At 37.9% G+C, this 227,212-nt stretch overlaps 1 protein-coding gene and 1 non-coding gene across 9 annotated transcripts; both read left to right on the forward strand.

The window, feature by feature from the left end:
• The first annotated feature begins 51,668 nt into the window (after positions 1-51,668).
• On the forward strand, positions 51,669-220,705 carry ZMYM4 (zinc finger MYM-type containing 4). Of its 8 annotated transcripts, XR_011256232.1 has the most exons (31): positions 51,669-52,205; positions 105,487-105,532; positions 145,077-145,601; positions 147,270-147,331; positions 147,683-147,853; positions 154,679-154,763; positions 155,000-155,255; positions 159,325-159,499; positions 159,612-159,824; positions 163,295-163,445; positions 163,925-164,040; positions 164,485-164,760; positions 164,930-165,080; positions 165,859-166,031; positions 166,743-166,893; positions 167,447-167,587; positions 167,926-167,963; positions 169,015-169,159; positions 173,221-173,339; positions 174,037-174,208; positions 182,002-182,055; positions 182,456-182,635; positions 183,037-183,131; positions 190,826-190,997; positions 191,184-191,279; positions 193,504-193,655; positions 201,828-201,939; positions 203,402-203,650; positions 207,722-207,874; positions 217,077-217,206; positions 218,087-220,705. XR_011256232.1 is itself a non-coding variant. In XM_069586190.1 (30 exons), the coding sequence occupies exons 1-30, from the start codon at positions 52,167-52,169 to the stop codon at positions 218,292-218,294; spliced, it is 4,653 nt and encodes a 1,550-aa protein (XP_069442291.1). In that variant the 5' UTR covers positions 51,669-52,166; the 3' UTR covers positions 218,295-220,705. The 8 variants fall into 8 exon arrangements, 6 of the variants coding, with proteins under 6 accessions (XP_069442291.1, XP_069442308.1, XP_069442300.1 ...); XM_069586190.1 differs by lacking the exon at positions 207,722-207,874; XM_069586199.1 differs by lacking the exon at positions 207,722-207,874 and having other exon boundaries at positions 51,769-52,390.
• LOC138431235 (U6 spliceosomal RNA) lies at positions 75,175-75,281 on the forward strand. Its single transcript, XR_011253604.1, has one exon. It is a non-coding gene; the product is annotated as a U6 spliceosomal RNA (small nuclear RNA).
• Positions 220,706-227,212: the final 6,507 nt, after the last annotated feature.

Below are 227,212 nucleotides of genomic sequence, written 5' to 3' on the forward strand. Positions count from 1 at the left end.
TCAGATTGAAAACATCCTACATTTTCATCCATAGACAAGGTAACCGAATGTCCTGTTTTGGTCCTGACACTCTTGGTTTATGCCTGATGTCCCAGAGTAATTATTAAATGGTGCCCCCATTTAGACAACTTCCTGGCTAATGGTAGTGAAGTATTTTGAGAAAGGGCCAGCTTTTTTAATTTGTACAAAAGCACCACTAAGATTAGTCACTGCTGATCAAGTTACTGAGATAGGGTGATTTCTGGTGTTGCCTCTATTTCTCTATAATATCTGGATTTTCTGAAATGAAAAGATAAAATATCTTCTATGCATATGGGGCTTTACATGCATTAACTCATTTAATTTCCTCAACCCGATAAGGCATACCTCATTTTATTGTGCTTCACTTTATTATGCTTTTTACAGATTAAAGGTTTGTGGCAAGCCTGCCTTGTCAGATAACAGTTAGCACTTTTTAAATTAAGATGTACTTTATTTTAGACATAATGCTGTTACACACTTAATAGACAACAGACTAGTGTGAACATAACTTTTATATGCATTGGGAAACCAAAAAAATCCTGTGACTGTCTTTGTTGCAGTATTGTGTGTATTGCAGTGGTCTGGAGCCACGCCCGTAATATCTCCGAGGTGGGCTTGTCCTTAGTTGCTTAGTTGCATCCAACTATTTGCGACGCTAAGGCCTCTAGCCCATCAGGCTCCTCTCTCCATGGGATTCTCCCGGCAAGAATACTGGAGTGGGTTGCCATTCCCTTCTCCAGTTGATCTTCCCAACCCAGGGATGGAAGCTGGGTCCCCTGCATTGCAGGCAGATTCTCTACCATCTGAGCCACTAGGGAAGTCCATCTGCAAGGTATGCCTGTAATATTTTTTCCTCTATCTTTAAAAAAACAGTGAAATGAGGCAATTGAAGTACTGAGAGATTTCTTACTTAGAGTCACAAATTTACCAAGTGGTGGAACCAAGATTTATACCTAAGCAATCTATCTCCATACCCTTAAACACTACAGTATCCTGCCCAAAGGGACAACTATATCCAATTGAGCTTGTTTTTCATTTATGGGGGAATGTTGACTACCTACATAAATGTTATTTGAAAAGTGCTTACAAATAATAGCCCCGAAAGGTCTCTGTTTATTTCTGAGAAACATAATATTTACATTATAAAATAGTTGATTTTTTAGAAATTTAAGATGCAAAAATTTATAAGCTGTAAGAATCCCAAACACAAAGTTATGAATGTCCTTTTAAATATATATTTATATTTCCATTTAAATTTCAACACACATTAAGTACACATGATTAAAATACCTGTTTTAAATGTGTTGGTAGAGGGACTTCTCTGGTGGGTCCAGTGGTTAAAACTCCATACTTAAACTGTAGGGGGCGCAGCTCAATCCCTGGTCAGGAAACTAAGATTCCACATGCCATGTGGCAAAACAAAAAAAATGTGTTGGTGGACAAATAATATTTTTCTTTCATGATTAATTAATTTAAAGTGAACTAAACAATATGCATTACCAAGTAAGGAAATGTTAAAAAATACTTTATGAGTGTTATTGAGAATTTATAAAAACAACTGTTTCATGCTAGTTTTAATTATCTGTTAATCTAAATTGTTTAATAACTTCAAGTCACTTTTTAAAAAAATCATATACTACAAAAGGTCAAATTTTAAATTACCTCCTTAAACGGGACCCTGGTATACTGAAGTATCACCTTACCAGTCTGAATAATACTACATTGCTGCCTCTGCTGCTAAGTCGCTTCAGTTGTGTCCGACTCTGTGCGACCCCATAGACGACAGCCCACCAGGCTCCCCCATCCCTGGGATTCTCCACGCAAGAACACTGGAATGGGTTGCCATTTCCTTCTCCAATGCATGAAGGTGAAAAGAGAAAGTGAAGTCACTCAGTCGTGTCTGACTCTTAGCGACCCCATGGACTGCAGCCTACCAGGCTCCTCCGCCCATGGGATTTTCCAGGCAAGAGTACTGGAGTGGGGTGCCATTGCCTTCCCCGATTGGTGCCAATCAAATTCCCTTTCATGGGCTTGAGTGTTTCCAAGTCACCTTGGCTACAGATACATAGCCCATGTTAAAGACTGACTATAGATGCCTCATCCATTATGTGTTGATATTTCCTAGTTTCATTCTCAGATGCTGAATGTAGCATAGGTCAGCTATGGAATGAAGCAGATTCAAGTTTCCATTCCAGTTCCATCTCAGGTCATTTGTCCCTAGGCAAGTTTCTGAACCTCTTTGAGCTTCAATTTCCTCATTTGTAAAAGGCTAAGGGTAATAATACCACCTGGGATGAAGTAAAGTGGGTCATAGTCTTAACATAGAGTCTGGCTTCTGGTAAATTCTCAGTTGAAGTTAGTTATTATTATCTATGTGACATCCAAGTTCTGGGAACCCAACTCGGGTTCTTATGTGGTGACCCTGGTTAGACAAGAACAATTTTGAAAATAACCCCTCTGCTTTGAGTACTTCATTGAGTAAAGGACACAATGAAAGCACAGCTTGAGTGACGTTTCCCCAAGAGAATGCAAAGGAACAATCTAGAAGGGTAGGACAAAGCAGGCAAGATCATCAAGGCTGGCTGGTTTTTGACAGGCATGCTACACACTGCAGGGGTGTATCTGGGGCAAGCTGGAGTGAATTTTAATATCTTTCAGACCACAATATCTTCCGGGACTTTTGACACTAGTGAAAGCCAGTTTGGGCACTGGCCCTCTCCTGCTAGTCACTGGAACTACAGCATGAGCAGCAAAAGAGCCTTTGTCTCATCTGCCTGCCCTCACACAGGCCCAGAAGGTGGCCTTCTCTAGGTTAAGTCCCACTGTTCAAGATTCTCTTCTTCTCCCAACAGCCTAGAGTTAGTACCATGGGCGGGAGAGAGCAGGAGGTGGCTGCCTCCATTTCCCTTTGCCGTTTTTCAAAGTTTAACTCAGGCTCAAGGCTATAAGGATTAAATGAGATAGATAATGCATATTTAGCACAATGCCCACTACAAAATTTTGGCTGTTATTCCTGTGCATCCCCATGCTCCACGACCTGGAATGCAGCAGACATTGGTTGATTACAGGTCATCTTCCCTGGCCTTTCTCAGGCAGGGCCTGTGACTTCCTCCCTTTTTGTTCCTAAACACTCTGTTCTGGGTCTGTCATTGTGCTTGATCACTCTGCATTGCATTTCTATGGTTTGCTGGCTTGCAGATTTCCTCCCAAGGCTGTGAGTTTTTTGAAGTCTGAGACTACATCCTTTATCTGTGAATTCAGCCTGTGAAATCACATCTTAGATGAATTATGAATGTTTCATGACTGTTAAATAAAGCAAAGTACATTGAAAAAAGTATGCATTGTGGAATTTTTATAGATCTGGATATGAATCCTAACCTTGGGAATAAAGCTGTGTGTCCCTAGTAAGTTACTTTGCTCACAGCTTCCCTTTCCTCACACCCAAAAGAAGGGTGACCTGTAACTCCCTCCTAACATTGTTGTGAGGATTAAATAGAATAATATAAGAAAAAATATACCCCCCCAAAAAAAATCTGGCCAATTTTAGGTGCTCAGTAACTGAGTTCCTACTATAAACTGAATTTACACTAATACACTAAAGAAATGAGAATGCAAATCTGGACTCTTAAGTCTCCTTCATTTGTAAAATTCTCATGGAATAAGGAGGTATGAGATAAATGTAAAGTAATGCAATGATGTCTCTGACTGAACAATGGGTGTTTAGCTGAAGGAAGAGTCTAATGTGTTATCACTGAGCTTAATTAAGTCTTCTCTGCTATTCTACCATAATGGATGAAAATACATTCTCTTTGGGGTTAATTCAAGAACACTCCTCCCAGGAGGGAAAGCCTGGACAGGAGCTTCACTCCCCCACTTGAGGCAGCAACATTTCTTCTCAGTTCTCTTCACAGACACTAACAAACCCTGCTAAGTGCGTCCTCCTCCACCCCTGGGGCTTCTCTCTGAATCACCCCAACCAGAACAAGGCTGGCAATATGACTCAAGATTCATCAGGCCTGCCGAATGGCTGCAACAAGGGCTGGGACTCACGGAGGGGGCTGACTCTAAATAAACACGAATCCTATTGGACAGAGGATAAAAGATGAGAAGCGAGGTAAACCTCAGAGGTAAACGGAGAGACATTCCTTGGAATGCTCATGGAAGCCAGATCCCGAGGTTGCTCAGTAGCTCCTCCCCAAGTCTTGTATTACCCACCTGCCACCCCTCCCCCACTGCCTTTTCACGACTGCTGAATTTAGACCCTGAACCACCTGCTGTGCCGGCAGCCTCTTGAGAACCCTCGCGGGAGTGAGAATCGGATGCTTCTGAAGGAGCCGGGGAATCCACTGCACGAACAGCCTTCTTCTGTTTTCTACCAGCGGCTCCATTTATTTGGGGGGAAACGAAGCAGTCACGCAAGAGATGATACTTGGAGGAAATGGGCTAAAAATCTGAACAGTTTATTCACGAAACTGGATTAGATCCGCCACCCTCCTCCAACCCCTGTGAGTTATCATTCTGGGACTCATCTGCCAGTGCCCACTCCCCCCTTTCCCTTTCCCATCGCCTTCCCACTGCCCTTCAGGGGAGAATGGCCTCTTCTACCCTATTGTCTTTTACAAAGTTATAAAGATTTTCAGGGGACTTCCCTGGCAGACCAGTGGTTAAGATTCCATGTTTCCAATGCAGGGGCCTGAGTTCAATCCCTGGTCAGGAAACTTAAGATCCCACACACCCATAGCCAAAATAAATAAATAAATAAAACTCAATTTTTTTTTTTTTTGTTTTTGTTTTTCAGAAAGTTACCTCAGTCTCACAAGTCTGAAACAGTGATTTTGAAAAAAGTTCAGAATTCTTAGTTCTTATCTGAAATATTAGCATCTTTTCTTGGGAAGGTTTGTCCAACTCCATAAAGAAATTGCTCTATCCCTCGTTTCTCATTCTCTTAAAATTTGCAAGGAATTGTCTACCCTAGATGTCTTTTGTATATGTCTTTTAAAAGAAATCAGTTCCTTTTTAATAAAAGAAAAACAACAACAAAACCAAAAATGTTTCAGGACAGACAAAACTCACTCCTGAGAGGTCAGCATAGCTTTTAAGCAGTACATAGAATTCTAGGATCAGACTGTGTGTTTGAATCCTTGGTCTGCTGCTAACTAGTTATATGCCTTTGTCAAGTCTCTTAACCTCTCTAGGCCTTGAGGGAGATTTCCTTATCTGTAATACAGGGATGATAATAATGGTATTGATACTTACTTTTAGAATTAGGAGGATTAACGGAGCATTTAAAGCATATAGAACAGCACGTGAGACCTGCTATAAAGACGTAGTCTATAATTTTACTAGAAGGTAGCTTTGAACTCCGTTATATAGATGACAACTGGGACTTGTATTCTAGATCTTTAATTGCTCAGCCGCTCTGATAGTTTGTGACAAACCATCATTCCCAATTCATACAAACCTTTTACCATTCTCCTACTTGGCCACCTGAATGCTTGTTCTTTCAAGAGTCAGGTACCTCCCACCCTTGAAAGAAGAGAAATGAACCCCTCTGTTTAGAACTTGTGTTTTAATGAAACTGAAGTGGCTCCATTTCTAGGTGTGAAGAGATTTCAATTTATGGAAATGAGATCGTTAGTAGAGTTGAATGAAGAGCAGCTCTCAAAAGGAAGACAAAAGGACTGACCTGTGAATTAGAAGCATCCACAGAATCTATAATCATACAAGCAAAAGATGGGTTTCAATGCCTTGAAATTCAGCTTCTGGTACTTTGAAAAAGTTACTGATGTCCCTTTTGAGGCAGTCCCCACCTTTCTTTACTTCTTATCCTTCTTCAGTATTTGTAATTTCTTCTTGACTCTGCGCCAAAGCCTTCAAGCTAGGGGACAGTGGCAAGGACACTGTTTAGGGGATACAAGCAAGGGGACACCCCTTGGCAGTCCAGTGGTTAGGACTCAGCACTTTCACTGCAGTGGCTAACCTCGATGTGAGGTCAAAAAAAGAAAGAAAGGTTACACAGTAAAAGTTCTCATCATAAGAAAAAAAATTCTAAGTGTGGTGATGGATGTTAACTAGACTTATTGTGGTGGCCATTTCAAAATATATGTGTGTGTAAAGTCGCTTCATTCATGTCCGACTCTTTGTGACCTCATGGACTGTAGCCTGCTAGGCTCCTCTGTCCATCAAATGCTCCAGGCAGGAATACTGGAGTGGGTTGCTATTTCCTTCTCCAAGGGATCTTACCAACTCAGGGATGAAACTCATGTCTCTGATGTCTCCTGTATTGGTGGGCAGGTTCTTTACCACTAGCACCACCTCACAATAGATACAAAAATCAAATTATTATGTGTACATGAAATTCATATACTGTTATATGTCAATTATATTTCAACAAAACAAAAATTTAAGATTACAAAGAAGCTTTACTACAACAAAAAACAATGGATATAATATATAGGCCAGAAAAGAGTAAAAGGGATGAAGTCTACCAAAAGCTGCTGGACCAGACTTATTTTCTCCCCACCCCCTTTTTGTTTTTCTATTTGCTTTAAAAAATTTTGTTTTATTTATTTGGCTGTTCTGGGCCGTTGTTGCAGCCTGTGGGATCTAGTTCCCCCACCAGGGATTGAACCTGGGCTCCCTGCATTGGAAGCATGGAGTCTTAGCCACTGGATCACCAGGGAAATCCCTGCTTTGTTTGTTTGTTTGTTTGTTTGTCAACTGAAATATAGTTGGCTTACAAAGTTGTGTTAATTTCTGCTGTACAGCAATGTGACTCAGTTATACGTATATATTTTTTCATATTCTTTTCCCTTATGGTTTATCTCAAGGTATTGAATATAGTTCCCTGTGCTATAAAGTGGGTCTTTGTTGTGTAAACTACATTACAAAGAGGAGAGACCTTTCTGGGGAGGAGGTAACAGATTTTAAATATGAAGGAAAGTTAATAATGTTTTTTGTTTCTTTCATGATGCATATCTAATTTAGCTTTTTAGCAATTGGTCTCTTAGTTTTGTCCATTACTCCCCTACAATATAAGCTCCAGGAGGGCAAGGAACAGACCTTCAGTCTTGGCTTATCTTTGTATCCGTGGCAACCAACACAATGCCTGGCATGTTGTTACAGATTTTAAACATAGAAAGCAATCTATAAAAATAATACAAGGAAATATTGGGAAACATTTACTTTTAATTCTTGGCGGGTATGAAACCTTTCTATACAAAAAAGAAAATCAAGAAGCCAAGACTGACTATCCACACACACAATTTTTCACCTGAAAAATAATAATAACTAGCACTTATATGTCACTTAATATGTTCTAGCTTCTGTTCTAAGCATTTTATATCTCTTAATGCATTTATGCATCCTAATAACCTTATGATGCAGGCACTATTATCATTTCCCTTTTATATATAATGAAAATGAGGCTCAACAAGATTAAATACTTTGCTCAAGATCAGCTACTAAATTGTGAAGCCTCAGATTAGATCTCATGCAGCCTAGTTCCAGGGTCCATGTTCTCAACCACTATATTACAGTTACCCTTAAAAAATATTGTAAATAAATTTTTTTAAATAACCAAAAGACTGGGAGAAAAATTTTGCAACATATGTAGCAGACAAAACCTTAATATTTATAACAATTAAGAGTTTCTAGATGAAGGCTGGATTTGGAATGTTCAGATGTTCAAGCTGGATTTAGAAAAGGCAGAGGAACTGGAGATCAAATTGCCAATATCCGTTGGAACATCGAAAAAGCAAGAGACTTTGAGAAAAATATCTACTTTTGCTTTATTGACCATGCCAAAGCCTCTGACTGTGTGGATCACAACAAACTGTGGAAAATTCTTCAAGAGATGGGAATACCAGACCACCTGACCTGTCTCCTGAGAAATCTGTATGCAGGTCAAGAAGCAGCAGTTAGAAATGGACATGGGGGAATTCCCTGGTGGTCCAGTGGCTAAGACTCTGTGCTCCCGATATAGGGGTGCTGGGTTCGATCCCTGGTCAGGGAACTAGTTCCCATGTGCCACAACTAAGACTCAAATAAATAAAAATGCAGCCAAATATTAAAAAAAAAAAGAACTGGACATGGAACAACAGACTGATTCCAAATCAGGAAACAAGTACATCAAGGTTGTGTATTATCAAAATGCTTATTTAACTTATATGCAGAGTACATCATGTGAAATGCCAGGTTGGATGAAGCATAAGCTGGAGTCAAGATTGCCAGGAGAAATATCAGTAACCTCAGATATGCAGATGATACCACTGTTATGGCAGAAAGCAAAGAACTAAAGAGCCTCTTGGTGAAAGTGAAAGAGGAGAGTGAAAAAGTTGGTTTAAAGCTCAACATTCAGAAAACTAAGATCATGGCATCTGGTCCCATTACTTCATGGCAAATAGATGGAGAAACAATGGAAACAGTGAGAGATTTTTTTCGGGCGGCTCCAAAATCACTGCAGATGGTGACTGCAGCCATGATATTAAAAGATGCTTGCCCTTGGAAGAAAAGCTATGACCAACCTATACAGCATATTAAAAAACAGAGACATTACATTACCAACAAAGGTCTGTCTAGTTGAAGCTATGGTTTTTCCAGTAGTCATGTATGAATGTGAGAGTTGGAATATAAAGGAAGCTGAGTGTCGAAGAGCTGATGCTTTTGAACTGTGGTGTTGGAGAAGACTCTTGAGAGTCCCTTGGACTGCAAGAAGATCAAACCAGTCAATCTTAAAGGAAATCAGTCCTGAATATTCATCGAAAGGACTGATGCTGAAGCTGAAATTCCAATACTTTGGCCACCTGAAGCGACAAACCAACTTATTGGATAAGACCCTAATACTGGGAAAGATTGAAGGCGGGAGGAGAAGGGGACAACAAAGGATGAGATGGTTGGATGGCATCACTGACACGATGGATATGAGTCTGAGTAGGCTCCAGGAGTTGGTGATGGACAGGGAAGTCTGGCATGCTGCAGTCCATGGGGTTGCAAAGAGTAAGACACTGAACTGACTGAGACGAAGGCTAAGTGCTGAGGAATTTATGCTTTCGAACTGTGGTGTGGGAGAAGAGTCTTGAGGCTCCCTTGGACAGCAAGGAGATCAAACCAGTCAATTTTAAAGGAAATCAACCCTGAATATTCATTGGAAGGATTGATCACATAGCATGAAGCTGAAGCTCCCATACTTTGGCCACCTGATGTGAAGAGCTGGCTCATTGGAAAAATCCCTGATGCTGGGAAAGATTGAAGGTAGGATGAGAAGGGGGTGACAGAGAATGAGACAATTAGATGGCATCACTGACTCAATGGACATGAGTTTGAGAAAACTCCAGGAGACAGTGAAGGACAGGGAAGCCGGGCGTGCTGCAGTCCATGGTATCACAAAGCCTCACACATGACTTAGCAACTGAACAACAGCAAGAGTTTCTAAAATCAATAAGAAAAATACAGATAATCCAGTTGAAATATTGGCAAAGAATATGAATCAAAAATTCCCTGAATAAATAAACACATATGTTCAGTAAATATTCCTTCCTGGTAAGTAGTGATTTCTAAAACTATAATAATAGTGAGCTACTACTTTTTATCCTTTAATTGGCAAAACATAAAATAGTGCTACTATCAAGTACTGGCAAGGGTGTGGGGAAATAGAGAAAACTGTTGGAACTGCTTTCTCATTTTATTCCCTGAGTTATTTTTCATTGCTGTCACTAAAGATGGACTCATCAATGAGTACTGATTTTCAAATTATTCTAGATTTGACCAGGGAAAGCTCCTTCAAGCTGGCTCATGTGTACTTTTGAATATTGTATCATTCTTTGAGCACTGCTTAGTTTCTGGCACAACAAAACATTTGCAGGCTCATTCTGTTCCAGCCCTGTAATCAGTCATTTCTCTAAGAGTTCCTGGTTCCAAGTATATTCAGTGTTCTTGTACTGTCATTGCTTCTGGTGCTCTTGAAGGGCTTGAAAATGAATATGCATAAAAATGCCTAATGATAAATGTTAAGTGAAATAATCAAGACAGAAAACTGTGTATACAGTATGGTAGTTTTCATTAAAAACACACACAAACACAGATACAGCAAAATTTGGGGGATTATTTTCTTGTTAAATTGAAAGATACTTGATTTACAATTTTGCATTAATTTCTCCTGGGCAGCAAAGTGATTCAGTTATACATATACATACATTCTTTTAAACATTCTTTTCCATTATGATTCATCCAAGGATACGCTATGCTCTACAGTAGGACCTTGTTGTTTGGGATTTTTTTTTTTTTTGGTTGTGTTGCATGGCTGTGGGATTTTACTTCCCCCAAAAGGGATTAAACCCAGGCCTTCCACAGTGAGAATGCAGCTCTAACCCCCGGATAGCCAGGGAATTTAGGATGATTTTAAAATTTCAATTTGTATTTCAAATTTTCTGAAATGTAGCATGTAATTTTTAAAAACATTTTAAGGCATATTAACTTTTATTACTTTTTCAATAAACTTTATTTTAGAGTAGATTTAGATTACAGAAAAGTTGCTAACATTGACAAATTCTCTTAGGGCTTCCCTGGTGATCTAGTGTTTTAGAATCCACCTGCCAATGTGAAGGACACAGGTTTGATCCTTGGGCCGGAGGACCCCACATGTTGCTGAGCAACTAAGCCCATGCTCTGCAACTACTGAAGCCTGGATGCTTAGTGCCTGTGCCCAGCAACAAGAGAAACCACCACCGTGAGAAGGCCGCACATCACAATGAAGAGTCGCCCCCACCATCACTGCAACTAGAGATAGCCTGTGTACAATAATGAAGACCTAGTGCAGCCAGAAAAAAAAATAGTTCTCTTATACTCGACATAGTTTCACCTATTATTAACATTATTTGTCACAACTAATGAGCCAATATTGATCATTATTATGAATTAAAGTTCATACTTTCTTTAAATGAAGTATTGTTTATGCTTTAGTTACACTTTATTTAATTCCATACTAAAAGGACATTAGTTTTTACCTTTTTCTATTCTAGGATCCTATTCAGGATACCACATACTATAGTCCAGGACTCCCACAGATACCAAAATCCAACGATGCTCAAGTCCCTTAGATAAAATGGTGTAGTATTTGTGTATAACCTCCACATATCCTCCTATGTACTTTAAATCATCTCTAGATTACTCATAATACCTAATACAATGTATTAGTTAATGTTATGTAATCAGTTGCCAATGCACAGCAAATTAAAGTTTTGCTTTTTGGAACTTTCTCTAATTTTTAAAAAATATTTTTGATCTGCAGTTGGTTGACTCCATGAATATGGAACCTATGGATATGGAGGGCTGTCTACAGTTTTGGTCATTATGTCTCCTCTGACTCCTTTCCTTGTTTTTGATGACCTTGGTAGTTTAGGAGATAGTCAGTCGTTTTATAAGATTTGCTTGATGTTTTTCTCCCAATCAGACTGAAGTTATAGGTTTTAGGAAAGACCAGAGAAATAGAGTACCATTCTTATCACCTCAAGAGTCAATCAGTTCAGTCAGTTCGGTAGCTCAGTCATGTCCGACTCTTTGCGACCCCATGAATTGCAGCACTCCAGGCCTCCCTGTTCATCACCAACTCCCAGAGTTCACTCTAACTCACATCCATCGAGTCGGTGATGCCATCCAGCCATCTCATCCTCTGTCGTCCCCTTCTCCTCCTGCCCCCAATCCTTCCCAGCATCAGAGTCTTTTCCAATGAGTCGACTCTTCACATGAGGTGGCCAAAGTACTGGAGTTTCAGCTTTAGCATCATTCCTTCCAAAGAACACCCAGGACTGATCTCCTTTAGAATGGACTGGTTGGATCTCCTTGCAGTCTGAGTACTTAATCACTTTTTGGTATGTTGTTCAGTAGCTAAGTTGTGTCCGATTCTTTGTGACACCAGGACTTCAGGACACCAGGCTTCCATGTCTTTCACTATCTCCTGGAGTTTGGTATGTTATTTTTATAATAAAAAAGTAATATGCTTTTTAAAGTTCTAGAAACAAACAATGCATTTTTATATATTTGTTAAGGATGAAAATTTGGCTGTTATAACAGAAATAAAAAATATTAAAACATGATAGAAATTAATTTCTTTCTCTCAAAAAGGTCTAGACAGAGCAGTCCAGAGCTGATGGGGCAGTTTGCTTTACAAGGTTGGCAAAAGACCCAGATTACTTCTGTCTGATAGTTCTGTTTAACAAGTAGCCATCGTAGCTACAATGGAAGTTTTGGTTGTTGTATGACTAAGATGGGTGCCCTAGAGGCTGCCACAGCATCCACATTCAGTAGAAAAAGAATAGTATACTCTTTTTTTTTTTTTTAGTATACTCTTTTTTAAAGGCATACTTGGAAGTTGCACAGTTCATTCATTCTGCTCACATTCCATTGGCCAGAACCTAGTCACATGGCCATACCTAGCTGCAAGGGAGGCTGGGAAGTGTAGTCTCATAGTAGACAGCTCTGTGCTCAGCTAAAGTTTCTGTAAAGATTAAAGAAGAGGAGGCTGGATTTTGGGAAGACCATCAGCAGTCTCTGCCAAAGCTGGGGTGCAACCACCGTAAGAGTAGAAGATGGATCTGGGAAGATCCAACACTTTAGTGGCTATTCATCATCATCTTCATTACATTACCACCAAAAGTTTCAGTGAGAACACCAGACATTCCTTTTTCTAATGTCATTTGGTTACCCCATCCTAAGGAATTTATACCAGCCATTTTTATTCCACATACTCTCCAACCTCATAACATTTCCGCATTTCTCTGTCCCATCCCATTCTTTTTTCCTCTCCCTCTCAGGAGTGAAACCAAACTCCCCAGTTTGCTTGAAGTGGTTTATCCAACCACAGTCATCCCCTTAGAAGTTCACCTTCTACTTTAAGAGGATTATCAAGATTTTTTTTCAAGGAAAAACTTTTGCTTAGAAAAGCTGTTAAAATTTTCGCACCTTTACACTAAGAACATCCTTTTCACCAACAGAAGAGATAAAATTCCTTTGTGTCTAGCACTCTTTGAACATTTCTTCACACGACAATCAGAAGTATTAGCTGAAAACCATTGTTCTCAGTCAACTTCCTGGCCCCATATAAGACTGTAATGTTGGAAAAATTTGTTTTCGGGTACCATCCCTTTTTCTCTACACTCTTCCCCTCTCTTTCCTTTTCCTTCATGTCACCCCCAAGAGGTCCTCCTGCCTTTGCTTTCCCAAAACAATCCATGAACCACTTTGACTATGTCATACGTAAGACTGGGACATCTAGTTACTAATTCCAGGGTTATTTTCATTTTACTGTAGTAGTGTTAGTTGCTTGGTCATGTCCAACTCTTTGTGACCCCATGGACTGTAGCCTACCAGGCTCCTCTGTCCGTGGAATTCTCCAGGCAAGAATAATGGAGTAGGTAGCCATTTCCTTTTCCAGGAGTTCTTTCCAACCCTAATCGAACTCAGGTCTCCCACATTGCAGGCAGATTTTTTATCATCTGAGCCACCAAGGAAGCCCCAAGAAAACAAGGACTAAAGGCTGAAGCCTAAGAAAGTGAAAGTGAAGTCTCTCAGTCGTGTCCGATTCTTTGTGACCATGCGGACTGTAGCCTACCAGGCTCCTCTGTCCATGGAATTTTCCAGGTAAGAGTACTGAATTGTGTTGCCATTTCCTTCACCGGGGGATCTTCCTGATTCAAGGATCAAACCCGGGTCTCCCACATTGCAGGCAGACACTTTACCATCTGGGCCACCAGGGATCTCTAAATGGGAGAATTCCAGGTGTCTCAGTTCTCAGGGGGAAACTCTAAATCCTTGACAGCAAAAAAATGAGACAAAAACTAACTTTTACTGAATAACTGGTCCATACTAGGCATTGTATACAACACTTCCACATAAATCGATGTATTTAATCCTCATATTAATTATGAATAGCAATAGTATCCTTATTTTATGGATAAATCAGGCTCAGAGAGATGTCGCAATTGGAACCCAGATCTGTCCAAATTCCCAAATTTGCATTGTTTTCACTATAATAGCTGTGAATATTTGCCTGAGGAATAGAAATTGAGGATTACCACAAATCCATGGGCCAAATCTTCTCAGAAACTATCTCCAGAACAGATCTTGGACCAGAATTAGCAATGTAGGGAGTGGTTGTAGGAGATAATTAAATTCTATACCAGCCAGGCCCAGTCCCTTTTGCAGCATTTCTCAAGAAGTAGGCTACATCAGAATCACCAAGGGGTCCTTAACCAAAATGTGCCCTCCTGACTCCTTTCCCAGACTACTGATTCCAACCCCCAGGGCCACAGTCCTGGAGTCTGCATTTAAAATAAGACTATAAAACACACTGAGTTTGCAAATAACTGGTTCAGTGAATAAAGACTCCTCCTTCCTACACCTGCCCATATTTTTGTAATTGTATAGCTTGTTTTCACTCTTCTCAGAGACTGAGAGCCAGAAAGCCTAGGATTTGTTCTTCTAAATTATTCATTTAGCACTTATTTGTTGCATGTTTTCAAATGTGCCAGGCATAGGAAACCCAACACATTGCTTTTGAAATGTATTAGAAAGGAAGGCAAACAACTGGGAGGAGAGAGATTTGAAAACAACGGTCAAAAGAAGAAATTGAGAAATTATTTGAATGATCAGTTACAGAGGCTCTCAGGGTCTCCAGTGAGATAACTATAATAATCTGGGACTACGCAGGAGTCGCTAGTCACCCACGTGCTCTGTTTTATGGTAGTGGAGCATGCCTTCCTGGATATGCTGATCAAAGATAAGAAAGCAAGAGAGCCATTTCTCTTTTGCTTCCTGTGCAGAAGTCAGATCACTAGCTATTATCTAGTTTGGGAAGGATGTGTGTCTATATGTTTAAAGGATCCAGGTTTTGTAAGAGCTGAGTTTCTACAGGCCCAAAGATCCTCTCCAAGAAAAGAACACAAAATTGTGAGTACAATATTAAGTATGAAAGTAAATGTTTGTTTAGAATGAGAAAAGAAGTCAAGACAAATTATTGAAGACTCAGTTTCAGATCCCTCTTTTCTGAGATCTTTAGGCAATTTTTCAGAAATGTTTCTTGATTGCAAGCCATGTCATCTTCTCAACTCTCAGACAACAAACCCCAGCAACTCCCACCTCTCATAGGGGCTCCTGCAAGTGAGGGACCCTGAAACTTAAGCCTCATTGCTGCTGCTGCTGCTAAGTCATTTCTGTTGTGTCCAACTCTGTGCGACCCCACAAACAGCAGCCCACCAGGCTCCTCTGTCCCTGGGATTCCCCAGGCAAGAATATTGGCGTGGGTTGTCATTTCCTTCTCCAAGAAGCCTCATTAACTTCACAATAAATCTTATTTCCTTCCTTCTTTCCTTATAGGACGAAGTGCTAATCTTTGCTCCAATGGTCTTTTCTTACAGGGTGGCTCCAGCAAATATGCAAAAGGCTCAGTCAGTTCAGTTCAGTAGCTCAGTCGTGTCTGATTCTTTGTGACCCCATGAATCACAGCACGTCAGGCCTCCCTGTCCATCACCAACTCCCGGAGTTCACCCAAACTCAGGTCCATCGAGTCGGTGATGGCATCCAGCCATCTCATCCTCTGTCATCCCCTTCTCCTGCCTTCAATCTTTCCCAGCATCAGGGTCTTTTCCAATGAGTCAACTCTTCGCATGAGGTGGCCAAAGTATTGGAGTTTCAGCTTCAGCATCAGTCCTTCCAATGAATACCCAGGACTGATCTCTTTTAGGATGGACCAGTTGCAATCCAAGGGACTCTCAAGAGTCTTCTCCAACACCACACTTCAAAAGCATCAGTTCTTCGGCACTTACCTTACTTCACAGTCCAACTCTCACATCCATACATGACCACTGGAAAAATCAAAGGCAAAACCATCAGGCCTTGAGTAGATGGACCTTGGTTGGCAAAGTAATATCTCTGCTTTTCAATATACTATCTAGGTTGGTCATAACTTTCCTTCCAAGGAGTAAGCGTCTTTTAACTTCATGGCTACAGTCACCATCTGCAGTGATTTTGGAGCCCCCCAAAATAAAGTCTGACACTGTTTCCACTGTTTCCCTATCTATTTCCCATGAAGTGATGGGACCAGATGCCATGATCTTCGTTTTCTGAATGTTGAGCTTTAAGCCATTTTTTTCGCTCTCCTCTTTCACTTTCATCAAGAGGCTTTTTAGTTCCTCTTCACTCTGCCATAAGGGTGGTGTCATCTGCATATCTGAGGTTATTGATATTTCTGCCGGCAATCTTGATTCCAGCTTGTGCTTCTTCCAGCCCAGCGTTTCTCATGATGTACTCTGCATAGAAGTTAAATAAGCAGGGTGACAATATACAGCCTTGATGTATCCTTTTCCTATTTGGAACCAGTCTGTTGTTCCATGTCCAGTTCTAACTGTTGCTTCCTGACCTGCATAAAGGTTTCTCAAGAGGCAGGTCGGGTGGGTCTGGTATTCCCATCTCTTTCGGAATTTTCCACAGTTTCTTGTGATCCACACAGTCAAAGGCTTTGGCATAGTCAATAAAGCAGAAATAGATGTTTTTCTGGAACTCTCTTGCTTTTTCCATGATCCAGCGGATGTTGGCAATTTGATCTCTGGTTCCTCTGCCTTTTCTAAAACCAGCTTGAACATCTGGAAGTTCATGGTTCATGTATTGCTGAAGCCTGGCTTGGAGAATTTTGAGCATTACTTTACTAGCCTGTGAGATGAGTGCAATTGTGTGGTAGTTTGAGCATTCTTTTGCATTGCCTTTCTTTGGAATTGGAATGAAAACTGACCTTTTCCAGTCCTGTGGCCACTGCTGAGTTTTCCACATTTGCTGGCATATTGAGTGCAGCACTTTCACAGCATCATCTTTTAGGATTTGAAATAGCTCAACTGGAATTCCATCACCTCCACCAGCTTTGTTAGTAGTGATGGTTTCTAAGGCCCACTTGACTTCACATTCCAGGATGTCTGGCTCTAGGTGAGTGATCACATCATCGTGATTATCTGGGTCATGAAGATCTTTTTTGTACAGTTCCTCTGTGTATTCTTGCCACTTTTTCTTAATATCTTCTGCTTCTGTTAGGTTCATACCATTTCTGTCCTTTATCGAGCCCATCTTTGCATGAAATGTTCCCTTGGTATCTCTAGTTAAACTGATTTTACTGGGGGAGCAATCTTGAAAGAATAAAATCTGATGATGGTGGGGGTCTAGGCTGGGGAAAATAATTTATTGGATCTCACTGCATTAACCCTGGGGAATCTGAAAACAGCAAAGATGGTCTGTGAGGATTTCGATATAGTTTATTTATTTGCTTCAGCTAGGCTGTGCCAGCTGGCTTAGTCATGTCTGACTCTTTGCGACCCCATGGACCTTGGCCTGCCAGGATTCTCTGTCCATGGGATTTTCTAGGCAAGAATACTGGAGTGGGTTTCCAAATCCTTCTCCAGAAGATCTTCCCAACCTAGGGATTGAACCCAGGTCTCCTGCATTGTAGGCAGACACTTTACCATCTGAGCCACCAGGGAAGTCTAGGATAATAAAATTCTTTCAGCCTGAATTTGTTAATTAACTTAGCTTGCAAGAGGTATTTCACCCCTGGTATTCAGAAATACTTGCTGACTCTCACACCTTGTATGAGTAGTACACAAAGGAACGAGAATAAATAATTTCTTAGTAAATGCAATTTCTTCAGTAGATAAAAACATGGTGTTCAAAGGAAGCATCTTAGTGGAAAAATTTTCAGGAGTACTGTTCTGGTCCAAGCACCTCATTTTACAGATACTAAAACTGAGGTCAGAGAAAGAAAGAAGCGTTCAGAACCATGTAGGCAGGCAGTAGCAGATCCAGAATAGAATTGCTGATCCGGGTTTCTCTTTCACCAGACAAACTTCCCAGTTCAAAATCTTGGTTTTTGGACTCCACTGGTGATCCAGTAGTTGGGACTCACACTTCCAATGCAGCGGGCACAGATTTCATCCCTGGTTGGGTTAAAAAGAATACCATATGCTATGGAGCGTGGCCAAAAACAAAATCTTCGTTTCTAATAGCAGGCATAGGAATGATCTGGGAGGCAAACAATAATAATCTGTTAAATTGTGTTTGGAGCTGCTGACAACCTGTTGGGGAGGTGGTAGGCTAGCCTAGCCCTCTTTGATGGGAATGCAAATCAGCCTAGCGCTCCCAAAGAGATATTTGGCAACTAGCATCAAGAACCTTGAACATGTGCAATCCCCCCAACCCTTAAATTTTATCTTTTGGAACTGATTGTAAGGGCATAATCAAAAATGAGTATAAAGATATATATATTTGGGCTTCCCAGGTGATGCTAGTGGTAAAGAACCCACCTGCCAATGCAGGTAGATATAAGAGACACGTGTTCTTTCCCTGGGTCAGGAAGATCCTCTGGAGGAGGGCATGGCAACCCACGCTTGAGTACTCTTGCCTGGAGAATCCCATGGACAGAGGAGTCTAGTGGGCTACTGTCTATAGGATCAGAAAGAGTCAAACGTGCCTGAGAGACTTAGCATGCACGCATGCCTGTGTATATGTATAGTAGCATCATTAATAATTTTAAAAATGTAATATTAAAGTTTTATATTATTTTCATATATTATTATAATTAATTCTTTTAATTATTATAATATAGTATATTGTTATAATATATAATAATTTATATGATATAATATGATATATAATATATTATATGTTAATTATATAATTATGTGTTATATAATATATTATTATATTATATGAATTATACTAATATAGTTTATATTATGTAATTAAAATATCAGTATGAGCTGGCTTTATGAAACCTAGTCATCCTTTTCCTACCAGTCCCTGCCCACTAATTCCACTCCCCAGACCTGTAGACCATGTTATCTATATTTTTTCCTGATAACAATTTTCATGTTTTTTAATCATATGCTTCTGTCACTATTCGTTTCTTTTTTCTTTTTTGGCCATGCCATGTGGCTTGTGTGATCTTCCTCAACCCAGGTCATGACAGTGGAAGCCTGAAATCCTGACTACGAGGCTGCCATGGAACTCCCTCATACCATTATTTCTTGATTTTTCCTAATTGCAGACATTCTTCGTTGATTTTTACCATGTAAAGTGAGGATTTAGCTCCTTACATGTACCTCCCCCTCTTCCTCTCCTCATTCTCCCAGTATCACAATTGTTTGTTGAATTGGTAAGCAATATTTTACATTATTATAATTTAATAAGCATTATTCACTTCGGTGCCATGTGGTACAGAAGTGAATAATAAATGCTTGAAATTTAAATTTCTTTTTTGCCATGCTGTACTACTTGCAAGATCTTAATTCCCCAACCAAGGACTGAACCCAGGCCGTGGCAGTAAAAGTGCTGAGTCCTAACCACTGGACCACTAGGGAATTCTCTTGTTCTTTTGTTGTTTCTTCCTGCAGTTATTGCTTCATTTTTACATTTGTTTAGTTTTCAATAATCATAAAATGCTTGCTTTGAGTGTTCCATGGAGTGTGCTATATTTCTAACAATATTATTTTTAAACTGGTCAAACATACCAGATATTCTATCAACTTCATTTTTTCCCCCAGACACCTCATTACTAGAGCCTCATTTCGTTGCTCTGTTCTGGAGTAAGATCAAGATTTCTAGGGGCTTCCCTAGTAGCTCAGTGGTGAAGAGTCCACCTGCCGATGCAAGAGACACGGGTTCTATCCCTGGTCCAGCATGCTCCACATGCTGTGGAGCAACTAGCCCCTGTGGCACAACTATTGAGCCTGTGCTTTAGAGCCAGAGAACCACAACTCCCGAAGGCCTGCAAGTCACAGTGTCTATGCTCTGCAACAAGAGAAGACACCAGAATGAGAAGCCCATGAGTCACACCCAGAGAGCAGGCCCCGCTCACCACAACTGGAGAAAAAATTTTGTGCAGCAGTGAATACCCAGCACAGCCAAAATATAAAGAGAAAGATTTCTAGATCTGATACAAACTATTTGCATAGCACTCTTTTTCACCATTTTGCTGTATTGTGTCTTCTGTTTCCTCCATCTTATTTCATTAGAAATACGAGAAATCTATTTCATTAGATTTATTCCCTTATTTTATTGGAACACACCCTCCAGTAGTTTCTCTATTAAGGGGGCATGTAAGGAAAATCTACTGAAAGCTTGTAAATGTCTTAATTTTACTGTTATGTTTCACAGTATGGTAAGGTGAAGAAAACAAGGTTGATACTCCATTTTTTTCTCTCAGAATCTGGAAAGTCTTGCTCCATCATCTTCTAGCTTCCAGTGTTATATTATGATTTCAGAATGTCATCTGTTTTCCTCCTCTCTCCGGAAACTTTTAGGAATTCCTTTTTATAGTTTGTAATCTGAATAGCTATGGTTTTTCCAGTAGTCATGTATGGATGTGAGAGTTGGACTGTGAAGAAGGCTGAGCACCGAAGAATTGATGCTTTTGAACTGTGGTGTTGGAGAAGACTCTTGAGAGTCCCTCGGACTCCAAGGAGATCCCACCAGTCCATTCTGAAGGAGATCAGCCTTGGGATTTCTTTGGAAGGAATGATGCTAAAGCTGAAACTCCAGTACTTTGACCACCTCATGAGAAGAGTTGATTCATTGGAAAAGACTCTGATGCTGAGAGGGATAGGGGGCAGGAGGAGAAGGGGATGACAGAGGATGAGATGACTGGATGGCATCACCGACTTGATGGATGTGAGTTTGAGTGAACTCCAGGAGATGGTGATGAACAGGGAGGCCTGGCGTGCTGCAATTCATGGGGTCGCAGAGTCGAACACGACTGAGTGAGTGAACTGAACTGAACTGAATCTAAGTTCTTCTTTCTTTTTTTTTTTTAGACCACGCCTTGCAGCATTCAGAATCTTAGCTCCTCAGCCAGGAATTGAACCCATGACCTCTGTATTGGGAGGTCGGGATCTTAACCACTGGTCCCCCAGGGAAGTCCCTGTAACCTGAGATTTTTAAGAATGTATGCTTTAAGGTGAGCCTCTTTCATTCATTCGTTAGGCTGTTTCAATCTAGAGATAATTTCTCTTAACATAAAAGTATATAAACTATCAATTGTGTATATACTCTTTCTTAACTCACAAGTTGTAATAACACAGTTTGAGTCTCTTACACTTTCCCAAATTCTAAAACTTCCCCGAGTTAGAAAATGCAGGGGCTTTCTGGTGGTCCAGTGGTTAAGACTGCACTTCCACCGAAGGGGTGACAGGTTTGATCCCTAGTCTGGGAAACAGGATCCTGCGTTCCACTAGGACAATGGGAAAAAAGGAGAGAGAGAGAGAAGATGCAGACCAGAAAGGGAGACATTTACTGAAGCTATGAATGACCACAGAAATACTGAACTCTCCTTAAAATTGTTAAATCAGTACTCATTAACTTCAAGTGGAATATGATAACAAGCCTATGTTAAATATGCACATTTCCTAATTTTTCCTTCTTCAATTAGTTGATTGACTTTTGCATTTCCAGGGCTTTTGAATATGTATATGTCATTTCTTCCTAATTATTAAAACCACTGGATTTGAGGGAACCCAAGGATATATTTTCTTCCATTTAAAATTTTAAGTTTTAAATACTTTGGGACTTGAAGGAATCTTGCATTCCCACATAACCCTAGAATGAAACAAGTAATACTTTTGAATATCTTAAATATCTCATTTAATTTTTAATACCTCACAGATTTTGTGAAACTTGCAGCCAACAGCCAAAAGCATCATTCTACCAACTTTGAGTGCCCAAGGTTCTCCAGGGAACCCTAAAAAGACTCACAAGACCAAATATGCATGAGGAAAGTCAGAGGACCATGGAGAGAAGACTAGATTTCCCTTGAAATAAAGAATCTGCTCCAGGTGTTCTAACAGCAACTGTTCAGTTCAGTTCAGTCACTCAGTCACGTCCAACTCTTTGTGACCCCATGGACTCCAGCATGCCAGGCCTCCCTGTCCATCACCAACTCCCGGAGTTTACTCAAACTCATGTGCGTTGAGTCGGTGATATCATCCAACCATCTCATCCTCTGTCATCCCCTTCTCTTCCCACCTTCAATCTTTCCCAGTATCAGGGTCTTTTCAAATGAGTCAGTTCTTCACATCAGGTGGCCAAAGTATTGGGGTTTCAGCTTCAGCATCAGTGCTTCCAATGAATATTCAAGACTGATTTCCTTTAGGATGGACTGGTTGGATCTCCTTGCAGTCCAAGGGACTCTCAAGAGTCTTCTCCAACACCACAGTTCAAAAACATCAATTCTTTGGTTGGTGCTTAGCTTTCTTTATATTCCAACTCTGACATTCATACATGACTGCTGGAGAAACCATAGCTTTGAGTAGATGGACCTTTGTTGGCAAAGTAATGTCTCTGCTTTTTAATATGCTGTCTAGGTTGGTCATAACTTTTCCTCCAAGGAGCAAGCGTCTTTAATTTCATGTAGTCACCATCTGCAGTGATTTTGGAGCCCCCAAAATAAAGTCTGTCACTGTTTCCACTGTTTCCCCATCTATTTGCCATGAAGTGATGGGACCGGATGCCAAGATCTTAGTTTTCTGAATGCAACTGTTAGGGCTTCATAATCCTAGTATTATTTATTAATAACCAATGTCAAGATCACAGACATTTCTCTAAATCCCCTTGTGAACTTTACAATGCTTCCTATCAAATCTGTGGAGTCATCCATTCATTCAACCTATACTGAGGCAAGCAAGAGTCTTCTCATTTATTGAAGGGCTACAGTGTGACTGGCACTAGGCTAGGCATCCATAGACATGACCTTACTGAATTTCCCAAGAATTTGCAAGATCGAAATTATTATCTCCTCCTTAAGAATGAGGAAACTGAAATTAAGATAGCAGCTAATTTGCCCAGGTTCTGCCAAGAAGGCTCTTTGCTGATTATGCTGTGAAAGAAACAGGCTCACTCTGGAAGGTTTACAGTCTAATGGCAAGACAGACATACAAACGACTATAATATAAAACAAAAGAAATAAATGAGAAGATAAAAGTGCCAGCAAAATATCCAGAGAGCACACAGGAAGGGGAATTTTGTCTGAGTTGGTAGGGACAGGTATTTCGGCTGGGCCCCAAAGGATGAAAAGGGTTTTAAATAAAATAAGAAGGTAGTCCCTAGAATATTGCTTGAGCACAGCCAGTGAAGTGTTTTGTGTTTGGGAGATAGCAACTGCCTGTGTGGCTGAAGCACAGAGAAGTAGAAGCAGAAAAGGGAAGTGAAGCCAGATCATGTGTGGTCCTGAAGGCTATAACGTGGAGTGTGGACTTCATTTTGAAGGTAATCAGGAGCCAACAGATGATTTAGAGCAACAATTCTCAAGATGTGGTCAGTGGACGTCCCTGAGACCTTTTCAGAGTGTCCGTGGGATTAAAACTATTTTAATACTAATAAATATCTTGCCTTGGGACTTTCCTGGTGGTCCTGCGGCTAGGGCCCTGTGCTTCCCATGCAGGGGACCCAGGTTTGACCCCTCATCAGGGAACTAGATCCTAAATGCCACAATTAAAGAACTCACATGCCTGCAATGAAGATTGAAGATCCTGTGTGTTGCAACTAAGACACGGAACAACCAAATAAATAAATAAAAAAAAAATCAGTTCAGTTTCTATACACCAACAACTGATTATCTGAAAACTTATAAAAAGTAAATATTTTGCCTTTTTAAAATGATGGTAAAGAGCACATGCCATAAAATCTACCATCTTAATCATTTTTAAGTGTACAGTTCAGTAAGAAAGAAAGTGAAAGAAAGTGAAGTTGCTCAGTCATGTCCGACTTTTTGCGATCCCATGGACCGTAGTCTACCAGGTTTCTCTGTCCATGGGATTTTCCAGGCAAGAGTACTGGAGTGGGTTGCCATTGCCATTTCCTTCTCCAGGGGATCTTCCTGACCCAGGGATCGAACCCAGGTCTCCTGCATTGCAGGCAGACGCTTTACCCTCTGAGCCACCAGGGAAGCCCCAAGTGCTAAGTATATTCATATTGTTGTGCCACCATCACATCATCCACTCCCCAAACTTTTTTTTTTCAGAACTGAAACTTTACACCCATTAAATAATAACTTCCTATTTTCCATTTCCACTAGCTCCTGCTAATCACCCTTTTACTTTGTTTCTGTGAATTGGACTCTATAGACACCTCATATAAGTGAAAGCATATGGTATTTGTCTTTTGAGGACTGGCCTATTTCACTTAGCATAATTCTTCACAGTTCATCCATGCTGTAGAATGTGTCAGAATTTCCTTTCTTTTTAATGCTGAGTAATATTTCACTGTGTGTATACCACATTTTGTTTATCCATTCATTCACTGATGGACATTTGGGTTGCTTCCACCTCTTAACTATTATGAATAATACTGCTGTGAGCATCAGTGTACACGTACCCCTTTGAGATCCTACTTTCAATTGTTTTGGATATATATACAGAAGCGAGGTTGATAGAACATATGATAATTTGATTTTTAAATTTTTTTGAGGAAACATCATAGTTTTCCATAGTTATTGCACCATTTTACATTGTTGTTTGCCTTTTTAGCTATGTTAACATTTTCACTGACATTGTAAATCAATGGTGGGTTAATGGTGGGTCAGCATAGCCCAGTGGCCCCAGATTGTATCTGTATTCTTTGCACATAATCACAGTAAAACAAGTATTCTTGATGAAGCAGTAAAAAAAAATTCTTAATTTTAATTTTATTAAATTTTGACTCGAGCATATATCTTTTTAATATCTTGTGTGGCAAAATGTGATGAAGACATAAAGCACTTTGGCTGTGTATCAAAGTATGAAGTTTATTTCAAGGAAAAGCACTTGTGAGATTGTTTGAGCTGGGAGCAGATCTAGCAGCTTTTTCACATAACACCGTCTTTCCTTGAAAGAATAATTGATGAATGATGTTTATACAGACTTGCGTAATTGGCAGACAAGTTCCCAAAATAGACTGAAATGAGACTATTACCTCAAGGAAAACAACTGACAATATTTGTTGCCAATAATAAAATTCAAGTTTTTATGTGAAATTATAATTTTGGAAAACTTGTGTCTGCTACCATGACCTTGACAGGTCTGCAATACTTGAAGACTTTTATGATAAGGCTGATGGAGACATTAATGAATGAGATTTTTGATATTTTATAATGAAATGTGTCAGTGTTTGGAAGATTAGGGTAATGTGGTGAATCAATATTTTCCACATGACCAATGCCTGATGTTATAAAATTATTCATAGGTGGAGTATCTATTCAGGGTATAAGATAGATCAATGAATTTTAATGTAACAGAATACAGAATTCATTGATATGGCTTCAGATTCCACATTGAAAGTAGCCTTTCATAAATTACTCTGTGTATGCTGATTATTGGTGTCATGCCAAAGAAGAATATCCACATCCCCAAAGGCTTTTAAAATACTTCTCCTTTTCTCAATAATACATCTATATGAGGTTAGGTTTTTTCATAGACTTCAACCAGAACAGCATATTGCAATAGATTGAATGCAGAAGATATGAGAATCCAGCTGTTTTCTATTGAGCCAGACACAAATGAGGTTTGCAAAAATGTAAAACACTTCATTTTTCTCTCTAATTTTTTTTATTTTGGAAAATATAGTTATTTTTCATAAGTTATATTAACACAGTGGATTTATTGCTATCATCTTAAGTAAATGAAAATATATTTTAATACATTCTAGCTCTAATTTCAAAAAATGGTAAATATACATAAACAAAAGCTCAATATTTATTTGTTTATTTTTGACAGCGCGGGGTCTTCATTGCTAGTTTGCGGCGAGTAGAAGCCGCTGTCTAGCTGTGGTCCGTGGGCTTCTCAGTGCAGTGCAGGACTTCTCATTGCAGTGGCTTCTCTTGTTGTGGAGCACGGGCTCTGGGGCACACGGGCTTCAATAGCCGTGGCATGTGGGCTTAATAGTTGCGGCTCCCCGGCTCTCGAGCACAGTCTCAGTAGTTGTGTCGGACAGACTTTATTGCTTGGAGGCACGTGGGATCTTCCCAGACAGGGATCGAACCCATGTCTCCTGCCTTGGCAGGTGGATTCTTTACCACAGAGCCACTAGGGAAGCCCCCAAAAGCTCAATAATTTTAAGAGTGTAAAGGGGTCCTGATATAAAGAACTTCAGAACTGGTGATTTAGGGGTCTAGTGCAACATGATTAGGGCTTTTAGGACTTTTTTTTTTTTTGGCTATGCCAGTTCTTAGAACTAGGTACGTGGGGCCTAGTTCTCTGAACAGGGATACAACCTGGGCCCCCTGCATTGAGTGTGAAGTCTTAGCCCCCAGACCACCAGGGAAGACCCTAGGACTGTTTTTAAGAATATAATTCTGAAGATGGTGTTTGGAAGGCCTGAAAAAGGTGAAAATTTAGAGGTATTGAAGTCAGTGAGGAAACTATTAAAATAGTTGTACTGAACGTTCCACAATCTGAATGCAAAGTAGGAAAAGAACAGGGAAAAGGTTTCAACCCAATAGAAACTTTAAGAACACTCAAAATTAAAAGAAAATGCCATTAAAAAAAATCTAACTGATTGCTAACTGAATGCTCAAAAAGTCTGATATTAGATGAAGGTAGGTGAAGGTACAGAGATATAGTCACATTTATACACAGCTGGAGGATGAATTGGGCTTCACAAAATATTAATATCTATCAATATTTAAAGTATCTATGTATGTTGATGCAGACATTTATACTTTTAAGAATTTATACTACAAATATATGCACATTTGTTCAAAATTACACATACACATATATGCAAAGGAGAGAGTTTAAATGTTTGTAGAGGATAGTTAAATATTTGAATTAAGCTATCCATACAATGTGGAGAAGGGAATGGCAGCCCACTCTAGTATTCTCCCCTGGGGAATCCGGGGGAGAGATCCCTCCCCGCATGGACAGAGTAGCCTGGCAGCCTGCAGTCTAATGGGTCACAAAAGAGTCGGACATGAATTAGTGACTAACACACACAAACAAACCATAAAATGACATAGTATGAAGTCACTGAAAAGAAGGAATCAGTTTTTATGGGTACAAATATAGAACTATCTCCAAAATATATTGTTAGTGAAAATAAAGACTGAGAAAAATGCACATAATGTGCTATCATGTGTGAAAAAAAAGTGTGTGTGTGTGTGTGTGTGGTAGATTTATAACCTCTCAAAAGATATACAAGAAACTGTGATAGTAGCTGCCTCTGAAGTAGAGAATTAGATGGCTGAAAGACAGTAGAAGGGAGATTTACTCTTCCCTATATAACCTTTTATATCTTAAAAATTCACGTCAGATATATGTATTATGAGTCCAGATTTCATTTAAATGATTAAGAACAGGAAGATAGTTTCAGTGACAGCAAGAGTCTTATCTATGGTCGTGCATGAAATGGAGAGTGGGAGATAGATAGTACAGATAGATAGTGGGAGATAGATAGCACAGTTGTAAAAGTGGCATTGATTGGTTTTTAAATCTTTTTTTGGCTATGATGGATCTCAGTTCCCTGACCAAGGATTGAACCCTTGTCCCTTGCTGTGGAATTGTGGAGTCTTAACCAAGCAAGTCCTCAGTTCAGTTCAGTTCAGTCGTTCAGTCATGTCCGACTCTTTGCGACCCCATGAATTGCAGCACGCCAGGCCTCCCTGTCCACCACCAACTCCCAGAGTTCACTCAGATTCATGTCCATCGAGTCAGTGATGCCATCCAGCCATCTCATCCTCTGCTGTCCCCTTCTCCTCCTGCCCCCAGTCCCTCCCAGCATCAGAGTGTTTTCTAATGAGTCAACTCTTCACATGAGGTGGCCAAAGTACTGGAGTTTCAGCTTTAGCATCATTCCTTCCAAAGAAATCCCAGGACTAATCTTTAGAATGGACTGGTTGGATCTCCTTGCAGTCCAAGGGACTCTCAAGAGTCTTCTCCAACACCACAGTTCAAAGCCATCAATTCTTTGGCGCTCTGCCTTCTTCACAGTCTGACTCTCACATCCATACATGACTACTGGAAAAACCATATCCTTGACTAGACGGACCTTAGTCGGCAAAGTAGTATCTCTGCTTTTGAATATGCTATCTAGGTTGGTCATAACTTTTCTTCCAAGGAGTAAGCGTCTTTTAATTTCATGGCTGCAGTCACCATCTGCAGTGATTTTGGAGCCCCCCAGAATAAACTCTGACAATGTTTCCACTATTTCCCCATCTATTTCCCATGAAGTAATGGGACCGGATGCCATGATCTTCGTTTTCTGAATGTTGAGCTTTAAGCCAACTTTTTCACTCTCCTCTTTCACGTTCATCAAGAGGCTTTTTAGTTCCTCATCACTTTCTACCATAAGGGTAATGTCATCTGCATATCTGAGGTTATTGATATTTCTCCTGGCAACCTTGATTCCAGCTTGTGTGTCTTCCAGTCCAGCATTTCTCATGATGTACTCTGCATAGAAGTTAAATAAGCAGGGTGACAATATACAGCATAGACATACTCCTTTTCCTATTTGGAACCAGTCTGTTGTTCCATGTCCAGTTCTAACTGTTGCTTCCTGACCTGCATACAGATTTCTCAAGAGGCAGCAAGTCCTAGAATTGATTAATTTTGATGACTGATTTTATTTTGAAGGTATGAGTGGTGCTGGGGCTAAAAAGAAAGATAATAAGGAATTAAAGATGATTTCATTTTCCAGACAGAATGATTGATGGCACCCATAAACCCTGTGTGTGCTCAACTGTGTCCAAGTTTTTATGACCCCATGGACTGTAGCCCACTGGGGTCTTCTGTCCATGGAATTTTCCAGGCAAGAATACTGGAGTGGGCTGCCATTTCCTACTCCAGGGCCATAACATTGAAAGAAACACAAAATAAAGAGCTGGTTTATGGGGGTGGTAGAGATGGGGTGAAAATTTATGAGTTTCAGACCCAGATGCTCCAATCATTTATAAGAAGACAGCTATAATTTACTAAATGTATTTTTCACAAACATAGTCTCTTAAATTCAAACCAATAAACAAAATAAGTATATAAGATAGGAATTACTATCCCTGCTTGATAGGAACAAAGTAGCCTCTACGATGTTAATAAACTTGCATAGGGCTGAACATCTATTAAGTGCGAGAGGTGGCTTTGAATTAAGTTGTTTTTGTTCTCCAAAAATGTTTTCCTCCCCATCTATCAGATGCCAGATGTTAAACTGGCAAAAGAGGCTAAAAGAACAGGTTGTGGACTTGAATAGACTTGAAGTCAGATCCCAACTCTGCTAATTCCTACCTGTATGACCTTGAGCAAGTTCCCTCAGCTTTCTAGACCTCACTTTCATCTTGGTGTTGTTTGGTAGCTAAGTCGTGTCTGACTCTCAGCGACCCCATGGATTGCAGCATGCAGGCTCCTCTGTCCTCCACTATCTCCTGGAGTTTGTTGAAATTTGTGTCCATTTAGTCGGTGATGCTATCTAACCATCTCATCCTTTACCACCCCCCTGGAAAATATCCTGATGCTAGGAAATATAAAAGGCAAAGGGAGAAGGGGGCGGCAGTATCTATAAATGAGATTTAAATTAGATGACATATCGAAAGGTTTTGGCAGACATGCATGATGGCTTAATACACAGCAGATCAACTGTCATATTGATTAGACATGGGATCTATCAGTACGGTAATTTGATAGTAAGACTTTTACATCTGGAGTTAAGGGAGGCGTACAGATTTACTTCACATAATGATAACCAGTTTTTGCCATAATGGCTCTTGAAAAATTATTCCACTTTCCAGTCAATGACTTATTTTTCCCAATACTACAGTTTTTTCACTTAAAAATAGTAAATGTATGCTCTATTTTTATTATGTAATATTTCAATCCTGTGGTTTTCAGTAAAAATACACTCACCACTTTACTTGGCACAACAGATTTAGTCAGAGAATATCATATGAACAAATTTGTATTGGACTCTAGATTTAGACAAGCACAAATGTTTTGTTTTGCATATATACACAAAGTGAGAAAAATGAAGCATCTTCTAGGATCAGTTGAATGAGTGCTTATGTCATTTCCATTTTTCAAAGCACATTTGGAGTTAGCCTTTATTTTGCTCTAGAGATATTTTTCCCTGTTATAAACTTATTTTTAAGTGCAGTTCAAGTGCAAGAAAGCCATGAGCTTCTAAAAGATTGAAAAATTGATGCAAATGGCCAACAAAAGAATACACCTTCTAGTGAATAATTTTCCTGTACCCATCCTCCACCAACCACCTCTCACAAACAAGTCTTCTCTTCTTTTTTTGATAAGTTTAAAAGATTGATTGAATTATATTTTATGTACAAAAGATATTAACCTTCAAGTAGCTGTTTATTTGAAGATTAATATATATATATTACATGGTATGGGCTTTCCCTGTGGCTCAGATGGTAAAGAACCTGTCTGTAATGTGGGAGACCAGGTTCGATCCCTGGGTGGGGAAGATACCCTGGAGAAAGGAATGGCAACTTGCTCTAGTATTCTTGCCTGGAGAATTCCATGGACAGAGGAGCCTGGCAGGCTACAGTCCATGGGGTCGCAGCATCAGATATGACCGAGGAAATAACACACACACTGTATACCTCATATAATATTATATTATGCAATGGTATATATTGCATTATAATATTATTATGCAATTATATATTTTATTATATGCTATGGTATATACATGTGATAGATATCATGTAATATACCACATAATGGTATATATTTACAGTTACATATTATATTACAGTGATGTACCATTATATATATACTATGGTATACCATAGTTATGATACTTAAGTGAAAACAATTATATGTTATAAACCATGTTATAGCTATATATGCTATCATGTAATGATATGTGTGCTCAGTTGCTTCAGTCATGTCTGACTCTTTGCATTCCCACGGGCTAGCCCACTCCAGTACTCTTGCCTGGAAAATCCCATGGACTGAGGAGCCTGGTAGGCTGCAGTCCATGGGGTCGCTGAGAGTAGGACATGACTGAGTGACTTCACTTTCACTTTTCACTTCCATGCACTGAAGAAGGAAATGGCAACCCACTCCAGTGTTCTTGCCTGGAGAATCACAGGGACGGGGGAGCCTGGTGGGCTGCCGTCTATGGGGTCGCACAGAGTTGGACACGACTGAAGTGATTTAGCAGCAGCAGCAGGCTACTAGGCTCCTCTGTCCGTAAGATTCTCCAGGCAAGAATACTGGAGTGGATTGCTATGCCCTTCTACATGGGATCTTCCTGGAACCCATGTCTCCAGCATTGCAGGTGGATTCTTTACTACTGAGCCACTGGGGAAGCTCATAATTGTATACATATCATATATAATATATATAATTTACATATGTGTATTTGCTGTGCACCATTATTTATTATAATTAATATATTATCTACTATAATAGATTATAATATATACCATTATAGTACATAATATATAAACCTATTTTCACTGCTTAATAAATATATTTATTTGTTTATTTATTTACTTTAGTTGAGATAATTTAATATGCAGAGTTGGGACTCAGATCTTGGTGGAGGAGGCACAGCTGGCTGCTGATAGAATTTCAGGAGGGTACAAAGAGGTACCATCGAGCTGGGACTCAGACTTCCAAAGAAAGATTGTGTGCTGCTGGTTCTAGGAATATCAAAAAAGCTGGAAGTTGGAACCAATTGATGCTGCCAGGGTGAAATGATCATTGATGGGAACAGTGAAGGAGCCAGTCCTTTATTCTACCTCCAACATTGCAGTCTCCCTCTATATCCTCTCTTTCTTTATCTTTAAAAATTGTTTGCAAATCTTGGGTTCTAAGTTGGCTCCCAAAGTTTCCATCTCTTGGTGTACACATTCTATAAAATCCCTACCCTCAAGAACGGGTGGGATCTATAAATATGATGAGCTATAATGTGTGATTAGGTTATCTTAAATAGCAAAAGTAAGGAGATTTTTGAGACGTAATAAGGTTTCATGTATGGATGTGAGAGTTGAACTATAAAGAAAGCTGAGCACTGAAGAATTGATGCTTTTGAACTGTGGTGCTGAAGAAGACTCTTGAGAGTCCCTTGAACTGCAAGGAGATCCAACCTGTCCATCCTAAAGGATGTCAATCCTGGGTGTACGTTGGAAGGACTGATTTTGAAGCTGAAACTCCAATACTTTGGCCACCTAATGCGAAGAGCTGACTCATTTGAAAAGACCCTGATGTTGGGAAAGATTGAAGGCAGGAGGAGAAGGGGATGACAGAGGATAAGATGGCTGGATGGCATCACCAACTCAATGGACATGAGTTTGGGTGGACTTAGGGAGTTGGTGATGGACAGGGAGGCCTGGTGTGCTGCGGTTCATGGGGTTGCAAAGAGTCGGACACGACTGAGCGACTGAACTGAAACTGAAACTGAAAGGTTTCTATTCAGTTGACTTTCAGTTCAGTTCAGTTAATATACTATCTAGGTTGGTCATAAGTTTTCTTCCAAGGAGTAAGCGTCTTTTAATTTCAGTTGACTTTAAGGTAATCAAAAGGGAGATTATCCTGGATGGGCTTGACCTAATCAGCAGAGCTCTTTGAAAAGGGTTAGAGACAGAAAGAGCTAAAGCATAACTGTCTTAAAGAAGCAAACTGCCCTGTTGTAGGGTAGTCTATATAGCAGGACATTGTGACTGGCCGCTAAGAGTTGAGGGCCTCAGCCCAATGACTGGAAGAAGTTGTGTCAGCCAACAACCAGCAAGTTTGGAAGAGGACCCTGAGCCTCAGATGACATCAAAGTCCTGGCTGACATCTTGATTTCAGCAGAGAAAGAACAGAACAGAGGATCCATCTAACCCATGTCCAGATTTCTGACCCATGTGTGTGCAAGCATGCTTAGTCCCTTCAATCGTGTCCAACACTGTGCAACCTGTGACTATAGCCCCCCAGGATCCTCTGTCCATGGGAATTCTCCAGGCAAGAATACTGGAGTGGGTTGCCATTCCCTCCTCCTAAGGATGTTCCCTATCCAGAGATCAAACCTGTGTCTCATGTTTCCTGCTTTGGCAGGTAGTTATTTTACCAATAGGGCCACGTGGAAAGTCCAAGACTGAGATAATGAATGTGTTGTTTGAATCCACTAAGTTTCTGATAATGTGTCATGCAGCAGTAGAATACTGGTATAGATGTGTATAAATGATCTATGGCGACAATGAGTCTGTATAACAAACCATCCCCAAACTCAGAAGCTTAAAGGAACTACTATTTATTACTTCTCAGTTCACCCAGGCTGCTCTTTTGACCTGGGCTGGTCTAGGCTAATCTCACTCAGACTTGTTCATGAATCTATAACACTTGTTGAATTGCCTGGAAGTTGGCTAGTCTAGAAAGACTTTAGGTGGGATGACCTGGCTTCTCTCCACATGGTCCCTCATTTTCCAGCAGGCTAGACTGTGTTTGTTCTCACGGTAATAACACGGTTAGAGAGAGGAATTAAAATTTACAAAAGCGAATTTCAAATTGTTTGCATCAAATTTGCTCAGCTCAGTCCAGTTCAGTCACTCAGTCATGTCCGACTCTTTGCAACCCCAAGGACTGCAGCATACCAGGCTTCCCTGTCCATCACCGACTCCCAGGGTTTACTTAAACTCACATCCATTGAGTCGGTGATGCCATCCAACTATCTCATCCTCTGTTGTCCCCCTTCTCCTTCTGCTTTCAATCTTTCCCAGTATCAGGGTCTTTTCAAATGAGTCAGTTCTTCACATAAGGTGGCCAAAGTATTGGAGTTTCACCTTCAGCATCAGTCCTTCCAATGAATACTCAGGACTGATCTCCTTTAGGATGGACTGGTTTGATCCGCCTCCAGTCCAAGGAACTCTCAAGAGTCTTCTCCAACACCACAGCTCAAAAGCATCAATTCTTTGGTGCTCAGCTTTATTAATAGTCCAGCTCTTGCATCCATACAGGACTACTTGGAAAAACCATCTCTTTGACTAGATGGACCTTTGTTGGCATAGTAATGTCTCTGCTTTTTAATAAGCTGTCTAGGTTGGTCATAACTTTTCTTCCAAGGAGCAAGCATCTTTTAATTTCATGGCTTCAGTCACCATCTGCTGTGATTTTGAAGTCCAAATAAATAAAGTCTGTTACTGTTTTCACTGTTTCCCCACCTATTTGCCATGATGTGATGGGACCAGATGCCATGATCTTGGTTTTCTAAATGTTGAGTTTTAAGCCAGCATTTTCACTCTCCTCTTTCACATTCATCAGGGGCTCTTTAGTTCTTCACTTTCTGCCCTAAGGGTGGCGTCATCTGCATATCTGAGGTTATTAATATTTCTCCCGGCAATCTTGTACTTCATCCAGTCCAGCATTTCTCATGATGTACTCTGCATATAAGTTAAATAAGCAGGGTGACAATACACAGCCTTGACATACTCCTTTCCCAATTTGGAACCAGTCTGTTGTTCCATGCCCAGTTCTAAATGTTGCTTCTTTACCTGCATACAGATTTCTCAGGAGGCAGGTCAGGTGGTCTGGCATTCCCATCTCTTGAAGAATTTTCCACAGTTTATTGTGATCCACACCGTCAAAGGCTTTGGCATAGTCAATAAAGCAGAAATAGATGTTTTCCTGGAAGTCTTTTGCTTTTTTGATGATCCAATGGATGTTGGCAATTTGATCTCTGGTTCCTCTGCCTTTTCTAAATCCAGCTTGAACATCTGGAAGTTCGCTGTTCACATACTGTTGAAGCCTGGCTTGGAGAATTTTGAGCATTACTTTACTAGCCTGTGAGATGAGTGCAAGTGTGCAGTAGTTTGAGCATTCTTTGGCATTGCCTTTCTTTGGGATTGGATGAAAACTGACCTTTCCCAGTCCTGTGGCCACTGCTGAGTTTTCCACATTTGCTGGCATATTGAGTGCAGCACTTTCACAGCATAATCTTTTAGGATTTGAAGTAGCTCAACTGGAATTCATCCCATTAACTAAAGCAAGTTACATGAGAAAAGAAATTAAAATGTAGCCATATAGAGTTGTGAAAAAGTATTTATAGTAGTTTTAGTCATAAGAGCCAGCAACAGGAAACAATCCAAATGTTCATCAATAAGAGGAAGACTAGACAAACTGTGGCATATTCACAAAATGAGGTATTACTCAGCAATAAAAGGATGAACAAGTGATACAAGTAACAACACAGATGAAAATAGAGAATATTATGTTGAGCCAAAGAGGTCAGACCTAAAAAAGTACTTGTGAATAAATCCATTTATTTACCTAGAGAATAGGTAAAGCTAAGGTATGGTGATAGAAATCAGAATAATGGTTAAAGGATATGAAGGGTGAGTGGAAGGGGCATAAGGGCATTCTCTGGGTTCATAGAAATGGGCTTCATCTTGACTGGAGTGCTGGTTACAATTATATGTTAATTTATCAGAATTCACTAAACTTGATATTTTATGTTTTTACTTGTATGCTTTAGATCTATACATTTCAGTTATCAAAATTTTACCTTAAACAAACTGATGTAGTAGTAAGAACATAAGCTTTGGTGTTAAAAAGCCTTGTATTTGGACACCATTTCCAATTCCTAGCTATGTAAAGTCACATAATCTTTTTAAAAATATTTATTCATTTATTTTATTTGGCTGCAGGAGGTCTTAATTTACACATGCTAACTCTTACTTGTAGTGTGTGGGATCTACCTAGACAGCATATTAAAAAGGAGACTTTGCCAACAAAGGTCTGTCTAGTCAAAGCTATGATTTTTCCAGCAGTCATGTATAGATATGAGAGTTGGACTATAAAGAAAGCTGAGCACTGAAGAACTGATGCTTTTGAGCTGTGGTGTTGGAGAAGACTCTTGAGAGTCCCTTAGACTGCAAGGAGATCCAACCAGTCCATCCTAAAGGAAATCAGTCCTGAATATTTATTGGAAGGACTGATATCTGAAACTGAAACTCCAATACTTTGGCCACCTAATGTGAAGAACTGACTCATTTGAAAAGATCCTGATGCTGGGAAAGATTGAAGATGGAAGGAGAAGGGAACACAGAGGATGAGATGATTGGATTGCATCACCGACTCAATGGACATGAGTTTGAATAAACTCTGGTGATGGAGTTGGTGATGGACACGGAGACCTGGTGTGCTGCAGTCTATGGGGTCGCAAAGAGGCGGACATGACTGAGCAACTGAACTAAACTGAGCAACTGAACTAAACTGAGTTCCCTGACCAGGGATCGAACCCAGCCCCCATTGCATTGGGAGCTTAGAGTCTTAGTCACTGGATTACTAGGGAAGTCTCTAAAGTTAATTAATCTGGATAAACTTTATTTGTTTATCTATAAAATAGGAAAGTTGTTCACTGTTTTTTTAAAATTGTGGTCAAGTGTATATAACATAAATTTACCATTAAGTGTACAGTTCTGTAGCATTTAGTACATTCATATCACTGTGCAACCATTACCATCATCCATCTCCAGAGCTTTCTCATCTTCCCTAACTGAAACTTTTTACTTGTTAAACAATAAATCTCCATCATCCTCTTCTTCCAACCCCTGGCAATCACCTTGTTAATTTCTATGAATTGGGCTACTTTAGATACGTTATGTAAGTGGAATGGTACAAAATTTGTCCTTTTGTGATTGGCTTTTTTCACATAGCATAATTCTTCAAGGTTCATCTATGTAATGCATGTCAAAATTTCTATCCTTTTAAAGGTGGAATAACATTCTGTTATATGGATATACCACATTTTGTTTACCCTTTCATCTTTTGATAGACAGTTGGATTGTTTCTGTCTTTTGGTTACAATGAATAATGCTGCTATGAATGTGGGTATATAAATACCTGTTCAAATCTTTTCTTTATTTCTTTGAAGTATATATCTAAAAGTAGATATTTGCAATATATAATAATTCTATGTTTAATTTTTTGAGGCATTGCGATGCCCTTTTTTTCCACAGTGATTCAACCATTTACATTTCTATCAGCAGTGTACATGGGTTCCAATTTGTTTGCAGTCTCATCAACAGTCATTATTTTCTGTTGTTGTTTTTTAATAACAATCACCCTAATGTGGGTGCAGCGGTATCTTATTGTGTTTTTGATTTGGATTTCGAATGACCAGTGATGTTGAGCACCTTTTCTTATGCTTATTGGCCATTTATATTTCTTCTTTGGAGAAATAAAATCCTGTACTAACTTTTTTGGGGAGCCGTGCCACATGACTTTGCTGGGTTTCAGTTCTCTGACCAAGGATGGGCCATGGCAATAACAGCCTGGAATGTTAACCACTAGGCCACCAGGGAGCTCCCTCCTTTACTAATTTTTAAATGTTATTTTATTTTCGTTGTAGTGATGAATTCTAGGAGTTCTTTATATATTCTGGATATCAATCCCTTATCAGATACATGATTTGCAAATATTTTATCCTATGCTATGGGTTGCCTTTTCATTCTGTTGACAATGTCCTTTGATGCATAAAAGCTTTGAATTTTGATGAAGTCTAACATCAAACAAAAGAAAAACATTTTTCTCTTTTCTTGCCTGTGTTTTTGGTGTCATGTCCAAACAGTGGTTGCCAAATCCAATATCATGAAGTTTTTCCCTTTAGTTCTTTTTTAAGAGTTTTATAGTTTTAGCTCTTATATTTAAGCCTTTGATCCATTTTGAGTTATTTTTTAATCCAGTGTAAGGCAGGGGTCCAAACTTTCTTTCTCTTGAATGTGGATATTGAGTTTTCCCCATACTATTTGTTGAAAAGACTATCCTTTTCCTGTTGAGTGTTCTTGCCCCTTATCTTGCTCCTTGGCTCTTATCTAAATGATTTCACCAGAAATTCCTTGGTGGTCCACTGGTTAAGGATCTGCTTGACAACGCAGAGGACATGGGTTCAATCCCTGTTCTGGGAGGATTCTACATACCTCGGGATAACTAAGCCTGTATGTCCCAACAAGAAAAAATAACTGAAATGAGAAGCCCATGTACCACAAGAGAGTAGCCCTTGATGGCCACAACTAGAGAAAGCTGGTATGCAGTAATGAAGACCCAGTGTGGCCAAAAATTAATTAATTAATTGAAAAAAAATCATTTGACCATATAGAGGAGGGTTTTTTCTGAGCTTTCTATTCTATGCCAACGACCTTTGTGTCATAGCAAAGTAATGCTGAAAATTTTCCAAGTGAGGCTTCAACTGTGTATGAACTGAGAACTTCCAAATGCTCAAGCTGGCTTTAGAAAAGGCAGAAGAACCAGAGATCAAATTGCCAACATCCATTGGATCATAGAAAAAGCAAGAGCATTCAAGAAAACATGTACTTCTGTTTCATTGATTATGCCAAAGCCTTTGACTGTATGGATCACAACAAACTGTGGAAAATTCTTCAAGAGATGAGGCTACCAGACCCCTTTACCTGCCTCCTGAGAAACCTGTATGCAGGTCAAGAAACACCAGTTAGAACCAGACATGGAAGAACGGACTGGTTCCAAATTGGCAAAGGAGTATGTCAAGGCTATCTATCATCACCCTGCCTATTTAACTTATATGCAGAGAAAATCGTGTGAAATGATAGACTGTATGAAGCACAAGTTGGGATCAAGTTGCTAGGAGAAATATCAATAACCTCAGATATGCAGATGACATCACCCTTAGGGCAGAAAGCAAAGAGGAATTAAAGAGCCTCTTCATGAGGGTGAAAGAGGAGAGTCAAAAATGCTGGCTTAAAACTCAACATTCAAAAAACTAACATCGTGGCATCTGGTCCCATCACTTCATGACAAGTGGATGCAGAAACAATGGAAATAGTGACAGACTATTTCCTTGGGCTCCAAAATCACTGCAGATGGTGACTGCAACCATGAAATTAAAAGATGCTTCCTCTGGAGGAATCAACTTGCCTGACTTCAGGCTCTACTACAAAGCCACAGTCATCAAGACAGTATGGTACTGGCACAAAGACAGACATATAGATCAATGGAACAAAATAGAAAGCCCAGAGATAAATCCACACACATATGGACACCTTATCTTTGACAAAGGAGGCAAGAATATACAATGGAGTAAAGACAATCTCTTTAACAAGTGGTGCTGGGAAAACTGGTCAACCACTTGTAAAAGAATGAAACTAGATCACTTTCTAACACCGCACACAAAAATAAACTCAAAATGGATTAAAGATCTAAATGTAAGATCAGAATCTATAAAACTCCTAGAGGAGAACATAGGCAAAACACTCTCAGACATAAATCACAGCAGGATCCTCTATGATCCACCTCCCAGAATTCTGGAAATAAAAGCAAAAATAAACAAATGGGATCTAATTAAAATTAAAAGCTTCTGCACAACAAAGGAAAATATAAGCAAGGTGAAAAGACAGCCATCTGAATGGGAGAAAATAATAGCAAATGAAGCAACTGACAAACAACTAATCTCAAAAATATACAAGCAACTTCTGCAGCTCAACTCCAGAAAAATAAACGACCCAATCAAAAAATGGGCCAAAGAACTAAATAGACATTTCTCCAAAGAAGACATACGGATGGCTAACAAACACATGAAAAGATGCTCAACATCACTCATTATTAGAGAAATGCAAATCAAAACCACAATGAGGTACCACTTCACACCAGTCAGAATGGCTGCGATCCAAAAATCTGCAAGCAATAAATGCTGGAGAGGGTGTGGAGAAAAGGGAACCCTCCTACAATGTTGGTGGGAATGCAAACTAGTACAGCCACTATGGAGAACAGTGTGGAGATTCCTTAAAAAATTGCAAATAGAACTACCTTATGACCCAGCAATCCCACTTCTGGGCATACACACCGAGGAAACCAGAATTGAAAGAGACACATGTACCCCAATGTTCATCGCAGCACTGTTTATAATAGCCAGGACATGGAAACAACCTAGATGTCCATCAGCAGATGAATGGATAAGAAAGCTGTGGTACATATACACAATGGAGTATTACTCAGCCGTTAAAAAGAATTCATTTGAATCAGTTCTGATGAGATGGATGAAACTGGAGCCGATTATACAGAGTGAAGTAAGCCAGAAAGAAAAACACCAATACAGTATACTAACACATATATATGGAATTCAGGAAGATGGCAATGATGACCCTGTATGCAAGACAGGGAAAGAGACACAGATGTGTATAATGGACTTTTGGACTCAGAGGGAGAGGGAGAGGGTGGGATGATTTGGGAGAATGACATTCTAACATGTATACTATCATGTGAATTGAATCGCCAGTCTATGTCTGATGCAGGATGCAGCATGCTTGGGGCTGGTGCATGGGGATGACCCAGAAAGATGTTCTGGGGAGGGAGGTGGGAGGGGGGTTCATGTGTGGGAATGCATGTAAGAATTAAAGATTTTAAAATTTAAAAAATAAAAAACTAAAAAAAAAAAATAAATAAAATAAAAGATGCTTCCTCCTTGGAAGAAAAGCTATGATAAATCTAGACAGCATATTAAAAAGCAGTGACTTTATTTTGCAGATTAAGTTTCAGATAGTCAAAGCTAAGTTTTTGCCAGTAGTTACATATGTATGTGAGATTTGGACCATAAAGAAGGCTAATTGTCAAAGAACTGATGCTTTTAAACTGCAGTGTTAGAGAAGAGTCTTGAGAATTCCTTGGACTGCAAGGACATCAAACCAGTCAATCCTGGAAAGGAAATCAGTCCTGAGTATTCATTCAAGGAATGATGCTGAAGCTGAAGCTTCAATACTTTGGCCACCTGATTTGAAGAGCTGCATCATTAGGAAAGACCCTGATGCTAGGAAAGATTGAAGGTCGGAGAAGGGGACAGAATAGGATGAAATGGTTGGATGGAGTCCCCAAGTCAATGGACAAGAGTTTGAGCAAGCTCTGGGAGACAGTGAAGTACAGGGAAGCCTGGAGGGCTGCAGTCCATTGGGTGGTAAAGAGTCAGACAAGACTGAGGAACTGAACAACAATAACAACAAGGAAGTGCCCATTTTAGTTTTGGTCTCATATGCAGATATCCAAGATTAGAACAATTGAAACTGAGGAGGACAGACAATCAGCGCTTAGGAGGAAATGAATGGTCTTTTCCCTGTGATTTCCTCTTTTGTCTCCCAGGAGTTGGAGCCTGCTGTGCCTTCCGGCTACTCCTGTTGTTTCTGTGATGCTACGAAGGGGGTTAACTGCGTTGACTTGTCAGCTCTGAGCCTGTCTGTGTTTTCAGTGTTCTTTTCCACCCAATGTTTGCCTGAAGGTCTTCTCTTATTGCTGTTCCTTATCCTTCACTTTACAGTTAGGTGATAGGTGATATTTATTCGAAGCATTTGGAGACATTACAAATGGTGGGCTTTTTAGGTAGTTTTTCTTAGTTCAGTTCAGTGGCTTATTTGTGTCCAACTCTTTGCGAGCCCGTGAACTGCAGCACGCCAGACTTTCCTGTCATCACCAACTCCCCGAGCTTGCTCAAACTCACGTCCATCGAGTTGGTGATGCCATCGAACCATCTCATCCTCTGTGGTACCCCTTCTTCTCCTGCCTTTGATCTTTCCCAGCATCAGAGTCTTTTTTCAATGAGTCAGGTCTTTACATCAGGTGGCCAAAGTATTGGAGTTTCAGCTTCAGCATCAGTCCTTCCAATTTTTGTTAGCGTATGTGGACAGTTCAAAACTATTTGACTTAATTTCAGCACTGAAATATTTGTAAATTTTATGGTGTGTCCATACAGGAGAATGTTATCTAGCTATATAAAGGAATGAAGTACTGATACATGTTACAACCTGGATGAACTGAAAAAATAGTATGCTAAATGAAAGAAACCGTTCACAAATGCCACATATTATATGATTCCATTCATATGAAATTTCCAGAATATTGAACTCGGTAGAGACTGAGAGTAAGTTAGTAGTTGCTTATGGCCGGTTGGGTTGTGGGAGAAATTGGAGGGTAATAGTGAAAGTGTATTTTGGAGGTGATGCAAACGTTCTAAAAGTGATGGTGATGTTGGTTGTACGTATCTGTGAATATAGTAAAAACTATTGAATTGTATGGTGGCTTCCCAGGTGGTGAAGTGGTAAAAAAAAATCTACCTGCCAATGCAGGAGAGGCAAGAGACGCAGGTTCAATCCCTCGGTTGGGACGATCCCTGGAAGTAGGAAATGGCAACCAGCTACAGTATTCTTACCGGGATAATCTGAAGGACAGAGGAGCCTGATGGGCTACAGTTGATGGGGTCGCAAAGAGTAGGATACAACTGAGGACTGAGCACACACACACACTGAATTGTATACTTTAAGTGGGTAAATTATATGGTTCATAAATTGTATCTAGTAAAGTTATTTTAAAAAATTGACTTCCAAATATCCAAAAGAGTTGAAAGTAGGGTCTCGAAGAGATACATGTGCATCCATATCCATGGAGACATTATTCATAATAGCTGAAAAGTGAAAACAATTCATGTGTGCATTAACAGATGAATGGATAAACAAAAGGTAGTATATACACACAATGGAATATCATTCAGCCTCTAAAAAGGAAGGGAATTTTGACATATGCTATAGTATGAATGAACCTCAAAGATTATGTTCAGTGAAGTTGGACAGAGAAAGATAAATACTTACGATTCTACCTATATGTGGTATCTAAAGTAGTCCAATTTATAGAAACAGAAAGTAGAAGGATGGTTATCAGAGAAAGAGGAGATAGCTATTTTTTAAGGGGTAATAATAATAATTACTTATTTTTACATTTACATAATTAACAATATTTTAAAAGTATATGATTAAGATTATTCCTTCCCCATCTTCCCTCATCTGGTCCTAAATAGGTAACTACTATTCATTTCCTGTGTATCTTTCCAGATTTTTAAATGCATATTTGAGCAAATACATATTCTTTTCGGGGGGTGATTTTTAAATTTAACTCTTTGAAATTTTCCTTTTGAAAAATAATTTCCATATTATTGAGAGCAATGTTGTTATTATCATTACTGTGATAAGAAAATAAGAATATTTCATGATTATTCAGCTGGCCTACGACAATTATTGTGACTTGCCAAGCTCTGTCCTTTATATTTTCTTCGTGAAATTTCGAAATATCTAACTCATTAGCATTAAATATACTCATCTTTAATATATCCTTATTAATCATGAATTTTACTCTCGTGCTAGGACCTGAAGAACAAGGTTTATAGAAGAAGCAGTACAATGATATTCACCTACTTTCACAGAAATAAACCAATAACTATGACAACTCTACAGGGCTTCCCCAGTGGCTCAGCAGTAAAACATCCTCCTGCAATGCAGGAGCCACAGATTCGATCCCTGGGTTAGGAAGATCCCCTGGAGGAGAGCATGGCATCCCATTCCAGTATTTTTGCCTGCAGAATCCCATGGACAGAGGAACTTGGCTACAGTCCATAGGGTCGCAAAGAATCAGACACAACTGAAGGGACTTGGCATGCACGCATGACAAGGCTACAGAATGCATTTCCAAAGGATTAACTGTTGGATGGAGCACTGGTTTCTGAAAATAGCTTGGTCCTATGATACATGATTTCTTCTTTTTCACCCACCTCATCATCCACTTCCTGGCCTTCACCTAATCTTTTAGCTTTGTCTCCAAAGTTTGTGTCATCTTGAAGGCAGAGGTCTTTCATGCTGTGTTGTCCATATGATCTTTCCAATATACTTGGTGATGCTTTACTGTTTGTAATATGCTTTAATGATTCCCATCTTTAAAAAAAAACAACAACCCTCTTGACCCACAATTCTCCTTGTAGTAATATAGGGTTACTTGAAGGGACTTAGGTTCTCACAAGTCATGTCAGTCTCCATAGTTTGCATTTCATCTGTTTTTAGTTTCTTGAAGTATCAGTTTGTGTGGGGACAAAGCTAATGGGTTCAAGTTGAAACACACTGGCATTAACTGGAGTCTCAAAAGCTTCAGTACACTTCCTCTGTGCTCCCTATCATATCAGGCTCATTTCTCTCGTATCACCCGTTTTAATTGTTTAATTACATGTCCATATCAATTCTTATCTTATTTATCTTGGTATCCTTAATTTCTGACAGATGCTAGGCTTATAAATAAGTAAATTATGTTAAATCATCATGTAGTGGATATGAGGTTCTAGAGCTCAGAGTAAGGCCTGGACTGAAGATGTCAATAGAGGCAGCCAATGAGTTATGTGATGGATGAAATTTACGAGGGAAAGTTCCCATCTTCCAGGCCGGTGAAGCTGACTCTGCTCCAGTCTCTGAGCCTCTCTCACATACCTAGAAAATATTCATACCTTAGTGAGTCACTTTTTAGTGAAGGGAAATGGGGAAAATATCTTCACATGAGGATAATGTAATGTGTACTCATTGTTTGGGTGTTCAGTTCAGTTCAGTTCAGTCACTCAGTCATGTCCGACTCTTTGCGACCCCATGAACCACAGCATGCCAGGCCTCCCTGTCCATCACCAACTCCCGGAGTCTACCCAAACCCATGTCCATTGAGTCAGTGATGTCATCCAACCATCTCATCCTCTGCTGTCCCCTTCTCCTCCTGCCCTCAATCTTTCCCAGCATCAGGGTCTTTTCAAATGAGTCAGCTCTTCATATCAGGTGGCCAAAGTATTGGAGTTTCAGCTTCAACATCAGTCCTTCCAGTGAACACCCAGGATTGATCTGCTTTAGGATAGATTGGTTAGATGGACACTCCCTGGAAAAACTGAATTGAAAATGTGGACATTATGTTAATAAAAGGTACAGTAAACTTGTCATAAGGAATCCAAACAACTTCAAATCAGGAACAACTTCCCTGCAATTTACTGCATGCTATTTTTTTTGAAAAAATGACAAACAAAATGTCCCTGTTGCTTCAGTGTACGTCCGTCAAGATGTAAGTCAGGAAAGATTCAGCCCAACGCCCCACACCATCTGTTAGAAAGTTAAGATGCTTGACTTGATAACCCAGCAGCACTACAAAATCATGGACTATCTTCAAACCACCAAAGCAAGATTAAATTCTAATCTGAATAGTTTTTATGTGAATTATATTCTCATAGTCTAAATTTTTGAAAATTAATTCGTGCAGAACATATGTATTAACTATCAGTTAAACTGAATATTCACCATTTCTCCTATCATTTTTGGCAGATAGTTGCTAATTTTATTTGTATTTATGTGTTAAGTCCTCTGAACCACTCACCTCAGACACACAGGTTCTTGAAGCTGAAAAGCTTTCATGATCCTTCTTACTATTATTTTTTATTTTCTCACAAAGAAACAGAAACTTATTTTATTATTTGCTTAACTTTAATTTTTTCTATTGTCCTCATTTCAGAATGAGAATCTTTAAATTGTTTTTTAGTTTAATTTAAAAAATAATATTTGAAGATCATTCTTTAAGACAAAATTTTCTGCACAAAGTTCTGGTACATGAAAACGAGATAAGCATTATTTTTTCCATATTAGGACAAGAAAAATAAGAGTTATCCTTTAATGAAAGAATCCATCTTCAGTTTTTGTTTTGCAGCTAATTAAAAAGCTTTGGTTCAAGAAAAAGCTGTGGACCAGATTTCTGGATCTTCATTACTCAAAGGGCAGTGTTAAATTGGAGGATCAGTTCTTTTTTTCCATCCCTTCTCTCCATTCCCATTGACATAATGGCAAATAGTCAAAACAGTGAGATTAAATTGCTACCTCTCAACAGCAGTCACATAAATTGATAGAATCAAAAAAATCTAGAAAGGGGGTAATTAGTAGAGCATTTAGCTTAGGGATGGCCTATGTAATGGGCAATGTAGCTCCCTCCACCCCTGTCTGATCTGTGGCAGACATCACTCATAAATTACTGAAACTAAATGTGTTTTCTAACATTCCAACAGATGTTTTCTGCACAACACCCCCAGTGGTCATTACCAGGTAATTGGCTCTGCCAGTGAGACCATATCTGAACCAATCACCTTACATTTGAACATTGAGGCCCACGGAGGTAAGGTAACTGCCCTAAGGTCATTCAGTGACTGACATGTGTGCAAGCGTGCTCAGTTGCTCAGTCGTGTCCCACTCTGCGACCCCTTGGACTGAAGCCTGCCAGGCTCCTCCATCCGTGTAGTTTCCCAGGCAAGAATACTGGAGCGGGTTGCCATTTCCTGCTCCAGGGGGTCTTTTCCTCCCAGAGACCGAGCCCATCTCTACTGTGTCTCCTGCATTGCAGGTGGATTCTTTACCCACTGAGCCAGGAGGGATGCAAGTGGCTGACAGAATCCTTCTTTGTATAATGTAAAAATCTGCTCTCTTATGAGCCTTGAATCAATTGAGTGTGCTTCAGGTCCCAGCAATGGCAAATAAGAGTCTGTATATAGTAGACCATTTCTATCTGGGAACAGGTTCCTGTGACATTAAGGAACCCAAGGGAGAAGCTAGGGACAAACAATAGATTACTCTTCTTCCTCATATTCTGGTAAAAGCAGGTGACAGAAAGAGGGGAAATTAGGATCTTCTGCAAGTCTTCTATTTGTGGAATTCTTGAAACTGTCCTACCAGGTAGCAGGGAAGGAAGGAAGGTGTCCCTCTACAAGCGGCAGTCCACAAGAGGGGCACCTAATTCCCTTTCTACTTGTTCAGGTTCCCAAAACCAGGGTTTAGAAGTTCTTCAGAAACTAAATAACTGAAGTAGCCCTACTCCATTCACGTTTTATCCCAGCACCCTATTACTTTCTTTTAAACATTCTCAGAATTTATCTAATATACCCGAGTGTCCAATTTTGTTTAGGACATATTTGAATCTAAAGGATGGAATTCCTTTAGGTAATAACCTCTTTGGGGAAGAAATGCCAAGTACTTCCTGCAGCTTCTCTCCACTTCTGCACATGTCCTTAAGATAGTGTTGTCGTGGTTGTGTAGGAAACATTATATTGCTGAGGAAGGACTTGTACTGTTCTAACTTCTTTGGATGCCCAGCAACCTGTTGCTCACGAGCAGTGTAACTTGTAGCTTGGCCTTGCTAAGCTTGCCTGGAGCCTGGAAGCAAACCACAGTTCTTCCTAAGGTCTGGCTATTACTAATTTTTGTTCCCAGACCGAGCTGTAGAGTTACCTCCTCCTACACTTGCCAGCCAGTTCTCTTGGTTACCTTCCCTATTCTTCTGCAGGGTGTGTGGGAACTTCTGGATATATTCCATATCACACTGGAGCTAAAGGGCCACTCACTTGCATAGCTCCTTCAAAAACACCGTATCTAATAATTGTGTCCATGGAATTTTACACAATTTGGGAAGATGTAGACATATATCTCTCAATCATTCTCTCTCTTATCTTTCTCTTCCTTCTTCCCTCTACACTTTGAGTTAGGCTTAATGTCTGAGCATGTCATGGCTTCCTGACTGAACTGTCCTAGCTGGAAGCAGTATCTTTTCTGGAGTGTGGGAGAATATGAGGTTCTTAGGAAGTACTAAATTTCACAGGTTAAATGGAATTAAGGAAATTTAGCAAATTCATTTTCTCTCCACTAAGCCTGTTCTAGGAGAAAAGGAAAGATATAAGCACCTGAATGCAGAATTTCAAAGAATAGCAAGAAGAGATAAGAAAGCCTTCCTCAGCGATCAATGCAAAGAAATAGAGGAAAACAACAGAATGGGAAAGACTAGAGATCTCTTCAAGAAAATTAGAGATACCTAGGGAACATTTCATTCAAAGATGGGCTCGATAAAGGACAGAAATGGTATGGACCTAACAGAAGTAGAAGATATTAAGAAGAGGTGGCAAGAATACACAGAAGAACTGTACAAAAAAGATCTTCATGACCCAGATAATCACGATGGTGTGATTACTCACCTAGAGCCAGACATCCTGGAATGTGAAGTCCACTTGACTTAGTGGACCTTAGAAAGCATCACTATGAACAAAGCTAGTGGAGGTGATGGAATTCCAGTTGAGCTGTTTCAAATCCTGAAAGATGATGCTGTGAAAGTGCTGCACTCAATATGCCAGCAAATTTGGAAAACGCAGCAGTGGCCACAGGACTGGAAAAGGTCAGTTTTCATTCCAATCCCAAAGAAAGGCAATGCCAAAGAATGCTCAAACTACTGCACACTTGCACTCATCTCACACGCTAGTAAAGTAATGGTCAAAATTCTCCAAGCCAGGCTTCAGCAATATGTGAACCGTGAACTTCCAGATGTTCAAGCTGGATTTAGAAAAGGCAGGGAAACCAGAGATCAAATTGCCAACATCTGGTGGATCATGGAAAAAACAAGAGAGCTCCAGAAAAACATCTATTTCTTCTTTATTGACTATGTCAAAGCTTTGACTGTGTGGATCACAATAAACTGTGGAAAATTCTGAAAGAGATGGGAATACCAGACCACCCTTGAGAAACCTGTATGCAGGTCAGGAAGCAACAGTTAGAACTGGACATGGAACAACAGACTGGTTCCAAATAGGAAAAGGAGTACGTCAACGCTGTATATTGTCACCCTGCTTATTTAACTTATATGCAGAGTACATCATGAGAAACGCTGGACTGGAAGAAACACAAGCTGGAGTCAAGATTGCTGGGAGAAATATCAATAACCTCAGATATGCAGATGACACCACCCTTATGGCAGAAAGTGAAGAGGAGCTACAAAGCCTCTTGATGAAAGTGAAAGAGGAGAGTGAAAAAGTTGGCTTAAAGCTCAACATTCAGAAAATGAAGATCATGGCATCCGGTCCCATTACTTCATGGGAAATAGATGGGGAAACAGTGGAAACAGTGTCAGACTTTAATTTTGGGGGCTCCCAAATCACTGTAGATGGTGATTGCAGCCATGAAATTAAAAGATGCTTACTCCTTGGAAGGAAAGTTATGACCAAGACATTACTTTGCCAACAAAGGTCCGTCTAGTCAAGGCTATGGTTTTTCCAGCAGTCATGTATGGATGTGAGAGTTGGACTGTGAAGAAAGCTGAGTGCCGAAGAATTGATGCTTTTGAACTGTGGTGTTGGAGAAGACTCTTGAGAGTCCTTTGGACTGCAAGGAGATCCAACCAGTCCATTCTAGAGGAGATTGGTCCTGGGTGTTCTTTGGAAGGAATGAGGCTAAAGCTGAAACTCCAGTACTTTGGCCACCTCATGTGAAGAGTTGACTCATTGGAAAAGACTCTGATGCTGGGAGGGATTGGAGGCAGGTGGAGAAGGGGACGACAGAGGATGAGATGGCTGGATGGCATCACGGACTCGATGAACGTGAGTCTGAGTTAACTCCGGGAGATGGTGATGGACAGGGAGGCCTGGCGTGCTGCAATTCATGGGGTCGCAAAGAGTTGGCCACGACTGAGTGACTGAACTGAACTGAAGCCTGTTCTACTCACTGCTGATTAGGGAAATAAGCCTCAGAGCTACCCTTCAGATAATAGTCTATACTGGAACATAACTTAAAGAAGAAAATTAAGATGATATTCACAAAATACTACACCATTATATTCTGCTCGTTCATAGAGAAGTCAGAAAATTTTATGTGAAATTTGCATGTGAAATAGCTCATTTTAAAGGTTGACATGCAATAAATATTTTAAATTAAAAATTTTTAAAAATCTGTAAAATGATATGCACTTTTGGTGTTTGAAACCAAAAGTATCCTAAGAGATTTAGAGGTGTTAACTAATTCTCCAAGCAACCTATTTTACAGATGAGGAAAGTGAGGCACAGAGCAGGTAACCTGACTAAAGTGTACTCGGTGAAGCCAAATATGACTGTAGGAAAGATGTGTCTGCAAGACTGCCAATTTGCAATCTCTAGGTTATGACATATTTGCATAAGCTAGAAAGAAAAAGGCTTTTAATTCTGAGTTGGTTTCTCTGCTGAATGACCTTGGACTGTCACTTAACCTCTAAAATTCCTTCTACAAAATTCAGATAATATGAGTAACCTTGCAGTGCCCACTAAATATTGGTTTTCTCTTTTTTCCTTCCCCCACATGGATGATTGCTCTGAAAATTGATGGTATGCTTGTACTATCATCTGGAATGTACAAATCCCACCTATTGTTCAGGACCGAACACATTCACAATACCTCTAGAAACAGTTGCAGATAAGAAACAGCTTTAGGCTGTCTGTTCCAGTTCTAATGTTGTTCCTAACTCTTTTTGTGATCTCAAGCAAGTCAAATCTTATTTCTGGGCCTCAGTGGCTCCATCTTTAAAAGCGTGGAGGAAATAAATGGCTTTAAACTGTGTTCAAAGAAACACATTTCTCTAACAGTGGGAGAGGGCATGAAAGGAGAACACTGAGGGCAACGGGGAAGCTGGGGAGCAGGCTTATAGGTTCCCCATTTCCTCTTCAAATTGAACAACTTCAACTTCAAATTTAAATCACCAAATTTTATTAGAAGAATGACTAGAACTTTCATGTACCCATATTCCCTGGAATTTTCTTTCCTTGGATGCTCTTTTTAATACCTTCTTGTTCTTAACATGGAACTAGAGGGTCTGACATCTCTTTTTCTTTCGGGCTGAAACATACTTTTATTTATTTAGTCTTTTTCTCCTCTTTCACATCCACAAGTGGAATTAAAGATGAACAAGAGTGAGCAAAGATCAGCATGGAAACCTAACAATCTTACAGATACTTTTCAGTAAAGTGTGATGGATTAGAAAACTTCTTAGTTTAAAAACATCTATCAAGCAATATATAAAAGTTAAAGTGACACACAAAACGTACATCCCATTATCCTGTAATTTTGGGAGTTGCTCATTTGCATCTGAATGTCTCTTGTCTTGAGGGAAGTCTCTTCGGGAAGCAAATTCTTTGTATTTCTTTCTTATATGATTACCCCTAGCTATAACTCCATTAGGGCAATTTCTCCCCACCTGGGGATGGGACACTGGAATGGATGAAGAAGAATGGATCAAGTCCTCATTTTCTTCAGCGATCTTCAGCTTTGGTTTCAGGGCAAGTTAGATCCAAATCTACTTCCCAGTTTTCTGCTTAAAGATGCTCATTCTTTAAGTCAGATTCTCAAAGCTCCTTCAGTGGAAGTGAATGAAGACACACAGTATTTGCAAACCGTCACACATCTTCAGAGGATAATTACAGTATTCTTGAAATATCATGAATTTTCACTTTTAATCTTCTAGGTAAGAATGAATTTATTTCTTGCTTCGAAGACAGCCTGGTGCGTTGAAAAACCTGGAGGATTGTGACTCAAGTCTTGTTCTAATTACACACCAGCCTCTACATGCTTTGGGGCAAATGACTTCCCTTGTTTCGGCGGCAATTTTACCAATGGGAAAGAGTAGATGGTTCCTAAGATGCTTTTCGATTTAGACAAAGGACAAATTTGAGAAAATTGTCTCCAGTTGTTGCTTCAGTCTTCAAAATCACCAAAGCTTTGCCTTTGAAGTTAGGCTGTCAGAGTTGGCCCTTAATCGTCTATGCCCTGTGCTTCTGATCAGGCTGTCTAAAGGCAAGAAAGGTGGATCTTCTTGAGATGACTGGCGGGTTCTGTCGTTGCTTGGGATTCTTCACATTCAGAGGTCCACGGTGAACTTCAGCTCACCATCATTTCCCCCTTACAATGGTATCACTGCAGTCAGGTCCAAGATGGTGATCTGGACCCCTCACTGACATTTCACCCAATACTCCAGATAGCCCTTTCACTGATTTCTTGCATTCCTCCTTCATCATTGCGTCATGGCCCCTTTAAGGAAGCGGCCATAGTTGAGTAGTGGGACCAGCTGCTGGCAGCAAAGAGACTTGCAGGATTTGGCCTACCCTGGGCTACTCAACGCGCACGCTCGGGACCGGGGGCTTGGTGGGAAAGGAAGGAGGGGCTTCGGGTGCGCCTGCGCATCAAGGGCGCGCGCAAGGGGCTGGTTTGGTGATCCCTTTAAGAAACCGCAGGCGGAGGAATTTCTCTGAGAGAAAATAATCCTACTCACGGGGCCCCTTGGAGGCCATTAACCCCCCGAGTCCCGGCCCCCCCAACCCTTTCCCGGGCAGGCCCTACTGCCTACGCTCGCACCCGTGGGATCTCAAGATCTCCGACCCGGCGCGCGGCATCCGCCCCCTCCCACTCTTAAGCGCCAGGCCCGGCCAGGTTCGGGGACGCTGCCGCGAGGCGGCTATTCCTGCAGTGTGGGCGGGGGCCGGGGGCCCGAGAGGTTCCGCCGCCACCGCGCTGGGAGCCGCAGCGGTTCCGAGCGGGGCCCAACATGGCGGAGAGAGAGGTGGAGTCCGGCCCCCGAAAGAGGGTAGGTGAGGTGAGGCAGAACTCGGGCGGCGGGGGGCGGGGCGGGGGCCGCGTCCCGGGGCCCGGGAGAGGAATGGGCCAAGCGTAGGCTCGTGGAGGCGTCGCCGAGGCCCGGCTGGGCCAAGGCTGCGGGCAGCACTGAGGCAACCTTGAGTGTGGAGCGCGTTTAGAGTGGTCCTTCGGCAGGTGGGACAAAGATTTGCTGCTGGTTGGGAGGGGAGGGGGAGGGGCTGTTGTTTTGTGTTTTTAATTTTTCCAGCACTGTTGGTGGGTTATCTGGGTCGGGAGAGGAAAGGTGTCAGATACTTAAGTGCATCTTTAGTGAACCAGAGTCTGGAAGTTTTAACAGGAGAGAGGTCAGGTGGGGGTGGTGGTGGCGGGAATGAGTTGTGGAGGGGTCTTCTGAGGAATAACCAAGAGGGTTTTTCAGTAGTACCATTGCAAATTCATTTTCCTGCCTTCTTTCCCCTCCCCCCATAACCGTTATCAAGACGAAGGTGGAGGTGGTGCTCTTACCTAAAGAAGAAATGGGTTCGTTGACTTGTCCTGATTTAGGAGAAAGATGTTGGCAACTATAAATGTCATGTTCTAGCCTAGCCCCTTTAGCAACAATTAAGAATGTGGAAGAGTGTGACAAGTTTTGTCATAACAAGGATGTATCCAACCAACCTGCAGAGGTGAAGCCAGTTCTACATAGGAGTTGCTGAGTGCCTTTTAAAGTTTGTCTTGAAACTTTTCTTATTTAATTCTGAGTGATTTTCTTTTTTTCAGATGGAGAACAATACTGTACTGTCAATTGAGCAGTATTTTTTAGATTTTTCTTATATCACCCGTCCCCCTCCCCCTCGCCTCCCTTCTCCCTTAGCGTGCGTGTTAAGCAGTAAGTTTCCTACCAGGAATCTTCCTTTTGGTAAATGGTATCAAAATGGTCAACTCAGTGTTAAGCCAACTGCCTAGAAAATTACTGCTTAAATCCTAATCTTTCGATTTATCATAAAATTAGCAATCTCATTGATAACTACAGCTAACATTTTGAGTGCTTACCATGTGCCTGGCACTGTGCTTTATAGGAAGAATTAAACCTCAACATTTACTGTGGGCTTCCCTGGTGTCTCAGCTGGTAAAGAATCTGCCTGCAGTGCGGGAGAGCTGGGTTAGATCCCTGAGTTGGGAAGTTGGGAAGATTACCTGGAGAAGGGAAAGGCTTCCCACTCCAGTATTCTGGCCTGGAGAACTCTATGGACTCTATAGTCCATGGGATTGCAAAGAGTTGGAAAGGACTGAGTGACTTTCAGTCACTTTACTATGTAGACCCATTTTGCACAGGGGGAAATGTAGGCATATAGGGGTTAAGTAACTAATATTAGAGAGCTAGTTAGATTTAGCTGGGATTTGAATCCATGTTTGTCCCAACTACAGTGCCCACACAGGAGTTTTTAAAGTCTATGTTTCTCTCCTTAAAAGCTTAAATGATAAATAACCAAAGAGGTGTCAAGTAGTGTTTTTCCCACAATTTATTAGGAAAATATTTTCAACTACTCAGCAAAACTGAAAAAAAAAATGCAGGATGTGTCCATAGTGATCAACATTTAGATTCTGTCATTGACATTTTACTATACTTGTGTTATTAAATATTTATCCACATCTATCACTTTATCAGTTCTTACTTGCATTTCACTGTAGTATACTGAGCAATCGAAGTTTATTGTTGATAGTCTTAGGTTTAGAAAACTTCAGCTCTCTCATGCAATAGTTAGATCTTCCTCATAGGACAAATTAAATTGTATGTTAGTATGCCCAAACAGTTCACTTAGGATTAATATTGGTTATGGAATGCATGCGTTTCGAAAGTTTTAAATTGTTCTTCATACTTTGAGCCAGTTTTAAACTGGATCCTCATTATGCTTGAGTGAAGGCATATGGCATGTGGTCCACCTGTTAAAATATAAAGAATAAATTATTTTAGTCGAGAATTCAAGATCATCTCTGAACCCAGTTGCTGCTAATGCTGTTGTTAGTTTCACCATAGAAGATAGAATGTTCTAGAAAACATCTATGCACTTTGGTAACAAATTCAACTAGATTTTAAATACTCCTTTCTCTTCTAATACACTTAAAAGGTGCTACACTGATATCAGTGTAAACTTAATATTATTTTTAATAGCATGTAGCATACAGAGCACTTGTACAGGTTTTCCCTATTATTTTACCAGTTTCATTGTGGAGGAAGGTTACAGCCAATCTCTTTTAGGCTCCATAATCTATTTTGGTTTTGATATTTGGTTAGAATGTTTAGTAGAGTTGTTTTAAATGGTGCACGTGCTTTTTTCCCCCATATTTTTGTCTCCCTGCACTAAACTCTATATGGGTTCCATGTGTACATTCTGAGCAGTTAATGGGGAGTATGTACAAAAGTATAGTATCTTTTTAAAGACGCTGTGGTACATATATAAAATGGAATATTACTCAGTCATTAAAAGGAACGCATTTGAGATAGTCCTAATGAAGGGGATGAATCTAGTAAGTCAGAAAGAGAAAAACAGTTATTGTATACTAATGGATGTATATGAAATCTAGAAAGATGGTATTGATGAACCTGTTTGCAGAGCAGCAGTGGAGACACAGACATTGAGTACAGACTTAGGGACATGACTAGGTGAGGGAGAAGGAGAGGTGAGGGGAGTATGGCCAGAGTAACATGGAAACATATATTACCATGTTTAAAATAGATAACAAAGGGAATTTGCTGTTGACTCAGGGAACTCAAACTGGGGCTGGATAACAACCTAGAGGGGTGGAATAGGGAGGGTGGTGGGAGAAATGTTCAAGCGGGAGGGGACATGGGTAAACCTATGGCTGATTCATGTTGATGTTTGGTAGAGACAAATGTAATACTGTAAAGCAATTATCCTTCACTTAAATTTAAAAAGTAGAATATCTTTTAAAATAATCTGTTTGCCTTGAGGTAGTTAAACTACATAGGCCTAGGTAATAAATTTATTTAATCTGAAATTGTATTGATGATATGGTGTTTATGATACTTACTGCCTTTGACTTTTATAATCACAAGTCACAAAAAAATTGTTGAGTACCTGTGCCTGTTGGTGAACTGTGTTTTAGGCATTGTGCTATGTATATGGTATGTATGATCATTTAGAATTACATATTCTGACTTGTCTGCTAAATTGTGAACTCCTTAAGGATAGGGGCATCGTATTCTCTTTTGAACCTCTAATATGTATGACCTCCTTGTGATAAGGACTCAAAAATTGACTTTTGGTGGTTTACTTGTATTAGAGGCTCTATATCTTGGGTATCAAGTTGTTTGTAGTTTTGTGACCTTCTGTTAATCTTTCATATCACCCTTTGTATTCCAAATTCTCCTCTGTGAATCTAGATTTAAGCATCTTGTGATTGTTTTGGATTACGGTTAGATGGGAGAGTGTGTTTTAAAACCATTGATTTAACAATCTTAAATTCTTTGTAGGTCTGCCTGATGTCTTATTTTTATGTTTATGGGCACTTAGAACAATAGTAATACCTAAGGTAAGACTGATTTAATTGTATTCAGACTATATCTGAATGCCAGTCTCTCAATTTGTAAACGTGGAGAAGCTGAATATGTGGGTGGGTGAGTACCACATCCATCATCTCTGCTGTAGAAAGAACCAAGTTCATATGAAGGCCAGTATTATACGCACACACTCACACACTCTTTAAAGTCAGGATATTTTTCAGATATTATTTATGAGTTTGTTTAAGGTTATACAATTTTTAATTTCTGGAGTAAGCTTTAAAATTCATAAGGTAGGCTTGTAAGCAGTGGATTATTTTATGTATGGTTATTATAATAAACTTATGAAGCATGAGCTCTGACTAAATCTGGTGAAATTCCTCTATCTTTTCAAAGGTTACATACAAAATAATAATAACTTATAAATGTATGTATTATTACCTGGTCTAGTAGATTGTATCCATTTTCATATTTAAACTTTTCTGTATATTAATTTTGAGATATATGTTTGGCCTATGTTTAAAAGAAAGAGAAAGCATATGTAAGTAAGTAGTATGCTTCCATTTTTGTAAAAACAAACTGATCTTTCTCTCCTCCTTACATATGTGTCTATACTTGTATATGTATGAGCTTGGAGAAAGTTGTGAAGGATGCATGTCAGCTGTTACATTATCTTCAGCAGGTGGGGATGAGAAAGGAAAAGGGAGACTAAGGGAAAATTTTGCAAAATGGAAAATTTCTTAGGGTATAAAATTAAAGTGAAAATGTAAACTATGTTCTCATTGTAAATATGTTAAAATTGAACATGCATGTAGACAAGGAATAGAAAGTAACATGAACAAATGAAAACATTGGTTTTACTATGCGATGGGATTATGGAGAAGTTTTGTTTTGTATTTCTGTTATTTTAATATTTTATAATAAAAAATTGCAAAAGGTTAATCCCTCTTAATTCCTTAATGAACTTTTTATCTTTGGTTTTTCTACTAAGTGTGTTGCTTAAGAACATGGTGGTACATATCATTAAAAATATTTGCAGTTCACATGTGCATAGTGTAAGTTATCTACTTACATATTTACTTCAAAATGCTCTTTATATACTCAAAGTATAAAGAGCATTTTGAAGAGACTATTCTAATGCTGACAGTGATCCTGAATTGTTTTCACAAGGCACGTCTTGTAACTAGCAGAGACTTCTACAAATAGTGATAATATTTATAAACATTTACATGCCAGTCATTCTAAAGGTTTTATATGTAGTATATTTTTTAATCCTCATTAATTCCATAAATAGTAGTCAACTATTACTGTCCTGTTTTATACATGAGGAAACTGCAGCACAGAGAGAGCTCAAGGTCATGATACATTAGGCTAGAGTAAGATCAAGTGCCACTCGAAAAATTGTACTATTTGATAAGTAGTATAGGTTAGAATTCATTATATTAACATACAGTAATTAATAAACATTGTGCTTAGTCACTCAGTCATGTCTCTCTGTGGCCCCATGGACTGGAGCCCAGCAGGCTCCTCCATCCATGAAATTTTCCAGGCAAGAATACTGAAGTGAGTTGCCATTTCCTCCTCTGGGGAATCTTCCCTATTCAGGGACTGAACTCGTGTCTCGTGCATCTCCTGCATTGGCAGGTGGAATCTTTACCACTAGTGCCGCCTGGGAAGCCCTTAGTAAACATATGCATTAGTTATTAATATATGTGATACAAGATAATATGTGTACATAATGGTATTGGTTCAGAATTCATTCTCTGGGATTTTTGGTTTTTAAAATAATATTGTAGTTGAGACTGCACTTCTACTGCAGTGAGCGTGGGTTTGATCCCTGGTTGGGAAACTAAGATTCTGCATGCCCTGTGGCATGGCAAACAAAACATTGAAATATATTTAAATCAAATTGATACACATTGTTTCTCAAGAAGCATCACATTAACTTTCTGCCTGTGGAATATATCTTGCGATAACAAAAATGTATCTTTGCATCTTACAGGTTTGTTTTTAAGAAATATACACTAAATATTGTAAAGCTATGATTCACTTAAAGATTATGCTTCCTTTGAAAATGGAATGTTTTTATTATGTGATAAAATATAAGTAGATAAATGTACAGTTGCAATTTCTCTGGATATTTAGAAGATATTTTTGAGTTCTGTGTTAGATCAATCACTTTTTTAAGATCAACCACTTTTTAAAGAAAACTGACATTTCCTTTAAATATTCTGATTATTTTACTATGAGTTAACTACTATGAGTATGTAATTATTTTTGCAAAAGAAAGAGAAAGGAATTTTAACATAATATTAGGTTGTACCGTACAGAATTGCTAATATTTGACCATTTTAACTACATAGATGCCTTTTCATTTGGCTCAACGCAGTAGTAAGACCGTGGACTTTACAAAGTCAGGTTATGTACAACCTCTGGTATTTAGCAATAGTATTCCTATGCCCAGTTTCTTATGCTTAGGGAATACTAATAATGTTATTTTCATTTCATTCTTTCTGGTCTCACAGAAGCTTGAGCTAGCTGCCTTCCTGTCTTTGATGAAAGACAGTACATAAGCAAACCTTTTGGTGTCCAGTATTTAGGCTACCCACTATTCCTTGAGGCCAAGGATCACATGTGTTCATTTTTCTTTATATTTCCCAACATATCTTATAAATATATACAATCACATATATACTACACATTCATAGGCAAGATTAAGAAGCTTTACTATATTTCATAATTCCGTATCAATGCAGAATATAAAAAATATATTGGGGCAGTGAATCCCCATCTTCTAAATACCCAACTTTGACAAGTAAACAGTTATCAACATTTTGCCATTTTTTTGTCTCATCTGATTTCTTCCTGCCTGCCTTCTCTCTCTTTTTTTTTTTTTTTGACGTAATAACTTCAAAGAAATCTCAGGTATCACATCATTTAATCTATAAATACGTCCATATGCATTTTAACAGGTAAACAATGCAACCGCAGTGCTAAACAAAATTGATTTCCTTAATCCAGTTTAGATTTCTCTGATTATTAATAAGTGTCTTTGTTCTGTTTAAATAACTGTGCAAATGAGATTTACCATTTCATCTGGCTTATATGTATCTTAAGTTTCTGTTAACTTTAACCTCCCCTTCCTTTACACTATCCCCTCTACCTCCTGCACTTTTTCCTATGCTCTTTATTTGTTAAATATATTCCCTCTTTTGACCAGCAGAGTTTCCCACATTCTGGTTTTGGCTGATTGGATTCTCATGGTGTTTAACCCTTTATATTTCCCAAAAAACAGATATAGAGCAATTGTTCTCTATTTTGGCTGAAACATTAGGATTACTTGGCGAGCTCTTAAATATCTTGATTCTCAGATCAATTAAATCAGAATTCACAAGGTGGATTCTAGGCATCAGTATTTTTTTAAAATTTCCCAGGAGATTTCAGTCTGCAGCCAAGGTTGAAAACTTGAATTGGTAGACCTTTATGAGATTTAGGTTCAGTTTCTTTGCAAAGAAGAATTCATGAATTGATTGCATATTTCCAATCAGATAACTTTAAGAATGAAAGAGTATGCTCTTTAATAATTGCAGTGGGACAGTAGCGATGAACTGGGACTGTCCTGGACTAATTAGGATGTGTAGTCAATCTATTAGGTGATGCTGCAGATTCTTACTGCATCATTCCAGGAGACACATAAATAGTTGTCACACTTCTAGTGTTACTAAAATTGATCAGTTTTAGGTTTTGTCAGCAGGATCCAAAGGTACTTTCTTAACTTATCACCTAATAGATTTATCAGCCATTGATGATTATTGCCTTGATCCATTATTTTATTAGAATAGTGATTTTCTGTCATTTCTCCTATATTTATTTACTGGAATTCTTTTGTAAAGAGTTGCTTTATTAGTTATTTGGTTACTCTGTAATATCATTTGTATAGGAGAAGCAGAGTAAATGCTTATTTTTTTCCTCTTTATTTGCCAGTTTTCAGACAAATGAATTGTTACCTAAGCAAATCCCAAAGGTGAGGTTTGGGAGGGGCTGTCACTGAACTCAAATTTTAATACAATTGATATATTTAAACTTACTGTGGTTAGTACACTTTTTGATGTTTAAATTTGTCATATTTTTGATTGATGGCTATCTGTATTAGTTTCCTAAGGCTGCCATAACAAATTACTAAAAATTTTGTTTGAAACTATGACAGTTTGTTCTCTCACAGTTCTGGAGGCTCGATGTCTGAAATCAAGATGTTGGCAAGCAGCGTTCTCTCTGAAGGCTCCAGGGAAGAATCCTTTCTTGCCTCTTCCAGCTTCTGGTGGATCGACTTGTGTTCTTTGGTTTGTGGCAGTATAACTCCAGTTTTTCCCTCCATCTTCACACTGCCACCTTCTCTCTGTGTCTTCAGTGTCTTCTAAGGATACATTTCATTGAATTTAGACCCCATCCTAATTCAGGATGATCTCATTTCAAGATCTTTATCTATCTTCATTACATCTGCAAAACCCATTCTGTACACATTCTGAGCTGAAGCTCCAGTACTTTGGCCACCTCATGCGAAGAGTTGACTCATTGGAAAAGACTCTGATGCTGGGAGGGATTGGGGGCAGGAGAAGAAGGGGATGACCGAGGATGAGACGGCTGGATGGCATCACTGACTCGATGGACGTGAGTCTGAATGAACTCCGGGAGATGGTGATGGACAGGGAGGCTTGGCGTGCTGTGATTCATGGGGTCGCAAAGAGTCGGACATGACTGAGCAACTGAACTGAACTAAAGTGGGTGGACATATATAGGGGCCACAGTTCAACCCACTGTAGTCAGCTATGTGGGACTACTATGGAATGGAAACATCATGTCCATTCCATACGCAAAATACATTCACCTTCATCAAGAGACTCTAGTTCCTCTTCACTTTCTGACATTAGAGTGGTATCATCTGCATATCTGAGGTTGTTGAAATTTGTTCTAGTAATCTAGATTCTACCTTGTGCTTCATCCATTCTGACGTTGTGTATGATTTACTCTGCATGTAAGTTAAATAAGTGGGGTGACAATACATAGCATTGACCTGTGTGGATCACAGTAAACTGTGGAAAACTCTGAAAGAGATGGGAATACCAGACCACCTGACCCGCCTCTTGAGAAATCTGTATGCAGGTTAGGAAGCAACAGTTAGAACTGGACCTGGACCAACAGACTGGTTTCAGATAGGAAAAGGAGAACGTCAAGGCTGTATATTGTCACCCAGGTTATTTAACTTCTATGCAGAGTACATCATGAGAAACACTGGACTGGAAGAAACACAAGCTGGAATCAAGACTGTCAGGAGAAATATCAATAATCTCAGATATGCAGATGACACCACCCTTATGGCAGAAAGTGAAGAGGAACTAAAAAGCCTCTTGATGAAAGTGAAAGTGGAGAGTGAAAATGTTGGCTTAAAGCTCAACATTCAGAAAATGAAGATCATGGCATCCGGTCCCATCACTTCATGGGAAATAGATGGGGAAACAGTGGAAACTGTCAGACTTTATTTTTCTGGGCTCCGAAGTCACTGCAGATGGTGACTGCATCCATGAAATTAAAAGACGCTTACTCCTTAGAAGAAAAGTTATGACCAACCTAGATAGCATATTCGAAAGCAGAAATATTACTTTGCCAACTAAGGTCCATCTAGTCAAAGCTGTGGTTTTTCCAGTAGTCATGTATGGATGTGAGAGTTGGGCTGTGAAGAAGGCTGAGCACTGAAGAATTGATGCTTTTGAACTGTGGTGTTGGAGAAGACTCTTGAGAGTCCCTTGGACTGCAAGGAGATCCAACCAGTCCATTCTGAAGGAAATCAGCCTGGGATTTCTTTGGAAGGAATGATGCTAAAGCTGAAACTCTAGTACTTTGGCTACCTCATGCGAAGAGTTGACTCATTGGAAAAGACTCTGATGGTGGGAGGGATTGAGGGCAGGAGGAGGAGGGGACGACAGAGGATGAGATGGCTGGATGGCATAACTGACTCAATGGACGTGAGTCTGAGTGAATTCCGGGAGTTGGTGATGGACAGGGAGGCCTGGCATGCTGCGATTCATGGGTCTCAAAGAGTCGGACACGACTGAGCGACTGAACTGAACTGAATGCTTTCCCGTTTTTGAACCAGTTCATTATTTTATATCTGGTTCTAACTGTTGCTTCTTGACTTACATACAGGTTTCTCAGGAGACAGGTGAGGTGGTCTGGTAGTCCCATCTCATAAGAAGTTTCCGCAGTTTGTTGTGATCCACATAGTCAAATGATTTTTGTAGTCAGTGAAGGCAAAGTAGGTGTTTTTCTGCAATTCCCTTTTTCTGTGATCCAGTGGATGTTGGCAGTTTGATCTCTGGTTCCATTACCTTTTCTAAATCCAGCTTGTACATTTGGAAGTTCTTGGTTCGTTTACAGCTGAAGCCTAGCTTAAAGTATGTTGAGCATAACTTTGCTACCTTGCGAAATGAGTGCAATTGTATGGTAGTTTGAACATTCTTTGACATTGCCTTTCTTTGGGATTGAAATGAAAACTGACCTTTTCCAGGCCTGTGTTTGTGATTGAAATGAAAACTGACCTTTTCCAGGCCTGTGTTTGTGATTGAAATGAAAACTGACCTTTTCCAGGCTTGTGTTTGTGATTGAAATGAAAACTGACCTTTTCCAGGCCTGTGTTTCCATTGCTGAGTTTGCCAGATTTGCTGACATACTGAGTGCAGTATTTTAACAGCATCATTTTTTAAGATCTGAAATAGCTCAGCTGGAATTCCATCACCTCCACTAGGTTTGTTTTTAGTAAAGATTCCTAAGGCTCCCTCCACTTCATACTCCAGAATGTCTGGCTCTAGGTGAGTGACCACACCATCATGGTTATCTGGGCCATTAGGAGCTTTTTTGTATAGTTCTTCTGTGTATTCTTGCCACCTCTTCTTAATCTCTTCTGCTTCTGTTAGGTCCATACTGCTTCTGTCCTTTATTGTGCCCGTCTTTGCATGAAATGTTCGCTTCGTATCTCCAATTTTCTTGAAAAGATCTTTAGTCTTTCCCGTTCTATAGCTTTGCTCTATTTTTTGCATTGTTCACTTAAGGAAGTCTTTCTTACCTCTCCTTGCTATTCTCTGGGACTCTGCATTCACTTGGGTTTATCTTTCCCTTTCTCCTTTGCCTTTTGCTTCTCTTCTCTTCTTTGCTATTTGTAAGGCCTCCTCAGATATCCATCTTGGCCTTGTTGCATTTCTTTTTCTTGGGGATGGTTTTGATCACCACCCCCTGTTAGATGGTAGGAACCTCTGCCCATAGTTCTTCAGGCACTCTGTCTATCAGATCTAATCCCTTGAATCTGTTTGTCACTTCCACTGTATAATCATAAGGGATTTGGTTTTTCCCTGGGTAGCTCATACGGTAAAGGTTCTGCCTGCAGTGCAGGATCTGGGTTTGATTCCTGGGTTGGGAAGATCCCCTGGAGAAGGAAGTGGCAACCCACTCCAGTATTCTTGCCTGGAGAATTTTATGGACAGAGGAGCCTGATGGGCTACGGTCCATGGGGTCACGAAGAGTTGGACACTGCTAAGTCACTTCAGTCGTGTCCGACTCTGTGCGACCCCATAGACGGCAGCACCCCAGGCTCCCCTGTCCCTGGGATTCTCCAGGCAAGAACACTGGAGTGGGTTGCCATTTCCTTCTCCAATGCATGAAAGTGAAAAGTGAAAGTGAAGTCGCTCAGTCGTGTCCGACCCTCAGTGATCTCATGGACTGCAGCCTTCCAGGCTCCTCCGTCCATGAGATTTTCCAGGCAAGAGTACTGGAGTGCGTTGCCATTGCCTTCTCCAGAGTTAGACACTACTGAGCGACTAAACACTACCTGAATGGATTAGTGGTTTTCCCTTCTTTCTTCAGTTTAAGCCTGAATTTTGCATGAAGGAACCTGTGATCTGAGGTCAGCTCTAGATCTTATTTTTGCTGATTATATAGAGCATTCCATCTTTGCTTGCAAAGAATATAATTAATGATTTTGATATTGACTATCTGTTAATGTCCATGTGTAGAGTCGTTTTTGTCTTCTTGGAAGAGGGTGTTTGCTATGACCAGTGTGTTCTCTTGGCAAAACTCTGTTAGTCTTTGCCCTGCTTCATTTTGTACTCCAAGGCCAAACTTGCCTGTAACTCCAGATACCTCTTGACTTTCTCCTTTTACATTCCAGTCCCCTGTGATGAAAAGAACATCTTTTTTTGATGTTCTAGAAGGTTTTGTAGATTTTCGTAGAACCTTTCAAACTCAGCTTCTTTGACATTAGTGATTGGAGCCTAGACTTGGATTACTGTGGTATTGAATGGTTTGCCTTGGGAACCAACAGAGATCATTCTGTCGTTTTTGAGACTGCATGTAAGTACTGCATTTTGGGCTCTCTTTTTGACTGCAATGGCTACTCCATTTCTTCTAAGGGATTCTTGCCCACAGTAGTAGATATAATGGTCATCTGAATTAAATTCGCCTGTTCTGGTCCAGTTTAGTTAACTGATTGCTAAAATGTTGGTGTTCCCTTTTGCCATCTCCTACTTGACCATGTACAACTTACCTCGATTCGTGGACCTGACATTCCAGGTTCCTATGCAGTATTTTCTTCACAGCATTGGACTTTCACCACCAGGCACATCCACACCTGAGTGTCATTTCCGCTTTGGCCCAACCACTTCATCTTTCTGGAGCTTTTCTCCGCTCTTTCCTAGTAGCATTTTGGACACTTTCCCTGGGGATTTATCTTCCAGTGTCATATCTTTTTGCCTTCTCATATTGTTCATGGGCTTTTCAAGGCAAGAATACTGGAGTGGTTTGCCATTACCTTCTCCAGTGGACTATCTTTTGTTAGAACTCTCCACCATGATCCATCTGTCTTGAGTGACCCAAACCTGTGTCTCCTGCATTGCTGGCCATTGTTTTCTGAGTCACCAGGGAACCCCCTCAAATTGCACATTTTTAGATATTTATTGCAGCAGCATGGCTCTGTGTTCCAAAGGAACTTGGTGGCTTTAAACAACAGAAATTTATTTCTGCATAGTTCTGGAGGCTAGAAGTCCAAAATGAAGGTGTCAGCAGGGTCATGCCATGTCTGAAGACTCTAGGAAAGAGTCCTTTGTCTCTTCTAACCTCTGGTGGCTCCACATGTTCTTTGGTTCTCTGGCATAGTTCCAGTCTTTCCCTCCATCTTCACACAGCCTTCTCTTTCTGTTTGTTCCTTTCCGTCTAAGGATGATTGTCATTGGATTTAGGGTCCACCCTAAACGAAGATGATTTCGTTTGAAGATCTTTATATTAATTATATCTGCAAAAAAGTTTATTTCAAAAAGGTCACATTCTGAGATTCTGGGTATACAGATCTTTTGGGGGCCACAGTTTAACTTACAGCATGATCTTTTACTTCCTGAGTCCTTTTTAAAGGTGATTATTTTATATTTAAACAATTAGTTTAAAAATTTCTTATTGTTCAGTTCAGTCACTCAGTCATGTCTGACTCTTTGCAACCCCATGGACTGCAGCATGCCAGGCTTCCCATCACCAGCTCCCGAAGCTTGCTCAAACTCATGTCCATTGAGTCGGTGGTGCCATCCAGCCATCTCATGCTCTGTTGTTCCCTTTTCCTCCTGCCTTCAATCTTTCCCAGCATCAGGGTCTTTTTCCAACGAGTCAGTTCTTCACATCATGTGGGTAAAAGTATTGGAGCTTCAGCAGCATTCCTTCCAATGAATATTCAGGACTGATTTTCTTTAGGATTGACTGGTTGAATCTCCTTGCTGTCCAAGGCACTCTGAAGAGTCTTCTCCAACACCACAGTTCAAAAGCATCAATTCTTAGGTGCTCAGCTTTCTTTATGGTCCAACTCTCAAATCCATACATGACTACTGGAAAACCATTGCTTTGACTAGATGGACCTTTGTTGGCAAAGTAATGCCTCTGCTTTTTCATATGTTGTCTAGGTTTGTCATAGCTTTTCTTCCAAGAAGCAAATGTCTTTAAATTTCATGGCTGTAGTCACCATCTGCAGTGATTTTGGAGCCCTCAAAAATAAAGTCTCTCACTGTTTTCATTGTTTTTCTGCATCTATTTGCCATGAAGTGATGGGACCAGATGCCATGATCTTAGTTTTGTGAATATTGAGTTTTAAGCCAACTTTTTCACTCTCCTCTTTCACTTTCATCAAGGGTCTCCTCTGTTCCTCTTTGCTTTCTGCCATCTGCATATCTGAGGTTATTGATAGTTCTCCTGGCAATCTTGATTCCAGTTTGTGCTTCCTCTGGGCATTTCTCATGGTGTACTCTGCATATAAGTTAAACAAGCAGGGTGACAGTTTCCCAATTTGGAACCAGACTATTGTTCCATGTCTGATTCTATTGCTTCTTGAAATGTATATAATTTCCAGTGTATGATTTTAATCATTTAAAATGTATAGGTTCAGTGGCATTTGATACATTAACTGTCACCACTGTTTCATCCCAAACAGAATCTCTATATATACATTAAGGTGTAAGTCTCCTTTGCCCTTTTCTCCAGCCTTTGGTGTGTTTGCTTCTTGTTTTAGGTATTTCATATAAGTGAAATCTTAAGTATTTGACCTTTGGTGTCTGGCTTATTTCACATAGCATAATGTTGTAGGATGTGCCAAAACTTCATTTTTTAAAATGGCTGAATAATAGTCCATTATATGTATATGGCACATTTTGTTTTATCTGTTCTCCTCTGTTGATACTTTGGTTGTTTCTACCTTTTAGCTGTTGTGAAAAATGCTGGTGTAAACATTGCCATACAAGTATTTGAGTTCCTTCCTTCATTTTTTGGTTGGGGATCTAGAAATGAATTTGCTGGGTCATATAGAAATTTTATGCCTGTCATTTTGAGGAATCACCAAACTTTTCAACAGAAGCTGCGTTGATTTCCATTCTCACTAGCAATTCATGCCTGTCCTGTTTTCTCTACATCCTCACCAATACTTGTTCTTTTCTTTTGGTAATAGCGATCCTGGTGGGTGTGAAGTGTATCTCTTTGTGGTTTTTACCCCTAGTTTTATTGAGATCTAGTTGACATACAAGATTGTAGAATTTTAAGGTATACAGTATAAGGATTTGACTCACATACATCATGAAATGATTATCATTGTAAGTTTAGTGAACATCTATCATCTCATACAAATACAGACTTAGAAAAATGTTTTTTCTTGTAATGAGAACTCTTAGGACTTATTCTCTTAACAACTTCCATATGTAACATATAGCAGTGTTAATTTTATTTATCATGTTGTATGTTCATTGTGGGTTTGATGTTTTTTCCAAGTATAATTTACAGTATTCATTTGTACAGTAGGGTGATTAAATTATACACACAAACATATATATATGTATACATTCTTTTCCAGATTCTTTTCCAATATAGGTTATTACAAGATGTTGAATATAGTTCCCTGTGCCATTTAGCAGGCATTTGTTGTTTATCCATTTTTATATATGGTACTGTGTATCTGTTAATCCCAAATTCCTAATTTATTCCTTATTGTTTGTGTGTTTGTTGTTGTTGTTGTTGTTGGCTTCCCTGCATGGCTTGTGGGATTTTAGTTCCCCAGCCAGGGACTGGGATTGAACCTGGCCCTTAGCAGTGACAGCATTGAGTGTTGAACGTTGGAACCCTAGGGAAGTCCCTGTTTTGATTACTGTAGTTTGTAAGAAGTTTGAAATTGGAAAGTATAAGTCCTCCAGCTTTGTTTTTTTTTCTAGATTGTTTTGGCTTTACTTGGGTTTTTTTAAAATTCATAAGAAGTTTAGGATTTTTGTTGATTTCTGCAGTAAGTGCCATTGGAATTTTGATAGGTGTTGGATTCAATCTGTGAATTTCCTGAGTAGTATGTTTCCTCCCAGCACTATTAAATGTTGTAATCAGTGAACATGGGACATCTTCCAATTCATTTAGGTCTTACTTAATTTCTTTCAGCAATGTTTTGTACACATTCCTCACTGGGTAGGTTTTACACCTCCTTTGCTGCAGTATCAGTCGGAGTAGTAGACCACACTGATAGGATGAAGGGAAAAGCATGGTAAGCTTTGTTGATGTCGGGGAAAAAGGCATTTGAAAAGATCCAACACCCTTTTATAAAAACCCTCAAGAAACTAGGAATAGAAGGAAACTTTCTCAATATGATAAAGTCTATATATAAAAAATCATAGCTAACATCATATTCGATGATGAAAGACTGAAAAAATTTCCCCTCAGAATAGGAATAAGACAGAGATGCCCTTTTGGCATTTCTTTCCAGTGTAGTATATGAAGTTTTAGCCAAAGCATTTAGGCAAGAAAGAAATAAAAGATCCAAATTGAAAAGAAAGAAGTAAAACTATGTTTACAGAGGATATGACCTTGTATGTAGAAGCCTCTCAAAATCAAGCCCTCTGAGAAATTTCAGGATACAAAATAATACAAAGAACTTAGTTTTATTTCTATATACTAGCAATGAACAACCCCAAAAGGAAATTAAAAAAATGATTTCATTTATATTACAATAGAAAATAATAAAATACTTGTATTTATCCTTTTGACTCAATTCCAGTAGTCCTCGAGTCTCCCCTTTTGGCCAAAAAGATGTTCCTAGGCTCATTGGCTCATCTTGTATATTACCACTTCAGACTTGGAATTAACTCCAATAACTTATTTTAAGTGGGAAATGGTAATTATAGACCATAGACTGAACTCAGGCAAGTCTTTTGACTTTGGAGTGTTTTTGAGATTGTATCAGCTGAATATTTCCCATTCACTCCTCAGTCACACCTATGCTTTTCCTTCTGTTTTACCACTGAAATTCTCTTTAAAATCACTGAAATGACCTAATAATCACCAAGTCTAATGGATGCTTTTTCAGAACTTTCCTTTTTTGATCTTTGTTAAACATCTGACCCTATTACCCATTCTTTCCTTGAAACTTCTCCCTTAGGTATAAGATGGCATTCTCATGGTTCTTCTCTTGAATTGATTCTTTTCAAGAGTCATCTCTGACTCTTTTTTTGCTTGCCCAGTAGGTCTTGTTCCCTCAGCTGGATTTTTCTTGGGTAATCCCTTCTACAGTGATTTTAGCCGTTACCTATTAAATACATTATGTGATTTCCTTCCTTTGCTTCTCTGTTGTCTCTAGGATTCAAAATCAGTGTTTCCAAATATGAGCTTTGACTCACATTTTGATGTCTTGTGAGTATTGCTAACTCAGTATACCTAAAATGGAATTCTCTATATCCTTGGCAGGTACTTAATCTTCCAAATAGTGCCCTATTCCTTCTGAACCTATTTTTCTTCCTGTATTATCACCCAGCTTAGAGACTTCTGAGTCATCTTGCTTCTTCCCTTTCCTTTATCAATGCAGTTTAAATTGGTAAATCTTGTTGAGATTATATGAAATGATTTTTAAAACTTCAATGCTACTGCCAACACCCTAGTTCTAGTACTTAAAATGCTTTGTCTTTTTACTTTCTATGCCTTTACAATTCTTGTTTTACCTTTCTGTAATCTACTGTTTCCTCTTCCCCATTCACTTTATACACTGGACACTGATTTATCTTCAGAAATGAGAATCTGTTCATCTATAAGGTAACATGTTGACTCCCTCACTATTCTAATTCCTTTAGATACTCTTTGAATTCTCTCCCTGTGGCAAGAGGCAGGTTGCTTCACAGCTCTTACTCTCATCCTGGAAATTTTCTTTTCCTTCATGGGAGAGTTTCTCTCTGGTTATCTTTGCTGCTATCATGTTACTTGGTAGGGGTTCTGCTTGGGCTCTGCAACCCAAATATGGAGACAAAATCTTTGCTTAATTCCACCCAATACAGCTGAGACCAGGCTATGATTTTTTACACAGGACTACTAAAAGTTTGTTTTTAACTTTATGAATAGAGGATGAGATGGCTGGATGGCATCGCTGAGGCAATTAACATTTACTTGGGCTAACTTTGGGAGATGGTGAAGGACAGGGAGGCCTGATGTGCTATAGGTCATGGGTCTCACAGAGTTGGACACAACTGGGTGACTGAACAACAGCAGTTAAAAGTGTAGCATAGTAGGAGGAAATTTGAAACAGATATAGCTGGCTTTTGCATAGGTTGATCTGGGAGAAATGGGCAACATTTACCTACTAAGCCTTCAGCTTATTGTCTAGTGAGTAGAGGATGTCTTTTCTTTGGAACCTGGAAGCAGTTTGAGATCTGAGGGAAAGGACTTATTCCTTGCTCCTTTCTTCTGAGGATCTAGCATCCTGACCTGTAATTTCTTGTTTTTTTGGCTGACTAACATTGGGACTAGTTCACTTCAGGAGATTCAGTCTCCTTTCTGCAGAGATGCAGTGTAATGTTAGTCTTTGGCTACAAAAGAGCAAACAGACCAACATTTGTGTAAGACAGATTGGCTTATTCAGCACATATAGAAGATGTGCCACACAGCCAGGGGTTTCAGAATCGGACACGACTGAGCCACTGAACTGAACACATGGCTTTAGGTGCTGGAGAAATAATGATGAACGAGAAAGACAAGGTTCATGCTGGTGGTGGGGGTGCAAGACAGAAAATAAATAGATAAAATAATTTCAGGTAGTGAAGGAAATAAGAGAGCATAAGATAATATGATAGTGAGTAATTGGGGTGGAAAGAAGCAATATTAGATATTTCTCTGAGAAGCCAGCTTGTGGTTTTTAAATAAGATCTCTTAATTTTTTTTTTAACGCTTGAAATACATTTACTAATTAAGACAACCAACAGTTTTACTTTTATTTGCATTTATTTTTTGTGGCATTTATTCCCGGGCCATAAGTTTTTGTTTCTTCAGTTTCTTCTGGGATATCTTTTTCTTCTGTGCAACCTCCTCTTCTGGTTTAGGAACAATCTGTTCTTTTTCAGTAAGGATCATCTCAATGTGTCAGGGAGAGCTCATGTAGGGGTTGATCCGACCGTGAGCTCTGTAAGTCCTGCGTCGCATCTTGGGGGCTTTGTTCACTTGGATGTGCTCAATGACCAGAGAATCTACATCTAAGGCCTTAAGTTCAGCATTACTCTCTGCATTTTTAAGCATGTGTAGTAAAAATTCAGCACTCTTTTTGGGCCATCGACCCTGAGTCCGGCCCCGCTGTTTGGCCTGTGCACACCTGCCAACTCCACCGTTGTAGCGGCGGATGGCACACACTGCTTCTTTAATGTGACGTCCTTCAGATACTTGGTGGCTTTTCGGATATGCATACCCTTTATGGCCTGGGCGGTTTCACGAGTGTTCTTAAAGTGTACACGAAGATTTGAACCTCTTGATTTGCATGATTTTGTGGGGTTTTCTGGGTCAAGTGAATAGCGCACCATTTTTAGGAGTCACCTCAGGCCGCTTACCGGAAAAGGAAGCTAAATAAGATCTCTTAAAAAGGTTCCTTTAGTTCCTGTGTATAGGGTGATCTTCAGGGAGCATGATGGGAAAGAGGATGAATTAGGAGGCTCTTGGTGTAATTTTTGTGTAGAGGTAATCATTGTTTGAGGAAGATAGAAATGGTGAGAATTGGTTGTGATACATTTTGGAGATGGAGGCAGTGGGACTTGTGGATCGATTGAATAGGGAAATAAGACTGCAGACCTCTGGGTTTTCACCTGGATGAGCTAGATATTTGGTGGCACCATCAACTGAGATGGGAAAATGCAAAAGAATACACTTAGTAATGAGGATAAAGGAAGTGAAGTGAAGTGAAGTGAAAGTCGCTCAGTCGTGTGACTCTTTGTGACCCCATGGACTATATAGCCTGTCATGCTCCTCTGTCCATGGAATTCTCCAGGCCAGAATACTGGATTGGGTAGCCGTTTCCTTCTTCAGGGATCTTCCCAACCCAGGGATTGAACCCAGGTCTCCCATATTGCAGGTGGATTCTTTACTGTCTGAACCAGCAGGGAAGCCCTGGAGGTTCCACCAAGATAGGAATAAACTTTTATTTCCTTACATTAGATTACTGGTCTAAATTGCTTGTGATTAGTATATAACAGCTTCACTGTAAAGAATACATCAGAGTTTCTCAACTTTGATACTGTTGAGGTTTTGAACCAGGTAATTTGTATGGGGTAGAGCGAGTTGCCCTGTGTATTTTGGATGTTTAGCAGTATACCTGCTCTTTATCAACTGCATGCCAGTAGCACTGACTCCCCATTGTGAGAACTGAAAATACCTCCAGGTATGGCCAGATGTCTCCTGAGGGGCATGATGGCCCCTCGTTGAGTACCATGGCTTTAGATACAGCCTAAAGACCTATCCAAATGGTTCCAACTACTTCTCATTCCATCCTCTGGAATGAGGATATAAATTCTGTCAATACAGCTATGTTGATTGACATGCTACTTTTCTTGCTTCTGTGCCTTTTAAAAAAATCATGTTTTATTCAGCCATAATTGTTTCCTGATTTTTTAACCTAAATTTTTATCCTGAGCACTGGTTCTGTTATGAAAAATATGCTTGTAAACATAACTTTAATGGCTTTAAAATTATAATATTTTAAAGTTGTAATACTTTATAACTTAAAAATTTTTTTAATTGTAATAATCTGTGGTATAGATAGACCATAATATGAGAATATCCTCCAATTCTTAGGTTGTTTAAAACCTTTTCCTGTTAAAAGTGAGGCTACACTGGCTGGATGAAGCACAAGCTGGAATCAAGATTGCTGGGAGAAACGTCAACAACCTCAGATACGCAGACGACACCACCCTCATGGCAGAAAGCAAAGAAGAACTAAGGAGCCTCTTGATGAAAGTACAAGAGGAGAGTGAAAAAATTGGCTTAAAACTCAACATTCAGAAAACTAAGATCATGGCCTCTGATCCCATCACTTCATGTGAATAGATGGGGAAACAATGGAAACAGAGAGAGAATACTTTTGGGGGTTCCAAAATCACTGCAGATGGTGACTGCAGCCATGAAATTAAAAAACACTTGCTTGTTGGAAGAAAAGCTATGACTAACCTAGACAGCATATTAAAAAGCAGAGACATTACTTTGTCAGCAAAGGTCTGTCTAGTCAAGGCTATGGTTTTTCCGGTGGTCGTGTATGGATGTGAGAGTTGGCCTATAAAGAAAGCTGAGCGCTGAAGAATTGATGCTTTTGAGCTGTGGTGTTGAAGAAGATTCTTGAGAGTCCCTTGGACTATGAGGAGATCCAACCAGTTCATCCTAAAGGAAATTAGTGCTGAATATTCATTGGAAGGAGTGATGTTCAAGCTGAAACTCCAATACTTTGGCCACCTGATGCAAAGAACTGACTCACTGGAAAAGACCCTGATGCTGAGAAAGATTGAATGCAGGCGGAGAAGGGGATGACAGAGGATGAGATGGTTGGATGGCATCACTGACGCGATAGACATGAGTTTGAGAAAGCTCCGGGAGTTGGTGATGGACAAGGGAGGCCTGGTGTGCTGCAGTCCATGGCGTCACAAAGAATCAGACATGACTGAGCGACTGAACTGAAACTGGCTAAACTGAGTGGGAGATGCTGGGACCAGTGAGGGTTTGAGGTTTCTTTCTGAGACAAGAAAAATATTCTAAAATTGACTGTAGTCATGGTTATTAAGTCTGAGTATACTAATGCTCATTGGGTTGTGTACTTTAGATGTGTAATGTGAATTATATGGCATCTCATTGAAGTTGTTATAGAAAAAGATTTAAAGCGAACAGCCTTATATGTAACTTTTTACAAGTTTTTTTTTTTTTAATTTTTATTTTTGGTTGTGATGGGTCTTTGTTGTTGCTCACAGGTTTTCTCTAGTTGCGACAGGTGGGGTCTGCTCTTCATTGTGGTGCACTGCTTTCTCACTGAGGTGGCTTCTCTTGTTTCGGAGAACGGGCTCTCAGCGCATGGACTTCAGTAGTTGTGGAATCTTTCTAGACCAGGGATCGAACCTGTGTTCCCTGCATCGGCAGGCAGGCTCATATCCACTGTACCACCAGGGAAGTCTGATTGTGTGTAATTTTTGTCTGTAACTCTAGAAGTGAAACTACTGATTGAAGGCAAGTGAAAAATATATTTACGGTTTATTGAGGTATTCTATTACTTTACTAGCATGTGAGATGAGTGCAATTGTACGGTAGTTTGAGCATTCTTTGGCATTGCCTTTCTTTGGGATTGGAATGAAAACTGACCTTTTCCAGTCCTATGGCCACTGCTGAGTTTTCCAAATTTGCTGGCATATTGAGTGCAGCACTTTCACAGCATCATCTTTTAGGATTTGAAATAGCTCAACTGGAATTCCATCACCTCCACCAGCTTTGTTAGTAGTGATGGTTTCTAAGGCCCACTTGACTTCACATTCCAGGATGCCTGGCTCTAGGTGAGTGATCACACCATCATAATTATCTGGGTCATGAAGATCTTTTTTGTACAGTTCTTCTGTGTATTCTTGCCACCTCTTCTTAATATCTTCTGCTTCTGTTAGGTCCATACCATTTCTGTCCTTTATCGAGCCCCTCTTTGCATAAAATGTTCCCTTGGTATCTCTAATTTTCCTGAAGAGATCTCTCATCTTTCCCATTCTGTTGTTTTCCTCTTATTTCTTTGCATTGATCACTGAGGAAGGTTTTCTTATCTCTCCTTGCTATTCTTTGGAACTCTGCATTCAGATGCTTATATCTTTCCTTTTCTCCTTTGCTTTTCACTTCTCTTCTTTTCACAGCTATTTGTAAGGCCTCCCCAGACAGCCATTTTGCTTTTTTGGATTTCTTTTCCATAGGGATGGTATTGATCCCTATCTCCTATACAGTGTCACAAACCTCAGTCCATAATTCATCAGGCACTCTATCTATCAGATCTAGTCCCTTAAATCTATTTCTCGCTTCCACTGTATAATCATAAGGGATTTGATTTAGGTCATACTGTAAAGTAATGCTCAAAATTCTGCAAGGCAGGCTTCAGCAGTACGTGAACTGTGAACTTCCTGATGTTCAAGCTGGTCTTAGAAAAGGCAGAGGAACCAGAGATCAAATTGCCAACATCCACTGGCTCATGGAAAAAGCAAGAGAGTTCCAGAAAACCATCTATTTCTGCTTTATTGACTATGCCAAAGCCTTTGACTGTGTGGATCACAATCAACTGTGGAAAATTCTGAAAGAGATGGGGATACCAGACTACCTGACCTGCCTCTTGAGAAACCTATATACAGGTCAGGAAGGAACAGTTAGAACTGGACATGGAACAATAGACTGGTTCCAAATAGGAAAAGGAGTATGTCAAGGCTGTATATTGTCACCCTGCTTCTTTAACTTCTATGCAGAGTACATCATGAGAAACGCTGGGCTGGAAGACACAAAAGCTGGAATCAAGATTGCCGGGAGAAATATCAATAACCTCAGATATGCAGATGACGCCACCCTTATGGCAGAAAGTGAAAAGCCTCTTGATGAAAATGAAAGTGGAGTGCTTGCTTCAGCAGCACATGTACTAAAATTGGAACGATACAGAGAAGATTAGCATGGCCCCTGCGCAAGGATGACACGCAAATTCGTGAAGCATTCCATGTTTTTATCCAGGACATGGAAACAACCTAGATGTCCATCAGCAGATGAATGGATAAGAAAGCTGTGGTACATATACACAATGGAGTATTACTCAGCCATTAAAAAGAATACAGTTGAATCAGTTCTAATGAGATGGATGAAACTGGAGCCGATTGTACAGAGTGAAGTAAGCCAGAAAGAAAGACACCAATACAGTATACTAACACATATATATGGAATTTAGAAAGATGGAAATGATGACCCTGTATGCGAGACAGCAAAAGAGACACAGATGTGTAGAACGGACTTTTGGACCCTGAGGGAGAGGGAGAGGGTGGGAAGATTTGGGAGAATGGCATTGAAACATGTATACTATCCTGTAAGAAACGAATCGCCAGTCTATGTTCGATACAGGATACAGGATGCTTGGGGCTGGTGCACGGGGATAATCCAGAGAGATGATATGGGGTGGGAGGTGGGAGGGGGGGTTCATGATTGGGAACTCATACCCCCGTGGCGGATTCATGTCAGTGTATGGCAAAACCAATACAGTATTGTATCACCACAGATGGTGACTGCAGCCATGAAACTAAAAGACGCTTACTCCTTGGAAGAAAAGTTATGACCAACCTAGATAGCATATTCAAAAGCAGGGACATTACTTTGCCGACTAAGGTTCGTCTAGTCAAGACTATGGTTTTTCCTGTGGTCATGTATGGATGTGAGAGTTGGACTGTGAAGAAGGCTGAGCGCTGAAAAATTGATGCTTTTGAACTGTGGTGTTGGAGAAGACTCTTGAGAGTCCCTTGGACTACAAGGAGATCCAGCCAGTCCATTCTGAAGGAGATCAACCCTGGGATTTCTTTGGAGGGAATGATGCTAAAGCTGAAACTCCAGTACTTTGGCCACCTCATGCAAAGAGTTGACTCATTGGAAAAGACTCTGATGCTGGGAGGGATTGGGGGCAGTAGGAGAAAGGGACAACAGAGGATGAGGTGGCTGGATGGCATCACAGACTCGATGGACATGAGTCTGAGTGACCTCTGGGAGATGGTGATGAACAGGGAGGCCTGGTGTGCTGCGATTCATGGGGTCGCAAAGAGTCGGACACGACTGAGCGACTGAACTGAACTGAAAGTAAAATTAAAAAAAAAAAAAAAGAAAGTGAAAGTGGAGAGTGAAAAAGTTGGCTTAAAGCTCAACATTCAGAAAACGAAGATCATGGCATCTTGTCCCATCACTTCATGGGAAATAGGTGGGGAAACAGTGGAAACATTGTCAGAGTTTATTTTGGGGGGCTCCAAAATCACTGCAGATGGTGACTGCAGCCATGAAATTAAAAGACGTTTACTCCTTGGAAGGAAAGTTATGACCAACCTAGATAGCATGTTGAAAAGCAGAGACATGACTTTGCCAACAAAGGTCCATCCTGTCAAGGTTATGGTTTTTCCAGTAGTCATGTATGGACGTGAGAGTTGGACTGTGAAGAAAGCTGAGTGCCAAAGAATTGATGCATTTGAACTGTGGTGTTGGAGCAGGCTCTTGAGAGTCCCTTGGATTGCAAGGAGATCCAACCAGTCCATTCTGAAGGAAATCAGCCCTGGGATTTCTTTGGAAGGAATGATGCTAAAGCTGAAATTCCAGTACTCTGGCTACCTCATGCAAAGAGTTGACTCATTGGAAAAGACTGTGATGCTGGGAGGGACTGGGGGCAGGAGAAGGGGACAACAGAGGATGAGATGGTTGGATGGTATCACTGACTGACTTATGGACGTGAGTCTGAGTGAACTCCAGGAGTTGGTGATGGACAGGGAGTCCTGGCATGCTGCAGTTCATGGGGTCGCAAAGAGTTGGACACAACTGAGCGACTGAACTGACTGAACTGAGGTATTCTATATAGAGTAACATTTATTCTTTTTACTGTACAGTACATTCTGTAACTTACTGAACTATCAACAGAGTCAAGATCCAGAACAATTCCATCAACCCCCAAATTCCTCATGTCCCTTACAGCCAGCCTTTCCCCTCCCTCTACCCTGATCTGTTTTCTGTTCTGCAATTCTGCATTTTCAGAAAATCATGTAACATCATACAATATGCAGCCTTATGAATTTTGTTTTTCACTTAGCATAATGCATTTGAAATTTATCCATATTGTTGCATGAGTCAGCAGTTCCTTTTTATTGATGACTAACATTCCTTTTTGTGGATGTACCAAAATCTGTCAACTTGCCAGTTGAAAAACAGTTGTATTGTTTCTAGTGTTTGGTGATTATGGGTAAAGTCATGATAAATATTTGCCTATAAGTGTTTTTTATTTGGCTGCCCTGGGTCTTTGTTGTGCTGTGTGGGCTTCTGTTTGTGTAGTGCGGGCTTCTTGTGTTTTGGAGCTCAGGCTCTAGAGTGCGTGGAGTTAATTGTACCATGCATGTGAGATCTTAGTTCTTCAACCATGTCCCCTAATTGGAAGATGGATTCTTAACCACTGGAGAACCAGGAAAGTCCCTGCCTATAGATTTTTTTTTTTCCTAAGCACTGTATTATTGCAGGGATATACTATAACACTTAGCTTTTTCAAAAAAATTTAAAGCAAAGTATACAAATGGGGAAAAACCCTTTTTTTCCCAGAAGGAATTAATGAGGAAAAAGCTTGTTATGTTGAGTGTAATTTCTTTATACTTGTTCACATGGTTCATAATGAACCATGAATTTATAAAAATTTATAAAAAGATGTATGGGGAGAAAAGATTAAAAGAAATAAAAACCATAGTACGAAAATGTAGATAATTCTAATGTGATTGATGAGAGAATACGATTAGGTATGTATGTGCCATTATTAAGTGGAGCAGACATTATTGAATCTGCTAAAAAACCAGTATCTTCTAGCACTGATTCTAAAAGTAATTTCAGATGTGAATCTTCAGTAGGAGACACTGAGTAAAGGAACAATAACATTTCCTTTTCAATAGGAAACAACAGTCTGACCTTCTTGCTTATAGGTTTTTGTATACACATACATTTTCATTTCCTTTGGGTAAATAGGTGTGGGATTGCTGGGTCATACAGTGTTTTCTTATGTTGCGTTTTAAGAGTTGTTTTTGTATTTTGGATGCAAATCTTTTACTTGATATGTGTTTTGCAAATATTTTTTCCTAGTCTGTGGCTCAACTTCATATTCTTAAGTATTTTTCAAAGAGTAGAAATTGAGATTGAAGTGGGTGAATACACACACAGACACAAATTTAATTTTTTGAATAAGGACGTAGATCGTGTCAAAGGACCCAAGAGAACACATCATGATGCATTTTTTTTGTTGTTGTTGTTTCAAAAAAAGCAACTTGTTTTTGAATTATAGTTGATTTACAGTGGTGTGTTCGTTTCAGGTGTATGGCAGATTGACTCAGTTATACATGTATTTATCTATTTTTTCATATTTCTTTTCCACTATAGTTAAGTACAAGATATTGAACATAGTTTCACGTGTCATACAATAAGTCTTAGTTGTTTATTTAATATAGAGAAGTGTGTCTCTGTTAATCCCACTTTCCTAATTTATCATTCCTCCCTTTTCCTCTTTGGTAACCATAAACTTGTTTTCTGTGTCTGTGAGTCTATTTCTGTTTTGTAAATAAGTTCATCTGTATCATCTTTTCAGATTGTAAGTTTCTAGATCATTCATATTGCTGTAGATGACATTATTTCATTCTGTTTTATGGCTGAGTAATATTCTTCCATGTGTTTTTATATACACGCGCACACACATACACACACAGGCGCACATGCGCACATCGCATCTGGTTTCTGCATTCATCTGCCAGTGGACATTTAGGTTAATTCCCTGTTTATGTCAAAGAGTGTTCTGCCTGAGTCTTCCTCTAGAAGTTTATAGCATCCCGTCTTACGTTTAGGTCTTGAATCCATTTTGAGTTTATTTTGTGTATCGTGTTAGGGAGTGTTCTGATTTCACTCTTTCACGTGTAGCTGTCCAGTTTTCCCAGCATTACTTGTTGAAGAGGCTGTCTTCTTCTCCACAGTACATTCCTGCCTCCTCTGTCATAGATTGGTCGGACGTAAGCATATGAGTATACTTTTGGGCCTTCTGTCCTCTTCCATTGATCTAGTGTCTGGTTTGGTAATTTGAGTTTGATTACTGTAGCTTTGTAATATAGCCTGAATTAGTCTGATTCCTTCAGCTTTATTCTTCATTCTCAAGATTGTTATGGCTATTTAGGATCTTTTGTGTTTCTATACAGAGTTTAAAATTATTTGTTCTAGTTCTGTGAAAAATGCCATGGTAGTTTGATAGGGATTGCATTGAATCTGTAGATTGCCTTGGGTAGCTTGGTTATTTTTAACAGTATTGATTTTTTCCATCCAAGAACACAGTATATCTTTCCATTTGTGTTGACTTCAATGTCTCTCATCAGTGTCTTACAGTTTTTGGAGTACAAGCTTTTTGCCTCGTGAGGTAGATTTATTCCTAGGTATTTTATTGTTTTTGATGCAGTGGTAAGCAGAATTGTTTCTTTATGTTTTTGATAATTTATTGTTAGTGTGTAGAAATGTAAAAGGCTTCTGTATGTTAATTTTGTATTTGGTAACTTTACCAAATTCACGGATGAGTTCTAGTAGTTTTTTGATGGCATCTCTAGGATTTTCTGTCTATACTATGCTGTTACCTGCAGACATTGATAGTTGTAGTTCTTCCTTCCCATTTGGATTCCTTTATTTTTCTTTTCTGAGTGCTGTGGCTAGGACTTTCCAAACTGTTGAATAACGGTGGTGAAAGTGTCCTTCCTTGTCTTGTTTCTGGTCTTGGAAGGAATGCTTTGAACTTTCCATCGTTGAGTGTAATGTTGGCCATAGGTTTGTTATATGTCACTTTTATTATGTTGAGGTATGTTCCCTCTGTGCCTGCTTTCTAGAGAGTTATTTTCAGTGGATATTGAGTTCTATCAGATGCCTTTTCTGCATCTATTGAGATGATCTTATGGTTTTTATTCTTTAGTTTGTTAATATGATGTATCATATTGATCTTTGGATATTGAAAAATCCTTGCTTTCCTGGGATAAATCACACTTTATCATGATGTACGATCCTTTTAATGTATTTTTGGATTTGGTTTGCTAGTATTTTGTTGAGGACTTTTGCATCTGCTGTTCGTCAGTGTAAGTTCAGTTCAGTTGCTCAGTTGTGTCTGGCTCTTTGCGAACCCATGGACTGAAGGATGCTGGGTTTCTCTGCCCGTCACCAGCTCCCAGAGCTTGCTCAAACTCATGTCTATTGAGTCAGTGATGATATCCAACCATCTCATCCTCTGTTGTCCCCTTCTCCTCCTGCCTTCAATCTTTCCCAGCATCAGGGTCTTTTCTAATGAGTCAGTTCTTTGCATCAGGTGGCCAAAGTACTGGAGTTTCAGTCATCATCATTCCTTCCAATGAATATCAGGGCTGATTTTATTTTAAGATTGACTGGTTTGATCTCCTTGCAGGCCAAAGGACTCTGAAGAGTCTTCTCCAACACCACAGTTCAAAAGCATCAATTCTTTGGTGCTCAGCTTTCTTAAGAGTCCACTCTCACATCCATACATGACTACTGAAAAAACCGTGACTTTGACTATATGGACCTTTGTTGGCAAAGTAATGTCTCTGCTTTTTAATATGCTATCTAGGTTGGTCATAGCTTTTCCTCCAAGGAGCAAGTATCTTTTAATTTCATGGCTGCAGTTACCATCTGCAGTGATTCGGGAGCCCAAAGAAAGTCTGTCACTGTTTCCATTGTTTCCCCATCTGTTTGCCATGAAGTGATGGGACTGGATGCCGTGAACTTCGTTTTTTGAATATCAGGTTTTAAGCCAGCTTTTTCCCTCTCTTTGACTTTCATCAAGAGGCCCTTTAGTTCTTCTTCGCTTTCTGCCATGAGGTTGGTATCATCTGCATATGTGAGGTTATTGATACTTCTCCCAGCAATCTTGATTCGAGCTTGAGCTTCATCCAACCTGGCATTTCTCATGATGTACTCTGCATATAAATTAAATAAGCGGGGTGACAGCATACAGCCTTGACGTACAATTTTCCCAATCTGGAACCAGTCCATTGTTCCATGTCCGGTTTTAACTGTTGCTTCTTGACCTGCATGCAGATTTCTCAGGAGGCAGGTAAGGTGGTCTAGTATTCTCATCTCTTGAAGAGCTTTCTCAGTTTGTTGTGATCCACACAGTCAAAGGCTTTGGCATAGTCAGTAAAGCAGAAGTTGATGTTTTTCTGGAACTCTCTTGCTTTTTCTATGATCCAGTGGATGTTGGCAACATGATCTCTGGTTCCTTTGCCTTTTCTAAATCCAGCTTGAACATCTGGAAGTTCTCGGTTGAACCCTAGCTTGGAGATTAGAATCAGTGATATTGGCCTGTAATATTTTTTGTGTGTGATATCTTTGCCTGCTGTTGGCAGAGGTGTTCCTTCCTCTGCAATAAAAAGCAGTAGAGAAGATAAATGAAATTAAAAGCTAGTTCTTCGAAATGGTAGACAAAGTTGATAAACAGTTACCCAGACTCATCAAGAAAAAAAGGGAGAGAGCTCGAATCAGTAAAATCAGATGAAAAAGGTGAAGTTAGAACAGACTCCACAGAAATACAAAGGGTCCTAAGAGACTACTGTGAACAGCAGTACGCCAGTAAAGTGGACAGCTTAGAAAAGGTAGAAAAGGTGGACAGATTCTTAGAAAGATACAAGCTCCTGAGACTGAAACAGGAAGAAACAGAAAATATGAACAAACCAGTTATCAGTACTGAAACTGATTCAGTAATTAAAACAAACAAGTCCAGGATCAGATGGCTTCACCAGTGAATTCTACTAAACATTTAGGGAAGAGTTAACATCTGTTCTTCTCAAAGTCTTTCAAAAAATTGCAGAGGAAGGAACATTTCTGAAGTCATTTTATGAGGCCGCCATCACCCTTATACTCAAAGCAGACACATTCATCACACCAAAAAAACAAAATTCCAGACTAATATCACTGATGAGCATAGATGCAAAATAGTCCTCAACAAAATACTTGCAAACTGAATCCAACAATATATTTGAGAGATCATACACACTGATCAAGTGGGATTTTTCTCATGGATATAAGTATTTTTCAATATCCAGAAATCAATCAATGTAATATACCACATTAACAAATTGAAGAATAAAAACCATGGTGTATTTTTCAGAATCCCCTGAAGGAATTCACCCTCCTCCCCTCTTTACAATACACAAATAGTCATCCAGTTTCTGTCTGTCCCAGACCTTTTGAAGTAGAATATGGGGGAGAAAGTGGAAGATTGCAGAATAGGAACCATTGGCAGTGGAATTTGCCCCTGGTCTTTAGCAGTAACAACAGTTTGTGTTTCCTTATGGATAAAATGGAAAGAAAGACAGTCTAACTCTGTTAGTAGGTTTCAGTAGGTTAGTGCACATGAAGTACATTAGGTGGTGATTTCTAAAAGCAAAGGGGAAGAGTAAGAGCAAAGATCTTGTCATGGAAGGCTTTCAAATCATTGCCAGAAACTAGTAGTAAGTAGTACTCTTTTCCTTCCCATTTCTGTGTGGTGCTTGAATTACTTAAGAAGCAAATGTTTGTTTTAGTTTTTCTCTGGTTCAGTCCATTTATTTTCCTGAAATTGATTATGATGTTTTCAGAAGTTCTTGAATTCCAATATAACATAGTAATTTTTTTGCTTTTTTATATGCTCTTCATATGAGTTTTGATGAATTTATGTCAAAGTTGAAATGCTCCACTAAAGATACTTTAAAAAAACTATGCATGTTTACTGACCTTCAGTTATTCTTCATGTTTGATGTTCTAACATACGTATTGGAGAAGTAAATACTTTTCTTACTGTAATTTTTATATATGAAAAATAATTTCACTTTAATTGAAAGAATATTCAACCATGATAAAAAGGAAAAAAGGATCCTCTGCCTATTACCAAAAGAAGATGTGCTTTGTTTTGTTGCCATTTGTTGGATGAAAGGAATAACGAAAGGCCCCCAAATAGTTATTTTTCAGTTCAGTTCATTTCGGTGGCTCAGTCGTGTCCGACTCTTTGCGACCCTGTGGACTGCAGCACGCCAGGCTTTGCTGTCCATCACCAACTCCCGGAGCCTGTTCAAGCTCATGTCCATCAAGTCCTCCAACCATCTCATCCTCTGTCGTCCCCTTCTCCTCCTGCCTTCAGTCTTTCCCAGCATCAGGGTCTTTCCATTGAGTCACTTCTTCGCATCAGGTGGCCAAAGCATTGGAGTTTCAGCTTCTGCATCAGCCCTTCCAATGAATATTCAGGACTGGTTTCCTTCAGGATGGATGGTTGGCTCTCCTTGTAGTCCAAGGGACTCTCAAAAGTCTTTTCCAACACCGCAGATCAAAAGCATTAATTCTTTGGCACTCAGTTTTCTTTATAGTCCAACTCTCACATCCGTACATGACCACTGGAAAAACCATAGCTTTGCCTAGACAGACCTTTGTTGGCAAAGTAATGTCTCTGCTTTTTAATATGCTGCTGAGGTTGGTCATCGCTTTTCTTCCAATGAGCAAGCATCTTTTAATTTCATTGCTGCAGTCACAATCTGCTGTGATTTTAGAGCCAAAATAGTAAAGTCTCACTGTTTCCATTGTTTCCCCATCTATTTGCCATGAAGTGATGGGACCAGATGCCATGATCTTAGTTTTCTGAATGTTGAGTTTTAAGCCAACTTTTTCACTCTCCTCTTTCACTTTCATTAAGAGGCTATTTAGTTCTTATTTGCTTTGTACCATAAGGGTGGTGTCATCTACATATCTGAGGTTATTGATATTTCTCCCACAGTCTTGATTCCAGCTTGGGCTTCTCCCAGCCCAGCGTTTCTCATGATGTACTCTGCATATAAGATAAATAAGCAAGGTGACAGTATACACCCTTGACATACTCCTTTCCCGATCTGCAACCAGTCAATTGTTCCATGTTGGGTTCTAACTGTTACTTCTTGACCTGCATACAGATTTCTCAGGAGGCAGTAAGGTGGTCTGGTATTCCCATCTCTTTAAGAATTTTCCACAGATTGTTGTGACCCACACAGTCAAAGGCTTTGGCGTAATTAGTGAAGCAGAAGTAGATGTTTTTCTGGAACTCTCTTGCTTTTTTGATGATCCAGTGGATGTTGGCAATTTGATCTCTGGTTCCTCTGCCTTTCTAAATCCAGCTTGAACATCTGGAAGTTCATGGTTCACGTACTGTTGAAGCCTGGCTTGGAGAATTTTGAGCATTACTTTTCTAGTGTATGAAATGAGTGCATTTGTGTGGTAGTTTGAGCATTCTTTGGCATTGCCTTTCTTTGGGATGGGAATGATAAGAAACCTTTTCCAGTCCTGTGGCCACTGTTGAGTTTTCCAAATTTGCTGCCATATTGAGTGCAGCACTTTGACAGTATCATCTTTTAGGATATGAAATTGCTCAACTGGAATTCCTTCACCTCCACTAGTTTTTATTTGTAGTGATGTTTCCTAAGGCCCATTTGACTTCACACACCAGGATGCCTGGTTCTAGGTGAGTAATCATGCCATCCTGGTTATCTGGGTCATGAAGATATATTATTGTGTAGTTCTTCTGTGTATTCTTGCTACCTTGTCTTAATATCTTCTGCTTCTGTTAGGTCCATACCATTTCTGTCCTTTATCGAGCCCATCTTTGGATGAAATATTCCCTTGGTATCTCTAATTTTCTTGAAGAGATCTCTAGTCTCTCTTGTTTTCCTGTATTTCTTTGCATTGATCGCTGAGGAAGGTTTTCTTATCTCTCCTTGCTGTTGTTTGGAACTCTGCATTCAGATGAGTATATCTTTCCTTTTCTCCTTTGCCTTTTGTGTCTTGTCTTTTCTCACTATTTGTAAGGCCTCCTCAGACAACCATTTTGTCTTTGCATTTTTTTCTCTTGGGGATGTTCTTGATCACTGCCTCCGGTACAAATAGTTTGTTAAAAGAAAAAAATGGCTTGTGTAGTGTGAGTGTTAAAAGAAAAAATGGCTTGTTTAGTGTGAGTGTTAAAAGAAAAAACGGCTTGTTTAGTGTGAGGAATACAACTTTTAAGAGATTTCTACTTGATTATTACTTTGCTTAACCTTTGTTATGAAAATTTTTGAACATAAATGTGAGTAGATAAACTAATGCTCATGTATTCATCATTCATCTTTTTAAAGATTCATCAGCTTTTTGCCTTATTTTTCATGTATTCCTCCCACATTTCCTTCCCTATAATTTACATGTGTATAAATGTGTGTGTGTATATATATATATATATATAAAGTAGTTGGTTACACTGGGTCTTAGTTGCAGCACACAGGATCTTTGATCTTCATTGTGGGCATGTGGAATCGAATTATCCAACCAGGGATCAAACCTGGGCCTCCTGCATTCAGAGCACGGAGTCTTGGCCACTGGACCACCAGGGAAGCCCCTCCCTGTCATGTTTTAAAGCAAATCCTGGACATACTTCTTTTTACCTATTAATACATAAAATATGTATCTCTGAAAGATGAGTCTCTTTTTTACAGAAAATAAGCCATAAATACCATTATTGCACTTAACAAAATCGTTAGTAATTTTTCAGTTTCACTTAATACCCGGTTCAACTGTTGAAACTGTTTCAGAAAGTTAGTAGCTAAAATAAGATTTGTGTGTTGCTAAAACAAAGTCTGTGGGTTGTTGTGTCTTTTCAGCCTCTTCATCAGTAAATCTTTTCTCAGTTAAAAAAAAGCCATTTATTTTTAGAAGATACTGTTTGATTTGTTCTACGGCATTTCCTACATTCTGTGTTTTGCTGGTTATATCCTGGTGTCATTGAACACATTCCTCCATCCCTTATGTTCCTTGTAAGCTGTTAGAAGTATGATTAGATTCAGGCTTAATTTTTTTTTTTTTGCAAAGACTTCTTCATAGGTGGTACTGTGTTCTTTCTGTGACACCAGTAATGGTAGCACTTCACTATTCATGATGTTCATCCTAGGTCAGGTGATACCAGCCTAATCCAGATATTAAAAAGTTCTCCTTCAGTTTTGACCTAATGGTTTTATCATTCATTGATTAGTTCTTGATTCACTATTCAATTAGTAGTTATAAAATGATAGTTTCCTGATTCTTTTATTTCTGTAGTATCTGTTAACTGTAATAGTTCCTTGTCAGTTAACTCTCTTGTTTTCTTATTGCTTTGAAATATTGTTAATGCAGGAAAGACAAGATAAATGCTTGATTCTTTTTTTTGTCATTAAAAAAAATAAGTTGATACCCTCACAGGCTCTACAGATGACAAGTAAAGGTTGTTTTTTGGGTGGGTGGGGGAATGAGGGAGCTATCCTGGTAAGTCATCAAAAATGGATTTCTGTATTGTTTATTGTACTGTATTATACTTCATGGCAAATAGATGGGGGAACAATGGAAACATTGATGGACTTTGTTTCTTTGGGCTCCAGAGTCACTGAAGATGGTGACTGCAGCCATGAAATTAATAGACACCTGCTCCTTGGAAGAAAAACTATGACAGACCTAGACCGTGTTATTAAAAAACAGAAACATTACTTTGCCAACAAAGGTCCATATAGTCAAAGCTGTAAAGCTATGGTTTTTCCAGTATTTATGTATGGATGTGTGAGTTGGACCATAAAGAAGGCTGAGCTCTGAAGAATTGATACTTTTGAATTGTGGTGTTGGAGAAAACTCTTTGAGAGTCCCTTGGACAGCAAGGAGATCAAACTAGTCAATCCTGTAAGAAATTAGCCCTGAGTATTCATTGGAAGGACTGATGCTGAAGCTGAAGCTCTAATACTTTGGCCACCTGATGTGAAGAACTGACTCATTAGAAAAGACACTGATGCTGGGAAAGATTGAAGGCAGGCGGAGAAGGGGACGACAGAGGTTGAGATGGTTGGATGGTGTCACTGACTCAACAGACATGAGTTTGGGCAAGCGCTGGGAGTTGGTGATGGACAGGGAAGCCTGGCATGTGGCAGTCCATGGGGTTACAAAGAGTTGGACACGATTGGGCGACTGAAATGAACTGAGAAGAGCTGGCGTACGTCAGTTGTACCATCTTTGGTCAGTAAAATCCTCAGTTAGCCCTTGAGTCATTCTGTCATGATTTCAGTAGTCTTTGGTAATTTACTTGCTTTTTGATGCAACATGAAGCACCTTGATGCTGGGAATGATTTAAGGCAAAAGGAGAGGAGAATAGCAGAGAATGAGAGGATGAGATGGTTAGATAGCGTTATCGACTCAATGGACATGAGTTTGAGCTAAGTCTGGGAGATGGTAAAGAACAGGGAAGCTTGGCATGGAAGGAGTCAGACATGACTTTGTAGATGAACAATGAAGCAGCATCATGTTGAAATCAACCATTTCTGCCTGGAGTCCTGATCCCTCTTAGTGGGAAATAGTATTTAGAGAACATAACACTTGATAATCCTTTTTTTCGACTGTGCTTGCGAGATGTTAGTTCTCTGACCACAGGTTGAACCCATGCCTTTGGCAGTGAAAGTGTGGAGTCCTAACCACTGGGCTCCCAGGGAATTCCTAGAACTTTTTAAAGTTATATCATCTTAGTTTGTAGATTTAGGAGAGTTCTCTGAATTTTCTACTGAGTGTGGGAATCTCTGTCCTAAGCATTTTGCACATTCATGGTTGGACTCCTTTGGAGACCATTTAAAAAGGTTAGGTGATAAAGATTCTCTTGTTCAATATGAGCTCTACTTGATGTTGCTCATAAGAAATCTAAAAAATTTTAAAATAAAACTGTATATAAAGCATATGCAGTAAAATCAGAATTTTAATATTAAAGGAAAACTATGTAAAAAATGATTATCTGCCACAGATTTCTGACTTTATTCATAACAAATATAATTCACTTTGAGAATGTAATTGCCATGAATTTTTATGTATCAAAAAGCCTTAAGTATATGAAACAAGAATTTAAATGGTTTAGAGGCTTATAATTTAGAGGTTTGTAGTTTAATTGAACCTGGTACAGAATGGGGAGACATTGCCTTCTTTTTACACTCTCATGGAACGTTTACAGAAATCAATCATAATTTATACTTTGAAGAAGATTGCAAATTTTAAAACCTTAAAATTTAGAGATTGCATTCTTCGACTGTAATGCATTAAAACTGAGATGAGTAGAGTGTCAATTAAAACAGTCCAACTGTTTGGAAATTTTTAAACTTTTAAACAACTCTTGGGTTAAATAAGTTATAACTAACTTCAGTTGTTTAGAGAGTATAATAATGGTGTTATATGTTAATTACACCTTAGTAACAAAAAGAATATAGCAATGAGAACATGCCATATCACAGCTGGGGATATGAGCAGAGCAATACTGCAAAGATGGAGAAGGCAATGGCACCCCACTCCAGTACTCTTGCCTGGGAAATCCCATGGACAGAGGAGCCTCGTAGGCTACAGTCCATGGGGTCGCTAAAAGTCAGATGCGACTGAGTGACTTCACTTTCCCTTTTCACTTTCATGCATTGGAGAAGGAAATGGCAACCCACTCCAGTGTTCTTGCCTGGAGAATCCCAGGGACAGAGGAGCCTGGAGGGCTTCTGTCTATGGGGTCATGCAGAGTTGGACACGACTGACATGACTTAGCAGCAGCAGCAGCATACTGTAAAGAAAATATTTAGAGCAGTTCCTTGGCAATCCAGTAGTTAGGAGTTTGTGATCTCACTGCCAAGGGCCCACGTTCAGTCCCTGATTGGGGAACTAGGATCCTATAAGCCACAAGATGGGGCCAAAAAAAAAGAAAAAAAGAAGTGGGCAGTCCTAACTACTGGACTGCCAGGGAAGTCCCTGTAACCACTGTGCTTTGATGACTCTTGGAAAAAATAGAGTAATATATCATGTTCCTGGATGGGAAAACTCAATGTTATTAAAATGGGACACAGTATGCTGTAGTGGAAGGGGCATTACAGGTTTAAACAGGGGCATCTAAGCAAAAATCTGAAGTAAATGAGGAACCCATACAGATCTCTGAGAGGAAGAACATTATGGGAGAGGGAAAGCGAACGAGGGCAGTCGCTCTGAGGCAGAGGAGTACTGCGCGTGTTTTATGAACATCAGACAGGCAGTTGGAGGTGAGAGAGCTAGGTGGTGAACAGTCAGGGAAGAGATCAGGGAGAGCACTGTCTAGATCATGTAGGGTCTTTTAGGCCCAGGTAATTCTTTGTTGGGGTGGCTGTTGCATACATTGTTGATGTGTTGCAGCATCCTTGACCTGTACCCACTAGGTGTCAGTTGAACTCCGTAGTTGTGATAACCAAAAATGCCTCCAGACACTGCCATATTTTCTAGATTTGGGAAGGGAAATTGCCCCTGATTGAAAACCACTCCTTTACTAAGTGGCTGTGCATCTATCTGGGGGGAGGCTTGAAGGAAGATTTATGGTTGTGTTAGGGGCTTCCCAGGTGGCTCAGCGGTAAAGAATCCACCTGCCAAGCAGGACACATGGATTTGATCCCTGGGTTGGGAAGATCCCGTGGATTAGGAAATGGCAACCCACTTGAGTATTCATGCTGGGGAAATCCCATGGACAGAGGAGCCTGCTGGGGCTTTAGTCAGTGGGGTTGCAAAGAGTTGGATATGACTTAGCCACTAAACCACCACCACCACCACTTGTGGTAATGGTGCCGAGTCCTTCCTCAAGAGAACCAAATCTCCCCACAATTAAGAGGCAGTGGGGGACTTCCCTAGTTTTCCAGTGGTTAAGGATCCGTCTTACAATGCAAGGGATACCAGTTCAACCCCTGGTCTGGGAAGATCCCACCTGTGTTGGAGCAATTAAGCCTGTGTGCCACAACGACTGAGCTTGTGCTTTGGAGTCTGTGAGCCACAGGTTCTGAGCCCATGTGCTGCAGCTACTGAAGCCCCATGCCCTAGAGCCCGCACTCCACGAGAGAGAGTGTGTGTTCAGTTGCGTCCAACTCTGTGAGACCCTGTGGACTGTAGCCTGCCGGGCTCCTCTTTCCGTGGAATTTTTCCGGGCAAGAATACTGGAGGGATTTGCCATTTCCTAATCCAGAGGATATTCCCAACCCAGGGATTGAGCCTGCATCTCTTGTGTCTCTACATTGGCAGGTGGATTCTTTAGCACTGTGCCATCCGGGAAGCCACAATAAGAGAAGCTGCCAGGTTGAGAAGGCACAGTGAAGAGTAGCTCCTGCTCTTCACAACTGGAGAAAGCTTGCCTGCAGCAACAGAGCCCCACTGTAGCCAAAAATCAATCAATAAGTCTTAATAAAAAAGAGCCAATGAGTCTGTTAACTAACTTAATCTGGAAACTGGACGCATGTCCTTAACTTCCACTCTGATGCCTTAAGTCAGTTTCTGGCCACCAGATTTAGACATTTTTCTGGTAGGTAGATTACACTGCCAGTGTATTTCAATGCTAGAATCATTGTGACCAGTTAGCCACTGCCAGGCTCCTGCAGGCCAGGCACTCTGATTACTGGTGCCTCACTGCTGCCCTTCTCTTGGGGTTGAGTGCTGCCACGTGGCCTTTGCTGCCTGGGGCCCCATCTCAGTGGGCTGGGTTCCATATCTGACTTCCAAAGGAGAGCCGCCACGCAGCTTCTCCAGGTGCTGAGCTCCTCTCACTGGTGTGGTGTCCTCTGGGCCTCCTCAGAGAGTGTAGTTGGGTAATAGGTGTGTAGGTTGCAGAGGATAAATGCATGATGTTCCTGTCTCCCTGAGCCTTTGGATTTCCTCTCCTACATAATGCCAGTGGAACTTTGATATCTCAGTCTCTTTAAACTTTATTACATCTTCATTGTTAGTGTAGTTTTGATTTGTATTTCCCTAATGATTATCAGCTGTTGTTGAGTATAAGTTTAAACCAACAACTAAGCCAGTAGAGCCACCTCCAGCTGCACAGCTAGCACATTACATTCTGAATCTGTAGTCCTCTCAGTCATTTTAATGAATTATATAATCTCCTTGGTCTGATACCTATAGCATCTTTTTTTCCACAGTCCCAGGTTTTTGCCTTTATATGTTAGCAAAGTCTTGGCATTTTGGACATGTAATTTCTTCCCTGTTGGGTCATAGTGTGTATGTGTCTTACTGTAACCAACTTGTGGGTCAAGTGACAACAGGGTTGGTTGTGGTTGATCTTGAAGAGAAATAACATCTTCTTGCAAGTCATTTCTGTCACATAAGGATGTCACAGATATTCAAGAAAAGGAAGGCTGTTCTTACATATAGGATGGTAAGTTATTCTACTAGAGGTTTGAAATTTGTCTTTTTCATTCTGGTTCTATCACATGTTCCCATTCCAGGTTTAAGGATCCATTCTTTTCCTAGTCATTGCCCTTACTTTCACATTAGAATTGGTTTGACTGTGAACTTATGTGATAATTGTAGTTCAGCTGTTTGCACAGTTATATTTTGCATTTTATTTTTAGCAATACCAAGCTAGTCAGTTGTGTCTGACTCTTTGGGACCCCATGGACCACACAGTCCATGGAATTCTCCAGGCCAGAGTTGTGGGGTGGGTAGCCTTTCCCTTCTCCAGGGGATCTTCCCAACCCAGATATCAGACCCATGTCTCTCAACTTGAATGCGGATTCTTTACCAGCTGAGCCATCAGGGAAGCCCTTCAGCCTATGGTTATAAGAATTAAGACTTTTTAAAAAATACCATCATGAAAGTGCTCTGTTTCTCAGACTATGGTTTGATTTGAGAGTTTATGGACCTGAACTTGTTATTCTGTAACTGCTGAAGAGCACTTGGAGAATCCATCTCATAAATCTGTTACATGAGATGGATCTAACTCATCATTACTGCCTTAACAGTTAACTACAACAACTCTAATGGCACTGTGTGCCAGGGATTACTAGCCTCCACAATCAAGCCAGTCTCTGGATCTCATCTTTGTGGATCTGTCTACGGTGAACACTGCCATTACCTTCCCTGTATTAGTCAGAGATCAGAAACCAAAAAGTAAGTTGAATAGGAAAAGTTTAGTGTAGAGAATTATTAACCAGTAGCAGAGAATTAACTCTTAAGGGCAAAAGAGAATATTAAAGTTTACAGACTAGCAGGTAACAGGAGCAGCCACTCGCTGCAGGACTGAGGCAAAGTAGCAGCGATGGAAAAATTTGAAGATGCCTTCAGGGCTGAGATTCAGATTTTGGAGAGGGTTGTGTGCTGCTAGATGCTAAAGAAATTTTAGGTGCTGCAGATTTTTGCTGGCAGGGAGGAAGCCTTCCTCGGGTGCTGACAGAAGTCGCTAGAAAACCAATTCCTGAACCTGAGAAGAAGCCGCCTGGAGTATTGGCGTAATTCTCTGGGAAACCTGCTCCCTGGAGTACTGCTGAAACGTGCTCACTATGTTACCCTCTAGGGAGCTGACCAGATCTGATAGGAAACTGCCTGCAGGGGTGTGTGTGTGTCTGAGCAGGAAACCACCAGTGGAGTGGTGTGTGTGTGTGTCGCTGAGCCTGGTGGGGAGTTGGCACCTGGGGAGAGGGCCATCAACTGTCTCATGGACCACTGGCCTCCACTGGAGCAAGCAGAGCACAGTGCAATGAGAAGAGGACCCGTTCTTTCCAGAGTATTCTTTTGGTGCCATCTGTTGTCAAAAGTTAACACTGCCAGGTGACAAAGGAGAAGTATTTATAGATAACAAAAACAAGGCAGAGAAAATCAGATTTGAAGTTGAAAGACAGTATGTATATAGTTGGTAACTCAGATATTTACATTTCTTGTGCTCTTCATTCCTTTGAAAGTGAAAGTGAAGTCACTCATTTGTGTCTGACTCTTTGGGACCCCATGGACTGTAGCCTGCCAGGTGCCTCCACCCATGGGATTTTCCAGGCAAGAATACTGGAGCGGGTTGCCATTTCCTTCTCCAGGGGATCTTCTCGACCCAGGGATCAAACCTGGGTCTCCCGCAATGCAGGTAGACTCTTTACCATCTGAGCCACCAGGGAAGCCCTCATTTCTTTGGGTTTACCTTGATTTCCACGTGGTGTAATTTTTCTTCTTTCTGAAAAGTGAAAGTGAAAGTCACTCAGTCATGTCCGACTCTTTGTGACCACATGAACTATACAGTCCAAGAAATTCTCCAGGCCAGAATACTGGAGTGGGTAGCCTTTGCCTTCTCCAGGGGATCTTGACAATCCAGAGATCGAATCCAGGTCTCCCGCATTGCAAGTGGATTCTCTAGCAGCTGAGCCACCAGGGAAACCCAAGAAGACTGTAGTGGGTAGCCTATCCCTTTTCCAGAGGATCTTTTGGACCCAGGAATCAAACCAGAGTCTCCTGCATTGCCGGCAAATTCTTTACCACCTGAACTACCAGGAAAGCCTTCTTTGTGTAGGACATGCCATCTTTAATATTCTTGCTGTACTGGTCTGGTGGAGATGAATTCTTTAGCGTTTGTATATCTGAAAAGCTCTGTTTTGCCTTAAAAAATAGTGGCGAAATATACATAAAATGTACCATCTTACGTATTTTTAAGTGTACAGGTCAGCAGTGTTAAATACATTTAAAATGTTGTACAACCATTATCCATCTTCATAGCTCCTTTCATCTTGTAAAACTGAAACTATGTCCAATAAACTGATTTTCTTCTCTCCTAACCCCAACCCTTGGCAACTATCATTCTACTTTCTGTCTCTATTTAGTTTACTTAGTATAACGTGTTAAGGTTTCATATGTGTTGTTACCATGTGTCAAAATTTCCTTTCTTCTAATGGGTGAGTAATACTCCATTATATGTAAACACCATGTTTTGCTTATTTATCTGTCTGTGGTTACTTGGGTTGCTCTCATGCTTTAGCCTTTGAAATGTTACTACGAACGTGGGTATACAAGTATCTCTTCAAGACCTTGCTTTCAGTTCTTTTGAGTATATACTCAGAAGTGGAATTGCTGGATCACTTGGTAATTCTATTTTTATTTTTTGAGGCACCAGTATAGTGTTTTTCATAACAGTTGTACAGTTTTTCAGTTCAGTTCAGTTCAGTCGCTCAGTCGTGTCCGACTCTTTGAGACCCCATGAATCGCAGCACGCCAGGCCTCCCTGTCCATCACCAACTCCTGGAGTTCACTCAAACTCATGTCCATTGAGTCGGTGATGCCATCCAGCCATCTCATCCTCTGTTGTCCCCTTCTCCTTCTGCCCCCAATCCCTCCCAGCATCAGAGTCTTTTCCAATGAGTCAACTCTTTGCATGAGGTGGCCAAAGTATTAGAGTTTCAGCTTTAGCATCATTCCTTCCAAAGAAATCCCAGGGCTGATAGCCTTCAGAATGGACTGGTTGGATCTCCTTGCAGTCCAAGGGACTCTCAAGAGTCTTCTCCAACACCACAGTTCAAAAGCATCAGTTCTTCGGCGCTCAGCCTTCTTCACAGTCCAACTCTCACATCCATACACGACCACTGGAAAAACCATAGCCTTGACTAGATGGACCTTTGTTGGCAAAGTAATGTCTCTGCTTTTTAATATGCTGTCTAGGTTGGTCATAACTTCCCTTCCAAGGAGTAAGCGTTTTTTAGTTTCATGGCTGCAGTCATCATTTTTACATTCCCACAATTTCAATTTCTCCGCATCTTTGACTACACCTGTCTTCTGTTTTTTTGATAAGAAAGAAAGTGAAGTTGCTCAGTCGTGTCCGACTCTTTGCGACCCCATGCTGCCAGGCTTCTCCATCCGTGGGATTTTCCAGGCAAGAATACTGGAGTGGTTTGCGATTTCCTTCCTAATGAGCTTGAGGTCATATCTCATTGTAGTTTTGATTAGCATTTTTCAAATAATAAGGGACATTGAGTATCTTTTCTCATGCTTATTGGCCATCTATATATTTTCTCGGGAGAAATGTCTGTTCAAGTCCTTTGCCCCTGTTTTTTTTAATCTAATTTTTGGTGACACCACACGGTATGTGGGATCTTAGTTCTCCAACCAGGAATTGAACCCACACCCCTTGCAGTTGAAGCATGGAGTCTTAACCACTGGACTGCTAGGGAAGTCCTGTTTTTGAATTGGGGTGGTTTTCTTGTAGGTTTTAGGAATTTTCTATATATCCTCAGTATCCTTTATCAAATAGATTTGTAAATATAGTTGACCTTTGAACAGCATCGGGGTTAGGGGCACCAGCCCTCCATGCAGTGGAGCACCCACATGGAATTTATAGCTGGCCCTCTGTATCTGTGGTTTTTCCATATCTGTGTAGTACTGTAGTATGTACTGTTGAAAAAAATGCAGATATAAGTGGACCCATACAGATCGTATCTTTATACATCATGTACCTAAAAACAGAAAGAATTTTAAAAGTTTCATTAATGTCTTAAATTATGTAGAAAAATGACTTGAGTTATAAACCAAAGTTACAGTAATTCTAACTTTTATAATTGCCCATATATTTACCTTTATTAAGATCTTTATTTTTTATATGGCTGTGAATTACTATATTATTTTTTAAAATTATTTTTAAAATTTATTTATTTATTTTTGATTGGAGGACAATTGCTTTACAATATTGTGTTGGTTTCTGCCATATATCCACATGAATCAGCCATAGGTTATGTATGGCCCCTCCCTCTTGAACCTCCCTCCCACCCCATTCCCCCCCTAAGGTATCACACACAGCATTGCATTTGAGCTCCCTGCTTCACACAGTACCCTTCCGCTGACTGTCTAGCTTCACATATGGCAGTGTATACGTGTCAGTGCAACTCTCTTAATCTGTCCCACCCTCTCCTTTCCTGCTGTTTCCACAGTCTGTTCTCTATGTCTGCATCTCCATTGCCGCCCTGCAGGTAGCTTCATCAGCACTGTCTTCCTGGACTCCATATGTATTCATTAATATATAATATTTGTCTTTCTCTTTCTGACTTATTTCACTCTGTATAGGTTCATCCATCTTGTTAGACCTGAGTCAGATGTGTTCCTTTTTATGGCTGAGTAATATTCCATTGTGTACATGTGTTAGAACTTTTATTTTTTCAAATGAACAAGAGATTATTTAATTTTTGCAAATGACACACAAGAAGGACAGAAGCATGAATTCACTACAGTTACTTTTATCATCTCTTCCATCATCAACATTACTGCTAAGTAAGCTCACTTTTCCAAAACAGTCCTAATTCCAATTCTGTTGCATCCTGTTCTTCTTTATCCATTCATCTGATGATGGACATCTAGGTTGCTTCCATGTCCTAGCAGTTTGAAATAATGCTGCGATGAACATTGAGGTACATGAGTTTTTTTCAGTTATGGTTTCCTGAAAGTGTATGCCCAGTATGTGAATTACTTTCTGTTGCCCTTTCATTTCATTGTGCTGAACTTCCTTCAGTAGTATGAACTTTCTCAGGCTTTATTTATTTGGTAATGTCTTAATTTCTCCTTGAAGGAGAGTTTTACCAAATATAATAATCTTGGGTATCTGCTCTTTCTTTTAACATTTTGAATATATCAGCATGCTGGCGTACAGTCTTTCTAGTGAGTTCAGTTCAGCTCTTTTACTCAGTCGTGTCCCACTCTTTGTGTCCCCAGCAGACTGCAGCATGCCAGACCTCCCTGTCCATCACCAGCCCCTGAAGTTTACTCAGACTCATGTCCATCGAGTCAGTGATGCCATCCAACCCCGCTTATATGCTTACTGAGGACACCTTGTGTGTGATAAGTCAGTTGTGTGTTGCTGCTTTCAAGATTTTCTCTTTATCTTTGGCTGTTCAAAGTGTCTTTATGTGGATCTCTTTGAGCTTACCTTTACATGGTGTTTGTAGAGCTGCTTGGACATTTAAGTTCATGTTTTTCATCAGATTTGGGGAAGTTTTCAGTTATTAGTTTTTCAGATACTCTGTCTGCCTCATTTTGCTCTTTTCCTCCTCCTGGGACTCCCACAGTGCTTATGTTGGTACACTGGTTTGTGTCCTATAGGTACCTTACTGTGTTTATTTTTCTATCAGTTTTCTTCTTTTCCTCAGACTTGATAATTTCCCTTGTTCTGTCTTCAAGCTTGATGATTCTTTCTTTTGTTTGCCTAAATCTGCCTTTGAATCCATTTAGTGAATTCATTTTAGATATTGAACTTTTTGTCTCTAGAATTTCTTTTTTGGTTTCTTTATGTCTTTTCTCTTTATTGATATTTGTTTTGTCTATATAACATTTTATTGATTTTCTTCATATCTCCATATCAGTTTTTCTTGCCAAGTGTTGACCACTCATCATTCTGGTTTGTGAACCATTGACTGAGGTCATTTAAAAAATTCTGAAATCAGACAGTTGATAGAAATGATAATCACAGATAGTTAATAACTATATGGAAAGATTCTTCAAAAATGAAAATGAAAACAACTGAATGTAAATAAAACAGTGAAATACAAGCTTAAATGAAATAACATCTTTTTCCTACCAAATGGAGGATGATGAATAAAACTTTATGCCAAGTAGTGGAAGAGTTCTATAATACTATATTTGGAAAGAGTATCTGACCACAGAACTCTTTTTTTCACTTAGGGCCTCTTGCAGGTTTTCTATAACAAATATTGAGAGATGCAGCGTTACGGTATTCAGTTAATAAAAAAGATACAGAGAGGAGATATAACACAATATGCTAGGGCCTGTAGGTATCCCAAGATGAAAAAGATTCATCTAGAAAGTCATACTGACACATATATGTTAACTGTGCCACAAGTAACTGTAAGTGAAATATAAATGTAGTGCTACAGTGGAGTCAAGACTTCTAAATGGTTTATCAGAAAAGGCCTTATCAAAGAGCTTTACCCTGGCAGTCTAGTGGTTAGGACTCTGGGCTTCCACTATTGGTGACTTGGATTCAGTTCCTGGTTGGGGAAGTAAGATCCTGAAAGCTGAGTGGCACCTCACGCGCCCCCCCCCCCCCAAAAAAAAAAAGTAAGCATTGGAATTTCATCAGGTAGAACTCATTCCCAGTTGGAAGACAATAGTATGAGAATAGTATGATGAGAACTTTAGTGAGGAATAATAAATAACCTTACTCTATAACCATAGTAATTGTTTTCAGAACTTAGATCTCCTTTCTAATATCTCCTTCAGTGTTTTTGCTTAGGAAAAAGTCCAGCGTCTAAACATGACTAATACTTTGGGTGACAAACTGAGACAGTTTTGAGAGGAAACAGAGCATGTTAATGATTACATGGGGATAGTAGGCATAAGCTGAGATGCTTTGGGCTAACTGGAATATGTGGTCACCCTTTCCATAAAGAATGTCCATTGTTTGGCCCGTGATTTGCCATCAGCTTTGTCTTAACAGTGCTGACTTGCTTTAGTCCCAGAATTCTTACCCACCTAGCCTTTCTGTTGTTTGAATTCTCTGTTTTTTTCCTGCTAAGAACATTTACATTTGCTGTTCTTTTCTTGAATCTTTTCTTCTGTCTTTTCATTTAATTCTTAGTTATCCTTCAGAAATTAAATTATGGAACAATTTCCATTTCTTTCTTGACCTCCTCTATAAGTTAGCTAATCATGGAAAGTTAAGATTTTTTTAAAGCTGAAGATGTGTTAGAAATAGAAACGATAGTTCTTACGATCAGTTGAAGGGGGTGGTGGGTTTAGAAGGTAAATCATGTCCAACTCTTGCGACCTCATGGACTGTAGCTTGCTAGGCTCCCCTGATCATGGAATTTCCCAGGCAAGAATACTGGAGTGGGTTACCATTTCCTTCTCCAGGTGATCTTCCTGTCTCAGGAATCAAACCTACCATCTCCTGCATTGCAGGCAGATTCTTTATGAATGAGTCACCAAGGAAGCCCAATTGAATGGCAGAAAATATTTTGAGAGTTCTTTGAATTCTGGGGTGTTGGGGCTCCTACTGAAATGAAAAAAAGGAATCAGTGGTGAAAAGAGTAAATGTTAGAGAAGAAGACAGTGAAGGACATTTGACAGTTTTCAGTGTCTACTTGATCACTGAAAAATCCAGGTTCAACTTTCTGAAAATAGAGCTTTTGGTTTAGTTTTCACTGAAGAAGTTTATCATATGAACTCTTAAATTGTTGCAGATATTAAAACCAGTTTGAGAAAAGTGTTTATGGTGTTAGGCATTTTAGCAGTTATGTCCAGACAATTTGCAAAGTTGTATGGTGGATTTTCCTCATAGCTCAGTTGGTAAAAAATCCGCATGCAGTGTAGGAGTCTGCCTGCAGTTGAGGAGGTCTGGGTTCGATCCCTGGGTTCAGAAGATCCCCTGAAGAAGGCAGTGGCTACCCACTCCTGCTTGGAGAATCCCATGGACAGAGGAGTCTGGTTGGCTACAGTCCATGGGGTTGCAAAGAGTAGGACATGACTGAGCAACTAACACACACATGGTGGATAAAAGAGAAAATTAACATTTTAAAATAAAAATTATTGGTCCAGGATTCAGTAAATTTCTGTGGTTTTTTTTTTTGCCCACACCACACTGTGTGCAGATTTAGTTCCCCAACCAGGGATGGAATCTGGTTCCCTTGCAGTGGAAATGCAGTGTCCTAACACTGGACTGCCAGGGAATTCCCTCTGTGATTTTTTAAATGTTTAAATTTTTTCCCACAGGTGGTCGTGGGTGGTATTTTCACAGTATATTGGGATTTTTAGCCCCCTCTAGGGTTAGGGAACTTTAGTGTTCTATTTGGTAAGTAAAAATATGCTTTATTCCCAGTGCTTAATTTTTGGAATAAAGAGGGATAAGTCATTTTCCCAGTGCTTTCCTTTTATTTTAAGCAATGGATACATTTTTACAACCAAATGTTGTAGTGAATCCTAAATTTTAAGATAAGGGAGGATATCTTTTATTAATGTCATCTTATTGCTCCCTGGTGGCTCAGACAGTGAAGAATCTGTCTGTGATACAGGAGATGGGTTCAGTCCCTGGGTCAGGATGATACCCTAGAGAAGGGAATGGCTACCCATTCCACTATTCTTAGCTGTAGAATTGTATGGTCAGAGAAGCCTGGTAGGAGTTGGACACGACTCAGTGACTGACACTTTCACTGCATATTTATGATTTGCTAATCATATGCTAAATGCTTTTCCTTTAATCATGCTAACAATTCTGGGAAGTGTAGGTATCACAGTATCTTTATTTTATGGGTAAAGAAATTTGAAAGTAAAAATCCCTTAAAGTTGTAGCATTTATTTTATAATTTAAATATGCAACAGTTACATGTTTTGAAAGGGCTAGAACCCATAAGACTATTTTGGTAACTAAAAATGAACTGTATTTTTTTGTCTTAAGCTAATATCTGTATTCATTTGTTTATTTTTTTAATTTTAGGTTTTATGGTATTAAGAAAATCCTTGCCTATACAGAATAGTTATTACAGATTCTTAAAACCAGCTTGGCTTTTAAGTCCAGTTAAATCTTTTATGAAACTTGAGGATTGAGTAATACATTATTCAAAGCTAAATTACAGTTTATATCTAATTCTTACTTGTAAATATGCAGGTTAGACAGGAAGCACCCAAACACATTTAGCAAAACCACCATATGATAGCCAAGCTAAGTCTTACTTGTACCTTTGTTGTCACCCCAGTGTTAGATTTTAGGCCAAGCAGGTGTTCTGCAGTTCTGATGTAGTCCACAATTGAGAGTGGTGTTAGTGTTAAGTAAGCAGTCACCAACAGATGTGAATGAAAACAAAAGATCAAAAAGGCAAACAACCCAATCACAAAATGAGCAGAAGATCTAAATTAGACATTTCTCCAAAGAATACATGCGGATAGCCAATAGACACGTGAAAAGATGCTCAACATCACTATTATGGGTCTTTAAAAAGTTTATTTAGTTTAGTTTTACTTGGAGGATAATTGCTTTACAACGTTGTGTTGGTTTCTGCCATATATCAGCATGAATCAGCCATAGGTATATGGGCGCTCCTTCCCTTCTGAACCTCCCTCCTGCTTCCCACCCCATCCCACCCCACAGAGCACCAAGTTGAGCTCCCTGCATCATACAGATCTGTTTCGAAGAGTTGACTCATTGGAAAAGACTCTGATGCTGGGCGGGATTGGGGGCGGGAGGAGAAGGGGGCGACAGAGGATGAGATGGCTGGATGGCGTCAGTGACGTGATGGACGTGAGTCTGAGTGAACTCCGGGAGTTGGTGATGGACAGGGAGGCTTGGCGTGCTGCGATTCATGGGGTTGCGAAGAGTCAGACACGACTGAGCGACTGAACTGAACTGAACTGAATATATATGTTTCAATGCTGTTCTCTCAGTTCATCCAGCCTTCTTTCCCTGCTGTGTCCACAAGTCTTTCTCTATGTCTGCTTCTCTATTATTGCCCTGCAGATAGGTTCCTTAGTACCATTTTTCTGTTGTTGTTTAGTAGGTAAGTTTTGTCTCACTTTTCTGTGACCCCCATGGACTAGCCTACCAGGCTCCTTTGTCCATTGGAATTTCTAGGCAAGAATACTAGAGTGGGTTGCCATTTCCTTCTCTAGGGAACCATTTTTGTAGATTCCATATATATGTGTTAATACACAATACTTGTTTTTCTCTTTTTGACTTAATTCACTCTGTATGACAAACTCTTAAGTGCATCCACCTCACTAGAACTGACACAAATTTGTTCCTTTTTATGGCTGAGTAATATTCTATTGTATATCACATCACTGCATATTCAGTTCAGTTCAGTCGCTCAGTTGTGTCCAACTCTTTGCGACCCCATGAATTGTAGCACGCCAGGCCTCCCTGTCCACCACCAACTCCCGGAGTTCACTCAAACTCACGTCCATCGAGTTGGTGATGCCATCCAGCCATCTCGTCCTCTGTCGTCCCCTTCACCTCCTGCCCCCAATCCCTCCCAGCATCAGAGTCTTTTCCAATGAAGTCAGTTCTTCACATGAGGTGGCTAAAGTTACTGGAGTTTCAGCCTCAGCATCATTCCTTCCAAAGAAATACCAGGGCTGATCTCCTTCAGAATGGACTGGTTGGATCTCCTTGCAGTCCAAGGGACTCTCAAGAGTCTTTTCCAACACCACAGTTCAAAAGCATCAATTCTTTGACGCTCAGCTTTCTTCATAGTCCAACTCTCACGTCCATACTTGACTACTGGAAAAACCATAGCCTTGACTAGACAGACCTTTGTTGGCAAAGTAATGTCTCTGTTTTTGAATATGCTGTCTAGGTTGGTCATAACTTTCCTTCCAAGGAGTAAGTGTTTGTTAATTTCATGGCTGCAGTCACCATCTGCAGTGGTTTTGGAGCCTAAAAAAAGTACAAACAATAAATGCCAGAGAGGGGATGGAGAAAAGTGAATCCTTCTACACTGTTGGTGGGAATGTTCTCCATTTCGCTATAGTAAATCAACTATTCTCCAAGGTGAAATAAAATTCTGTGAATATGAAAAAAACAACAAAATCAAAGTGAGTCAACAGTAGATTCTCCCTTAATTGATGCTCTACCGTAGTAAGAAGTTCGAATACGTAGAGAGGCTAACATTAAAAGGAGATAACCATATAACACTGGAAATTGTACTTGAGGGGCTTCAGTGTGTTAAAAATATTATTTATTTAATGTATTTGAATATATATTTTGAAAATTTGTTTAAAAAACACTGGCATATGCTGACATACCATTTCCCTAGTTACTCTTGTTTCAGTTGTGCCTTTTGGTTTCAGTTGTGCCTTTTGGTTTTTAATATGCAAGACTTCATGGAAATAGTTTTCTTAATGCGTTTTTAGAACAGCTTAATAGTGATGTAGTTCATATGCCATGCAATTCACCCACTTAAAGCACGTAATTCAATAGTTGTATTTTCGCAGTTGTGCAGCCACATCAGTTTTAGATCATTTTCATCACCAGAAAAAGAAAAAGGCAGTGTTGTCCAAAAAACGCATTTTCTTCAGACACTCAAACCCCTTTCAGTGTGGCCCAGTGCTTTCATTCTTCGGCTTGCAGAGTCACATCTCCCATTTCCCTTTTATTCACATAGCTCATTGAGTGGAATGGGAGGTAGAGTGGCCTTTACTGTTTCTTTCCTTTTTCAGTGTTTACATAGTTGAATTCAGTTATGTTAAATGTGTTTAATGAATCATCTGCATGATAATTTTTAAATTTTCTTTTTGAAATTTTGAAATTTCACCAGGATGTGCCTTCCCGCCCCCCACTTTCTCTTTGGTATTTGGTATACCCATTCAATCTCAAATATTTATTTATTTATTTATTTTATTTTTTTTTAAGAAGTTCATCAAAATCGGGTCTTTCTTATGAAAGAGGATTTGGAGTACAACCTCAGACAGGAATCACAGCACAGTTCTCTCTTACAATGTCTATTTCACCGCACTCTGCCTACAGAGAGGAGCTAGCTAGTCAAGTTCAGAGTTCACTGGGGGGGTTGCCTTGCAAGTTTCAACCTCAGGCTCTTAGTCTCCTGGAGGTCAGATCAGCTAATGTCCAGATGTGTGTGTGTGTGTGTGTGTGTGTGTGTGTGTGTGTGTGTGTGTGTGTGTGTGTGTGTGTGATCAGCTAATGTCCAGGTGTGTGTGTGTGTGTGAGAGAGAGATCAGCTAATGTCCAGATGTGTGTGTGTGTGTGTGTGTGTGTGTGTGTGTGTGTGTGTGTGTGTGTGATCAGCTAATGTCCAGGTGTGTGTGTGTGTGTGAGAGAGAGATCAGCTAATGTCCAGAAGTGTGTGTGTGAGATCAGCTACTGTCCAGGTGTGTGTATGTGTGTGTATGTGTGTGCACGTGCGCGCACGTACTCAGTCACTCAGTCCTGACTCTTTGTGACCCCGTGGACTGCAGCCCACCAGGCTCCTTTGTCCATGGGATTTTCCAGGCAAGAATACTGGAGTGGGTTGCCATTTCCTTCTCCCAAATATTTATTTAGTTCAGGGAAGTTTATTTAGTTCAGGGAAATTTTCTTTTATTATTTTACCTGTTTATTGTTCTCTTCCTTGGATTTGCCTTTGAGATTTCTTTTATACCCAATTGCTTAATCTTTCTTGTTTGCATATAAAATATCTTCCAACTCTAACTTTTTGTTTTTGTTTTTTGGAAGTTGATTGAGAACTCTGTCAAAAGCTTGCCCAGCAAAATTTTTATTTTCTTATCTCCTAATATTTTCACATGTCTGCTTTTCATGGCCATCTGGGTTTAGTTTTTTGTATAGCCTCTCACATATCTCAGATAGCACTTAAAAGTAGAAACTTCTTTTCTGTAAATTGTTTCCTTCTGGAGTGGTTATTCTTTAATTCACCTTGAACGTTCTCTTTCGCATAGTTAATTTCTTTCAGAAACCTGGCATCCTTGGTTGTCTTTGTGTTCAGTGAATCTTAGATATTATTGATTTCTATAGCTAGCTGTTGTGTTTCGTTTTTAGTTATGTAGGTAGCTAGGTAGTTCTTTTTCCCTGAACTTTTCCCTTTGAATGGGGAGACTCACCTGTAGTTTAGTGGGTTTATCACGAAGCAGAGTTGCTTCTCTTCTTGCCTCATGGATGAATAGTAAGTAGGGAGGCGGGAGGTTGGAATGCTCACACTTGCCAAAATGAGGAGGCCTTTTAAAGACTAGAAGTGAAAAATGCTAGTTGTGTCTCTGTCGGCTTCTGAGTGGAGTTGCCTCTGCTTTACATTTCCCCTCCTCGGTGTCTGTTTTAAAGGTCTGAAATTACTTTATACTTGGCTCTGTTTGTGTCTTGGGCCCTAACATACTCAAAAAGGAATCATTTCTGTAATTTGGCTAACTTTGATTTAAAGAGCAGCAGATTTCTGGCTTTCGCCTGAGAGTAAAACCTATTGATGAGATTGTTCTGTTCAGTTTTGATTAGAAGTTTAACATAGTTCTAATAATAAGTGTTGTTAGTAAGTTCTCAGTAAGTGTTGGCTGTGTTTTATTATTATTACAAAAGTATATGGTCTTTTGTGTTACGTGATAGAAAAGTGATTTGTGGCTTTTCCAAATCACTTTGTTGTATACCTGAAACGTTGTAGATCAACTATACTTCAGTTTTTAAAACAACGTTAAAAAATAGCTTTTTTAATAGGGAGAGTATGTATATATCTCTTAATTTTTGGTTTGGAGGTTTTGGCCTGAGAACCCTTTTAACCATACTAAACTTTTGTTTTACTCTGTTTGGTAGTGTTTTTGTTTATATTGTTATGAATTTGCATACTTTGGGGGAAGATTACAGCTCTTACGGGAGGAAGAGGGATACTAAAAAGTATGAATGAAGAATGATAATAATGTTACTTTCCTTTTTTTGCTTTTTCAGTTTGAACAGAAAACTGGTGCAGTTTTTGACGAAATTGTAGAGAACTGTAAGTACCATTCTAAAAAAAAACAAAACCCGAAACAATGGTGTCTTAGATAGTAAATACAAGTCTAGAGAAAGCATTTATCTGTAACTGTGATTAGTTAGGGCTAATTAATGTGATGGTCCAATTCGATTTGGTTTAGATCTTATCGCACCCTCTTAGTGTTTTAATTAAGTTAATCTGACTTGTAAGAATCTTATTCTTTAAATATTCTTATAGTTATTACTATTGAAGTATAGCCATGGTTTGTGTATGTGTGGATCATATTGAACTTATCACTCAAGCTTTGTTTACAGGGTCTCTTAATTCTCTCGTCATATTTTTTCCATTGTTACATTATTTTCTTAAAAGAAACTTTGTTTCTTAGATTATAAAAGTAATACATTCAATTTTATAATACAAAAATGAATAAAGCAGAAAATGAAAACCTTTATCTTTACCATTCTCCAAAGAGAATCTGGTTTGAAATTGTAATATATATCTTTCCAGACTTTTTTCTATGAATGTAAATATATATCTTTATGTGATGGGTGGGAAGAATGTACTGTTCCTGCATTTTTCATACAACTGCCTGGACATCTTCTGTTAGTGTTTATGGACCCATTTTATCCTTTTTAGTGTGTGCTCAGTATTTTATTGTCTCACTGTACTATAAGTTAACCAGATTCTTCTTTTACATGTGTGATATTATTTTCAGCTTTTTACTGTTACAGTGTTAAGTATGCATTTCTGTTGTCTACTTATTGAAGTGTTTTTCTAGAAAAAATTCCAAGAATAGAATTTTTTCTTCCAGTTTTATTGAGATATAATTAACACGTTTTGCCTTATGTACATCATTAAATGATTACCACAGTACGTTTAGTGAATCTAAGAATAGAATTGATGAATCATCAAAGGATGTTCGTACACTTGTTTATGATGGATAATTTTCATCATCTAAAATTCCTAAGGCAAGGGAAATGTGCTTTTGTTTTGTTTTGTTTTCTGTTTACCTTCACTAAAGGGATCTGTTAGTACCTTCTTTCTCTTTGGAATTAGTTTGTTAATATTTTTTGAGTGATAACAGTTCTTTAGACTACATATTGAAAAGTAACTAGTGCTCCTGATCTTCAGTGGATTTAATTATTAAATGTCCTTTTTGTTGCGTGCAAGTTTCAAAACTAGACTTTTGCTCGCTTGTCTCAAGAAAAAAGATTTAGAAGTATACTGGTGTATTTCACAGAAATCAGGAAGGAGATAAAGAACACATTTCCTTCAGGGAACTCAATGAAACGTGATCATGGGCCCACTCTCTAGTACTGCCAAAAAGCAGTTATGCTCCAGTGACTTTTAGTCTTTCTCTGTATCCATTTTAGATTTTAAGTTGCTGGTAAAAAGATTATAATTAGTCCAGCTGGTTCATCTTTGAACCAGTCGTCTGTGGTTGGGGGAACAGGGTCAAAAAGTAAAACATGCTGTTAGAAGGTATTCCTCAGCCATTACTTCTCACTTTCAGCAAGTAATTTTTGATTTCCTGCTTCTGGATATGCCTTTGCTCAAGTCTGTATGCCAGAAATAGTAATTAATAGTAATAATAATTAATCAAATAGCTTTCTAATGATGCTTTTTTGATTGGATACTTTTTTGTGAAAGATGTTGCAGTGACAACAATTTTAAAGCAGAAATCTCAAGGCGGTAATAAGCATGCTGCTATATGTGGGTCTTTACACAGAACATGTGGAATTTATGTTTCTGGTGCAGGTAATCTTTTTTGCTCCAGCCCTGGAAACATTTTTAGGCTACGGGTTTGCAAGCAGGAGATTTTAAACCAAATTTTGAATGCAGTGGTGTGGTAAAGATTACCATTTATCTCCCTCTTTCTGGTAGTTTATAATTAAGGGGCTGTTGAAGGCAGAGAAGTAACTAGCTTGGAAGAGGAGGCTGCTCTGCCTCCACAAGGGAGCTCAGGAACACAGACCTCTACATACAGAGAGAAGGGCAGACTGCTATATAGATGGTGTTCTGGAAGTTTCTGATTCCAAAGATGGTCATCTGAGGCCTACCATTTTGTCTTGATGTCTAGAAAAAAGGGAGACTGTTTCTCAGGCAGGTGCCTGAAAATGTCTTGTGTAATACCAGACCTAACTGTGTGTTCATTGCCCAAGACCACTAGGATGGGAACTTCAAATATTTGTTTTATAAATCAAGTTCGGCCCTTCTAGGCTGCAACCTTTTGGCAAACTACAGTGTCTGCTAATGTAACCCCATCAGTGAGGACTTTGGGAAATTTGGTTTAAACATGAAAATAGTTAAATTGGCGTGCCAAATATATAGTGTTGTCAATGAAAGAGATTTAAAAGAAAAAAAAAGTCTTCAGTATTTTATGCCAATCAGAAGAGAAAGTAGAGTTGTCCACCTTCTAGTTTGTCATTTGTCTGGAGAATTGTGCTGTCGATTTTTTAAGGTAACATGTTGATAGTAGAAATGACTGATGCATAACTCATGTTCCTGTAACCATTGCTTCACATTATTGATGTGCAGTTTGAAAGAAGTTAAAAAATAATTTTTATTGATATATAATTTATTTACAATGTCAATTTCTGCTATACAGCAAAGTGATTGCATTATACATTTTTTAAATATTCATTTCCATTTATAGGATATTGAATATAGTTCCCTGTGTTTATACAGTAGGACCTGGTTGTTGTTGAGAGATTTAAAAAAAAATGCTTTTAGATAACTGCTTCTTTAAATCAAGGACTTTCATCAATTGAATGGCTCTAAGGTAACCACCAGGGAAGAATCCACTTGCCAGTGCAGTTTCAATCCCTGGATTGGGAGGATCTCCTGGAGAAGGAAATGGCCACCCACTCTGATATTCTCTCCTGGGAAATCCTATGGACAAAGGAACCTGCTGGGCTACAGTCTGTGGGGTTGCAAAAGAGTCAGACACGACTTGGTGACTAAATGATAACAACAAAGATAACCACCTGGTCATTTACCAGTGGTTAATTTTCTTACTGATAGAAAAAGTTCATTGAATGTAACAGACTCGACAACTTCAAGGGAAAAATAAGAGCATTGTTGAATTTTCATGTGCAGTCTTTGGATTAAAAAACTACTCATAATGTTTTGATCACTTGCAGTATACCAATTTATTTGTGAAAAACTTTACATGTATTACTTTTTAAAAATCTTGATCATTATAAAACTGGTAGATTAGATTCAACTATGTGTTGATATAACAGAAACACAATAGAAAAACTTATTTTCAATGTGAAAAAAGCCTAGATGAAAAAATGCTCTGGATATCAGGAATACAGGGTGTTCTGGTTTTCTTTATCACTTCCTTAGCATATGGCTTCCATTCTCTGATGTTCTGAGATGCCTGCTGTGTCTTCAGCTTGTGATGGGTTAGGGAGGAAGGCAAAAAGGCATATTCTCAATGGAATCAGCCTCTTAAAGAACTTTCCTAGAAACTCTACATATATACATTGGTTTCCATTTCATTAGCCATCCTGATTTTGAAGAAAACTAGGATTGTCCTTTAGCTGCGCCTGTGCCAACAGTAAAATTAAGGATCTCTTAATGAAGGGAAAGGGAATTGTTACCAGGTATGTAATCTCTGCCATAACAACCCTCTAGATGAAGATATTACAGCTGTTTCTGTGTTACTAGGAGGAAACTAAGGCTTAGAGACATCATTTAAAGTGGTACAACCAGGATTTGAATGCAGGTTTATCTTAACTCCCAAGCTCCTCTAAGCTCCTCTTAAATCTCGTTACCTATTTCTGAACTGCCCCCTAGTTCACTGGAATCACAGGTTTTGAATAGTAATTATTTGGTAGAAATAAAAGAATATTTTGTAAAGTAATTTAAATATATTTTAATGAGTGTTAACCATGACAGGTTTTTGGGGCTGTCTATCAGCAGTCAAGAATCCGCTTGCAATTCAGGAGACACAGGAGACGTGCGTTCAGTCCCTGGGTTCGGAAGATTCCCCTGGAGGAGAGCATGGCAACCCACTCCAGTGTTATTGCATGGAGAATTGCCATGAACAAAGGATCCTGACAGGCTCCCGTCCATAGAGGTGCAGAGAGTCAGGTGCAACTGAGCACACACAGTGTCAACGTCAGTTTGTGTTTGAACCCTAACCCTAACCCTGATTTTACCCACTCCAGTGTTATTGCATGGAGAATTGCCATAGAGTTGCAGAGTCAGGCACAACTGAGCACACACAGTGTCAACGTCAGTTTGTGTTTGAACCCTAACCCTAACCCTGATTTTACCCACTCCAGTGTTATTGCATGGAGAATTGCCATGAGCAAAGGATCTTGACAGGCTACCCTCCATAGAGTTGCAGAGTCAGGCACAACTGAGCACACACAGGGTCAATGTCAGTTTGTGTGTGAATTATAAAATATCTGTCCTGTCAGTGCAGTTCAATTTTTAAAAGAACTAATAAGTTGAGCAGTTTTTTTTTTAAATCTCAGAGCTACTTAAAAATTTCTGTTTATATGGCCTATTGCTGAGTATTGTTTTTGTCCTTCCAGCATTTGAAGGAATATCTTCTTTATGAAAATGTTGAAATCAAAACCTAGAGTTGTCTTTAAAGATATAAGCATGGGTATAAAACTGAGATGACTTTAACTTAAAACACCTCACCATTCTTAATAATTTTCTATTTATTAAATAAAAACATAGATTCTTTTTGAATTAAGCATTGTATTAAGTTTTTAAACTAATTTTTGCTTTATTTCTATGTTGCTAAAAGGAATATGTATTTGAAAACGTTACACTTTTATTTTAAGATTGTTATCTTTAAAACTGAGTGGTGACAGGAAAACTTTGAGTCTGAAAGGAAGACATGAGTTGTATATGAATTTTAGTTTATGTTGATAACTAGTAGAAAAGATTGGTAAAGTTGAAAGTATAAAATAAATGTTTAAATATAAGATGATTCAAATACAGGGTTCTCATCCATTTTCCAATGAAAAGATCACAACACTTAAGTTTTTAATATCTACAGTGCATGTTGTCTTAGACATATAGATGAAAATCAGATGTCTGTTGATCATGTTAATTCAACTACTTGTTAATTTAAATATATACATCTTTAAGCTTCATGTTAAGTAATGTTAATTTAGAAAATACTCCTTTTCTCACAGTTATTTTGTGAAAGAATTTTAAGTACCTAACATGCATGTTTTAGAAATTTGACCTTGTTATCACTAGTGTCATTTCTTAAATTAGTTAATAGTTTTCTAGAGCGTACTGTCTGAATTATTTAAGATAAAACATAGTTTGAATTTGCATTCTTATTACTGATAATGTGCTGCTTAACAGATCACCATAAACTTAGTGGTTTAAAACGACGATTTTATTATGCTTGTCGATCTGTGGCTCAGATATTCCGGAACGATACATGTGAGATGTCTTATTTTTGTTCCGCAATATCTTGGTTCTTGGCTAGGAAGATTTGAAAACTCAGTAGGGAGAATCTGGAAGTGTGTGTGTATCACATTTATCCTTTCATCTGTTGATGGACATTTCATTTACTTCTGTGTCTTAGCTATTGTAAATAGTGCTGCTGTGAACATTGGTGTGCATGTATCTTTTCAAATTAGTGTTTCATCTTTCTTGGATATGTGTCCAGGAATGGAATTGCTGGATCATATAGTAACTTCTTAGTTTTTTAAGAAAACTTCAGATTGTTTTCTGTAGTGACTGTCTCAGTTTATATTCCCACTAACAGTATAGGAAGCTTCCTTTTCCTCTACGCTCTCTCCAGCATTTATTATTTGTGAACTTGTTGATGATGGCCATTCTGATCAGTGTGAGGTGATACCTCATTGTAGTTTTGATTTGCATTTTTCTGGTAATTAGCTGTTGGAGAAGGCAATGGCACCCCACTCCAGTACTCTTGCCTGGAAAATCCCATGTGCGGAGGAGCCTGGTAGGCTGCAATCCATGGGGTTGCTAAGAGTCTGACACGACTGAGTGACTTCCCTTTCACTTTTCACTTTCATACATTGGAGAAGGAAATGGCAACCTACTCCGGTGTTCTTACTTGGAGAATCCCAGGGACAGGGGAGCCTGGTGGGTTGTTGTCTATGGGGTCGCACAGAGGTGGACACGACTGAAGCGACTCAGCAGCAGTAGCACCAGTAATTAGCTATGCAGAGCATCTTTTCATGTGCCTGTTGGCCATCTGTATGTCTTTAGAGAAATGTCTATTTAGGTCTTATGCCCATTTTTTGGAGTGAATTGTTTTTTTGATACTGAGTTGTATGATGTATTTGCTTATTTTGGAAATTAAGGCTTTGCCAGTCACATTGTTAGCAAATATTTTCTTCCATTCTGTAGGTAGGTTGTCTTTTTTTTTTTTTTTTAATGGTTTTCCTTTGCTGTGCCAAAGCTTTTAAGTTTGGTTAGATTCCATTTATTTTTGCTTTTACTTCTTTTACCTTGAGAGACTGACGTAAGAAAATTTTATGTCTGAGAATGGTTTGCTTATGTTTTCCTCTAGGAATTTAAGGTTTCATGTCTTATCTTTAAGTTTTTAAGTCATTTTGAGTTTATTTTGATGTCTGGTGGTAGGGAGTGGTCTAACTTGCCCAACACCACTTACTAGAAAGACTGTCTTTTCTCCATTGTATATTCTTGCCTCCTTTGTTGAGGATTAATTAACTATAGGAATGTGGGCATATTTCTGGCCTCTCTATTTTGTTCTGTTGATCCATACATGTGTTTTTGTGCCAATACCTTTATGTTTTGATTACTGTAGGTTTGTAGTATTGTCTGAAGTCTGGGATGTTATTCCTCTACCTTTGTTCTTTTTCCTCTGAACTGCTTTGGCAGTTCTTGGTCTTTTGTGATTCTGTGTAAATTTTAGGATCATTTGTGGAAAATGTCATGGATAATTTGATAGGGATTACATTAAATCAGTAGATTGTGGTGTATAGTATGACCATTTTAGCAATATTACTTCTTCAAATCTGATATCAGTATTTTATAGTTTTCAGCATATGTCTTTTACCTGCTTGGTACGGTTTATTCCTATTTTTTTTAAAAAACAATTTTAAATGAGATAATTATTAAACTTTCTGTTTGTGACTTCATTGTTAGTGTAAAGAAATGCAACAGATTTCTATATATTGAACTGTGTCCTATTATCTTGCTGAATTCATTTATTCTAATTGTTTTGTGTGGAGTCTTTAGGGTTTTTTTATGTAGAATATTGTATCATCTGCATACAGTGACAATTTTACTTTTTCCCTTTCAATTTGGATATGTGTTCTTGTTCTTGTCTGATTGCTGTGGCTAAGATTTCCAGTACTGTGTTGAAGAGCAGTGATGAGGGTGGACATGCTTGTACTGTTCCAGAATTTAGCAGGAAGGCTTTTAGGCTTTCTCTGTGGGGTGTTACACTGACTGTAGGTTTGTCAAAAATAGCTTTTATTATGTTGAAATATGTTCCCTTTGTACTTGTTTTGGTGAGTTTTTATCATGAATGGGTGTTGAATTTTATCATTTAGAGTTTCTGTTGCCTTATTGGTTTTCAGTTTGGAAAATCTGTCCATTGATGTCAGTGGGGTTTTAAAATCTCCTACTGTTGTTATGTTCCCCTCAGTTTTTTAATTTCTGTTAGTACAATGTTTTATGTGTTTGGGTGCTCCTGTACTAATGATCCTTTTGTCATTAAATAGTGTCCTTCTTTGTCTGCCTTTATGACTTTTGTTTTAAAATCATTTTTTTTCCTGAATGTTGCTCTTTCTTTCTTGTCATTGCCATTTACATGAAATACGTTTTCCATTCCCTCACTTTCAATCTGTTCATCTCTGTTGCCCTAAAGTGGGTCTCTTGTAAGCAGTATAATTGTACATTCTTGTTTTATTATCCAATCAGCCATCATGTGTCTTTTGATTGCAGCTTTTACTCCATTGATATTTATAATTGTTATTGATAAATACATATTTATTGCCATTTTTCCTTGCCTGTCTTTATAGTTTCTAACCACATTTTCATTATTGATCAGTATATTGTTTGGTTTTTCTTATTTATGAATTTCATATTATTTTTGAATCATTCTATATGTTACCACTTTGTTTTTTCATTATGCTTGGTATTTGTCTGTTTTCCTTGTTTAGCGCTCATTCATTCATCACTGATGTGTAATTCATTATTAACACTCACCCTAATAATTTCTGTGTATTCATTCTTAAATGTGGTAAAAAACACATAATGCAGAATTTACCATCTTAATCATTTTTAAGTGTACAGTTTCGTAATACTAAATACGTTCACATTTTTGTGCAGCAAATCTCTGGAACTATTTTGTCTTGCAAAACTGAAATTTCTATACCCGTTGAACAAAAATACCCTCCCCTGTTAAGGTTTATATGTGTTGTAACATGTATTAGGGTTTCCTTCCTTTTTAAGAATGAGTAATACTCTGTTGTATGGCTAATACCACATTTTGTTTATCTGTTTACCTATTGATGGGCATTTGGGTTGCTTCTGCCTCTTGGTCTGTGTGAGTAATGCTGTAAATACCACCTTTTGATATGCTTGTTGGCCATTTGTCTTCTGGCAGAAATGTGTTTTTCAAGTCTTATGACTATTTTTGATTTTTTATTCTTACTGTTGCTTTATGAGTTCTTTATGTATTCTGGGTACTATTCCTTATCAGATGTATGATTTGCAAATACTTTATTCCGTTCCATGTGATGTCCTTTTACTCTGTTGATAGTTTCTTTGGATGTGCAGAAGTTTTAAAAATTGTTTGTCCCATTTGTTTATTTTTGCTTTATGTTGCCTGTGCTTTTGGTGTCATATACAAAAACATATTCCCTAATCCAATGTAATGAGTTTTTCCCTATTTTTTCTTTTAGGAGTTTTATACTTTTAGGTCTTCTGTTTAAGATATATCACAATTTCAAACTCTACTTTACTGTCTATAGACTTCTTGATATTTCTAGTTTTTCCGTTGCGAATCTTTCCTCTGTGAACATCCTTGTATGTCTTTTGATTCATATAAGAAAGTATCATGTGTGGAATTCATGTGGTGAGTCTCTGTCAAAAAACAAATTTAGAATTTTTTGGTTTAGAACAGGAATTGGCTAACTGTTTCTCTAAAAGGCTAGATAGTAAATATTTTAGATATTATGCCATCTCTGTTGCAGCTTATTCAACTCTGTCTTTTCAGCATGAAAGCAACCATAGACAATACATGAAGAGGTTAGTGTTTGTTTCCAATGAAACTTTATTGGCACTGAATTTTGAATTTAGCATTATTTTCATGTGTCTTTTTTGTTTAACTGTTTGAAAATGGGAAAATCATTCTTAGCTCATGGGTTATGTGGATAGGACACAGGCGGCTTTTGGATTTAGCATGCGGATAGAATGTACATGCCCCTGCTCTAGCGTGCATATGGAAGGTGATTGCTCAGGCATTGGATGTGTCCATTCTCAACTTACTACAACTGCACAATTTACTGTTTTCATTTGTTTATATTTCTACCATTGTTTAGAGTTTTGGTCACTATGCATCTGGACAACACTTATTACTGCACTTAAATATTTTGTAATTATAGTAGGTATAACATGGAATTCATTTTTAAAATATTTATATTTAACTGCTTAATAATGTAGTTGAATATTTTTTCATGTTTTTGGCCCTTTCTGGTTCCTCTCCTGCAAAATCAGTTGCCCACTTGCTGTTGCATTGCTGACCTTTTCTTAACTGCACTGTAGGAGTTCTCTTAAGTACCCTAAAGAAGAAACTTATCAGTTATAAATATTAAAAATAAACTTTCCCTCATGACCTGACCTAATAAGTCTTTGCATAAGCTGACATTAATTTTAATATATTTGAATGATAATAAATAGTCTTTTATGACTTGATCTTAAAAAAAATTTTATTTAGGTAAACCTTTTCTAGGCTAACATCAGAAAGATATTTCATGTTGTTTCCTAAAATGTTCATTGGTTTTACCTTTAACACATAGCTCTTTGAATTCTCATAGAGTTAACTGTTTAATGGTTTTGGTTAGGGAACTAATTTATTTCTTGCCATAATACTAACAAATTATCTCATTACCAATCATCAAATACTGTTTTCTTCACACAGTTACTTGAAAAGCTATTCTGTAGTGTATACCTATGGGCTTTCCCCCATTTTTGTTTATTTCTGTGCCATGTTCTTTTAATTAATTTAGCTTTGCAATAAGTCTTGTTTGATAACCTGATAGTTTACATATCCTTGAAAATTTTTCTTCAGGAATGTCTCAACTATTATTGTTACTGTTCATTTTAGAAATACTTTACCAAGTAGCTAATTGTAAGAGCAGAATTTTGATGGGCTGTTTTTTGAGTCTGTCAATCAACAGATAATTGGCATGTTTATGATATTGACTGACTGTGAACTTTGTGTGTCTTTTTGTTTATTTAATTCTTTATTGCCTTTCAGTAAAATTTTATAATCTATAAAGATTATCTTGTAAGCTTTTTATTTTATATTTTAGCATGTAAGTCTTATTTAATTTGATATTTATTTTTGTATGCAGGATAAGATTTTCAGATGAGTAACTAATTGTGGTAACATGTTAAATAACTTATCTTTTCATCTAAATAGTTGATATTCATCAGTGAACTCATTTGGCACTACTGAGATGTATTTAAGTCATATATATGTGGGAATCTTTTTCACATTCTGTTAACATTTACATAGTAATATTTCTCATAAACATTTATTGCTATATTATCTTCACTGATTTTATTAATAGTATATATTATAAGAAATATGTTAATACTGTATATTTTTTGGATTTGAGGTATTGGTGTTTCTCTGCTCTGTCAAGCCAGTGTCTTAGTTTTAATATCTGTTACTTTAAAGCTTTTCTTTAGGCTCTTCATCCACTAAATTTTAATATGATTTATTGAATATCCAAAAATAGTCTTTTGGAATTCTGATTGAAAATGTATATATTTATATGTTATTTTTTGGGAGAATCAGTATTTTACTATATTTTTCTGTTCAGAAACAAACTAGATTTTAATACAGATTTTGATTTATGCCATTTACTTAATTTTTAGAGTTGCTTTCAAGTAACTGTATTGTGTTTTTCTTCTATCACTTATTCTTAAATATCTTAATTTTTGTTAAGTATAATGGTTCTCATATTTTATCATTTAGGGATAATTATTGTTGGTTTCGGTCACATTTGCTAAGGCTTTATTACATTAAAAACTTCCATTTTACAAGGAATGGCCGAAGAATATTTATGTATTACTGGACTCAATTTGCTAATATTTCATTAAGGATTTTTTCTGACAGACTTTGTGTACAGCTGGAGTTATATCTTCATTAAATGTTTTATAGAATTCCCAGGAAAACCACCTTGGCTTAGAGATTTATTGGTGTGAGTTTTTTTTTTTTTCTTTAAGGCATCCATTTCCCATTTATTTAAAAATTTTGAGCATAATTGTTTTCCAAAATATTTTTGATGTCAGTTGTCGAACCTCTTGCCACGAAACCTCAGTTCCTGACCCTGAAATGCTACTCTTTTCTGTGAGAATGAATGTGCCTCCAAGGGACCTGGCGCATCATGCACTTTTCACAAGGGTGTGCAAGTGCTAATAAGTGAGTCCTTGTGAGATGGAATATGCATTTGGTATGCACTTTAATTTTCCTAGGTATATAGAATACTCTTTCAACTTTGTCCTTTAATACTAAAGGAAAGGAGAAATCGTATACATGAGTACTAAAAAATCTGATTTCCAGAAATCCAAACAATATCAAACAACAGTTGTCCTTCAGAACCAAATATGTGACTGTTAGCTAGTGATTTTTTTTTTCTTTCTCATTCTTTCTTTTGAAAGTGAAAGTCGCTCAGTTGTGTCTGACCTTTGTGACCTCATGGACCGTAGCCCGCCAGGCTTCCCTGCCTGCGGAATTTTCCAGGCAAGAATACTGGAGTGGGTTGCCATTTCCTACTCTGTGGTGTGGGGTTTTAAGTTATGAGTTCAGAATTTTCAATAAATACAGGATTATTTATATATTTACTCTTGTGTCAGGTTTGTTATGTTTTCAAGTAGTTTGTTCAGTTCACTTAACTGGTCTTTTCCTTTTAGGTTATAATTATTTTAAAAGTGGGAAGGAGGGGCTTCCCTGGCAGTACAGTGATTAAAACCCTGCCTTTCATGCAGGCAGTGCAGGTTCAGCCACTGCTCAGGGTGCGAGGATGCCACATGCCTAGGGGCCCAAAAACCAAAGCATAAAACAGAAGGGATATTGTATGACAGATTAAAAAAGACACAAAAAAGTGGGTTCCCATCAATAAAATCTTTCTAAAAAATAAGTGAAAGGATGGATACTTTGCTGACAAAGATCTGTCTAGTCAAAGCTATGGTTTTTCCAGTAGTCGTGTATGGATGGGAGAGTTGGACCATAAGGAAAGCTGAGTGCTGAAGAATTGACGCTTTTGAACTGTGGTGTTGGAAGAGACTGTTGAGAGTCTGTTGGACTGCAAGGAAATCAAATCAGGCAATCCTAAAAGAAATCTGTCCTGAATATTCATTGGAAGGACTGATGCAGAAGTTGAAGCTCCACCACTTTGGCCACCTGATGCAAAGAACTGACTGGCTGGAAAAGACCCTGATGCTGGGAAAGATTGAAGGCAGGAGGTGAAGGGGACAACAGAGGATGAGATGGTTGGATGGCATCCCCAACTCAAGTTTGAGCAGGCTCCTGCAGTTGGTGATGGACAGGGAAGCCTGGCATGCTGCAGTCATGGGGTTGCAAAGAGTTGAACACAATTGGATGACTGAACTGAAGGATGGATAGTGGCAGCTGTTCATGGTTTTAATTTACATTTCCCTGCTGACTAAAGATTTCAAACATTTTTTCAGTGTGTGTATTAGCCTTTCTTAAAATGTTTCATTTGTAAAGTGTCCCAAGTCTTTGCCCATTTTTTGAATTGTTGGTTTGTCTTTTCTATTATATTGTTATTAGGGTTTTTTACATATTCTGGATACGAATCTTTTGTTTTATAGATGATTAGATAGAAATAGTTTCATTGAGATAGACAAAGCTGTGGTCCGTGGGATTAGATTGACTAGTTTTCTGTGATTATGGTTTCAGTGTGTCTGCCCTCTGATGCCCTCTTGCAACACCTACCGTCTTACTTGGGTTTCTCTTACCTTGGACGTGGGGTATCTCTTCACAGCTGCTGCTGCTCCAGCAAAGCACAGCGGCTGCTCCTTACCTTGGATAAGGGTTATCTCCTCACCACTGCCCCTCCTGACCTTGAAAGTGGAGTAGCTCCTCTAGGTCTTCCAGTGCCCACACAGCCACTGCTCCTTGGATGTGCCCTGCCCTAACTAAGCCATGCCGTGTGGGGCCACCCGAGATGGGCAGGTCATGGTGGAGAGGTCTGACAGAATGTGGTCCACTGGAGAAGGGAATGGCAAAACACATCAGTGTTCTTGCCTTGAGAACCCCATGAACAGTATGAAAAGGCAAAATGATAGGATACTGAAAGAGGAACTCCTCAGGTCATTAGGTGCCCAATATGCTACTGGAGGTCAGTGGAGAAATAACTCCAGAAAGAATGAAGGGATGGAGCCAAAGCAAAAACAGTACCCTGTTGTGGATGTGACTGGTGATAGAAGGAAGGTCTGATGCTGTAAAGAGGAATGTTGCATAGGAACCTGGAATGTCAGGTCCATGAATCAAGGCAAATTGGAAGTGCTCAAACAAGAGATGGCAAGAGTAAACATTGACATTCTAGGAATCAGTGAACTAAAATGGACTGGAATGGGTGAATTTAACTCAGATGACCATTATATCTACTACTGCGGGCAGGAATCCTTTAGAAGAAATGGAGTAGCCATCATGGTCAACAAAAGATTCCGAAATCCAGTACTTGGATGCAATCTCAAAAACGACAGAATGATCTCTGTTTGTTTTCAAGGCAAACCATTCAATATCACAGTAATCCAAGTCTATGCCCCAACCAGTAACGCTGAAGAAGCTGAAGTTGAACGGTTCTATAAGACCTACAAGACCTTTTAGAACTAACACCCAAAAAAGATGTCCTTTTCATTATAGGGGACTGGAATGCAAAACTAGGCAGTCAAGAAACACCTGGAGTAACAGGCAAATTTGGCCTGGGAATACGGAATGAAGCAGGGCAAAGGCTAATACAGTTTTGCCAAGAGAACACACTGATCATAGCAAACACCCTCTTCTAACAACACAAGAGAAGACTCTACACATGGACATCACCAGATGGTTAACACCGAAATCAGATTGATTATATTCTTTGCAGCCAAAGATGGAGAAGCTCTATAAGGTCAGCAAAAACAAGACTGGGAGCTGACTGTGGCGCAGATTATGAGCTCGTTATTGCCAAATTCAGACTTAAATTGAAGAAAGTAGGGAAAACCACTAGACCATTCAGGTATGACCTAAATCAAATCCCTTATGATTATACAGTGGAAGTGAGAAATAGATTAAAGGGACTAGATCTGATAGATAGACCAGATGACCATTATATCTACTACTGATGAACTATGGACTGAGGTTTGTGACATTGTACAGGAGACAGGGATCAAGACCATCCCCATGGAAAAGAAACGCAAAAAAGCAAAATGGCTGTCTGGGGAGGCCTTACAAATAGCTGTGAAGAGAAGTGAAAAGCGAAGGAGAAAAGAAAAGATATAAGCATCTGAATGTAGAATTCCAAAGAATAGCAAGAAGAGATAAGAAAGCCTTCCTCAGCAATCAATGCAAAAGAAGAGAGGAAAACAACAGAATGGGAAAGACTAAAGATCTCTTCAAGAAAATTAGAGATACCAAGGGAACATTTCATTCAAAGATGGACTCGATAAAGGACAGAAATGGTCTGGATCTAACAGAAGCAGAAGGTATTAAGAAGAGGTGGCAAGAATACACAGGAGAACTGTACAAAAAAGATCTTCACAACCCAGATAATCACGATGATGTGATCACTCACCTAGAGCCAGACATCCTGGAATGTGAAGTCAAGTGGGCCTTAGAAACCATCACTACAAACAACACTAGTGGAGGTGATAGAATTCCAGTTGAGCTATTTCAAACCTAGGGATGATGCTGTGAAAGTGCTGCACTCAATATGCCAGCAAGTTTGGAAAACTCAGCAGTGGCCACAGGACTGGAAAAGGTCAGTTTTCATTCCAATTCCAAAGAAAGGCAATGCCAAAGAATGCTCAGTCTACTGCACAGTTGCACTCATCTCAGAGGCTAGTAAAGTAATGCTCAAAATTCTCCAAGCCAGGCTTCATCAATACGTGAACCATGAACTTCCCGATGTTCAAGCTGGTTTTAGAAAAGGCAGAGGAACCAGAGATCAAATTGCCAACATCCACAGGATCATGGAAAAAGCAAGAGAGTTCCAGAAAAACATCTATTTCTGCTTTTGTTGACTATGCCAAAGCCTTTGACTGTGTGGATCACAAGAAACTGTGGAAAATTCTGAAAGAGATGGGAATACCAGACTAGCTGACCTGCCCCTTGAAAAATCTATATTCAGGTCAGGAAGCAACAGTTCGAACTGGCTATGGAACAATAGACTGTTTCCAAATAGGAAAAGGAGTATGTCAAGGCTGTATATTGTCACCTTGCTTATTTAACTTCTATGCAGAGTACATCATGAGAAACGCTGGGCTGGAGGAAGCACAAGCTGGAATCAAGATTGCCAGAAGAAATATCAATAACCTCAGCTATGCAGATGACACCACCCTTATGGCAGAAATTGAAGAGGAACTAAAAAGCTTCTTGATGAAAGTGAAAGAGGAGAGTGAAAAAGTTGGCTTAAAGCTCAACATTCAGAAAACGAAGATCATGGCATCTGGTCCCATCACTTCATGGGAAATAGATGGGGAAACAGTGGAAACAGTGTCAGACTATTTTTTGGGGCTCCAAAATCACTGCAGATGGTGATTGCAGCCATGAAATTTAAAGACGCTTACTCCTTGGAAGGAAAGCTAGGATCAACCTAGATAGCATATTCAAAAGCAGAGACATTACTTTGCCGACTAAGGTCCATCTAGTCAAGATGATGGTTTTTCCAGTGGTCATGTATGGATGTTAGAGTTGGACTGTGAAGAAGGCTGAGCACTGAAGAATTGATGCTTTTGAACTGTGGTGTTGGAGAAGACTCTTGAAAGTCCCTTGGACTGCAAGGAGATCCAACCAGTCCATTCTGAAGGAGATCAGCCCTGGGATTTCTTTGGAAGGAATGATGGTAAAGCTGAAACTTCAGTACTTTGGCCACCTCATGCAAAGAGTTGACTCATTGGAAAAGACTTTGATGCTGGGACGGATTGAGGGCAGAAGGAGAAGGGAACGACAGAGGATGAAATGGCAGGATGGCATCACTGACTTGATGAACGTGAGTATGAGTGAATTCCGGGAGTTGGTGATGGACAGGGAGGCCTGGCGTGCTGCGATTCATGGGGTCTCAAAGAGTTGGACACGACTGAGCGACTGAACTGAACTGAACTGAAAATCACTGCAGATGGTGATTGCAGCCACGAAATTAAATGACGTTTACTCCTTGGAAGGAAAGTTATGACCAACCTAGATAGCATATTCAAAAGCAGAGACATTACTTTGCCAACAAAGGTCTATCTAGTCAAGGCTTTGTTGTTTCCAGTGGTCATGAATGGATGCAAGAGTTGGAATGTGAAGAAAGCTGAGCGCTGAAGAATTGATGCTTTGAACTGTGGTGTTGGAGAAGACTCTTGAGAGTCCTTTGGACTGCAAGGAGATCCATCCAGTCCATTCTGGGGATCAGCCCTGGGTGTTCTTTGGAAGGAATGATGCTGAAGCTGAAACTCCAGCACTTTGGCCACTTCATGCGCAGAGTTGACTCTTTGGAAAAGACTGTGATGCTGGGAGGGATTGAGGGCAGGTGGAGAAGGGGATGATAGAGGAATAGATGGCTGGATGGCATCACTGACTCGATGGATGTGAGTTTGAGTGAACTCTGGGAGTTGGTGATGGACAGGGAGGCCTGGCGTGCTGTGATTCAAGGGGTCGCAAAGCGTCAGACTCTACTGAGCAACTGAACTGAGATGGAAATAGATGTAGATATATCTGTCTCTATCTTCAGGTATTCTGTGGCTGATGTTTCAATTATTTTTTATGTCTTTTGAAAAGCACAAGTTTTAATTTTGAAGAAATTCCATGGAGTTCCATTTTTTGTTGTTCAGTCACTCAGTCGTGTTTGACTTTCTGGCCTCATGGACTGCAGCTCGCCAGGCTTCTCTGTCCTTCACCATCTCCCAGAGCTTGCTCAAACTTATGTCCATTGAGTTGGTGATACCATCCAGCCATCTTGCCGTCTGTAAGACCCTTCTCCTTCTGCTTTCAGTCTTTCCCAGCATCAGGGTCTTTTCCAATGAGTCTGCTCATTGCATAAGGTGGCTGAAGTATTGGAGCTTTAGCATCAGTCCTTCCAATGAATATTCGGGGTTGATTTCCTTTAGGATTGACTGGTTTGATCTCCTTGCTGTCTAAGGGACTCTTCTCCAACACCACAGTTTGGAAAGCATCAGTTGTTCAGCGCTCAGCTTTCTTTCTGTTCCAACTCATACATCCATACATGACTACTGGAAAAATTATAGCTTTGACTATATGGACCTTTGTGGGCAAAGTAATGTCTCTGCTTTTTAATATGCTGTCTAGGTTGGTCATAGCTTTCCTCCAAGGAGCAAGTGTTTTTTAATTTCATGGCTGCAGTTACCATCTGCAGTGATTTTGGAGACCAAGAAGATAATCTTTTTTCTGATTGATTTATTTTGATACATTTTTGAAGATTAAATGTTTTGTGTGTTTGGTTTTATTTTGGACTCATACTGTTCCAAGGATCTGTATGTCGTTTCTTATGTCAGTACCACATTGTATTAATTACTTTAGTTTTATATTAGATCACATAATCTAAGCCATTTTTTTCAAAAGTTGTTTTTCCTATTCCAGATCTTTTGCATTTTCATGCAGTTTCGTAGAAACACCTTGTTATTTTTCTATAAAAAAGCTTCCTGGGATTTTTTTTGGGATTCTCATCTATAGATGAGTTTGGGGAGAATTGACATCTAAAAGGGTTTTCCCATTGATGAATGTTTTGTATCTTTTAAAAAATTTATTTAGCAGGATTTGGTAATTTTTAAGTATGAGTCTTATGCATATTTTGTTGTCCCTATACATTTAAAATTTCTTGTGCTATTGTAAATGAAATTAAAAAAATACATTTGCTGATGTATAATTTACATATAAGATGTACTGTATCATGAAATCATTTTTAACTTTTTACTTCAAAATAATTATGGGCTTATAAAACAAGTTAGTATAAGCCATCCATCTCTTCTTAAAATTTACTTTGTCTGTTTAACTCCTTTGTATTTACACAGACATTTTAGAATCAACATATAAAGGTATATAGATAAACCATTGGCTATTTGATTAGAATTGTGTTAAATTTGTGGATTAATTTGGAGGAGAATTGACATGTTAAATATATCCATGAGCATGGCATATTTCTGATTTTATTTAGTTCTTCTTTAAGTCTGTAAATAGTAAATTATTAAATTTCTAAATAACCTTTTATAGTTTTAGTCTATAGATTTTGCATGTATTTAATAAATTAGCATTCCTGTTTTTCTTTTGGTCTTTTAAATATTTTGCCTCAATTTTGTGTGTATGTGGATAAATTAAGGGACATTTTTTCCCCCATACTGGCCAGTTTTTCTCTTCCAAGTCCGTTAATAACAGTCCATCCTTTCCTTACTAATTTGAAATTTAACATTCCTATTTTTTATTCTATTATAATGATTAAAAAATTTTATTTTAATTTTCCAGTTGATCTTTATTATCTTTGTAGATGCCTTTTCTCGGGTTGAGGACTTTCTCTTCTCTGTATTTGAGAGATTTTTTTTGTGAATGACTATTTTGTCAAATGGTTTCTTTTCATATGCTGAAATGATCATGTTTTTTTCTTTATTGTGTTAATGTGGTGAATTGATTTTTGAATCTTAAACCCACCTTGCATTCATGATATAAATCATAGTTTGTCATGATCTATTCTTTGTTTTATATCTTTTAAAAACCAATTTGCTGATATTTTAAGTATTCTGATTTTTTAGCACCTATATTTATGAAGGATATTTGTATGTAGTTTTTTTTTTTTGTCGCATCTTTCTCTGGCTTTGGTTCCAGGGTGATAATGGCCTCATAATATTAGTTAGGAAGTGTTCTTTTCTCTTACATTTGCTGAAAGAGTTCATGTAAGGTGGGTATTAACTTCTTCCTTAAGTATTTAATTTATTAGTGATGTCATCTAATCTTGATATTGTTCATATTTTCTGTTTCTTCTGTGTAATTTACACCTTTCAGGGCATTTTCTCATAAGTCAGCAGTCTGGTAGAACTTTCTCTGAGCATTGAAATATCTATGTTGTACTACACCATTAAAGTATAGGAGCCACTATCTGTGGCAGTAGAGTACTTGAAATGTGATTAAGTGTAGAACTGAAGTTCTAGTTTTATTTAAGCATGTAGCTGGTGAGTTACTGTACTGAATATTATAGATCTAAGTTGTTAATTCATTTCCATAGAATTATTAACAATTTTTAAATGTATTGTCATATACTATGAATAATAGTTTCAGTTTATGTTCATAGTTTTAAATTTTTTTTCTACGTAGTTTTTTGTAGGGAATTCCCTGGTGGTCCAATGGTTATTAGGACTCTGAGCTTCCACTACAGGGAACCTGGATTTGATCCCGGCTCGGGAAACTAATGTCCTGCAAGCTTTGTATTATGGTAAAATAAAAAACACAGACACAATTGGGAAATATAAGGTTGTTTATAATATTAGCTGATTTTTACTGTAATGAAACGTTTAGTGCTGTCTCTTTTACTCCTGAGGATTGGTAATTTGTGTCTTCTCTATCCTTTCCTCCTCTTTGTATTTTTTATTAAAATATTTTAAGTATAAAAATATACAAATTAAAATTTACCATTTTCATAGTTTTGAAATGTTCAGTTCAGTGTTATTCATTACATTTAGATTGCTGTCCAGCCAATGTATTAACTTTTCATCTTGCAAAACTGAAAGTCTGTACCTATTACACTCCCTGTTTATCCTTTCAGCTGTGTCATCTTCCTCTTTACTGTCTGTCTCTATGAATTTTACTCTTCGGGGTACCTCATATAAGTGGAATTATACAGTATTTGTCTTTATGGGACTGGTTTATTTCATTTAAAATGATATCCTCAAGGTTCATCTGTGTTGAAGCAGATGTGAGAATTTCCTTCCTTTTTAAGACTGAGTAATAGTCCACCAAGGGCTTCCCTGGTGGCTCAGCAGTAAAGAATCTCCTGCCAATGCAAGAGACATGGTTTTGATCCTTGAGCTCCAAAGATCCCCTGGAGAAGGAAGTGGCAACCCACTCTGGTATTCTTGATTGGGAAATCCCATGAAGATGGATCCTGGCAGGCTGCAGTACATGGGGTTGCAGAAGAGTCAGACAGAACTTAGAGACTGAAAGCAACAACAGCGACAATATTTCATCATATGGATATACCACATTTTATCAGTTCAGTCAGCAATGGACACATACTTGAATTGCTTCCATCTTTAAGCCATTGTAAATAATGCTGACTTCCCTGGTGGCTCAGACAGTAAAGCGTCTGTCTACAATGTGGGAGAGCTGGGTTCGATCCCTGGGTCAGGAAGTTCCCTGGAGAAGGAAATGGCAACCCACTCCAGTACTCTTGCCTAGAAAACCCCGTGGACAGAGGAGCCTGGTGTTCATGGGGTCGCAAAGAGTCGGACACGACTGAGCGACTTCACTTTCACTTTTTTTCTTAAGCCATTGTAAATAATGCTGCATGGTGTACAGATATAAATATCTCTTATAGACCATGCTTTTTATTCTTTTGAGATCAATGTGGTAATTCCATTTTCAACTCTTGAGAAACTGCCGTACTATTTGATATAGCAGCTGTACCACTTTGCATTCACACCAACAGTGTGCAAGGGTTCCAGTTTCTCTGCAGCTTTGCCTATGTGGTTATTTTTGCTTTTTGATAGTAGTTAGCCTACTGAATGTGAGTTGATATCTGATTTCAGTTTTGATATACATTTCCCAAATACTTAGTGATGTTGAAGATCTTTTTCATGTGTTTGTTTGCCTTTTATATTTCTCTCTGTTTATGGTTAGTTTGTCTAGAAGCTTATCATTTTTGTTCTTTTTGAAGATCTTGCTTTTGGTTTTTCTTCACTGTTTTATTGTCTGTTATATAGATTTTTCTTTTTATCTTCATTGCTCCTTCTGTTTAGTTGGCCAAATGTTCATTTGCTTTTAAGTAAAATTAAAAGACATTAATATTTTCACTTTTACCAAGAACTTTATTGAACAGTGTATTCACTAACCAAATAAAACTTTTTGGCCAATCAATACTTGTGCTTAATTTGATTTTTTTTCTTGCTTCTAAAGGTGGAAGTTTAAGTCATAGGTTTTAGATGCATAAACCTGTAAGTTCCCCCTCTAAGGAGTTCTTTTATTGCCCTTCTCAAGTTTTCTTGTGTGTTCATGAACTTTATTAAGTTCATGTGCATGCATGCATACATGTTAAGTCACTTCAGTCGTTTCTGACTCTTTGCGACCCTATGGACTGTACCCACCCTGGCTCTTCTGTCCATTGGCATTCTCCAGGCAAGAATACTGGCATGGGTTGCCATGCCCTTCTCCAGGAGCTCTTCCATACCCAGGGGTCAAATCCGTGTCACTTACATCTCCTGCATTGGCAGGTGGGTTCTTTACCACTAGCACCACCTGGATAGCCCCTATTCAGTTTATAATATTTTCTAATTTTCCTTGTGATTTCTTTTTTTGACCAGTCACTTTTTTTAAAAGCAGTTTTTTATTTCTAAATATTTGGGGTTTTTCCACATGTGCTTTTGTTACTGAGTGCATTTTAGTCAAAGTAAATATTCTGTATGAGTTCCATTCTTTGATAATTCTTCCATACAATGTTTCCATCACTTATCATGTGATCTATATTGGTGATTATCCCATGATTATTGGAAAAGAGTATGTGTTTGCCTTTTATGGGTTAACATTTTATAAATGTCAGTTAGGTTCAGTTGGTTGACAGTGTCTTTTTGGGTCTTTTATATTTTTATTGATTTCCTGCTATTCAGTTAATGGCAGAGAAGTGTTAAAACTATCCAGATATTACAATAAAGTTATCTATTTTTGCCCTTAAATTTTATTCATTTATTTATTTTATTTGGATACATGGAATCTTCTTTGTTGCACTGTGGCATGGGGGATCCTTAGTTGCTTCATGCAGAATATAGTTCTCTGACCAGAGATCAAACCTGGGCTCCCTGCATTTGAGAGCAGGGAGTCTTAACTACTAGATCACCAGTGAAGTCCCTATTTTTGCTTTTAATTCTGTTTCCAATATTCCTTGTCTAGGTCTAGGTTTCCATCCGGTGTCTTTCTTTAGGAAGAACTTTCTTTAGCATTTCTTGTCATATACGTCTGCTGATAATACATTCTTTCATATATAACAACAATAATACAGTTTCTTTTATTTCCATCTCCTCCCGTTTACTATTTTCATCTGTATAGTCTAATGTGCAGTTAACTCATTCAGTTAAATTTTCATTTCAGATATATTTTTCAGTTTTAGAAGTTTCCTTTTTAAAAATATAGTTTCTACTTTTATTCTCATTAAGATCATGCTTTGCATTGAATCTTTCTACTTTTTTTACAATAACTTTTAAAGTATTTTCTGCTAATCGAATCCCATCATTTATATTCTTTCTGGCTCCATTTCTGTTGGCTGAATTTTCTTCTGGTTATGATTCTCATGTCTTTTTCAAATGTGTTACCGTTTTTGATTGGATGTGGTATATTGTTAATGTTACATTAAGTGTTAGATTATATTTTATATTTCATATTATATTTCCTTTAAGGAGCATTGAGTTTTATTCTGGCACGCAGTTTGCTTTGATTCAGCTTGATTTTTTTTTTTTTTTTTTGATTTGCTTTTAAAGCTTGTTAGGACAGCTCTAGGGTTGGCTTTTGTAGCTCACTCAGTAAAGAATCTGCCTGCAGTGCAGGAGACCAGGGTTCGATCCCTGGGTTGGGAAAATCCCCTGGGGAAGGAAATGTCAACCCACTCTAGTATCCTTGCCTGGGAGATCTCATGGACAGAGCAGCCTGGCGGGCTGCAGTCCATGGGGTCGCAAGAGTCGGGCACAGCTAAGCGACTGACACTAATACCAGTCCTACTTTTAATGTGTGACTTTTTGAGGTCTCCCTTGATTCTCCTTGTTGTTTGACGAGGTTTCTTTGTTTTTTTAAAGATAGGCTTTAATTTTTAGAGCATATTCTTAGGTTCACAGCAAAATTGAGCAGAATGTACAGAGTTCTCATATGTTGCATTCTCTCACAGAACCATAACCTTCCCCACCTTCTCATGTGTGTCTTACTGTTCAGCCAAAGAATTTCTAGGGCTCTTTCAGTGTATATTTGTCTCTTCTTTTTGGTGGGGTGTCCTCCAAATACCATCTGCTTCAGTTTTCTCAGTCTCTTGTCTCCCCAGTGTACTGAGCCTGATGTGCTCTGCTTGAGTTTTCCCTCTGTATGCTGGACCCTGCTAAATGTCCCCAGGCAGAAGGTGGAGGCTACTCACTCAGTAGTTCATTTTGTTGGAGATCACAGTCTTGTGTTTATTGTTGTCCATACTTTGGATATATTTGTTTTACATATTTCGTCAAGTTTTTTATTCACAGCAGAAGGGTTATTCTGGTACCAGAACTCGGCTAGACGTGCAGGTAGTTTTGTGATAGTGTATTATACCTAGTGCCTAATTTGCAGTTGCTTTGTTCTGAATCATTTTGGCTGTAACTCAGAGATAGGTCTGTAGATAATTGCCCCGAGGGCTTTTCTAAGCCTATTTAGTGCCGTATGTTTTCCTAGCATGATGCAAATTATACTGTGTGAACTACAGTCAGCAATATTCCTATAGATAGGGGTCAGGAAGCCTTTTTTATAAAGGGCTCAATGGGAAATATTTAAGCTCTGTAGGATGTAGTCAAAAATAGGGTCTCCCATGTATTCTTCTCTTCCTCCTCTTCCCTCCCCTCTTCCCTACTTCTTTCTTTTACTGTCTCAAAAATGTAACTATTCCTGGCTCAGGGGCCATCCTTTGATCAAGAGTTTACCAGCCCCTACTCTAGATAAAGTTGTTCAAGTGGGATTTTTTCTTTCTGTGTTTAAATCTCTATTGACTTTGTTGCAGGTAATATGAGATAGTAGAATTGATGTTTCTGAGTTTAATGAGTTCAAGAGAGTAACAGCATGAAATGGTTGTAAGTTTACTAATGCCTTTGAAGGCAGAAATGTGAAAGTTACTCTAGTTCTATAGCTTTAAAGCTGTTAAAAATGGCTATTTTACCCTTGCATTTGTTTCCCAGTTAAATTGGGTGGGATAAAAAGTAAAGTTCAGAACTGGAACAGATCCTTGTTTATCTGTATAGAAAAGGATATCAGCTAAATTTGGTGTGGCAAGAAGGGAGAGAAGATGAAAATTAAAACATTGTGTTTTATATATAACAGCTGTATCACAGAAATTTAGAATTAGAAGGAACAATGGGGAAGTTGTAGAACTGTAGATTGGGGCACAGTTGGAACTGGCTCCTCATACCTCTGTAGAATTGTGCTTCTGCAGCTATTAGTATGAATTACTTCAGCTTTTATTGTTTTGTTAAAATTTCATTGCTTTCTCCTTGTAGAAGTAATATACTCTCTGAAATGTTATAAAAATATATAAATATTTTACTCGATTAAAATGTATGATATTCTGTTGTAGTGATATGCTTCAGTTTTAACAGACCCTGGATAGTTTTTAGGTTTATGCTGAATATATCTATTTATAGACATCTCGAATCTTCTTGATCATTGCTTTCAGAGCACTGTTCAAAAACAGTAATCTGCTGCATTTGCTTTAGTTGTCCTACAGTAAAGAACAAAGTTACTTGTTTTATAATGTGCGTTCAACCTTTTTTTAGCTCTAAAAATAGTATACAGTTGGACTATTGAAATTGACAAAATCTAACCAATTTATATCAGAGGTGTTAGAAGTGTTCACATTTGTCAGTCACCTTTTAGCAAGTTATAAAGTCAAATTGTTCTGGATATTCCCATTTTTCCCCAGTGTGGGAACAAATAAAAGCAAAATTTAGTGAAAAGTTCTGTGAATCTCACTTGGGAGTCTCATCTCTCTTCATTGAATGTATAGAATCATCAATGGCATTCTTTAATAATTCCACAGTAACAATACATATTTAAATGAAAACAAGAAAAGAAAGCAATGATCTCGAGTCATGACTCCCTGAGGAAACTAATTCATTTTCATTAGTACTTAACATGGATTATTTTTGAACTATCATAAATGGTTCATAAATGGTTCATCTCTTGCATGGTGGTAGATCATTCAGTAGTTCATCTTTGTTGGTTTAACATTCAGAGGGATGGTTTACTATTTAGGGTTTTGTGAAAGAAATTCAACCATCTGATGAGAGATTGGACTTGGTGAAGATTGCTTTTAGCCTCCGGGTATAGTGTTTTATTATCTGAAGTTAATTATGCCTGGTTCATAAAAACTAGAGCCTATTACCTCAAATGTGGTAGGGTATTAGCATCACCTAGAGCTGGGTTAGGAATCAGATCTTTGACTGCCACCCTTGACTTCCTGAGTCAGAATCTTGAGAAGTTAATTTAGGAATCCATTTCCAAGCTCACCAAGTGAGTCTGATATCCAGTAACTGTTGAGAAGCATTGCTTTAGTTCAGTTCAGTTCAGTCGCTCAGTCATGTCCGACTCTGAGACCCCATGAATCGCAGCACGCCAGGCCTCCCTGTCCATTACCAACTCCCGGAGTTCACTCAGACTCAAGTCCATTGAGTCGGTGATGCCATCCAGCCATCTCATCCTTGGTCGTCCCCTTCTCCTCCTGCCCCCAATCCCTCCCAGCATCAGGGTCATTTCCAGTGAGTCAACTCTTCTCATGATGTGGCCAAAGTATTGGGGTTTCAGCCTCAGCATCAGTCCTTCCAATGAACACCCACAACTAGTCTCCTTTAGAATGGACTGGTTGGATCTCCTTGAAGTCCAAGGGACTCTCAAGAGTCTTCTCCAACACCACAGTTCAAAAGCATCAATTCTTCAGCACTCAGCCTTCTTCACAGTCCAACTCTCACATCCATACATGACCACAGGAAAAACCATAGCCTTGACTAGACGGACATTTGTTGGTAAAGTAATATCTCTGCTTTTCAAAATGCTATCTAGGTTGGTCATAACTTTCCTTCCAAGGAGTAAGCGTCTTTTAATTTCATGGCTGCAGTCACCATCTGCAGTGATTTTGGAGCCCCGAAAAATAAAGTCTGACACTGTTTCCACTGTTTCCCCATCTATTTCCTATGAAGTGATGGGACCAGATGCCATAATCTTCGTTTTCTGAATGTTGAGCTTTAAGCCAACTTTTTCACTCTCCTCTTTCACTTGAATGAAGAGGCTTTTTAGTTCCTCTTCACTTTCTACCATAAGGGTGGTGTCATCTGCATATCTGAGGTTATTGAGATTTCTCCCGGCAATCTTGATTCCAGCTTGTGCGTCTTCCAGCCCAGCACTTCTCATGGTGTCCTCTGCGTCTGAGTTAAATAAGCAGGATGACAATATACAGCCTTGACATACTCCTTTTCCTATTTGGAACCAGTCTGTTTTCCATGGCCAATTCTAACTGTTGCTTCCTGACCTGCATAAAGGTTTCTCAAGAGGCAGGTCGGGTGGGTCTGGTATTCCCATCTCTTTCGGAATTTTCCACAGTTTCTTGTGATCCACACAGTCAAAGGCTTTGGCATAGTCAATAAAGCAGAAATAAATGTTTTTCTGGAACTCTCTTGCTTTTTCCATGATCCAGCGGATGTTGGCAATTTGATCTCTGGTTCCTCTGCCTTTTCTAAAATCAGCTTGAGCATCAGGAAGGTCACAGTTCACGTATTGCTGAAGTCTGGCTTGGAGAATTTTGAACATTACTTTACTAGCGTGTGAGACGAGTGCAATTGTGCGGAAGTTTGAGCTTTCTTTGGCATTGCCTTTCTTTGGGATTGGAATGAAAACTGAGCTTTTCCAGTCCTGTGGCCATTGCTGAGTTTTCCAAATTTGCTGGCATATTGAGTGCAGCACTTTCACAGCATCATCTTTCAGGATTTGAAATAGCTCAACTGGAATTCCATCACCTCCACCAGCTTTGTTCGTAGTGAAGCTTTCTAAGGCCCACTTGACTTCACGTTCCAGGATGTCTGGCTCTAGGTAAGTGATCACACCATCATGATTATCTGGGCTGTGAAGATCTTTTTTGTACAGTTCTTCTGTGTATTCTTGCCGCTGCTTCTTAATATCTTCTGCTTCTGTTAGGTCCGTACCATTTCTGTCCTTTATTGAGCCCATCTTTGCATGAAATGTTCTCTTGGTATCTCTAATTTTCTTGAAGAGATCTCTCATCTTTCCCATTCTGATGTTTTCCTCTATTTCCATGCACTGATCGCTGAGGAAGGCTTTCTTATCTCTCCTTGGTATTATTTGGAACTCTGCATTCAAATGGGTATATCTTTCCTTTTCACCTTTCCTTTTCGCTTCTCTTCTTTTCACAGCTATTTGTAAGGCCTCCTCAGACAGCCATTTTGCTTTTTTGCGTTTCTTTTCCATGGGGATGGTCTTGATCCCTGTCTCCTGTACAGTGTCATGAACCTCAGTCCATAGTTCATCAGGCACTCTATCAGATCTAGTCCTTTAAATCTATTTCTCACTTCCACCGTGTAATCATAAGGAATTTGGTTTAGGTCATACCTGAATGGTCTAGTGGTTTTCCCTACTTTGTTCAATTTAAGTCTGAATTTGGCAATAAGGAGTTCATGATCTGAGCCCGGTCAGCTCCCAGTCTTGTTTTGATGACTGTATAGAGCCTGTCCATCTTTTGCTGCAAAGAATATAATCAGTGTGATCTCAGTGTTGACCATCTGGTGATGTCCATGTGTAGAGTCTTCTCTTGTGTTGTTGGAAGAGGGTGTTTGCTATGATGAGTGCATTCTCTTGGCAAAACTCTATTAGCCTTTGCCCTGCTTCATTCTGTTCTCCAAGGCCAAATTTGCCTGTTACTCCAGGTGTTTCTTTACTTCCTACTTTTTCATTCCAGTCCCCTATAATGAAAAGGACATCTTTTTTGGGTGTTAGTTTTAAAAGGTCTGTAGGTCTTCATAGAACCGTTCAACTTCAGCTGCTTCAGCATTACTGGTTGGGGCATAGACTTGGATTACTGTGATATTGAATGGTTTGCCTTGGAAACGAACAGAGATCATTCTGTTGTTTTGAGATTGCATCCAAGTACTGCATTCCGGGATCTTTTGTTGACCATGATGGCTACTCCATTTCTTCTAAGGGATTCCTGGCCATAGTAGTATATATAATGGTCATCTGAGTTAAATTCACCCATTCCAGTCCATTTTAGTTTGCTGATTCCTAGAATGTCAACGTTCACTCTTGCCATCTCCTGTTTGACCACTTCCAATTTGCCTTGATTCACGGACCTAACATTCCAGGTTCCTATGCAATATTGCTCCTTAGTTCAGTGATCCTCAAACATTAATGTGCATCAGAAGCAAAATTATGTAGGAGCGCTTGTTTTTGTTTTGTTTAAAACTTTTTTAAAAATTATTTTTAATTGGAAGGTGATTACTTTATAATATTGTGATAGTTTCTTCCATACATCAACATGAATCAACCATGGTAGACATTTTTTAAAATTGAGATTAAATTGACATGTAACATTGTATTAGTTTTAGATATATAACGTAATGACTTGCTATATGTGTACATTGCAAAATGATTACCATAACAAGGCTACTTAACATACATTACCAGTGCTGTTTTTCTTTTCTTTTTTAATTTCGATGCTGTTAGAAATCTGTTTTATGTTGAGATCTACTTGTGTGTGTTACAGTATTTTATAGCGTTACTTATTACGGCAGAAAGTGAAGAGGAACTAAAACGCCTCTTGATGAAAGTGAAAGAGGAGAGTGAAAAGTTGGCTTAAAGCTCAACATTCAGAAAACGAAGATCATGGCATCTGGTCCCATCACTTCATGGGAAATAGATGGGGAAAAGTGGAAACAGTGTCAGACTTTATTTTTGGGGGCTTCAAAATCACTGCAGATGGTGCTTGCAGCCAAGAAATTAAAAGATGCTTATTCCTTGGAAGGAAAGTTACGACCAGATAGCATATTGAAAAGCAGAGATATTACTTTACCAACAAATGTCCATCTAGTCAAGGCTATGGTTTTTCCTGTGGTCGTATATGGATGTGAGAGTTGGACTGTGAAGCAGGCTGAGTGCTGAAGAATTGATGCTTTTGAACTGTGGTGTTGGAGAAGACTCTGGAGAGTCCCTTGGACTGCAAGGAGATCCAACCAGTCCATTCTAAAGGAAATCAGACCTGAATATTCATTGGAAGGACTGATGCTGAGGCTGAAACTCCAATACTTCGGCCACCTCATGTGGAGAGTTGACTCATTGGAAAAGACCCTGATGCTGGGAGGGATTGGAGGCAGCAGGAGAAGGGGCGACAGAGGATGAGATGGCTGGATGGCATCACCGACTTGATGGACATGTGTTTGAGTAAACTCTGGAAATTGGTGATGGACAGGGAGGCCTGGCATGCTGTGATTCATGGGGTCACAAAGAGTCGGACACGGCTGAGTGACTGAACTGAACTGATTGTGACTCTGAGCTATGTTTTCTGTTGTAGTCTATTAAAAAAAAAATTACAGCCCTGACTCATTAATGAATTGACACTTTCAGTTTGAAAGAAGAATGATTTGTTGTATTCCAATTATTATCAATTTCCATGAAAAGTTTTCTGTTGGTTATTGGCCTATTAGTAGCCAATATGCTTTTTCATCTTAGGATCATAAGCTGAGATTACAATCTTTTTGTTACTGTAAGTGTTCCAAATTCTGGGAGATGGTAGGGACAAGGAGGTCTGGTGTGGTGTAGTCCATGGGATCACCAAGAGACACAACTTAGCTACTGAACAGCAATAAATGTGCCCCAATGAGAATGAGGGCCTGTCATTAAGGGAGGAAGCTAGAATGACTGTTGAAGAGCATCTAGTAGTTTCAGAAGAAGACAACTTCATTTAGCTTTTGATGAATTGCGTGCTTACAAGAGTCAGAATTTCCTAAACTTGTTTATTCTAGTGGTACTTTTTATTGTGATTAATTTTAGTTGTACTTTTTTTGACAATAATGAAATTTCCTCTGAAAAGTAAAATTGTTTCTGTGAGTATTTTTAATACTTTAGGAAGATTTAACTCGGTCAAGTCAGTAAAAACATGGAGGTACCTTTATTTTCTTATTCCATTCTACAAAAACCAAAGTTGCGATCTGGAAGGTTGCATTAGAGCTGTAATTTGCTCAAGGAAGAGCTCAAATTAGCAAACCCATTTCCAAAGTCTTACTGATCATCAGTGATAGGTCAATGTGCTTTTTTTTATACATACCAAGTAAAAATAAATGTTTTAAGCGTGTATGTTTCATTTTTAATTCCTGACTTTATTGGACTTTTAACTGGTAAACTATATTCCTGATCTTATAGTTTAAAGGGGCTTTTATTAGTTTGTTGTTGCTGTTCATTTGGTGAGTCATATCCAGCTGTTTGGAACCCATTGACTGCAGCATGCCAGGCTTCCCTGTCCTTCACTATCTCCTAGAGTCTGCTTATTAAGTTGGTGATGCCATCCAGTCATCTCCTCTTCTATCATCCCCTTCTCCTCCTGTGCCTAATCTTTCTCAGCATCAGGGTCTTTTCCAATGAGTTGGCTCTTCACGTCAGTTGGCCACAGTATTGGAGCTTTAGCATCAGTCCTTCCAGTGAATATTCAGGATTGACTTCCTTTAGGATTGACTGGTTTGATCTCCTTGCTGTCCAAGGACTCTCAAGAGGCTTGTCCACACTGCAGTTTGAATGCCTCAGTTCTTCAGTGCTGAGCCTTCTTTATGATTCAACTCTCACATCTGTTTATGACTACTAGAAAAACTATAACTTTGACTATATGGACTGTTGTTGGCAAAGTGATGTCTCTGCTTTTTAATATGCTGTCTCAATTTGTCATAGCTTTAGTTGCAAGGAGCAACCATGTTTTAATTTTGTGGCTGTAGTCACCATCTGCAGTGATTTTGGAGCCCAAGAAAATAAAGTCTGTTGCTCCTTCCACGTTTTCCCCATCTTATTTGCCATGAAGTGATGGGACTAGATGCCATAATCTTAGTTTTTTGTATTTTGAATTTTAAGCCAGCTTTTTCACTCTCCTCTTTCATCCTCATCAAGAGGTTCTTTAGTTCCTCTTCACCTTCTGCTATTAGAATGGTATCATCTGCACATATGAGGTTGTTGATATTTCTCCCGGCAGTCTTGATTCCAGCTTGGGCTTCATCCAGCCATACATTTTGCGTGCTATACTCTGCATATAAGTTAAATAAGCAGGGTGACAATATACAACCTAGACGTACTCCTTTCCCCATTTTGAACCCGTCTGTTGTTCCATGTCCAGTTCTTACTGTTGCTTCTTGACCTGTATACAGGTTTTGCAGGAGGCAGGCAAGGTGGTCTGGTATGTCCATCTCTTTAAGAATTTTTCGCAGTTTGTTCTGATTCACACAGTCAGAGGCTTTAGCATAATCAATTAAGCAGATTTTTTTTTGAAATTCCCTTTTTTTATGATCCAGTGGATGTTGGCAGTTTGATCTCTGATTCCTCTGCATTTTCTCAGTCCAGTTTATACATTTGGAAGTTCTCAGTTCACGTACTTTTGAAGCCTAGCTTGAAGAATTTTGAGCATTATATTGCTAGCATGTGAAATGAATGCAATTGTACACTAGATTGAACATTCTTTGGCATTGCCTTTCTTTGGGATTGGGATGAAAAGAAACTTTTTCCAGTCCTGTGGCCACTGCTGAGTTTTCCAAATTTGCTGGCATATTGAATACAGCACTTTCACAGCATCATCTTCTAAGATGTGAAGTAGCTCAACTTGAATTCCATCACCTTCACTAGCTTTGTTCATAGTAATGCTTCTTAAGGCCCAGTTGACTTCACATTCCAGGATGTCTGGCTGTAGGTGAGTGATTATACCATCGTGGTTATCCAGGTTATTAAAACTTTTTTTGTATAGTTCTTCTGTGTATTCTTGCCACCTCTCCTTTTTTTTTAAGTTATTAAATTTATTTGTTTTTAGTTGAAGGATAATTGCTTTACAATATTGTGGTGGTTTCTCCTAGACATGCCGTGGTTTGAAGTCATATAGCAAATTCCCATTGGCTATCTGTTTACATATGGTAGTTTATATGTTTCCATGTTATTCCCTCCATCCATCCCATCCTCTCATTCCTCTCCCTCCCGCTGTGTGCATGAAGCTGTTCTCTATGTCTGTGTCTCCACTGCTACCCTTCAGATAGGTTCATCAGGACCGTCTTTCTAGATCTGTATGTATGCATTCATACACAATATTTGATTTTGTCTTTCTGACTGACTGCTCCTTGTTTAATAGGCTCTAGGTTCATCTACCTCATTAGAACTGACTCAGATGCATTTCTTTTTATGTTGCCACCTCTTAATCTCTTCTGCTTCTCTTAGGTCCTTGCTGTTTCTGTGCCCACTTGGAGATGGTTTTGTCACCACCTCGTGTATAGTGTTTCATACCTTCGTCCGTAGTTCTTCAGGCACTCTGTCTACCAGATCCAATCCCTTGAATCTATTTGTCTCCTCTATTGTATAATCATAAGATTGTATTTTGTTGTAAACAAAAATCATTTCCTAGAACTATTTCAGGGTCAAGGCAAAATGCTAATTTAAAAGTTTAAAAGGAACCAAGATTACCTTGCTTTTATGCTTGCTGTTATTTATTTTTGCATTTTGTTGAGTTTGTGTTTTTTCTTTCGATCCTTTGTTTATTAAGAGAGAAAAACAGTGTCAAAGTTATTGGAGAACCATAACTTCTAAGGTTGAAATTACAATTGACAGTATTTTATTTCTGAAAGTTATCATTTATTGAAATAAAAATATATGAAATTAATTGAGTAATATATTAGAAATGAGTAATAGCCCTTTCATAATGTTCATTTTTGTAGCTTCCTTTAATGGATTCTTTAGTTGGTGGTTGTACCTTAAAGTAAAATGATTCTTGTGTATGGTATAGAAATACCAATATGCCACTAAATCGAAAGCAAAAAGGACGACAAGGCATAAAAGCTCATTTGACCTCATGAAATTTATTTTCATATTCAAACACAAATATTGTACTTAAGTGCTTTATATAACTTCATTCTTCTTTCTGAAAATCTTAACAGCCTACCTGCATTTAACCAGTATGCTCATTTTATTTTTTCACAAAGGAAATTTATGTACTGATCACATCCCTGTTGCACAGATTTTCCCTCTTACTAGTTTTTCCCTTTTTTGAAAAAATGTTTGTTTATTTGGCTGCACTGGGTCTTCCCAGGTGGCACTAGTGGTAAAGAACTTGCCTGCCAGTGCAGGAGATGTAAGAAACTTGAGTTTGATCCTTGGGTTGGGAAGATCCCCTGGAGGAGGGCGTGGCATCTCACTCCAGTAGTCATGCCTGGAGAATCCTGTGGGTAGCGGAGCCTAGTGGGCTATAGCCCGTAGGGTTGCAAAGAGTCGGACACGACTGAAGTGACTTAGCATGCACGCGTCTTGCTTGCGGCTCTCAGGATCTTCAGTCTCTGTTGCATCACACAGGATCTTTAGTTGCAGTATGTGAGGATCTAGTTCCCTGATCAGGGATCGAACCTAGGCCTCCTGCACTGAGAGCACTGAGTCTTAGCCACTGGACCACCAGGGAGGTCTCCTCCCTCTGTTGTTTTTTTTTTTTTTAATAATTTTTTTCTTATTGGAATATAGTTGTTTTACAGTGTTAATTTCTGTTATACAGCAGAGTGAGTCAGTTACATATACACAGATAGCCACTCTTTTTTAGATTCTGTTCCCACTGTTATTCCCTCTTTATTGAATCATTCCTAGGAGTATGCTATAAGCTGTGACAGTCTTCATCTTAAAAAACAAGACTCCCCCCTCCAAAAAACTACCCAAAACAAAGAAAGCAAAAATACAGAGTCAGAAGAACTTTTCAGTCTCTATTTTAGTCCAGTTTCTGCTCATTTTCTTTAATTTAGAGCAAAACTCCTCTGTAGAGTTGTGTGTACTTAAAGTTCTCTCCTCTGAGTCTCTTTATGGGATCACCCCACTCCAGCTTTTGTGTATGCATTTTCCACTGATAAAGCTCCTGTCAAGTAAGAAGTTTGTTTCAGCTTTGCCAATATTAATAATCAGTCTTCAGCCTTCATTTTTCTGTGTTAGCTCAGTAGCATTCATTAAGGTTGGCCACTTCTTTCTAATTGAAATATTTTCTTCACTTTGCTTCTATAATATCACCCCCCTAATTTTCCTCCTGCCTCATTGGTTGTTCCATTTTACTCTCTTTCCCTGATTCCTTCCTTCCTACCAGATTTCTAAAAGTTGAATGAAGTATCTCAGGACTCTAAGCTCTCTTCCATCAGTAGTAAGTTCAATCACTAGGTTATCTTAACTAGTCTCATGAACTTGAAGTACCATCATTTCATCTATGACTCCCAAATTTATATATCATTTTTTGACAAGAGTTTCTTCTTTACCTCGTTAATATGTCCAGTTGCCTTCTTGATATCTCCATTTGCAAGTTTCGTAAGGTTTTCAAAATTAACAGGTCCAAACCAAACTATTCATGCCACCCCTCTCAGTCTCTTCCTCCTTTAGTGTTTATGTCTCACGACATGGCACCCTTTTCTGCTATTTTTGACTCCTTTCATATACAGCTTCTCGTATACCACGAAATGCCTTTACTTTCAAATTATATCTAAATCTGAGTACTGTTCCTCACATCCACCATTCTATCCTGGTCTGAGCCACCAGTTTTTCCTTGGATTACTGCAATAGCCTCCTACATGATATCCTTGCTTCCCTTCTTCACGCCCTGTAACATTTAACAGCTTTAAAGTAGTCTTGCTACTTTACATCCTGTTCCTTGTAAAACGTAAATCATATTATTTCCTTTTTGGGATCTTTTTTATATGGTTTGGAAATTCCTAATATATCTGTCCTCCTGCATTTTCTCTTTCATAACTTTTAAGAACTCTTCCTTACACTTATTCACTTCTAGCCATATACCATTTTTTCCCTCAAACATACCGATCCAGTTCAGTGTCTAAAAATTAGGTAGGAATCTTTTGTGAGAAATTTGCTTTCAAGTGTTTCATTATCCACTTGTATCCCCAAATACAATTTAGTGTTGCATTTTTTCTGTAGATGTAGGCTCTGAGAAACAGAACCTATTTCTTTTATTTGGGCCACAAGGATGAGTACAATTCTGTTCTGTTTAATTCTGTATGCTAATATAACTAACATAATTTAATCTCATATACTTTTGTTCAGCCTGTAGATTTATTGCGTGATAACTATCAAAATTGCAATTCAGATTAGATAACTTAATAGCAAATGCCACCTCTGAAAATCTTGGGTGCATTCTCAAATTAAAATAAATTTTGTTTTTTCAATAGATAATAGATGTGCTTCAAAACTCAACATAAAAAAGGATATGCTTTGAAAGTTAGTGTTTCTGTTTCATAGCCACCTGATTCTGGTGTCACAGAAAATCAGTGGAAGGTATATTTAACGTATACACAAACATACACATAAATTATAAAACATATAGCAGTGATAGCCTAATATATATATGTTTATTCTTTCTCAGTTTAGGTATTTTTACTAATTGACTCTGAGAACTCTTATAAAGCTGCCTCATTCTTTTTACCAACTATATAATATTCTGTTATAGGTATGTACTATAGTTAATTGAGCCTCATTGTTGAACAGATAGACAGTTTCCAGTCTTTGCTGTTTATTCATGTTCTTTTTCATAGATCTTTTGAGAAATGTCTATAGGATAAATTCTTAGAAATTGAATTACTGGATCAGAGGTATGTGTAAAGTCTCATAACTATTGCCTGGTTACTTTTTTTTTTTTTTTTTTTTTACTGATTGTGCCATCTTATACTTTGCCTAATAGGGATTATAATAGGAATTCCCTACTACAGGGATTGGCAAACTTTTTTTTCTCTTAAGGGCCACATAGTAAATACTTTAGGCCTTACAGCTCACATATGGTCTATGCCACACTCTTCTTTGTGTATTTTTTGGCCTCGGGCCATAGTTTGACAGCTTTGGCCAATAGCATAGCTGCCAGGCTGTTATCAAAACCTTAACTGCATTATTAACTTGTATTTCGTTAATGACCAAAATTCAACCTTAGTGTTTCCTTTCCTATGAAATGTTCATTTAGATCCTTTGCTTTCATAAATGTATTTGTTTTTGGTATCTTTCCTGAACTAAGAGTCCGATATTCATCCATTAGGGAAAGGATCTGTTGTGATGTAAAGTGCAGTAAAATGTTTTTGACAGCTTTGTCTTTGATCTTTTGGTTTGCCTTATGTTTCCTTCTCGTTAGGAATTTTTTATAATTACATTTGGTCTTTTATTCTTTTACTCAGTCAGTCTTTTATTCTAGGTTTTGTGTCATTCTTAGAAAGGCTTTTCCCTAAAAATAATTCTTCCATTTTTTTAAAATATTGGTGTTTTATTTTTTTATGTCTCGAAGGTAAATACATCTGGACACTATTTTGGTGTGAGTTAGAGATCCAGTTCTTTTCAGGTGGTTCCCCTTTCCTCCCAATATCATATCCTGAATTTAAACATAAAGATTTTGGAAGTCTCTTGGCAATATTACTTTTTAGATGATTTCTTATATACTATAGTACTTAGATTAAAATGTTGATCACAAGAATGCATATTCTTTCATTCATTAAACAGTTACTGATTATATACCATGTGGTCAGATAGTAAGGATAAACTTCTGTGGAGAAGGCTGTAACCGTGACCTTTGGTTGCCTTATGATCTGGTAAATTTATCTCACTATGTGTGTGTTTTAACACCCTGCTTCTTTATATTTTCTCCCTATTCTGTTACTGGGAAAATTTTCAAATAAAACAGTCTAAAGAATAAGAATAGTATAGTGAATATCTGTGATGTACATACTTTCTCTTCCCTCCATGCTTTTCTCTGTGTGTTATACTATGTGAAAGTAAGTTGCGGAAATTCCTATGAGTTTACCATCTGTATTTAAAATCAGTTAGTTACATGAAAATGGTGATTTTCTAATTTTATTATTTTCTCTGTTTCTCTAGTTGTCTGAAGAGAGGGAATCATAGCTATCTTTTTCATCATCATATCCTTTAGAACCTAGCAGAGTAGTTACCATGAAGCGATTTCCTAATAAATAGGTGCTGAATGAATGAATGAGTACTTTAGGCCAAGGGATATTTTTGAAGGATTTCAAGTGAAGATAGAATGTGGAATGGTTAATGGTTTCAAAAGATAATTCTGATATCTTTATGAAGGGGGCAACTTGAAGAAAGCTTTCATTTGGACCCTATATTATATAGTTAGGACTTGATTAGAAGTAATCCAACTCAAATCAGTTTGAACAAAAAGAGAAATTTATCCTGGATCATGGAACTCAGGGAATGATTTGAAGATCCAGCCACATGAAATAAAAGCAAAGCTGTTGGTGCCACTAATATTTTCAGTTTTTGCTTCACTCTTGTGTTTTCACCAGTTCTAGTTTGTTTGCTCATGGACCAATTAAATATGGTTTGAGGGCAGGATTTGTAAGAATATGGTTGCCTGCTAGATATCCTGTGGATTGAGTTATAGTGCACTGTCAATAGGAAGAGATGTGAAGTGTTGGAATGGTAACCAAAGAAGGAGATGGATTTGAAAGAGATATTAATACAGTTAACAGAATTTGTCCCAAGAGAAAGGAAAATTGGAGTGAGTCTTTTTTTAAAATCTTGATCAGTCTGCTGATTTGGCATTGCTATTAATTAAGTGACAGAAATAAAGTACAAGAAAGTATTCTTGGAATGGGAACATGATGAATTTGATTTTAGAGGTGTTAAGTTGAAGGTTCTTAGGGGTCCGATAGAAGCTAGTTGAATATAGACATCTGAAGTTTGGAGGAAAGTTCTAAGCTAAAACATTTGGGAAGTCATCAGCAAAAGTCAAGGCTATGATGGTGAATAAAATGGTCTGAGTATATAAAATTAGAAGAGAATTGGAATATTGAAAACATAAAGTAGGAAGAGAAGAATGGAATAAATTAATAGAATAGTAAGTGAAGTGAGTGAAGTCTCTCAGTCGTGTCCAACTCTTTGCGACCCCGTGGACTGTAGCCTACCAGGCTCCTCTGTCCATGGGATTTTCCAGACAATAGTGCTGGAGTGGATTGCCATTTCCTTCTCCATAGAATAGTAAGGAAAATAGAAAATAGTGCATGTCAAAGAAACCAAAGTATTTTATCTGGGAGGGATATGACACATAAAGATTGAAAGAATAATTGAATTTGGCATGCGGAAATCATTAATCTTAATGAGAGAGGTTCCAGTGTGAAATTGGGAACCAGACTGCAATAAGTTCAAAGGGTTAATGACTGGGAGATGAAGTAGAAACAAACCAATGTAAACTTTCCCCCTAGCAGTTTGTGAAAGAAAGGTGAATTAGGGCAGGAAAAAGAAATACAGGACTGAGTTTTCTTGTTTGTTTTATTTTGGAATGGGAGAGACTTGAGCATGTAGTTCAAACAGTAAACAATTTTTAATATTTATTCTGGCTTGGATAAATTTTATTTTTATGTTTTAATATTCACCACTGTAAACAGTAACTGCTGTGTTCATTAGGGGTTAGTGTAGGGAAATTAGGACTCTGAGGTCAGAGAACTGGGTTCTAATCTCAGCTCCTCAGAATAGTCTCTATGATAACTATAATTATCACTTTCATATTCCCTTCTGTGTGTCAGTCTCTGTGTTAGTAGGCCCTTTATACATACTATCATTAAACCTCACCACAAATTAATCTGCAAGGTGAGTATTATACTGTTTTATAGATAAGGAAGCCTTAGAGTTTCTTCTCAGGATCACATAGATTTTCAGTAATTATGCTATGATTCCAACACACAGATGTCTCATTCTGAAGTTGGTACTCTTTCTATATTGCGTTGACTTTCTTTCTAACTTAAAATAGTTTCTCAAGTTTTATGTCCCTGTTTCCTTATCTGTCAGATAGGGATATCTGTCACACCTATTGAACATTGCAGTATTATTATCTATATTTTGTTTGAAAAGAAAAAATATATATAATTTGTTAAATGCCAGACAGACCTTATAAATATGGTCATCTTTAGCACTATCATTTGTCTAAACAGTATTTTACTTTTTAAGGTGGTGGTATCATGGATACAGAAATGTCTGAAGATATAGACCACAACTTAACTCCTACCCTTGACAGCATGTCTTATGGAATGCCGAATCAAACAGGATCTGAAAATTCATTGCTGGATGAAGATGATTATTTTTTGAACTCTGGGGATCTTGCAGGAATTCCAGTCGTTGGTAGTGACAATGAGGATGAACAGGATTTTAGTTCAAAGGACAATCTTGTTTCTTCAATTCATACTGATGATAGCTTGGAAGTAGAGAGAAGAGTCACACAGCATGAATCAGACAATGAAAATGAAATACAGATTCAAAATAAATTAAAAAAAGACTTTCCTAAACAATTTGATCAGGTTTCTGTCTTTAAATCAATACGGAAAGATTTTAGTCTAGTAAGAGAAAACAGCAAAGAGACATTTTCTGGAAAGGAGAAAAATAGAGACCTAACTTATCATGAACGTGAAAAACGGTTGGATAAACCCCATAAAGAGTTGGATTCAAGGTTGAAAAGCAGTTTTTTTGATAAAGCAGGTAATAATTGTTGGAATAGAGCCATAAAACACAAATAACAACATACTGATAATAATACAGCTTTTATTACTTCTGATACTAAGCAAAGTGTGAACAGTGAAATTCATTGTAAGCTTGTCATTTTTCTTTTATCCTTGTTCTTTGCAGAGTGACTGAATTTCTCCCAGTAACTATTGGTAATGGTATAAATGGTTGAAAAATAGCTCTAAACCTCATTTCTCCCTCCCCTGGTTGCAATGTTTTGATGAGAAGGCAAGATACTCGAATCACCTGTTCATTTTCTTTGGTTGAACATTGGAACCTGAAGTTGGATTTAACTTCTTTGTGCTGTAAGCACTAATTCAAACTGCTGTCCCACCAATTAGTCCAATTTAGGGAGGGTTTTCCTTTTTGATGTCATTTCTATTTTATGTTTTAAAAGTTTCTTAAGACTCCTCTTGAGCCTCTTTGCCCAGCATACCCTATACTTTAGCTTCAGTTCCATTCTTGAATATATACATTTTCTTATTTCTATGCCTTTCTTTTCTCTTGCTGTTCCATTTGCTTGCATGTCATTTTCTCTCTTGTATATGTGCCTGTAAAAGTGCTTCTTATCTGACAATACCTAACTCATAAACCTCTTCTACCCTGTGGTCATCCCTAATCTCGCTGCATCAAGAATGTTTGTTTCCGCATCTATATTTCCATAGCATTTTGTTTATGCCTCATTTGTTTATAGTAATTATCACACAGTATCATAGCTGTTTGTTTTGCCTTTACTTGTTAGTGTGAGAGTTTATTGAGGGCCGGACTGTATCTTACTCATTTTTGTGTTCTTGGGGCCTAACCTGGTGTAGTGAAAATAGTAAAATTTCAATAAATATTCAATAGGTGTGAAAGAAAGCAAGGTTGAATATACTACTCCTTGTGTTACAGTGCTAGGAAAACTATGATAGAACAAATCAGTATCATTATAAAGAACAATTAGTTTAAGTAGCCATTATGTACAAGGGTATACTGTATTTTTCAGTATATATTATTTAATGTATTTTCAGTATGCCTAGAAGGAATAAATTATATGGGTACTTATCTTCAGGGAACATAATGTCTAATAGCAGAACAGACAAGTCAAGTAGTTGAAGTGTTAATGACCAGTTGAATAGCATAAAATTTAATTTATAATTGAAGACAATGGTAGAAGAGTTTTTAATAAAGCAGTACAATAATATTCTTTGAAATAACTGAAACTGTGTTTTAGGTATTCTTAGAAGAGAAATTATTTTTAACTTAGTAGACAAGGGAAGGTTTTCTAGAGGAGAGGTGATTTTTGAACTGAGCTGAATCTGGAAGACTGTGTAAAGATTAGGATAGTGGGGACTTGGAATGATATAAGCAGAGATGGGGAAGAACAAACTTAAGTAATTTTTAGAACATGGTGAATAAAGTAACCACTTTATTTAGGTTTGAGCAAGGAAATAGTGTGAGGTGAGGCTGAAAGCTAGGTGGGGCCAGATTGTTTATTTTGAGTGAAACTACCTTGTGGGTATTTTTTGGTACCCTTTTCACTCTAATGAGCATCTTTGTTGGAAAGAGAGGTGATTATCAAGTAGTAGCTTTGTAGGTCCTCTTTGTAAGATTTGTTATTCATATACATATGTTTGTTTTGTTTTGTTTTTTTTCTTTCAATAGCTAATCAAGTTGAAGAAACATTACATACCCATTTACCACAAACCCCAGAAACAAACTTTAGGGTAAGTTTTCAGTGTGTATGTAGATTGCTGTAACTGTGGCAAGTGTCAACGTTTTCTTTATGTGATTTTCTAAACTGTAACTGTATGTATTAGGTAGAGCACTGGTTTTTTAACATTTCCTTTATTATTTGGATAAGGACATCTTTGGAGATGTGCTAAGAAGTCTTTGCTCTTAGATTCTTTATTTGTATTTGATATTTGGACATAGATCACATTTACTTATAAGCATAGGGACTCTTATGAACATCCATAGAGTTCTTCATTTCCAATGAGCTTTTCTTTGGGTGTTAAACCTGAAGAGGAATAATTTAAAAATCTGAATATTTATTAATCCTTTATATTGTGTTTTAGGATTCCAGCTATCCATTTGCCAATAAAGAATCCATTGGTTCGGAACTGGGAAATTCCTTTGCATCAAATATTAGAATTAAAGAAGAACCTTTGGATGATGAGTATGACAAAGCAATGGCACCACAGCAGGGACTACTAGACAGAATTAAAGATGAACCTGACAATGCTCAAGTAAACATTTCACCTTTTTTCCCCCTTTTTTTTGGTTCCACACATGAATTATTCATTCAAGAAAGGAAGTTCTTGATTAAGAAGTGTTTTGTGGATGGGGTGAGAGGAGACTCTTAATGAAGGTTGAGGAAATTGAATTATCTTAAGAATAATAGTAAGGAATCAACCAGAGTTACAGGAAACTTTTTCCAAGTAGTAATTAAGGCTTCTAATTCACTTTGTTCCTTAATAATGCTGTTCTGTGATTTTTAACAGTTTCAGTGAAGGATTAGGGAAAGTGAGTCTTCAAGGATTTGAGATTTATAATAGCAGACATGGCTGAAGTTTATGGAGGTTTATGAGTTTATGGTGTGATTGTTTATTTAAGGTAGTAATAAGCCTTTTACAGTTATTGCTAATGAAGTATGTAAAGATTTAAGTGTTTTTCAGGAAGGATTAATGGCCAGGTTATCTTTGGAAGAGTTAATTGATTGAGGAACCAGTTCTGTAGATCAGTGGGTTGAAGATAAAGGGGACTTTGATGGGTGATACAGGATTCCAATTTTGAGGTGTGTGAGTAAAAAGGGTAGGGATAGAGCTCTGTTATTTTAAGGTTGTTCTGGAGATGAAAGTTGGAGAGCTCCTGTAACTGTGAATCTTGAAGTCAGTGAAGTTATCCATGCAGTTAATGACATAGCAGTGGTTGGAACAGAATAAAGACAGTGTAATCATTTAAGAATTTAGAAAAGGACCAGGGGATGAATATGCAATAGCAGCAATTGTTTGAGGATGTTCTGTATTTTATACAGATGGTGTGAGTGCAGAAGCTGAGAAGTAAAGATAGCATGAATTAGCTGTTTTTTTGAGATGACATTTGATCTGGAGAAAGCTTACCTTTCCCTTTCTTTTATATTAGGGTGGTTGAGAATGTGAGACTGTGTGGAAGAGATTTTTTTCACTCAGATGTCTCTAAGCAGGGTTTCTCAGCACTGTTGACAGTTTGAGCCAGATAGGTCTTTGTAGTGAGGGGCAATACATCCTAGGCATTATAGGATATTTCGTAGCATCCTTGACCTCTACCTGCTAGTTGCCAGTAGCACCATGTCCTCAGACATTGCCAAATGTCCCCTGGGGGACAAAATCCTCTGGTATTGAGAACCACTGTTTTAGAGTAGGAAAAGGCAAGCGATATAAGTGATTTATGTGAGTCAGACTGATGCCTCAATTAAACAGGAATTCCATGGTGCCCAGTGGAAGGTAACTGTATAGGGTAGTGATGATAAAGCTGTAGAGTTGGATGGGTATGAGTGTGGTAGCTACAAAGAAGGTGGTAGAAGTTAGATTGAAAGAATGGTAGTAGAAGCAGGCAAAATAGAGATATCTGAATTAGAGATAAAGAAATGTCCTGACACCTAGGGGAGATCCATATGGCAGTGTATATTTCAGAAGACTACAGTTATGTCTGTACAGAGCAGATCTCCATCCTTTTCATGCCCCAATCTGGACACGAGAAATCCATAAGGAATCGCAGTGCTGTCAGGGTACCAGAGATATCAGTTTCTCCCTGTACATGACCCAGTGACACTCCTTGAGATGAAAGACAGTTATAGGAAAGACTACATACATTAAGGGAAGGGGGCATCAGGAAGGGTTATTTGTATTACTGTTTTGAAAACAATCAGATATTCCAGTGACTAGAGAACATCAATAGGATGGAACTGTCAGGACCCAGAAATACCTACATTTTTATCAACTATTCAGAGTTTAATAATGTGTTATAAAATACCAAATAGGAAGTTTCATCATGATTTTGGGGAAGAACTTCCGTAAGAGCTCACCACTTGATTGACTGGACTCGAGAACCAAGCAGGAATGTAAGTCCAAGGCATAAGGTCTAGAAGCGTTCTTTATGCTGATCCCAAAATAAGGAAGTTCCAACGCGTGAGTGGGTAAAGCTAGGTTTTCTCTGAGAAGTCCTCTCTGTTTTCAGCTACACCAATCCTTTGGGATCAGACCTTCATCATTCTTCTAGAAATTCCTCAGGGGACCTCATGTTAAACTATGGATACCGGATTCTTTATTTCCCTTTCCCTTCCTTACCCTTCTCTCCCTTTCTTTCCTACTTCCTCTCCCCACTCCTGTTTCCTCTCCCCTTCTCTTGCTTCCTTCTTCATTGTTCTGTTCTTTTAGGTATTTCTCCTCAGTGACCATTGGAAATCTATATTCATTTTTCAGTACTACCTAATGCTTTATCACTCTTCATTTCCAAAAATAGGTTGGAAGAAGGAGTTCCAATGAATTATTCTGAAACAGTACTATTAACCTAATGCTCATAAAATACTGATAGATTTAACAGCTGTGGTCAGTCTTTACTTTTGACCATCAGTTACTTGTAATAACTTTTCTCTTGACTTAATAAGATCATAGCTTTAGCTTCTGACACCTTGTAAAAATCTCCCTTGGCTTTTCTCTTTGCTTAACGTGTAGCTTTGTTTCAACTTGCTTCCTTATTCTCCACTTTACACAATTCATTTTAGTCTTAGTATTTTTACTTTCCCATATAACTCACTAAGATATGGAAATGTGTTTATATATGTTTATCCACTTCTTCCCAATTGCTCTTGATTATTCTTCAGTTACAGTTTTCTGGGTTTGCCAGTTGTCATACTTCTTCCTTTGTTACTGGCATGGCATCGTTTGTCCTCCTGGTTGCATTTCTTCATTCAAATCCTATTGCATGTTACTATATTTTCTATATAATATTTACAGTTACAGATACTTTTATATGTACTACATTGTTTCATCTTCCAGAATAAAAAGGCCAGAGTAGATGATATTAAGTCCATTTATAGATAAGAGAACTGAGGTTTGTAGAGGTTAATGTTATTCAAAGCCATATGGCCAGGAAGGAGCCAATCAGGGGCCTTCATCAAGACCTTATTATTAGTCTACCAGACTTTGTTCTATAAATAAAAGTTGTTTCTCATTTTTTCTTTTCCCCTTTTCTATAGATTCTAAAAACTGGAATTCAGTAAATATTACTTTTAAATAATGATTTTTTTCTTTCTGCTCATAATAAAAGGAGAGCTAATCTATAATCTCATTGAAATAAATGGATTAGAATGGGAAAGCAAATCAGTTAATTGTGATAATAGTGACTCATAGTTGTGGAAAGTAGGACGCAATAATGTTGTAGCTTGTTTTTTAGCTATGTCAAGTTAACTTGGTTATGGAATCTGGGTTTTTCATTTCTGAAACACTGTCTTGTAATACTGATATATACTTTATGGTAAACAAAGGGAAAGTAAAGATACTAGTAAAGGATTTTTTTGGTTTTGACATCTGTTTTTCTGCTTCTGAGAGCTTTTGGGTCATAAGATTTTCACTTCTCAAGTTATTAGTCTTTGATTTCTTATTAAATATTTGTGAAATTAGTCATTGTTGGGAGGATGCTAACATAAAGCATTGTGGGGGGTACAAGCAGAGTACTTAAGATATATATGTATTTTACTATGTTACATAAGTAATATGTACTTGAGGCTTAAGGAATATATCAGAAGTTTTAAATAACTGTCATAGACTGAGAAAGAGAGCTGATTGGAGACCATTAAAGTATACCCATGAATAGTGATTTTTTTCTTTCTGGAATTTTCTGAGATTAGAAAAGATTTTTATTTGTAATATGCCTTAATATACTATATAATGTAGGAATGTTAGAATGAGTCAGTATTAGAAAATCTCTTAATGTATAACTTTATCAACAGGTCACATAAGACTAGATAGATAGATAGATGTCAAAAAAAATTTCAATGTAATTCACTATACATTTCTTAAAATAGATACTCTCTTGATCAGGTAAGGAAATACCTACTTCTGATCAATAACAGTCATTGAATTTAAAAGTAAAATGAATGGAAACCTTCTGTTAATAATTACAAAAATGAACACAATTTATAAATGTCAGCATTATTATTTAACTCTTGCTGGATTTTCGACCCAATGCATGTTAAAGAAATTAGGAGAAATAATGGAAAAGGGGAGACAAAATTATCATCATTTGCTGGTAAGGATCTTTATTAGAAAGTTAATAGAATTCATGAAAGTTTAGTTGAGTAGCTAGTTGAATTTTAGCTATGTAAAGCAGAGCAGTATTTCTATAACTCAGTTTCCCCACCTAGATAATACAGTGAAAAGATACGCTATTTCCTACAGCAAAGTGCCTAAAAAGTGTTGTATCATACAAAACAACTTGAATGAAAGGATAGACTTTCTTTAAAAAAGGAAAGAAATTAGTTATTCCCAAAGTAAAATATAGTTCTGATACAATTCTGATGAAATATCAATGGTTTCTTATGTTTTGAAGAAGAATAAATAGGCATGCACACACACATTATATTATATGTATATTCTAGTAATTAGAGATATGGCAGACTATTAAATGATTAAGCATCTCACAGTTATTTTCATTAGGATAGTGTGAAATCGTAAGAGTAGTAGCCTGATAATGATGCAGAATAGATTGCCACCAAAGAGGTATTTTTAGAGGAATTTGATATATTAATTGTAAGTGAAAGGAATTCACCAGCTATTCAGAGAAAGAGAAAGAAAAATGTTCATTATATATCAAAATAAATAAATCCTGGATGGGTTAAAATAGGAGTTGGCAAATTATCTTTCCAGCAGCAGGCTAAATCCCGCCTGTCCTCTCTGTTTCTGTTTTGTTTTTCTGTACACTCTTTTTGTAAATAAAGCTTTATTGGTTATTGCCACAGTCATTCATTTATATATTATCTATGGGTGCTTTTGCTCTACCAGGGCAGAGTTGAGTAGTTGTGATAGCATGGCTTGAAAAGTCAGAAATACTTCATATCTGGCCTTTTGCAGATAAAGTTTTGCTGACCTCTGGATTAAAGGACTCTATAAAAACAATGAGAGCATTTTCTTAGCATTTTATCATGGAAGTAGAACTTTGTAAGAAATAGAAGTGAAGTGAAGTGAAGTCGCTCAGTCGTGTCCGACTCTTTGCGACCCCATGGACTGTAGCCTACCGGGCTTCTTCGTCTGTGGGATTTTCCAGGCAAGAATACTGGAGTGGGTTGCTATTTCCTTCTTCAGGGGAACTTCTGACCCAGGGATCGAACCCGGGTTTCCCGCATTGTAGGCAGACGCTTTACTGTCTGAGCCCCAGGAGAAGCCCTTTGTAAGAAACAGAAGGAATCGCTAAAGCTAAAACCATCGATTTTTTGGCATAAACATCGGAACTTCAGTATGTAAAATTTTAACTGAAAGAACATATTGAGGAAATATTGATAACAGATGCTATAGGAGGTTAATATTATTACCTTATAGTGCTTTTTTGTAAATGGATACTGAAAAAATTGGAAATTATAGCAAGAATGGGAAAAGACTAAGTGGCTTTTTTCACAAATTGCTAGAATAAATGTAGTTAAATTTTTAAAAAGGAATCTGTCATTGTGCACCAAGAACCTTTACTATATACTTATCTACCTAGTAATTCCACTTTTAAGGTTATTTCCTTAGGCGATAATCCTAAATATGAATGTATTAGCATTCACAAAGATGTACATCATGGCATTAATGATTAAAGCAAATGTGTGGAAACAAATGGACCAGCACTCGGTTGTGGTTTTGTAATTTCAGTGCCATACAGGACTATCATCAAATTGGAGACTGAGACCAAGGGAAGAATTAGTAATGGTATCCTGTCTTTGCTTATTTAAAGTTTTGATATTTTATCATGGAGTTTTGCATTAAAAAAAAGTGTGACTGAGCATTGGTGCCTTAATTTATACCTGAGGCAAGGGCCTCACCTCACTCCAGTCTCATCCTTCTGTAATCTGTTATGTCTATTAAATAATATATATCAGTATTTCTTGAATTTGAGTAATGTATAGACACCTGTTGCCACAAAAAAGGGAGTATGTTGGAGTTGCCTGAGAATTCCAAGAATACGACATCTTTTGGGGTTTTGCAAGTTTCAGTGTGGTAAATAGTGAATTAAAAAATCAAAAGTTAAATCTATTACTTAGAGGTTTTATAATGCAATAATATAATTGTAAAAGCTAACAATAGTACTATAAACTTGTAGTATAACTCAGTTATATGTGATTATTCGTGACTGAAAATAAGCTTAATTCAATAAAAAATTACTCAAAAACTCAAATTTAATTTTTTTTTAGAATTTTCATACTGCTTAGAGTACCTTTATATAGATCTCATGGATTCTTGGAATCTGCCTTTAGAAACACTGATACTTAGCCACTAGAAGTTATTTTGGAGTAAAATGTGGTAATATGCAAAATTCAATTGATTCAAGTGACAAAAAAAAATCACTTTATAAAAATGGTATATTCAGTATAATTACAGCTGTATTAAGAAACACATACCGGAGGGGAAAAGACTGGAAAGAAATATACCAAAAGAATAACAGTGGTTGGTTGGTTGGGAGTAATGGAAATATTGTAAGAATTTTTTTCTGATTTCTATTTGTCTAAATTTTGTATAGTAAGTGTGTATTACTTTTATAAGTATAAATACATAAAATACTATAGTAAATTGAGAATTAAACAGTAGTTTGTGAATATCTAGTAGTGCTGTAGGCTGATTAGATAGCTACTTTGATTTTTTACCTCTTAAACTCTCAGCATGTATAAACCTGTTATACCCTCATTGTAATTTCAGTTTGCTTGCTGCTATTTCTTACTAATGTAGTAAACATTTTCCAACCTTGTATAGCCTTAGTAAAATGTCTTGAGTGTTTCGATTTCTTTAGATACAGTGTATTCATTTTTAATTTACATATTTATTTATTTTTCTTTTTAAAAGGAGTATAGTCATGGCCAACAGCAAAAAACTCAAGAGGGGGAACTGAAAATTAGCGCTGTGTTTTCAGTCAGTGGCAGTCCTCTTGGTAAGAAACAACTGAATGAATGAATCACGTTTGTTTATTCTGACCAGTGTGAGAGAGAGGAAGTGCCTACTTATATTAGTAAATTAGGCAGTTCTCTCTGTCTGTTTAGAATGGCTTTAACTGTGTATTGCATAATTAGTGTTGGATTTCAAAACTAGTTCTAGAAGAGAAAGAAAGGATGCCTACTTAAAATTCATGGTAAAAAGTAAAACTTTTTTTCAATTTTTTTTTTAAAGCTCCACAGTTGACTACTGGCTTTCAGCCTTCACTGGCGTCATCTGGCATGAATAAAATGCTTCCTTCAGTTCCAGCCACAGCTGTTCGAGTTTCCTGTTCTGGTTGTAAAAAAATCCTCCAGAAGGGGCAAACTGCTTATCAGAGGAAAGGGTCTACTCAGCTGTTCTGCTCTACATTGTGCCTCACTGGATATACAGTTCCACCTGCCCGCCCACCGCCTCCTCCCACTAAGAAAACTTGCTCAAGTTGCTCAAAGTATAGCAGAATTCTAAATTATCTTGTTTCCTTTCTTTCAAGATGCTTTGTTCTAATTTGTGCATTGTTTAATTTTCTACTTTTCTGTGTTTTTTGAGAAATATCACACATTGTTTACTACAAACTTGTTGCTGTTGCTTTCAGTCTTACAGGATGTGAGATGCTCAGCTTTCTTTTAACTTTAGTTATGTGGATTTTATATAATAAGAGATACTTTTGAAACATATTTTAGCATCCCTGTTAGTTGAGATGCTTTATAAAACAAAACTGCATAACTTAGAGTAATATGTGACTGAGGTATTTTATAACTGTAGGCAATAGACACTTAAATCCAACAAATATATAATGCTTGTGTATATTTCTTATTTACATAGTTGGAATTCATTTAATACTTTTCATATTAACTTTAATTAGATTCCAGTATATTTATTTTTATCTTCTCAGTATCTCTGAAGTATCTCAAAGGTTACATTTCAGTGTTTAATAACAAAAAATTATGACCTTAGGATCATTTGAGGAATATGAACTAATTTTGCAGGGTGGTCATTAGACACTGTTTAAATAAGTCAGAAGAAGATGAATAATGCTCTTGTTCTGAAACAATTTGGCTTCTGTTATTAAGCTACTAAAACTATGATTTATTTGTATCGGTACTTAGATCAATACAAGGATGTTGCCCTTTTCTGACTAGAAAGGGAAAAAGATGCTCCCTCTTCTAGTTCAGTTGGAAAAGGCATATAGAGAGAAACTTCTAAAATAAATTTAAGTATGGTTAGATGTTCCAGAAGTTATATTTGCATTCCTTTATGTTTCAAATTAAATTTAGTAAAAGTAGACTTTATTTATACTGTTTGAATTATGAAATATGCTTTAAAAAATGAATACTTACAGACCACATATCTAATTACTGTATTTTAGTAAATTCATAATCTTTCTAAGGTTAATCAACCGGAGAATTAGACTTTTTATAAGGCTTTTTTCAGTTTCCCATTTTGCCATGAAAAAATTTCATGTGACTTCCTCTTATGTTTCTTTATTTAGTTCTTGAGCAATCAGCACTTTCTAAAATTTCAGTGATTTCTCCTTTCATAATAATAGTCATAGATATTTATCGCAATGATTTATCAGTGAATTTCAAAATGACCATTCATAGAATTTTAAAATGTGTGCCCTCTTTTTGTGTTTTTTAATTCTTATCCATACATGTTGTTCTTCTCATCTAAACTCACTGTATCTCTTTGACCTCTGGTATTGACCTCCCATTATCTGGAGATGGTTATTTTTACCTGCATGTCATCCCTTAGTTTTATTTGATCTTATGTTGTTTAAATATTTTTAAGATTACATTTTCTTCTTTTGTAACGTTTGGTCTTACCCAAACAGAAATTTCAGCCTGTCATTCTTTGGCTTTAAACTGTTCTACTTCTTCCTTCACTTAACTCTGTTACCTTTTAAAAAATCCTTTGCTCTTCCCTTTGCCCCTTTCTGGTCTTTTTTCAGGTACTCATTGCCTGCTTATCACCTCAGGTTTTCTTTTTCATTTTCTGTCTTCATTTCCCCCTTTCTCTTACTACAGAGTACCTTTTTCACTCAATCTCAATCCAGCCATTTTTATTAGTTTTGTTTTCCTTTGTATTCTGTTTCATTTCGTTTTTTGAACTGCTCTTTCATCTCCGTTTCATCACTTTTCCTTTCTCTTTTTTTCTCTCTTGATTACATAGTCATTACAGCAGTTTGGAATAGTCTGGTTTATCTGATTATAAAATTATTGATATTAATTGTGCCTTAACTATAAGGAAATTAGAGTCAAAGAAGTTAAATGATTTACTCAGTGTCACATTTAAACAGCTTGTTTTGGCACATTCATTTTCCCCCCTTATAGTCCATTTAGTCAAATAGGTTTAATTTGTAATTCAGTCCCTATAAGAAGGATTTTTACTTTAATTTGAATAGGTGGAGATAGAAAAGATTTCCTTTCTGGTAAGCTTACTGCTGTTTTTATGTTGTTGTTCAGTCACTAAGTCAGGTCCGACTCTGTGACCCCGTAAACTGCAGCTTGCCAGGCTTCCCTGTCCTTCACTATCTCCCAGAGTTTGCTCAGATTCATGTCCTTTGAGTTGAAGATGCTGTCTCACCATCTCATTTTCTGCTGCCCACTTCTCCTTTTGCCTTCAGTCTTTCCCAGCATCAGGGTCTTTTCCAGTGAGCGCTTCACATTAGGTGGCCAGTAGACTGGTAGAAATAATAGCAGCAGCACTTAGGTTGAAAGAAGCTACATCACTGGAGTAACAGTTTTATTTTTTAGTCTTTTATTAACCAAATCTCTTAGCATCTTGAATTTAACCTAAAGTCTGAATATATTTTGGCTAATCATTTAATCTTTAGATTTCATTAGTAATAAGGATGTAACAATTTCACATCCTACACTTTTATTTTTTTGACATTTACTTCATGTTTTAATTATATAGAGAAACAAACATTACTAGAGTAAGGTGAAATTTTAATCCAACAAATAGGCAGATATGAAAAACATTTTTCACATTCTCCCACATATCCTGTCTTCATTTTTGCCTGTCTTTGCTTTTGTCATCAAATCCAACATTTAAAAGAGATAATTTGGATAAGAATACTTGTGTTAATTAATACCCATAGATCAGTTTTCTAGATATAATGGCACACAAAGAAGTAACTGTTTCAGGATTGTCTGTACCATTTCTGAATTTTTGCTATCTGAAATGATGTTGCTCATTCTCATTCTGACATAAGATGTAATCTGTAACAATAAAATGTAATGCAGCTGGATGTTAAACATACTGAGAGCTGGGAGAAATAGCTGCTTTTATGCTTCTATTGCCTTGATCCGTGCTGTTCCCCAATGCTTATCTCCTTAGCCTTCTAGAAAACAACCTATTTAAGGTTCAGATAAAATATCATAATTTTCATGTCACATCTTGTCTAATATTTCAGTAGTACATTTTATGTATATAGATATATTCGTCAAAATTATTATACTATTTTAAGAATATTTCTGTTACAGTGTTAAATATATCATTTATGTGCTTGTCTCAGTATACAAGCTCCTTGAGTGCTTGTACCATTACTTGGCCTAGGGTTGGGCTAGTCCCTGACTCAATATAACTGCTCATTAAATACCCTTATAAATGAAATATAATAAATTAAAACGTAATTAAAAATAGCTATAAAAGGTTAGAAAATGCAGATAATAGAGCGGTGTTAAGCTCTAAGTATTGAAGATGAGGTGTCGTGTTACGAATTACAGTATTGTGATGAATCCCACTGTGTTTACTGCTTTCCTTTATTGAAGCAGGGATATTTGTAATCTTTTCTAAAAAGTACTATATTAGTATAATCTGTTCAAAATGTAAGAATGAATATAACAGTTTATTTATTATTATGTGAGTGTATACTCATGGGACAGAGACATTGTTTAAAGAACTACTGGTTTTGAAAATGGTTTGCACTTAATCTCATAAACTTCTATGCAGTAAGACTGATTTGGGAGTGGGATAAAGGGTGGAATGGTAGGGAGTCTTAATTATCACAGTTTTAATCTTCATTGTCTTTTACTAATGCATGCAGGTTGAATTACTTAGATATGAAAATGTTCAATATAATCTTGATAGAATATGCTCTGTGTAGTTTCAAATATATTCTTAATTTTGAAAGATAGTGACTTCAAATTTTTCAAATGTAATGTTATTTGAAGAGTATTTTGAACATACAGGAGACCTGAATAAAGAAAATGAGAATCTCCTATAATTCTTCCTCTTAGAGATAGTAAATGATAACTATTTATCTTAAAACATAGTATACTGATCCTCACAACAGTTCTATGAACTAAGCCATGTATTCGTTTCATTTTATACAACAGAGCTTGAGGATCAAAGAGATTTATCAGTTTATTCAAGAAAATCCAGGTTTCAGGTTTAAACTTCAGTGCCCTTTCCCTATACTTTTAATTGCCCTTGTTTCACTTGATATTTCTAGTTGACAAAAAGGAAAAAAATGAATTATGTGTGGCTTATTTTATCTTTGTTGTCATTTTTAGAGACATTTTAAATCCAAAGGATGTGATCAGTGCCCAGTTTGAAAATACCACCACTAGTAAAGATTTTTGTAGTCAGTCGTGTTTGTCAACATATGAACTGAAAAGAAAACCTGTTGTTACCATAAATACAAATAGCATTTCAACTAAATGCAGCATGTGTCAGAAGAATGCTGTTGTAAGTTATCTTTTTTACTTTACTGGGGGAAAGAGTCTGGTATTTGTGCTTGAACGACAGCTTTTGGTGATCTTTGCCTGTTGTTTCTAAGTTGTTACGTTATAATTTCTAGATTCGACATGAAGTTAATTACCAGAATGTGGTACATAAACTTTGCAGTGATGCCTGCTTCTCTAAGTTTCGCTCTGCTAACAATCTCACCATGAACTGTTGTGAAAACTGTGGGGGTTACTGCTACAGTGGCTCTGGACAGTGCCACCTGCTTCAGATAGAGGGCCAGTCTAAGAAGTTCTGTAGTTCAGCATGTGTCACTGCATATAAGCAGGTATGTGACCAAACTTCAGAAGGATCTATTTTGGTAGAAATTACTTACAAAAACGTGACAAAAGTATTAAGTTCTAATTATTAGCTTAGTTAGTATTTTTGCATCTAAACAGTATTTGTGAAATGCTTCTATGTTAAACACTCTTGTTACGGAGCTTTGTAAGTACTAGTTGTACCCCAGTGTCCATGGGGGATTGCTTCCAGGAACCCTGAGGAAACCAGAATCTGAGAATGCGTAAGTCCCTTGTATAAATTGGTATAGTAATTGTATATAATCTACATACATTCTCCTGCATACTTTAAATCATCTCCAGATTATTTATAATATCTAATACATTGTAAATGCCATGTAAATAGTTGCTGACATGAAGCAATTTCTTTTGCTTTTTGAAACTTTCTGGAATTATTTTCGTTAAATGTTTTTGAACAGTATTTTGAAAATGGCAGAAAAGCACGAAGAAGAAAATAAAATGCATCTCCCGGAAATCCCCAGTCTCATCATTTTGGTTTATGCATTCTAATCTTTGCATCTGCTAATCCCAAACTCCCAATCCATCCCTCTCCTGCCCTCCTCCTGTCTTGGCAACCATCAGTTTATTTTCTATGTCCCTCCCTCATTCTGTTTCTGGTTGATAGATAGGTTTGTTTGTGTCCCATTCTAAATTCCACATATAAATGATACCATATGGTATTTGTCTTTTTCTTTCTGGCTTGCTTCACCTAGTATGAGAATCTCTAGTTGCATCCGTGTTGCTGCAAATGGCATTATTTTATTCTGCTTTATGGCTGAGTAGTACTCCATTGTGCACAGACATGTAGGTTGTTTCCATGTCTTGACTATTGTGGATAGTGCTGCTGTGGACAGTAGGGATGCATGTATCTTTTTGAATTATCCTTTTGTTTGGATGTATGGACAGGGGTGGGATTGCTGTATCACATGGTAATTCTGTTTCTGCTTTTCTGAGGAACCGCCGTACAGTTTTCCACAGTGCTACACCAAGTTATATTCTCACCGGCCGTGTGGAAGTGTTCCCTTTTTTTTTACAGTCTCCCCAGCATTTGTTATTTATAGACTTTTTAATGATGGCAGTTCTGACTGGTGTGAGGTATAGTTTTGATTTGTATTCCTCTGACAATTAGCAGTGTTGGCAGTTTTATTTACACTTTATATTTTGTTGATAAGTTTTGATTTAAAATTCCACTTTAAAATTGATAAGAAAGATAGTAAGAACTTTTTACATTTTTAGTTTTATAATACTTTCCTGTCTCACTGCATTTACTGATCATTCTTTTTCATAGAATAGTAAATTTTTATATAGTTTATGAAAACTGGTGAATTTAATAATGTTGATGGAGAAATTTCTTTTAAATTGTTCTTCAAACTTTTCAATGATCTTGAAATTTTAAACATCCTAGTGTTTCCATTTATTTCTTGTTAATGTGCAAGCATGTTTAAAGGACTTAGTGTTAGTTCCTATTTAATCCTTCCTTAGAAACACTTCGTTTTTGTTCTCACATGGGAAAAAAAATCCAGCATCTTTGCTTTATCTTTGTCCAAAAGACGGTTTTCCTGATACTGTGTCAAGTTCTAAAAGTTACTTCTGTTCAGTCTACTGGAAGATGGTAGTATGGTCCACAAGAGGAGAAATACTTTGAAATGCCTTAAGTTTATTTCTTTCAATTTAGCTGATACCTATTAAACATTTCACTTATTAGTGTGTACTTTAGAGAAAGGATGTGGATTTAGAAGTAAATAGATTTTGATTTGATTTCCAGACTTTCTGTTCAAATAGAATTTTATATTGGGGAAAGTAGTTAAACTCCCTGACTGCGTTTTCTTTTCTATAAATGAATATGTACTACCAATGTCACTGGGATGTTTTCAGGGTTATGTGAAGTAAGAATGAGAAAGCACCTAGTATACAGCCTGAAATGTTGAAGATGGTCATTTCTGCTACCTTTCTTTTCTTCTGTATACTTGTTAAATTTATTTAACAAGCATTAGATGTGGTTCCTGTTTTGAGGTGCTATATGTTCCTTGGGGAGATATACGTATAACTGTGTATAGATGCTATGTAAGTATTAAGGGATTCAGAAGGGCACAGCAGAAGCAAGGTCAGTTCTGCTTGGTAGTTTCAGAGATAACTCTTGACCTAATTCTTACAAATGAAGTTTGTATTTGTAGCCCTGATGGAGGAAGAAAGGAGAATGGGGTTGGAGATGCTGAAGACATTCCAGAATGCAAGAATGTGCTCACCTGAACATGTATTTATTTTAATAGCGAGTCTTACATAGGAATCTTAAAATCTTTTAATTGGTGCTAGATATACTGTATAAGTTATCCTGAATGTATGACATGTTAATAGTATCTAGCATTATTTACTACTGATTCACAGAGTGGGAACTTAAGATAACAGATTCTTTCATTGTCTATATTGGACACTTGGGATAAGTTTCCTCTCACTTTATTGCTGAGAGTGTGCTTTGCTGTTATTATCATTATTAATTTATTTTTTGGCTGTGCCATGTGGCATGTGGGATCTTAGCTCCCTGACCAGGGATCAAACCCATGGCCCCTGCAGTGGAAATGTGGAGTCTTAACCATTGAACTGCCAGAGAATTCCCTGTGCTTTGTTATTGTTAGTGGTAGTCTATTTGAAAATGAATTTTTCTGGTAAGTTTATTGATTTCCTTGGATTCACATGTCATTGCTATATGCAGCACCTTTGGTGGGGAAGTTCTTCCAATGTTTTGAAGAGAGTAAGAGCATGAATTCTGTTGTGTAATTTTTGAAATAGTGGGGGGGATTTGTTTGGTTGGAGTTTTGTATGGTATATTCTTATAGCTAATTTACTTTATACATAATATTGAATAGTTTGTACTTAACCCCTTATGCTTGTCTTGAAGTGAAAGAAAGTGTTAGGCACTCAGTGTGTCTGACTCTTTGTGACCCCATGGACCTGTAACCCACCAGGCTCCTCTGTCCACGGGATTCTCCTGGCAAGAATACTGGAGTGGGTTGCCATTTCCTTCTCCAGGGGATCTTCCCAACTCAGGAATCAAACCCAGGTCTCCCACATTCCAGGCAGATTCTTTACAATCTGAGAGGGAAGTCTAAAATAATGATTTTAAAAATGTAGTTGCAATGGATCCCAAAATTAGTTGCTAAAAAGCATTGTTTTTTAATGAAGTTGAGTCGAAAGGAAAAATATCAAGCTTATCGTGATATATATTATCTTATGAAACTTTTCAGTTTTATGTACTGCTTATTTAATACACAAATACAAAACATCAGAAGTGTGTGTTACTGAGTGATTTTCTAAAATTTATTTCTTACTGAGGATTGTAATCATAAAAGTTTGGAAGCCACTAATTTAAAATATTTCAACAGTGTTAAGTATAAACATTTCAAAGAATTATGCTTTCACTTGTAATTTGGTAAAAATGAATGTTATTTTATTCTCTTAATAGAAATCAGCCAAAATTACACCATGTGCGCTTTGCAAATCATTGAGATCCTCGGCAGAAATGATTGAAAATACCAATAGCTTGGGAAAGACAGAGCTTTTCTGTTCTGTTAATTGCTTATCTGCTTACAGAGTTAAAATGGTTACTTCTGCAGGTAATAGTGGTTTCATAAACTTTATAAATATAATAGTTGAAAAAATTATGATTATTGCTTTGTTTTTATAGTACAGACTTTTGTCCATATTTAATTGGTTTTAATGCAAACTAAAATATTTCAGATCTGTGTTGTAAAATATCACCTATTATCTTGATTGCATACTTGCTTGCCTATTTGTACATCTTCCTTACCAGAAGAATTTAGGGCTTTTTAAATGTACTTATTCACACCTGATTTATTTCAAGATTTGTTATTTTTTAGTTTTAGGGTGTAGACTGTGACAACTTTAAATTATCCGAAATATTTTTAACATTGTTAGTTTTTGTCTACATGTGAGGTAACTAAGTTTAATTTTAGTTCCTGCAACATGACTTGGCCCTTGAGTTTTCATGTATTGTATGATACTTATTTACTTTCTCATACATTTGTATACATTTGTATGTATTACTCATTAGCTTTTATTTTGATTTGCTAAGGTGTACAAGTTCAGTGTAACAGTTGTAAAACCTCAGCAATCCCTCAGTATCACCTAGCCATGTCAGATGGAAGTATACGCAACTTCTGCAGCTACAGTTGTGTGGTAGCTTTCCAGGTATGGCTTCAGGACTCTTCCTTTTCTCCAGCCAGTTAGTAGCCTATAATAGTGAAGTAAACTTATTAGGTGTTTGCTAACTGCCTGGATTGCCTACATTTCTGTCTCAGTTTTAGTAAATAAACTAGGGTTCTTTGATCCACTCTCTATTTGGACGCATGTTATTTAATTGCTTCCTGTGAAATTAAATGATACTGTTATTACCTAGATTATCTATTGGGAGGATATTATCTTTAAAGATTATGATTAGTTAAATTATTTTATTTTTTGGATGTAAATAACACTCCCCCCATTCAGTTATAAGCTACTGAAAGGCAGGGATTTTTGCCTGTTCACAAAATATATATTAGGTGCCTAGAACCGTGCTTGATATAGGTAGGTACTCAGTGACCTCTTACTTGAAAAAGTAAGTAGATTGATCTTTTTATTTGTTTCTTCTTTCAGAATTTGTTCAACAAACCAGCAGGAATGAATTCTTCAGTAGTGCCCTTGTCTCAGGGCCAAGTAATTGTAAGCATCCCTACAGGTTCAACAGTGTCAGCAGGAGGGGGTAACACCTCTGCTGTTTCTCCCACTTCCATCAGCAGCTCTGCTGCAGCTGGTCTCCAGCGTCTTGCTGCCCAATCCCAACATGTGGGGTTTGCACGAAGTGTTGTAAAACTCAAGTGTCAGCACTGTAACCGTCTTTTTGCCACAAAACCAGAACTTCTTGACTATAAGGTAAAGTATAGGAACATGATAGAAAGTTTGGGTATAAAATGATCTATTTGTAAACTTACTTCTGGCTTTTCACCTTTCAAAATTACACTATTTGCTTGAAAGTAAGAGAAAGATTTCCCCAAGATAAAAGCCAAATGTTTAATTAGTACTTAATCTTATTTCTTTCCAGGGTAAAATGTTTCAGTTCTGTGGCAAAAATTGTTCTGATGAATATAAGAAAATAAATAATGTAATGGCAATGTGTGAATATTGTAAAATTGAGAAAATTGTAAAGGAGACTGTGCGATTCTCAGGTGCTGACAAGTCATTCTGTAGTGAAGGTAAAGATAGAAGCTTATCTTCCCTACCGAGCATGTTGGTTGTTTCAAAAGTAGTTGCTAATTTAAGCTGTCACTGTGTAACTTTTATCTATTTCATCATTTGTGTGTAACACCAAAACCTTTTGTTTTGTTTATACTTGTTCACTCTTTTCTGGTATAATCCTTCATATTGTAAAGATGTTAAAATGAAGGAAAAGATCCCCAAAGTATATAGCAAAAGATGATGGTGATGGGAAAAACGTTTAATGTTATTAGATTGATGAGGATCTTTTTAGTTCTTATATTTATTTCTGAAGGGAACTTCTTAAATTTTTGTAGCATCCTAAGATGATACTTTTTTTTTAAACATCCATTATATTTCTGAATATGCAAATCAGTGTGTCTTCCTTATTTAGATGACTGTAAGTTTAGAATGTTTGGTTTTACTCTAAAACCATGCAGAATTAACCTCCTAGTCTAGTGACTTTCAAACCTCTTGACCACATGCAGAAAACATACATTTTACATTGTGACCCAGTGTATGATCACATACCCAAAGAAAACAAGTTTTATGAAACAAAACTGACTTTTATTATATATGATGGACTGTAATATTTGCTCTGCTGTCTTATTTTGTATAAAAAGAGAAAATGGTAGCATCAATCCTCTAAATTGATTTCTTGATCTACTAATTGGTGAGAACCCAACTGTGCAAACTTTATCATAGGGCATTTAAATTAAAGATGTAAATACTTATTATTCTCTCTAATGTTAATTTTACCTTCTCTGATTTTTTTAGGTTGCAAATTGCTTTATAAACATGACTTGGCAAAACGCTGGGGAAATCACTGTAAAATGTGCAGTTATTGTTTACAGACATCTCCCAAATTGGTACAGAATAATTTAGGGGGGAAAGTAGAAGAGTTTTGTTGTGAAGAATGCATGTCCAAATACACAGTTTTGCTCTGTCAGGTAAATATGATTCACGTTCCTGGATTTTTCAAGTTAGGGCACATTTTTCCCTTCTTTTTTTCTTTCAAATTGTATAAAGGGCAATTAATGATTTTCAGTGTTAAGTGTAATATAGGATTTAAAAAGACTTTAATGTCACTGAAGTTACCTTGCTTTTGTTTTTTAATTTCCTTGTAGAAGACATATGTCTTAAAACATTAAAATATTTAAAATTATAATTATTCACTTATTCTTTAAAATAGTCTTCTGACATGTTTAAGGAAGATGAGACTATTTCCATATCGCTTTTTTAAAATTGCTATTTTTGGCATCTTTATAATGTGACTTTTTAATGTATAAGATTGTTGACAGATAAATAATTTCCAATTTCAGAATCATTAACCTTCATTTTAAAAAAAAGATGAATTATAGTATTAAAGTATTAGGTGTGCAATATAGTGATTAATAATTTGGAAATGTTATACTTCACTTATAAAATATTGACTATATTCCCTGTGTTGTACCATATCTTTATAGCTTATTTACTGCATAGTAGTTTGTACCTCTTAGTCCCCTACTGTATATTGCCCCTCCCTCCAGGATAGTTAACCTTCCTTTTAGTGATCTAAATTCTAAGCAGATTTCCTCACTCGTTACCTGGGACCTTTTATTTCATCAGACCATAGATAATTTGTTTCTTACTTCTTTACTGTCTTCTGTTTCTTTTTTCAGATGGCAAAATGTGATGGTTGTAAGCGACAGGGTAAGCTCAGTGAGTCCTTGAAATGGCGGGGAGAAATGAAACATTTCTGTAACCTGCTTTGTATTTTGATGTTCTGTAATCAGCAAAGTATGTGTGACCCACCTTCACAGAACAATGCAGGTAAATTTAAACTTTAGTCTTAGGTCGATGCCAGGGACTAACTACTGTTCCACAGATTGAGAATTTTAAACAGTTGTAAATAATTTCATGAATTGTAGATTTCATTCTGTTCAAATCACATTAACATTTAGATCCCTTTTTGTTTAACACCTTAGATTAATACCCTAAATTCTTTCAGTTTTCTCTGAGCATATTTAGTCAAATAAACTCTGTTGGAACTTTATGGGAAAGAATGGCAGTTAACGTTTTATAATTGAAGATACAGATCTTGACTTCTTTAGAAAAGCATTTAAGATTATAACAAAGAACATAGAATCTAAACCACATAGCCTTTTTTATATACCACATGCATAGTTATGCAAGAGAAAGTATATGGAATACTTTTAAGGTTCAGTAATTTAAAAATAGAAAAAAATACAGTTAATCTTGAAATGACTCTTTAATCCATTTTACTGTAACCTAAAAGCATTGTTTAACCATCTTAAGATGTTGGTTTCTATGTATGTTCATATAAATTACATGAGGTTTTCTTATTTTTGTTTATTTTAATCAGCAAGTATTTCCATGGTGCCAGCTGCTTCAGCAGGGCCCCCGTCTCTAAGAAAAGATTCAACTCCAGTTATAGCTAATGTAGTATCATTAGCAAGTGCTCCTGCTGCTCAGCCCACAGTGAATTCTAACAGTGTCTTACAAGGTATGACTTGATTTGACAGCAGTTATTTAGCCTTTTTGAGGTTGACGACAGTGGTCCTCTCCTCTACCTTTTTTCTATCTATAATAATTTTCATGTGTTTGTCACATTCATATTAGGAACGGTGGTTCTGTATGTGCTACTGTGGCATTAAACAGTGTTTTTGTAACAGTTTCCAAATCTTTTTTTCTTGTATAATACTTTAGATTCTACCCTTCCCCTGTATAAAATAAAATACATATTTTTATTATGAAACTTTGTGTTTATTTTCTAAAACATCAGCTTTTAATGCTAGTGTTTAAATAATAAGATCCTAAATTTTATATTTTTATTTATATCAGGTGCAGTTCCAACAGTAACAGCAAAAATCATTGGGGATGTAAGTTTTATTATTTTTACTGTTATTGCCACTGTCTTTTCCATCTTACGCAGAATGAATATGTCTAAGCTGGTTTGCCCTCATTTATTGTTTATTTATTATATAAAATAAATTTCATGAGTTCATTTAATCTTGTCCAGGAACAGGATTTCCTGGTTATTTAACTAGGTCTTTTATGCACTTCAGTTTTTTGGACTGCTTTATGTAGTTACTGAAAATTTTTGTTATAATTGTATAGAATTACATTTTATAGCACTCAGACATACAAGGATTTGGGGCATTTTGTAATGTAGTCAGATTGTAGATGAAGTATTTGTAGAAAGTAGTTTGTTTCCCATTCAGTGCAGATTATACCATAAATAAGCATTCTTTTATTTTTTAAAGCTAAATATTTTTGTCTCTTAAAAGGACAAAATCAATGAGAAAATTAACGTAGGACTAGAACAGTGGCATTTCTAAAGTATTTCCTAGTCTCTGGGACAATTTTCATATCATCTTTTCTCAAGTTACTTCCAGGATCATGAGTGATGTTATTATTTCTAGTTACCTTGAAACTGGTTCTTCTAAGATTTAACTCAGTCAAGAAAAAACAGTTCTGATTTTAAGCTCAACCATCATTGTTACTGATCAACAATATTTCATAAAATGCAAATGGTATTTTTCTTGGTTAACAGAACTGGTAATTAGATACATTCAGAGTCAATATGTAGTTATCAGGGTATTTCTTTGTTGCTGTTAATATTTCAGGAATTTTGTATTTCTTACATATTTAATTGAATATTTATATTCTGTGTCTTCAATGTGATTCCAGTATAGCATTTCTTTTGAAATTGTAATGCTTTGAATTATAACATTATAGAGTGAAGTGTTAAGTCGCTCAGTTGTGTCTGACTCTGTGCAACCCCGTGGACTAGGGCTCACCAGGCTCTTCTGTCCATAGGATTCTCCAGGCAAGAATACTGGAGTGGGTTGCTATTTCCTTCTCCAATAATATTATACAGTATTTCTCATAATTAGTAAGCTTTTCATTTCTGATGTATTTTTTTACTAGGCAAGTACACAAACAGATGTCCTGAAACTGCCACCTTCCCAGCCTCCAAGACTTTTGAAAAATAAAGCTTTATTGTGCAAACCCATCACACAGACCAAGGCCACCTCTTGCAAACCACATACACAAAACAAAGAATGCCAGACAGGTATGTTCCTTGTGTTTTCTTTGTTTAATTTTTGCTAAAGGAAGGAAATGTGGTATGTGCTTGCATTAATTAAGTGGCTTTTATTTCATACGTGATGTATTTCATTGTTCATATACATTGCACAATTGAATCCTTACAGTATCCCTGTGGGTTAGGTGTTTTCATTAACTTAATTACTTATGGCAAAGAAAAGGTAGTTGATAATACCATGCCATGAATGCTTCATTTGATTTCCTTATTCATGACAGTGATATATTATGGGAAATATATCCAAATTCCATAGCTTTTGGAATTATATATACAGGGTCTTAGTTAAGAGGAACTATTATTTTCCAGACCACCCTTAGGTTTGGACTTTTCCACACTCTGTTTCAAATAAAGTGAGTTCTTTTGGGAAGAGCTTTAGGGCTTTCTTTTGTTATAAACTGCCTCTTCCCTCTTTGAGCTACTGCTTTTCTGGATTGTGGACACAGTGTGAGCTGATCTTCTTAGCTTCCCTCTGCTAGCATGGAATCTCTGCCCTACAAGTGAACTGGGATGAAGGTAGTTCGGACCCCGGCTTTGATAGCCTTGCTATTCCTGTAGTTGTTGATGTTCAGTTCCTCAGTCATGTCTGACCCTTTGCACCCCCATGGACTGCAGCACACCAGGCTTCCCTGTCCTTCACCATCTCCTGGAGTTTGCTCAAACTCATGTCCATTGAGTCGGTGATGACATCCAACTATCTTGTCCTGGGTTGTCCCCTTCTCCTCCTGCCTTCAATCTTTCCCAGCATCAGAGTCTTTTCCAATGAGTCAGTTCTTCACATCAGGTGGCCAAAGTATTGGCGCTTCAGCATCAGTCCTTCCAGTGAATATTCAGGATTGATTTCCTTCAGGATTGACTGGGTGGATCTCTTTGCATTCTGAGGGACTCTCAAGAGTTTTCTCCAACACTGCAGTTCAAAAGCATCAGTTCTTCAGCACTGAGCCTTTTTTTTGGTCCACTTCTCACGTCCGTTTGTGACTACTGGAAAAACCATAGCTTTGACTCTATGGACATTTGTCGGCAAAGTAATGTCACTGCATTTGAATATGCTGTCTAGGTTTGTCATAGCTTTTCTCCCAAGGAGCAAGCATCTTTTAATTTTAATGACTGCAGTCACCGTCCACAGTGATTGTGGAGCCCAGGAAAATAAAATCTGTCACTGTTTCCATTGTTTCTGCATCTGTTTGCCATGAAGTGATGGGACCGGATGCCAGGATGTTAGTTTTTTGAATGTTGAGTTTTAATTCCTGTAGTAGGTTTTCTCTTTATGGGTGGTAGTGATACTCACTGGGAAATTAACTTTTCTGTCCTGGAGTTTGAGGGAATAAGAAATAATTGTGGCCTGCCCTTCCTGGTGAGATATAGTAACCTTGAATTGGGAGCTGAAGGAAGAGGAGCCCATTCTTGTTGGTGACATCCATTCCAGAGTGGAGTTTCTGTCACATTGAGCCGGGTGAGGCAGGGATGTGGAGCAGGTGGTAGATCAAATGTCATAGACTCCTACTGTTCTTACTGTATTTAGTAGATTTTCTTAAACATTTCTCCATTTGATGTGTACCCTTTGGACAATTTCGAAAGAATTTAAATGGTTATTTTTTAGATTTTCACCAGCTTTGCTTGTTTCCCTAAGGAATGGATTTCTGAAGCTCCTCATGCTGCCATCCGAAAATCGCAGGATTTTTAAAATAGAAAGGAATCTTAGATTCTTAGATTTGGAAGGTTATCCTCTAGGCCAGTACTTCTCAAACATGAATATGCATATGAATTACTTGGGAATGTTGCTATGTAGATTATGATTTAGTGGAGCTGAGGTTCCGCATCTTTTAAGTTCCTGAGTAATGTCAGTGCTGCTGGTTCATGAACCATGTTGTATAGCAAGGCTATAGATAAGATAGTCCTGTATTTTTATTGTGTGGCTTTTAAAAAACTTATTTTTAATATTTTTTTGCAGTAGGTCCTTGTTGGATATTTATTTTAAATATAGCAGTGTGTACACGTCAATCCCAAAATAGTGACCTAGTTTAGCAGCATGTAGCTTGGTTACTGTGTGATAAATAGAAGGGGAAAAGGTGGAAGTAGTGACAGATCTTCCTTTTCTTGGGCTCCAAAATCACTGCGGATGGTGACTGCAGCCATGAAATCAGAAGATGATTGCTTCTTGGCAGGAAAGAGATGATAAGCCTAGACAGTGTGGTGAAAAGCAGAGACATTACTCTGCCAACAAAGGTCCATATAATCAAGGCTCTGGTATTCCCCGTGGTCACATATGGTTGTGAGAGCTGGACCATAAAGAAGGCAGAACACCAAAGAGTTGTTGCCTTCGAACTATGGTGCAGGAGAAGACTCCTGAAAGTCCCTTGGAGAGCAAGGAGATCAAACCAGTCAATCTTAAAGGAGATCAACCCTGAGTATTCACTGGAAGGAGTGATGCTAAAGCTGAAGCTTCAGTATTTTGGTCATGTGATGCGAACAGACGACTCATTGGAAAAGTCCCCAGTGCTGGGAAAGATCGAGGGCAGAAGGAGAAGAGGGCATCAGAGGATGAGATGGAAGGAGAGGAGGGCATCAGAGGATGAGTTGGCTGGTCGGCATCCCCGATGCAGTTGGCATGAACTTGGGCAAACTCCAGGAGATGGTGAGGGACAAGGAGGCTTGGTGTGCTACAATCCATGGGGTTGCAAAGAGTTGGACGCAACTGGGTGACTGAACAACAGCAGCGTGGTTATCAGACTTCTCTAATCATAACTTTTTTTATGTCCACTGTACCATGGTAAAATTGATCCCATATTATTCCCCACTTCTAACCCTAGCCAAATTGTCAACTTTTCAGTTCCCCTTTTCTCTTATAGTAATGATTTTATAGTTATCTAGCATGTTTCTGGCCTACAGAAAAGACTGTAGATGGTTGTTAAATAATTGAATGACTCCTACCTCCATCCTTCCCATTTTTTCCTTACTCATGTATAAGTTAGTTTCCAAGTTCTGTTTAATTTTTTAATATCTTAGACCTTCTGCTGTGAATGAAGTGAAAGTGAAAGTGAAGTTGCTCAGTCGTGTCCGACTCTTTGCAACCCCGTGGACTGTAGCATATCAGGCTTCTCCATCCATGGGGTTTTCCAGGCAAGAGTACTGGAGTGGGTTGCCATTTCCTTCTCCAGGGGATCTTCCCGACCCAGGGATTGAACCCAGGTCTCCCACATTGTAGGCAGACGCTTTACCGTCTGAGCCACCAGGGAAGCCTGCTGTGAATACTTAAGTCTTTTTCTACAGCTGTCATAACAACCCTAGTTCAGGCCCTTATTGTCTTAGCTCTATTTATTGTAATTGCTTTGTATACTTTATATTCCATGCAAAGATGGCAGCAAAATTAATCTTTTAAAATGCAATTTTTATACCATTACTTTATGCTAAACAATTTGTAGTACTTCCCACTGTTTACTAGAAATGATTTTAAATGTACTAAAGCCTTATAAAAAGGGCCCTTCTGTATATTCTGTCTGCTCTTTAACATTCACTACTATTCATGTTAAGTTTTCTATACCTCCCTTCTAAGATCACTGTTCCATTATTCATCGAGATTATAGCCACCATTCATCTTATTCTTGTGTCATTGATAATTATTGTGTTGCCCACTTTTTGTTAGTGCTTTTATACTCAAGCCTTTCTTCACAATTTCTCCTTTCTGTGAACTCCTAGTATCATGGGTCTGTGGGTACATGCTCAGTCACTTCAGTCGTGTCTGACTCTTTGCACCCTATGGACTGTAGCCCACCAGGCTCCTCTGTCCATGGGATTCTCCGTGCAAGAATACTGGAGTGGGTTGCCATGCCCTCCTCCTGGGGATCTTCCCTACCCAGAGATCGAACCTGCCTCCTGCATTGCAGGCAGATTCATTACCCGCTGAGTCACCTGGGAAGCACCCTAGTATCATAGATACTTCTTTTGAAGTACAAAAAAATTTTTTTTATTAAGCTGTTGTTTCTAACCCTCTTTGTTTTTGTGTGGGTTTTTGCTTTTGTTTTTGTTTTTATTAGAAGACACTCCAGCTCAGCCCCAAATGATTGTGGTGCCAGTTCCAGTGCCGGTGTTCGTACCTGTGCCTCTTCATCTGTATACTCAGTATGCGCCAGTCCCATTTGGGATTCCAGTTCCAGTGAGTAACCGTTTAGAGGTTAGGGCTAATTCAGCGCACAGTTTTCTCAATTGAGATTCGGCAGCTCCATAGAAACTTTTCACCTGTTGGTAAAATATACCTGTCTCATGTTGGCTATCATCATATTACTTTAATTACTTGAACATGGAGTTTATAAAGGACAGCTTCTGATTGTACCCTGCCTTCTCAGATAAGATTATGGTGTTTTTAAAAATATTTTAAACACAGTAAGACCACTAACATAGAAAAAGATTGGAAATGGTGTGTGTTAGAATCTTAGATTCTAGCATGGCTGAAAAGAGGAGTACTGTGATTTCCAGGATTCTGACTTTTTATGAAAGAAAAATGTATTCATTTTTTATCAGAAAATACATGTTTTCTTGGTACTGAATTCTTACAAGAAACACTTGTGTGAAAATATTAAACAAGAAATATAATCAAAAATAAAAATGAATTGCTTAATTATTCTTTTAAAGGATTCAGAGATACTTTTTTTGAGTGTCCGAAAAGCACTTACTGAATTTTTATTTAAGAGACTGTAGTCTTATAAAAAAAATTAGCAAGGCTGTTTTAATTGTTGGCCATAAAATATCTTGGATTTGTTTATTATTTTTGTATTTAAATGATCTCACAAATAATAGTTTTGATGATAGACTTATTTCCCAAGAAACTCTTCAGTCTGTCCTTGGTCTTTCAGATGCCTGTCCCTGTGCTTATTCCATCCGTAATGGGTAACGAAGATAAAGTCACCGAGAGTATTGAGGACATTAAGGAAAAGCTTCCCTCACATCCTTTTGAAGCTGATCTCCTTGAAATGGCAGAAATGATTGCAGAAGATGAAGAGAAGGAGAAGACTCTATCTCAGGGAGGTTGGTATGATTTTAAAGGAAAGAAAAAGAAAAGCACATCTGCAGATTTTCTGGTCAGTGAAAGTGAAAGAGTAATTTTAAGTGTTAGCCAGTCAGGAAGTTTCTAAAAGCCTTTGCTGTTGTTCAGCCACTAAGTCTAAAAGCTTGTGTTTAAATACCAAGCCTGTGGGCTTGTTAAACTTGTTAACTCTGAAACTCTATGCAGTTTAGGAAAAAAATTAAGTTTTGATAAACTTTCTGGTTCTTAATGTTTCCAGAAAAGTAACATACAAATCCCTGTTTCCTGATCATATTCTGGTTTTATACTTGTTGTCAAAGCCTGTGTGGTCAGTTGTTCAGTTGCAACCCCATGGACTATATAGCCCACCAGGCTCCTCTGTCCGTGGGATTTCCCATGCAAGAATACTAGAGTGGGTTGCCGTTTGCATTTCCTTCTCCAGGGGATCTTCCCAACCCAGGGACTGAACCCGGGTCTCTTGCATTGAAGGCAGTCTCCTACATTGCAGGCAGATTCTTTGGTGACTGAGCCACCAGGGCAGTCCCTGGTCCACAGATAAAAATTCCTGTTGTGTAATAGTCAGCTTGTTGGTAGAAGGTAAATAGAATATTAGGATGGAAAACCGTTTAGTTCAAAATAGCCTGTAGATAAATCCCATTTTATGAGTGTATAATAATGATAATAACTGTAGTTAAGATTTATGTCCTTGCTGTACCTTAGGCATTGTCCTAAATGCACTTGTATACATCACCTCATTTAATCTTCACAACTACTCCATGAGGAAGGTATTGTTTACTTTAGATTCTTCTTTTGGAAAATAGGCTAGCCATAGTTATACAATCAGGAAATAATGAAACCAGAAGTTGAATCCAGGTCCATCTCACTCCAAAGAAAGGATTTTGACTAGAACTCTCTAGTATGCCAGAATGGTTTCCAGCCTTAATTAGCACCTTCTTGATTTATGGGATTTATGGATGAAAGAAGAGATACAAACATAAGAAAAGATAGAGGAAACAGTGTTTAAGGTAGTTGAAATGTACAGGTGAATATTTGTAAAAGCAAAAAAAGCAGAGACATTACTTTGCCAACAAAGGTCCGTCTCGTCAAGGCTATGGTTTTTCCAGTAGTCATGTAGGGATGTGAGAGTTGGACTGTAAAGAAAGCTGAGCGCCGAAGAACTGATGCTTTTGAACTGTGGTGTTGGAGAAGACTCTTGAGAGTCCCTTGGACTGCAAGGAGATCCAACCAGTCCATCCTAAAGGAGATCAGTCCTGAGTGTTCATTGGAAGGACTGATGCTGGAGGCGGAAACTCCAATACTTTGGCCGTCTGACTCATTTGAAAAGACCCTGATGCTGGGAAAGATTGAAGGTGGGAGGAGAAGGGAACAGAGGATGAGATGGTTGCATGGTATCACCAACTCAATGGAGATGAGTTTGAGTAAACTCTGGGAGTTGGTGATGGACAGGGAGGCCTGGCATGCTCTGGTCCATGGAGTCGTGAAGAGTCAGAGAAAGCTAGCCACTGGGTTCTGATTTTGTATAGTACATTCTAGAGATTTCCAACAGTTTAGCATTTGAAAAAACTACTGTCAACTTTTCGGTTGTGTTGCCACTATATATTTTAAAATATATGAGATGGAGAAAAAGCTTTTTGTCATTATTCCAAAATTTCTGGTCTCATTTTGCTCTTTGGTGTATAATCTGATAGTTGTGACCCATTTATATATGGATGTTAATGTCTTAGAATATTGCTCCTGTACTTGATCTTCTAATATCTGATACTTATTTTGGAAGTTAAGGCAATTTCTAATGATAAACCTCATTTTAACTTGGCTTCTTCATTCACATTAATAGTCGGCATTTATCAGATATTTCCTCTGTACAAATATTGTGAGTTTGCCTTAACTTGCAATGGAGTCAAACATAAAAACTTTAAGCTTTAAGCCAGTTTTAATTATCATAGCATAAGTAAAATCAAATGGTCTAGAAATATAACAGGGGGAAAAATTAATTCCAACTAAAAGGATCTGGCTCATTTATCTTTGATTTCAGGGAAGAGACAGTTTTCCTTAGTTTTTAAAATAATGTGATTTTTTAATACTCTGAATCTTTAAACTTTTTATATTTATTTTTAATATATGTATTTTATTAACATTTATATGACTTACAGTGTTTCAGGTACATAGCAAGGTGATTCAGTTATACATATACAGGTATAATATTTTTGAAATTATTATCCATTATAGGTTATTACAAGATGTTGATTATAGTTTACTGTTCTATACAGTAAAACTTCTCTTGTTGCATACCTATGTTTTTAGTTACAAATCTAGCATTCTATTTATTCATTCTAAGTCAAACAAGTGGAATTAAAATGTCATAATTTTTTAGTTAGGTGAAAATTCCTAAGTTTTCTAAAATATATATATTGTACATATTATTTATGTATAAGTATACAAAAGCTTTTCTACTACACTTGAGAAAGAATGTCCAAAAAAAAACCCAGAAGAGGTGGAGAAATTGGAAAACATAAACTAAATGAAATGGGAGCACTGAATATGAAATACAAAAGGTGAAACAAACTAGATAAAAGTAAAAGAGACATCACTGTGCCAACAGAGGTCCATGTAGTCAGAGCTGTGGTTTTTCTAGTAGTCATGTGTAGATGTGAGAGCTGGACAATAAAAAAGGCTGAGCACTGAAGAATTGATGCCTTTGTACTGTGGTCCTGGTAAAGATCCTTGAGAGTCCATTGGATTGCATGGAGATCAAACCAGTCAATCCTAAAATAAACAACTCTGAATATTCATTGGAAGGACTTGATGCTGAAGTGCCAGTGCTATGGCCACCTGATGTGAAGAGCTGACTCACTGGAAAAGACCCTGATCCTGGGAAAGATTGAAGGCAAGGGAAGGGGGCAACAGAGGATGAGATGGTTGGATGGCATCATTGACTCAATGGATGTGAGTTTGATCAAGCGCCAGGAGATGGTGAAGGCCAGGGAAGCATGGCATGCTGTAGTTCATGGGGTCACAAAAAGTTGGACACGACTGAGGAACTGAACATCAACAACAAAAGTTACAATCCAGTTCTTTTTAAACATGGCTACTCATTAGAAATATATCTGGAGCTCTGGAGGGAAAAAAGCAATACCTGTACATTTGTATTTTTCAAAAAATTCCAAGATAGTGGACATCCTTGGTGGTCCAGTGGCCAAGACTCTGTGCTTCTGATGCAGGGGGCCTGGGTTCAATCCATGGTCAGGGAATTAGATCCCACATGCCACAAGTCAAGAGTTCCCATGCCACAACTAAAGATCTTCTTGATGCAAGAGAAGATTGAAGATCTACATGCTGCAGTTAAAACCTGCTGCAGCCAATAAATAAATATTTTAAAAATCCAAAGTGATTCTGATAAGCATCTGGATTTTCAAAAGTGTTTACAGGTTTTTCTATTAAATGGTAGTTATGATGATACAGAGTTCTGTTATTTTTCTGTTGACCAATCATGATACAGTGGTATTGAGTGAGTAATAGTTACATAATCACAATAGTGAAAGATGTTTATCAGTTTTCACAATCAATATCCAGACAAAAAATAGAACATAATTACAATTGCAAACCATAATGGGAACATGATTGACCTAACAGTATAAAATAATTACATGCAGTTTGGGGCATTGAGCAGAGTGATGTAGTAAGTGGAAATGCAAACACACACATATTTTCATCCAGCCAGCCAGTCTCTTTTTTGGTTAGTGCATTTGATCCTGTTACCATTTTCTTTATTTTGGGTTTATTTTCTGTAGATGTTTGCCTTCTCTTGTGTTCCTGTCTGGAGAAGTTCCTTTAGCATTTGTTGTAAAGCTGGTTTGATGGTGCTGAATTCTCTTTAACTTTTGCTTGTCTGGAAAGCTTTTGCTTTCTCCATCAGATCTGAAAGGAAAGTCTTACTGGATAGAGTTTCCTTGGTTGTAGGTTCTTCCCTTTTATCACTTTAAATATACCATGCCATTTCCTTCTGGCTTGTAGAGTTTTTGTTGAGAAATCAGCTGATAGCCTGATGGGAGTTCCCTTGTTTGTTATTTGTTGTTTTTCCCTTGTTGTTTTTCATGTTAATCTTTGTCTTTAATTCTTGTCAGGTTGAGTACTGTGTATCTCGATGTATTCCTCCTTGGGTTTATCCTGTCTGGAACTCTCTGTGCTTCTTGAACTTGGATGACTATTTCTTTACCCTGTTAAGGAAGGTTTCATCTATTATTTCTTAATATTTTCTCAGATCCTGTCCCTGTCTCTTCTCCTTCTGGTACCCCTCTAAAGCAAATGTTGGTGTGTTTAATGTTGTCACAGAGATCTCTTTGGCTGTCCTCATTTCTTTTCATTCTTTTTTCTATATTCTCTTCTACAGCAGTGATTTCCACCATTCTGTCCTCTAGCTCATTATCTGTTCTTCTGCCTCTGCTATTCCTTCTAGCGTATTATTCATCTCTGTTTGTTTGTTCTTTAGTTCTTCTAGGTCTTTGGTAAACACTTCTTGCATCTTCTCCATTATTTTCTGAATATCCTGGATTATCTTCACTGTCATTATTCTGAATTCTTTTTCTGGGAGGTTGCCTAGCTCCATTTCACTTAGTTGTTTTTCTCGGGTTTTATCTTGTCCCTTTATCTGGGACATAGCTTTCTGCTTTTTCATCTTGTTTAACTTTCTATAATGTGGTTTTTGTTTTAGCTGCTGTAGGGCTGTAGTTCTTGCTTCTTCTGTCTGCCCTCTGATGGAGGAGGCTAAGAGGCTTGTGTAAACTTCCTAATGTAAGGGATTGGTGGTGGGAAAAACTGGATTTTGCTCTGGTGGGCAGGGCCTCGGTCAGTAAAGCTTTAATCCGATTATCTGCTGATGGGTGGGGTTGTGCCTCCTCTTTGGTAGTTGTTTGGCCTGGGAAGAATTGATGCTTTTGAACTGTGGTGTTGGAGAAGACTCTTGAGAGTCCCTTGGACTGCAAGGAGATCCAACCAGTCCATTCTGAAGGTTATCAGCCCTGGGATTTCTTTGGAAGGAATGATGCTAAAGCTGAAACTCCAGTACTTTGGACACCTCATGCAAAGAGTTGACTCATTGGAAAAGACTCTGATGCTGGGAGGGATTGGGAGCAGGAGGAGAAGGGGACGACAGAGGATGAGATGGCTGGATGGCATCACTGACTCGATGGACGTGAGTCTGAATGACCTCCGAGAGTTGGTGATGGTCAGGGAGGCCTGGCGTGCTGCGATTCATGGGGTCGCAAAGAGTCAGACACGACTGAGCAACTGAACTGAACTAACTGATGCAACCCTGGGGTCCACAGGCCCGATGGTAAGGTTAATGGTGGCCTCTAAAGGGGCTTATGCCGAAGGAGACCTTCCTGGACTGCTGCAGCCAGTGCCCTGTACCTTTGGGGAGCGCCTGCTGACCCATCCCTCCACAGGAGACCCTCCAACACTAGCAGGTAGTTTTTGGTTCAGGCTCCTGTGAGGTCACTGCTCCTTCCCTCTAGGGCTTGGTGTGTGCAAGATTTTGCTTATGCAAAATCCTCCAAGACTGGAGTACTGTTTCTCCCAGTCCTGGAAATTCCTTTCGTCAAATCTCGCTTTCCTTCAAGGCCAGATTCCCTGGAGATTCCCAGATCTTTCGTCAGAGCTCCAGGCTGGGAAGCCAGATGTGGGGTTCAGAACCTTCACAGCAGTGGGAGAACTTCTTTTGGTACTGTTACTCTGCAGTTTGTGGGTCATACCCTGCTGGGTATGGGATCTATTTTATTGTGATTGTGCCACTCCTTCTCACTGCAGCTTCTTTGTCTTTGGATGTGGCTTATCTTTTTTTGGTGCATCCCTGTGTCCTGTCGATTATTCAGTAGGTAGTTGCAATTTTGGTGCTGTCATAGGAGGAGATGAGCATGCTTCCTTCACCATCTTGAACTGAAAGCCCTAAACTGTTTACTTTTAAAGTAGTTTATAGGGACTTACTTTGCTGGTGTCCAGGGGTTAAGACTCTGTTTCCACTGAAGAGAACACAGGTTTGATTTTTGGTTGGGGAACTGAGATCCTGTATGCTGTGTGGTACAATAAAAAAAAAAAAAGGTAGTAATAATAAGGTGGTTTTTAATTGATAGAACTTTGTTCTGTTTAGTTTCATGTGCTGATTGCTAATGTATTTATATTCCGTTTTCCATTTCATGGTAAGTCTTTTTTTTTCAGGGGGGAAGCAATGTAAAGCAGATTTTTCAACCTGTGAGTAAATAAACATTGTGTGTGTTTGTTATCAAAAAAGGAAATTTCATAGTCAGAACACTTGATGACATAAATCAGAGCAAGATCCTCTATGACCCACCTCCTAGAGTAACGGAAAGAAAAACAAAAGTAAACAAGTGGGACCTGATTAAACTTAAAAGCTTTTGCACAGCAAAGGAAACTATAAGCAAGGTGAAAAGACAACCCTCAGAATGGGAGAAAATAATAGCAAGTGAAACAACTTGCAAAGGATTAATTTCCAAAATATACAAGCAGCTCATGCAACTCAATGCCAGTAAAACAATCCAATCAAAAAGTGGGAAAAAGACTTAAAAAGACATTTCTCCAGAGAAGACATACAGATGGCTAACAAACACATGAAAAGATGCTCAACATTGCTCATTATTGGAGAAATGCAAATCAGAACTACAATGAGATATCATCTCACACTAGTCACAGTGGGCATTATCAAAAAGTCTACAAACATAAATGCTGGAGATGGTGTGGAGAAAAGGGAAGACTCTTGCACTGTTGGTGGGAATGTTAATTGATACAGCCAGTATGAGACCGTATGGAGATTCCTTAAAAAACTAGGAATAAAACCACCATATGACTGAGCAATCCCACTCCTAGGCATATACCCTGAGGAAACCAAAATTGAAAAAGAGAAAAATGTATCCCATTGTTCATTGCAGCACTATTTACAATAGCTAGAACATGGAAGCAACCTAAATGTCCATCGACAGATGACTGGATAAAGAAGTTGAGGTACATATACACAATGGAATATTAGTCATAGAAAGGAATGCATTTGAGTCAGTTCTGATGAGGTGGATGAACCTAGAACCTATTATACAGAGTGAAGTGAGTCAGAACGAGAAGGCTAAATACTGTATTCTAACTCATTTATAAGGAATCTGGAAGAATGGTACTGAAGAATTTGTTTACAGGGCCGCAGTGGAGAAACAGACATAGAAAACAGACTTACGGACATGGGGAGAGGGGATGAGAGGGTGAGATGTACGGAAAGAGTAACATGGAAACTTACATTACCGTATGTAAAATAGCCAATGGGAATTTGCTATATGTCTCAGGAAACTCAAACAGGGGTTCAATCTAGAGGGGTGGGATGGGGCAGGAGATGGGAGGGAGTTTCAAAAAGGAGGGGAGATATGTTTACCTATGGTTGATTCATGTTGAGGTTTGACAGAAAACAAAAAAATTCTGTAAAGCAATTATCCTTAAATAAAAAATTTTTTTAATATATTTTAAAAAGTAAAAGCGAAAAAAAGAAATTTCAGATAACATAGAATCCAAAATAAACATCTCTTGTCTTGACTTTTTTCATACTGCTATTTGGAAATATAACCACTGTTACCCAGTTGTAATTTAACTGTATCGCTAATGCTTAATTTTTATTAATGAATCATTCACTCTGCATATGCAGGGTATTTTGCAGTCATTTCATCTGAGATGCACTTTGTTCACATATACATATAAATTGACATTATGTGCTTTTCTTTTTCTTTAGAATCCCAAACTTCTGAACAGGAACTCTTTTTAGACACCAAGATATTTGAAAAAGGTTTGTAAGTGTAAATATATTATGAAACTTAGAAATATTGTATCTCTGTTAGTGATGCAAACCCATAAGGTATTAGCAACCTTGGATTTAATATTTATAATTTAAGCCATTTGTTGGGGGCATCAGAGAACTGTGAATTTGTGCTAATTTATAGAGAGACTGATAAAAGCTACCTCAGATACTGGTTTTAGGGATTAACTGAACTAGTGTACTAAAGTGTACACCAAGGATATAAATCCATTTCTGTGATTCTGGTGAAAAGTTGCTTCATTCTTGAGGGTAACTACGGAATTGTCCAGCAGCTATACCTGACTTTTTGTTATTTAGGATTTCAGGGAGATGTGTGAGCATGTCAGGAGTCATTTCATTTTGAGGGCTTGTTTGTTTTTTATTATTTCAGACCAAGGAAGTACTTACAGTGGTGATCTTGAATCAGAGGCAGTATCTACTCCACATAGCTGGGAGGAAGAATTAAATCATTATGCCTTAAAGTCAAATACTGTGCAAGAGGCTGATTTAGAAGTGAAGCAGTTCTCAAAAGGGGAAACTGAACAAGATCTGGAAGCAGATTTCCCCTCAGGTTTGTTCACTGTAACCTGACTGTTGAAAGTCTTTTTTTAGAAGATTGGTACAACTCTGAATCGACATTCTGAAGCAGTTATAATGTGTGATTACTATTTAAAGGCACAAATAGTCCCTGACTTTGAAGGTATTGATTCATACCATATTCTTCTTTACAAAAGTTTAGTTTGTTTTTGTTGTTATTTTTAACTTTCCCACAGTAATCATATAGGAGATTTTCTGGATTGTTAATAAAGCTTTTATTCATGCTATATCTCCTCTGTTTCCTTAAATATACAAGTAAAATCTGTATTTTATCAAAACAATATAAATGAGTACCTGATATTTCCTCCTCTAGTCTGAGACTTTATTTAACTAAAGTTATTTATCTCACATTATGCTTTCTCCTGGTTATCACAGAATCCTTTGACCCACTGAACAAAGGACAGGGAATCCAGGTACGTTCCCGAACAAGACGACGACACAGAGATGGCTTCCCCCAGCCCAGACGAAGAGTAAGCAGTAGCTTAATTTTTTAGCATTTTATTTATTATTTCCCAATCTTGAATTTTAATGTTTTTGCTTTTTGAAGTAAAAAACCATATCTTTTTATTTTACATTTCTTTAAGAGGGACTTTTTCCACAATTGAAGGATTTTTCTGTTTCGTTTTTTATAATTCTTGTTAATAGACTTTCCTCTTTTTTTAAAAGTCTCTAAATTTAGCTTTTAAATATAATAATGAGTTTTGCTGTTTTATTCAGTACAGTTATAATAGTGAAGTACACAAAGACTTTTTCATGGTGACTGGGGTTTCTCATACTAAAATTTAAACAATAATAGCCTTTAAAAAAAACTCCATTGAGTTGTAATTACATTTAAAAATTCATAAATTTTAAGTGTACAATTTGATGAGCTTTGATAAATGTATATAGTACGTAACTACCTCCACAATGACAATACTTTCCTTGTGCAAAAAATTTGCCTTGTTACCATTTCCAGTCAGTCTTCATCTCCAGCTCCTGACATCCACTGGCTTATCTGCTTTGTGGATTGCTGTAAAATGGTACTGCTTTACTTTTTCTAAGATTTCATATAAATGCAGTCACATAATTTGTATTCTTCTGTATCTGGGTTCTTTCAGTTAGCATAATGTTTTTGAGAGTTATCCATATTGTTTCATGTATTACTAGCTCATTCCTTTTCATTTCTGAGTATTTCATTTTATGGATAAACTATTGTTTATATAATTGTTTAATAGCTAATGGAAATTTGGGTTATTTCATGTTTGGGTGTTTTTAAATAAAGCTGCTGTGAACATTCTAATATAAACATCTTTGTGAAGAATATATGTTTTCATTTGGGGAAAAATGTCCAGGGATGGAATTGTGAGGTCTAATGTGTATTTTTAACTTTGTAAGAAAGCTGACAAAGTGTGTTCCAAAGTGGGTGTACCATCTTGAATTCCCACCAGCAGTCTGGGAATTCTGTCTGCTCCATGACTTTACTAACAATTATTAATTTTTATTGATAATAACAATTATTATCAGTTGTTATCAGTTATCAATTATAATCAATTATCATCACCTGGTATTATAAATTTTTAATTTTATTCTAGTAAATTTGTAGTGATATTAATTTATGGCTTTAATTTTTATTTTCCTCATGGCTAATGTGTAGGCATCTTTTCAAATGTATATTGGTATTTGTATATCTTTGATAAAGTGTGTGTTCAAAACTGTTGAGCATTGAGGGGGTGTTAGGTGTCTTATGGAGTTGTGTTTTGTTTTTTTTTATGGATATAATTCTTGAATCAAATATGAGTTGCTCCTATTCTGTGACTTTTTCTTTGCTTAATAGTGAAAAACAACTTTTCCCCCCATTTCCATGATTCATTTTATTTTCTTCCAGTTTTACTGAAATATATTCGGCATCCAGCACTGTATAAGTTTAAGGTATATAGCATAATGATTTGACTGACTTACATTTCATGAAATGAATATAAGAATAAGATGGTAAACACACATCATCTCATATAGATAAAGAATTAAAGATATTTTTTAAAAAAGTTTTTTCCTTATTATTAGAATTATTAGGGTTACTCCTAACAACTTTCATATATAATATAGAGAAGTGTTCATTATATGTATCATGTTGCACATTATATCCCTAGTACTTCCTTACCTAAAATTGGAAATTTGTGCCTTTTGACTGCCTTCATCCAATTCCACCTCCCTCTCCCTTGTGCCTCTGCTAACCACAAATCTGATCTCTTTTTCTAAGAATTTGTTTGGTTTTGAAATATAATAGACCCATAACATTATGTCCTTGGAGTATGACGTAGTGATTGGACATTTGTACATATTTCAAAATGTTCACTAGGATAAGTCTAGTTACAATATGTCAACATACAGAGATATTACATAAATATTGTGTGACTGTATTCCCCACGCTGTACGTGTCCTAACATGACCATGACTCACTTGCTTTGTGACTGAAGTTTCTACGTCTTACTCTCCCTCACCTGTGTCTCTCATCTCCCCAGCACCCTCCCCTCTGACAACCCCATGTTTATTCCCTGTATGTTTGGTTCTGTTTCTGTTTTGTTTTTGTTCATTTGTCCTATTTTTTAGATTGCAGATATAAGTGAAATAATGTAGTATTTACATTCTGTCCAATTTTTTTCTCTTACCTTAATATTCTCTAGGTCCGTTTGTGCTGTCACAGATGGCAAGATTTCATTCGTTTTTTGTGATTGATTAATAATTCCTTTGCATGCAACTGTGTGTGTGTGTTGTGTATACACACCACATCTTCTTTATCCATTCATGTAGGACACTTGGCTGTTCCCGTATTTTGGCTGTTGTTGGTAATGTTGCAGTGGACATAAGGGTGCATATATATCTTTTTGAACTTGTGTTTTTGTTTTCTTTGGGTAGAAAATACCCAGAAGTGGAATTTCTGGATCATACGACAGTCTTATTAATATTTTTAATTTTTGAGAATGCTCCATGCAACTTTCCCCAATGGTGGAACCAATTTACATTTGCACCAGGAGTGCACAAGGGTTCCTCTTGTTACACATCTTCATCAACACTTGTTCTTTATTGTCCCTTTCATGATAGTCATTCTGAAAGGTGTGAAGTGATATGTCGTGTTGGTTTTGACTTGTATTTTCCTGATAATTAGTGATGTGGAGGATCTTTCCAAATGTTGGTTGGCAGTCTGTTTGGAAAAGAGTCTGTCCAGCTCCCCTGACCATTTTTTAACTGCATTTTTTTCTTTCTATGAGTTCTCTAAGTTCTTTTATATTTTGTATATTAACTCCTTTCTAGATACGTACTTGGCAAGTATCCTCTCCTATTCAGTAGGGTGCCTTTTCATTTTGTTAAGAGTTTCCTTTGGTATGCAAAATCTTTTTATTTGATGAGTCTCCACTTGTTTATTTATTTTTGTTTTGTTTTACTTTGCTTTTGCTTGAGGAGACAGGTCTAGAAAAATATTACTAAAACCAATGCTAGAGTTTCCTGCCTGTGTTTTCTTCTACGAGTTTCATGGTTTCAGGTCTTAAATTTACATCTCTAATCCATTTTGAGTTTAATTTTGTATATGGTGTGAGAAAGTAGTTCAGTTTCATTTTTTTCCATGTAGCTCTCCAGTTTTCCTAATATCATTTACTGAAGGAACAGTCTTTTCTCCATTATATATTCTTGCCTCTTTTGTCATAGATTAATTGACCATATAGTTGATCGTTTGTTTTAGTTCTGTGGATCATGCCATTGGTATTTTGAATTGTTTGCATTGAATCTGTCATTTTCTGTGGGTAGTATCATTATTTTTGCAATATTCTAATTCATGAAGATGATATATTTTTCCATTTACTTGTTTAATCTTCAGTTTCCTTTATCATCTTACAGTTTTCTGAGTCAGGTCTTTTGCCTTCTTTATTAGATTTATTCCTAGGTATTTTCTTCTTTTTGATGCAGTTGTCAGTGGGATTGTTTTTAAAATTTCCCTGACGGTTTGTTGTTAGTGTCTAGAAATGCATTAGATTTTGTATCAGACAACCTTATTGAGTTCATTGGTGACTTCCCATAGCTTTTTAGTGGTGTGTTTAGGATTTTCTGTGTATAGTATTGTGTTATCTGCAAGCACTGACAGTTTTTCTTCTTCCTTTCCAATTTGGATTGTTCTGTTTAGATTATCTTAATTTCTCCCAACAGTACTTTTATGTTTCATTGTACAAGTCTTACACTTTGTTAAATTATACCTAGTAAATATTTTAATATATTTTTGATCCTGTTGTGGGTAGCATTGTTTTTAAATTTCCTTGTCTAGTGTTCTTCATTGACATATAGAAATAGAGATGGATTTGTATATTGACTTTATATGTGGTGATTTTGCTCAACTAAAATCTATGGGATTTTTTACCTACACAGTTGTATTATCTGTGAATTAAGAAAGTTTAGATTTTTTCCTTTACAATCTCAGGGTATTTTCTTCCTTTTTTTTAAAAAAAATTATTATTAGTTATTTTGCCTTTTTTTTTTGGCCATGCCATGTGGCATGTTGGATCATAGTTCCCCAAACAGGGATTGAGTCTGTGCCACCTGCAGTGGAAGCAAGAGTCTTAACCATTGGACCACCAGGAAGCTCCTCTTGCTTTTTTTGATTTATTGCATTAACTGGGATCAGTGTTTAATATGAGGGTAGGCTTTCATGCCTCTTCCCAATTTTAACAAAGAGTTCAGCCTTGCAATGTTAAATACAGTGTTACCTGTATATTTCTTGTTGTTGTTCAGTTGCTCATGTCTGACTCTTTTCGACCCTATGGACTGCAGCACACCAGGCTTCCCTGTCCTTCACCGTCAAGAGTTTGCTCAAACTCATGTCCATTGAGTTGGTGATGCCATCCAACCATCTCATCCTCTGTCATCCGCTTCTCCTGCTGCCTTCAGTCTTTCCCAGCATCAGTTTTTTCAAATAGGTCGGCTCTTCATATCAGGTGGCCAGAGTACTGGAGCTTCAGCATCAGTCTTTCCAGTGAATATTCAGGGTTGATTTCCTTTAGGATTGATTGGTTTACTCTCCTTGCTATTCAAAGAACTCTCAAGAGTCTTATCCAGCACCACAGTTCGAAGGCATCAGTTCTTCAGCACTCAGCCTTTTTTATTGCCCAGCTCTCACATTCATACATGACTACTAAAAAAATCACAGCTTTGACGAGACGGACCTTTGTAGGCAAAGTAATGTTTCTGGATTTTAATATGCTGTCTAGGTGGTCATAGCTTTTCTCCCAAGGAGCAAACGTCTTTTAATTTCATGGCTTCAGTCACCGTCCACAGTGATTTTGGTGCCCAAGAACATAAAGTCTGTCACTGTTTCCTTTGTTTCCCCATCTATTTACCATGAAGTGATGGACCAGATATCATGATCTTAGTTTTTGAATGTTGAGTTTTAAGCCAGCTTTTTCACTCTCCTCTTTCACCTTTATCAAGAGGCTCTTTAATTCCTCTTTGCCTTCTGCCATAAGGGTGATGTCATCTGCATATCTGAAATTACTGATATTTCTCCCCACAAGCTTGATTGTAGCTTGCGCTACATCCAGACCAGCATTCTGCATATAAGTTGAATAAGCTGGATGACAGTATACAGCTTTGACATGCTCCTTTCCCAGTTTGGAACCAGTCCACTGTTCTATGTCTGGTTCACTGTTGCTTCTTGACCTCCATACAGGTTTCTTGTAGATGGCAGTCTCTCTCATAGATGACCTCTATCAAGGTTAGAAAGTTCTCTTCTGATTTACTCAGCTTTTGTGATCGTGTTTTGAACTTAGTCAGGTGATCTCTTGAGATGATCGTCTGATTTTTCTTTTGTAAGTCTTTTTAAATGGTGAAAACCATTGATTTTTTTTCAGTGATAAACCTAACGTTGCATTTATGGGATGAACAGTACTCTCTTTTTGATGTCTTTATATTTATATATATTGCTGAATTGAGTTTGCTAGTATAAGTTTTTAAGTATGTCAGTTTAAAAGATCTATTGATGTGTCAGTCAATCAGTTCAGTCGCTCAGTCGTGTCTGACTCTTTGCGACCCCATGAATCACAGCACACCAGGCCTCCCTGTCCAGCACCAACTCCTCGAGTTCACCCAAACTCATGTGCATCGAGTCAGTGATGCCATCCAGCCATCTCATCCTCTGTCGTCCCCTTCTCCTCTTGTCCTCAATCCCTCCCAGCATCAGGGTCTTTTCCAATGAGTCAACTCTTCGCATGAGGAAGTATTGAAGTTTCAGCCTCAGCATCATTCCTGCCAGTGAACACCCAGGACTGATCTCCTTTAGAATGGACTGGTTGGATCTCCTTGCAGTCCAAGGGACTCTCAAGAGTCTTCTCCAACACCACAGTTCGAAAGCATCAATTCTTCGGCGCCCAGCTTTCTTCACAGTCCAACTCTCACATCCATACATGACCACTGGAAAAACCATAGCCTTGACTAGATGGACCTGTGTTGGCAAAGTAGTGTCTCTGCTTTTTAATATGCTATCTAGGTTGGTCATAACTTTTCTTCCAAGGAGTAAGCGTCTTTTAATTCCATGGTTGCAGTCACCATCTGCAGTGATTTTGAAGCCCCCAAAAATAAAGTCTGACACTGTTTTCACCGTTTCCCCATCTACTTCCCATGAAGTGATGGGACCAGATGCCGTGATCTTCGTTTTCTGAATGTTGAGCTTTAAGCCAACTTTTTCACTCTCCACTTTCACTTTCATCAAGAGGCTTCTTAGTTCCTCTTCACTTTCTGCCATAAGGGTAGTGTCATCTGCATATCTGAGGTTACTGATATTTCTCCTGGCAATTTTAATTCCAGCCTGTGCTTCCTCCAACCCAGCATTTCTCATGATGTACTCTGCATAGAAGTTAAATAAGCAGGGGGTGACAATATACAGCCTTGACAGACTCCTTTTCCTATTTGGAACCAGTCTGTTGTTCCATGTCCAGTTCTAACTGTTGCTTCCTGACCTGCATAAAGGTTTCTCAAGAGGCAGGTCAGGTGGTCTGGTATTGATGTGTAGTTTTTTTGTAATGACTTTATCTGCCCTTGGGCAAGATAATAGTGATGTAAAGTGACTTACTGTTCCTCTTCTGAAATACAATTTATATAGTTACTTTAATTCTTGAGTAGACTTCAGCAGTGAAGTCATCTGGATTTGGAATTTTTTTGTGGGAATGTTTTAAGATACAATTTGAATTCCTCTGGCTGTTTACATTATCTATGTCTTCTAGAGCAAGCTTTGTTAGGTTGTATTTTTAAAGAAATTTGTTCAGTTTTTCTAAGCTATCTAGTTTATTGTCATCAGAATGTTCACAGTTTTCTTTTGTTACCCTTTGTCTGGAGAATCAGGTGTTGATAATTTGTATCTTCTCTCATCTCTATAATCTTTCTGGCTAGAGATTTACCAATTTTTTTAACCTTTTAAAATTACCACCTTTTTTGTCTTACTAATCTTTTCCTCTATTTTTTAATTGATTTTTGCTGTTATTTTTATTACTAATTTGGGTTTTAATGTAGTCTTTAATCTAGTTTCTTAACATAGGAGCTAGCTTATTGATTTCAGACTTTCTTCTCATATAAGCATTTTAATAAATATAAATATCCTTATAGGCACTGCTTAGCATTATTACATAAATTTTGATATGTTTTGTTTTCATTTTTACTTAAATTCAAAGTATTCTCTAATTGCATTTTTGATTTCTTAACATGTGTTGGTTAATTCTGACTTTAATGGATTTTGCTAACATTTTTTTATTGTTTTAATTGCTGAATTCCAGTGTAGTTAGCGAGTTGATTGACGGTTGTTTTATAGCCATCTGTTCATCTATTCCATTAAATAGACCTGAGTGTAATAACTGTTACTCATACCTCATACCTTATTTTGTAATTCTAGTATCTGGAAGATAGTAAATAAATACTCAAATATTATTGATTATTACAGTATTATTTTCTACACTTCAGTTTTCTCTTTTTTTTTTTCTCCTGTAGATAGGAGTAGACAACTTCTAAAACTCTAGCTATAAGAACTCTGAATCTCAGGGATGTAATACTGAGTTCCATTTTCTGTAAATTTATGCCCATTCTATCTTTGCAAACCATGATTCCTAAAGATCCAAAACTAAATTTATATTCTGTAAATTTTTGGAAATTCTTACAGGGACGGAAGAAGTCTATAGTATCTGTGGAGCCCAGGAGTCTTATTCAAGGAGCCTTTCAAGGGTGCTCAGTGTCTGGGATGACATTGAAATACATGTATGGGGTAAACGCCTGGAAGAACTGGGTTCAGTGGAAAAATGCCAAGGAAGAGCAGGGGGATCTGAAATGTGGCGGTAAATACATGGCATGAATTTGTGTCTTGATTTAGGGATGGGAGGAATACGGATTAATAAATTCATAAACCTACTCAAAGGGGAGAAATACTAAGTCAAAAATCCCATAAAGCTTTGATTTTTGGCTTTGCTTAATTTTTTTCCATCTTTATTTAAACTTCTCATTTACTTTTCTTTTCATGTCAGGAGTTGAACATGCCTCATCTAGCCCATGTTCTGAGCCGTTAGGAAGTACTCAAGACCATGCACTCTCTCAAGAATCTTCAGAGCCAGGCTGTAAAGGTAAAATGCTTCTCTCCTTATGATCTGAATTGCTTGTAATATCATCGTTGATTTTAAATTTATAAATGGAAATTTAAAATTCTTTAAAATTTGAAGTTTATGTTTAAAAAACAAAATTAATCTCCACTGTCAGTTTTCAAGAACTTGTTATTAAGGGAAGGTTATTATCTTCCGACATGAGTTTCTTATACAAATATAAGAAATTTTGTGTCTTTTTCTAACACTGTGGAAGTGACTCAAATCTCTCTCTTTTTTGAGTCCTGTATCTGTAGACTAATCCATGTGGAAACCAGTGGAACACTTCTTTATTGTTGTTGTTAAGAAAAGTACCTGGGAAAGCCTTGCTGTTTCTGTAGTTTCTCCCATCAAGGAGCTATATATGATTGACCGTGTTTGCAGGTTTCACTTCTGGTGCCAAGAAATTTGGAACCCAATAAACAGTTCAAACAAAGCAACACTGTGTTAGTTTAGAACCCTAATCATTAGATTTCTTCTTTCCAGGATTTTGTTTTATGTTCTAAATTTTTTCAGTTTCTGTTCTGCTTTTTAATTTTGTTTATATATCATTTGTTTATCACAAAGAAATTATTTTATGAAGTCTTTGTGGAATGAGATAGGGCAGGAATGCATGAGTGTGTAACTAAATTTTTCACCCCTTTCCAACTGTACCTTCTCTCTGATACCTGGGTGATTGCATGTATTCTTTGCTTCACCTCAGTTTACCCTCATTGGAGCAGTTAGTTGCTGCTGTGGTCTGTGACTGACTTACTGAGTTCCCACAGATCAAGTGTAATCTCTCTGCTTCAGAGTGATACAAAAATGCTCACGGTTTTACTAGGCCTTTCACTTTGCACTTTGAGCCACAACAGTTTTGAGAAAGGAGGGGTAGTGAGAATGGAGAAGTAATATTGTATTAGACTGCCAGGCCTAAATGCAGTAGCCACACAGGATGCCTACTCATTTCTACTACTCATTCTTCCAGAAAAATACTTACTGTATTTATCTGTCATGTATCAAGCATGGTGGTACATATTGAGGTAAAAAGGTCAAACATGGTCCTTGCCCTCATGAATGACCTGTTTAAATTTGCAAAACCAACTCAGGGAAGCTCAAGTGTACCATTGGAAACATGTAGTCTTTTTTACATGTGGAAAAGCAGGAACTGGAAAGGGTGTTTTAACTCATCCCACAGTGTGGACCAGTCTGTTCCCATAAGATCTCTAAAAATCAAATTAGATAACTCTCATGCCTAAAACTAATTCAGGTCATATGTGCTTGTGCTCCTTTGCTCTATGTCCAACTCTTTGTGACACTGTGGACTGTAGGCCACCAGTCTCCTCTGTCCGTAGAATTTCCCTGGCAAGAATACTGGAGTGAGTTGCCATTTCCTCCTCTAGAGATCTTCCTGACCCAGGAAATAAACCCACATCTCCTCTGTCTATTGAATTGGTGGGAGGATCCTTTACCCCTGAGACACCTGGGAAGCAATTCAATTCTTAGTTGTCTTCAAAATCTTTATATATAAATATATGAGGCTTACCATGATCTGCCCTCTTTACTTTTCTCCTATATTCCTGAGTCTCCAAACCCTTTCAGTTTTGTGGCTGAGCACATACTGTATTTTCCAGCATTTTCAAAAGCATGAAGTTGTTAATATGTAATCTGAAATGTACTTTATTCAAATAAATATGACTTAAAGTTAAATAGCATTCCTTTTACAGATATCTTCTGAGCCTTTAATATATTAAAACATACTGTGAATTCTTCACAGGCAGATATAATATACTGCTGTTTTCCAAATTTATCAGATCTTAGAAACTCAGTTTTATTGAGCTTTCACATGGTTAGTATTTTGTGGAATATACTTTGGGAAATCTTTTTATATCCTCAAGCTGAAATTCTTAATCTACATGTTTAATTCTTCTCCACCTTTAACATCCTCTGGAATCTAACATGACTCTTCACTATTAGATGGCCTTTATTTGTTTTCATAGAATTTTACTTAAATAAGACATTTTATTTAAATGTTATATCATATGTGCTAAATTATCTTTATTTCTTTAACTAAAAAAGCCTTGAGATGAGTATCTGTCTTTAATCCATGTATTCACTAGTGTATACCACAATACCTGGGGCAGTGTAGTCAGTGTTTATTTAGTGAATTGAGTAAAGTTATTATTTTTCTTATAAGTTAGTATTTCAGATGTTTTCTACCTTTCCACAGTCCGCTCTATCAAGCTGAAGGAAGATATTCTGTCCTGCACTTTTGCTGAGTTGAGTTTAGGCTTATGCCAGTTTATTCAAGAAGTGCGGAGACCAAATGGTGAAAAATATGACCCAGACAGTATCTTATACTTGTGCCTTGGAATTCAGCAGGTATGAAATCAGTTCTTATGTAAACTATTGCATTTTTAATAATTCTGGTAGAACTTATAAATTAAGCTGAGAAAGTATTGTATATATTGTGTGTTTGGTATTGCTCCTGTACTCTCTTCTTAATGAACCACTGACCCTGATTTAAAAGTCTTAGTCACGTAAACCTTTTATAAGTTTAATTAAGACTGTTAGAGTAACAGAAATTGAAGTTGGTTCATTTTATTGCTAAATGGAAAAAAATAGGCCCAATAGCAATTCACAAAAGAAGTGAGATAGGTGACTCTGTGTATATATGTATGTATTTATATGAATTTTGTAGTCTCATTTAAACTTTAAATTCACATTAGAATAGATATGTCAATATTTATCTATCACATTAGCAAAAGTCAAAAAATTAAAATACTCATCGTTGATACAAGTTCTGTGAGATGGAGGTTCACCTTCATAGTTCATGATAAATAGTACATAGTTTGTAAAAAGCAGTTTTGAGAGTATGTTTCAAGAATACTTTTGAATGTTCATATTATTTCACCAATAATTCATTTTTTGGGAATCTCTCAAAAGTCTGAAGTTCAGACATCATTGCCCAAAACTGGAAATCACTTCAGTGTCCACCAAAGTAAAGTATAGTATATTTATAAAGTTATATATTATGCCCCCAATAAAAATGGCTTACAAAGTGACTTCTAATAACATAAAAATCTTAATACTAAAGCATTAATGAGCAAAGTAAGAGTGTATGTGTATCACTATATTTTAACATAGTGGTTTATCAGCCATTCACATAAATAACATAGTAAAATGAAATATATGAAAAGTATTTACAGTGGTTATTATTTTGGAATGATGGAACTCTGAATGTAATTGATTATTTTTTCTCTATTTGCCAAATTTTATTCCCTTTGTATTTCAGGGGGTATTATTTAGTCATTTATTTGTTGCTAAAGTTTCCTTTTTTAATTATACAAGTAGTATGGACTCAGTTAACTGTTAAAACAGTAAGCAAAGGCATAATAAGAAAAATTAATCTGTCCATTTCCACTCCCTGAGGTAATCAGTGTTTGCAGTGTGATATGTGACCTATATCTTCTCTTTTGGTAATTTTTATTGTAGTGTTGTTGACTTATCTCATTATCTTCTGTGCAATATATGTTTATACATGTGTGTAGATGTTTAAGTTTTTATTTTGCTTCGTTTTTTTCAAAATGGGGCCTATACTATACCCAGTTTTTGTAGCTTACTATTCTCAGTCTGTGTATCCCTTGGATGAATATAAATCAGATTCCTTGCTTTAAGAAAGAAAGTCACATAATATTGCAGAATATGAACATAACATTTATTCAGCCTTTCCTCTTTTATATATTCAGGAGTTTCTCCCTCCTCTTCTCTTACTCTTGCAAACTGTGCTTCAGTAAATTTTTTTTTTGCATACCTAATGATCTGGTGCTTTTATTTCTAGGTTAAAGCATATATTTTTCTAATTATAAGATATTTTCAGATTACTTTCCAGGATAATTATGGTAGCTTATGGTTTTACCAGCAGTGTGATGCCTGTTTCTTGAATCCTCTTTACTAGTCCTCTTTCTAATGTTTATTCTGATGGAATTTTTGAAAATGTTAACTTGTGGATCCAGCATGTGTTTTTTCCAATTTTTGTGAAGTAAAATGTCTTTTTATGTTGGTCATTTGGATTTTTCCTCCCGATCTGTAGAGTCTCTTTTATATTAGGGATATTGATTCTAATATGAGATTAAATTTTCCTAGTGTATTTTTGTCTTTTGGTCTTTCTGTATGTTACACTATTCAAAAAGTTTTCATTTTTATATAGTCCAGTATGGATATATTTCCCTTTGTAGTTCCTATATTTTCCATGTTGCTTAGAGTGGTCTTTGTATTTAAATATTTAAATTCTCATCAATTTCTAAAGTATTTGGAGTTTTTTAGATCGACATTGTTAATATATCTGAAATTCATTTTTATGTATGAAATAAGTATGTTGCTGACGAATAACATATCTGAATTGTAGCTGGTTATGCAAGCAGCGTTGGTTGTTCATGGAATCAAAATGGCACCTGTTAATAAGTTTCCCTTATGTTTTGATCCGATTTCTAGATGGTAAAAAATATTTTTAAAAGTTGCATATAAGAGGATTTTTATGGATTCTTTCAGCAAAATTTGAGAACCTTCTGTGTGTGTCAACATGCGTTTTGCTTAGGTAAAAGTTGCAAATGTTCTGACCACACTTCCTTCCTTTGGAGTTTATAATATGAAGAATCTAAAGAACATTTCCTAATTTTATTAATACATATATCAAGAAATAAGATGTTTTTTGGTATTTATTAATAATCTAATGATTATGAGTATAATCAAAACGTGCTCATTGCTAGGAATTTCAATAAAAAACATTTGAGTACTTTACATGTAGATACTCTGCTGTATCTATTCTATTGGTGAGGTGAATCATAAACCTGTTAAAAGTTTTTTCCTAGTATATTTCTCTTGTTATTTGTTTATATTAATAAATTACTTTCTGTAACAATACTATAGGTTAGCGAATTCTCAGATGACTTACAGAAAGTAATTACAAACTTGTTAGCAATTTTGGCAAGAAATAAACTTTTGTTAACCTATAACTTATTCATTTTAGGGAATTTTAAAAGTTTACTTATGTTTACATCTCAAATTTGTTCCCTTTTTAATTTTTTCCTCATTATAAACATATGGTTATACTATAAAAGTTGGCATTATAAACATACGGTTATGCTTAAAAGTTGGCTTAAAACTCATCATTCAGAAAACTAAGATCATGGCATCTGGTCCCATCACTTCATGGCAGATAGATGGGGAAACAATGAGTGATAGACTTTGGAGCCTGCCACCATGAATCTAGAAGACACTTGCTCCGTGGAAGAAAAGCTATGACAAACCTAGACAACATATTAAAAGCAGCATATTACTTTGCCAACAAAGGTCCATCTAGTCAAAGCTATGGTTTTTCCAGTAGTCGTGTATGGAGGTAAGAGTTGGACTATAAAGAAACCTGAGCTCTGAAGAACTGATGCTTTTGAACTGTGGTTTTGGAGAAGACTGTTGAAAGTCCCTTGGACTGCAAGGAGATCCCACCAGTCCACCCTAAAGGAAATCAGTCCTGAATATTCATTGGAAGGACTGCTGCTGAAGCTGAAACTCCAATACTTTGGCCACCTGATGCAAAGAACTGACTTATTGGAAAAGACCCTGTTGCTGGAGAAGGGGACAACAGAGGATGAGATGGTTGGATGGCATCACCAACTTGATGGACATGAGTTTGAGTAAGCTCCGGGAGTTGGTAATAAACTGGGAAGCCTGGTGTGCTGCAGTCCATGGGTTCGCAGAGTCAGAGATGACTGAGCAACTGAACTGAACTGAACTGAACTGATGCTAATTGTAAAGAGTTTTGAAAATACATAAAAATGTATAGTTAAATAACAGCTTTAATATCAATACCTTGACCACCGCTGTTAACATTCTGTAGGAGGGATAATTGGCAAAAGAAATAGTCAAGTAACAGAAGAAAATCAAAAGATTTCTAATAGATAAAGTGTATCAGAAATATTTAATAATCATTTACTTTGTATGTTATATTTTAATATAAGCCCATTTCATATATTAACTTACATAATTGTTAGTACACCCTTATGATGTATAAGAACTAATATCATTTTCTGCTGAAGAATCTGAGGCACAGTGAGTTAAATAACTTGCCTAAGGTCTTAAAGGTAGTAAGTGGCAGGGCCAAGTTGTAAAGTGAACGCAGGCAGCTCAGCTTTAGGGTCCGTGTTATGATTACTGTGTTGGGCTGCCTCTCTAATATAAAATAGTGGTCAGCTGTAATCAGGGAAATTTTTCACCTATCAGATGGATTAAAAAACTTGAAAGATTGAGAAGTTTGATAATGCTAAGTATTAGTGAAGACACATGTGCACTGTTGGAGGCCTTTTCAGAGGGCAAGTTGACAGTGGCTGTTAAAACTTGAAGTGCATATAGATTCTTCAGTCTAGCAAATCTATTGATCAGTATCTTTCCCACAAAGAAGTTACTACAATTACCTAGGAAAACACATAATGGTGTTTTCATTGTAACATTTTTAACAGCAAAAAACTAGAAACCACCTTAGTGTTCATGAAATGATTCAATCAAATATAGTACATCCATACTATTAAATATCAAACATTAGTTTTAAAGGAATGAATTGGTTCTATAACTTCTATATGTTTTGACATGGAAAATTCTTGGAGACATACATTTTGAAAAGTAACTTACAAAATTTTATATGGAATATAATATTGATAGTATGGTACAATATGTATAATATAAAATTTACCATTTTAAAGTATATAATTCATTACATTCGCGATGTTGTGGAACCATCATCACTATCTTGTTCTAAAATTTTATTTCTCTAAAGGGAAACCTCTTACCCATTATGCTTTCCCTTCTTACCTCCTCCGTCTAGCCCTTGGCAACCGTAGATGTGCTTTCTGTCTCTGTGGGTTTGCCTATTCTAGATGTTTCATATAAGTGGAAAGTTACAGTTTGTGGACTTTCATGCCTTGCTTCTTTCACTTAACACATTTTCAGAGGTCATCCATTTTGTAATATGAATCAGTACTTTGTTCCCGTTTAAAACGGTTGAATTATTCTGTGGTTGGGAAAGTGCTGATAGACATTTGAGTCCTGTCCACCTTTTGGCTGCTCTAAATAGTGAGTGCTGCTATGAACATTCAAATATAAGTTTTTGTTTGAACACCTGTTTTAATGTCTTTGGGGTACTATATGCCTAGGAGTGGAATTCTAGAGTCAAATGGTAACTGTTTAGCTTGTTGAGGAACCACCAAACCATTTTCCAAGATGACTGCACCATTTTACATTGCCAGCAGCAATTTCTGAGTGTTACATTATCTCCATATACTTGTCAACCCTTGTTAATATCCTTAAGAAGAAATAGCCATCTGATGGGTGTGAGGTGGTATCCTATTGTGATTTTGTTTTGCTTTTCCCTAATGACTAATGACACTGAGCATTTTTTCATGTATGAGGCCATTTGTATAGTCTCTTCAGGGGAAATGTCCAAATCTTTTGCCTGTTTTAAAACTGAGTAGTTTGCTTGTTACTGAGTTGTAGAATCTCTTTTTATAGTCTGGATAGTAAACTTGAATTAGATTTGTGAGTCAAATATTTTTTCTGGGTTTTCTTTTCAGTTTCATATACTTTCTTATACTTTCATTTTTAATTTTGATGAAGTTCTGTTTTTGTTGTTGTTGTTGCTTGTTCTTTTGGTGATATATCTAAAGAAATCCATTGGCAAGTTCAAGTTCATGAAGATTTGCTTGTGTTTTCTTCTAAAAGTTTTATGGTCTTAACGCTTATGTATAAGTCAGTGGATCGGTGTTTAGATCACCGATCCATTTTGAATGATTATTCTATCAGGTGAGGTATATCAGGTGGTAAAGAATCTGCCTGCAGTGCAGGAGACCTGGGTTCAATCCCCGAGTCAGGAAGATCCCCTGGAGAAGAAAATGGCAATCCATTCCAGTATTCTTGCCTGGGAAATTCCATGACAAAGGAGCCTGGCAGGCTACAGTCCATGGGGTCACAAAAAGTCAGACACAACTAAGGGACTAACGCAGGGATATATTGAATTAGGGCTAACTGGATATGTGGATATGCAGTTCTCCTGGCATCATTTGTTGAAGAGTCCGCTCTTTCTTCATTCATTGGTCTTGACATCCTTTCCAGAAATCATTTGACTAAATGTGTATGTGTTTATTTTGCACTTTCAGTCTTTAATACTTCTTGGTCATATGAGTATTCTTGTGGCAATACACACTGTTTTGATTGCTATAGCTTTATAGCAAATTGGGAAGTGTGATTTCTCAAGATTCTTTTGACTATTTGAGATTCCTTACAATTTCATAACAGTTTTAGGATTGACTTTTCCATTTCTTCAAAAAAGAAAATCTGAACCTTTGGAATTTTGATAGGATTGCATTGAATCTGTAGTTTACTTTGGGAAGTATTGGTGTGGTAGTAATACTGTCTGTAGTGTAATAATACTGTCTCTAGATCCATAAATACAAGATGTTTTTCTTAGGTCTTCTTTAATTTCAGAAGTTTTATATAGTTATAAGTGTGTAAATGTGTATCTGCTTGGTTAAATTTATTCTTCTCAAGTATTTTATTTCTGATAAGGTTGTAAATGGAATTTTCTAAATATTCTCTTTGGATCATTGATTGCAACTGATTTTATGTTGCTTGTATTCTGCAGCTTTATTGAGTTCATTTATTAGCTCTAATTATATTTTTGGGGTGGAGAAGGCAATGGCAACGCACTCCAGTACTGTTGCCTGGAAAATCCATGGACGGAGGAGCCTGGTAGGCTGCAGTCCATGGGGTCATTAAGAGTTGGACACGACTGAGTGACTTCACTTTCACTTTTCTCTTTCATGCATTGGAGAAGGAAATAGCAACCCACTGCAGTGTTCTTGCCTGGAGAATCCCAGGGACAGAGGAGCCTAGTGGGCTGCCGTCTGTGGGGTCGCACAGAGTCAGACACGACTGAAGCGACTTAGCAGCAGCAGCAGCAGCATATTTTTGGGGACTCTAGAATTTTCTATATATAGGTTCATGTCACTGCAAATAGAGAGAGTTTTCCGTCTTCTTTTTGTATCTCAGTGCTTTTTATTTCTTTTTCTTGCCTGGTTACTCTGGCTAGGATTTCCTATCCAGTGTTGAATAGAAGTGGCCTTTTTATCTTGTTCCGGATCTAAGGGAGAAGTGATTTTTTTTAAATATTTCTCTTTATTTTATTGATATATTTATTTGGCTGCTAGTTGCAGCATGTAGGATCTAAATAATTCCCTGACCAGAGATTGAACCCAGGCCCCACGCATTAGGACCATGGAGTCTTAGCCACTGGACCACCAGGGAAGTCCTGTGATTTTTTTTTTTAACCATGTATTTTATATGTACTTATATTTGAGTTACTGTATAAAAACTCAACTCTGTGTATTCATAAAGGAAAATTTTTTAAAGATTGAAATAACCCCCTGACTGTTGATAGTAGTTGCTTTTGAGTAATGAGTCTGAATGTACTTTTCTTCCACCTTTTCTATATTTTAAACTCTTTTCATAATGAGGATATATTTTTAACTTGTAAAAATAACTTTATTAAAATAAAAAAGGAAATGCATACTTTTCAACAGCAAAACTGTAATCTGGCAATATGATCATAAATTGCCTTTAAAGAGACCTATAAAAGTGTACATTTAAATGGTATATAATCTTTATTAGCCAGAATAAACTTCAGTGGAAATGAAAATTTACAGCAAGTCATATAGATCAAGAAAGCAGGAAACCAACATAGTCATAGATAAATGTTTAAAATACTAGATCTCTAAGACACCAAGATTTTTAGCTTATAATTATGCTACTTTGTGTTCCTCTCACATTCTACTGATTTTATTTCTCTGAGTGATTTCATGTGACCTCACCTGCACCCTCAAAATATTTAACAGTAATTTACTCAAGCTATTGCTTGTTTCCTCTCTGAAATGATTCTTGATGGTTATAATTAGCATACTTTTATGTCCTATAATTAGTCTTGAACTTTGTGAAGGCTGGCTTGTGGGGCAGAGAGTTGAGAGCTGTGGTTAGAAGCCTCCAAATAAATAGTTTTACAATTTCAGTACCCTCGGGTCACCTGACACTAGCTAACTGTATTATTTTCAGGAAGTGATCTTATAACTAGATTAAAAAGCAAACAAACTTCTAAGAGTACATCTCAGACGCTGAGAATTAAAAAATGATTTGAGAAATATGAATTAAGACCAGTTTTTAGTATATCAGTTTTATTAAGTGACTGAAAGGTACTGATTTATTATTATTATTTTAAATAATTGTTTTTAAAAGGAAATACAAAACTTTACCTTACAAGCTCAGTGGTCAAGATAATGTTAATTCATATGAAAAGGATCTTTAGCCTGAATTCTGCTGTTTTGACTGTATCCTTAAAATATTTCACAGTATTGGTAGGATAGAAACTAAGGGTAAACTATATTCCTAAACATATATTTTTAAAATTTTATGTTTTCTTTGTATCAACATATATGTTTCCATTTTTTTCTCTTGTAGTACCTGTTTGAAAATGGTAGAATAGATAACATTTTTACTGAGCCCTATTCCAGATTTATGATTGAACTTACCAAACTCTTGAAAATATGGGAACCTACAATACTTCCTAATGGTAGGATGATTATATTTTGATTCTTTTCATGATATGCCTTCTTAAATTGCTTAATTTTTATGGTTGTCTTTTGTAAATTGTTCATTTTATATTTGTCTTGACTTATATTTGGACTTTTGAGGAGAAAATCTTTGGTTTATTATCAGTTACTTAATAAAACTATATCTTGCATATAGTACATGAATAGATAATGACTACTAGATATAAAAAAACAACTAAAGGTTACATTTACTTTTTAGAAACCATTTTTGATATGGTCGTATTGGTAAAGTTGTACCCTGTACCAGTAGCTGCCACAGATGCTACTTTTAGACTCTGTTAGCAGTGGATCTTTTTCAGTAGTTTGAAAGAAGTACCCTAAACTGGTTGTTAAGAGAGTTAAGTCTTCATCCTTGAATTGTCTATGACCCTATGTCTTTGGACAAGCCCCTAATTCACTCCTGCTCTCATGCTCCTTGCCTGTGGATGGAGAGGTTGAATGTAATGCCCAGAAATGTGGTCCCCTTCTCTTGGCCTACAAAGAACCTTTGAAGCATTAAAAGAAATTCAGTGGCATGATGCATTTAGCTTTCAAAGGAGGAGCTAAGAAGCTATATTTGGAAGTAACAAATAATGTATTCCTGGGCAGTCTCCCAAGAATAGAATGAGAGGTGGTAACAAAGAACATTGGGGAGAGAACATTAGGAAAGACCTGAGTTTAAGGATATCATGAGAAAGCTGTGTTTAAAAATAGACTAGTTTTAATTCTTCTGACCTCTGCTTTTCAGGAAAAATACAGATAAACTATTGTGAAGTAATTTCTCTTAATATAAGTTTTAAATAGGAGCTTCCTTCTAATGTTCTTAGCCAAATAAAACTGAAGCAGTTAACAGTATTGATGTATTGATGATTAACAGTTAATGATCTCAAACCAGAGTCTGCTAACTGCACCTCATGGCTGGATCTAGCCTTTTGCCTGTTTCTATATAGTTTATGAGCTAAAAATATTTTTTTACATTTCTAAATAGTTGGGGGAAATTAAATTATATTTTGTGACATGGGAAAATTGCATGAGATTCAGATTTGTTTCTATAAATAAAATTTACAAATAGCCATACCTATTTATTTCTGTATTGTGTATACTTCCTTACCTTTCACAACAGCAAAGTTGTTTAGAGCCCTTATGGCCCACAATGGTTAATATACTTATCATCTGGCTCTTAACAGGAAAAACTGACCATGCCCTGGTCTAAAATAACAATAGATTAAAACTGTTTTAGGGGAGTGCTCACAGTGTCTGTTTCACTGGAATCATCTGGCCTTTTCTTTGCAGTGCTTTTTCTATTTTTATGTATGAGAAAGAGGGGCAAAGAGAGGAACAATCAGTGTTTTCCTTAGTATCCTCCTGTCTGAGAATTAAAGAAATTATGTAGTCCCTTTTACCAGGAGCTTAGTGCTGTTTCTTTTTCCCTCTTCTGTTCAGGTTACATGTTCTCTCGCATTGAAGAAGAGCATTTGTGGGAGTGCAAACAGCTGGGCGCTTACTCACCAATTGTCCTCTTGAACACCCTCCTTTTCTTCAATACCAAATACTTTCAACTAAAGAATGTTACTGAGCACTTGAAGCTTTCCTTTGCCCATGTGATGAGACGGACGAGGACTCTGAAGTACAGTACCAAGATGACCTATCTGAGGTTCTTCCCACCTTCACAAAAACAAGAGTCAGAACCAGGTGTGGTGGAGTTTTTAAGATTCCTTTCTTTTCTAATTGAAATATAGTTGATGTACAGTGTTATGTTAGTTTCAGGTGTGTAACATAATGACTTGACATTTAAATACATTATGAAATGATCACTATAATTCTAGTAACCATCTGTCACCATACAAAGTTTTTACAGTATTATTGGCTATATTCTGTATGCTGCATATTACCTCCTCATGACTTTATTTTATAACTGAAATCTCGTATCTCTTAATCCTTTTCACCTAATTACCCGCACCCTTCTTGCCATTGGCATCCACCAATTTCCTCAACATTCAGAAAATGAAGATCATGGCACCTGGTCCCATCACTTCATGGGAAATAGATGGGGAAACAGTGGAAACAGTGTCAGACTTTATCTTTATGGGCTCCAAAATCACTGCAGATCATGACTGCAGCCATGAAATTAAAAGACACTTACTCCTGGGAAGAAAAGTTATGACCAACCTAGATAGCATATTCAAAAGCAGAGACATTACTTTGCCAACAAAGGTCCATCTAGTCAAGGCTATGGTTTTTCCAGTGGTCATATATGGATGTGAGAGTTGGACTGTGAAGAAAGCTTGAGTGCCGAAGAATTGATGCTTCTGAACTGTGGTGTTGGAGAAAACTCTTGAGAGTCCCTTGGACTGCAAGGAGATCCAACCAGTTCATTCTAAAGGAGATCAGCCCTGGGTATTCTTTGGAAGGAATGATGCTAAAGCTGAAACTCCAGTACTTTGGCCACCTCATGCGAAGAGTTGACTCATTAGCAAAGACCCTGATGCTGGGAGGGATTACGGGCAGGAGGAGAAGGGGACGACAGAGGATGAGATGGCTGGATGGCATCACGGACTCGATGGACGTGAGTCTGAGTGAACTCCGGGAGTTGGTGATGGACAGGAAGGCCTGGCGTGCTGCAGTTCATGGGGTCGCAAAGAGTCAGACACAACTGAGCAACTGAACTGAACTTGTTCTCTGTAGCTGGAGTCTATTTCTGTTTTGTCTGTTAGTTTATTTTTTTAGATTATACATACAGATAAAATCATACGCTATTTGTCTTTTTCTCACTGACTTTTTTCACTTAGCATAGCATACTCTGTGTTTTCACAAATGGCAAGATTATATTCTTTTTTATAGCTGAGTGAATTAATCCTTCTCTTGATGGACACTTCTATATTTTGGCTATTGTCAGTAATCCTGTATTGGATATAGGGGTGCATTTATATCTTTTTGAATTAGTGTTTTTTGTTTGCTTTGGGTAAAAAATACCCAGAAGCAGAATTGCTGGATCAAATGGTAGTTCAGTTGTCAGTTTTGAGGACGCTGCATACTGTTTTCCACAGTGGCCCCACCAGCAGTGCACAGGGGTTCCCTTGCCCCTGTCGTGATGGTCGTTCTGATAGATTTGAGATGATACTTTGCTGTGGGTTTTGACTTGCATTTTCCTGATGACTAGTGATGTGGAGCATCTTTCCATGTGTCTGTTGGCAGCTTGTATGTCCCTTTTGGAAAAATGTCTATTTAGATCCTCTGCCTATTTTTTAATTGTAATTTTTCTATTGAGTTTTCTGAGTTGTATACTTTGCAAATACCTTTACCCATTCAGTAAGTTGCCTTTTCATTTTGTTGAGTTTCCTTTGCTATGCAAAATCTTGTAAGTTTGATTTGGCCCCAGTTGGTTATTTTTGCTTTGTTGTCTTCACCTGATGAGATAGATCCAAAAAAATATTATTAACACCAATGTCAGAGTTTTCTGCCTGTGTTTTCCTCTAGGAGTCTTATGGTTTCAGGTCTTACATGTAAGTCTTTAATCCATTTTGAGTTTAATTTTCTACGTGGTGTGAAAAAGTGGTTCACTTCCATTCTTTTCCATGTAGCTGTCCAGTTTCCCAGTCCATTTGTTTTAGAGTCTGTCTTCCCCATGGTGTATTCTTGCTTTCTTTGTCATACATTGATCGTAAAAGGATTGGTTTGTGTCTGGTCTGTCTGTTCTGTCCCACTGATTTGTGTCTCTGTCTTCACACCATTACCATACTGTTATGATCACTGTGGCTTTGGGTATACAGTTGAACCTTAAGCCAGCCAGTTGAAAATCTGCATATAACTTTACAGTCAGCCCTCCTCATTTACCATTTCATGTCTTCAGATTCAAAAGCCATGTATTATATAGTACTATATATTTATTGAAAAAAATCGATGTGTGAGTAGATCCATGTAGTTCAAACTTGTGTTTTTAAGAATCAGCAGTAGTTTGAAGTCAGGAAGTGTGAACCTCCAGCTTTTTTCTTACTCAAGATACCTTTGGCCATTTGTGGTATTTTGTGAGTTGATATAAATTTTAGAATTACTCGCGGTATCTTTGTGAAAAATGCAAATGGTATTTTCTTCAGTTCAGTTCAGTCGCTCAGTTGTGTCCAACTCTTTGCAACCCCGTGAGTCACAACACGCCAGGCCTCCTTGTCCATCACCAACTCCTGGGCTTCACTCAAACTCATGTCCATTGAGTTGGTGATGCCATTCAGCCATCTCATCCTCTGTTGTCCCCTTCTCCTCCTGCCCTCAATCCCTCCCAGCATCAGAGTCCTTTCCAATGAGTCAACTCTTCGCATGAGGTGGCCAAAGTATTGGAGTTTCAGCTTTAGCATCAGTCCTTCCAAAGAACACCCAGGACTGACCTCCTTTAGAATGGACTGGTTGGATCTCCTTGCAGTCCAAGGGACTCTCAAGAGTTCTCCAACACCACAGTTCAAAAGCATCAGTTCTTCGGCGCTCAGCTTTCTTTACAGTCCAACTCTCACATCCATACATGACCAATGGAAAAACCATAGCCTTGACTAGACGGACCTTTGTTGGCAAAGTAATGTCCCTGCTTTTGAATATGCTATCTAGGTTGGTCACAACTTTCCTTCCAAGGAGTAAGCGTCTTTTAATTTCATGGCTGCAGTCACCATCTGCAGTGATTTTGGAGCCCCCCAAAATAAAGTCTGACACTGTTTTCACTGTTTCCCCAACTATTTGCCATGAAGTGATGGGACCAGGTGCCATGATCTTCGTTTTCTGAATGTTGAACGTTAAGCCGACCTTTTCACTCTCCTCTTTCACTTTCATCAAGAGGCTTTTTAGATCCTCTTCACCTTCTGTCATAAGGGTGGTGTCATCTGGGTATCTGAGGTTATTGATACTTTTCCCGGCAAATTTGATTCCAGCTTGTGCTGCTTCTAGCCCAGGGTTTCTCATGATGTACTTACTCTGCATATAAGTTAAATAAGCAGGGTGACAATATACACCCTTGACGTACTCCTTTTCCTATTTGGAACCAGTCTGTTGTTCCATGTCCAGTTCTAACTGTTGCTTCCTGACCTGCATACAGGTTTCTCAAGAGGCAGATCAGGTGGTCTGGTATTCCCATCTCTTTCAGAACTTTCCACAGTTTGTGGTGATCCACACAGTCAGAGGCTTTGGCATAGTCAATAAAGCAGAAATAGATGTTTTTCTGGAACTCTTCCTTTTTCGATGATGGAGCACATGTTGGCAATTTCATCTCTGGTTCCTCTGCCTTTTCTAAAACCAGTATTTTGTTAGGGATTGCATTGAATCTGTCAGTTATTTTGGAATAGACATTTTAACACTATTCTTTTAGTCTATGAGCATGGTGTATCTTCCAATTTATTTGTATCTTTTTATAGTTTTTAGAGTATAGATCTTTCACCTCTTTGGTTAAATTTCTTCCTAAGTATTTTATTATTTTTCATGCAGTTGTAAATGGGATTGTTTTCTTAATTTCTGTTTCTGATAGATTGTTATGAGTGTATGGAAATCTGAAATATTTCTGCATGTTCAGTATCCTGTAAAATGTATTTACCAGAATTGATTTATTCTTACAATTTTTGTTAGTGTCTTTAGAATATTCTATATATAGTATCATGTCATCTGCAGGTAGTGATGGTTTTACTTCTTTTCCAGTTTGAATTTTTAAAAGTATTTTCTTGTAACCTATGTCGTGTCTTTTAGTATTATTTTTAAAAATATTTATTTATTTTATTTATTTGGCTCCTCCAGGTCTTAGTTGTGGCACCTGGCATCTTCGATCATCGTTGTGGCATGCGGGATCTTTAATTGTTGCAAATGTGGCATCTAATTCCCTGACCAAGGATTGAACCTGGGCCCCCTGCATTGGGAGCATGGAATCTTAGCCACTGGACCGCCAGCAAAGTTCTTGATTTTTAAAATTTCCTTTTCTTGTTTGATTGCTTAGGACTTTATAGGATTGCCTAGGACTTTGTAGATTGCCTCAGTCTTTGTGGGATTGCCATGGCTTGAATTTCATCCAATACTGTGTTGAATAAAACTGTCAGGAGTCAGCATCTTGTCTTTTCTCCAACTTAGAGAAAATTTATTCAGCTTTTCACCATTGGGTATAATGTTAGTTGTGAGTTTATCATATATGATATTTATTATGTGGGTATCTTCCCTCTGTAGCTGCTTTGTTGAGTTTTTATCAGAAATGGATTTTTTATTTCAAAACCTTTTTCTGCATCTACTGAGATTATCTTATGCTTTTTGTCCTTCATTTTCTTAATGTGGTGTACTCTGTTGATTTGTGAATATTGAATCATTCTTGTATCCCTGGGATAAATCCCATTTGTTCATGGCATATGATCCTCTTAATGTACAGTTGGATTCAGTTTGCGAGTACCTTTTTGAGGATCAGTGATATTGGGGTGTCTTTGTCTGGTTTTGGTATCAAGGTTCTGCTGGCCATGTAGAATGAGTTTGGAAGAATTCCTTCCTCTCCTGTTTTGGAATAGTTTGAGAAGGATAGGTATTAACTCTTACCTAAATGTTTGGTAAAACTCATCTGTGAAGCCATCTGGCTCCAGCTTTTGTTTTTTGAGTTTTATGATTACTGATTCAGTTTTATTATTGGTGATTGGTCTGTTCATGTTTTCTATTTCTTATCTGATTTAGTCAGATAGTATGTTTCTAAGAATTTATCCATTTTTTCCCCTAGATTTGTTGGCCTAGAACTGTTCACGGTAATCTCTTGTGATCCATTGTATTTCTGTGGTGTCAATTGTAACTTCTGTTTCAATTTTCATTTTATTTATTTGAGCCCTCTTTTTGTTTTTGATGAATCTCGTTAGTCAGTTTTGTTCATCTTTTCAAAGAACAGGTTCTCTTCTATTTTTTTGTTTCTATTTTATGTATTTTTACTTTTGATCTTCATTATTACTTCCTTTACTAACTTCAGTTTTCGGCTGTTCTACTTCCTTTAGGTATAAAGTTAGATTATTTGAGTTTTTTTGTTTCCTAAGGTAGACCTATATCACTATAAACATCCCTCTTAGAACTGTTTTTGCTGTAGCTGATAGATTTTTATCTCAAAGTATGTGTTTTTTTTTTAAATTTCCTCGTTGATTTCTTCAATGATCCATTGATTGTTTAATAGCATGTTGTTTGGACTCCACATATTTGTTTTTTCCAGTGTTTTCCTTATAATTGCTGTCTAGTGAGATAGCATTGTGGTTGGGAAAGATGCTTAGTATGATTTCAACTAAGAGGTGACAGAGGATGAGGTGGTTGGATGGCATCACTGACTCAGTAGACATGAGTTTGAGCAAACTCCAGGAGATAGTGAAGGACAGGGAATCTTGGTTTGCTGCAGTCCATAAGGTCATAGAGTCAGACATGACTTGGCAACTGAATAACAACAAACTTATTGAGATTTGTTTTGTGGTCTGACGTGATGTATCCTGGAGAATGTTCCATGTGTACTTGAATATTTTTGTTCAAAATATTATTCAAAATATTCAAATATATTCAAAATATTATTATTTTGTTTGGGGATGTAACATACTGTTTATTAAGTTCATCTGGTCTAATGTGTCCTTTAAGGCTAATGTTTCCTTATTGATGTGTCTGTTGATATAATGGGATGTTAGAGTCCCCCTACTGTTATGGTATTGCTGTCACTGCCTCCCTTTGTGTTTGTTAATATTGGCTTATCTAGTGTATTTAGGTGCTTCTGTGTAGGATGCATACATACGTACATACAAGTGTTTTGTATTATTGTTGGAATAGTCCCTTTATCGTTACACAGTGTCCTTCTTCCATCTTTGTTTTAAAGTCTTTTTAGTCTGAGTATTGCTACCCCAGCTTTCTGTTTCCAGTTACGTGGAATATCTTTTTCTTTTCCCTTGCCTTCAGCCTGTGTGTGTCTTTAGGTCTGGAGTGAGTCTCTGATATGCAGCACATATATGGATCTTACCTTGGTATCCATTCAGGCACCCTGTGTCTTCAGATGGCAGCGTTTAGTTGATTTACATGTAAAGTAGTTATTGCTATGTACAGGACAGGGAAGCCTGGCATGCTGCAGTACACGGGGTCACAGAGTCCAACACTACTTAATGACTGAATGACAAAAATGTATTTATTACCATTTTAAAAATTGTTTTATGATTGTTTGTATCATTCATGTCTGTTTCTTTTCTTCCTGCTCTCTTCCCTTGCAGTTTGATTACTTTTTAGTTTTGTTTGTATTCTTTTTTCTTTTTCGTGTGTGTATCTGTTGTTCGGCTTTGGTTATCATGAGGGTCTTACATAACAACTTAATGTATATAGCAGTCTATTTTAAGTTGATGGTTGCTTAAGTTTGTGTGTATTCTAAAAGCACTACATTTTTACTCTCACCATCCCACCCCATCTTTTATGTTTCTGACAAATTTTATTTTTTTAATGTTGTGTTTTAATAATTATAGATTATTTGATCTTACTAATTTTGTCATCTTCATACTAGCTACATAGATGGTTGAGTCACTACCTTTCGTATGTGCTTGCCTTTATATTGAGTTGTTTTCTTCCATAATTTTCATATTTCAAGTAATGGCCTTTTTATGTTCAGAGAAGTCCCTTGAACATTTGTTGTAGGGTCGGTTTTGTAATGATAAACTCCTTTAACTTCTTCTTGTTTGGGAAACTTTATTTCACCTTTAGTTGTGAATGATAATCTTGACAGAGTATTCTCTGTATGTAACTAGTTATTTCTCTCTTTTGTTCAGTCATGTCTGACTCTTTGTAACTCCATGGACTGCAGCACACCAGGCTTCCCTATCCTTCACCATCTCCCAGAGCTTGCTTGAACACATGTCCATTGAGTCGGTGATGCCATCCAGCCATCTCGTCCTCTGTCACCCCTTTCTTCTCCTGCTGCTTTAAATATTCTCTATCTTTAACTTTTGACATTTTAGTTATGATGTGCCTCAGTGTAGGTTTCTTTGCGTTCATCTTGTTTGGGACTCTCCATTTCCTGGAATTGGATGACTTTACTTTTTCAAGTTAGTGAAGTTTTCAGCCAGTTTTTTCTTCAAATAGGTTTTCTGTTTCTTTTCTTCCTTCTTTGGGAATCCTTATAATGCATATGTTAGTATGCTTGATGTTGTCCCCAGAAGTCTTTCAAATGGTCTTTTTTTAAAGTTTTTGCCTATTTCGTTTGAAACAATTCCTTTGTCTCTTCCATTTTCCTAGCTCTCTGTGTTTCTATGTACTACATAGCTCAACCACATCTGCCAGCCTTAAATGGATGACTTTATGTAAAAGGGCTGCATGCACCCCTCTCTGGTTAGGCCATGATGGCTGTAGGTTTCCTAGTATGCAGGACTGGACCCTGAGATAGCTGGCTATAATGGTGAGTTGTGACTGTTGGGGGCAGTATGCTTTGTAGGGCCACCTCCTAGGGTGGAGCTGCTTTGGAGGGGCTCTAGTGCTGGCCAGAGCCACTTGCTAGGTGTAGTAGGGTAGCTTTGGAGCATCGCCAGCCTGGATGGGTCTACAGGTGAGCCTGGGATGAGATGGGGAGAGTCAAACTGGTCCCACCAGCCCTGGACCAAGTAGGCGTAGAAGGTGAGCAAAGATCCTGGTGTTCCTCAGTGGCTACAGAACCAGAGAAAATTATGAAAGTCCCTGGCTCTGCTGCACACACCCTAATATCAGTCAGTGTGATTCTTCACACATGGCCCAGGTCCTCTTCAAACTGCTACCTCTGGGACTTGGGGCAAGAGAGTTTTTGCATGTGCCCTTTAAATTTTAGTTTCCTACAGACCTCCGGTTGTAAGTCCCACTGGTTTTCAAATCCAGGTGTTACAGGGGTTTGTCGGTTTATCTTTCTGGTGCTGGTCCTCCCTGGGCTGAGGAGCTCGATGTGGAGTTTAGACACTTTTGCTCCTCAGGAGGACCTCTGCAGCAGTGATGTCCTCTCTGCCTGTGGGTCCTGGCCAGATAACGTCTCTGCCTCTCTTACCCATCTTAATGGTGATTTTCTTTTTATCTTTAGTTGTGGGAAATCTTTTGTGCTGGTCTTCAGGTCTTTCTCAAGGATAGTTGCTCTGTGTATAGTTGTAGTTTTGGTGTGTTCATGGAAAGAGATGAGCCCAGGATCTTCCTACTCTTGCATCTTGTCCCCTCCTTATAAGATTTCTTTTTGAAATCTTATTAGTATTCAGATAGACACTTTCAGAGTTCAGTTCAGTTCAGTCGCTCAGTCGTGTCCGACTCTTTGCGACCCCATGAATCGCAGCACGCCAGGCTTCCCTGTCCATCACCATCTCCCGGAGTTCACTCAGACTCATGTCCATCGAGTCCGTGATGCCATCCAGCCATCTCACCTCGGTTGTCCCCTTCTCCTCCTGCCTCTAATCCCTCCCAGCATCAGAGTCTTTTCCAATGAGTCAACTCTTTGCATGAGGTGGCCAAAGTACTGGAGTTTCAGCTTTAGCATCATTCCTTCCAAAGAAATCCCAGGGCTGATCTCCTTCAGAATGGACTGGTTGGATCTCCTTGCAGTCCAAGGGACTCTCAAGTGTCTTCTCCAACACCACAGTTCAAAAGCATCGATTCTTCGGTACTCAGCCTTCTTCACAGTCCAACTCTCACATCCATACATGACCACTGGAAAAACCATAACCTTAACGAGACGGACCTTAGTCGGCAAAGTAATGTCTCTGCTTTTGAATATGCTATCTAGGTTGGTCATAACTTTTCTTCCAAGGAGTAAGTGTCTTTTAATTTCATGGCTGTAGTCATGATCTGCAGTGATTTTGGAGCCCCCCAAAATAAAGTCTGACACTGTTTCCACTGTCTCCCCATCTATTTGCCATGAATTGATGGGACAAGATGCCATGATCTTCGTTTTCTGAATGTTGAACTTTAAGCCAACTTTTTCGCTCTCCTCTTTCACTTTCATCAAGAGGCTTTTTAGCTCTTCACTTTGTGCCATAAGGGTGGTGTCATCTGCATATCTGAGGGTTATTGATATTTCTCCCGGCAGTCTTGTTTCCAGCTTGTGCTTCTTCCAGTCCAGCGTTTCTCATGATGTACTCTGCATAGAAGTTAAAGAAGCAGGCAGTATACAGCCTTGATGTACTCCTTTTCCTATTTGGAACCAGTCTGTTGTTCCATATCCAGTTCTAACTGTTGCTTCCTGACCTGCATACAAATTTCTCAAGAGGCAGGTTAGGTGGTCTAGTATTCCCATCTCTTTCAGAATTTTCCACAGTTGATTGTGATCCACACAATCAAAGGCTTTGGCATAGTCAATAAAGCAGAAATAGATGTTTTTCTGGAACTCTCTTGCTTTTTCCATGATCTAGCAGATGTTCGCAATTTGATCTCTGGTTCCTCTGCCTTTTCTAAAACCAGCTTGAACATCAGGGAGTTCACGGTTCATGTATTGCTGAAGCCTGGCTTGGAGAATTTTGAGCATTACTTTACTAGCATGTGAGATGAGTGCAATTGTGCGGCAGTTTGAGCCTTCTTTGGCATTGCCTTTCTTTGGGATTGGAGTGAAAACTGACCTTTTCCAGTCCTGTGGCCACTGCTGAGTTTTCCAAATTTGCTGGCATATTGAGTGCAGCACTTTCACAGCATCATCTTTCAGGATTTGAAACAGCTCCACTGGAATTCCACCACCTCCACTAGCTTTGTTTGTAGTGATGGTTTCTAAGGCCCACTTGACTTCACGTTCCAAGATGTCTGGCTCTAGATGAGTGATCACATCATCATGATCATCTGGGTCGTGAAGATCTTTTTTGTACAGTTCTTCCGTGTATTCTTGTCACCTCTTCTTAATATCTTCTGCTTCTGTTAGGTCCAGACCATTTTTGTCCTTTATTGAGCCCATCTTTGCATGAAATGTTCCCTTGGTATCTCTAATTTTCTAGAAGAGATCTCTAGTCTTTCCCATTCTGTTGTTTTCCTCTCTTTCTTTGCACTGATCGCTGAAGAAGGCTTTCTTACCTCTTCTTGCTATTCTTTGGAACTCTGCATTCAGATGCTTATATCTTTCCTTTTCTCCTTTGCTTTTTGCCTCTCTTCTTTTCACAGCTATTTGTAAGGCCTCCCCAGACAGCCATTTTGCTTTTTTGCATTTCTTTTCCATGGGGATGGTCTTGATCCCTGTCTCCCGTACAATGTCACGAATCTCATTCCATAGTTCATCAGGTACTCTGTCTGTCAGATCTAGGCCCTTAAATCTATTTCTCACTTCCACTGTATAATCATAAGGGATTTGATTTAGGTCATACCTGAATGGTCTAGTGGTTTTCCCTACTTTCTTCAATTTAAGTCTGAATTTGGTAATAAGGAGTTCATGATCTGAGCCACAGAGAGCTCCTGGTCTTGTTTTTGTTGACTGTATAGAGCTTTTCCATCTTTGGCTGCATAGAATATAATCAATCTGATTTTGGTGTTGACCATCTCTTGAGTAATTGCAAATTCTAGACATGGAAGAGTACAGCTTTAGTTTAATATTTAAATGCTTTACTCTATTGTTAGGGTCATATTAAAGGCTTGACTCAAAATTAGAAGAATCAGTTGCTTCAGTATGCTTTTATTGGTGGGGGGCAGTGGTTGCCCCTCTGCATGGCTTGTGGGATCCTAGTTCCTTGACCAGGGTTCAAACTTGTGCCCCCTGCAGTGCAGGGTATTAATCACTTAGAAGTCCTCTTTTATTGTCCTCTTTTATTTAAATTAGAAATTCTAATATAATTGGTTAGGGATGTAACCCAGATAATCTTCATTTTAAAACTTTGTAAGGAATTGAAATATACAGCCAAGATTGGGGATCATTGATTTAGAGGCAACAGATGGGTCAATTACTAGTTAAAAGGAACCTGCATAACTTTTAAATCCAGTGTTTCTAAAAGTTTGGGTTTTTTTTTACCAGAGTACTCCGTTTTAGTTAACTCATTATTGGCCACAGGATTTCTGTAGAGACTAACACCTGTGGCTGGTGGCTTTTATTCTGACCAGCCGGAAACTAACTCTGTTGTTTCACCAACACTTCGTGGGTATTGCGTTCAGCAGTCACATGTGACACACCTGTGAAGTCTTCTCGTTTTCTTGAAATGTTGTCTTTAGTCCACTCTTCTGTAGAAGCAAAGGTACTTTCTCCAGCACCATGAGCTTCCCTGTATGTATCAGAAGCAATTACTACAGCCTTCTGTCTTATTTTTGTCCTAATATTTGCATTGTTTGAATCAGAGGTATATTTTGAAGAACTGTCATCTTCCAGGACACTAGTATACATGTCACTTGGATAATCAGAGAAAGTACCTGTATAAAATTCACCAAAAAATTATTCTTTACTCAAAAATTTTCTGTGTCAGTTTTGAAAATTTTATGTTAATATACACAAGGCTGGTACAAAAACCTAGTGGAGCAAAATGTGAATGATAACAATCATAAGTTACATATTGATGAGTTTTAAACTCTTAACAGCTTCACCTGGTGATGTTAATTGTATCACTGTCTAAAAATGTGTTGATACGTCTGTAGTCAATAATGTGTTAACGTTGTAAAATTCTGAGGGAACTTAAACCTGTCCTAGAGTATGCTGCCTTCATACACAGTAGAAAAATATCAGCAGCGACTGTTTTATTAGAAGGTTTATGATCTTGCATTCTAAAAAGTCTGTTAATAATTTGTTTTTAATGTTTAAAAATTAATGTTATTATGGAAGTGGAAATTATATTTATTGATTATGAACAGAATTGCAAGTTCTGAAATTCCCAAAACCAAGCTGTTATTTCCTTGAGATAAGAGTGAATTATATATTTTGAATGTAAGAATTTTAAATTACTGAAACTAGAATCTGTAAAGAGTAATTGTGATGTTCATCTTTGTGTTTAATTCTTTCTCAGTTGCTCATTTACTTTGGAAAATACTAAGATTATCTTGCTTTTTCCACCATGCATTCATACCCTTTTTCTTATGTTTTGTTTATATATAGCCCACTTTATGCTCTTAATTGATATTAATTCAGCGACTTCCCTGGTGGTCCAGTACCTAAGAATCAATGTTCCCAGTGTGGGGGTTGCAGGTGTGATCCCTGCTTGGGGAACTAGATCTCACATGCCATGACTAAAGAGTTCACGTGCCACAGCTAAAGATTCCACACGTCGCAACTAAGACCTGGTTCTGCCAAATAAATAAAAATAGATAACCTTAAAAATTTATATTAATTCAGGGAGGTAGAGACAATGGGACAACATTTCCCTGTTTTCTGATTAGGTGCTTGACCAGATCGGTAATAAATTTAGCTTCTTTTATGAATGAGCAGCTAGCACATTTTCTATTTAGAAAACTGGATGACTTATGCCTAATTCAGAACTAATACGGGAAGCTGGGGAAATTTTTGGATCGCTTGTTAAAAGTAGATATAAGAAAAGCAGAAGAAAACCTTTTTCCTAAGGGTTTCCAGATCCATCTAATATTCTCTTGAAGTTTGAAAGGAGAAAGTGGGAAGGAAACAGCCTGCTTTCCATGTCTTTACCCTGGCTTCTTTCTGATAACCCTTGGCCTCTGCACAACTCTGTTGGTGAAAAAGGAATTGATTGTTCTTTCCTTATCAAATGGTCAGCTTTACTGAGAATTCTTTTTCTAACAAAAGATTTCATTTCTCATAATATTGTAACAAATGAAAGAGATTTAAATGCCCAGTGGACACTGGTGTCCCGCAGGAGAACTATTTTCAGGGAAAGAGGTGCCAACTTCTGTTTTGATCTCTACTATAGGAGAAGAACATGCAGAACCCTTTTTTCTCTTTATTTTGCTACGGATTAAGAACCCTATGCCTAATAAAATCACCTAACAAAGTCAGGCTCAGGATTGAGACATACTCTTGAGCATCATGCTTTTTGTCATGCTGCCCCAACTTGGGTAAGGATAGAAACATAAATGCTACAGGACAGGGACTTTGCTTGATTAGCCCAGCACTAGTCTAGTGCTTCCGTAGATCCTCGATGGATGTTTGTTGAACGTGTGAGTAAGTGAAAGGAAGGGAAAGGGAGCCAGATAGTGGGTGTCTTAAGACTTGAAGGAAGAGTTTTCTAATTCTTTGATTATAATTTTCTGTCTCAAGATAAACTAACTGTTGGCAAGAGGAAACGAAATGAAGATGATGATGTTCCAGTGGGTGTGGAGATGGCAGAGAATACTGATAACCCCCTCAGATGCCCAGTCCGACTTTATGAGTTTTACCTGTCCAAATGGTAAGTGATTGTCCTCTGAACTTGATAGAGCACACTTCAAAAAGTAATTACTGTATTTTAGATTTCAGATGCTCAAATCCCAGAAATGTAGCTGGTCTGTGACTTTAAACAAAAATTTACTTACAGTTTCATTTTTTCCCCACTTTCATATCTGCCTGGATTTTGAACCAAGAAAAAAATTGCTTTATCTTAAGCATTTTCCCCCCAAAAATCTCTTAAAAAGCAAGAATCACTGTCATTGTTTGATCTTTACAACTGTTGCTTAACTTTATGTGACATCTAAACTGCTGTGAATTTGTTATTTACATAGAAAACTAGGGAAAGACTGTACTACTAAGTCTATAAATGAGAAAACAGTTTTTAAAGAATTGATATTTTTTGAGTGGTCTTTTTCTTACAGAAACTTTATGATTTTAAAAAGTTGCAAGATCCACACTAAAGCAGTTTTTTTTTCCCAAAGAAATACAGTGACTGGGTTTGCTTTTTAGTAGAGTTGCATGGAGTATTTTGGGGATTCATTACAAGGTATTGGGTACTGAGGTTGAGTCTCAGCCATAGTGTCACTTGTGAGTTGAATTTCTTTTTGCTCCTGTTAAGTTTTAAGTACTAACACTTGTGACAGATTTACATTTTGTCATCTATTAACATTATACTTACTTCAAATCCAGTGTGATTCTTGGGTGTGGGGGAAAAATATGCAGTTACAGGTTGCTCCTGGAGCATAAATGTCTGTAAACTTGTTTATCTCTGTGGGTACATTGTTTGCAATGTTAGTCATAGTACGAAAGATTGCGGGCCATTATACTCAAAGAGTAATTACATATGTGCTGTACTCTCTGATCCCAATTTTCTTTCTCTCTCTTTTCTTTCCTGTGGATAGTTCTGAAAGTGTGAAGCAGAGGAATGATGTGTTTTACCTTCAGCCTGAGCGCTCCTGTGTTCCAAATAGCCCCATGTGGTACTCCACATTTCCCATAGACCCTGGGACCCTGGACACCATGTTAACACGTATTCTCATGGTGAGGGAGGTACACGAAGAACTTGCCAAAGCCAAATCAGAAGACTCTGATGTTGAATTATCAGATTAAAGTGGAAGTGGGGTTCCTATTTTCATACATGTTGGTATGCACCAAACTGTGAATGCATCCAGCTTTGGAAAACGATAAGTCCCAGGTCCTCTTGACTTGATTATGAGATAATGGAAAACAGACAACTCGTGAACCACAGTGTGGATGTACAAATGAAAATTGAAGGAAAGAATATGAACTGAGAAACCTTGTTCTTTGGCAGTGATATAGTTCTTAGACATCTTCAGAATGACTAACCAATTTCTCTGAGTGGTGCATAATCTTATTTTGTTTGGGAATAACAAATTGTGGAATATTTTTAAGGAAAACTGTTGTATAAAATTCTACCATAGTAACCTTAGACCTTAGAGAGGTAGCTTTGGAGTGAAACCTTGGCTGCAGTAGGCTACTTGGGCAAGCCGTCTGTAAAAGTCAGGGCAGAAATCAGTACAGAGCTAAGAGTGGCATCAGATGAGGACTGTGGGACCCAGACTTGAAGACCCAATAAAAGTACTCAGCTTTTTTTTTCTTTTTTAAGGTAGAGAGTGAAGTGGTCTTGATTTTGATTTTCACTGCCAAGTCAATTCTGTGAAGGATAGAAGCCTCTGGTGCTTTTGCCATAGGGTCCCTCACATCCAGGGAAAAGGCCTTCCCTGCTGTTCATACAGTCATGTGTCCCCTTCACTTTCTGGGTCTAGCCTTCTCAGCTGTGGGTCTGGATGTGGGTAAATTAAGTTAAAGGGGCTGAAACTCTGCAAAATAATTATGCACACAGAAAACCTGTGGCACTTGTTAGACCCCAGGTGTCTTGAAATGTTTGTAGAAAACCCACTAAAATGCCCGCTTCTCTGGGTGTCAGCCTCTATTGCTGCTGTCTCACAGCCTGAGCTGTGGTACGCAGAAGTGGGGGTTCTTTTGTTTTTATTTTATCCCCAAATGGCAGCTTTCCTCCCGTTGTTTTATCTTCCCGTTTCCCAAATAATTTGTCTTTTGCACCAGTTTCTGGAGGCCCTTGTCATTTCAAAAAGAAGAGTCTCTCCTTCTCTGGCAAACCTGTGGGTGATTCCACAGAGACACAGTGTTACTTAGCTATCAGAATTATGGTAGAAGAAGAACTAGTATTTTCCTATATAAAGCATTGGAAGATGACCTTGTTACCCTAAGAAACTTAAAAATAGGATTCTGGGGTTAGGATACAAAGACACTGACGGTCTTGCATATATCCACAAGGTCTTCTTATAGCATTATTCCAAACTCTAGCTGTTTTAGTAGTTTGATGAGGATCAAGTCATAGAAGTGTTTGGCAAATGGATCCATTTCCTTCTTCTCCATTCTGTTTCTTCCCCACAAAATTTTGAATCAAAGCTTCTATAATATTGGCCAATCACAGAATTTCTTTAGCTGAGGTTAATTTGATCCTTTAATAGAAATGAGAGAAGTCTAAAAAGCCTCTTAGAAATTTTAACCTTGAAAGACTTTACCATATGTCCCATTTTTTAGATGGGAGTGGCAGGTGGTTTTTTTTGTTTTTTAATAAATAAATACAATAAAAATTTTAAAGTAGGCCTTTTGACATTGTGTACTTGCGGTTCTGTCCCTCTGCCTGTAACAAATCTTGTTTTTGTTACCAAGGACTATGTGAAAGAAGTAAACCTGCCCCGGTTCTGTATGATTAATTCCATCTGTGTTTGTCATTTCTGACTGGAAAACTTACTTCCAGACCTTATTTGATATGGAGGAAAAACAATTGGATTGTCTGATAAGTCTGCCAATAAACTATCCAGAAACATCAGGTGTAATAGTCCCCACTAAGAAATTTTATGGTTTATATAAACACTAATGTTTCCCCTTCTGTAGAAATGCAAATTTATGGCATAGTAGATAAACTATTATAAAACACTAGAGAGAGAGGAAAAAATTCTGTATCTGTTAATTGAGAACAGCCAATATCCGGGTAAACAACTGTATCAAGATGTCAATTGCATGTTAGTCCACAGAGTTGTCCAGATCCTGGAATAATTTGTAAAAGAAAATATTGATTCATTATTGGTCATTCCTCATAAGCATAGCTGTTGATGTGTGTGTCCAGTTATTTGCTTTTTTAAATTTTATTAAAATTATGTAAAATTGTGTTTTTTTCCCCCAGGGGAGGAAAAAATATCGAACAAGAGAAACATTAAATTATCTGTTCTTCTTTGTTTTTTAAACACTTTCGGGTTTTCACCTTGCAGAAACCACAGAAATATTCCCTTAGAATAAAATAGTATATTTGTATTTGATGGGTGAATTATTCAGTTTCTTTATGTCTTGAAAGAATTTTAAATATTTTTTTCTGTTTGACCCTATTGGTATGATCCCACAGATGGTATATTACAAAGAAAGAGATCAGTTTTCAGAAAATAAATTATTTGGTTTTTACTCAGTCCAGAAAACATTGTTTCATTGCAAAATCTTTCAGTTGTTTTTTTTCCCCCATCAAAGACTTGTTCTGGTTTTTAATTTATTACTGTTTTCAAAGCCCTGAAAGCTAGAAGCATCAAGTATTAGGTTGGTGCAAAAGTAACTGCGGTTTTGCATTATTGAACTTTGCTATTTGATATTAATGAGTACATTTCTTAAATGTGGTTATATTATACATTATTTTAATGTACATTTCTTTAATTTTTTGCTAATGACTTATTACTTGCTGTTTATTTTATATTTATTTTAGACTAGGGAAATGATGGTGTTAGATAAAAAGCAAGTTCTAGTAATTTTCTTATTTGAGTTCAAAATGGGTTGTAAAGCAGTAGAGACAACTCACAACGTCAACAATGCGCTTGGCCCAGGAACTGATGATTCAAGAAGTTTTGCAAAGGAAACAAGACCCTTGACAATGAGGAGTGCAGTGCTCGGCTGTGGGAAGTTCACAACAGCAAATTGAGAGGATGATCGAAGCTGATCCTCTTACAGCTACACAAGAAGATGCAGAAGAGCTCAGTGTGGACCACTTGATGGTCATTCGGCACTTGAAGCAAATTGGAAAAGTGAAAAAGCTTGGTAAGTGGGTACCTCACTTGTCTTGTGGCTGACTGCAAATCAAAAAAATCATCATTTTGAAGTGTCATCTTAATTCTACACAACTACAACAAATCATTTCTTGATCAGATTATGACATGTGATGAAACGTGGATTTATACCAGGCAACAACCAGCTCAGTGGTTGGATTGAAAAGAAGCCGGAAAGCACTTCCCAAAGCTAAACTTGAACCAAAAAACAGTTGTGGTCAGTGGTGGTCTGCTGCCCATCTGATTCACTGTAGCTTTCTGAATCCCATCAAAACCATTACATCTGAGATATATGCTCAACAGTTTGATGAGATGCACCAAAAATTGCAATGCCTGCGGCCAGCACTGGTCACCAGCAAGGACCCAATTCTGCATAACAGTGCCTGACTGCACATCACACAACCAGCACTTCAAAAGCTGAACAAATTGGGTATGAAGCCTCATCCGTCACAGTGACCTGGCCTCTCACCAACCATCACTTCTTCAAGCAGCTCAACAACCTTTTATAGAGAAAATGATTCCACAGCCAGCAGGAGGCAGAAAATGCTTTCCAGGAGTTCTTCAAATCCTGAAGCACAGATTCTTAAATGTGATGGGAATAAAACTTGTTTCTCATTGGCAAAAATGTGTTGATTGCAGTAATTCCTATTTTGATTAATAAAGATGGGCTTGATCCTACTCATAATATTTAAAATTCATAATCTGAAGCCGCAGTTATATTTGCATCAACCTGATCTGTATTTCATTTTAGGCAGACTTTTTTTAGATTTACGCAGCTTACCTAGTTCAGCTTGAATCATTTTGAAGTCATGAGATTAGAATAAAGAATATATTCTTAAGTATGAATACATAGTTAATTTGGGAATGTAAGACTAAGTGGCATTTTCCTTAGACTCTAGTTATCTTCGTATTGTGCAGATATACCTTCAGATTCCACATAGATTGTTTTTACCTACCTGCCTTGTGGCATTCCTATTTTTTTAACAAAGTTTTCTGAAAAGTTTTAAGTTGAAATTATGTAAGTGAGTCCCAGTTTTTCTATTAAATTCAAATTTTAATTTTCTATGCAATAGAAAAAGTTCTTGTGATTCTGAGTTGAAATAAGCAACAGTACCCCCAATTCCTCCTGTCTATCATCGTCATACTTTATTTCATCATTGAAAAATAATTGTGAGCCTTTGTTACAGAGAGGGAAGATCAGAGGCTCTGGAGCCTAGCCTTTCTACTTTACTGTTTGTGTAGCCTTAAGTTAGTTGCCTAACCTCTCTGTGCCTCAGTTTTCTCTTAAACTGGGAATAATACCAACTTCTGTAAATTGTGCTTGGAACATGCTAGGTTTTCAATGTCAACTCCTTTTTACTATAACACCTGCAAATTCTAGGCATATAGTAAGATTGTAAATAAATGCTAATTCCCCCACTACAGCCTGAATTTTCACTAAATTCAGTGTTTCAGATTCTGTAAGACATAATACCCAGCATCATCAATTCAATATATTGGAATGAACTATTTAGAATAACTAAAGACTATATACACTAAATCTCATATTCTTCACTCATGTGCTTGCTTACATGCATATAAATTGTAATAAAAAAATTGTAATCAACATTACAGAAATCCTTTGATACACTTCACTACATCGGAAAAGGTAAATAATACATGGTATATCAATGGATACAAGACGAGCCTGTGATAGTTTACCTTTTTTTAAATGGAAATTCTGAATCTGTTGTGAGATTTCATTTATTTGACAGTAGTTATGCACCACCATAGAGGAGGAAGGCTGCTGTGCTGTCTGCATCTTCACACTTCTTCCTCATTTCGGAACCGGCATCCCCTACGTTTTGGGTAGGCAGTAGCTTCCTGGTAAGTGACTATTTTCCAGCCTATCTTGCAACTGGATGTGAACAAGTGACTAGGTTTTGACCAATGGGATGGAAACAGAAGTACGTAACAACCAGGCCACATCCTTAAAAGGGAAGAGTTTGCCCTCCTTTCTAATTTTCCTCTCCCCATGCACCAGAATGTGAATGTAGTCAGTCAGTGGTGATGGCAAACCAGTTTTTTTCTGTGAGAACGTGCGCTACAGCGAGAGGACGGTAACCATGTGGGATAACCACTTACCCCCTGAATTGCCTACTAGCTCAGACCTTCACATAAAAAAAGAAACCTTCCATCTTAGTGAAGCCATCATTATTTGGTTTCTTCTTCTGTGAAGAAGGCTTAGCGCCGAAGAATTGATGCTTTTGAACTGTGGTGTTGGAGAAGACTCTTGAGAGTCCCTTGGACTGCAAGGAGATCCAACCAGTCCATTCTGAAGGAGGTCAGCCCTGGGATTTCTTTGGAAGGAATGATGATAAAGCTGAAACTCCAGTACTTTGGCCACCTCATGCAGAGTTGACTCATTGGAAAAGACTGATGCTGGGAGGGATTGGGGGCAGGAGGAGAACGGGACGACAGAGGATGAGATGGCTGGATGGCATCACTGACTCAATGGACGTGAATCTGAGTGAACTCCGGGAGTTGGTGATGGACAGGGAGGCCTGGCGTGCTGTGATTCATGGGGTCGCAAAGAGTCAGACACGACTGAGTGACTGAACTGAACTGAACTGAAAGTAGCCAAACCAGTATCCTAACAGACCTACTGTGCCCAATATCATGCTACTGCTTAATACAGAACTGGAAGTTCTGATCGAGAGTACAAAGAGCTTTTCAATATTGGCAAGTGAGAAAACCCATTATATTTAAGTCCGTATTTTCAGATGTAGAAACATTTGTGCAAAAAGCCAAGAGAGGGAATTCTCTGGCAGTCCAGTGGTTAAGACTGCTTGCTTTCACTGCTGTGGGCCTGGGTTCAATTCCTGGTCAGGAAACTAAGATCGGAAAAGCCATGCCATGACGCTGAAAAATAAAATAACCAAGAGAAAAAACACCATTAAAAATAAGGCTGCTGCTGCTGTGCTCAGTCATGTCCAACTCTGCAGCGCCATGCACTGTAGCCTACCAGGCTCCTCTGACCATGGAACTTTCCAAAGAAGAACACTGGAGCAGGTTGCCATTTCCTACACCAGGGGATTTTCGACCCAGGGATCAAACCCAGATCTCTTGTGTCTCCTGCATTGGATTCTTTACCACTGTACCACCTTTAAAGCCCTAAGTTTAAGGTTGCTCACCATAAAGTAAGCTTATAAAAAAGCATTTTTTCCACAAGAGCAGTACCCAATTAGATAATGTAATTAAAAAGAAAAGATACTAATTTTTTAAAAAGATAACTTCACAGTAACAATGCAAACTGTACAGGATTTAGTTACTAATCATATCTGTAAAGGATGACGAACATGACAGGCTGAGAGAAGATACTTGTGTAAGACCACCAAAGGATTTATTCCTAGAATATAGAAAAACTGCTAAATTGTAAAGAAAGTTAAACAAAGATATTTCATAGATCAGTCGCTCAGTTGTGTCCAACTCTTTGTGACCAAGCACACCAGGCTTGCCTGTCCGTTACCAACTTCTAGAGTTTACTCAAACTCAACGTCTGTTGAGTCGGTGATGCCATCCAACCATCTCATCCTCTGTCATCCCCTTCTCCTCCTGCCTTCAATCTTTCCCAGCATCAGGGTCTTTTCAAATGAGTCAGTTCTTCACATCAGGTGGCCAAAGTATTGGGAGTTTCAGCATCAGTCCTTGGAATGAATACGCAGGACTGATTCTCTTTCGGATGGACTGGTTGGATCTCGTTGCAGTCCCAGGGTCTGTCAAGAGTCCTCCAACAAAACAGTTATAAAGCATCAATTCTTCGGTGCTCAGCTTTCTTATATAGTCCAGCTCTCACATCCATACATGACTAAATCCATAGCTTTGACTAAATGGACCTTTGTCAGCAAAGTAATATCTCTTCTTTTTAATATGCTGTCCAGGCTGGTCATAGCTTTTCTTCCAAGGAGTAAGTGTCTTTTAATTTTATGGAGGCATTCACCATCTGCAATGATTTTGGAGCCCCCCAGAATAAAGTGTCTCACTGTTCCCATTGTTTCCCTGTCTATTTACCATGAAGTAATGGGACTGGATGCCGCAATCTTCGTTTTCTGAATGTTGAGTTTTAAGACCAACTTTTTTGCTCTCCTCTTTCACTTTCATCAAGAGGCTTTTTGGTTCTTCTTCGCTTTCTGCCATAAGGGTGATGTCATCTGCACATCTGAGGTTATAGATATTTCTCCTGGCAGTCTTGATTCCAGCTTGGGCTACATCCAGTCCAGCGCTTCTCATGATGTACTCTGCATATAAGTTAAATAAGCAGAGTGACAATATACGGCCTTCATGTACTCCTTTCCCAATTTGGAACCAGTCATTTGTTCCATGTCCAGTTCTAACTGTTGCTTCTTGACCTGCCTACAGATTTCTCAGGAGGCAGATCAGGTGATCTGGTATTCCCATGTCTTGATGAACTTTCACAGTTTGTTGTGATCCACACAGTCAAAGGCTTTGGCATAGTCAATAAAGCAGAAGTAGATGTTTTTCTGGAACTCTCTTGGTTTTTCAATGAACCCACAGATTTTGGCAATTTGATCTCTGGTTCCTCTGTCTTTTCTAAATCCAGCTTGAACATCTGGAAGTTCACAGTTCACATACTGTTGAAGCCTGGCTTGGAAACTTTTAAGCATTACTTTACTAGTGTGTGAGATGAGTGCAATTGTGCGATAGTTTGAGCATTCTTTGGCATTGCCTTTCTTTGGGATTGGAATGAAAACTGACCTTTTCCAGTCCTGTGGCCTTGGCTGAGTTTTCCAAATTTGCTGGCATATTGAGTGCAGCACTTTCACAGCATTATCTTTTAGGATTTGAAATAGCTCAACTGGAATTCCATCACCTCCACTAGCTTTATAGTGATGCCTCCTAAGGCCCACTTGACTTTGCATTCCAGGATGTCTGGCTCTAGGTGAGTGATCACACCATCGTGGTGTGATCTGGGTCATGTTATCTGGGTTTGGTTATCTGGGTCATGAAGCTCTTTTTTGTACAGTTCTTCTTTGTATTTTTGCCCCTTCTTAGTATCTTCTGCTTCTGTTAGGTCCCTACCATTTCTGTCCTTAATCGAGCCCATCTTTGCATAAATGTTCCCTTAGTATTTCTTAATTTTCTTGAAGAGATCTCTTGTCTTTCCCATTCTATTGTTTTCCTCTCTTTCTTTGCATTGATCACTGATGATGGCTTTCTTATCTCTTTGCTATTCTTTGGAACTCTGCATTCAAATGGGTATATCTTTTCTTGTCTCCCTTGCCTTTCGCTTCTCTTCTTTTCACAGCTATTTGTAAGGCCTCCTCAGAGAACCATTTTGCCTTTTTGCATTTCTTTTACTTGGGGATGGTCTTGATCCCTGCCTCCTGTACAATGTCACGAACCTCTGTCCATAGTTCTTCAGGCACTCTGTCTATCAGGTCTAATCCCTTAAATCTGTTTCTCACTTGCACTGTATAATCGTAAGGGATTTCATTTAGGTCATCTCTGAGTGGTCTAGTGGTTTCCCCTACTTTCTTCAATTTAAGTCTGAATTTGGCAAGAAGGAGTTCATGATCTGAGCCACAGTCAGCTCCTGGTCTTGTTTTTGCTGAGTGTATAGAGCTTCTCCATCTTTGGCTGCAAAGAATATAATCAGTCTGACTTTGGTACTGACCATCTGGTGATGTCCATGTGTAGAGTCTTCTCTTGTGTTGTTGGAAGAGGGTGTTTGCTATGACCAGTGCGTTCTCTTGGCCCTGCTTCATTCTGTACTCCAAGGCCAAATTTGCCTGTTACTCCAGGTATTTCTTGACTTATACTTTTGCATTCCAGTCCCCTATAATGAAAAGGACATCTTTTTTTGGGTGATAGCTCTAGAAGGTCTTGTAGGTC

Source organism: Ovis canadensis, chromosome 1 (genome assembly GCF_042477335.2).
Source record: "Ovis canadensis isolate MfBH-ARS-UI-01 breed Bighorn chromosome 1, ARS-UI_OviCan_v2, whole genome shotgun sequence".
Lineage (NCBI taxonomy): Eukaryota > Metazoa > Chordata > Mammalia > Artiodactyla > Bovidae > Ovis > Ovis canadensis.

Excerpts from the sequence above, each read along its gene's own strand:
- ZMYM4 (XM_069586190.1), top strand. The coding sequence starts at position 52,167 with ATGGCGGAGAGAGAGGTGGAGTCCGGCCCCCGAAAGAGG. Across the intron at positions 105,533-145,076 it reads TGACGAAATTGTAGAGAACT|GTGGTGGTATCATGGATACA; the intron begins GTAAGTACCATT and ends TTACTTTTTAAG. Across the intron at positions 201,940-203,401 it reads ACCTACAATACTTCCTAATG|GTTACATGTTCTCTCGCATT; the intron begins GTAGGATGATTA and ends TCTTCTGTTCAG.